Genomic DNA, 276,803 nt, shown 5'->3' with positions numbered 1-276,803 from the left:
TGAATGTAATAAATAACATTGATAAAAAAATAATAATATATTTTTAAAAAGACATCGCGGGTTCGATTTGTCTATTTGTATATACAAAAAAATAATATATATGTATAAAAATGTTAGTAAAATTTATAATTACGCAACATTAAAAGAAACTGTTAACACTATTTTAAAACACATTATAAAATAACACAGAGCTTTGTTAATTTCTTATTCATTTTATAGGAAATTTCAAAAATTTTTGAAAATTTAAATTATAAGTAGAGTTGGTTTATTTTATGCTGGACCTTATTTATTCTCTTTGTTTGTAAGGTCCAACATAAAATAAACCGACTCTATCCAGAAAATGTTTTCATCTTCCCGTGAATATTTATAAGTATAAAATATTTTTTAGTTTTATTCAACATATATTTAACAAAAAATGAAATTTGCGTTCAAAAGTTATTTTATAATGTATTTTACTTTCATCGATATTTCGTAAAAAATACACGAAATAAATAAGTTCACATCATAATTTTATTAAAATATAGCAAATAAAACAGTCAATACTCCATGATTGCGATAACTGATGTTGGTGGCTCATGTCACCATCCGAGTATATTTTAAGATGTCAACGCCGCGACTTAAAAAATGAACTTTTCGTTAGCTCACGTTTTGTCCGCCATTACCGAAAAACGTTCCTTCCACTCCCCTCTCCCCTTTAAGTAATGACAAATACATTGGAAAGACTACAGATCACGAGCAAAACTCGGCTTGATCTCTTAGTCCAGTAGAAGTATTGTAAACAACTAATCCTACACTGTATTGTAAATGTGGAGCAGTTGTGTGGTACAGTATTAGACAAAAATTAGAACTCATTTCACTACGAGCTCATATGGTTTTGCTATCACGCATATAATCCGATTTTTTGACAATATTGTAGCAAGACAACGTCCTTAATTAAACATAAATTGAAAAAAGATGTGATCTTATTTGTTTTAATATAAACTGGTACCTTTGTCAATCAATAATAAACCTTTACACCGCGACCGTTGTAATAAAAAATTGTATGTACACATTGTGAGTACCATTTTATTTCTTTACTGTATTGTTTATATCAAAATTCTCCAGTTTCTCCAAATAATTAATGTTTAAAAAAAGAATATAATGTTTGTTTGGCGTGAATGAATTATGTATGTACGCAATGATTCCGAAAGGAAAAAAAACGTTTAATGTAACATTGTAATTATTAAAAACGTGATATCAATCTTATTAAAAACGTTATTTTTTGTCAATAATAACTTGTTAAAATTTATTTCTAACCACTTAGTTGAGTTCAAATTCAATAATCAAATGTATATAATAATAATCAGCAGATCCAAAATTTGAGGTATATTAACGACCTATATTTTTACAACCTACAATTCAAAACTGTTGGCTAATATTTGTTATTAGGTACAATGCAAATGCTTTTACTCTCATTTTTTTAAAATGAAGAAAAGGCTGAAAAATAACATTCAGGAAGTAGGCTTACTCAGCAAAAGCACCTTTATAAGATTAAAACTTAAAGGGAATGAAAAAATTTAAGAGTAAAAATAAAATTTTTAAGTCGAGTTTACTATGCAAACTAAACTTGTAGTGTAAAATAAATAAGTTTTGAAAATAGTGTAGAGGTTGATAATTTTTAAGTAACGCTCGTTCTTGAACTTCAGATCATCACGTCGTTCGTCAAGGTTAGGTTAGAGTTGCTGTCCTGGGGTGGGACACACTTAGACCATAGGGTCCGTTGTGATACCGAAAAAGGGTTGGCCCATCGACGGCCACTACTCCATGAACCATTTGGAGCTGTTTAATAACAGCAGGATTGCTTTGACATCGACGGACTTTAGCTCGGAGAGGTCGTGAAAGAGAGACTGGCTTAAGTATGTCCATCTTCTCATGGCATGACATTGTCTCCTTCTCCTCACCACTACCACGAGCTATAGCAAGTATTAAACTTTTCAAAGCATTATCGAACCATGAATCACGGGAATAATATACTGATGAAGGAACAATTTTTATAAACGTGCAATCGGAAAAAAATTCATTTCACTTAAAAAAAAACCATGTTGAAGCAATACAAGAATTAGTTGTAAACTATTATTTAATATTATTGGATCTCTATAAATTAAATCAAAACAGCAGCACATTAAAATGTTGTTTCTCGTGTATAGCTTGGTGATTTTCAAGTAACTCTCATCATTCATGAACTTCACTTTATTACCGAGCCATGAATCATGGAAATACGATAATAACGAGAGAACAATTTTTATAAATGGTAACTACAAAAGAAAGAAACTAAAGAAATTTATATGGCATCGGAAATTGAATTTATTCATATTCGAAACAATTCATCTACATGAGCCTAAATCTTTATAATTTTTAATAATATTTCCAACTTTAATAAACGCTTCATTTAACGCTTCCTTTTCTAATCCATGTTTTACATACTGATGTACACATGCGTCATATTCGAACATAACCATTGCTTGAGTCAAAACCGTTTCTATATCACGATGCATGGAACTGTTATTTGTCGCCAATGTCATAAATATTGGTTCATTATTAAGTGATCTACTTTCGTGCCAATGCTTCAATCTAGATTCTGGAGGAACCCAAGTTGGATATAACTTACTGTCTTTTAAGGTATTCACATCAACATTGTCACAATTACCGCGTGTGATTAATAAATTAGCAACTGTTTTCACATAATCATAGTTTTGCTTCGCAGATAAGCTAGTGTACTTAAGTTCCCAATCCATTGACGAAGGAGCTCTTAACATTTGTTTTGCATGAGCCATTAATTCAGGAGACTTTAAAGAAACCTCATAGCCTAAATTCGTTTTATTCAAGTATGGAGAACTCTTTATTTGTGAGAATTTATAATCAGGATGGGATCCTAGTTGATCAACAATATTCCATACTTTATTATCGCCAACTGGTTGAAATAAGCTTGCCAATTTCTGTGCAATGATTTTATTTAAATCTTCAAAATCAACTTTAGATGTTTTTGACACTTTTTCAGCTAGCCTTTGCAATTGTTCATTTTGAAACAACAAACACACATCACAAATATCATAAATTTTTTTCACTGTTAAAACTGTATTATAATTTTGTGTTACTAATTCACCATGCTCGTAAGGTAACACCAACGTGTTTATCAGTGGACTATTTGGATATTCATCATGAACTTCTTCCATAATATATGATCCAACTCCCGAGCCGGTTCCTCCGCTTGAACTTTGTATTGTTAAAAATGCTGGTGATCCATTACAGCATTCAACTTCTTTTCGTACATTTTCTAATACGTCGGCTGAAATTGTAGACCCAATATCGCAATATCCATGAGCCCAATTATTTGCAGCTCCACCAATACTTTTTTTCACAAATCTTTGATATAAAAACCGTTTATTATTAACAAATGCATCGATAGCCTTACTTTCTGTATCGACCAGAATTGATCTAGTACATAATTGACCCTTCTTATTTCGTTTAAACCATCGTTGTAATGCTTGTGCATCGTAATCCTTCTTATGTTGTTGAAACTTCGAAGCGTCTCCTTGTATAGGATTTTTAATATCGTCGTGTAAGTATTGAAATAACGAATGTATCACTTGATTTCCACATTGTCCAAATGCTAACGAAATAATTGCCATTTAATAGAGTTGTAAAAATAGAAAATATATATCACAAAGAAAGAGTTAATTTTAAACTAAGTATAAACAAGTTAAAAATACGTTAAAGCCATGAAGTGCACAGTGATGGTACAGTTGTACAAAAAGTTCTAGTTTTATGTGATGCAAATGAAAACTGGTATTGTAATGCCATCTATTATAAAATAATGAAACTCTTATTTATAAAAGTAGGTTCTTACACACGCTAATTCGACCAGATTCTCTTTGATAAAACATTTATTTTAAATTCCTTTTCCTCTCTCGTTGAAAAACTTAAAATAATAAAAATAGAATCAATCAGAGCAAAACAATAAATTTATCAAAATTAACATACAAAAATCCCGGGAACAATTTTTAGAGTGGAATATGAGTTGAACTAGGCCTCACGTTTTTCTGATTTCTCATTGGGTTCATATGGTTCAAGGGGCTATTGCAAAATTTCTAGGGTATCTGTTATATTTATGAAAACTATCAGGAATGATAGTATTCATGTTTACGTGACCCCAAGAGAGGAGCCAGAAATTAACAATTAAAAAATTCCACTTTCTGTAAAATATCATGATAGGAAACTTCTAGACGAAGAGATTAAGCCCCCCAAAACCGCATCTACCATAATCCCTCGACCAAGAGGATAGTTTTTACGAAAGTTGTTACTCTCAATAATATTGACCGTGTGAGGCTAGTTTTAAGCTCAATGCATCCTTCCAGGAAGATATTAAAAATCGCCACTTGTTTGTGATAGTAATTATATCGGAAACCTACACAGTGCAGTTGAGTTAAGAACCTCCTTCTTTTTGACGTTGATGAAAAAGTAAAACGACAACAACAAAATTTAAAATTACTATCGCCCACGTATGAAAATATTAGTATCGTATAATAAATATTAGTATGCAGAGCATAAACATTTCCAACATTGTTTATATGTACATTACATATACAGTATGCGTAAATTAAAACAATTCATTTGACATAAATTTTTATCGGTCAAGATAACAATCAAATTACTATTTAATTATTTGTTCTTACAAAATTCCTAATCGGGTTTAAAAATTTAAGTTACGTCAAACATAGACACTAAATGTACCAACCACATATGGGTGTGTTAAAATTTTTCACATTTTTACCCGACTACAATGAGCCAAAAGGAGGGTGATGACTTTCGAATGTATGTATATATGTATGTATAATCCATCTAGACGGCTTGATGGATTTTAACTTGAGTATGTCTTAAAAAATCATTGAATAGGTATTAAATAGGCAAATCGATTGAAAGTAATCAATATCGATCTGCGCGTTTGGTCTCTAGGGCCATAAAGGTAGGCTGAAAATGAAAGTCGACGAACTATATTAAATGGGGTGACATAGAAAAGGTATATGAAAATCCCAACTAAAAAGTCTAAAATAAATAAAAAAGTTTAAAAAACCAACTTCGTTATATAAAAACTGAAAATAATTATTGGAAAGATTTGACTCGGTCTAGATTTTAATGGATCTCGCCTGTTAGAGTCGCTATGTACACTACTGGACTTTTTTTTTCTTTTTAGTTTTTATCTAACGCAGTCGGGTTTTTTGATTTTTTAAATTTATAGTTTTTTATTATTAATTTTGGATCTAATTATTTGTTTTTATAAATTCCTAATCTATTTTGATATGTTAATGACGTATGTACATTTTAATGACGTAAAATAAACATTCAAAGGTACACTACGGAAAATTTCCATACAATTCAATCGCTAATCGCCAGCCGCTCGTCGCCCATCGTATTACGTAGGAATTCACCATTAGATGGTATCGAATATTTCAATTAGTGCCTTGAAGAACATCCTTAAAACATACTCAAAAGAAAATAATTAAGGAGCAGTGGCGTAGCTAGCACTGAGGAGGTCTCATGTCAAGATTATTACCAGGATTCCATTACGCCACAGTTTTGAAGAAACGCCTTAAAGCACACTCAAAAGAAAATAATTAGAACAGTGGCGTATCCAGCACTGAGGGAGTCCCATATCAAGACTATTACCAGGATCCCCTTACGCCAGAATTTTGAGACAGTTTAGCGCCAGTACTATGAATATTCAATCTGTGCTGTGGCTTAAATTACGTCATTATAAATATTTAAGATACTGTTTTGATTGAAACACTCTGTGAGTATAAAAGTATTTATATAAAACGTCTCAAACATATATGTTCGCTCACACGTTTAGTTTAGTAATTGCATAATGTTTAACTCACTTAAACACTGAATGAGTAAGACAGTTATAAAAACTTAAATCAATTACAAGAAAATGTTATAATATTGTCAAGTTAATTTAATAAATTAATACCTTACAAGAAAAGAAGACAAGCAGATACTGTTACTCCAACTTAACTTAACACCGCATTCATTCATTCATTCATCCAAGATAATAATTATGTATTTAACAATATTATTTGTGCACAATGATGATAATCATAATTCTTGTGACATTATTATTACTACATTGAAAAATGTAATTTAATCTACATAGTTTTAAACACATCTTTAGTTGGATATCGTTTTTGTAATATGAAGTTAATACGAGTGAATTCCAAACATCGTGTTAAAGGTATGTTGAATCATTAATTTTTTAACACTCATTAATAAACTTTTAAGGTTTACATGGACGTAGAAAGAGAATCGAATCAAATTTATTTAGAGAAGAACCCCACAAAGAGAATTTTTGATAATTGAATACATACATTTTTTGTATTGACTTTGACTAAAACTGTAGTGAGCAGATTGGTAAATTGGGCTTTTTTTGGAAACAAAAATATTTTTCAATGCATTTTAAAATAAGTGATATAAAATATCACCATGACATCTATCGACAGACTGGCACTTATTTTTCCAAGCGTTTTGTTTACAACTTTTCTTTTTTTCTGAAATAAGTTTTTTTTTTTTGAAAATTACTCCTAGGCCATAAAGTTGACAAAGGCAGTTCGATTGTTATTCATTTTATCTACCCCCGTGATATAAGAAGTACTTTTCTCACGCAGTATGCGCGGGAAAAATAGTTCATTACCGCACTAAGATGCGGATTCATTATCAAACTCCAAATTACTGTCAAAATGTAAACTGTACTTAACTTTCTTAATTTTCTTTTTCTCTAAATAAGCCATGATAAATTTTATATAAAAATTATCGTTTATTTTCACATTTGAGAGACGTAGATAAAGTTTTGTATGATACACATACACGTGTGATAACGCATTATTAACGTACTTCTGCGATTGTCCAACTAGTACTACGCACTCGTTGTGCAAATTTCGCAAGCCTACGTTAATAATGCTGTTATCCCACTAGTATCGTAAATAACTATTATTACATTCAGCACTGGTTGTTGTAATAAAATAAAGCAATATTAAAGTGATAATATAATTAGCCCCAAATAGGCGAAATAATTCTATACGTAGTAAACATCACTGTTTACCGTGTGAGCGCAAATTGTATAGTATGTATTATATGGGAATATCATATATGTGTGACATGTATGTATGTTTAATATGAGTAATCAACACTGTTTATACATGGTATTTCAATAATTAACTCAGTCAATTGTTTTTTTTTCACTTGTTTTTTGTTTATTTTTCAGCAAGACAGCTCGAAGGAATGAAAACATGTGAATCAACAAATAATAGTGCAAGAAATTTTGAAGAAATAAATGATAATACAAAATTTAAGTCATGTACACCAATGTGGTTTATTTTTATTTGCATTAGTTTTGGTGTAATTGTTACGTTATTTTTAATTATATTAATATTTATGGATAATTATAGTTCTTAATTCTGTGATCAACATATTATTGATATATAATCAATAATAGTATTTTATTGTTATATAATCAATAATAGTATTTTATTGTTATATGATACAATTTTTGATTATTTAATTATTTGATTATTAATAATAAATTTGTTATAGGCTTACATGTTATGTATTTTTATACTCATTAACATTGTTGATTTTATACGAAAAAAAATTGTAAATAAAAAATTATCAAAATGTTTTTATGGCTCCCCTGCAATCACCAACATTATTTTGATCAATCCAAATTGTTTAATGTTTTTTGGCATCTTGCTTAATACAAATTGGATAGAAGTTTGTCCTACTTCCTAACAGGTTCGTAGCTAAGGCGTGACAAAGGAGGCACTCGCCACCAGTAGATAAGAAATAGAGACGCAAGACAAACGGAGGTTTTACACGTAAAACAAAAAGTTAGTGGAGAATCATGTAAAAGGCACTCATTAATGTACATAGTCATAAAGTTAAAAAATTCGATATTATGATAAAACAGGTAAATTTGATCTGATTTTATAAGAATTTTTTATGAAACCCACTAATTTTGGGCCATTCTTTTCAGCGGTGATGTCAATTTTTCGATAGCTATCACTAATGAGCTTAGTTCCTGGACCAGGACTCCACATTCTTGAAACCTAATAGAGCTAGGTTAACTTTGATAATAAATTTGAAAAGTATGACTCAAATTTAGTAGGATTACATACTTGGTTTATCAAAATTGGATAAAATTTGAATGTGATCGAGCAAAATTTAATTTTTTGAATTCTAATGACGTCATAAAGTTCAAAAATTCTATTTTTTTGGTAAGACAGGCAAATTTGATCCGATCTTATTGGAATTTTTTTTGAAATCCACTAATTTTGGGTTATTCTTTTCAGCTGTGATGTCAATTTTTCGCTAGCTATCACTTATGATTTTAAAATTTTATCCCCAAAATTTACAAACAAGAATTAACTGGGACATTATCGGTCTTTAAAGTTATTTTTATTAATATCTCACATAAACATATTAATATCAAATGTTTCTTGAACTGTGATAATCTCATTATTATTTCATTCTTGTACAAATACAATTAAACTGTTTAACTTATGCTTTATGCATAACTTTAATGTAATATACACTGCTTTCAATGAAGTTAGTTAATATTCTTAATATTACGTCAATTTTTTTTTCTTAGAATACCGTGATAAATTTTGAAAAAAAAATTAAAACGCATGGCATAACACATTGGTGACCTTATATTTAAATAAATTCATATGAATATTTAAGATAATTTTTTTTAAATTCAAACCAAATGCAAATATAATACCGGTTTGTTTCAATTGAATTTCCGACAATTAATTAACAATAACCTGATGATTCTAAGTGGATATGTCTTATCGATTCTAGTGTTTTGGTTACGAAGAATGTGGAGTTCTTATCCTGGAACTAAGCACATAATTGATACTCATCGAAAAACTAACAGAACAGCATTAACACTAACAGAAAGGAATGCCCCCAAATTAGCGGGTTTCAAAAAAAAATTCCAATAAAGTCGGATCAAATTTGCCTGTGTTATCAAAAGAATCGAATTTTCTAACTTGATGACGTGATCAGAATACAAAAAAATTAATTTTGCTTTTATCCAATTTTGATAAACCAAGTATGTAATCCTACTAAATTTGGATCATACTTTTCAAATTTGGGATCAAAATTAACCTAGCTCCAATAGGTTTCCAGATTGTGGAGTCCTTGCTCCAATATTAAGCAAAGAGTGATAGCTAGCGAAAAATTGACATCACAGCTGAAAAGAATGGCCTAAAATTAGTGGGTTTCAAAAAAAATTCCAATAGGATAGGATCAAATTTGCCTGTGTTATCAAAAAAATCGAATTTATTAACTTCATGACGTCATCAGAATTCAAAAAATTTAATTTTGCTCTATCAAATCAAAATTTAATCCAATTTTGATAAACCAATTATGTAAACCTACTAAAGTTGGGTCATACTTTTCAAATTTGAGATCAAAATTAACCTAGCTATAATAGGTTTCAAAATACCGGGTCCTGCTCCCGAAATTAAGCACATAATTAATAGCTGGCGAAAAAGTGAAATCACAGCTGAAAAGAATGACCCAAAATTTAGTGGGATTCAAAAAAGTCCAATAAGATCGGTCCAAATTTTATAGCAATACGTGCGAAAATTTGGAGCACAACTTTTTTTGCTTACAAAACGTAGTTTCACACTCCCCCAAATAACTTAATCATGTTTTTAAATTTTAATGTGTAATTTGACTAGCGTATATTAATTTTTAAAATATGTTTAAAATTGAATATACTTTAATAATGGTTTAATTATTATTATTAATTTACAAAAATTTTTTAAATAAATAAAAAGAGTTTCAAAACCAGAAATTAAAAAAAATATAAAAAATATTCAACAAAAATGAAAAAGAATAGATAGTGATGAGACGATAATGTGTGAATAAAAGATAAAGAATTGTATAAATTTAAATTGGAAAAACCCAAACCTCAATTTTTTTACTATTATTTTTTCCTATTCAAGTTTTTAGTATGGCTGTAATATGTATAATACATGTACATATTGTGTACGTACATAGATAATAATAATAACAAAGCCTTGGATACTTAGCCTTAAATCGAGAACCTTTATGTGCATCGAAGGGAAAAGTGCAGAATCTGAAGACCGTCCATATGATTAAGTTTATTAGGTAGGTATACTTTTATTCGATATACAGTGTGGCGCTTTTAAGACGTCTTCATCTTAAATGCGACCTTATTCATAGCCCAAAACCAACAAATTCATTTCTTTGCCTTACCAACCTTTCTCAGGGATCAATTTTAGGAGTGGTAATTCGGACAAATGATCAAAGCTGTACGGTTGCATGGAGTTCTAAATTTTTTCTCTTGGACAAAAGAATTTATGCAGCAACTATAAATTCTTAGACAGACCAGCACGCATTAAAGTGGTGTTATGCCCTATAATTATTTTAATGCTGTCTCCTAAGAATATTATAAGACAGCACTTGAGCAAACCCAATCGAAAGAAAAAAGAGAAAATACAAAGATGGAATCAACTGTATCATATGTACTGATTTTTGAATTGTGAATACAAAAAAATTAACTCGAATTTCAATCAATTCATTAGTTTTTGAGCACTTTTCTGATTTTTAAACTCTTAAGCAGATATGCATAATGACTTATCATGGTGCTATGGGCTAAATAGCCGAATCGCGCCTTGACCTTGCTTATTAAAATGTATAACAATTTGTGTAGTGAGGTAGGTAAGCAAAATATAAAATTACCATTAAGAAAATATTTAAATAATTTAAAAAACCCGACTCCGGAACATAATAAGCCGGAATCATTTGTGGTCGGAATCATTTTGCAGGTATAAAGGCCTCCGACTACGTGGCTTACTCTTAATCGGAGAAGAATTGGCCAAGTTATCTATTTATTTGAATTTTTTCATATATAAATGGTAATATTTTGTTTTACCAAACGCGAGACCTAAAACATATTATGATCTCGTAGCTACCATCTGGAGCTCTCATTTACGAAAATCTTCCCACTATCGTCGTTCCTACGATTGAACAATCCATACATAGAATACACATACATACATACATATACTGCTTAAAACTTATCCCTTGTGGGATCGGGTAAAAGTATAATTATTTACTTGTTGATACTTAATATCTATATTAATCAGCTTTAAGCGATATAATAAGTTAATAGTCGTTTTTAATTACACATTAATGGTAATTCAGATATTTTAATGATAGTTGTAAAAATTATTAGAAAACAAAAATGAAAATTTACACCTTTATATTAATTCCAATGCAATTTTTACTTAATAATAGTCGCAGAAACGAGGCACTAAAATTCGACAATTTTAACAGTAAGACGGATTTGAATGCGGTTTTTTGCGATTTGATGTCAATAAGGTTTTCAACAGAGATATGTTTTTGTAAACTTTACGGAGAAAAATGGACATGCAAACGATTTGGGGGTGTTGCAGATTTCTTGAAAAAATGCATATAGTTCATAGCTTCTCCCAACTCTACGTTTACTCCTGACACATCTTCAGCAAAGAAATTAATCTGTAATAAGCCCACTTTGCACAAAATTAAAAGGAAAATCTAGAAATGCGACAAACTAATGAATTAAAACAGAACTTATGACTTCTAAAGGCACTGAATTGACGTACTTTTTCTACACTAATATTATATAAAGAGAAAAGATTTGATTTTTTGTTTGTCTTTTTGTGTTTGTTTGTAATGGTTAAAATCAAAACTACTGGACCGATTTAAAAAAAATTTTCACCAGTATAAAAGCTACATTATCAGCGAGTAACATGAGCTGTATTATATTTTTTAAATATTAGAATTCCGTAGCAAAAAATTCAAACCAATGAACTTGAGAACAAAAGGGGCATAAGTGAAATGAGGAGTTATAAGGACAATGAAATGAAGCCTATATAACGCAGTAGTATTTGTTATTAAAGTTGAAATTGGCTAGCAGCCGGGTAACTGCTAGTATCAAGATAAACTAAAATAGATATTGATAAAAATCTTTAATTGATATTATCATCTTAAATAGACCAAGATTCTTTTGACAGCTTCTTATTAAGTACCATCACAATGAACGAATCCAATGATAAGAACCATCTATAATTAGTATATGTTTAAAATGATATTTTATCAAAATGTTGAGTTATGTTTTATGTATTAATTGCATAAAGATAAACTCACATATAAAAAAATTTTCAAACAAATAGCAAATAAACTCGCTTATTAATGCGGGGAGTGGAATAACAACCAATCTGTGGTTGAATGTAAAAATTTAAAACATAGTTTGTGGCATACGTATTCAATATGAATAATGTAGTCACAGTAGTTGGAGTTGCAATCACATCAACAGCAAAAAAAAACTTAAGTTTTCCTTTGTTGTGATGATCTGTGATGTGAAATTATTTGTATACATAAAATAACTACGTACATTTGCATATATTATTTAGTGAGGCCTTGGAATCAGTACAAAAACACGTAATAATTATGTGGTAATTACAAATTTTGTTTCTTAATTATTTTAAAAATATTTCCTTCCTTATTAAAATGGTCACTTTTATGGGTGATTCAAACGAAAATGAAAATAATTCAACTAGTTCAATTAAGTTACAAAATTTCCAAAATAACAATACAACAATAGCCAAAAGTTTGGATACTTTAAGTGTACAAAGTGATGATTCAATAAGTTCTACAGATAGTGAAAATCTGACTGCTGATGGTGTATTAATATCACCATCCCGGTTAGCTGTTCCAGAAAATGGTTTAAATATTGTCAATTCAAGTCATGTGCGTGTGGGCGATGAAGTGCATAATAATTATTTAGGACCAATTACAGTTAATAAACAGTTAACAATTAGAGATCTTGAAGTAAATAGTGATCAAAGACCACATAAATATGCAATTAATGGTAATATTGAAAGTGATAACTGTGATAATAGTTTAGGTAATATAAATCCATCATTTACTCCAGAAAATAATTGTGATACTCAAATTAAGACTGCAAAATTGGATGATGGACTTTTTATTATTACAAATAAGAATATTGAAAATTGTAACATAAATACTCGTAAGTAGTTTTCATACTTTTTCAAATCGTAAACGCTAATTTACTCAAAATATCTGACAATATGTTTGCATTTAAACTTTAATTAATTATTCTTAGTTCATTCTCCGATAAATTGTTGATAAATAGATAAAACCTATTTGTAATTCTTAATAATCTCAACATGTAGGGGTCTCACAGTCTTGGATTCACAGTTTATGTAAACGAGTATTGTGGAATGTCAGTGATTAACTTTTATCAGAAGGCTTGTTTAGATACCAGAAACAAATGCGGTTCAAGACAATGATATTCTTCAATAGAAATAGGCGTTTTGCGACGCATTTGCTTTTATGCGATTACAGGCATGCGCACAACAATAATTCTGTCAAGCAAAATAAAAAAGCATTGTTTATGAGCTATGACGGTCGCATAAAAGCAAACGTAGTGTAAACCACCCGTCCCATTTCTTATTGATTGAAGACTTCTTTTTACTGATAACTTATAGAAAACCAAACAAAACATGGAATATCGAAAGTGCATAATAAATAATTCACAAGTCGTTATCTAAAAAACAACTCAAAGGGTACCTAATGAAATTTGAATATTGAGTTGATTAAAAATGGGTGTTCCTCAAAAGATTGCTTAGAGAGAAACAAAATATATTTAATTCAATTATACGTCAAAAATTGAAACAAAATAATTTCTTTATATTATTTCTCTAAGATGTTATTTGTCGCCTAGGTGCTATAAAGGATATATATGCTTAAGGCTGGCGTGGGCTTAAGTCAAAGCCACCATTGTTATAAGTTTATTACGTGCCATAAAGTTTATTGTGTGTCTCTTTATGCAAATCCGTATTGCTCATAGAGGAGGAAGCGAGACAGGTATACGACTCTTCTACCTATCTCAATTTCTCTAACAGTAATGAGATAGGTAGAAAAAGAAATGTTGTCTCTCTGTCTTACTCGTATGTTTGATACAGAAGTCTGAGTGACTTCTCTAAGCCACGTTTGCCCATGGATGGGTTAAGGTGCGATCAAAATTTCGTATATACAATGCTTAATAGTGTATGGTCGCCTTTAAGTTTGAAGGTAGTAGTGTATTTTCGGAATTTTTATAAAAATAAATTATAAGATATATTTTGACCTTTGGTTGTAAAAACATTGATGACTATGTTCTAAGAATATAAATATATAATAAAATCGTGGGTTTTTAAGATTATCATTTGAAATATAATTTTTTTATATTAGTTTCGATAACATGAATTGAATTTTCCAATTTTCTCAATCGACTTGTTTTCTTAGAAATTAGAATAATTAACAGAAAATAATTAAGTTAAAAACATTATGAAGAATCTATGAAAATATTAAAGGTACTATCTATCCTTTGTTATGGCTCATTGTAGTATCGGATAAACCGGATTCTACTGTATCATTAACGTGACACATTTAACGTATTTTTTTATTTTAGTTTTAGGAGAAAAGAATCCCCGGTCGCAACGAAAATTATTAATTGCATTATTATTGGTGTTAATATGCAGTATCATTGGACTTATTATATTTTTCTATACCAAAACTAGTGGTACTAGTAGCAAATCGCCTGGACCAATACCAAGGCCATATAATAATGGTAATGAATACGTTATTTTAAGCTTTACTTTTAATTACTTCAAAGATACAGTAAAATCCGGATTATTCAACATTTTTTACCATTTTTATTATTTAAAAAAATACTATAGCTTTACCTATGTAGATATAAACCATTTCTAACTCAATAATTTGGATAATCGAGGTTCTACTGTACTGCATATTACAATATGTATATATTGGATGTCATAAAAGTACGGGATGGTCTAAGAACTTGATAAAGAAGTAAGACTTTTTTTAAAAAATGTTTCAATCAAGGGTCAACATGCTATGTTTGCGTGAAAGCTTCTCTGAAAAGTTCTTGGACCTTCCCGTTACTCTTGTGTCACAGTGTATAAAGTAGATTAAATATCTCTAATTGTAACTAAACCCTGCAAAAAAAAACTCACTGACATATGACTTCAGTATTTTATTCCAAATCGACAGGGCATAAACGAATCAAATCAATCATGTTTGAATTATTGGATCTAGTCGCATTTCCTGATAAGCCTCTGATAAAGTTTGTCATAATTTATTGACTAGATGATCCCGCGTTCGCGCGGTTATACCAATTCATTTGGAATTAAATACTCCAGTCATTGTGCACCTTCTGTCATAGTAAATTCTTTACTCTTTACGAATTACAAAAAAAATTTACCAATGTGCTTTCCTAACGGAATCAATTGTGCTGGATAGCCCGATATATTTTATATTTTAACGTGAACCAGATGTATCCCCAGTTTTATGGTATCGGTATTAAATACGACTAACCGTTGTCTCTAAATGACCAGATACTAAATGGCAAAGAAATGAAAGTATCTCAAACAACACTAATTTTAACATGGTCGTCAGCAGGCCTTCTTTGGTATATCTAGCATCTAGAAAGTCTAAGATGTCCTTCTTGAGATTATTCTTCACCATTTCCTGAATGTATTCTCTGACAAGAGGCGCAGATACGCCTGCTTGTACCTCCACTTCCGTCTGGTGTAAGCAACCTACAAAGAATTTACATGTAGACATTATAACTATGTAGTAATTCGTATTTTGAAGAAAAAACCGCAATAAATCTTTTTTTTCTCAGAGTCCGCTATCACTGTTTCAAATAACACTGGCACTAAAGATTACACTAATTGGAATTATTATAGAAAATTCGAACCAAATTTTCAAGGCGTATTTTCACAACCGGGGCAGAAGATAAACGGTGTGACATTTAATGGAATTCGCTATTATAATTCACTACCTAATATAACCAAATTTAAGGAAGAACACTCTCTGGACAGAAGGATTTCCAAAGGCAATTAAATATTTTTTTTACTCATATCATTAAAAATTGTATTCAATTTTTTTAAACATATAAATGAACCTTCTTTAACCAAGTTTGCCTATAAATTCAATTTAAACGGGCTTCATAGAGTGGACCATTTTTATCTATTATGGCTAGTAGCAGGTTTTGTAGTTTGGCATAGTTCTCCGGGTTGCTTTTATAGTCAATGTAGATCCTTAAATTTAATTTTGGTTCAAAATGCGACTTACAGATATGTCATTATTGCATTTAATCGAAAGAAAACACGCTAGCTACGGTCTAAAGCTGCCAAGGGCAATAAAGAACATTCGCCTGTGTCCATGACTTTGACTTACAATTATCGATAAACTTTAAGCGTATTTTCTTTCGATTAAATGCAATATAGTGATATATTTTTAAGTATCATTTCCTCCGAAAGCAACTATTTCGAAAAAATGTTTTATCTGTTACCTTTTAAAGTTATTTTTTGATTGGTTAATTACACGACGAACTATTTGCCATAATATATTAAAATGGTCCACCCTTCAGGGAACATTCAGAGTAATTGATTCTGTTGGGATTATCTTATTGATTATTTCGAAAGCTAATTATTTTTACTAATTATTTTCTTTTATATTTTTACTAACTGTTAAATTAACTACCTTTACAGAGTTAAATATTTTTAGGCCTTTTATTTTTAACTATTGGCTTAGTTTTTTAATCTGCAAAAAATTAACCTCGAGAACCTTTCTCAAACATTATGTTAAATACGACATGAATAAATCGTTTAGAAATACCAACAATTGGATAAGTTGATAATACTTTAATTTTGAGTCGTACCCTGACTCACTCAAGTCAGTTGATTTAATGTTGAGACTGTAGGCCTAGCATACCTAGAAAATTTTGTCTTATAGAGCAGGTGCTATAGAGTTGCGTGTTATTTTTAAAAGCTCAAATGCTCAAAAGTTTGATCTATTTGCATTAATTTTCAGCTTTGAAAATAACCTTTCTGAAGTTTTTTCAAACATTTAACTGTTAATAATTCAAAAACGGTGAACTTTAGGAAAGAATTACTCGGATAGCTTAATGTCAATTATTTGGTTCAAAAAATTGACATTAAACTGTTTCTGGAGAGAGATATACAAAAATTAAACCAAAAGAGTTTCTGGCAGGATCCGAAATATTAATCTGTAAGCTTTTCTGAATAAGAATCAATTGACAAAATGCGGTCCTCAGATTTTGCACACCCAACTCTTTCTAGCGCCTGCTCTTATATTCGGATAATGGTTTTTTAAGTAATAGACTCGGAATTGTAAAATCATCTATTACGTCTACATACTCAGCTGATTTCTTTTGATCATCAATAAATCTTGAAATTGGAAAATATTTAATAGGAAAATGCTTTACTTCGATAAAGATGCATGCATGCAATGCTGAAATGCTTGAATTCTTAATAGGTGTATTTTATTTCTCTGATTTTCTTGAAAAAAAAGATTAGATAAGTAATTAAACTTCATCGATATTCCAGATACTGATTTAGAGAAAAATGGCATCGTACCTCACATTAAGTGGTCAAGACAATCAATCAATGATGAAATTACTGATTTAAAATTACCCGTCAAATTAATTATAATTCAACATACAGTAACACCAAATTGTTCAACTTATTCATCATGTGTTGATATATGTAAATCAATACTAAACTATCACACAGTTACAAATCACTACTTAGATATTGGGTATAATTTCTTAATTGGTGGTGATGGTTTAATATATGAAGGTCTTGGATTCTATAAAGAAGGAGCTCATACAATAACGTACAACAAAAAAAGTTTAGGCATTGCTTTTATTGGAAATTTTGAGAAATATCCAGCAACACAAAATCAAATTGAAGCTGCTAAAAATCTCTTTAAATTAGCAGTAGAATTGAAGGTTTTAGCAGAAGATTATAGAATTTTAGCTGCTTCTGATTTGACTGCGACCCTAAGTCCTGGAAAATTTCTGATTGAACAATTAAAAGATATTCCATCCTGGTCTAAAATACCACCATAGTAAAAAATATAATCTGATAAAATATAATTAGACATGATAGCAAATTTTTTAATAATATTTAGGAAAAGCAATAACTAACGATAAACTTTAATTGTACGAATACTTACAATGCCTCGCAATCTCAATATAATCAATATGTGATAAAGTACGTTAAAATTTTAAATAATACAGAGAGCCAAAAAAATGTTCCATTTGCATTTAGGTCCTTCCAAAACCTGGGTAAAAATATCAATATACTTTTGGAGATGTGTAGGGAACAAATTTTATTTAATCTATACAAAGAAATTTTAACCACTTTGTACCTGTATCTTTGTCTTTTTTTTTAACTTAATCGGTTATAATGGCTGTGGTTAACAGTTGTTGTTACTACATAATTCATCCTTTGTATCAAACAAGAACAAAAAATTATTAGTTTTAATTTTATTATTAATATTTTGTAAATCGGGCCTACCTTTAACGACATTAAGTTCCGTTAATAATGATTTTTATTTTTGAAAATTTATCAATTAATATATTAATCAAATAGAAATTTATATAATAAGGAAAGTTGTCGAAAATAAAATTTACTACAGTTTGTATATTGATTTTTGTTTTTAAAAAATAAACGAAAAAGAAAATCTGAATGTCCAATTTTATTTATTAAGATTACATTATTTGTTAATTGTTAATAATTGTTGCACACAATTGTATATAATAATCCAAGCAATCGCCTTATACACCTCCACGCAAATCTGATAACAATTTTCTGTGTTTTTCACCTGGGAATAACGTGTCTATTTGAGATTCGAAAATTAAAAATATATAAAAGCTATGAGTATTCACGATCATGAAACATACGCAACATGTATACATCAATCGATTGGTGGGCCACATCAATCGATTGTGGCTAATAGCTCGTTTTGCCGTTAACCAATCCAAAATAACTGAAAAAAAAGTTTAAGATTGGGGACATCATGCTCAGTGATGGGGGGGGGGGGGGGCCCACCCCCAACCCTTTGTACGCCCGGAGCGTCTAAATAGCTTTAGCTCACGCTCTGATCATGTTCTGACATCAGGTCTAGTTGTCCGGGTTGTTTTAAAAGTCAATTAAGATCCTAAAATTCTTATAAAAAACCTAACATTTGCAATTTAAAATTGTCAAAAGCAAGAGCATAAAATAACCAGACAAAAGTTATCAAGAACAATAAAAATCATTCGTCTGTTTAATAACTTTTAAGCCTAGGTAAATATAAGTTCATTTTAGCTTGATCTTCAACTAAATTTTTCTACTCTGTATACATACCCATGCAACATCTCAACTTTACATACTCGCAAATCATGATCGAAAATACCGACTTATTAATGTAAAGGCTTTTTAATATAGATGGGTTGGAATTCGCCGACATTGGGCGCGTTTATGAGTGACGGCCTTTGTTACTAAAGGTTAATTTTTCTATATTTCAGCAAAATCTCTTTATCCATATTTCAGATACTTATTTAGAAAAGTATGGAATTGTATCACGGTTAAAATGGTCAAGACAAGTAGTAAATAACGAATGCCATAATCTTAAATTGCCTGTTAATTTAATTATCATTTCCCATACCGCATTATCAAACTGTTCAACTTATTCCGAATGCGTTCAACAATGTTTAATAGTTTTAAATATGCACACAATTAATAATGGATGGTTTGATATTGGGTATAATTTCTTAATTGGTGGTGATGGTTCAATATACGAAGGTCGTGGATTCTATAAAGAAGGGTCGCATACCAGACTTTGGAATAGAAAAAGTTTAGGCATTGCTTTCATTGGAAATTTTGAGGAGATTGAAGCACCTGAAACACAGATTACGGCTGCTCTGTACCTATTAAATATTTCAGTAGAAATGGAATTTTTGAAGATGGATTATAAGGTTTTAGGTGCTTTGCAACTGAGACCTACTCCGAGCCCTGGTAAAAAACTTTACGAACAAATTCAAAAATGGCCAAACTGGTCCAAAGCACCAATTTAAAAATTTGCCAAGACTGAAATTTAGTCACTATTTATTTTTGGTGGATTCTTTTATTTTATAAGAAGATTTTAAAAGTTAAATAAAAGCTATAATTATCGAATCGCTATGATATCAAGGTCTCGATAAATAATTGTTATTAATAGTCAGTATATACTAAAACGGATGTAAATAATTTAAATATATAAAACTTTAATTCTACAACGTAAAATAACAAAAATATTTCTATGCACTATAATCAAGACGATTATAGATTATTTGCCCCCGAAACATCTTATGTCACATAATAACAGGTATTTTGAGTAATTATTGCGTTTCATATGAGTCGTTTTATAAAAGGATGAAGCGAAAAAAATTCTCATTTTTTAATTCTTCAAAAGATGTTATAATTCTTTATAACATTATTTATAACAATGTATAAGACTGAAATATTTAATATCTCTGTCTTTTACATTGTTATTAATGGGCGAAAAAGAATTGAAAAATGTGCGTCTAAAATGCAGTAACGTGTAAATTACTCTTCAGAACTTTATCAAACATTATTTTAGGATATTGATAGGCTGAAAAATCTAATTTTAAGCCCCGTTTTTCAGCTTTTAAAATGACCTTTTTGGAGTTTTTCCAAACATTAAACTGTAAATATCTGGAAAATCGCCAATAGGGTTCTAGCAACAGCCGAAATACTAATCTATAAGTAAATCTTTTGTTCAATCAAAAAAGAAAATTAAAACTATTTTTATTAATTAACTATAAATAAGATTTATAAAAAATTTTTTCGCTTCATTCTATTTTATTATGATATTTATAAATTATATTCCTTTTAGTCATATATTAACAATATTTGTTTATGCTTTCAGAAACTGGAAAACTTCGATCAATTTTATTATTAGCATCACCATTTACCTTAATTTTATTAATATTTTTACTAATTGGAGGAGTATTTTTATATAAAAACATTACTAATCGAACATTTGTTAGATGGAGACCGGACACTAATGAACAAGATAAAAATATTCCAATTGATGGTAAATTGAACAAATTTTATTTAAGGGTATCGGTCATACGTGCGTCAATTGACATGTCAATAAAGCACCACTAGATGAATTCCTTGAAAGCTTTCCGATACTTTAATGTTTAACACAAAAGTACCTTCATGCATTAATTATTTCAGACAAAATCAATTTACAATCTTGATTTCAAAATATATTTCTAACCACTTTTAGCACTGCACTCTAATAGTGGTCGTGCACAATAACTGTCCATAGTGGACTAAATTGTTATTTCCACAGCACTTACTATTTCTTAGCATGAGGCTCGGGGCGATGACCCAAATTTGTCGCACCTAAAACCGCCACTAGTCTCCGTAAGAAGCACATTAAAAAAAATTAATTCTGGCATTTAAAAATAAATTAAATACTATCAATTAATATTTTATTATTTTTTTATTTATATTAGGATCAAATATAAGTATAGCGGGCCCAACAAAATTACGAATAATACCTCGTCAAGAATGGATAGCACAACCTCCCTCACAACCGGCAAACGTTTTAGATCTTCCTGTTCCTTTCGTAATAATAATGCATACAGCGACAGAAAGCTGTACAACACGAGCCCAATGTAAATATCAATGCCGTCAAATACAAACATTTCATTTAGAAAGTAATGGTTGGTGGGACATTGGTTATAATTTTTTAGTCGGAGGTGATGGATTAGCTTATGAGGGAAGAGGATGGTATGCAGAAGGAGCCCATACTTACAGTTATAATGCAAAAAGTATTGGTATAGCATTTATTGGTACATTTAATACACTTAAGCCACCTCAAATACAAATTGAAGCTGCTAAAAAATTGATCAAAAAAGCAGAAGAGATGCATATATTAACACCAAATTATCAAATTATAGGAGCAAGAGATGTTGATGCTACATTAAGTCCTGGCCAAGAAGTGTATGACATAATACAAACATGGCCACATTATTCAAATAACATAACGAAAGTCTGATATATTTGGCCATATTTTGTTTTTTTAACAAATTTATTAAACTTTAATTATAAAATATTTTTAGAATGGTAAGCAACGACTAGTCAGATTTACGTTAACATACAATCTCTACCATGGAAATTGTTGGTCAAAATTATATTGGGTGGTCCTTTTTAATCTATTATGGCTAATAGCTCGTTTTGTAGTTAACCAATAAAAAAAATTACGTCATTAAAAGTTTCAGAGTTTGATGGGGACACCGACAAACATTTTTCATCTAAAATTATTGTTAACATAAATTTGTCTACACCTTTGTGTATATTATATGTTTATTTTTTTTTTTAATAAATATTTTTGTTCTTATTTTTGTATTTCCATTATTGCCTAAAATTATATCAATTTCGCTGGTGCTAACAGAATATGTAGAGTATATATCAAATCCAACATTTAAAATTTAAAAAAAAAAATTATGGCAAGTATCTTATAAAGACTTAACTTATTTTTAAGCCAATCGATTTTCTTCAATTTCAAGTAAATAGTAAAAGTCTTCAAAATAGTAAATATTATAAAACATCAAAATGAGGAAGAATGATGCTATCGTAGGATTGGTTAGTGATAACAACAACCAAGATACAACTACTAATTGGTTGAAAAAATCGGTGGGAAAGTAAAAATCTAATTGTTAATAAAAATATAATACACATTCATATGATTATACTTCGGTAATATCTATTATTTATCAACTTAATTAAGCAATAAGTTAGTTGATAATACTCGCTTTTAATTACACTTTTATGGCAATGTAAATATCTTAAAAAATGAATGTAAAAATGATTAAAAAAAAATGGCATTAAATTATGAATTATCAACTTGTATGACGAGATATATCATCCGATTTGAATTTCGCAATAGTCTGTACATATAATTGATATACTTTTTTAATTTATTCAAATGATAGAGTATCAAAATAAAATATTGATTTCTCTCCACGATTCCGAGCAAAACAAAATTTTGCTTAAAATAAATAAAGTAAATAATACAGAGTAAAGAAGCAAAATTGGATTAAAATTGTAATTTTTATTTTATTCGCTGTTCATTAAAAGGTATCAAACAGTATCATATTGGCAATAATCCAAGTATGAAATCCTACTAAAGGGTCGTAATTTTCAAATTTGATATCAAAATTAACCTAGAGTCCTGGTCCCAGAATTAAGCACTTGAGTGCTAGATAGCGAAAAATTGACATCACAGCTGAAAAGAATGACCCAAAATTAGTGGGTTTCAAAAAAAATTCCAATAAGATCGGATCAAATTTGCCTGTGTTATCAAAAAATCAAATTTTTTAACTTCATAACGTCATCAAAATCCAAAAAATTTAATTTTGCGCTATCACATCGAAATTTTATCCAATTTTGATAAACCACGTATGTAATCCTACTAAATTTGGGTCATACTTTTCAAATTTGGGATCAAAATTAACCTAACTCCAATAGGTTTCCAGATTGTGGAGTCCTGGCCCCAATATTAAGCAAAGAGTAATAGCTAACGAAAACTTGACATCACAGCTGTAAAGAATGACCCAAAATTAGTGGGTTTCAAAAAAATTTCCAATAAGATCGGATCAAATTTGCCTGTGTTATCAAAAAATCAAATTTTTTAACTTCATGACGTCATCAAAATCCAAAAAATTTAATTTTGCTCTATCACATCGAAATTTTATCCAATTTTGATAAACCAAGTATGTAATCCTACTAAATTTGGGTCATACTTTTCAAATTTGGGATCAAAATTAACCTAGCTCCAATAGGTTTCCAGATTGTGGAGTCCTGGCCCCAATATTAAGCAAAGAGTGATAGCTAGCGAAAACTTGACATCACAGCTGTAAAAAATGACCCAAAATTAGTGGGTTTCAAAAAAAATTCCAATAAGATCGATCAAATTTGCCTGTGTTATCAAAAAATTAAATTTTTTAACTTCATGACGTCATCAAAATCCAAAAAATTTAATTTTGCTCTATCACATCGAAATATTTTCAAATTTTGATCAACCAGACATGTAATCCTACTAAATTTGGGTCATACTTCAAAAGTCAAAAGTTTTTTGTAAAGGTGTTTTGTTTTGCCTCGATTCTAAACTGTAATTTCCAATAAAAGCAAGCCCTACGATGGCTTAATCCGACCCTGAGTAGAAAATAGCTGCAGTAGAATGGAATGTAAAAATTTATTAATTTGTAGCTTAATTATTCAATATGAACAATGTTGTCAGTCAGTAATTATTTAAAGCCAACTCATTCTAACTAGGTACTCTAACTATGGTCAGTAATTAAAGTTGCCAATCGCTATAAACACTTAAGTTCACTCTTTAAATTTCCTTTGTTGTGATTATGATTTGTGACGTGAAATCATTTATTAACATAATACATCTACATAAATTTACATTATTACAGCAGGATTCAGGATTGTCCTAAAATCAGTTCAAAAACTACGCAATGTGACAATTAAACATTTTATTTCTTATAAAATATTACATTTTATAAAATGGTGATTTGCTCGGAGAATTCTAACGAAGATAATTCAATAAGTTCAGTAAAATTTCAAAATTTAGGATGTAACGGAACAATGACCAAAAGTTCAGATACAGTAAGTGTACAAAGTAATAGTTCAACAAATTCAACAAATAATCTTTCTACAGATGGTGATTTAATATCAGTATCCCAGCTAGCGATTCGAACAAGTGGTGTAAATATTGTCAATTCAAGTGATGTGCATTTGGGTGATATAGTAAATAATAATCATAATAGCCATAATTATTTAGGCCCAAATAATTATTTAGGATCAGTTATAATCCATAAACACTTAACAATCAAAGATCTTGAAGTGAATAGTGATCAAAGACGACATAAACATTCAACTAATGATAATACTGAAAGTGATAACTGTGATAATAGTTTAGGTAATATAAATCCATCATTTACTCCAGAAAATAATTGTGATACTCAAATTAAGACTGCAAAATTGGATGATGGACTTTTTATTATTACAAATAAGAATATTGAAAATTGCAACATAAGTACCCGTAAGTATTTTTAAGTCACGACGTTTGTGTCTGTCTGTAGCATCGTAGCTCCCAAATGGATAAACTGCTATAGTTTTTTTTTTTTAATTAAATGGAGATTTTTTTGTGCTAAATTTTCCGTTTTTCGCAAAAATATGGATCAAGGAGTCATTTTACGGGTAAACCACTTATTATAAAATCGAAAGATAATAAAAAATGCTACAATTTAAAAAAAAAAACTAACTATTAACGGATTTCGCTAAAATTTTAACCGAAAGTTGTAAGTAATAAAACCTACTATTGATATTAGTTTCATTAAAATCAATCGAATATTTTTCAAGTTATAGTCAAATGAACTGTTTTACCATATGTATGTATACATATATATATAACTGGGAGGGGAAGGGACGAAACCCCACCAAAAAATTATGAGGAGTAGTTCTTAACATGTACTACAAACCTACCAAATTTGGATATGCACCGATGCCTCCTTTTGCGAATATAAAATAAAATGATAAAATTTCTGAAAAAAATTTCATTTTTGACGCCATTTTGTTTTTTAAACACCACTCCGGGAAAGTAAAAAATTTCAAAAAATACTTATTTTGATGTGAAAAGAAAAACCCCAAAGTTTCGTTGCTCGACTTTTTAATCCATATAACAGCCTTTTTTTGCTTAGATTTACTCCAGTAATATACTATTTAATTCTTTTAGCACATTTAACGTAATCTTTATTTTAGTTTTAGAAATAAAGAAACCTCGATCCCGACGAAAACTCTTTACTGCTTTATTACTGGCGTTAATATGTAGTATCATTGGACTTATTATATTTATCTACATGAAATCAACTACTAATGGTGATAATTTACCTGGACCAATACAAAGACCAAATAATGGTAGTGGATATTTTATTTGTACTATATATTTAGCAATAACCATATTAAGAAAAGTTTGGAGCGGTATAAATAAAAACCTATGCATTATAAAAAAAATTTGAATAAAAGTTATAGAAAATTTTTTATTCTCTATGAAAATGATCCCTTCTATTTTTGTTGTACAATGTCCGGTTCACGAGATATTTGATAAAACATGTTTTCCAAGATGGCGGCTGAAGCTCACACTTCTCCGTGATACCAATTTGGATTTACACTCGGAGGATATCCCTAAACATATTCCAAAACGAAAAAAATTTCTGCAGTAAATTGTTATTAAGTTCATGCGTACTTTGTTATTAAGTTAAGCTATATTTGATCTAACGATTACCAAAAAACAATATGTTATATTTTAAGGAGGGTGACTCGCTAGTAATAGAAAAAAATAAATTAGTAGAAAATATTCGAAATTTTTAGTATGTTATAGTTAGCAAAACATATTATTATATTTTTAAAATATTGGGGCATCTTACCGATTTATTAAGAGAGTAATTACTTAAATAAAAATTTACTACGTATCATAACCTGTTATGAGAATGTTTATGTTATTTAGTGTATTTTTAATTAATTAAACTTCTTAATTGATCAGTAAGGTACCACAAATTTTTGTTTTATACAGTTTTTCGCATTTAAGATGAAGACACCCTCACACTTTCGTCATTTAGAGGAATATCAATTTGAAAAGTTTCACTGTCATACAGGGGGATAAGTCACATTTTTAAGTTAATTTTAAGCTAAAAATTTCAAAACTCGAGTCCATTTCACGAGAGTTTTGAAAGAGAAGTTCATTTAGGAGAGTAGGTAGTTTTCGAGGTATTCGCCTTATATTTGAGGCCATATTTTCAAAAATATTTATCCGATCGTCAAATGAACCTGATTTTCGCATTTTTTGGGTCATATCTTATATATTTAAACGAGCAATTCTTGTATATATATATATATATATATATATATATATATATATATATATATATATATATATATATATATATATATATATATATATATATATATATATATATATATATATATATATATATATATATATAAACGATCTTGGAAATGGCTCCAACGATTTTCATGAAAATGAGTATGTAGGGGTTTTTTGGGGCGATAAGTCGATCTAACAAGGTTTCATTTTAAAAAAACGTCGTTTTATTCGTTTTTTCATGAAAAACTGAAACCGGCAATGCAAATTATAACTCTTCCTGACATCTATTGGTGTATATCGTAGTTAATGATTCAAATTGGTATTTGTGTGGAGACATTTAAAACGGTCTTCTATTAGTGATAAAATTTGTGTCTTTTTAAGAATACCGAGCAAAGCTCGGTCATCCAGATATTTTATCCTATACACCAAGTTTTATCCAATTCTGAGAGTAAAAATTCTGTTCAGTTTTTTCGATTTTTTTCGAAGGGGAGAAATTAAGAAAATTTAGAAAATTGCAAAAAATTGAGAAAAAAATATTATTTCCGATTTTGACAAAACTCAGTTTATAAGCTAATTTTGACCCAAAAAATTCAAAAATCACGTTAAATTCGCAATTGGGAAGGTAGTTTTGAAGATATTGCAAATTCGCCCAAAATTTCTGGCCATATTTCCAAAATTACTTATCCGATTGTTAAATGAACCCGATTTTTGGATTTCTTGGGTCATATTTACCTTATAAACCAAGTTTTATCCAATTCTGAAAGTATCAAATTTTTTCGGTTTTTTCAATTTTTTCCAAGGGGTACCCCTTAATTGACGAAAGTGTGAAGGTTTCTTCATCTTAAATGCGATTTACTGTATAACATAATAATATGTTTCATTAATTATAATATACTAAAAATTCGGATAATTATCAACTAATTAATTTTTTTCTATTACTGACGAGTCACCCTCCTTAAAATACGAAAATAAACAATTTCTAATATCAGACATTTCACCTTTTTTTGTCAAATGGTCGTTACAGACTATTGTACGAATGGCCTAAGCATCAGCCAGACAATTCAGTCGCTAGATGAACGGCGCCATTTAGTAAAAAAGGCTAGGATGTTAACTGAATGGCTAATTAGCTAATTGGCTGAGATATATATATATATATATATTACATCTATACATAAATCTTCTCTTGCGGGTGTGATCTTAATTTTGGTTTTTAAATTAAAAATAATAGTGATTTGTCTCCAACACACTCTTAAAGTGATGGTTCATGATTCAGGAATCGTGAAGAACTTATGAACTCGGCGTCGAAACAAGATAAAGGGGAGGGGATGGGAAAATTATGTATGTGGAGGTAATATGCTTGCCAAGTGAAGGATTATTTAGGGTTGGAGCCACGAGACCAGAAAAGGAAAAACATCCAAAATAATAATTTACTTGGCAACTCTGTCAACCTTTTTCCCATAATAGATAAGAATTTAAACGTGAAGAGACACGCCCGAAGCCAGATTTGTATTGTGACAAAAATTTCAGCCTTGTGAAGGCCAAAGCTTGCGTGAATGTATATTTTAGCAAAGTACACTGTTTATCTTATTTTAGATACAGCTTTAGAAGATTATGGAATTGTACCAAGATTAAATTGGTCAGGCCAAAGGGTGAATGACAAATGTACTGATCTTCATATGCCTGTTAAATTAATTGTAATTTCTCATACCGAATCTACAAACTGTTCAACTTACTTCGAATGCGTTCAACAATGTTTAGAAGTCTTAAAGAAGCACACAATTAATCATGGATTAATAGATATTGGATATAATTTTTTAATTGGCGGAGATGGTTCAATATACGAAGGTCGTGGTTTCTACAAAGAGGGACATCATACTATGAATTTTAATAATATAAGTTTTGGCATTGCTTTCATTGGAAATTTTGAAAAAATTAAAGCATCTGAGAAACAAATTGAATCTGCTCAGTATCTAATAAATATTTCAGTAGAAATGGAACTTGTAACTAGGAATCATAAGGTTAATGGCGCTCTGCAACTGATGCCAACTACAAGTCCTGGTAAAAAACTTTTCGAGCAAATTCAAAAATGGCCAGACTGGTGCAAGATACCATTTTAAAAAACTTATTTCAAATCATCATCACCATTGATGGATTACTTCATTCCAAGATGACTTCAAAAGTTAAATAAAAGCTACAATATTATCGAGTCGCAACGGTATCAAGGTCTCGATAAAGAATTTAATTAATGGCAGTAAATACCATAACGGATGTAAATAGTTTAAATTGCTTTAATTCTAATATGATAAATAAAAATATTTTTATGAACATAAACAAGACGATTAGATGGTTTGTCCCCCACATATCTAATTTCACATAACAACAGATATTTTGAGTGGTTTTTGCTTTTAATATAGTACTCCAGTGCACTTACGGATTGACCCAAAAGTTTTGACACTAGATTTTTTTTATTTATTAATTCGATAGGTTGTTTAAAGACCTTATATCTGATTTTGAGTATGCGAAAGGGTTAATTTCCCGAATACGCAAAATCAGATTTAAGGTCTCCAAACAACCCTCTAACGAATGAATAAATAAAAAAAATCTAGTGTCAAAACTTTTGGGTCACACTTCTACGATTTATGTAAGTGAACTGGACTATAGTGTTGTTTAAAGCTTTTATTTAACTTCACTTGTACGTATGTCCTGGAATTTTGCAATATATTTCACCCGCTTCCACTAAAGCTATCGAGCTGAAATTTGACACACACGTTTAGTTCTCATAACAATCGCTTCTACCATATTTGATATACATACGTTTTTATACCATGTATATATGAAATATACATAGTATATTAAGTTTAGTCCCAAGTTTGTAACGCTTAAAAATAATGATGCTAGGAAAAAAATTTTGTCATAGGTGTTCATAAAATCACCTAATTAGTCCATTTCCGGTTGTCCGTCCGTCCGTCCGTCCGTCCGTCTGTGGACACGATAACTCAAAAACGAAATAAGATATCGAGCTGAAATTTTTACAGCGTACTCAGGACGTAAAAAGTGAGGTCAAGTTCGTAAATGAGCATCATAGGTCAATTGGGTCTTGGGTCCGTAGGACCCATCTTGTAAACCGTTAGAGATAAACAACTTTTGTTTGAAACATTTTTTCGTAAACATCACTGTTTACCCGCGAGGGCGCAAATTAGGCGGAAATTTAATAATATGTATTAATATAGGAATATCAGTTGTGTGTGTGTCTATTTAAAAGTGGATATCTTTTGTTAATTACGTGATGTCAAAAAAACAAACGATTGCGCATCAACACTGTCTATACATGGTATTTCAACAATTAACTCAGTCAATTGTTTGTTTTCACTTGTTTTAAATTAAAAATTTAATTAAAAATAAACTTTTTTAAGGACAAGATTTTAAATTGAGAGCGTTTAGCTTTAACAAATAGTCATGTTTGAGTGACCCATAAGAAAAATGATTTTCTTTCTTGGTTCATATATTTTTCCACCCTGTAAAAGGTGTGGTTACCACCCCCTGAGCAAAAATACCACTCGCCATTATATAATTTTTGATCTAGTCAAAGCTTAATACCAAATTCTCATTGAAATCGGTGCAATAGGTCAAAATTTAAGAGATTTCGTGTTTTTTCTCCTCGTTTACTGGAGTAATTGCAAATAGGTTAGGGTTACCGTAAATGGGTTGGCCCATTCCCGGCCACTACTCCACGAACCATTTGGAGATGTTTAAGAACAGCAAGAGGGGTTTGACGTCGACTGACTTTAGGTCGGAGAGGTCGTCAAAGAGAGACTGATTCAAGTAAGTCCATCTCCTCATGACAAGAGCTGGGCAGTGACAGAGAAGATGAGACATTGTCTCCTCCTCGTCACCACTGTGACAGCTCCTGCAGTAGTCGTGATACATTGCCAGGCCTAAGCGTTAATTGCAAATAACTAAAACAAGTCTCCAAATGTCCAAGATCTATCAAAAATAAATCATTTTATACTTGAAATTGAGTGAGTACTAATCTTTCAAAATTTTGAGAATCACCAATTATTAGAATTTGTGGCATGCGGGCAGTTCAAAGTGTGACGATACCAGAAACAGCGTACCTTTGACATTCAGCTAAGGAATCAACAAAAGAAAATTGAGAAGTCAATGTTCATACGTCCATGTAGGTGTTGAGAAATCAAATTATATAAATAATATAAATAGTAGGGGATTTATTTTATTTTTATGTAATACAATTATTTCTTTTAAATAGAGTTCGAAGTGGAGAAAAATTCAGTCTAAATAAAAAATACAATTTTAAAATCTGATTATTTTCTTATAACATTTAAATATTCTTTTTAATATACAAATCTATTCGAATTGTTTGAATTAAAATCACCACTTCCACCACAACTAGATGGTGGCTCATCATCATCGTCATGTTTTCGTAATATTGGTGATGGTGACTGTTGAATACGATTACGTGATTCTGCAGCATAAGCAGTTAAATCACGATTCACAACTGCTTGTAATGTATTGCCCAACGATTCAAATAGAATAGGTTGTGATTGTGCCACATCTTGTTTTTGATAAAATAGTACATACGGTGTGGATGGTTGTTGAAGAGATGATAGTTCATCCATGGAAGTTCGACTCACAAAACTATCGTTAAATTTATACCAAATACCTAAATTATCTCTTGCATATGTATAATAATGTCCAGAATCCACACTTGGTCCTGAATGTACAACAGCTGCATATAAATCATATCGAGAAGTATTTAAAGTTATCACAGGATCATAACAAACTCTTTGGAACAATTTCGCTCGTTGTTGAGATTTTGGATCATAACGAAAATGTTTTAATGTTAAAATTAAATGTTTCGGACATTGCGTAACCCGTAAAATTCGCTCCGCATTACTTAATGCTCCACAACGATCACACCAATATCGATTTTCCCCACATAATTGTTCCGGTTCTAAATAAAATTCAAGTAATGCTTGTACAGAATTATCACGACTTGCATTCACTGGAAATGATAGTTGTATATCACGAAATGGATCTGTCTGTACACTTTCACCGCCGCAGGTGTTACAACTGTAAGTAGTGATCGCTTGTCCACCGAATGTACGTTGAACGATTGTTAGTGAAGCAGATTGTGCCCCCTCATTTGAATTGAATCTTGCAGCATGTTGTGGCTTCTCTTGTTCATGTAATGTATCTAATAAATAGCCCATATACTCGGAGCTATCGTGTTGTAGGCCAGGTAGAAATCCAGGCGGTCGAATTGATAATAATGCATCAGGGGGTTGAACCGCTGATCGTTTTGAAAATTGTAACAATGCAAACAATGATTGTAACCCTTCAATAGGTCGTATTATATATGGACATACTAATATGTCATTGCGAAACGATTGTGTCATGAATAAAGCTTGTAAAACACTATTCATATAACAAGTATTACCTAAATTAATTAATCCTACTTTTCCAGGTACATTATGTACTGCCAATTCTAATTCCGTACCATTAGACCATGATGGTATGTTCAGTAAATTTCTATAATGTTCTGATGGTTTCTCATCTTGTAAAGCAATACGTAAGTTTTCGTAATGATTTTCATAATTCGGAAAATGATCCATAAGGGCTGTACACACATCTACAATGCTTTGTAAACATTGCATACTACATTCGGAATTTTCCTTTCGTAATGCTTCTATAATTGGTGGAAATTGTTCAGCAGCGATTAAAAATATTGATGGTGAGTGTTGCATTGAACATAACATGTGAAACAAGACAGTCGATACGCTAGATCGATAAACAGGTAGGCGCAGCATTGGAATCATGTTTTTAATTCGTTCTACAGCTACCTATAACAAAAATTATTCCAATAATTTGAGAATTGTGTTGTTTGAATGAGGATGATTTAATGTTAAGAGATCATTTTTATTTAGTATACGTCTAGTGTATTAATGATAGAAGTTTGAAATAAATAATGGAATAATGGTTTTGTTTTGATATTTATTGAGAATGCTTTCTAAAAACGATATAAGAATAAAAATTACCTGTTCCAAAACACGATATCTTCCTTGAGCACGTAAGCCGTTCATAAAGGCCACGACCCATTTTCCCAATTGAGGTTGTCTGGTCCATTGAAACAACCAACCAACCAAAACATTTAAGCCTCGAACAAGACTAAAATCATCATGTTTAGGACCTAAAATCCATCGTACGGCATCTGTTATAAAATTTGTGTCTATTAACTGCAAAACTACTGCTAAGCCAGGTCCAGCATCACCCTGAGACTCAGATATACTTTTATAAACTGCGCTTAACATGGTAACGCGCATTACAGTTGGTGCAGTCTCATATACTTGATTTAAAAAGTCTTTAATTTCTTCCACATGATTCATAAAAGCTGAAATTCCAGATATATCTTTAGGCATTTGAAATTTGCCTAAACGTAGTACCAAATTTTGACATAGTTTTTCTAATTCATCACTCTGAGGCATAATGTCTGGTTGTGAACGAATTAAATTTAAGTATTGGATGATATTTTGTAATTCATCCAATGTATAATGATTGTTGGGTCCTTTAGGACCCAAACTTTCCACAACTTTTTGTTTCACCGCCATTTTAATTTCTAAAAAATACGTAATTAATCATGATTAATAAACAATAATTAATTAAAATAAATAAATACAAGTGAAAACAAACAATTGACTGAGTTAATTGTTGAAATATCATGTATAGACACTTTCGATGACGCAATCGTTTGTTTTTTGACGTCACGTAAATAAAGAAAGATTTCCACTCTTAAATAGCCACACACACATAATTGATATTCCCATATTAATACATACTACAAAATGTTCACCTAATTAGCGCCCTCGTGGGTAAACAGTGATGTTTACAAGAAATTGTTTCAAACAAAAGTTGTTTATTTTTTTATAAGGAACATTTTTTACATTTAAACATTTGTTCTATCTCTAACGGTTTACAAGATGAGTCCTACGGACTCAAGACCCAATTGACCTATGTTGTTCATTTACGAACTCGACCTCACTTTTTACGTCTTAAGCACACAATAAAAATTTCAGCTTGATATCTTTTTTCGTTTTTGAGTAATCGTGATGACAGACGGACAGGCAACAGACAGACAGACATACGGAAATGGACTAATTAGGTGATTCTATGAACACCTACACCAAAATTTTTTTCGTAGCATCAATATTTTTAAGCGTTACAAACTTGAGACTAAGCTTAATATACTTTATTTATAAATGATTTATTGAAAATTGATTAAATACCTGTCGAATCGATGTTATTTAAAATCCAAGATATAATTTTATTTCGTACTTCAGGCGATTCTTGTATTATATCATCTCTCAACACATCGTGGATCAATTGAACTGATATCAAAGACTCTAAAGGTAGTTTTAATGATTGAATTAATTCCAAGAGTTTCCAACAAAATTGTACAGACGATTCACTACCACCGAAGAGTATAATTCTACAACAGATGAATTCGAAATAACCACTACGTAACACTACAGAAAGATTTATTTTATCACATAGCATTCGTTACATGCGTTTACAAACCTAAGGGCGAATATCAAAACAAAATGAACGTTATTAGGAGTGATTTTAGTTTTATCTAATGTGCTAATTAAAGAGATTATTTCCGATTGTGATTTTTTATCCAAAAAACGAAAACTATGAGGATTTTGATACATGTTTAGTATTTGACAAAATACTCGCATCAATTATATACTCAAATGATTTTAAATGATTTTTCTTTTTCATACACGTCAAGGTAAAATTTTCTTTATAATAAACACAATTACTTAAAAATGACACAAACGCGTACATTTTCTAGATAAATCAGTTTGTCATCTAAATATTAACTGTATCACTGAATTTTCACTTTTTAACATTATTTTATTGTATTTACTTATAATGAAATTATTATCATTTGTGAAATGAAAATGGAGGTAAAACTAATGTAATGCATGATGATTCAAGCAAGAATCACTAATCATTCAGCATAATCAGCAGTCTACTTTATTACAAATGGGTAATTAAGTTGGTATTAGTGGGTACGTTCATATAGTTGCAGTTGTGACTAGTTAGAAACTCCAAGAAATAGGCGGAACTTTGGCAACTATAATGACGGTTGAAGAGGGTATAAACATCTAATCTGCATGAAATCTAGGAAAAAAAATAGATCCGGCAAAAATAGACCAGGAAAAATAGATTTTTAATGAGTAAAATAGACCCGGAAAAAATATTTATATTTATAATGAATATTATTTATAATTATAATATCTCCGTTTTCTTTAATAGTGCCCCATTTTTTAACGCAAGGGCTAAAATCTTCAGAACCTAACCAATTCCTCTGTAGTCGATAAACTCAACCCAACCAACTTGTAATTAAAACATTACAGAGTAATCAAAAATAAAATAAGAAATATTCGAGGTCACAAAAACAAATAGATAAAAAAATCCTAAAATTATATTACCACAAGACTTTACATTATCGACATTATTCTTTATTAGTTAAATGTGTTGGAATTTATAAATTCCAGATTTATTTTTTACTTTTTCTACATAGTAAATAAATTTTAACTATTGATTAGGGGGTCTTTAATATTATTTTGGTTGTTTGATTTTGAATTATGAAAATTCTGAATTTATAAATAATTTTTTATCCAACTTTCAATTTGGATGGACTCATGAAGTCACCCATTAACAACTGTACTTTGAATAATATCTGTCACTTATGGTCTGTCAAGCTGTGTGCAATATTTAAAGCGTAGTTTCAAGAAAAACAAAATACAAAGTCAAATTTTTGTTGATTTAGATTTGGGAAGATATAAAACGTTTATTAAGTAATTTCTTCATCAAATAAAAACTTAATAAAACGTAATTTCATCAGTACTGGTACTGGACTACTAACTTCACCGCCAAAATATGAAACTATTAAAAATTCCTTGAATTATTGCCCTTGTTTTACCTTTATGTTTTACCTTGTTTAGCAGAAAACGTGGTGATTAAAAAAGCAAAACGCTTTTTTTATGCTCACGGCTATTCTTTTATAAATTTGAATACATAACCAGTCTCTTGCTTAACACAGAAAAAAGTTAACGGGTGCTAAATAACAACTAAATCAACAGAGAATGCGATCGCGACAGTATGTATTGGGTTGACACAAACTATGACATGTATTTTAGAATTGTGTATGTAATATTTTAAAAATTAAAGAAGATCGAATAGCTCAGTCGATAGAGGCGTGGCGTTATATGTGTTATTTTAGTGATTACTTAGTTCGAATCCAGCAGCAGTCTAATTTTTTTTTAAAAGTTGTTATTAGGTATATGTAACTCTTGTTGTAAATACGAGTTGATTGGGTTGACTTTGTCGACTGTAAATGAGTTGGTTGGGTTCTGAATTTTTAAGGCCTTGCGTTCAATAATGGACACTTACAGAAAACGGAGATATTATCGTAAACGATATTCACCGGATATTTCCTATGTGCAAAGATATTATATAAAAATGTTGACAATTAAGTAATGTGCAGTAAAATTAAAATCTTAACATTTGATTAAGAATTAATATTCTTGGTTGGTATTGGCAGCCTAACGCAAACTACCACGAGGCGGACGTCTTTTTTAAACCAAGCAAAGCAATTGAGGTGTTCGGTAGAAATAGGTGGTTTGTAGCGCATTTGCTTTTACATGACAGCAGTTATGCACACAACAATAACTGTCTAGAAATTCGTGGAATAAATTCTTAGTTGGTCCACAGGGATAATATCACAGAGGCTACTTATATAGCCTTGGCCAGAATGACAGAGGTAGAGAAGGACAGAAATGGTATACTTATAAGAGAGACGAAGACAGCTTTACACGCCTACTTTACCAATCTCTCTCTCTACTGCGATCAACCGTTTGGGCGCTGACTAAGACTTAGCAGCTTTATGATATTATCTCTATGAATTGGTCTTAACGTGAGTTTCACTTAAATCTTTCAATTTTTATTTATATAAACAAATATCAAAAATTTAACCGAAGTATTATTTGACAATGACCTTGAATACATTGGCAGCAATAATGATTATTATTTATAATATTTTTTTATTTAAAAAGCAATATACACATTAAAAACTGACTTAATACAAATATAAAAAATATATGGCTAAACAATTTTGTTTGATAACAAAAATATCTCATTTTACATTCTTTAAGACCGATATTTATAGATTTTCTTTTTATAATAATGAGCGAGCCTTAATTATCGGAAATTTTACGATTTCCGTGTCGGATTAGTAAAAACATTCAGTCGGTGAACTCTATTCACTATTACCCATCAAAAGAATCATTCAAATCAAGGTGCTAAAGAATCGTAGTATCCTTTAGACTATCTAGAGTCTAAATGGTCTAAGTAGTATCTTCATTTATAATTAGGGCTGCCTCATTTCCTAAAAAATATGTATAAATAACGATCTAAAAAAACTTGAAGCAAATTGAATGGCAAGTACAATTATTACATTATTTTATAAATACATTTTATAAGTAATATAAACGATTACTGTAAAAATTAACATTTAAAAACAGACATTTCTTTTGAATAATAAAATAGCTAAATTTTCTTAAAGAAAATTCGCTAGAACATGTAAAATGAGTTAATATACTTTTGAGATTACATATCTCCTAAACTTTGTGACTCGTAATGAAATTCTCCATAATCGATTTCATCTGCAAGATCATCAATTTCGTCAATAGCATTACATTCGGGACATCTAAAAAACATAAAGTTATACATTTAAAATTTAAAAAAAAACTAGGTTCTTGATAAAGCAATATGCACACAATCGGGGTGCGCCAAATAGTAGATTTAAAAGAATAAATTTAAAAAAATAATTACCTGCTCTCTTTTATGCCATAATTAATGCATGTTTTTCCAACACATTCACAACAACCATCATGGAACCATCGATAACTTGATGCTCCCATGCTTAAACAATTTTGTTTACATTTATTCCAGCTCATACATTGTGTCATAAATGCTACAGTACAATTTGGAAGTACTGTATTTTTATCAACGGACACTAAAATAAAAAAGACCAAAATACGATAATTTTAATAAGTTACTATAAAAAGAATACATAAAATAATGCTTAGTATATAAAAACAAGGGCAGGTGTAAACCTTAGTGGAAATCGTTGTCTTCGAAGGTAGTTAAGGCTTCTTATATTCTATTAGTCGAATTTTTAATACAAATATAAGTAATTGTAATCGAGAAAATAACAGATATAATTTATACTTACATAAAAATGGATCTTCATGTTTCGAGGAAAACACTGATTGAAAATTACTAAAATCATTTGGATAGTTAAAAACAATCCAACGACTTTCTGGATCAGGTTCTTCAGTTAATGCATTAAATAATCCTTCAACACTACTATTTTTCAAATCTTCAACATGACTGTTCACGCTTAACATATGATAATTAGTTTCATTCGGTTTCGGACACATTTCTAAAATAAAAATAATAATTTATTGTTCATCTCATCGATCTCTTACCAAAATTATAAAGAAACTGTATGAGATTACAAAGAATAAATATTAGGGCTAAGGTTAATTGGACGCTATTGTGTGTTTAGCGCGCGTCTCTTCTTGTTAGACAGAAAAATTGACTCTCTCAATATCCTATATAATTAATTGTTCCTGATCCTGAAATTTTTAATTGGCAGGGTGATATAAATATATATACTCACCGACACAAGAACAGCATTCACTGTAAAATTCACTTAAACATATTGAACATTCTTTGCAACAGGTACAATTTTTTAAATCACATTTGCAGGATTGTGTCAGCATACATTTACTCACAATACTTGCACAAACAGCTTCGTTGCAACCATTTGAAACGTCTGTGGATATTATGATTAGGAGGAATAATGTAATTATTATACCTCCGGTATATAAAGCTGATGACCAATGCATTTTTATTTGTGATATAACTCCTAAAAAAAATTTCAAAATGATTATTTTTTATGTGCATGGTGTCCGAAAACTATCGCATTAGAACAGCAGAATGATAACTTGAAAACAAATGACCACTAATGCATCGAGAGTTTAAATTTTAATCGACCGGACTATTAATTTATCGAAAATACTGGCCGCAGCCATCGTGTGAAATTAATTATTTGTAAAAATTATAATTACCTATAAGAAGAATTCAACTAATGACATCACAATTGCTTAAAACTGTAAAAAGTTAATATAAAATACTCTTGATTCCTCTTCGTTTAAATCTGTAAAAACCAAAATAAGTCGATTAATTCCGAGAAATATATTCTAATCATTTTACAAAAGACTCTAAATCTTATCATTTAGTCCACGGGACCTTTTCGTTAAATGATTAATATACACTTGAAACTTCGTGAGTGGCTTCCGTTTGATGACTCTACCAAACTTGCTACGTTTTCAAATGAGCATTATAATGTCATATCTAAGCTATCGGTTTGAAAAAACTTAGCAGGGAATTTGTTGGATTCTATGACCACTTGATAACATTAATAATTATTAAACAATAAATATTTTGTCCGATAAAAATACTGCACTGATGAGCTTGTCTACCACTTCGAACATGCCGCAATTAAGTATTTTTGATTTTCAATAAATACATAATTTTTGCTGAACTGTTTTATAATTATTAATGTTATCAAGAGGTCAAAGCATCCGAAAATTCCCTGCTGCGTTTCAGACCGATAACATACATGACAGTATCATACTCATTAGAAAACGCAGCACTTTTGAAAAAAATCGTTGAAAGATTAGTAGCCTCGCCAAAAGAAAGTAATTCACGAAGTATTAGTGTATGCATTGATCATTTAACAAAAAAGGGAGCTCAATTTCAACCATTTTACAAGGCCACTTTACAGAAAGTGTTTTTTCTTGATCAATACGCGTGCTTTTCAAGCAAAAATAGGTCGGATATATTTGCTTGGCGGCATTTCAATCCTTAGAAACTTCTAGATTTTGATCGTGATTGTCCTTAAATACTTCGACGAACTGGGTTGTCTGGTATTGGATAACAGAGCCAAGTTGATTTGAGTACCGGATGAAGAGCTTTACTCAAATGCTCTTTTCTACCGAATATATTACACCCCAAATAAACTATTCAAGAGTCATTATGACAAGCCCAAATTGATCAATGCAACTCGGTAGGGGGGGGGGGCATACGACAGGCCAAATCATACGACAGCAGGGAAAATGGTGCCTATTTGGGCGAGTCGGTCGTTGCGTACTTTGTACTGCGCATCAGGCTGTCTTTTGTTAATGTGAACAATTTCAATTGTTTTCAATCACTTAGACAACTTGATGCGCAGTACAAAGTACGCAACGGACGATAATTAGACCCCGCTCAGATAAGCGCCTTAAATTCACCTTCGGGCGCTTATAGCTCGTCATAGGTTTCATGTCCTTAATATATACGTTCTTGGGGCGCAGTAAAACAGTCTGCCAGTCATTCCTTATAAAAAAATTTCAAAAGAAAATGTTACATTGATAATTTCATTTATAGGCAACCTATGAAACGTAACCGCATAGAAATTATTCTCGTTATACTAACTTCTCAAAACACTACTTCCTTGAAATACTAAAATTTATCTAATAATGATATTGATGTAATTATGAAAGTGATATTAAAAATAGAATGGGAATTCCTCTTGTCCAGAGCAATATGAAAAATTTTTTTCAAATATTTTGTAGATCTCATGTAATGATAGACTGGAAACATTATATTACTTTTATCCAGCCATATAAACTGAGTACACAATTTAAGTTGCCTTATCCTACGTTCAATTTAAATTAAGGAAATAACAGAATGAAAGAGATCGTATTTCTTCGGAATTGACGAAATATCAATTCTATTTAATATTCATGTATTTATTTCAAATAAAAAATTCACTACTTAAATCTTCTAGACTGTGTGACGCGCGAATATGCATCACTAAACGTAATTAATAAATAATAATGCCTCAGGACATTTTCTGACTTAAAATATTCATACACAAAAAATTAATTACATTTAATAATTACTTACTTCCTTTTATACAAAAACTAATTAAAACATTTATACTATAACAATTAACACTGATATTCAATAAAATAACTTAAAATATCTAAACATTTTATGTAAATCGAAACTAAGTTCTGAACTTATAGGAAGTTTATTTTCAACAATATTCTCTACAGTCTGCACTTGTTATCTGTATCTTATTCAGTTGGTTAAAAGGAGATGTATTCATATGTGCTTAGCCTGTTTGTCAATTTATTACCTGCGTATAGCGCGCCATTTAAATTCGATGACTAAACTTAATTGTTTCTTAGAACAAACTAAAAAGTTTTAAACAAAATATGAAAACTAGAGAATGTCGTTTTAGAAGACCACCAACGTTGATATATAACTTATCAAAAATAATATCATGTTTTTATTTCAAATTCTCAAAAATTAATGCTGATAAATGCTTTAAAAAAATTATTATTCGGGTTTTCCTTGCAATGAATATAAAATGTCCTTTTTAAGCAAGTATTAATTAATTGTTTAGTTTAATTAATTTTTTGTTTTAATAAAAATGGTTTGCTTTTAATTTGCTGTAATTTATTATATAAATATAAAATCAAAAATTTTTTTTGTCCCTAATTTTCATTAATTCAACATTATTTTACAATGCAATCAATCAATGAAGTAGGTACCATGTTTGATAAACAAACGTTTGTGATAATGGCATTCCACCCGTCCCTGTCGTTGTCTGGCGAGATGAAGAATGTCAACATTTGACATATTTAATTTTAAGCTTTTAGATAACTATTTTCTTCCTCTTAATGCATACATAGACAATTAAATCAAAGGAAAGTTCAAGTGCAGGGGGAAGCAACTGCCCCGAGTTCTCACTCTCACGGCACGCCCATGTTGTTTTCTAGGCGGATCGATGTTATAAAAAGCGCGAGGGATGATTTCAGGAAAAATAAACTTTAGTTATACCTCTGTCTTTTTCTTGTTGGTTACCTCAAGAGTAAAGTTTATCAGGACAATCCAGCACGAACAGTTGAAGAACTATGGTTGCATTAGTAGTTGAATACTTTGGAATACCAGGACCGGATTATTCTTTTCGGATTTTTCACGCCCGTTCCCATCTTTTTTCGATTAAAAAATACAAACTAATATCTTTCATAAAAACCAGTGTACATTTTGAGATAATTCTTTTTTACTATTCAATATTCACTTCTTCACCTTTTAGGAACCTTGTCTAGTTCGTCGGTCGTCGCCTTTTGAATGCGGTCAATTGAGTTTTATTTATTTGAGTAAAATTTAATTTCAGTTCTGATTATATTTTCCTTTAACTCTCTAGAATTTTATGTTTGTAAGAAATTTTAGAAGTCTTTTTCATTTTTCGGGGGCCCCAGGCAACTGCCTATTCTGCCTACTTGTTAATCCGGCCCTGTGGAATAATGTTGTATTTGTATTCACTAGTCTATTTTTTCCTGTCTACGCTAGATCTTCCTTATCCCTTTATTAAATTGGCTAATGACGAAAAATAGACTCACTGTGAGAGATGTGCCTACGTCTGGGGTAATTGCTTGGGTCAGCTAGATACATCTATCAAAAAACATATACTGAATGTCAAATTTCCATATCACAAAATGTTTAACATAAAACATCGTGATTTCACTGAACTTTTTCGCTTTCTGGCTTCAAAAAATAGTTTTCACGTATTACTTTACATTTTTTCTTACGAATCTACAATGACAAATATGGCAACAACACTTTGTTTTTACATTTATACACCACCGTCATGATGGATTTGACCCAAGCAATTACCTCACATGTTGGCACGCTTAAAATCGTTTGACGCTCAGTCTATATAACTTAATGGTCTAAGATTTTGTATCACTTATCTCTAGCCTGTTTTTAGGGTCGAGCTAGTCTATGTTTAATAAATAATCGAGTAATAATAAAAAAATTTCAAATAACAAAACTATACTTTATTCAAAAAAATATTTACAAAACACGATTTAAAAATTTATTTATTGCTGGGGACAGCATTTACACTTTTTTCATTTGTATTTTGATCCTTTTCGCTAGTGTTGTTGGTCTCACTTTTTAATGGTAAATCAAATTCAGCAAAGTCAACTAAGCGTTTTTGTCCATGAGGTGGGGGTCCTAATAATTTCTCAACATCGGCATAATTAAGAGTTTCTTTTTTTAATAACTCTTCGGCCAACTGAAAAAGAAAATATTCCTTTAAAAATATAGTAAACCCTTTGGTAATTTTCAATTCCAAAAGGGAAAAAAAGATTACACGCAAATTGTAAAAATGAAATTATATAACATCAAACAAATTTAATCTGCGTGCTAAGACTCAGTAATTATTTTAGGTCCATAAGGAAGTATTTTATGGGTTACTAACCAGTGTGAGTTTATCTTTATTTTTCCTTAATACTTCTTCGGTTCTTAAATATGCTTTAGTAATTAGTTTATTGGCTTCATCATCCATTACTGCTGTCAATCTTTTACTATACGGCCGTCTTCCACTTTGTTTTTCATCTGGTGCACCTTCATCAAATGACAATAAACCAACTGTTTTATTCATACCATACTTTCGAATTTGTGCATACGCCATTTTTGTTACTTTTTGAAGATCATTTTGAGCTCCTGTTGTTATCCTATTAAATGTTAATGATTCAGCTACTCGGCCTCCTAATGTCATACACATACGATCAAATAGCTAAAATAATAGCAATTATATTAATAAATTTGAGGAGGAAAAGGGCAAACAGGGAGGATTAAGCCATGACAAAATTTATCTTAAGTATTAAAAAGTAAGATGGGTTGTGTCAAAACGAGCAAGTCTTCGAGTACTGACTGCATTTTCCCAGCACCCTTATAGCAGGACTTGAATATAATTGTTGGGAGGCTCCCACGTTTGTCTTAGGGAGGGCATAGAGTACTCCTTGGTTTAGTTGCTAGGGTCCCATTTGCAGAACTCCTCTTTTGCATTATTATTATTATTATTGAGGGGAAAAAAGCACGATAAAAAATCTTACTTGTTCAGTTGTATACAACTTTTGATCTGTAGGTGCATATTGAGCAAATCCAAGAGCCAAAGATGTACGAGGCACAATAGTGATTTTTAATAGAGCATCTGTGTGTTTCAGCATCCATCCCACTAGAGCGTGACCAGATTCATGATAAGCAACAACTTTCCTATCTTGAGGCGACATTGCGTGCGTTCTTTTCTCAGTGCCACCTAAATATCCAAAATTCAATGATTTAAAACATTTATCTAAAAAATAATAATAACTTTTAAACCTTACCAACTACTCTTTCAACGGCATATTCTAAATCGGCACTAGTAACTTTTTTTTGTTTATTTCTAGCTGCATGTAATGCGGCCTCATTACATATATTTGCAATATCGGCTCCACTAAAACCAGGTGTCAATGACGCCATTCTTTTACAATAACTCTCTGGTTTCATTTCCAAAGAAATACCTTTCAAATGTGTTTCGAATAATTCTTGTCTTTCTTCTAAAGTTGGCAAGTCAATTAAAATGTGTCGATCAAATCTGCCAGGCCGAAGTAATGCCTATGAAATAATCAAAAAAAATTACTTTAGAGTTTTCTTTATGTATTCCAGAAACAAGATAAAAGAAATGTTTAAAACAATATTTTTTTAAATCAACAATTTGCTTACTTTGTCTAGCACATCTGCTCGATTTGTTGAAGCCAATATTATGACACCGTCTTTAGTAACCATTCCATCCATTTCGACTAACAATTGATTTAATGTTTGTTCACTTTCGCCACTGGATCCATCCACAGGATTATTACCTGAACCACCACCACTTCTTTTACGACCTATTGCATCAATTTCGTCAATATATATAATACACGGAGATCGTTTTTTAGCTTCTTTGAATAAATCCCTAAAATTAAGTTTATTTAGATCATATACTTCAAAATAATATTTTTTATGAAATACCTTACTCGCGCAGCTCCTAATCCTCCGATCATTTCAATAAATTCAGATCCATTCATAGATAGGAATGGTACACTAGATTCGGTAGCTACAGCTTTCGCTAACAAAGTTTTACCACAGCCTGGAGGTCCAAGTAATAACGCCCCTCTGGGTACTTTCGCTCCTAATGATTTATAATGTTCAGGTCGTTTTAAATAATCAACGAATTCCATTACTTCAGTCTTAGCTTCTTGTAATCCGGCTACATCAGTAAATCGCACTCCTTTACCTTGTCCGCTAACTGGATCAACCAATGTAAATTTTGCCCGAGTAAAATTTGACTATAAAATTAAATTTAATTAGCGTCCGTTCAAAGAAAATATATCCGCTCGTTCAATGCCTGATCCACAACAGTCTTTTACAAACTATTTGGTAAATTTAAAAACTACAAAATTGTTCTAAAATCTTTGTAATGTTACAAATTAAATGTATAAATACAAGTTTGGTAACTTTACAAAATTTTCCAAACTTTTATTAGAAGTATGTAGTCGAGGTCAGACGCCACGCGGAAATCTCACAGCTTCTTCGTCGGGATCTCTACCAGGATTGATTGATCCAAGGTTTGGGACCCGAATATTCTGAATCTGATACTCTGCATATTTCTGCAGGTACAATTAACATGTATGGAGGTTTCAACGTCCTCCATACAGGCCCTATTACGATTATTTAAAAATGGTGTAAGATAAATAACGTTACGAAAAATGCCATTTGGTGGACGGCTGAATCCTGACCATTAATCACCATAGTTGTCGAAATGGCAAAAAATTTGCATTAGAAGGCAATTCAAGTTGAATTTTTTTCATTCAACTCAATAATTAAATAAATTATTATCACTTACAAATGTATCCATTGAAATGGGTGCTCTAAAGTTGCGCCCTCTTGCTAATATTGACATCAATAAGCCAGCTAAAAAGAGTGACATAAGTAGTTTCGATATCGACTCGCTTCCTCTTTCATATGAAACGGTAATGGTGTCTTTAATATTTAATTTCTTTTCAGCATCTCGAACACGTTCTTCAAATTTTTCCACATCCACTACATTCATATGAAATGTTTTTTGATCGACTCGTTTACCTTTGATAACAGCTCCATCGTATAAAATAATTGTAACAATGTCAATATCCGGTCGAACAATAATTTCTTCGACTTCACCCTTAGCCAACATATGGTGAACAAATTCATTCCAAGATACATACCGAATTGACTGTAAATCATTTAATATTTTTAATTACGGAATTTGGTCGCCCGTAATTTTAATGACCTACCTCAGATTGACTTGGACCAGGGAACATTAAAGAAATAACTGCTATGGCCATATAAGCTGTTAACATCCATAAAAATACTTTCGCTAAAAATGATGAGATTTTTGTATCGTCATCTTTATCCGGTTTTTTTGGTGGGCCCTGAGGTGGAGGTGCCGACGATTCTTTGTTACTAAATGCACATGATGTGTGTAAATGCCGTAAATTTAATGGGTGCTGTAAACCAGATCTTCTAAGAAGAGCACAAACCCCTTGAAACTCACGATGTAATTGTTTTCTTGCCTAATGAAAATGTTTTATAAAAAGTTATGAAAAAGAATACTTTCAAATATGAAACTTACCTTTTGATTTAAAACTTTTTCCCAATTTATACTTTTATTTTCGAGATTCGTGGAGTATTTTGTGCTGTTTAGTTTCAAACAAGAAGATGGTTTAATAAGATTATTCGGATGTAATTTAATATTTATCCAAGTATTTTGCAGAGCAGATTTCAATAAAGTTACTTTATACATTTTTGAAATTTATTTGAAATTCAACTACTAATAATCATATGGTTCATTTCTTATGTTACTGAACAATCACACATATTAAGAATTTTTTAAATTATACAAAATTATACATAACTTGCTTACGGTTTCATCATATGTTATTATTTCGTATTATTTTATTTTATTTTCATCAATTTGACATAAACCATAGACAACGATTATTTGTTACGTCATAAAATCATAGACTTAAGATGTAACCCCATGATAAACCAACCCCATGACGTTGGTTTTGAGCGTCAAATTAGGGTTTCCCTTAGCTGAAAAAACTTATGAGTTAGCCCAGCGTCAGATTGTATGGGAGACAAACAAGTTTAGTAACATCGAAAGTCGATATATCGACCCTAACTTCATAAACACATGGTAATGATTTAATTAAATTGTATGGAATATTTTTAATAGGGAATATTCATGAAATTTAAATTTGGCTCAAATATTTTTCTTCCGTAACTTTAATGACTGGACATTTCAAGTAAACCATTATTTTAGTAATTAATATCTTTTTAATTACTTAAAATTAATTAATAAAAGTACAAATTCAGTGAGAGCATTAAAAAATTTCTAAAACAGAAATTCAAATTTTTATACGGACGTGACATCAAAGTACGGGCTTGTTAAATTTGTTGACATACTGTATGATTTTATTTACTTACATTTTATATGGTATTTCATTAAATTATACTATTCTACGGCTTTTTATTAGAAAATTTAATAATAACGAGTGTGTAAATTCTGTGTTATAAATTCATTTTTTTTAAATGTAAATTATACATTGAACTGTCAAATTTGACAGATCACGTACTTAAACGTCATCAACAGAGAGCGCAAAAAAACTGCTTTTAAATATCTCATAACTATAATGTATTTTAAATATTTTTTTACACTTAAATACAGCATTTTTAAACAGTATTTATATTTTTTACTTTGTTATAACGGTGTAAACAATGAATTAAAAATATAAAAAAAATACATGAATATTCTCTATTGTTATGAAGTTTTTAATTCGGTAAAATTCGAGTTTAAATAAAACTGCGGAGTCTATCTTATTTTTAACAAATCTACCTTTTTTAACAAATGGTCTGAGAACACTGATGGCAGCACGGCCTTAACTGAGTACTTAAGCTAATTTGACGATCAAACACAGCGTTAAGCGTCAGCATGAAAATCAATCTTTGTATTTATGAAATAAAATACAGAAATACATATTACTATCAATAATTTTGTAGGATTTTATTACAACTTTATTTCCCTAGAATATGTTATGTAGAAGTGAAGGAGAGTCACCGTAGGTTGTGTAAAATTAAGAGCCCGCTGCAAAATTCGTGTCTATTGGTAATCACAATCTAATATATCCCAAATAATAGTACACACATTGAGTATTGACATATATACTACATCCTTTCCCGGTCACTCCTGAGTGAAGGATAGGCGTATCCATAGATAAAACCTAGTCGTGGGCGTATCCCCTTTTATAATAAATTTTTATGGACCATACCTTTATCTACGCGTTAGTAACTTTAAACTGTCCTCAAAATCTGCTCAAAATGTAGTGTTCATTATAACCTTACGCCTCATTTTAGCGTCAAGCAGTCTGTGATAATATTTTTATCCCTTGATTCCAATGTATATTTTACACCTTCCCTTGATGGGATTCAATGATTCCATTTTTTAAGAACTTTTTTTAAAATTATAAGTGGAATTTTTTTTAAATGAATTTAAAAAAGCACAAAAAAGTCATCAATAATTTTAAAATAAATACTTATTAATAATTTCCTTTCAAGTAATTACGCCTGGGTGTTACCTTAGCTGTAAATCGATTCATTGGTGTCGACTTTAAAACGTAATAGCACACTAGAAGCATTTTTGAAATAAATATTTATTTTAATATTATTTTTTTACTCCTTTGTGCATTTTTTTAAAGTTGTATCTATTTTTTGCAAAAAATTCTTTATTTCATTTCTAGTCAGGCACTATGCCAAACTATGCTAATTATAACTCCACCCATATTTTAAGTCAATAACCCTTTTTAAAAAAATCTAAAATCCTGTAAAAAAGTTAGTTGACAATGAAATAAAATTTTGTTTAGGCTAGGCTAAAAAAACTGAACAAACTTATAATAAAAATTAGTAATGTTTTATTTTTAAATAGTTTATTACATAAAAAATGGATTAATTAATATAAATGCAAATATTTTCAATAAATGTAACTTGTATCTGTTATCCCCTTGAATAACAATAACCCTATGCCAGGTAGGTAGGTAGGTAATACTTCTGATTCGATTTATTGTTCATCTTTTTCCTTAGCGCCGTGCTTCAAAATACGAGTAAATTCAATATAATCGAACATACCACTTTTGATTGGTGCTTCCCGATACATTTCATCAACTTCTTCATCGGTGAATCGATCTCCCATCGATGTTAATAACTCACGAAGACGTTCTTCATTTAAATTTCCACTGTTCTCTTCGTCGAAACAACCAAATGCATTTTTAATAACATCCTCAGGATCCGTACCTTGCAAACGTTCTCCAAATAGTGTTAAGAACATTGTAAAGTTTATTGGTCCCGGTGCTTCACCCATCATTGCTTCTAAATAATCATCTGTTGGATTTTTACCTAAATAATATTCAAATTAATCGTGGAAGACTAAAAAAAACAATAAATCATGTTTTTACCTAGAGAAGCTAACATATCATGTAAATCTTCTTTACAAACGAAACCATCGTGATTTTGATCAATCATGTTGAAGGCTTCTTTGAATTCAGCAATTTGAGCTTGATCAAACATAGCGAAAACATTGGAAGTTGCTCTCTGTGCTCGTTTTTTAGCAGTAGTACGACGGCCAGCTGTTTTTCTTGACGACATTGTGTCTAAAGTTCGGAAAAAAATAATAAATTTTATCAATACTTAACTACTAAGAAATAACTTAAATATTGAAACAATTTGATCATTGTAATAAAAGTTATGATTAATCACTTTTAACATCTTAAAATTTTGACAGATTTTATTGCATTTTTATGATTTTCTTGTAGCCGAGAGAATATAGAAACTGAATATTTTTGTAGAAAAACATATTTAAATTACCTTTTTTTTAAATAATTTAATGAAAAATTGAAAACTAAACAACACACACCTAATTAGCAGTTAAAAAATATTAAAAAATTGTATGACTCACGTAGAAATATCAAATATGTAAGTACTAATTACGTTAAGTTTATAATCATCAAATTGGTTTAAAGAAAGATAAAAATATCCCTTCTCCTTTTTTATACATTTATAAACATTTCTATTGTATTCGTTCTATTCCTATATCACATAAATGAATCGTACGAAAAAACACAAAGGAAAATGTAAATAAATGATAGTTATACTGGGTGTGCAGAAAAATAGTACACAAAATTTGAATTAATAATTAAAAAAAGCTTATATATACAAAGGACAATTCTCTTTTAATTCTATTACAAGCAAATTGGAGATCTCTCCGGACCCATGCCCTTTAACAACTTTTAAACCATATGATTTTGAAATCTGAAAAAATAGAGATTGTAGGACTCGATAATGATTTTCAACGAAAACTATTTCGAGCTAAAAGCGTTAATTAGGGGCAGAGTAACTTTAAATAGATATCATTTATATTTTTCACACTTTTTTGGAGAGTTCTCTATTACTTTGCAACTCATAGCTACTTTTTGCAAATGGAATGAAATATCTTTAACGCAGAGTTTCTCAAACAAATAATCTTTTATAAGATTTCAAGGATTGACAAAGTCATGTTACTTTTATAAAAAATATACTTTTATTCAATAATTTAAAAAAAATTTTAATATTTTTAGAAATTGAATTTATTTATAATTTTAAAATGACATATTCCTAATTTTAAAATAATACAAACTTAGTTTCATGTTTTGAAAATTTAATATAAATTTTGCTGATTCCTTACTTTTGCATGCATGCACAGTGCGAATACCTCAAATTAGAGCAATAATCATGGCCACTAATATATAAACTTTTATATTTACTATATTTCGTAAGATAACCATATTAGGAATGTAGGTCTTCTGTGCTTGTATTATTATTGTGTATTGATATTACCTTTAATGGTGTTCAATTTTTATAAGATGAAAAAGAAATTTTAGACCTAGTTATACCATGCATATATGTAATATGAAAGGTGTACTAAGTTTAGTCCCAAGTTTGTAACGCTTAGAAATATTGATGCTACGAAAAAAATTTTGGGGTAGGTGTTCATAGAATCATCTAATTAGTCCATTTTCGGTTGTCTATACGTCTGTCTGTCAACACGATAACTCAAAAACGAAAACATATATCAAAATAAAATTTTTATAGCGTAGTCAGGACGTAAAAAGTAAGGACGAGTTTGTAAATGAGCAATATCGGTAAATTGAGTCTTGGGTCCGTAGGACCCATCTTGTAAACCGTTAGAGATAGAACAAAAGTTTAAATGTAAAAATATTCTTTATAAAAAAATAACCAACTTTTGTTTGAAACTTTTTTTCGTAAACATGACTGTTTACCCGTAAGGGTCCAAATTAGGCGTAAATTGTATAGTATGTTATTATATGGGAATATCAGTTATATATGTGTAATCATTGTAATGTGATAGAGTAATCAACACTGTCTATGCATGGTATTTCAACAATTAACTCAGTCAATTGTTTATTTTCACTTGTTTTTACATTATTTTATTCAATTTTTTATTGCCTTATGGTATTAAATTCGAAATTTATTATATATACTTCGAATCTAACTCGAGTTAGTTTCCAATTCATATTATTGTTTCGTGAGTGGAAAATAGGAATACTTTTTTCATCTTTTACCAACACTTTATACTATCGCAGTAATAATCCGTCATACCTAATTTTCTTATTGGGCAAATTGTAGATGCAATAATAAAAAACCAAAATTGAATATATAAACTTTTTTTAATTTCTTAAAGATGTTACAATAATTACACTTAAAAATATACTAAATAGAAATCGTACTAAATATTATTTTTTTAATCTTAAACCAGGTAAAAAATAATAAATATATTTGCTTCATTTTAAAAATACAAATCACCATCTTCATCGTCAAGAGGTGGATTACTTTGATTTAACATTTCTTCATCACTATCACTCACAGCTAAATCGTTATGTATTTCCCTATCTGCAGGCGCGCTTATAGTCTCAACTTTTTCTTCCTTCTTTTGTGGTAAACCAGCCATTAAAAATTCAGAAGGATCATAATTTGGATCAACATCGACACTCTCATCTATCAAAATAAAAGTATAATTGAATATGAATTCAAAAAATAATTATAATAAGCGGTGTTCCAAAAAGAATATATACCACTATAAAACGTATTTCAATTAATATGTAGTCATCATCGGTATCAATTAGCTAATCGTAATTACTCTTATAGAGTATTACTCGTTTCTAATTTAGTGATGGTCTGCAGTACAATTTATTTATAAATATTATTTGCAACTTCTATAACTTCCCATTTTAATTCTTAAAGCTGCAGTTCTTTCTCAAGGTTACCATCAGTAAAGCACAAAGCCAAATATTGGGCGAAAAAATCGTGTTTTTATCCAAGGCATATTCTATGTTCGATCCTACTAGTATTTTGGTCTGTGTTCATAAACGAACGCAATCGAAGCCACGGATTAAAGTTAGTCTAATAATATAATGATATCTCGTTGAAACACCATAATTTTGATTAAAATTGTAACCTTGTATCAATTGATTCTCAGCTAAATCAGATTGTTGTGTTTGATAGAAACCAGCATTTCCTAATTGAACCATTGCTTCAGCAGCTTGTTGACTGTCATCATCAGCACCTAATATTTGTATACCCATATTATTATCAGACGGATCAACCGGTACACTAACACCAATTTGTTCTGGCCCGGGACTTAATGGAACTTCATCAAATTCTTCTTCGTCCTCACTTGAAAATTGTAAATCTTAAACAAAAATTAATCAATTTATTAGCTATGTTCTAACCACCAATTTTAAATTAGCGAAGAAATATTATCAAAATCGGAGCAAGTGTCATACTTGTACAAATTCCGTTCCTTATTCAAAATATTTCACAGCCACAAAATAATAGAGATTTAAAGGATTTTAAAATATATTCTAATTATACCTTCTTCTAACGATGGTGCAGTTTTCTTTCTTGGACGTCCACGAGGACGGCGAATTTTCAAGTCTACAATTTGATTAAATGCCGAACTGTCACCTTCAACATCCACATAGTCTAAATCATCCATATGTGTTTTGTTAAATGTATCCGGTGAACTTGTTTGACTCTGTAATAAAATCGTATTAAAAATTAGATGAGAAATCACAATTTAAGCTTTTTTCGAATTGACGACATTTTTTAATCTATTTTTTAGCTGTCTAGTTGTTAGAAACAAACCGAATTTTCGAATTTTATAGTATAAAACATATCATCTTTTTAAACTTACCATTCTGAAATCAGGTTCTGCAATTGTGTAATTATCTTCGTCTGTACCGAGCCAATTAGGATCCATATCAGCCTGTTCTTGCGCCACTCGCTCTTGAACAATTGAAATATTTTTTTCCAATTGTGTTAAATGCTCATCGTACTATAAATAAAAAATAAAAATTTGTATTTATAATTGTAAAATTAAATACACAGTGAATCAGGAGAAACGAATAAAACTCCAGAAGTGTATTCTACGCTTAAAAATAAAATAAATAACATACAATAGTAAATTGTTTTAAATATCCTGAAATCTAGTTTATGAAAAAAATTTTTAAATAAAAATAGTTCGATTTTTGTTTAGGAATAATAGTGAAAAATTTGTACAACTGTCGGGAATCAAATTCGATATTATTTAAAATTCTAATTTATTTAAAGAATATTTTTATGGAGTTTACTGCGCCTACATCACCTTATCGAATTAAAACTTATGTATACTTTACCTCCTCTAGAGTAGTTTTACAAGCTGTAACCATAACTTGTGCTTTCAATGTAAACGGTGATTCTTTACCATTATACATTTCACAATTCAAAAGAATTTGTTCAATATCTCTTAAAAATTCTTTACGGCTATGATATTTATGTGCTGATATCCGTTTCGATATTGTTTCTAAATCCATTGGTCGTTTAATTACATCATAATAATCCTTAACTAGTTTTTTATTTACAGGTTTTAAGAATGGCCATGATTCTGGCATTGTTTTCAATTTTGTATTGACAACATTCTCAAAGATAAATGAAAGTGCTACTTGATCATTATCATCTAATAACGGATTTATTGCTTTTTCTAAACGCATTAAACGATCTTCTTTTTCTCGTAACCGTTCCACGCAACGCGCTAACATACGTTGAGCAGCAACAGTTAAAGCACTTTTCAATCCATTGTACAATTTTGAATTTTCAACAATCTGATTGACATCAGCCAAAAATTCTTCTCTGCTTTGATATTTCTTCTGGCGTAAATTTTCACGTATACTTTGCAAATCCATTGGTCGTTGAATTATTTTATAATAATCTAACACTAACTGGAAAATTAACAACATTTTTATTTTGTTTTTCATAAAAGGATTCCTTACCGAACACAGAATTATAAAATCCAGATATTTTTGATGAATTATAAATTTCTAATTTTAAATCTATGACAAACCTTAGCATTCACAGGAAACAAAAATGGTTGTACATCTGGCAAATCTCGCATTTCATTTAATATTGCCTCTAATATTGTGGACAATACTACAACAGGATCTGTACGTCGTCTGTTTGCAGGACGCCTAGTAGCAGTTAAGTAATCACAGTGTAAATCGGCTCCAGCTCTTCTTCGTTTTCTACCACTCATAGCTTCTTTTGGAACTTTCAAAACAAGAGTGCGCCGTTTCATTTCTTCCGCATGCTAAGAAAAATTTGGTTTGTGAAAACATTTCATTGAACAAAGTTTTTAAAATAATTTACCTTCAATAATTTTCCAGAAAGTTTAACTTTTGTTCCATCAACATTTACAAGATCCTCATCATCAGCATTTAATTCTTTTTCGATCTCTTCTTCTTGTTCTTCAGTCATCGCTACATTTATTGGAGGAGCTGGACCAGAACCTTGATACAAAGGACATGCTTTATTTGTTCTCATGTGTCCAACTTGACCACAAGCTCCACATTTTAGTTTTAAATCAGGTTTTAGTTTGGTTTTACGACGTGATTTAGGAGGTGATGAGCTGATTGGTGATAATTTTGTAGCAGGTGTGGTCTGTGGCGTAGTGGTCTGGCTACTAACAGGACTTAAACTATTTTGGCTATTTTTATCGATATTGGTTGGCGTTTCAACATTTAAATTAGTTCCTGCATTCAAATTGCCTAACATTCGTTCTCGTTCTTGATTACGTTTTATTCTTCTTAATTGTTCCTGAAAAAATTTATATAGACATTTAACGTTTTCTGGTTGAAATCAAAAAGATTTCTGAGATTATTTACTTGTATTCGTCGTTTTTCTCGTTTCATTTCTTCCTTTTGAGCCTCGTCCAATGTTGCAAATTGTCGAATAAACGCTTCATCTTTCGTTTGACGAATTTTCAAATATGCATCTATTACAGATTGTTTTCGAACTAATTCAACGCGAGTATATTCTTTATTTTCAACTGAATCTCGAAATTTACGAATTATTCGTAAAACACGACCTACAAAAAAATATTTAAGTCACATAGTCGGGGAACAGAAAAGATTAAAATTATTATTAGTTTCAAAAATAATATACCTGTTTGTTGACCTAAACCACCTTGTTCCGCATTGTCTTCATCATCCTTTTTCTTGGCTTTCTTATCAGCATCACCGACATCTCCTTCAATCATCATTTTTCGTAATTCTTGTCGTTCTTGTTCTTCTCGCTCCAATGATAACTGTGTACTAGTTTTTTTGTTTGCTAACATATTTTCAATATTTTTACCCATTTCTTCTATATCAGAACTATCTTCATCGGAACTTTCAGCTTCATCCGTACTAAGAACTTCATTAGAAGCTAATACACGATTTTGAAGATCAAATATTCGTTGACATTCTTCTTTGTACCTAAAATTTTCAAAGTATATTCTCGTTTAGTAACTCACAACTGCAAAGATTATGATACAATTTTATCTATCACTTGGAACAGCATTAAAGTAGAATTTTTAACAACAAAATTTCTAAAGACATTCAGCGTCGTTGTCAAGGGGAAGGGAGCAGCTATCCTTCCTAGAGAGACATACCTTTCTTGATGTTCTGCAATCGAAAAACGATTTCCTCTTGAAAATTTAGTCATTCCCTCTTCACCAGCCTTTGCTTTTTCTGTAGATAAAGTTCTTACAACATCAATAACTTCCCATCTTGATAATTTTTTAATCTAAAATCAAAACGCCATTAAATTCAGTAAATAGAGATAAAGACATTTTATTTAATACCTCTTCTTCAGGTACACCAAATTTTCTTAAAAGTGCTTTTGCATTTTGTAATGATAATCTACGTAAATCAGCATCAGTTCCTGTGACGGTACGTTTTGGTTGTGATTCTTGTTCTTCTTTACTTTGAATAGGCTTATTTGGTACACGAACATAGCTGAAACCTTCTCCACAACCTGTTGGATCTGCAGGACCTGTTAATTGTAGTAAACATTTGCCTTTCATAGCTTGAATGTATGCACGTGTTGTATTCCACGGAGCTACCTTAATTTCATCATCCATTTTTAACTGCATTTCTTCATCATCGTCTTCAGCAGGTGCAAACAAGAATTTTTCACCATAACCTGCATCCTGTAATTTATCAATTATTAGTCAAACATAAAAAATGACTCTGAAAAATAAATTTTACTTTCAAACGTTGTTCAGCGGCAATCATGCTAAAATATGCACAACATTGTTCAGGTGAGACCATAGCTCTAATTTCTTCTTCAGTAGGTAATCGAAAATCTGGTTTAATTACCCACCAATTAGAATCCATACCTAGAAGAGACAAAACCAATTAAAAAATTAACACTTACTTTATAATTTCATAGATATTAACCTGTTCTTTTGAAATCAGCACATAATTTCAAACGTTTACGAATACTGCTTTCTGAGTGGGATGGAAATGCTTTTTTTATGTCATCCATTTTAATACGACGAGGTTGATCACGACTTTTCCAAAATAAACGATAAATAAACACCTAGAAATTCAATTCAATGAACACACAAGTAATTTATAATAGCATTCGTAGCGAAACACGCTATGTCATGGCAGTGCTAAACATGTTCTTTAAGAGTAACGCCAGAAAAAAAATTATTTACTTGTAAGAAATCTCGAACAAAATTATTAGCTCGTTTTGAATTTGGTCCAGGTACTTCATATAAAGGACATTCTTGACCAGCCACATATAAAGCATCCATTTCTCGAATAAAATATTGCTGTCTAAAATAATAAATCAAAAAATGTTATCTCGTAAAAATTTTTTAAATTAAATAATACTTTACCTTGTACGTATAACAAGAAAATCAGATTCCGGAATTTGATGTTCGTAAATTGGTGCTCGATACATATTATTTTCAACAGCTTGAATTGATTGACCCGGTGGCAAAATACCCAAAAATGGTGATGTATGTGCGTATGCAACTTCTCCGTAACGATAATTTTGTGGTCCTGTATCTTTACCAGCTTTACGTTTATAATAATTTTTGAGTTTTGAACACATTCCCACTTGATTCATTAACGGTGGATGTTCTTCACAAAATTCGATAAGAATGAGATCACCATCACGTCCTGTTAAATCTTCAGGTGTTCTCATAAAGAAAACATCTCCACCTCCAGATGCCATACGTTCTTGTTCTCTTTGCTAAAATTTTTCGTATATTATTTTTACTTGTTTTGTCTCAAATAAATTAAGTAACACAACGGATCTTAATAATGAATGAAATATTTAACAATAAGTATACCTTGGCTTTCTTGCGAATATGTTTCAATAAAGGTTGTACTGAATGTGGACCAGGTTGTGATAAAGCACCATGTGAATATTTTTTGATTGGAGGTCGATGGAAATTTCTTAAACGTATAGGCCCCATATGTGTTTGAATAAATGGTACACGTAATTCGACAACTGGTGTTGAATGTTGAATTAAATTTCCACCACCAACTTTTAATCGTAGAGACGTTTCTGATGATTTTGGCATGTAATATCTAATAAACAATAAACAATTTATTATTATAGTTTTATAGAAGTTTATGAAAAAAATTTATCTGTAGTTTTCCTTTGCACTGTTTTCTAGTAAAATTTGAAAAAATATTTCCTTTATATATGTAATTTTGTAAAATGTTAAGTTCCTAAAGACTAGAACAAACGTTTTGATGGCCACAAAGCTAAGTTTGTATTTATCAATTAAATATTACTTACATATCGTTTGAAATGTTAAATGGATCTCTATCAGGTGATTTTGGTGGTGGTGGTGGTGCATCTTCTTGTAAAACATTTATAACTCCGGCTTTACCAAGTAAGATTTTTGATTTTTTCACATGAGGATGAGGAATTTTAATTTTCGGTTGTGGTAGCGAATCTGAATAATAATAAAAAATTAAATTACAATTCGTTTAAGTTTTGATATTAAGAATACATTACCTGAATTAATTTTAGACGGATCAATATCATCTGGAATTCCAAGGACAATATTTTCATCATTTGGATCTAAAGTTAATATTTTTGGCTGAGGGATTTTCTCCATTTTTTCAGCATCCCAAATTACTTCATCTTCCCATTGTCCATACACAAGTTCTTCGTTTTCAACAGGGAAAATAGAGTACCAAGTATCATCTCCAGCTGGACCTCCTCCATCAGTTTCATTTCTTTGCATATTACTTTGTGCTTTGTTAATGACCCTAGTAATAAAAAAAAATTGTTAAAAAATCTTTGGTGTGCAAAAATAAAACGATACCATTAAAAAGTTTACAAACTTAAAAATCAGAAAAATTGAATTTGAAGATAGACTTACATTTGAGTTTTATTTTGTTTTGCAAGTGGTCCAGTTAATGGTGTTGATCCAATTCTATTTCCAGATCCAATTGGTGTATTTCCAATAGTTGTTCCTGCTTTACCCGGTTGACTGAAAGCTTGTGCTGTTCGATTGCCACTACTAGGAACCCAACCAGCTGCATTTGATTTACAGTTTAATTTTTGAAGAACTTTATGCTTAATATCATTTCCATCCCAAACAACATCATCTTCCCAATGAAGTTGTGAAACCATAAGAAATGCATCTTCTGGTAATACTTCATTCAAATTTACATTATTATCCTCTTCTTTATAATTCTATCAAAATTTCAATTAAAAAACAAAATAACTAATAGAATTATTAGAAACATCCTTAAGGGGATCCTCTTGTGTGATGGGTACAAAAAATTATTAAATTATTTTTTTAAATGCAAAAATCGGCCGTCACAAAAGGGGCCCCCTTAATAATTATAAAAATATGATCATACTTTATCTTTGAGTTTAAATCCATAATTAAAGCCGTCGCCAGTTTCTGGTACTTCTAACATATCATACCACACTTGCGCTGGACCAAATCGCCAATCTGCAACTCTAGGCCCTGACTGTTCGTTATCATTATTAAGATCGCCTTGATTGTTAAAACCCGGTTTCACTTCTTTTAAAAGTTTTTCCTAGACGAAAAACACAAAAAAATTAATTTTAAACTTTAATTTCATGTAGAGCCTCTTAATTATTAACAAATTTTGTCTTTTACATTGACTAATTAAAATCTAAAAGCTAAGATACGTACCTCATCATCTGATCTACATTGTTCTGGTGTTGGATTTGGAGCATAATTTAAAGAAAATCCTTTATGTTTAAGCCTCGATGTTTCACGATCCGATCCAGAGTCAGAATCACGATTTTTTCCCTCGCCACTACTCCGATGATGGTGTCGTTTTTTCCTACGTTTTCTTCGCACATGTCTCCAAATTTGTGGCAAACTGCTAGGTTTCCCTGGTCCGAATAATCTCGAAAATCTTAAAACCTTAAAATATCATTAATTTTCATTTCGTTTCTATTTTCTAAGATTTGATTAAATATTACCTTATCCACTCTAAAATCTGGAAAAAGTTCTGTGACATCAACATTGGCATATTTCGATGGTAACATAGCAGCAAGTGGTGTATCAAGTTTTTTCTGAGGGGTACTTTCAGAATTAGCATTTTTAATAGGTGAACCACTTGGTGGAGGCATTAACTGTGCATCAGATCTAGGTCCTATTCCTTCATCATCTGCATCATAATCAGTAACCCCATCCCCATTTTGTCCATCGTTTGTATAAGATTTGAAATCATTATCTTCAGCTAGTTCATTTATATCAGAATAATCTATGGCAGTGGATGACTTTTCATTGAAATCAACATTATTCTCAGAACTATTATCCTGATCACCGTTTTTATTTGATTCATTTACATTTTCATTGTTTTCAGTTTGTTCATCTTCATTTTTGCTGTCATCGTCTGTTCTCATCATATCCTCTAATAGATTACCCAAACCCAGTCTAAAATAATATTTATTAAATGATTCCATTCATTAGAATTAATTAAATTATTATACAAACCTTCCTAAGGAGGCAAGTTGTCGTCTCGATTCATTATCAAATACATCACTTTCTAGTTGCCCGGTTTCATTAATATTTCCAAATAAAAATGCTGTTAAGTCAATTCCCTCATTTCCTTCATCCAAATCGTCATTTCCATCACTATCAGCCATATATGCTTATTATTTTAACACAATAATAATAACAAAATACCTCAAAACAACTTTATTGACATCAAACCAAAATAAATTTAAGTCAGTTCATATTTATATATAATGGAGTGAATAAAGTGTTGCCAACTTGAGATATCTGAACATACGTTAACGCATACGGTTAGCGTAGGAAGTTATTATTATTTTTTTTGATGTATATATATATCGGCGTGAAACTTGAGTGGAGAGCGTAGCAGGAAAAAAAGCACCTGGCTAGGCGATGTCTAGTTCTCGGTCGATGCGTACTTTGTACTGCGCGTCAGTTTTTTGTTTTCAATCGATTGAAAGTGATTGAAAACAATTTGAACTAGACCTCGTATGAACCTAAAATTGCTTTTATGTTTCAACCACGGATATAGTAATTATAGTAGGGATGTAGTATAAAGTCCTACTTTAGACGAGGGAGTGTATCACTCAGGGGGGAAGCAATGTGCCTACTTTTGATTGGCTGCGGCTCTCATTTGTGGGAAATTCAAATAGAACGATAATATTTCGTGTTTTTTAGATTTTAATATTTCTATATCCATGGTTTTAGATTGCCTCAAGCAATATGCCTGCTTTTGATTGGCTACGGCTGTTCGCACTCTCAATTGCGGGAAAATTTAATTTAAATACAATTTTTAACTAATTACCCTTGGATGAAGGAATATACCTTTAATATTCCTATGACCGACTAATTACCTAAAGAATATATCGTAAATAATTCGTAAAATAATAAAAATAAAACTTCACTTATTTTAATTAAGGTTAGGTTCACGGGTACATAACTCAATACATAAATAAGTAGATAATAATTTCCCCAAATAAATTTTTACATTAATTTATTAATTAATCGACGTATTTTCGAGACCTTCTTAAGCCTTCTTTTGAATTTCATTAGTTAACTTATAATAGTTGTAACACTTAGGATTGAAGATTGAATATTCACTAAATTGAATATTGTTGCGTTTAGGTGACTTATATCGTTGAAAAAATTGTTTAAAAACAAGCATAAATACTTCACGTATTTATATTTCTTTACAAATTTTATTTTTCTTTTGAATATAAGATTATTTATTTATGTTGTCCGCACACGTCAACCATGTCCATATGTCAAACATGTTTCCATGCTTACAAACGAATCAAAAACACTTAAAGAAGGCTTTGAGCATACTTTAGTATGCGCCTAGTTAACAGCCAATAGAAAGTAGGCACAATTATACCCTGCCTCTTCCCCCTAAGTGAAACTCAACCCACTCGGTTAAACTCCACCCCTTTTAAAATATTCCTATATCCATGGTTTCAACAAAACATCAAAACATAAAGGTGTATTTTCATGCTGACGCTTGACGCTGAGCGTCAAATGGTTCACGTGGAGTTTAGGCGTGCTGTCATTTGGAAAAAACTATCTAAACTTCATGAATTATTTAAGTTAACTATATTTTTTTCAACTTGGTGTTCCAAGAACCCTAATTTGACGCTCAAAGCCAGCGTCTAGCATCATTATCAGGTTGCGATTATCTTTGGTACGATTTTTTTTCACGACATTGAAATGTCAGAATTTAATTAGTGTTGTATCCATAGAGATATGAATTCTATGATTGCCTCCCGTGCACTGAAATGATAGATGGATTGGTAGCCCTGTATTAACCATTAACCTATCATTTGAAAACATTCATGCCGTAATATAAATAACCTTAATAAAATCTGTATAATTAATCTTTTTTTATAATATTATAATGCCGAAAGAGCAATATCGAAACACCGATGTAGCTCGAAAAATGTAAGATTATATACTAAATAAAAATATTCAAATAATTACATTATTTGTAAATATCATGTATTTTAGATCTAGAATTACATTTGGAGTTGAGAGCCCCCAATCCATGCAACAGAATGCACATTTACAAGTAGTGGCAAAAAATCTTTACAATCAAGATGGGCAACGTACCCCAGTTCCGTATGGAGTACTTGATAGGCGAATGGTAATGAATTTTAGGATGATTTTACCCAACTTTGCAAGGGTATAATGAAACATTCAATTTTATAGGGAACCAGTCAAAAAGATGCAAAATGTCAAACATGTGATAAAGATTTGAAAGAATGTATCGGACACTTTGGGTATATCGATTTGGAATTACCAGTATTCCATGTCGGATACTTTGGAAGTATATTAACCATCCTTCAAACAATATGCAAAGTAAATAATTTGAATTTAACTTAGTACTAATGTAATTCGTATAAGAGTTAGGTCCCCAAGAGTTCTAAAATTATAAAAACTTGAGATCCCAAAAACATGTAGTGTCTGTAAATAAAATTGTAGTTCTGCCTGTAGTTGCGTTAATATGGTCGGAAATGGCTTGTTCGTTTTCGATGAGACTGCAAAAAAGATCAATTTTGGGCATATTTAGGACATTTATTTTTAATATTTTGAAATTAGAAGTTATAATATAAGAGGAGAGAAGAAAGACTTTGATTTGACTTATATAAAGTACACAAAAATTTGAAATAAATGTAAATATTTAGTTTCATAATAAAAATATGTAATTTTTATCACATATATAGCAGTGTTTGTGTGTTCTGTATACACAAACATAAAAATAGAATAAAGACATGAAGGGATTACATATAATCTTAGCCAGTTATAATAGGGAATATTCATGTATTTTTTTATATTTTTAATTCATTGTTTACACCGTTATGCCGCTCTCTGTTGATGACGTATAAGTACGTGATCTGTCAATTGGTGACAGCTCAATGTATAATTTACACTTTAAAAAAATGAATTTACAACATAGAATTTACACTCGTTATCATTAAGTTTTCTAATAAAAAGCCGTAGAATAGTATAATTTAATGAAATACCATATAAAATGTAAGTAATTAATATCATACAGTATGTCAACAAATTTGACAAGCCCGTACTTTGATGTCACGTCCGTATAAAAATTTGAATTTCCGTTTTAGAAATTTTTGAGTGCCCTCACTGAATTTGTAATTTTTAGTAATTAATTTTAATTAATTAAAAAGATATTAATTACTAAAATAATGGTTTAGTTGAAATGTCCAGCCAATAAAGTTACGGAAGAAAATTGTTTGAAACAAATTTAAATTTCATGAATATTCCCTATTAGATTGTGTTAATTTTTTTAGAAATGCTCACATGTACTTCTCAAACCAGAAGAAAAGGTAGCACTACGTTTGAAAATCGAAAATCCAGATTTATCATATATTTTAAAAAAAGTACTACGAAAGAAAATTTTAATGAAAGCGAAAAAAACAAATACATGCCCGAATTGTAAAGAAACAAATGGTGTTGTAAAAAAAGTTACTGCTTCAATGAAAGTGGGTGTTAGCGGTGGTTCAGTACTTAAAATTGTACATGAAAAATTTCGTAGTAAAAAAGACAACGTTATTAAACAACAACTAGGTTTGTTGATTATTATTAACTCAGAAAATGTCCTTTTTAATTTATTTTTTGATTTTTTTTACAGACGAGTTTAATTTAGCAGTTGATTTAAATTCGGAATTAAAGAATGCTTTATCAACAGGATTAATGCATATTCTAACTCCAGTTGAGGTGTTAAAATTATTTGAGTTAATACCAAGCTCCGACATTCCATTGTTACTTATGGATACAACTAGGTACGTATTACCTTCAAAAATTATTTTATTCCAAATATTTTAAGATACTTGAGGTATCCATTAATAAAACACATCAGAGGAGTACCGTAAATGTGTTTTTAGCACCTAGAACAAGGGGTCACAGCCCCTCACCCAAAGGTGAGACGTCTGCGGGTAAGAGATGCTCTTTTAAGTATATGAAGAAGCTATAAGATTTCGTTAGACCGAACGCCACGCAGACAGCTCACAGCTTCTCCATCGGAATTTCTCCCTGGATTAATGGATCCAAGGTTTCGGACACAAACATTTAGAATGACGCCTTGTAGGTTTCTCTGCCTTCCTTACAGGTTTTATAAGTGGGATCATAAACTGTGCTCTAGTAAATTTCAGGCGAGCACAGCCGAATGGCTTAGTTATACACTGTTTAACCTCAAATGGGCTTGTCGTAGTTATTCCTTGATTCAGTAAATTACGGAACATCTTGCTATAGAAATGACACGCTCAGGTGAAAGGGGCGTTTGAGACGCCGTCCTCTCATGTCAACAAGTCTGCTGCTTCATTCCTTTTAACGCCAGAGTGGCCCGGTACACAGATCAGTCGCATGCGTGGACGTGTTTTTCTGTTTTCTGTTACAATTATGAATCCAAACTTTAAACAATGATGAAAACCAATTATAATTTATCAAATTATTTTTATTTACAGAGCTCATCCAAAAGATTTAATATTAACACGTATGGTGGTTCCACCCGCTTGTATCCGACCATCGGTCGTTACACCTCTTAAAGCTGGAACGTAAGTACCAAAATAAACACTTAAATATTATGTATATTTGATGTAAAATTTCTTTTTAGAAATGAAGATGATTTAACAATGAAACAATCTGAAATAGTCTTTATAAATGATGTTATTCGAAAGCATAAACTATCTGGTGCTTCGATTACCATGTTCCAAGAAGGTTGGGATTTCTTACAATTGCAAACAGCCTTGTACATTAACAGTGAATTATCTGGTATTCCACAAGCAATGATGCCAAAAAAACCAGGTCGTGGTCTAGTACAACGTTTAAAAGGAAAACAAGGTCGTTTTCGTGGAAATTTATCTGGAAAGCGTGTTGATTTTTCAGCACGTACTGTTATATCACCAGACCCAAATTTAGAAATCGATCAAGTTGGTGTTCCGGTTCATGTTGCGAAAATTTTAACATTTCCTGAACGTATTAATAAATCAAATTTAGCTTTAATGAAAGAACTTGTTATCAATGGACCTAATGTTTGGCCTGGAGCTAACTATGTACAACAGAAAAATTCACCGTTTAAAAAATTTTTGAAATATGGTGACCGTAACCGTTTAGCACAAGAACTGAAGGTATTTTCTCACGCTATACACTTTATTCTAAAAGTTCGCTCTTATCATTTTATCATAACAGATCTATGAAGCATAATTTCAAAAATGTACCTTTTACTAAAATTGAATTAATAAATTTTTGTTTTGAATAGCTTGGCGATATGGTTGAACGGCATTTACGCGATAAAGACGTTGTTTTGTTTAATCGACAACCAAGCTTACATAAGTTATCTATAATGGCCCATCACGTTAAAGTTCATCAACATCGAACGTTCCGTTTTAATGAAAGTGTTTGCAATCCTTATAATGCAGATTTCGATGGTGACGAAATGAATTTACATTTACCCCAAACTGAAGAAGCCAAAGCTGAAGCTCTAATATTAATGGGGGTAGGTATTTTTTATTTTCCAATAAGTGCAGACATGTATTCCATATTTAGAGTTGTTGATAAAACCAGTAGGAGTAAGTTTGAAGGATGACTTCATCCAGTGCCGACTATATGCGATTTTAACGCTAAGACGTCAACGCCACGACTAAACAAAATGTAAACCACATATAATTTACCAAGCCTTAAGATTTTTCGGATTTTTTATCCATATTAAGTTTCATAGACAATAATTAAGTTTGTGTGCTTGATTTCCTAAAAGTTATTATTTTCTAAATGATTTATAATTTCAGAACAAATCTAATTTAGTGACACCGCGGAATGGAGAACTTTTAATCGCTCCAACTCAAGATTTTTTAACAGGATCTTATCTTCTAACTAAAAAAGACAATTTTTTAACACATATGCAAGCATGTCAACTGGCAGCAACGTTATTAGCTGGAGCTGATACACATCAACATATTGATCTTCCTCCACCTTGTATTCGAAAGGTAAATCTAAATAATTTAAATCTAGAATCACAAAGTAATTCATTGAAAAATTTTTTTAGCCTAGAGTAATGTGGACTGGTAAACAGATATTTAGCCTTATATTTCGACCAAATAATAAGTGTCCCGTTAAAGCAAATCTTTTTTCTAAGGGAAAATCTTATACAAAAAATCAAGAATTTTGTGTTAAAGATGGTTTTGTTTTAATTCGAAATTCGGAATTACTCGCTGGGACTGTAGATAAAAGCCATTTAGGTTCAGGTGGTAAAGGTGGAAATATTTTTTATATTATTTTACGTGATTTTGGACAAGAATATGCAATTAAATCTATGTGGCGATGCGGTGAGTATCGAAATATAATTTAACCAAGCTAATAAAAGCATGTAAAAAAAATGTTTAATTTTTTTAATAACTAAATATAGGTCGTCTTGCGTCAGCTTATCTTATGAACAATGGCTTTAGTATCGGTATCGTGGATGTTACTCCAAGTGTAATTCTAGAAAGAGATAAAAGCATGCTCGTAGAACAAGGGTATAACAATATACATGCATTAAATGTAAATTATCCAAAACTTTGTAATATAAAATGTATTATAGGTATGCAAAATGTGATGAAATGATTCGAGAATTACAAGAAAATAAATTACAATGTCAACCTGGATGTACTCCCGAGATGACTCTAGAAAATCAAATATTAAGTGAATTATCTGTAATTCGTGATCGTGCTGGTCAAGCTTGTATTAATCAACTCGATCCAACAAATGGACCATTGATTATGGCGTTAAGTGGATCAAAAGGTAATACGAATACGTAAAGCCGTTGGAGAACAGGTTAAAAAATGAAAACTGCCACACAATTAATTCTTGGAATCAAGATTGTTCATTAAATGTTAACACTCACATGAATTTGACTGTTTTTAGACTTTTATCTTGATTGTTTTTATAGTTATTTATCACTTTCTTTTCAGGATCTGTTATTAATATTTCACAAATGATTGCCTGTGTGGGACAACAAGCCTTGAATGGAAAACGTGTACCAAATGGTTTTGAAGATAGATCCTTACCACATTTTCATCGTCATTGTAAGTTTTAACTAAGCCCTATTCATTTCCCTTAATTAAATATTTATTCTCTTTTAGCAAAAACTCCAGCTGCTAAAGGATTCGTACGTAATAGTTTTTATTCTGGATTAACAATGACTGAATTTTTCTTCCATACAATGGGTGGTCGAGAAGGTTTAGTAGATACTGCTGTAAAAACTGCAGAAACGGGATACATGCAACGGCGATTAGTTAAAGTGAGTTTTATAAATTTAGTACGCTTAAAACAACTCCTCGAGTAACTTAAAATTGTAAAAATTTTTAGTCTCTAGAAGATTTGGTAGTTCATTATGATAAAACAGTACGAAATGCAGAAGGTGATATTGTACAATTTGCATATGGTTGTGATGGATTAGATCCAACTTACATGGAAGGTAAAATAATTTTACTAACAAATAGCTAATGTCTGCTTACTTCGCTGAATATAGGAGTATTTTTCCTCTGCACTATACTCTGTGGTCATATTGTTATTGAAATGACTAGCAGTTTCCCACCCGCTTCGCTGGGTAATTACAACTTTAGATTGAAAACAAAGACTTCCTTGTTATAGATTTCACTTCACTTGCTCTCACTTATTCCTACTTTTGTTCTCAACTACGACGAGCTTAATTTTTGTTGTAGAACCCTTTTTTTTTTTTAAATAAAATACGGCCCATGATTCTCGCTGATAGTAGAAATATCCAGTAGTTTTTGCTTTTATCCATTATAAAGAAATAAAAAATCAAATCTTTCCTCTTTATAATGTTAGTGTAATAATCGGTGAATGTCAATGATCACTAAATTATCAACGGCCAATAATTCGTGAGAGAAGTTTCGGCAAATGGCCTATGTAAAAGTTTATTCTAAAAAAGTTTCTCGAACATTTTTAAACGAAATTTTTTTGATTTTTTGAATGTGTTAAAATACACTTGTAATAATTAATCAATAATTTTTTAGGAAATGATTGCCCGGTAGATTTTTCCCGAGTATTAGATCATGTTAAAGCTTGTTATTCTTACCGTAATGAAAAACCTTTACTTGGTGTTCGTGTTAAAAAACTAGCTGATTATATGCTGGGCCCTTTTAATGAAGAAGATGATGCATCTTCAACAAAACAAAAACGCGAGTGGATCAGTAGAGTGGATGGCAAAAAATCAACAGTTGTTCAAAAACCTGAAGTAAAAGTAAAGAAAAGTGTGGAAGATATCCCAAAAGATTTATCAAAAACATTATCAAAAAGTGATAAAACAAAAATTAAAGAGGCGAAAGAAACTATTAGTGAATGTGTTCATGATTTTAGGAAACAGTTACGGTAAGATATGCTTCAAAGAAATTTTTTCTGAAAGTTCAATTTCGACTTACAAATATATCAAAACATACAAATTTAAACGTTTGAAGTTCCAGAGACGTTTATTATTCACTCTAAGACTTTTTTAAATAAAGATTCTGTTGGTATTCTTTTTGATATCTTTCGAATATTTTATAACGATTCTGCTGGTATCCTTTTTGATATCTTTCGAATATTTTCTATTATCCTTATATTTGTTTTAGTTACTTTATGTATCAAGTAGCAGATAAAATTGATAATGTTGAAGATAAATACCAAAGTACTAATGTAACTGCAAAAGAAATTGAAAGACTTACTTTAGGTCAATTAATTGAATTTTTAAAAATATGCAGTTTGAAGTATATTCATTCAATGGTTGAGCCAGGTAATTAAAAAATTTATTTAAATAAATATTTAGCTCATATTCAGCAATTTTGTTTTTGGTAAAATTATCAATATAGTTTTTGATTAAAACGCCGTTTAGTTTTGGATATATTAGTGAAAGATAATGGGTTATGTTTATTTTCTTAGGGACAGCTGTTGGAGCATTAGCTGCTCAAAGTATTGGAGAACCAGGAACTCAAATGACATTAAAAACTTTTCACTTTGCTGGTGTTGCTGCTATGAATATTACTCAAGGTGTACCACGGTAAGCTAAATATTTTATTAGTGCTTTCTTGCAGATATCAATAAAAAATATTTTTCAGTATTAAAGAAATTATGAATGCTAGTCAAAAAATAATGACTCCTATCATCATAGCGGAACTTCAAGATCCTTACGATCAGGAATTTGCTCGACGTGTTAAGGGTCGTTTAGAAAAAACTACTGTAGGGGAGGTATGAATAAATTTTTTGAATAAATTTTCCATCCCTTTAATGAAAAATAATTTCAAAATGATTTTAGGTTTCGTCATACATTGAAGAAGTTTACACACCCAGTGAGTGTTTCTTAATTATTAAATTGGATTTGGACAGAATACGTTTATTAAAATTAGAAGTCAATGCTGATTCGATCCGTTACAGGTAATGTTACATAAAGAAGTTCATCTATGAGTTTGTACTAAATAAAATATTGAAAAAAATTTTTAGTTTATGCACGTCCAAATTAAAATTAAAACCATCGCAAGTAGAAGTAAAAAGTGAATCAATTATTATAGTTTATCCAAACTGTGCAAAAGGAACCAGTAAATTGAATTTTGCTTTGTTATCATTAAAAATAGCCATTCCACAAGTAATTATCAAAGGTGTAAAAAGTATAAATCGTGCTGTAATCGAGCATACAAAAGTTGATGGGAAACCAGGATATCGTTTAGTGGTTGAAGGTGATAATTTACGAGAAGTGATGGCAACATATGGTGTAAAAGGAACGCATACTACATCAAATAACACGTTTGAAGTATATACAACTTTAGGAATTGAAGCTGCACGTATTACTATCATGAATGAAATCGATAGTGTTATGAAGGGTCATGGTATGAGTGTCGATTATCGTCATATCATGTTGTTGGCAGCACAAATGACTCATACGGGTGAAGTTTGTGGAATTACTCGACACGGACTTGCAAAAATGAAACAATCTGTTTTAAATTTAGCTTCGGTGAGTATTCTGAATAACAAGAATGATCAATGATGCTTTAAATTAATTCGGCTACAATTTTTGCTCTATGCAATGGTGCGTTTTCTTTCTAAAAACTTCACGAATCGTTGTAGTATATTTCTAATATTTTTTGGCAGGTTTTTCCACACAATCATTTGTATGAGACGTAGTTTTCTTTAACCTTGGTTTGTTTTTCTATATTTTGATGCGTGTCGACTCCTTTGCATGTCAAATTGTGGTTGTAAAAAAATTCCCAGCGACAAATGATGTGTGTTAATTTGATCAGCTACTGCAAACATAATAGATAGATACAGGCTGCCTGACAAAAACTTTTTTTTGTCTTGCCATTGTAATAGAAATTTCCAATCGTAGACGGTCTGTTTCTATTATTTGTAGCAATAGATTTTCCGAAGAAAAAAATGTTACCGTATTTACCGAGATCTTACATTATTTCATGTACAAAATTCTCAGAAATAATTTACCTCAATATTTTTCGATCTATTAAAATAAGTTTATCTGAAATTGTGCAGAAATCTCGTATGTACTTTAATCTAACCACATATAGTAAACATTTTCGAAATTTGAGAACGCAAAGGGGTTGTTTTATTTGAAGGTCTTGTTTAAATGTCTCATTTTTGTTTTAGTTCGAAAAAACAGCTGACCATTTATTCGATGCAGCATATTACGGACAAGCAGACAAAATTAATGGTGTATCGGAAAGTATTATTGCGGGTCAACCAGCACCTATTGGTACAGGAATTTTTGGTTTATTACATAAACCACAAAATGTAGAAACGCCATCAGATGTTCGACTTTTATTTGATGATGCTTTGAGCAGTGATCTTACAACCGAAGATCAAAGTCTCTAAAAGAATGAAATGTATATTTATTTTTTAAGTTAATGATTTTGTAAATAAAATGTTTTTTCTATAATAAAATTATTTTAATAAATTTTATTTGCTTTTCCTTAAGAAAAACCTTTTTTCTTTATTGACTAACTTAAAATACTCCCCGTCTCAAATAGTACAAAGTACTTAAACTCGATATTTTAGCTTTATTCGATTTCATGTAAAAAACACGTTATGACTAATTTTCAATAGAGCTTTTCATTTTAAAATCACGATTCACATTTGTTTCGTACTAAATGATTTATAACCAATGTGATAAAATGAATAACAAATATCTTCTATCTTAGTCCTACTTATTGCTGTCAGTACGAAAAAATAAACTCTGCACTTGCGCTTATGACATGATGAAAAGGCCTATTGTTTACATGGAAATGTATAGTAAATGTTGAAATAATTGAAAAATAACAATTAAACTCGTTGCATGAAACATTGTGAAAATAGAGACGAAATTGCATAAGTAATTATGTTAAATGAAAATTAACATAATTACTTATTTAAATTTGTTAAAAAATAGTATTAATTTTTCAATGTAAACCATATATATAATCCATAGACTTATATGTCCATTTATACAATTATATTAATAAAGTAATGAGTCGTTACTATGGTAACTCCCTGAAATAAAAATCATGCACGGAGCGAATAGGGTTTATGTAAATCCCAAAAGGCAGTAGATTTTAAAATTTTATATTTTTAGAAGGTCGAAAGTAAATATTTAAACTTAGAAACAATGATCAGATGATAAATTATAGTAAATTTTATTTTATACAATTTTGATTATAATAAAAATTTAAATTTAATAAAGAAATTTTCAAAGTTAAAAACCCTATATCCTGAATGATGATACATTGAATCGAAAACTTCAAGCTTCCGATTTTGGGCATTAACACAAACCACCGCTATTTTTGTCTTTATATAAATTTAACATATTTATATACCGGCATAATAATAATAATTACACTATCTTCTTTAATCTGGGATATCAAATAATAATTCGTTAAAATTATATTGTTTTCAAAATTTTGCAGAATTTATTGCTGTAGAATACAGTTTCAAATTTGAGACTGTCCCGCCAAAACCAGGATAAACAGTCATCCTGTATTCATTATATTCCTACATACATATAAAATTTAACTAATTCTACAGGTTTTACACGTTAAATTGTTTTTCAGATTATTCTATTAATCAAATAAAATGTAAAATTTGAATAAAAAGTAAACTTTAAGTTTTTAAAATAAATTTTGTGATTTGACAGTTTTATGACTGATGATTTCAATAACCAAAATGTTGTCTTGCCATCATCATTTTGGCAATATAAACTTTGGAATAACCTGTAGATAAATATTAAATTTATTATCAGAATTTTTGATTTTGAAAATATATACGTAATCAAAAAATTATCAAAATTGTATCAAACATGTGTTTAAAAATATTTTTAAATTAAAAATCAAATATTAAAAAAAAAAAATGATTTGCAATATGAAGAAAAGTGATTAAAAATTTTATTATTGTATGTTAAAATGTAATATGTGTATAATATTATTAAAAATATGTTTAAAAATCGTGAATATGTATCGTTACTAGTCGCAGATCAAGATAATAATTCGATTAAATCGAAAAGAAGTATTTGGAGGGTAAGTGTTTCTACCTTTTTTTATATTTACTTACCCAATAAAATGAAAATGAGTTTTTCTTTTCCAGTTATGGAATCAGTTATCTAGATTACAGCGAACATTACTTTACATTATATTAATATTAGGCATAATTATAAGTTTGTATATACTTTCAAATATTTTCGAAACGGAAAATAATAAGTTAATAGAAAAACATAGTCCAATTGTTGAGTTTAATAATGTATTACCACAAAGCTATTCAACGAAACCAAACAGTAAAGTGGATGTGGATAATAACGCTAGACAGGGAGTTGTCCAAGTTGTGCAAGGGGTTTTAGAACATCCAAACAATCAAAATGTGAATCTCAAAGATGATGCGCCTAAATATTTTACTGGTATGATTATTTATTATATTTATTGTAAAACTACTGGTTTTTAATGTAGTAATACCTTGAATTTCGCGAACTCAAAGTGACACGCGTTCTAATGTTTATCTTAATGGCTTAGATGGCTTAACGTAGTTCCAGCATGGTATTTGCAGTTTCTATGTTAAAGCAATGGTACAATTTTTTTTTCGACAGAATTTAACGAAAAATTAAATTTAAGAATTTAATAATGCTTACTATTAATTCCCAAAGTTTCAGAAATTTTGACCGTTTAAAATGGGAAATAATTATGCCAACGTCCCAATTTCGATCAATATACGTCAAAATTAATATCTCGAAAGTGAAAATTAATTTCTAAATTTTTTTTTTAGAATTCTATTGTATAAACATTTTTTTCTACTTTTTCTTCAATATATAATAATATCATAAAAAATAGTTGGAGAGACCGGACATTTTACATGCTTTAAATGGGACATGACCCTCAAAATCGCGAACTTTGTCTTTAAATATCTCGCGATCTAAACGGTCAAAAATTATGAAATTTTAGGAATTCATAAATAAAGCTATTATAAACCCGAGAAAAAAAATTCGGCCAAATCTGTCGAAAAGTGATTTCATGCAGGTACTACCTTAATAGCCTTTCCACAGGTCTGCGAAAAAAAAATTTTTGTCAGCTGCATGAGATATTTTTACTAAATTATAAGTTTTAGAATGGGCTGATATCAGAAGTGATGGCCATTTTTTTCTATCACGTAAGATTTTTTTGCAAATTCAAGAACAAAAATTGGTAAAAGCACTCGTTTATTAAAAATTATACAGTAGCCTGCAAGCATAGTGCCATCCCATCTGCCTTGGTACCGTCTCTCGATATCGCGAACATCCTGATGAAACCGCTCCCCTTGTTGTTCGCTGTAAACTTCCAGGTTTTCAGGAAAAAAGTCTATGTAGGAGTGCAAAAAATGGACCTTCAGGCTTATCTTGCAGCCTTGAGCTTCGTATGCTGCTAGTTGAACAATGGTTTTGTAGTCAGGATCCTTAGTATTTCCCAAAACTTTCACACCACATCCTTGAACGATACACAATATTATTTTTTCGTCTCATTCATACTTTCCACAAAGAGGGTGCCGGTTAAAAGCTTTCTGATGTCGGGGCCAGTGAAAACTCCCTCTTTCAACTTTGCTTTTGACAGCTTCGGAAATTTTGTACATAGATATTTAAAACAGTCTCCAGGTTTTTGAAAATACAATAAATCGACCATAGAATTTTCAAATAATTCAATAAATATATTACTATTACTTTTGGTATGAGTCCATGGGTGCTGGGAGTAGGGTTGCAAGGGGGTACATTAGTACTCATTTTTCAGGAAAGAACATACACAGAAAAAGATTGAACTGTGGTTACGAATATCTTTTAAACGCTAATAGTAATCTATTAATACATTTTCTAAAATCTTTTTTCTAGGTCCTACAAATACTCGTCAAATAGCTGTAGTGAATGCATTTAAACATGCATGGAAAGGTTATAAAACATTTGCTTGGGGGCATGATCATTTGAAACCTATTAGTGCTAGCTATAGTAACTGGTTTGGAGTTGGATTAACTATAATTGATTCTTTGGATACTATGTATATAATGAATTTACAAGAAGGTAGTATTAATAATTAAAAATTTTAATTTTTACCAAAAAAAAAATGTTGTTTAAATTTTCAGAATATGAAGAAGCTAGAGAATGGGTCGAACAGAAATTAACATTCGATATACCAAACGATGTTAATCTTTTTGAAATAACCATTCGAGTTTTAGGTGGATTATTAAGTATATATCATTTAACTTCGGACAAAATGTACTTAGACAAAGCAGTGAGTTTATTTTATAATTTTTAGCGAAGATTTTAATGAAAATTTATTAAGATACTTTAGGAAATTAATTAGAATTTTGCATTGGAATTTGAAGAGAATATAATGAGTACAATCGCCTGCGATTGTACTCAGACCATATCTGTCTTGTAGTTCCACCAGTACGTTCTTCCATCCAATCTCATCTCTTGTACTTTTTGAAAATTGTCAAGAGTAAAAAAAATAAATAATTTTTCATTAAAATCTTTTGTTTTATACATATTTCTTTGTATACAAATGTTGTATTTGTTTATAGCGAGATTTAGGTGAAAGATTATTACCTTGCTTCAATACCGATTCAGGTATACCATATTCAGATATTAATTTAAGAACTGGCCTTGCACATGCGCCCAAATGGTCACCAGACAGCAGTACATCTGAAGTGACAACAATACAATTAGAATTTCGAGATTTATCCAGAAGTACAGGTGATTCTCGATTTGAGGTATTCATAATTCTATTGCCATTTTAAAATCACTAAAAGAATATTACATATATATATATATTTTTTGGATCAAATTTAGGAAGTGGCTTCCAAAATATCTGATCATGTTCATGAATTACCAAAGAAGCATGGACTTGTTCCTATTTTTATTAATGCACTTAGTGGGAAATTTAGGCAATACTCTACAATTACAATGGGTGCACGAGGTGATAGTTATTATGAATATTTGTTAAAACAATGGTTGCAAACTGGAAAAACGATAGATTAGTAAGTCTTTTATTAAATATTATCAACGTCGTTCTGAGTGTCCATAAAAATAGCTTATTTTGAGATCCACAATTCTTCGATTGATTTGTATTCCCAATAATATCGCAGTGATTTTAAATTATTGAAAATTTATCTCTTAAAAATTTTGTTTTATTATTATTATTATTTAAATTTGAAATTTTAACCCATTCATGTCTGCAAAGAGGGTAGAGAAGATATAGGGTTTACACCCCAGAGCCACAAATTTCGTTGAGAGACATAAATCTTCACAAGGTAGCTACGTCCTCTGAAGAAGGTTCACTGACTTGTGGCCGTGTAGTCTATAGGTCCGTCAGTCCACGCGACGTCCGAAGGCCCGTCTGTATTCCGAGTTGGGATAAGGTGGCGAAGATGAGACCTGCAGACTGGAATTTGAGAAAGATTCACCTAGAGACTTTATTATTATTATTTTATATTGATTAATTTTTATTTATTATAGTTTTCGAGATGATTACTTACAAGCTATGAAAGGTGCTCAAGAAGTGTTAATGAAACGTACACCTGCATCAAATTTACTATTTATTGGTGAATTATTAGGCTCCGATGATAATTTCAAACCAAAAATGGATCATTTAACTTGTTATTTATCGGGCACATTAGCACTTGGTGTTCATAACGGTTTACCTCGCCATCATCTATCTATAGCTGAAGATTTATTAACAACATGCTATCAAATGTACGCTAGACAGCCGACATTTTTAGCACCTGAAATTGCGTACTTTAATTTACAGGTAAGCTATAAATAGATCGACAGTTCTTGTTCAAATCATACGTCAAGAAGACTGAAGCCTCAACGAGATACGTTTTGCTATTACATTTCTATACATAGAGAAATAGTTTTGTGCTATCCGAGTACATTTTTCGACCCACAGACGGACGGACAACCGGAAATGGACTAATTAGGTGATTTTATGAACACCTATACCAAAATTTTGTTCGTAGCATAAATATTTTTAAGCGTTACAAACTTGAGACTAAACTTAGTATACCTTGGTATATTACATATATGCATGGTATAAAAACTAGATAAGAAAATTTAATATATAATAATTTTTTTTAAGGATAAAACTGCTGCTGATTTATATGTAAAATCTGGCGATTCTCATAATTTACTAAGACCAGAATTTATTGAAAGTTTATGGTATATGGCAGAAATAGTACCTGAAAATCGTACTAGATACCAAGAATGGGGCTGGAAGATATTTCAAGCTTTTGAAAATTTTACAAAAGTAACAAATGGTTATACATCAATTGCAAATGTTCGAAATATAAAACAAACACGTCCATTAGATAAAATGGAATCTTTTTTTTTAGCAGAAACATTAAAATATTTATATTTATTATTTAGAGATGAAAATCAGGAAATAAGCTTAGATGAATATGTAGTCAATTCTGAAGCACATTTCATACCAATAAAGTTTTAATATAATTAATTAAAAGTATTAGTTTTTTAATATCATTTAGAGTTGTTTTGTTTTGAAGCAATGGTGAACAATAATAGCTGTCACAATAGTATGTCAATGGAAATAAATAAAGCTGTTAAGTGTGATCCATTTAACTTCGACTGAGTTGTAACTCGAAATTTCGAGAAAGTTCCTGCTCATTATTGGTAAGAGATAAAGTGATACTTTAAATTGGAAAGTTGTATTTCATAACAAAGTCTAAAGCTTTTGTTTGAAACATTTTTTTTGAAAAACGAATACATTCAGCAGATATCTAAAACAAAATTTGACTTTTTTATGTTTTATTGATATCAAATATTCGATTAAATTAATTAATACAAATTTTACTAACGTATTAAAATAAGAAAGTTTACCCAAATGATCTTTAATAATAAAAAATTAGTACCATCAATTACTTAACGTAAAAAATGTATCGAAGAAAAAATTGTTGGCTTTTTTTATGAAGAACAACTTTCCAATTTAAAGTATGCCTCTTAAGTCTAGATCAACCACATAGTGTTCTTCTTAGGGTTGATTAAGTCAGATTTTGCTGACGTATTTTTTGGACAGGGCCACATGAACTAATGATTGAAAATATAAGAAACTATCATCTCTTTTATGGTTTGTCTTTGCTTCAAAATAAACATACCCTTAGACTCCAATTTAGAAACTATTTTAGATTAAACTTATTATCGTAAAAACCCTTTTCATCGTTAAGGCAGGTAGATTGGCCAAGCTAGGAATAGAAAATCGTTCTTTGGAGATTACAGATATCGTTGCAATAATTTAAAAAAGGTATAGACAAATTGGTAAAATCGAGTATCAAAACTCGAAATTGTTACTAGAAGATTGATAACAGCAAGGAAAAATTATTAGGTAGTTAATAATTAATTATAACTAACTTAAATGATTAATAAACTTGCTTGACACACTTTCCCTGTAAACCCTGTAGTGTATATAAGCATTGAACATTGAGATTCAAATTCATTTGAAAGCGTTCCGTTATTGGTTTGTGATCACGATGGCAATGAACATTACCGGTTTTTCCAAAAGAGGAAAAAAGAGGATTTCTAGTAGGAATTCACGATGGCTACTAATCGGATTTCACGATTATAAATTAAAATAAAGTTGATATAATTAATGATTTGCTGTTTTACAAAGACGGTTTTTTTAAATTTTGTTTATATATTTTCCAACACCTACTCTAGAAGAATTTAAAAATCAATTTTTTAATTCTTCATTATTTAGATATTTTATATGTGGCTCTAAACATATAAAATTCTATACATGTTTAAATATTGATATTTATATAAATGCATTTATTTGTTTAATGCACAAAGCAGGTGATTTGTGGTGCATTTTATATATATGTATAATGTATATCTATCTATATTTGTTGTTAAGTGTCCTGGAATAAACTCTGACATGGTTTTAAGTCACGCCTATTATCAAATAGTGTCAAATAGTCATTATAGTTAGTTCTAGGTAAGATATTATGAATGAAATTTCATAGGATTGGGGGCATCGAGATGGAACAACAGATAATACCCACGAACAATTCTGCAAGCGACCATCATCGATTGATTTGAAATTAGGTAATAAGAAAAAACGACTTTTTTCTTTCAACTAAAATCATAACCACACGTAACATATTAAATATAATATGATAAGCCAAAGTGCGAGAGAGAAAATTTCTAAATATATTTTACAATATAGCTCCTCATTAAGTACGTGATACGGAACCAAATTTGATAAAAATAGCTGCAACATGTTGTTTTATGCTATTCCGTATTAATAGCAGGAACCTGTTTATTATATTCTGCGTCGATCAATAACATAAATAACGTAGCTATGTTACTAGACCAATAACAGCTTTCTTTTAATATGGCTTTCACCAATCGCTTGCTAGCAAACTGTAAACAGAATAATAGTAATCTAACAATTTCCACCCCCACTTCAGTGAAAAGCTCAATCGTCGAGTTTCATTCAGAAAATCTGTAGGTGTTTATAGAGAAATATATAATGACGTCAAAGGGTGGTAAGTATCGCATAGTTATATATAAGGGTGCGTCATAAAGAACACGTCATTCTGTCTGTTGCTCTCCATTTAAAACAAATTTAAATGATTCGAAGAAACTAAAAATATAAAATTTTCAAAAAAAGGAAGTGTTTGTGTTTTTAAATAAATACAAATAAACAAAAAATTTATAAGATTTATCCTAGTGCTACTAATTAAAAGGTTTGAATTTTTGAAATAAATTTGATTATAATTGTCCCTTTTCAATTTTTTTTTTTTTTAGTACAATATTGTAGAGCTTCTTTGCTTGTGTTTTTATTTTTATGCTATAAAATTATATTTATAAAAAATATTTTGGAACATAATTCCAAACAATATTGCTATACTAGGTCATAATGGATGTTTGTTGATTCCAAAAAATAATTGAATGTGTTATATATCTATATACTCGTATATATAGGGTAGATTATTTTTGTGAATGAATGCAAAAACGATGCGCACTGATTGGGGGTAGGTAGGCATAAGCACTACCTGTTGTTATAACACAAGTATCTAGGTCAACTATCGGTTTTTTAAATAAATGGTACCGTACTGGAATGCAAATTTTTTTTTTATGTTACTGTATATACATACATACCATGTTTGATCCTATTTTTAGAAATTTTCCCGGTCACTAATTTCTTTGTACCAGATGTTATTTAGTTTTGTTTATGTTCCCTTAAGGAATAAATATTTATGTTAATATTAAATCTATTTTGATTTTTTGCTCCTGTATAATGGATTATATAAAATTTTGCGTGGGATTTGTTCTATGTGGTGTGGGTCGAATTCAATAAAAAGAACCCTGGAATAAAGACAGCATACAATGATTTTAGGAAATGAAGTGTCCCAATTTAATGATTTTGTCATATTTTTGATCAATAAATCCTAAATGATGTATAATTAAGTCTCAGATAATGCTAACAATTTAGTGTTCACTTGTTTCATCTATGCAACTCGATATACATTGGTGTGTGTAATCAATGTATATATACAACATGCGTTACCGTATTTATAGAATTCCCTTTTGTTATATTTTGCATCAGATGTTGATTTATTTTGATTATGTTTACTTATGAAACTGAGATTTATGCCAACTTAAATTGAAATAATATTATTTATTTTGATAAACTTTAAGGATCATAACTATCCTAAATCGTTAATTGATCGTAAAAAGTATTGATTTGGAAAAGTATGATATTTCGATTCAAGTAATATCAAACAGTTTTTTTTGAACTATGCAACTTGTAATACATTAATGTTATTAACATTTGTAAACTAACATTATTGAATGAGGAGTCTTTGTTCAGATTTTTTAAATAAATTGATTTTGAAATTTAGATTGTTAGAAAATGTTAGAAAATAAACCCTGATTAGACATATATTTGAAATAAAAAAATTTCTCTAGTTCATTACATCACTATCGTCGTATTAATTGTGTTGGTTTTTAATCTCTTCTAATTTATTAAAAATAATGCAAGCACTGACATTCAAGATATAAATACAGGATATTTCAACAATTGACTCATATCATTTGTTTGTTTTCACTTGTTTTATATTAGATAAAAATAAAAAACGAACATATTTTTTTTCACCATGTATTTTCGAAGTTTCAATAAGAAGCTCATTTATAAAGTAGCAATTCAAATCAAAGCGAGTTTTGATTGATTTGTTTTAATTTTGTAAAACCTTTTTAATTGGAAACGAAGAAATGTAAAATTTAGCAATGAAAAGTGGCTATTGCCGTTTATGGCAGTAATATTGGATCAGCCTGTATATTTTAGTTTAGATGTGATATCTATAAATAAATGTTAATAGAAATCTTGCCTGGAAAAATACAAAAGAAAAGTAATCCATATACATTTGGTACTTTGTTTCATCTTGGCATAACTAAAAGTTTTTCACAGATAAATGAATAAAGAAGATTACTTGTTAAATTTTTTACTTCAGAATCAAAGTAAAGAATTTGTCAGATTTTTTTTATCATAAAAGAACTAAAAAATTGGCGATGATTTTCAATCGGATCAGTTTGAAAAAAGCTTTAGAGAAAAAGATAATTTAATGGGGAGTGCTCTTAGATATGTTTCAAGTACGAGTTTAGGATTACGTACCCAAAAAATTTGTTTTTTAAATTCTGTTTTCACTAGTTAATCATATCGTTCCCGAAAATTTAGCTTTATGCACTGTATCGAAGGTAGACTCAACAAGCAGAGGTGGGGAGAGTACATTTTGTAATTTTGGAGATGTCTGATTTACATAAATTTTAAGAACATTAAAATTTTTTTTTTTAAGAAAAAAACATAACATTAAAAAGGATCTAACAATTAAATAAGAAATATTTACTGAGGAGGATATATAACTTTAGTGGCGGAGTTCTGCTGCTCATGAGTTTTTTTAATATTAATAATAAATTTTAAAAAGTGAAAATAAACAATTGATTGAGTTAATTATTGAAATACTCTATATAGAAAGTGTTGAATGCCACTGCTTGCATTATTTTTTTATAAATTAGAAGAGTTTAAAAAGCAACACAATTACCTATATAGCAGGCGCTCGGCCGCCATTTATTTGGTTTTCGAATTTTTTTTTAAAAAGTATTTTCTAGCATTTTTTTGTGTGTTTTTATAACTATAAAAACTTGTTTAACAAAACAAACATTTTGCTACCAACTTAAACTAAAAAGGCTTTTTTATATTTGTAAACTATTATGTTAATAACATCACAGTCTTTCGATTAAAAAAATCATCGAATTCAAGAAATCTAATTTTTATTCAAAGCTTTTTCCTAAAATATAGGCTTTCAGAAATACAAGAGTATCATTAACAGCATCATCTGATGGGCGGTTTCTTATTTTAGTAAAATAAGAGTAAGTTCGTTGCACAGTAGACTCAAATTACATAAATTCGTGTTTTTTTAAGTTATTTACTAGCGCACGGGATTGATTTCTCGAGTTCTCGAAGTGTTGAATTTTTTTCCTATCTCGACTAAAGACAAATATCTCGAGAATTCTCGGGTAGAAATCCTTTGATGTATCTCCAATATTTCATGTTTTACGAGTATTTATTATTTTTAAACTGATAGTTTTCGTAAAAATTTAATGAAGCCTAAAATAACTTTAATATACCCACTATATTTACTTCAGAAAAAGTAAATTACTAAAATAAACTATCAAAATTTTAAACAATGAAATTATTGTTACTAAATTATTGATTTCATTGAATAATTAAAATTGAATTTACTTATATAAGTGATTGTTTTTGATATGTTTGATTGTAAGAATAAACAAATACTTGTCCTAGTTTATATTATCATAACAATAATATCTGTTATTGAGCTTACTCCATAATAGCCACTACACCGTAATGAAGAAATAATATGTTATATTTATTTTTTTTTTACTACGTAATCAAAATTAATTATTTTCTTCAATATCTTATATAATTTTCAACTACGTTATAAAAACGTTTTCATTAATGAATGGAAAATTTCGTCAACTTTAGCTTTTTTGTTATAATAATTATTAATCATTTTAAAATGAATACAATTTGATAAAATATAGAAAATTGAATTTCGTTGGATTCTGGAAAATTTTCTTCGAATTTACGCCGAAACTGATCAACGTCAAACTTTAACGTTAAACTTTATATAGTTGATTATTCGACTTTATCTGAATACTAGCAGATACCAGCACGCTTTGTTGGGCAATTTCTTAATTGTTTTTAAAACAAAGAATTTCACGTTATAGACCTCACTAGTTCTCCCTTTTCTTCACAATTTTATGGATTAATTTTTCGGTGGGAATTTCTTTAAAAAATTGCAAAAAATCGAAAAATTTTTTTTATCTCTAATTTCGATAAACCCCAGTATGGGTTTTTGACCCAAAAAGTACAAAAATCGGGTGGATTTGATAACTGGTCGAATATTTTTTAAAATACTTCGTAAAATCGATTGAAATATTACGATATCTCAGAAACTCTGCATTGTAACTTATTATAGGTGAAATAATTTTTAAAATCCCAAAAGATCCCAATAAACTAGCTTTTTTAAAAACTAATTAAAACAATAGTTTCATACTACCGCCTTATCATGCAGTTATCTTAAACATTAACGGTATAAAAAATCATGAGAATTATGAAAAATCATAAATTTTTTTTGAATATTAAGGTGAATACAAAGGTCAAATAAATGTTTATAATAAATACTTGAAGAACGACAAAAACCAAGAAATAGATTTAATTTTTAAATACTTGATTTTTAAAAATCAATACGAGTATGTATAAGAGGTGCTTATTTTATTTGAATCAGGCATTACATTAAATGCGTGGGCTACCTCAATGTTTGCCGGGGGCCTCATAATATTATTTATTTAACGATGAACGTTGATATTATTTCATCTCGAATATTATTTGCTAAAATTATGATTCCTTAACTAAACATTAATAAATATATTAATTATTAATTTTCATATGTTGAATTTTAAAGAGAATTTTAAATATTTTCCATATTTCAATATTTTCTCTTTAATACCTACTTTAATTGAAATTTAATTTAATTATTGGAAATATATTCGAAAAATAATTATTATTTTTCAAATATCACAAATGTTACATGGGCTGGCAAATTTTTTACGTAAATGCATGAGAGTTGCCTACTAAACAAAATTATAAGATTGTTTTGATAATGCATATTTGGTATTACTTAAGGTCCGACTTATTATGGCTATTTATGTTTAGAAATTTCATTTTAGTGGCTAAAAAATGGTTTGCAACTAGTTGCAAGCCAAACCCTCACGTGGAAAAATTTTAGAAAATACTTTCGAAAACCAAATAAATGGCAGCCGAAAGGTTTCCATAATTGTGTTAGCTTTTTAAACTTTTATAAGCACTGGTATTCAACTCTTTTTATACATGATATTTCAACAATTAACTCAGTCAATTGTTTGTTTTCACTTTTATTTAATTTCTCAAGTTGAACTAGCCGTCGAAATTTTTTTTTTTTTAATTTTCAATTTGGTTTTTTTCAATCCATTAGACAGTTTTGTGTTTGGCGGATTTTCGTTTCAATAAATTATGTCGATAATGACATTTCATTCGATTTCATAAATTTTACATTCGATCTACGATTAAAATCTCAATTTTGATAATCAAACTAACCTTTATCAATGCTACAAGATAGACGGAATAAGATTTGTCTTGGTATAAATATAAAACAAACTCTATGTAAAGAATATAACATATGGAATTTTCGAGAGGAAATAAGATTTTCTTTTTTCATCTCGATTTTCAGGAAATAGAAAATTATTTATCTAAACCCGTTTATTCTCTATTATACATAATTTCATGTACTTTTAAAAATCTAACAAGCATTTTCCCTCAGGAATGAAATATTTGTAGAGGATAAAAAGTAATATATACCTATTAGCAAAGAAAAGTGCTATTACTCTTCGAACCTCCATGTGTCTCTGTGAAAAAAAATTAGATCGTTTTGGCGTAAAAGAAGGACGATTATTTCTCTATCGTGCTGGCTAATGACGAAAAATAGACTCACGGTCTAAAAATGTACCGCTTAGGAAAAACAGGCTAGAGAAGTAATATTAAGATTTAATTTTGTTCATTATATAATTTGTACATCATATCTGTAATAAAATTGCCTATAAACTAAATGCATTAATAAGAAAGTAATTACTGTTGATATTTTGTATCACTTATATATTATTGACTCTATCCTGAACCTTCAGCTATCAAGCACAAATTTTTCAATATTTAAAAAATGAACCATGATTTTTTACCAATCTGCCGTCGCGTCGCATATAATAAAAATGATTTTATAAAAAAAGCATTAAATAATATTAATTTTTCGATATTTTTAAATAAAAGTGTTTGAAACATTTTTTTGTAAACATTACTCTTTACCTGTTAGGGCGCAAATTAGAACAAAAGTTTGGTGTCCATTTTCTGAAAAACTATGAAAGATAAGAAATTGAAAATTTGCAGGTAGCTTCAACTATTGATCTTGTGAAACATTCTCGAAAACACAAAAAAAAAAATCTAGAAAATATTTTCGAAAATTTTCTAAAATCAAATGGCGATCGAAAGGCCGCCATAATTGTGTCGTTTTTTTTAACTCTTCTAATTTATAAAAAATAATGCAAACACTGCAATTCAACACTTTCTATACAGGGTCTTTCAACAATTAACTCAGTCAATTGTTTGTTTTCACTTGTTTTAAGATACATTTACTCAAAATATAAAATTTTTATACTTTTCGTAAAAATGTTTCCTAAAAAGTTAGGTCCTTTTTCCAATTATTTAAAACGAATCAACAAATTAATAATTGTTCCCGCAACTGAACAAAATTTGGTTTATTACTTTAAAATACAAGAAACAAAATTAAAAAGCTTTCAAGTGTTTTTTTTTTTTTTTTTTTTGAAAGTGTACGAAGTGATTTAATGTTTTTTAACATCTGTCCTTTTTCGTTACAGATGTTATACCCTCAATATCAAAGGCTGATGAAGTTGTGTATGCTATGTAGTGTAATGATTATTCTCCCATGCGGCACAACTTCCTATTCTGCAGTATTTGGTACAACACGTTACGGCCGTTCATCGATACCTTCACACCGAACAGCAACTTCAACGCAATGGATACCTGCATCGTATGGACTTCCACTAGCAAATTATAAAGCACCCCGTGTTTCTAGCCAAATACCAGCAAATTATCCTGGTTTTTACTATGAACCTTTTTATAATCCATATCCACAAGATTACTTTGATGAATATTTTTACCCACAACAAGACCCTTTAGCATATCCCTTATACTATGCTCCAACTAGAAATTCCAAATACGAACCATATCAAACTTTTCCATATTTTTATGATGATCGAAGAATGAGACAACCAATTCCTTATGAATTATATAATTCAGATGAAGATTCGTACCCAATGGCTGATATACAAGATCGAATGCTACAAGATGATCCAAAAGATTTTGATAATGATGTTTTGGATCAAGATGATTGGTATGAGAATGATTTGAGAGAACAACAGCCCGATATTAATAATGATAATGCTAATTCAGCATTTTTACACAATTTAATATTATCACAAATGTACAATGACGCACTTAAAAAACAAAATAAGTGGAAAACTAATGGCCTAGATCAAGTAACCACCGATGCCGAAGAAAATAACGATTATTATGATAAATCGGAAGATGATACATGGCCTGATAATGAATACCAATCAACAAAAAATCAAAATTTTGATGAAAAAAATGAAGACGCACTAAAAACACTTGAAAATTATCAATCCAAATATAGTAATGACATCAAGAGATTGCGAAAATATGGTGATGAAAAACCAGATAAAAAACAAAAATCAACTTTAAGTATGGATCCAAACGATACTAATATGTGGATTAATTGGTATAATAAACGCAATTTAAATACAGAAAAAATTAACAAAAAACAAGAGACTCCAAATCACGGACTTTGGTCACCAATTCATAAGAAATTAACATTTTCTGATCGTAAAAATATTCATAGTATACAAACAGTAATGCCTAAAGAAGTTTCAACAACACTAAATCCTATTACATCAACGACAATTACCAGTACGAGTGTGCCAATTACGTCAAGTCATTTAAAATTGAATGCTCCAAATAATAAGAAGACTGGACAGAAAGAGTTTGTACTTTTAAGGCCTGCAACACCTGTTCGACATCCATTTACTGAGCCTATTTTAGAGTTATTAGCACAACAAAAAAATCAAAATGATGTTAAAAGATCACCGTCTGTTTATAATACAATTAAGCAACTTCTAAACATGGAAGATAATTTTAAAGAGGTATGTTGAAAATTTTAAAGAACTAATTTCTCAAAAACTAAGTACGTGTCATATTATTACTTCGGAAACGTAAATTATTTCAAAAGAGATCTATTCTTTTTTTTATGATAAGTAAAATTGCCATTACAGTTGGGGGATCGCTAAGATATTTTGGCGTTATAAAAGCGCCACATTCAATTCAATATGATGTCATATAGTGTATAACCAGCGGACGATCAATACGCTTTCAACGATACCTAATTTTTAAATTTATGATAAGTAGTTTAGTAATTATGAGGGAACAGATAAACATACATAGGCGCCACTCATAATTAAAAATAGATAGTTTTTACCTTCATTTCGGTCAAACTTTTTGAAATTTTGGCAAAAAGAAAAGTTCATATGGTCACAAGTCATGAAAATGACAGGATTTCATGTTATACCTAAATTAAAGTTGGAAAATCTACTTATTTGTATAATATATGCCTATGTGTGTATAGGCAAATTTATATACAGATATGTATAACTATATGCATACGTGTGTTTTTTAATGTAAGGGTGTTGCTTTTAATTCTTGTTTCTTTGAAGAATATGTTACGAAATTTGAAGGAGAAGCAGTATTAAATATTCAGTGGATCTATATGAATTGTTAAGACCAATATTTTCAGCTATTATTTTAGTTAAATTATAATAATTTTTTTTATATAAATGAGTACATTTTCCTGACTTGTGACCTTGGAAACTTTTATTCAGAATGACTTAAACTATCATTCCCCAAAATTTGAAAAAGTTTGACCGAAATGCAGATTATATATAATTTGTACGAGATCTTTCGACCCCTAATTAAACAAACATTTAACATTGCAATGTTTTATCAGATAAATACAAAATTTACGTCACAAAATGGGCGGCAATTTTAAATCGTATTTATAACATTTACTTTAATTCATTTTAATAACATCAAATTTCTTTTGTTTTAGGATGAGGCTGTTTTCAATCATAATTCCAACCACAAAAACTTAAAAAAAAGATATGTAACAAGTGAGAATACTTTAGTAAACGAATTAAAAGAACTGAAAAAGACATCATATTAAATATAAAAAAAAAATTATGTTAAAAAATAAATCAGAGAACTTTAAAATGAGTTAAAAAAACAACAAAAAAAAACTGTTTACTTATCTTACTTATTTCCTTCCCAATGTCAATTATTAATTTTTGTAAATTTTTTATTATTCTATTCTATAATTTACAAAGTAATCTTTTAGGATTTTCGTACTATAAAAATTTAACAATAACTAGTTTCTAACAAGAATCTTAATTGTGGATAGAGCTTTAAACAAAAAAAAAAAAAATTATATAATTGTATAAAAAAAATGCAAATGCTGTACATATTTTATTACATGCTGTGAATTCTCATAAAATAATGATATATTATTAAAAATATTAAAAAAAAAATTTGGGCGTTTGTTTTTTTTATTTGTAAAATTAGTTACAATAATTGTATAAATTATAGAAAAACAAAGGTAAGTAAACTGTTACGGGAAGTGGCGGGAACAATTTATACTAAGTATTTAAAGAAGTCGATTTACATTCTAGAACAGAAAGTGCGTTTATCAATCCATATATTTTTACTGTATATCGTCTGCACGGCTGGATTAATGTACAGACACGAGTGGGCCCAGGCCAGAACCCCCGAATATTCTGGGGGCCCCTAACAATAATATGAAAAATATGTTTAAAAAAATCAGTCAGCAAATGGCTGAAGGAATAAGCGAGTATTCATAACTTAGGGTACTTATAACAAATACAAAGTAAAATTCACTGTTAAAATCAGATAGCCAAAATAATTAAAGAAATTTTAACATACAATGAAACTTACATCTGCCCTTACATGAGGCCCCTATGATTTTCGGCCCAGTACCCCTCAAATTTTAATCCGACCCTGATCGTATGGTAAATAAACTTTTTAGTCGATTTTTTCCCAATCATTATATATACCTATGGCCTGGTGAGAGACATTTTTTATGATTTTTGACATTTTGATATCAAATTACTCATGAGTAATTTGATATCAAAATGTCAAAATTGTTTGCAAATAATTGGCAAAACAAAGTCTGTCGAAACAAGACAATTGTACCTTATTTATTTCCACATACAAAAAAACCGACATTGAATTTTATCGATACCGTCTCCGGTATGAAAAATAAATTTCAACGCATTATGACTCCAACATTTAGTATTCATTCATTTTTCAATTTACCTTCCGACCGTATATATGTGATTTTCGACCATATATATGTCATAAATATGGTGTATGACCGCAAAAAATGTATACAATTTGTTTTTTAAATCATTTCCCATACTACATTAATGAGTGTGAGAGAGTACATATAGATTAAGCAACGTGTATAAGAAAGATACTAGTATATGTTTGCTTCAATGCTTGCTATATGTATTTGTAGCTTTACTAGTGGCAGTTTACTTTGAATTGTTATTTTAATGATAGACAGTCTCCTGCAATTAAAAAAGAACAACTTGGATTTATGAGAAGACTGAAATTAAGATAGTCTCCTCGCAAATTCAAGTCGTTTTCTCCCTATCGTTCGCTCACGATCACAACACAATTGCATTGGAATATTTGAATCGATTTTCGTTTCTTGTTATGCGATATATTTTTCAGGCCTATGCCGTCTCCCCAATTCATGCTTTCTAAGTACGAGCTAGCATTGTTATCATAAACATGCCCTTGTGGAAACATTTCAAACGAAAGACTTAAAAAGTTTTAGTAATTCTGAAAAACTCTTCTTTTGTATTAGTAAAACTTTTAAGTCTCTTGCTTGAAATATTTTCACAAGGGTATTATATTGACAGACTTTATAATAAACGATTTCAAAATTTGTAAATAAACAACCTGTTTTATTTACAAAAAAAGATTAACAAATAAACAAATTGTCGATATTTCCACGAAAATCAAAATTAAATTAAATTTACTTTATATTCGAATATAATGAAATTTTATCTGTCCCATTAATTTATATCCTGTCCACTTTCTACGTAGTTTCAAATGTTCAGACACTATTTTAGTATTATCTTTATTATTTATGGGTAGTTGTTTCCGACGGTTCGCCCACGTTTATAAGTTCTCTCCCTCAACTTACTCATTCCATCAAATCCTTAACTTATCTTTGTTCGTAAACATGTTAACGTCAGTAAACGAATTCGAATGCTAAACGAAAAAAAATGGTCAAAACTAGTTATAGAGATGTGGTTCAAATCAAGTGGTAATTTAACAACGTTGTTCAAAAACTGTTTTAGAAATGGCAAAAGGATTGGAAATATAGACCCGATATTTTAAAAAACACGGAAATTTGCTATATTTTAGAAGTATTTGTTAGCATAACGTATACGAATATAACCAAGTAACTCAAATTTGTAATCAAAATTAACAAAGCTCTAATATATTTCAAGAATGTGGGGTCCTGGTCTCGGAATTAGGCACATAAGTGATAGCTAGGGAAAAATTGACATCACAGCTGAAAAGAATGGCCCAAAATTAGTGGGTTTCAAAAAAAATTCCAGTAAGATCGGATCAAATTTACCTGTGTTATCAAAAAAATCGTATTTTTTAACTTTATGACGTCATCAGAATCCAAAAAATTTAATTTTGCTCTATCATATCCAAATTTTATCCAATTTTGATTAACCAAGTATGTAATCCTACTAAATTTGGGTCATACTTCTCAAATTTGTAATAAAAATTAACCTAGCTCTAATAGAATTCAAGAATGTGGAGTCCTGGTCCCGGAATTAAGCACATTATTGACAGCTAGCGAAAAATTGTCATCACAGCTGAAAAGAATGACCCAAAACTAGTGGGTTTCAAAAAAAATTCCATTGATCGAATCAAATTTGCTTGTGTTATAAAAAAAATCGAATTTTATGATTCTTTACTATTTTTTTGTTTTGCGTTTCAAACATACGTTTTGTTTTGCGCCTCAATTTCTTATGCGCCGGTGGCGGGTACCTCCTTTGCCATGCCCTAGTTACGGACCTATACGGTGCATTGTATACACCCTGTATGTTGATGTTTCAGTTAACAATCTCTTCCATTTCTTTAAATATGCAAATATATAAAATAATGCCCCAGAAAATCAAATATGTAAAATAATGCCCGTGAAAGTTAAACAAAATCAGATTAGGCATTTTCTTTTGAAATTTCTAATCCGCAATCTGAAACTTAATCCGAAATAGAAAGCTACACAAAAGTATTCTATATTTTTATTCCTAATAAGTCCTGGTCAATTTTGTCTTTGAAAGGTATCCGAATTAAGGTATAGATTCACTGCATATTCATAAACTTCTCATGTGTATAATTATATTTAAATTATTTAACCTAATATAAAAAATTAAACATAACTTTTGAAATTCCAGCAATTTTTAGCTATGAATTTTAATAATTTAAAATAAAGTCGATACTTAACATTGGAGAAACAATTCTAAAATAAATTTAATTCTTTTTGATATTTGATTCTTATAATAAAAAATTTGCTATATATTAACTTCTTTTGCAAAAAATAATAAATAGAAGTTATTACAATCGAGTAAGGAAATTTTCCCAAACTTAATTTTCATAGGTTTTTTACGAAACTATGAAAGATAGAAGGTTGAAAATTTGTGGGAAGCTTCGAATAGTAGGTTTATTGATCCTAATATCATATCAACCAAATCTGATAGTTTTAAGAGTGCAAAGAGACTTATAGCATGTACAAAACAGAAAATGGTTATTTTTTGGTGGTTTTTCGCGCGCTCTTTTAACAATTAACAATCAGCCACTTAAAGTTCAACTAGGCCAAAAATTTTTGCAGGATGTTGTTGAGTAACCTTTACACTACAAATAAAAATTGTATACATTTTAAAAATTTGATTTTTTCATACACATTTTGAGGGATGACAATCGTAAAAATCGCGTTTTTTCAAATTTTACTAAGTTTTTACTCGAAAACTGGAGAGTTTAGACAAAAATGTCTAAGAACTATCTATTTTTTGTTAATTTTGACTCCATTATATGGTAAAATTTTTTCCGAAGGGATTTGGTCAATATTTGTTTAAAATAAAATAGTTTAAACAATATCCTACCGGGTTACCCATCAACAACCTACACGTTCAGGAGCATGTTTTAAACACGGGATCATGCTCAATGATGGATTTTTCCGGGTCTATTATAAATTTAGTCAAAGTAAAATGTCATGCCAATTATTTAAATTAGATTTGATTAGCAGGTTAATTAAACAGAGGTGGATAAAATTGAACCTTATTAATGTAAATTATAATTTATTTCGAATTAAAATTGTAAAAGCTTTACATTCTAGTGTTGAAAAACAACTAAAAGCCAGATGACATTTTTCCAAAGTACTTAACAGATTTAATAAATATAAATAAATAACAGTTTTATAAAGTCATTTATTTGGGTAATATTAAAAGCGTTAACATTATACTAGAATTAAACCATGTGTTCGTTCGTATACTAACGCAATAATTAGGAGAGTATTTATACAATGAATGCCTATAATACAGAGAGTAAAATATATTATTGCGTAGGATGTTTGTTACCACAACTCTATATATTTTAAGCGTGGGCGACTATAATAACGTATCCTAGATGGATGGTTGGTTCCTCGCTTTAAATATCGATTTTCATAATTTTAAATGTTTCCAGAACATGGATAAAATTTTATATGTGTTTATATAACATTATATAGATGATTTCATTTTAACATATGGTTTTATTTTCTTTATTCTTTCTTATTTCTTTTTAAAATTTAGATAATTAACCCAAAAAATAAATCAATCAATCAAGTAAAAATAATCACGAACAGAGTTAATTGTTAAAATACCGTGCGCATACTGAGATAGATATCAATTATTTGAAGTTTTTTAATTTATAATAGGATATTACACCAATAATTTAAACAATAATTTTTTTTGTCTACAATGAAAACGAAAATTTCAGAAAATTTTTTGAATAAACAATTGTCTAATTTGTTGAAAAATTAGCTTTAGCTGAGCACGCTATACAAATTTCAACTTGATATCTCTTTTCGTTTTTGAGTTATCGTGTTTACGGACGGGCGAACAGAAATGGACTAATTAGTTGATTTTATGAACACCTATACCAAAGTTTTGTTCGTATCATCAATACTTCTAAGCGTTACAAACTTGCGACTAAAATTAATATACCTTGATATATATTACATAGAACTAAAAATGCATCAAAATTTCAATGTATTTGTTGGAATACGTATAACCCCGTCAGCTTTTGCACGTATCTGGTAGGTAATAATGTGAACATATTTTATCGTTTATTAGACATCGTTATTAACCAACTGAAATCGCCTTTCCTTGAAATGAATGAATTTACCAATTGGCAAAATTCAAAATGATACCAATATATTGGAAATGGCTTTAGTATTTTTCGATTTATATAAAAAAGACATATGTATCTTGTTTTCCAAGTAAATTCTCAGTTTTTGATCCACTTTTAGACACGAAATAGAAACATATTCTATAGGATAACTTGCTGATTTATTAATCATATATAATTATTTTATTTCTTCAATCTGTCCTGAAGTGTACACTGTATTTCTGTTATTTTCCTGTGATTACAGGCTACTAAAATTTTTTTTAATGTTTTCGTTTTTTTGTTTATTACCGAACATTCTGTAATCTCATCAAAGCTGGTCACCAATATGGCAACATTACTTTTTCGAAAAGTAGAGATTTGTATGAATCCCTATACTCTATGTACGGGTCAAATCTTAAGATTGTGATACTTGGAATACGAATTGTTTATTACTAATTTCCGATACTCTCTTATTCTATGGCCAATTAACAGCTTTGAGTGAAAATCAGAGCAACAAATTCTAAATTTTGTAAAATTTCAAATGAAAGAAAAATAATACCATAGAGATAGAGATAAAATCATAGAGTTGAATAGACATAAGAAACGCAATAAGTGAATTCTTGACCGTAATGACATAGGTAGGAAGAGGCAGAAATTGTAGGCGTATAGGATAGACGAAGAAGGCTATACGCGCATACTTTATCTGTCTCTCTTCACATGCCATCAACCGTTAGGGCGATGACTTTGCAGCTCTATGGTATTATCTCTATGTTCTGAACCAATGGAAAATTTAACCTTTTTTCTTGAAAAAACTAATTAGTAGACTTTTTAAATTACAAGCTACTACTTTATGTTTTTGTTCACTAGTTTGCATACAATTTTAAACAACAGATTTTCGTATAATTGGTGTTTATTTATGATACAACTAGCTATTCGATTATTCATAACACTTTCTTGCTCCACTTTTCCACTACCCCCCCCAAGGTTAAAAATATATAACAGCAATCCTTAAAGCTGATTGTATATCTTGTCAATATTTGAGCTTAATCGATGCACAATTTTTTAATTTTTGAAAAACATTCCTTTCAATCCCTTACACTACTGTATTATGCATGTATCATACATAAAAATCTTCCTCTTGAATCACTTTATTTATTAGAAACCGCATCAAAATCCGTTGCGTAGTTTTAAAGATTTAAGCATACATAGAGATTAGGGACAGTCAGACGGAAGCGACTTTGTTTTATACAATGTATTGATGGCGTAAACTAATTAAGACAAATAACTTGTCGAGTAATCTTAATGAAAAGAGAATTGAAAAAAATACACTCGCACAGTTAGTAAGGCCGCTTGGCATGAAACATTGGTCGTTAGAAATACCTAAAAAATTTTGCCCCCCAAAATTTTAAATACTTTAGTTATTAAAAAAAACAAAATATCCATGTATATAGACTTATATTTATTTTGAACTGCTAATTAGCTAATCACCTACCGTTACTTAAATTGCCGTTGTTTGCAAATTAATTCTGGTTTTTCTTAAATCATTTTTGAGTATTTTGATGAAATTTTCCAAATAAAAATCATACGATTTATTTGTATTTTATTTACAAAAATTATAAATAATAAAAAAGAGTACGCACAAATTATTCTTTTAAAATTTTACCCCTAAGAATTTTAACATCATCTACAGGCCTATCATTTTTATCACATTCCACTAAACCAATCCGTTTAACAACTTGCATCCCCGAATAAATTCGCCCGAAAATAGCATGTTTATTATCCAACCATTGTGTGGGTGCTAAAGTTATAAAAAACTGTGATCCATTCGTATCAGGCCCAGCATTTGCCATTGAAAGTATTCCAGCACCGGTATGCTTTAAATCAGGATGAATTTCATCTTTGAAATGTTGTCCATAAATGGAATTTCCACCTTTACCAGTTCCCGTTGGATCACCTCCTTGAATCATAAAATCTCGAATGATTCGATGAAATTTTGTGTTATTATAATAACCTCTACGAATTAATTCGGCGAAATTACGACATGTGTTCGGTGCATGTTTCCAATATAATTCAATTGTGATTTCTCCCATACTGAAAAATTATTATACAATTTAACTCAAAAATAATGTTAAATCATAATTCATTAAACCTACGTCGTTTCCAAATGTACAAAAGGTGGTTGCCAGTTTTTATCGGGTATTCCTGTGGTAGTAGTATTATTACTTATGGCGAGCATGTTTTTCGTGATTTTAAATTTACTAAAAATCTAATAACCAGTATTTACTTTTATATCTTATAATAATAAAATCTATTTTGCCAATTTATTTGGTTTTTCTTTCCCCTTTCTTTCGTTTGACTCGTTTTCTTGAAGTTATGCTAAGTTTAGACACTTTTCAAATTAAAAACAAACGTGAAGTTTGTTACATTTTAAGTAATAATACCAACTTAATATTTAAACGAGTGAAATAATACAAGTGAAGTAAGCAAGCAAATATAACGCACGAAATTCAAATCTATGAAAAGACCATACTTATTATGATTTTACATCTTTTTATAAAAAACATTGTGGTTTCAAGTTGTCCATATCATTTGGACGCTTTAGTTTATACTCCGAATTTGTATCAATTTCATTAAATAGGATCCTTTTTGTTTATTATTTGAAAAACATATCGTATCATAGATGTACCATGATTTGGGGACAAGTCAGACCAGACCATTATTACCATTAATTTTACCGCTCTTTATACTAAAAATTTTTGTTTTGCCCGCTTTTCCTTGTGACAAAAGCTGAATACGCCCATGCGTATTATAGAAATAAAAAAACTCTTTAGTAATCGAAAATTCGATTTTTAACTAATGAAGAATAGACAACTCTTGACTAAAAAATCTTGTGTGAATCTACACAACCTGTATATGCTCATAACGTAAGAAGGCCTCACATTGTGAAATAAATTTCGATCGAAAATTTAAAAAAGTTATTTAACTCAAGCGTGATTCAAGCATAGAATAGTATACATATGCATAGAATTTGTATAATATTCTATGGATTAAAACGAAAGACATCTATGTATGGAATATTTCAATTATTAGTTTACCAAAGTTTGTAAACCAAACCCTTCAATGAAGTTTCCTGGAAGGGTGATATACACGGTGATACAAAAATACGAAGAGAGCACACAGTACCGTCAGAGAATATATCGGTAAAAGTACCGTATTCTCTACTCTTGAACATAAGTCAAATTTTGAAAAAATCCAATTTGTAAATTAAGCGCCATTTCCGGATGGATATCCATTCCGTAAGGTTATATATTCTATGATATCCATCCATACAAACTGTTGGCCATACTCTATTATACGCCAATGGCTATATGGTACATTTGGAATTTGCCAATCAAGGGGGGGGGGAAAGAGACTTTATACGATCCGTTGAAAACTTCGAATTTTCTAACGAAGAAAATCTCAATTTATGCTGCGTCTATATATACTTGTTAATTTATTAATCGAGATAATTTTTTTAAAGTTAAATATAGTATTTTTATTAAAATAAATTTTTAATATTGATGAAAGAAAAAATTATGAAAGTTTTTTTTTCTCCTAAATGAAATGAAATATGCATTACATGCTTATTTTTTTTTAAATATTGAATAATAAATAAACAATTTGCTTCATAGATTTTGATGAGATCATGATTTTTATTCTCTTCAATTAAAACTTCTAAAAGAGGGGGAATTGTATCATATTTGGGTACTGTTAATTCGATTCTGCTTAATTTATTACTGTACAAAAAAATTAATTTCAATAAATAAACAAATATTATATCAATTATAAACCAAATATGTTTAAAAAACATAAAAAATCATCACATCATAATAATCGATCACATAAACATGATAAAAAATCGAAGTCTTATAATACTGTACGTTATCAACGGTATGTAATATTTACCTACAATCCTTTAATTAATTATATTAAGAATCCTATATATATGGGGTGAATGCATAAAAAAAACCTTACTACGTCATAAAAGATTTTTTTAATCTCATTCGTACATTTTGTTGATTTTTATTGCCAAGGTGCTAAAATATTGAGAGGTGTTAAATTTTGACATACTTGCAAGGTTAAATTCAAGAATAATTTTTTCATTATTTTAAAATGATCTAAATTACAAAAAAAATTTTATCGAATAACTTTATTTCAAAACTGTACAAACTCAAAGCATAATATTAGTGAAAAATAATATACCGTGTGAGACAAAGCCAGGAATGCATTTAAGTAATAATAAACAAATGTGATTTATGAGTGATTTAAGGCAATTAAGGTGAGTGATATCGGAATAAAATGTAATATGATCTAAACAATTCGATCCTTTGTATTATTATTAAGTACACGAATGGAATAAAAATATTAGTTTATTAAATTATTAGTGTTGAAACAATTAGGTATGGCGAATGAAAACGTATTTATTGCATTAATGTTAATTGCGTTAATTCTTTTATATTTTGTGTACATAAATGAAAAAATGTAAACAAATGATTAAGTATTTATTAATTGGTAGTGTTTTAGTATGTTAATTAGTTTTATTTAAATTTTTCACTAATTTGTGTTAATTATCTTATCAAAATAAAATATTTGAAATTTTTTTAAATAAAGTTTTAGTACAGGAAAATTAAATTAACCTGAAAATAATTTGTAACAAATTAAATTATTTTTGTTAATTGTTAGATTCATAAATCGATAAAGTTTTGTCAATGTTCCAAAATGATGAAATTTTCGTTAAAATTATGTTTGCCATAATTCAATTTTACCATAATTTTTTCAAAGAATCGACATATATTTTAATGATCTTTGATTTTGAAGTATTTGGATCGATACTCGATAGATTAAAACTCGCATAGGTATAATAAAACTACTCAAGTGTCGGTTATACGTAATTTACGTTAGTAATTATTTGAAATTATTTCAGGATTAGGACAAAACTTACGCGACTTAACTCTCTCGTTTATGTAAAATTTGTGGATCTTTTTGTGTTCCGCAAGAAAATTACATTCTGTAGACGAGCTCAGGCAAATTTTACTTCGGGAAATTATTAAATATCTGGCCGAGTAGTCGAAATTGATATTTTTGTATTGGCAGGAAGCATAGTAGGTGGAGATAAATCATGACTTTTTGACTAATTTTCAATTGTTTACATGTAAATGATATAGAAAATGTCAAATTAAAGCCAACGCAGAAACTTTGAAAAACTCGTGATGAAAAAGTGGAAACGCCTGAGCTTAAAGTGCAGTTGAAACATGATTTTTACAATTTTTTTTCGTGATTTTCAGGAATATTACCAGTGTTTTCAAGGAGTATTATATAAATAAATAAACATATATAGCCGAAATACTGAAAAGTCATCCCTAGCAATTTTAATTACCCGATCGAAACTTTGAGTTTCTGCGGAATATTCTGCTTTATAGAGTTTTCGCGAAGTATAGGTGGAGTTTAGATGGCATTTCAGCATTAGAAACGCGAGTTTTTATGTACAGTTGCGGCACGAGATTCATACGGTTTTGTTGAACTTTCTTTGAAACATTACCGGTCTTTACACGGAGTGTATCAAAGGTGTGTTGCTGATGTTCTTCCGGCGTATTGCCGATGTTTCTACAGAGTATTCACGTAGTGAATTTCGATGAAATCATCACCGGCAAGACAACACAAAAATTCGCGATGAAAACGTTAAAACGCCGTCTAAACTCCACTTATACATTGCGAAAACTCTACAAAACAGAATACTGTGCAAATCAATGTGCAGCGTTTGATTCTCAACTGCCTATAATAATTATTACAATAACCCTGTTATAACTTTATACAAAAATCAATTTCGGCCATGCATAAATAATTTCCCGGAGTAAAATTTGTCTGTACCCGTCTACAGAATACAATTTTCTTGACAAATAAAGGCAATTTCTTTGTTAATTTCTTAACAAAGAAAAGATAATAAACAAAAACACTTGTAAGTGTGAATTTTCTGTGTCAAATGAAAAAATCAGCAAAGTGGCATACCTTGACAGACATTTTCTTTATATGCCTGCCTATATTAAACAGCACCATGTTTATTTATATAAAAATAATTTGAATTTATTTTTAGTGACATGATGTCTGGAGATTCATCAACATTACCACTTCCAGGTGGTGAGCTAAAAGTAGACGTCAACTCCTACACACCAAATTCATCATTATTTGCAAATAACAAACATGTATATAACGAAGACACAGCAGCTGTTTTAGTTGATATGAAATTAAATAAAGATTTGGCAATTCAAACGGATCCTACTACATTACCGAATAATCAATTAGACAACAATGTTGATGAACAAACAGACACAAACGAAGGTGTAGGTGACGAAATGAAAACTATACCATTAGTGGATGATTCCCCAACAGAAGAAGTGGATGCTATATATAAACGTAATAGCGTACAGAAAATCAACGAAGATGACGGTCAAGAGAAAGAAGAATGTGTTGTTAAATGTTTGTATTATGCAATACAATGTTGTGAGTGTACGATACAATAAGTGGAATTATTATATTATAACATAATTCAATGTTTAATAGTGCCTTCCAAAACTCTCACAAGTAGTTTGTATACATGTTTGGTATTGTAATATTTTTTCTGAGATAAATAGGAGAAAAATAGATGCATTCTTTAGTAATATATAAGTAATATACAGCTAAGTCCTTTTATAAGAAATGTTAAGGGACAATTAGATAGCAAAATTTGTTGGATAAAAAGTACGGCATCTCAAAAAGTCCTTGAATTTTACTTAGATTTTCAAAAGTCAAATAGAACACCACTTTCAGTTCGAAAGTTCCTTGTAAAATAACCAACATTTTTGCGAAATATGAATAGATTCGGTAGAATTTAAATCCAAAATTTCTGATTGAAAGTAGTCTTCTATCTGTTATCAGTTTCGAAATCAAGTTTACATTTTGATGACTCTGGATATCAAAGTTAAATTCAAGCTCTTTTTAAAATGCCTTCCTTTGTATTCAACAATTTTTGTTTGATCCCTTTTTCGAATAGTGTCCAAGGACATCAGGAACATACTACTCTATATATTTGAATATTGAATTGAAACTTCTATAACACATCTAACCATAAACTTAGAGTTCTGTTTTTGAAGCAAAAACCGATCTACTCTGACCTGATAGAGTCGTGAGTTTGTTGGTTTTCAACGCTTAGAAAATGAATAGGATAACTTATTTTTCCAGAGAAACACTTGAAATTTTTTAAAATTTGTTCATCGTACTATCCTGAGTACATCTATTGACAAAAAATTTCTGACGCAGGAGAATGAGGTACTTAGAAAAATTTATTTTCAATAATCAAAAACAATTTTATTTCAGGATTGTTTAAAAACAGTGTTTCTATTATCAGCACAACACTTTGGGGCTAGGCGAGCCAGGCTTATAGAGATTGGCAGAGTTTCATGCCAAAAATCAGACACCCTTAAAACAATAAGTTACATTTTATCTGACAAGATATTTGGCTTTTGGCATCTCTCAAGCCTTTTCCACCGACCAAAAAACGTGCCAACTCAATCTCTTTCATCTTCTTCAAGCCTAGTTCGTTTCCTCTAGTTCTAACGCCATTGTAACTTTCCATTCTATTCATAAATAGCAAACTTATCCATCCAGTTGTTGAAGTTAGGTTTATATAGGTTGTGTGGTGATGAAGTTGATGGAGTACCGGAATGTGATAAAAATTAATAAATGTACTTCTATTGGTTATAGAAATTTCAATTCAATCAATGTGTTTGTAAGAATGGAGCACCTAAACACTTTATCATCTCAATAGAAGACACAAATTGCGGTATACTAAGTCGTGTCGGTCGAACCTATTTACATTCTAAACATAGCTAATGTTTAAATACTCTGTAAACTGAGTATTTCTTTTTTTAATATTTCTTCAGAGAAATATTTCCACTAGGGCTCCTTTGAACCTAACCGCTTTACAATCGAAATTGGCAATTGTTCAGAAAATGGAATTTTTCTCGATAAAATTGATTTTTTCAAATATTTGTTTGTTTGTCTTTAAAAGTATGAATTTTCCGATCGACAAGTGAATTTTAAGATTTATTGAGGTAATAAACCCAAGAGGCAGCTAACAATATTTTATTAACAAGAAAACGTTTTGAATTATAAAGACTGAATAAAATAACTCTCACCATTCAGCAATTAAATTTATCTATTTTGATTGTATTGGCTTTTTAAGAATTTTTTTCAAAACAAAATATATAGTTAAATTGTATTATAATACTATAATCTATGAGAGGGGTTAACCCTTACGGCGAACTTTTGATATGATACGGTTCAGAATATGATGTGTTATTTTGTTTTGACACTTAAATCTGTTGATAATCTACATTTTTAAGAAAATTTTCGAATTTTTAAAGGTGCTATATTTAAAATAAGTTATAAGAATCTCTTTTAAAACATTCCTAATATACAAACATATTTTTTACGTTTTAAATACTTTTCTCGAAATGAAATTCTTTTGATTATATTATGACTAAGTACATTCCTAATAGAGTTATAGATCAGAAACCATAAATTTTTTATAATATCAGTTATTTCACTGGATTACTGATCGAAATGTTAACCGCTCAGCGACGGCCGTTCAAAACAAGGGCCATTTCTATAACTATTTGGTCATTTCAAATTGTCAAGGCTAAAAAAGTGACTGCATCCTGGTCGATAATTTACTGAGCGCTCGTATCAGCAAAATACCAATACAGCAATTGTTAATAACTATATTAGAGTATTATAAATTGTGCGAGTACATTAATTTATAAAAAAAAATACTCGATATATCACACCATGTGATAAACCATCAAACAAAATTAGGTGCTATAAATTCAAAATTAAAATCCGTATTCGCGGATCTAGTACCTTCCTTACAATATTTAAAAGAAAAATTGCTGTTTACGACCAACAAAACATCAATACATTATTATTGCTCAAATAAAATATCATCTGATTCTGGACAAATTAAATTTTCTTTGATAAAATGGTGCAATATCATTTTAATTTTACATTATTTTCTTTTATTGTAATTGATATTATTTTATTTACCAATTTCATTTTTTCCATAATTATTTCAATTTTAAAATAGATAGGCAACTCACCACTTCTCTGATGCGATGCCTTAATAATTTTAATATAAGGATTACATAAGCATACATATGAATTGTACAAGTATATTTTGATTAAAATTTATTCATTTGAATGTTATTGTTTTTGAACTTTCCATGGACGATCCTCAATTAACTCCAAAATATACAACCACACTCTTCCTCCAAATTCCTTGGGATTGATGGGGACTTCACAATTCATTTATAATAGTATTCTGAACATTCATACCAATTTTTAGCTCTATGGGAATTTTTGTAACCTTGAAAGTGTAATTTGACTGGATAATATACCAAAATTTTGTTGGTAGCATCAATATTTTTAAGCGTTACAAATTTGGAACTAAACTTGGTATACCTTGATATATTTCAAATATACATGGTATAAAAAATAACGAATAGAATATAAAATACTTTTTAACGAGGAAAATTAAATAAATACATATTACAAAAATTATTTTTTTATTAACAAAATTGTAATTTCTTTTTTTTTTTTTTTAATATTAAAATTAAGAATGAGTACAAGTAAGAATTATATAATCGGTGTTTTATAATAAATTAACTAATAATATTATTAATTAGTGAGCTGCTTTCATTTGTAGCATTATGTTCTAAAGTAATCAATTCAGTTACAGCTTTATCTAAAGATACCTTTACAAACAAAGGTTTTGAAGTTTTAACATAATAATTAGATTCATTAAAGCCATGTGTTAAACCCAATACAATACTTAAAGCCGATACATCATAATTATGACAACCAGAATAACGATAATGAGGTTTTTTATCAAATCGACATCCACCAGATTGGGCCCCAATTGGTAACATACAATCAGCAGTTAATGCACATTGTACCCATGGTAACATTATATTTTTATGTATACTTGCTTTATTAATTATAATTAAACGATCAATTTCTGCCATTTGTAAAAAATAAAAATTATCTGGTTCAGTGTGAAAATAATCAAACATTTTTGGATGTGTTAAGCTGCTAACTGCATTTGCCATTGGCCAAACTAATATACCCGAGCCATGTAATGCACGTTGATATAAATTTAAAATTTTTGTTAAAGATGTATGCTTAGCTAAGCGTTGATTATTCTCTAAAAATATAATTGCTCCCGTTTTACATAAAGCATCTTGAATGATTAATGGTCGATAAGCATGTCCTCTATCGTCATCAATATGCGATGGAAATTCATTCAAATCATAATTTATTATTTGACAATGACTATTATTGCAATAATTGATTAACTGAAAACAAATTTATAATTAATAATTTTTTTTTTTTTAATTTAAAATCATATTTTACAATGTGTTCAGTTTTCATCTAGGCATAGGCTTATCACGAGTATGACAGAATACATGTGTTAAGCAATGCATCTAAGAAAGAGGTATTATAGACATGTATTGAAGCTTCGATACGCGTTGAGTTAGTTGTAAGACGTTTGGAGAGTGAAGGTTTCTTAATTGAACAGTGAACTACTCAGTAAGTTCAGACTTTAGTATTTCATTTAACACCTATAATACCTCTTACTTAGATGCATTGCTTAACGCATGTACTCTGTCATACTCGTGGTAGACGTCTATGCCTAGGTGTAAACTGAACGCATTGTATACTGGATGGAACAGTAACTATTACCACCTTAAATATTTTCGACTTCGAAAGTCCCAGAGAAAAATTAATGTAATTATGGAATTTTTAATAAATTTATGAGAATTAGGGTAAAAATTAGAATTATTATTTACTGACTGTTTAATTACACAACTTGATGTTGACCTTTAATTGACTCTGAAGGATAATAATTTTTGGTCCAGCCTGTATGCAAAATGGACCATTTTAATCTGTTATGGCCAATAGCTCATTTTATAGTTAACCAATCAAAAAATAACTTAAACAAAACTTGCAGACTTTGATGGGGGACATCATGTTCTGACATCAGATTGAACCTAGGTCTCCGGATTGCTTTAACAGTCAATTTAGATCCTAAAAGGTAAGAGATCAAATGTTTTTCGAAAATCATTAGTTTTCGGTGGAAATACCTCTTAAAAAAATATTATTATGGAATTTAATCGATAGACAACACGCTGGCTACGGAAAATGCTTTGGCCAAACGTTCTCAAAGGCATTTGACCTTCATCTTCAAATGATCTTTAAATTTTACCTGGGCTTAAAATTTATTAACATAGACGAATTACCTTTATTGTACTTGATGACTTTTGCCTTAAACATTTTACTAAAGCAAGCGTATTTTCTTTCGATTAAATGCAATAATGACATATCTTTAAGTCGCATTTCCTCCGAAAGCTAACGATTTTCGAAAAAATGTTTTTAGTAAAAATTGTTAGTTTTTTATGAGGATTAACTTTCTAATTTAAATTATTATTCTATATATTATATATCTCTTATCTTTTAGGATCTAAATTGACTACTAAAGCATCCCGGAGGACTAAGTCCAATCTGATGTCAGAACATGGATGTCCCCATCAAACTCTGCAACTTTGTAAGTTATTTTTTAATTGGCTAACTACAAACCCAGCTATTAGCCATAATAGATTAAAATGATCCATCCTGTATATAAACTATATATTATATATAATAGCATTATACTAACTGTCTGTAATCCGCCATAGCTTAAACCAATATCATACACAAGTATCGTATGATTCAGTAAAACTTTCGTAATATTAAGTATTAAACCTACAGCTTGACTCTGTTGTCCTTCGCGTACATAAGTTACAAACACTGGTAACGATGTATTTTGCCATATTGCATTTGGATACAAACGTGGATTTTCAGTGAAACACAATTTTTTTAAATATTTTTCACTAGCAACAAAGTTTTTTTGTTCTGCATCACGTAAATTATCCTAAAAAGAATACAAAAAGAATGTAAAAACATTTATTTAAATTGTCTAATCAAAGAATCGATTATCGGTATGGCTCTTTGCTATTTTTGATGACAATCTGTTCAGGTAATAAAAAATACAGGTGTCTCTAGAAGGTCTGTACAATACTCTTACAGATATAGTACAGCTCAAAGTAAGTCGGCTTCGCTAAACTTGCCTTAGTACTGAGCCGCTTCGTTTAAGAGCTAGACTAGTCGCATCAATGAATGCTTTTATTTTGCAGTCCTCAAGAACACTCCAATTTTGATGATTTTTTAAATATTTCTTTTTTTATATTATTTAAAATCATAAACCTTTCAGAGGGCGAAAATGATGTGAAGAGAAAAAAGACAATGACCCGAATGATATATCAACGCCCAACCTAAATCGGTAATAATAGAAGTTTAAAATTTCGAGGGGATATTGATTTTATACTATAGATATCATTTAAGAAAAGATTTTTCGATATTAATGAATACATACCTGAAAATTACGAATTTGTTGATGTGTAGATGTTACAATATTTTGTAATGAATCAGATTGTTGAGATCCAAAAATAATTAAAAAAACGGTTGTTACAAACACGCATGAAATAAATATTAAGAAGCTTTTAGTACGCATTTGGAGAAAATTAAAAACGTTATCTGAAAATCAATAAAACAACTTTTTATTTTAAAATTTATTTAGTCAGGGAGCTAGTATGTACATGTATTGGTTTAAATTTTAGTCCAGAATGGCTACATAGACCGTGGGTTTCAATACATACTTGAAACTTTGTGAGTGGCTTCCTTTGGACAAGTCTACCAAACTTCTTCTCTAGGACTATTTTTGAAAGTGCTGCGTTTTCGAATGATAATGATAACGTCATATTTAAGCTATCGGCCTGAAAAAAACGCAGCAGGGAATTTATCGAGCACTATGACCACTTGATAACATTAATAATTATTACAAATTCCCTGCTGCGTTTTTTTCAGATCGATAGCTTAAATATGACATTACATGCTCATTTAAAAACTCAGCACTTTCGAAAAAAAGTCGTCGAAAGAAAGTTTGGTAGACTCGTCAAAAGAAAGTCACTCTTTCAAGTAGGTATGTATTAACCGTTTAACAAAAAGGGTGCTGTTCCGTGGACTAACATTACTTCAAAGTCGTAATACAAATACAAGGGAGGACTTGAAATTTTTTTAAATTCCTTGAATTCTAACTATTTTTTATAGTAATCTAACGAATTTAAAAAATCTCAACATAATTTCTTTAGTGATTTTGTAAAAAGCGTACACGATCAAGAAGCGAGTTATTATTTTAAATAGGTAAATATGCATTCTATTAAGATTGGGTGAGATAATGGAGAATATTATTCTGAATACAAAAGTTATGAAGAGTTGAAATTATCAAATCAGGAGATTATAAAATGCATATTTATACAATTTCTATCTAAAGAATTATGCCACCAGCTCTGTGGCTATAAAAATAATAAACTTAACTTTCAACATCCCGCTTTGAATCATAATAAAATATTTGAGTAAGCTATCTATTACCAAGTCTTTTGTATAGTGACGTCACGGAGGAAAAATTTAAGATTTTAAACGGTATTGAAAAGTAAGTTAATTAGTTACCTAATTAAATGATTAATTTTAATTAATTATTTTATACTGACTAACTACTTAACGTTTCATTGAACTTTCTTAATTTAAAAACTATTTGTTCAAAATTCAAATCACGATATTGAACAACTTTCAAAAATTTATCTATAAATAATCAAATGCCCTTCAAATACCATAAAAAGTTTTTTTCTAAAATTTACCGGATGCTTTCACAAAATTATAAAATGGTTCTAATTCATGCAATAAATTTTCCATAAGGAAAAATCCATTTCAAAAAAAAATTTAAATGTTTATTTACCTGCATATGACTGACTATTGTTATTTATAATTATGTGCTTGCATTTTTTTTAATAACAAATTTTCACTGTTATATCTTCTGAAGTAAATATTGATTTCTATTAACCAAAAAATAATGTATACTAATATATTTCATATTAATGAAAATTAATATTCAAATAATTATCGTCTTTTTAAGTCTCAATTTGTTAAATTTGTAATAAACATCTATATGATGTTGTTGCAAGTCCTATGAAAATATAAGTCATAATATACATGTTTTAACTCAACGATAAACAAATGTCACAAACATTGATCTAACTACTGAATGTAACAAATTAATTTGTCTTGAATCTATGTTAGACCAACTGAATTCGTTAAGGACATCAACAAAAACAGAATCAAATTACTTATACTTCTACCACAAGTAATAAAACTGAAGGTAAGGTAACTGATTTAGGTTTAGTATATGTTCACGCTTATTATATTTAGAGTAAACATGGGTTCATAGGTAGCTAGGTACTCCCTATACTTCATTTACAGACTATATCAAATCTGACCCTTATTACCGAAATTGGAATCTCTTTTGAAACTTAATTTCATCTGTTTCGTAAGAAGTAGATATTTTTTAATATTCAATAATGATTCGATATTAGAAAGATTAGGATAAGCTAAACGACACTGGCACCCCCTCAAGCTACATTAATGTCATTCATGAAACTTTTTTTTTACCAAACTATCTGAATTATCTAAACTATCCATAAAATATAATTAACCCAATCAAATTGTACACAATTTGATTTGGTTTGTTTATTTAGTTAAGTATAAAGGGGTAGTAAATGCTCATTTAATCAAATCGTTTGAAGGGCTGTTAGCAAAAACAAAATATAGACATATAGTAGTGGGCTGCTATTGTCATATAGTCTGACTACTTTTGATAAACCTTTTTAATTTGGACAGATAGCAAGAAGGGATGTAAAAATTGAAAATAATCGCTATTTATTTTGATACATTCGTTTTTTTTTTAAACATTCAGTCCGAAATCCAAAACGAAAAAGAACTATGAAATTTGTTGCGCTTATTGAGCTATGAAAAGATAGAGCTATGATGATTATCTGTACCATAGACCTATTTACTGGTAGACTGAACCACAGACAGCAAGTATTTTGTTAAATACAGCTAGTGACAACGAAATCGTACTATCACTGTTAGTAGTGATGGACAACCAATTACAGTTTTTTTTTATCAATCATAAAATAGCTATTTTCATCATCGATCAAATAAAATAATGATACTGAAAATTTAATTCTATAAAAATTAAGCCAGTCGAGAGTGGACACATTTTTACTCATTACTTACGAATATCTCATCGAAAGCAGTTGCCAAGTTTGTACTTGACATTAGTATTATTTGACTAAATACTTACGGTCTACGGTATAATCTCGTCATCTATAACAATTTTTTTAAATAAATTCGGGGAGTTATCTTACAGGTCTATATGTTTTTAAGTCTGTACCATTAGTATTTCATTTCCAAAATTATTATTATGTTGGTAATATTCTTTTTTTGTTTATTTTATTAATTTGTCGATTGAAAATACCCGCTAATAAAAGTTTTAAAATTATGATGAGTATCAAAAAAATCGGACCTCATGGATTATGGCATTTATCGAATCACTCAATTAAACATTGAACATATATTAATTGATTTTTAATTTATTTATATCTAATATCTATTTTGAAGTACAAATTTCATAGAAGGGAATTTTAAAATCGGAGAAGGAATTTCCGGTTTAGAAATAAAACTCACAAATTATAAAGTTATAAATTTCTTTTAAAGCACCTCCATATAAACAATTTTATGATAAAACTTTAAAATTGTTTTTGCAAAATAATTTACATTATTTTGCAAAAAATAAACAAATATTTTATATTAGTAAAATAGCGCTTTCGTTCTGTTATGTTTTACAGAACGAACACTTTAATTTTCTTCTAGAAACTATATTTTAATGTACATCAGAATAAAAGCGAGCATTAAATATTTTAAATCGCTTATTTTTGCTGAACAAGCCCATTGACTTGTCATAGTTAGCAAGTTAGCTTTCATACTCAATCGCATTAGAATACTCTGTATACATGTGATATTGTTTTTCTAATAAAACAGTTTTTGTAAAATTATTTTCTCTTTCTATTGATATAAAAAAAAAGGGGATGTTGTGCTTGAAAAAATTTTAATAAGAAATTTCAAAAATTTGAATACATTTCAATAACCAAGAAACGTGTAAAGTATGAATTTCAGGAAATCGGTATTCTGGCTGTAATGGGTCACCTAAATAAATAATATAATTTGCGCATTGTTCTAACTTTCCACGGGCATGAAAAGGAAAACACTTCTTTTGGTCCGATAGAGATTCTGGGCGTGGACATCGTTTTAAAATTGTACCATTTCCTGCTAATATTAAATTAATCAAATCTTGTTTTGTAAGTGTTAATTTATTAGCCTTATCTTCATATTTTAGACCGTGTATATAGAAATTACATCCATCAAATAATTTTGGACCCTGCAAAAATAAATATGTTGTATTTAATGACGGTTGATACGATTATGAAGGAAATCAGACTCTAAAACGAGATTTTAAATGCAAATCGCCATTATTAAATGTTTAGACGGTTAAGGTTTTTTCCATCGACATAATAGAGAACGAGATATCTTCCAAAGAGAAAAAACTTAGTTCTCTGAATAGTAGTATATTACTTCAATAAATCTGCCAACACTCAGTAAACCGTTCAAACATTTTTAATTGTCTGCTACAATTCAAAACTATTTAAAACCATTCGGCATCATTCTATATAGTTTTAAATTTTGAGTGAAGTTAATATATAATTCGTTTGATAAATTATTTCGCTTGCTACATCCATGAATATGAGAGAGTACATATACATATAGCAATGTCTATAAGAAAGATACAATTATATGTTTTCTTTCAGGCTTGCTTGTGTCAATTCCCGATAGTAGTATTTTTATTTTGGGTATTGACATCAGAAACGTTACAAATATTTAGTGTTTAAAATATGATTTGTTGTTTTAAAATGCATACCAATAACTGTTGACATAATCTTGATTTTCTGGCCGCATTACTTTTCGGAAAATTTCTGGTGCTGGTTATTTCATAACTTGTAGGATCTACAACATTTTTGATTCTACAACATTCATGATACCCTGTAAAAAAAAAAGGTTAAACTCTGATAACGGACTCCACAAATGATTAACGACTCCCTCAAATGATATTCATGTCTAACTTACAATCAAGTTTAACAATCCATAATCCGTGTAATATTGCGTTAAGGATTACAAATGAAACATCACATAACTGCGATGCCACTATCAAGACAGTATTTTTATTTGAGAACGTTACATTGGTTTTTAAAACTTTAAAACTGAAGTTTTCATTCGTTATTGCTTGAACTTTCGTTTTGATGTCTGGCATGAGGATAAGATCTATATTATATGGTAATAAAATGATTTTTGGTTGATTATTTCTGACCAGTTTTGTACTTTCTATTACTTCCTTTAGTTTCTCATTTGCAAGATCTCTGTAAAAAAAAAAAACGATTATCTGTTTGTCGAAAATGTTTGTAAACATCTAATAAACGTACAAAGGTGTGACACCTTCGTAAGTTCTAGCTTGAATTTCAGCTCCAGATTCTATTAATTCTTTAACTATTTCTGGATGCGCATGCTTAACTGCAATATGAAGAGGTGTATCATATGACTTGCTTGGTGCATTAATAATGGCTCCAGCTTGCAATAGTAATTTCACAATATTTAAATGTCCAGCTTTACAGGCCTCATGCTAAAAATAAAAAATAATAATAATTGAGTGTAAAAAACAAAAACGTGTTTGGTGTTTGATATTTAAAAAAAACTCGTGAACAGCAGAGTTTCATTAATCAAGTTGAACCCTCCCCCTCCCCCCATTTAATGTTTAGGATTGGCTAGATGCTTTGTTTTGAAATACACATCAAGAAAAAAATTACATATCAATTTTCAACCCTCTAGCTCTGTTAGAGGGGCTGAGGAGGTATGAAAAGCCGTAAATAACGTAAAAAGACATGATTTTGTGGTATAAAAAAGGGGATAGTGGGGTTGGGAAGTTGAGTACCGAAAAAGGTATATCCTTGAGGCCAACTCATGTTCCTACCAATCAGAGAACGCCAAAGAACTCTCCCTTATATCTATTATTTCCCTGCTATTCACTATTTTTGGAACATTCTGTATATTAGATACACATTATATAGAGTGCAAAAAAAAAACTTAATTTGATTGTTATTGGTAAATCTTACCAATGGTGTCCAATTATAATTGTCTGGAATATTCACAGTTATGTTATTGGTAATATAATTTTTGACTATTTCAATATCTCCCGATATACAAGCTTTATGAAGTACGGTTTCTCCAACTTTATTACGTTTTTTTATGTCCATAGGTTCCTTCTTTACACTATGACAACATACAACTGCAAAAAACAAATATTGAGATTAATCGGGGAAATAAAATCGAAAAAACTGTCTGACCCTGTAATGGAAGATCGATTCCTGGGTCAATATTTTATTTCCTCGATTAAATTGAATGTACATATTATTTAATTCTTACTTTTTGGATACAAAGTATTCCTGAATCCATTTGGTAAATCAATTGGACCATTTTCTGTGGGACTGGAATATTCACTTATCGATTCATTTTTTTTAGTCGAGTTTTTGGATGTATTTTGTTTTTCATTTTTATCGCCTGTGAAAATAACTATAACTTTATTATCTTAGAAAACAGGCTAAATTACTAATAATATTATTGTTTTTATACTTCTATTTTTAATTATATCTTCAATACGGAATAAACATTGAATTTGATGTTTAGCATAAACATTTTCCAATAAATTTTCGTTTGAAAATGGTTTTTTACAGATTGGGCAATCGATTTTGGTTTGAATACAAACATCACAGAAACTATGTGAACAAGTTATTATTCTTAAAGGATTAAATGGTAAATTTTTGCTAAAATTTTAATAAAACATTAATCGTGTAGTTAAATTTTAATAACATATTAATCGTGTTTTATGGTAATACTAACCACACAACACATGTTAAAGAATCTTTTATTTTCTTCAATTGTAATGACACTACATTTAATGCAGCTTCTTCATTACATTTGGCACTTATGTTCATTTTCTCAATTAAAAATTTGGTAAATAAATAATATTTAGAACTCCTTAATGTGCACACCTAAAAAACATTTTTGGCGGTTCTTTAAATTAATATTTTTATTAATTTCCCAGATGGCAGTTGTTCTTGATTTTAGTATCATAAGTGTCATAGACCTACAAAATAAATACTCATGGCTATGGCTAGCGGAAGTCAGTGCCAAAAAATAATTCGTGAAGCGCAAATAATTAAAAAAAGTTAGGTGTAAAAGAATTATATGTGCAATATTTTCAATTGTTATATCTTTTGAATAGTTGAATATAAATTGATTTAGCCAGTACTATCAAAATCAATCCTGAGATTAAACAACTAAAATATGTTTACCTTTTTACGTTGTGACGCATATTATTGGTTTTTTTCAGTTGGTAACTCGGCCTAAACTGGCGACGTGACTTAATTTGACGCTCAAACTCAACGTCAAGCGTCAGTATGAAAATACACCTTTATTTTATGAAATTTTGAAAATGTAATTTTTTTGGGCCAAGTTGTTTAGGTAATAGAAGCCACGAACTGGTAATTTTACAATATTTTTTATGATATTAACATTTGCATTAAATAATTTTTCAGATTGCGTAGCAGTCAAGTGCTAACTTTCCAGAGACGCATATCTAGTACACGGCTGAAACTTTCATTGTCTTTTTGTTTGAAAATGTTTTCATTAGCTTAACGCGTTTAATAATTATTCACTAAATACGAATTATAATTTGTATCATATTATTGGCAAACGGGTGCCCTTAAAATCTGCATGTGAAATACAATAATTAATAGTTGCGGATTAAAACTTAGGACTGTCAGGTCTGAACCTATATTTAAGTTGTTTTATCAAGGCCAAACATTTTTTTCTTTAGGGTAAAAGATTTTACTTTAAATAGAAAGATTTTTTACTCAGACCAATCTACAACACACGCAGAATTCGTTACCCATTTAAATTTTCTCGCAATTGAGAGTGCGAACAGCCGCAGCCAATCAAAAGCAGGCATATTGCTTGAGGCAAACTAAAACCATGGATATAGAAATATTAAAATCTAAAACACACGAAATATTATCGTTCTATTTGAATTTCCCGCAAATGAGAACCGCAGCCAATCAAAAGTAGGCGCATTGCTTCCCCCCTGAGTGATACACTCCCCTCGTCTAAAGTAGGACTTTATACTACATCCCTACTATAATTACTAGATCCTTGCTTATAACGATTCTGTCAGTCTGGCTTTAAGTAAGTCTGTGATCTTGTATTTTACTTTTTAGGTTTATGGTTTTAAAGTTCGGTTATAAACAAATTTCGTAGGGTTTATTATACGATGACACTACACAACAGCCGTGAGAAATGTCATCAATATTTTGATAAAATTTGACATATCAATCGGTGTTAAGGTGTATAAGATAATTTGCACTAAATAAATTAGATAAAACAGCGATTTTTAATTAATTTTTACAAACTTTCATGTTAGTCTTAATATTTTTTTTTTTTTGTAATGTATTCATTGACTTCTTACTTTTAAAAAATAATTAATATTTGTGTAATTGATTACAGGTTACATTATATTGCGAATTTAATAATTATAGATGGGAGTATTAATATTGTAAATAAATATGTGAATGATATATTTAAATACTAAAAATGATCAGTCAATCTTTTTTTATTTATACTGTTCTACAAATCTTCATTTTAGTTGACGTGGGTATGTAAAATATAAATTTTTTAAACCGAATCATCATTGAGAATTAATATACAAAATAAATAAAAAAGTTACACCTTTTGTTCCTTGATATCTTATTAAAAGATCTCTACCAGAACTATGGGCGAAGCCTATCTTTTATAAAATCAGACCCATCATTGGCAATTAGAAAAAATATATTTCGAATATCCTGCTATACAAATATTTTTCTTCCTTAATAATATTCATGAAATTAAAATTTGATTCAAATATTTTTCTTCCGTAACTTTAATGACTGGGCATTTCAACTAAACCATTATTTTAGTAATTAATATCTTTTTAATTACTTAAAATTAATTAATAAAAGTACAAATTCAATGAGGGCATTTAAAAATTTCTAAAATTTAAATTCAAATTTTTATACGGATGTGACATCAAAGTACGCGCTTGTCAAATTTGTTGACATACTGTATGATATTAATTTTTTACATTTTATATGATATTTCATTAAATTATACTATTCTACGACTTTTTATTAGAAAACTTAATAATAACGAGTGTAAATTCTGTGTTGTAAATTCATTTTTTTAAAGTGTAAATTATACATTGAACTGTCACCAATTGACAGATCACGTACTTATACGTCATCAACATAGAGCACCAAAAAACTACGCTTAAATATCTCAAAATTATAATGTATTTTTAATATTTGTTTACACTTAAATACAGTATTTTTAAGCAGTATTTATATTTTTTACTTTGTTCTAACGGTGTAAACAATGAATTTTTCATATAAAAAATATATAAAAAATACATAAATATTCCCTATTATTTAAATATTTTTTTTTTAGTTTATAGTAGTAGTTTAAAAGTTGAATTATCAAGTAATGGACCGATTATCTTGGGTGCCAACATTATGTTTAATGCTCATTTGCAAAATGCTGATGGCTCCATTCCAACTGGAAAATATAGGTATGTTTGGCAAGACAATTCCCTTTGGGAAAATAAAAAAGAGGTAGGATTTGTTTTACAGATGTAAAAGTATTATTTCAAATAGTTCTAATATTAGTTGAAATTTTTTTAGATAATATTAGATTCGCCATCATGTTTTTACAATTTATCATATAGCCCAAAAAAATATCCACCAGGTCCATATGTGATGCAAGTAGAGGTGTATGATTTAAGTGGTATATTTCCATGGCCATGGCCTGAAACTTCAGGACGTTTGCTATTTGAATTAACAACATTACTAAATGGAAAAATGCAATTACTTCAAGGTACTCAAATTCAATCTGGAATTTATGTCGCCAGCGGTGAAATCAAACAGGAAATTGTTCTATCACAACCTGATTTTGATTATTTAAATGAAACTGCGACAAGTATACGAACTTTGTGGTTTTTGGATTGCAATCTAATTGGAAATGTAACTGGTTATAATATTACTACAAATTTTTCACGTCCCGAAGAATCTCATTCGATTGAGGCTATTGTTGTCGCAAGATTTGATCCAAAACCAACACCACCTCCACCACCAACACCTGCTCCAAGTAATATTACAACCACAACACCAAAACCTACAACTCAAACACCTTCAAATGTTACCACAAAAACCATTACAAAACGTGATGTAACATCTCAGAATAAATTTTATCCATTAAATATTTCACGTCCGTTTACTTGTAATAACAAAAGTTTAATAATACCAAGTCCGAATGAAACTTATGGATACTTTGAGCGAAATATTACTGTAAAAGGTAAGCAATTGTATAATGTAGAACAAGACCACGGATCTAGTAATGATTTTTCTTTACAAATTTTACTTTTCTTTTGAATATAAGATTATTTATTTATGTTTTCCACACACGTCAACCATATGTCAAACATGCTTCCATGCTTATAAACGAATCAAAAACACTTAAAGAAGGCTTTGAGCATACTTTCAGCATGCGCCTAGTTAACAGCCAAAAGAAAGTAGGCACAATGATACCCTGCCTCTTCCCCCTGAGTGAGACTCATCCCACTCGGTTATACTCCATCCCTTTTAAAATATTCCTATATCCATGAACAAGACACATCTTCATATAGAAAATGATTTTTTTTTGGAGTTAACTGAATTTTAGATAGAATCTGAATTGGTTTCAAAGGGTTTAATTAAAAATTTTAATTCATGTTTTTTAAAAATTTTCAGCACCTATTGAAAATGTTACAATATCGGGTAATAATTGGCTCCAACATGGAGAATTATTACGATTAAATGTAAGTTGTAAAGGATCATCACCAATTCGATATTGTCTTATATATGAAAATGGTATTAAAAATGCAACTGGAAATGAAACATGTGAATTTGCTCCATCGATATTAGACACCTGTAAATTTAATATTTATCGTTATTTTCGTGATGAAGATCAACATACAATATTTATAATATTACAAAATGATGTGACTAAAATTGTTAAACCAGTTGCTGTCACCATTTATAAAGGTATCTATAATTTTAATAAAAAATATGTAAAATATAAATAACACTTGAATAAGTTGACTTCTCTACGATAGTCTCATCAAATTAGGTGAAATTTCCTAAGATTTACTAAAATTTTAAGTACAGCAATGCCACTTATACCAATTTTTAGCTTTTTACTGGTAGAACAAAAATTTTGATATACGCAGAACAAAATTGTACATTGAAAATACAGTGTGTCCCCGGATAGAGGTAACTATACTTGTAAATTTTCTTATTTTGTATTTTAAGAAAAAAAGTCATTCTTTTAAGAAGTTTTGCTTATTATGAAAAGTATGTAGGAATATTTAAAACTTCTAAATAATGTATAGGGTAGCCAAAAATTTGGTATCACTATTTTTTTTTCTTTGGGCAAACTTCCAAATTGTGATTCCAAATTTTTGGCTATCCTGTACATTATTAAGAAGTTTTAAATATACCTACAAACTTTTCAGAATAAGCAAAATTTCTTAGAAAGAATGACTTTTTTTCTTAAAATGTAAAATAAGGAAATTTACCAGTATAGTTACCTCTATCCGGGGACACACTATATATAAATCGATCGGAAACTTTAGTATTAGTCGTAGAATTGAAACGTGTCTTCATTCCATGATTTGTAAACTATATAAATATGGCCTTATGAATTTTCATGTTGATCGGATTTTAACAATTTGCTTGTGGAGTTTACTACTACATTTTTGGACCACGAATAAACGCGTTTTATAATTTTATATCAATTTATGTCCTGTATTTGTAATAAAAGTTTTGTTTTAAGTGAATTATTTTTTTTAATAAACATCTTTTGGTGGCCTTTGAGGATTAAATAATAAAATATATTATTTTGATTTTTTTTTCAGCCATTCATCATCCACAATTATCTGTTATTGTGGTGCCAGTGTCATTTAGTTTAGTTGCTGTTGTTTTAATAGTGTTTGGAGTTGCCTATTATGTTCAAAGTCGAAACAGGTATGTCTGATTTATAGCTATTTTCCAATTGAAATGATACTTTTTAAAATTTACTTGTGTAAAAGTTCAGTGGTTATTTTAAACTATTTACCAATAATATATACATACATATTTAATAACAATATGACTACAGGAAAACACTCATACCTACTTTTTCCCTCATTAAACTTTCATAATAGGGAATATTCATGAAATTTAAATTTGCTTCAAATATTTTTCTTCCGTAACTTTAATGACTGGACATTATAACTAAACCATTATTTTAGTAATTAATATCTTTTTAATTACTTAAAATTAATTAATAAAAGTACAAATTCAGTGAGGGCATTTAAAAATTTCTAAAACGGAAATTCAAATTTTTATACGGACGTGACATCATAGTAGGGGCTTGTCAAATTTGTTGACATGCTGTATGATATTAATTACTTACATTTTACTTACTTTTTCCCTCATAAAACATTCAGAATTGGTATTAGCTATTTAAGTGGACGGGTATCAGGTAGTTTTTTTAAAAAATTTTACGATTTTTCATTAACATTCATAGGTTTATTGTGGAGGTAGCTGATTTTGATTTTGGTCAACAATATGCTGAAATGGAATATAAAACATTCGGTCAGCGTTTAGGAGAGGCATTTTCAGAAACATACATTGGAAATTTATTGTATCAATATTTTAATAAAGATAAATATATGCCAAATGGAAATGCTGGCGGCGCTGGCACTTCTGGTTTTAAATATGGAAGTATGACGTGATTTTTATTTTTGTTTTTTTATATTTATACATACTTTTAAAGTTATTCTTATTAATATTATTATTATTATTGTATTATATCTGATTGTATTTAATTATTATTTTAATGTTATAAATTTTAAAAAAGTCATTTTATTCTCAAAGATTTTATTTTTGTAAAATTTCTCTGGTTGAATTAAATAAATTATTATTCTTCAGATTTTTTGTAAGAGTGTTGAAAATTTGGATTGAAATCTTTTTAAAGACTAAAGGAGGGGGAAGATTATGCTGATGAGGGATTACATAACGAGTTTTTCATCCGAAATGGAACTAGATTTCTAATATTAAGTTTCTATTACCAAATATTACGTAAGAATGAATTTTACTCCACCTCCCTTAGACAAGGACATTTTTACACCCCCCGCCTCCTTAGATAATTAATGAATGGCCCCTTATGGTATATTTTGTTGCTATACCAGACTTTTGTTTGTGTTCCACTTAAATGAAGCTTTTATTTTTTTCACATTAGTTTTGGATCTTGGAGAAGGATGACACATTTTCTTATTCTGAAGGGTCCATATTATCAGTGGCCGTTTTCCACTTATATTCCCACAACCATAAATACTCTCTGCACTTCATACAACATAGCTAATGGCCAGTTATATTTGTATCATCCGATTCCTTGAAATATGGGAGGCTACGGAATACGAATACGTTTTGATTTGTACTTCAGGATGTGGTTCTAGGATCGAAATAGAATAATATTACAAAAATTAACATTATAAAACGAAATTTTATGTTCTTAATAATTAATTAGTACATACAAAATAAATAACAGTGTGTAAATGAAATAATAATTTTAATTCTTGCGAAAACTTTTTAGGATTGGATAAATATTATCAAATGCCTCTTTTATGTCTTGTCTATTTTTTGCGCCTGTGAATACAATTTTTCCATTTACAAATATAAGTAACACCAATCGAGGTTTTACCATTCGATACACTAATCCAGGAAATAGTTCGGGTTCATAACTGAAATTAAAATTCTGTTTGATTAATTTCAAATAATATAAAATTTGTTTTTTTAAATCATTTTCCATAGTACATCAATGAGTACAAGAGACAAGAGAAATGTATATGCATTCTCTCTCACACTCATTGATGTACTATAGTAAATGATTTAAAAAGCACACAGTGTATAAATAATTAATTTATTTACCAACTGAACTGTCCATGTGCATGATATAAATTCTCCAATTTAATGGGAAAGCGTAAATCACAAGTTGCAACCAAATTTTGTACTTTAAAATCCGTAAATTTGATCTGCAAATTATTAAAAAAAATTACTCTACCTAATATTAATAAAATCGAATAATTTTGCTGACACTGCCTAGAAAAAATTTGGTACAATTTTTTTTCCATAGAATTCTAGTTAGTACTTCATAAAACTATAAAATCCGTGTAATTAGGGGATAATTTACTTAAAACAAGTGACTGAGTTAATTATTGAAATACCCTGTATAGAAAATGTTGAAAATCACTGCTTGCATTATTTTTAATAAATTAGAAAAGTTTTAAAAAGTAACACAAGTATGGCGGCCTTTCGGTGGCCATTTGTTTTGATTTTCGAAAATTTTTAACCGATTTTACTCACGAGTAAACAGTGATGTTTACGGGCTATTTAATTAAATACCTCCTAGAGCACAGTTTCAACGATTAATACTTAGTTGGCCGTTTTGTACCAAAACAGTAAAATGTTTGGCAAAATGAGAAATTTTTGATAAAATGTAGCACGATTTTCGGAATATGTGGCAGAATCCGTTTAATCCGACATCCGTTTGGTAATCAGCGACCAAAAATACTCCCTAGAGCACAGTTCTGACATCGGATTTGTATACAGCAATCAAGTGATCTCCACTTTGTATAAAGAACATTTGGCATCGTACTCTCGCATAAATTTAGTAAGAAAATTTCCGATCAGACTTATTTAAAGTTTTTTAATTTTTTATTTTTTCTTCAGATTTTGATTAAAATTATAAAATTTAATAAATGGAAAACTCTTACCGAAAAACCTAATTTTTGAATAATTCGAGCAAATTTTTTTGTAGCAAGTAGGGCATCATTTTCGTTTCTAGCACCAGTGACCACTAATTTTCCAGAACGAAATATTAAAGATGTTGATCTTGGTTCTCGTATCCGCATTATCACGCCATGAAACCTGGATGGATTGTATTCTGAGTTACGAGTACGGGAATTTATCGTAGCCAAATCTAGTTCACATCCTAGTGAAACTGTTGCAACACAATTTCTAAACAGTTAAATAAATATTCTTAAGTATTCAGGAACTTTATACATAATATTTTTAATTTTAAACTTACTGTAATTGTACACTACCAATTAAATCTCCAGCAACCGCAGATGGTGGAGCGGTAAATGGAATTTTAGTTGGTGAAGCCTAAAAATGAATTATTATTAATAACTTGTCCATTCTTGTCGACTAAATTGTGTAATAAGAAGTTTGAAAATTTACATTTATTGTTGGTGTTGGCGGATTCCAGTTTGGCTTATTCGATCCTGTTGTGTTTTGAGTTCGTAATGGACTATTTAATATTAATTTTGGTGAACCCAAATCTGGGGCAACCTGATCCATTATAATATTTTGAACAGTTTATTCATAGCTTGCACTAATTAACATGAATAACATATGTAATCTTAAGATGTTTTCAAAATAAATGAACCGTACGATTTAAATTAATTAAACTAATTAATATATTTGCATTTCGATTTATAGATTATTACGAAGGTATCAGTTATCCATTGCATATCAATGCATTTATCTATAAAGTATAATTATCTTTAATGGAAAATATGTAAAACAATTTTTATGTGATTAAAGTACACACTAAAATGGAAAAGAAAACAATCAATTTACCTCATGGCAAATATCAGTTTGTTATATTATAGGGTGTGTTCAGTAAAACTAAAGAATGTTAAATTGTGGAGATTGTGACTGGTGCTCATGAAATACAGAAAAAAACAAAACTTTTACGCATCGATGTTCCTTTTTAACATTTTAGAATTTTTATAAGCTCTAAAATATAATTTTAAGACCCGTTTTTCAGCTTTTCAAATGACTTTTTGGAGTTTTTCCAAACATTAAAAATGCTGTATTTAAGTGTAAAAAAATTTAAAATACATTATAATTTTGAGATATTTAAACGCAGTTTTTTGGCGCTCTCTGTTGATGACGTATAAGTACGTGATCTGTCAATTGTGACAGTTCAATGTATAATTTACACTTTAAAAAAATGAATTTACAACACAGAATTTACACTCGTTATTGTTAAGTTTTCTAATAAAAAGCCGTAGAATAGTATAATTTAATGAAATACCATATAAAATGTAAGTAATTAATATCATACAGTATGTCAACAAATTTGACAAGCACGTAATTTGACAAGCACGTCACGTCCGTATAAAAATTTGAATTTCCATTTTAGAAATTTTTAAATGTCCTCACTGAATTTGTACTTTTATTAATTAATTTTAAGTAATTAAAAAGATATAATTACTAAAATAATGGTTTAGTTGAAATGCCCAGTCATTAAAGTTACGGAAGAAAAATATTTGAATCAAATTTTAATTTCATGAATATTTGAACACTTTAATTAAACTTTAGAAAAGTTAATAAATTTTTTAATCTGTTTTGTAAATAAACACACCCAAACACGCGTGAATGCACACTTTAAACGTAATCCAAAATTAATTTTCGACTTTTTTGTTTATTGAAATTTTTGACATTTCGGAATAATTTACATTTAAACGAATTTTAATAATAGTATAAGATTTTTCTACTTTTTAATAATAATTATACTAAATTGACGAAACGAATAATCGAAAAATTGAATTTTTTATTCGAAATTAATTGTTATTGTTATATAGATATTAGTATAGGTTACACGATTAATATATTTTATCTGTGATTCTTGATAATGGCTTCCTTTCAATAATGAAACTCCGAATCTAGTCTTTAGTAATTAAAATATAAAAATGGAAAGGTAGTTTAGATGTAAGTAAAAATTTTAATAAAATTAGTAACAATATAAAAATGATTTTAGTTTTCGAGATTCAAACCCCACTGATCAGCCGGAAGAAGCTGGTACCCAAGTATTTCCTTCATTTGTATCGAAAAATACAGTTTTAGAATGTACGAATGTTTGGATATATTATTTACAAATGTTAAATGGCTTGTGTACTGCAGGAGTTCGTTTATCACAATGTCTAAATAATTTGGCTCAATTATCCGGTAAATCATTGTTCGTGGCATCCCAGTGTCAAACTAGCTGGGATGAGCTATTAAAAGCTACATTGGTTGCAACACAAACAGTAAAAACTCACATTGTTGCATCTTTACAAGATATTAGTATTGTCGATACATATTCTGAACAAGATTCTCAACAACAATTCGATAACAATCAACAAATCATATCAGAAAATGTGCTTACGTTTATCAACTTACAATATCAATTTTCATTAGCCAATTGTGAATTTTTCGGTATTATGGCAACATGTCCTTGTTGTCAAACATTATCCGGTGGCGTTCATGATCCAGATTGTGGAATGGCAAGCTTACAACAATGTTTTGCACGACTTTGTACACAAGAACCAAGATCTCAAACATCTAGTCCACATTCAGGACCATCACATAGTTACCATATTGAAAGTACAAAAACTGACGTCCCACGTACACAAAGCCCTGGTTCAGCTGGAGCAAATCCTGATATTCGCGTACCATCGCCATTTCAAGGACAAGAATCAATACGTGGCCCAAGTCCAGTCCATGGCTTTGTCGATACGATCCGTGGTCCAAGTAATTTTGAAACTATACGAGGCCCTTTTCCTAATCCTGGACAGTTGCATACTATGAAAACAATGTTTCCTGGTCGCAGAGGATCACGCAGTCCATTGAATTTTCCTTTGTTTCCCTTGAATGGACAACGACGATGGTCTGAAGCTGCAGCTGCTGAAGTTATGAGTGAATCATCTGAAGGGACAATGAGACGTTGGTCAATGCCATGGGATAGTGGTAAATCTGAACAACATAGTTGGCCCAAAATATTACCAATGTCAAAGCTAACGGTTCCAATATCAACAAGCTCCCAGGATCGAAGCCGTTCTGTCACCCCAGGTTATAATTTATAAAAATATCGGGTTTCATTTAAGTAACGGAACGACTCAATAACTTTCCAGAAAAGCTTTATTTTGAAAAATAATGGGGATTGTCTCTTGTAAAAAGATTATTGAGTGTTCCCTCTTTTGTGAATGCCATTGTATTCAATTAAATTTCCAAAGGTTTTTACCAATTTTTGTAATTTATATAATATTTAGAGTCATCATGTATTCCATCAATCCTAGGATCAGAAGGTTTAGCTGAAGCGATACAATTATTATCATCGAGACCGTTACGAACCACAATGATACCAACTCATTTAGGTCATCCCAATGAGGAACGTTTTTCTCGAAAAATGTACCACATGCAACATGGTCACAGGTTAATGTACTTTATTTTATGTATTTAGACTCATGAAATATCCATAAACAAAAACATTTTAGTTGCATGAACTTTCAGGAATAAGGATTTTGATCGAAAAACAGTTTAAAATTCGATTTTAGAGCTCCAGTTAGTTTACAAGATCCGCACGAAACGGGAACCACACCAGTGACACAACAGTATGAGATAAATCCACCGATATTTCCGCAAGGGTATTCTAGGAAAAGTAGTTCATCGACAGATTCGTCATCTTGCTTGTCAATTCATAGTCGGTCTACAACAAGTTCGGAACGTGGATCTGACGTAACTGCTGGTGTAAGTATACAAGTTTTATGATTAAACTTATACACTATGGAATATCAAGTTAGACCAAAAAGATCAGTGATTGTGCTGGTACGACTGTATTTCACTACAGCCCTTCCTTAGTCTTTTTGAATATAGAGTCCCCTGAGAAGATTTTTCTTTTCCTCAGCCCCCATGAGCTGATTAGCAAGCAAAATATCTTCTTTATCCTGAAAACATTCTTAATTAAATAAAAATTTAATGAAAATATGGCGTATAAATTGTATAATTTCAGGATGCAGCTATGGTTCGAACTCATCATATTTATTCAATTTGGAGTGGTAGTGATTATTTACCATTTATTCGAGTTCCAGAATCACAAGAACCGCAAGAAAGTAGCGACGAAGACGAATCTACTGACGGTAGTCGACAATCGCTATATCCAAAACCGACGTAAATTATTTATGGAAAATATTTTACGGATCAAATTTATATTTGGGTCGTCTTATATATAATTTCTCAAAGATTTTGAGATAATTGAACTAGAACACCATTTCTTTTTATAATGAATTTTAATCAAAATGTTTTTCTAACGAATATTTACTCGTTTTCGAGGCATTATACGTATATATTAAAAACATACAGAATGATCCAATTTTAATTTAAGATATAAATTATTTATCTTAGACACACTTCATCTATAAATTTTATCAAAGATAATAAATGAGAACTCTAGGATATTTCGAATTAAAATTCTAGGCGATATATATAAAAAAATATAAACATTTAAAATTTTGTCTCGGTTTTAATTTATCAAATTCATTAATCGATAAACATTTGTAGATCATTCTGTATATTTAATTTTTTGAATTTTTAGTTTATACAATTTATATGTGAAATGTTAGATAAAACGTATTTTGGATGTTAAAGTAAATCGAATTATTATTATAATCACGTAGATTGTTTTTGATGGGTGCTGTTAAATATATTTGTTATTATCAGGAATTTTAAATTTTCTTTAAAACTAATTGAATTTGGATTTTGCATATTTCGAAGTTGTAACACTTATGTAAATATTAACATTTTTGGGCAAATAATCCATGGGCATTACGAGGATTGAGGGAAAATGAGATAAATTGATGAGGGTAGTGGTTCAGGAAAATGTAAGAGAATTGTGAGAAATGTGTAACGACTAGTACTACAATTTTTAGTAGAAAATTCCCAAGAAATTTTAAAATCCAATTTACTATTAATGATGTAAGTTATTAATATTATAATATTGAATTTTGAGAATTTCTTTACTACTGAACGCCAAAAATTAAATTTGTATGAATTGGAAGTTGTAGAAAATAAAATGGATCACAATTTATCATGTGATCATTTTTTCTGCTAGTTTAATACGATAATGAGATTCTAACGCTAAGATGTCAGCACCACGAGTGAAACAAATTTTTCTATCGCTAGATAGATTTTTCTTAGAGCATTAAAATCCCATAGTATTCTAAAATACAAAATTTTTATAACTTGAAAACATATCGTAACAAAAGACAATCAGATAAGAAGAAAAGCGAGCTTTTTTTATTATTTAGATTTATCCTCTTCAAAAGTTACAGTTATTTCTACCAAATCACCTTGCGTAACGGTGAGGCAAGGTTCTAGGGATGGAGTCCAGATTTAACAGACAGAGTTGTTCAGTAATATGTTACCACTTATATGTATTTTATTAACTTTGTTTAACACACTAACATCAGTGTTAAAAAGTAAATATTTACATGTATTACTGAATTAATATACATGAATTTCGGAAGTTTATGTATATTAAACTCGGAGACACTGACACTAGTCGCCCGGGTGTCATCACAGGACGATTAACCGAACTTTCCGGATATATGTTATGCCGGATATATGATGTTTTGTATAACAAACCGTTTTAAAACGGTAATTTATCTGATAAATTCGATTAGTCATTTTGCGACTTCACCCCGGTGATCGACGCTGTGAGTTGACCACCATTCTTCTCAAAAATTACATAATTCGACCTATTAAAGCTTGTGTAAGGAGTTGCTCTCATATTTAACCTAAGATCAATTGTATTCCATGGTCACCATATTGCAATCAACGATATATGTAAGGGCAAACCCTTAGTCGCTGTACTTGTGATGCATTATTAAAATTCTATGTCAGTGTCTCCAAAGCTATATTTTGTCTTTGCTTTCGTTATTTGTTTTAAAATTAATTTAATATTGTTTTTATTTGAAAAAGTTTAATTTTCTTAAATGTGTAGAATATAGTTAAGTGTACTTTGAACGGAAAGTATTATGAAATAACCCCTTTAGAATTATGTGAATTATATCAACGATTCATACTTTTATATGAAAAACTAAAATATTATTTTTAAAAAGCTCATTCCTATATTGGATGCTATAGCTTTGTTTCCATTGTTTTATATCTCGAAATTTTTTTCTAAAATAAAAATTTATATGCATATGATTATATAGTTTATTATTATTCAAGATTTTCCTCCTTTCTTTATCCTTAGGTGTGTAACACAGGCAAATTTGCTCCGATGTTATTGAATTTTTTTTTGAAACCCACTAATTTTGGGTCATTCTTTTCAGCTGTGTTGTCAATTTTTCGCTAGCTATCACTAATGTGCTTAATTCCTGGATCAGGACTCCACATTCTTAAAACCCATAAGAGCTAGGTTAATTTTGATATTAAATTTGAAAAGTAGGACCCAAATTTTGTAGAATTACATACTTGGTTTATCAAAATTGGATAAAATTTGGATGTGATAGAGCAAAATTAAATTTTTTGGATTTTGATGACGTCATAAAGTTAAAAAAATTTAATTTTTTTGATAGCACAGGCAAATTTGATCCGATCTTATTAGAATTTTTTTTGAAACCCACTAATTTTGGGTCATTCTTTTCAGTTGTGATGTCAATTAGCTTCATTTTCAGTAGATTTGCCAATGTCATATTAGGACTTGCCAACTCTTTTAAAATTTTAATTGCTTCACAATTAATAGTTTTTTTTTATAGGCAACTTGTATCGCTTATGTGTAAAATATAACTTTATTGTCAACTAAATTTAATTTGCTTCTTTTACACATAATTATTTATTATTAATGTTCAAGATTTATGCAGAAAATTCTGCGGGTTAATTTAAGCATAAGGTTGGTACAACAATTTCCAAAAATTTTAACCGAAAAATGTTGCAGGAGCTCGTTTTGAGGTCTCCGTTTAGGGTCATATAATTAAAATAGGGTCATAATTATATATTAGGATTTAGGGCACAAAAAATTATAAAAATTAAATTTATTTGACTACTCAATAAGCAGTTTTATATGTGCTGGAAATTGCTTAATAGATCGTTAAAAATATATGGTTTTTGTCCCCTTTTTGTACAGCATAATCAGAGGTAATAACTTTTATTTCAATTTTCTTTTTGATTTAAATAAAAATTACTATAAGAATGAATTTGTGTTTATTTCGAATTAAGACAAATTAATCCTTATCTAAATTAGATTTAATACCCAAAGGAGTTTTTCTTCATCTTAATAAAAAATACCCTTCCTTAAAATTTTCCGTGTATAAACTTTTAGAAATACACTATGCAATCTACGTAGGTATTTTGAATACCTACCACTATTTGGGCATGCGTGAATTTTCATTGATTCATTAATTTTCAAAGATTCTACCATATAAAGTAAATTTCTTATGGAATAATTTTCATTTCATATCGTATTCAATATTAGTGACAAAATTATAAGTGAATTATTGTAACTGAAAAAACTATTTATTATAATTAATAGATATATATTGTTATTTATTACGGGGTTGAAATTAATATTCTAAAAATAACCAAAATTATTTGATAATATTGAAAATTAATCAATAGATATAAATATGAATGGCTCACATATGATAGGGGGACTAATTTTTAAATTGCTATGTGTGTTTATCGTTGAAGTTTCATCAAGTAATTACTTACCAACCGGCAAGGTAAATACGAAAATATATTACATCCATATGAATAGAGCGAGAATGAGAAAATAGAATAGCTAGAAAATTTCGTGAGCAAAATTTTTTGTTCTACCGCGATTAAAATTGTTTTTCAATTCACATTTTATGAATATTTTGTATTAACATATGTTATTATGACAGAGTTCGATTTATTAACACATGGTTTAAAGACGTTTCCCCTATTTATAAATCTAGGTAGTAATAAAAGCGCAACAAGTGGTGCACAATATGTTTTGAACCTTAACATGAGCTTATTTGTCAAGCGGCAGAAAGTTAGGGTTCATGGATTCCTATTACTATGTGCCCTATCCTAGAATAGTAGAGTATACCTATATATATTTAGTAACAGAGATAGAGTATAATTGTTAAACCAAGAATGAAAAAAGATTAGATAAGTTAAAAAACAAAAACAATAACGTAGAATAAATTGGCCATTTCTAATTTCCAAAAAGAAAGAAAAATAAATATTTTCTAGAAAAATATTTTTTTTTCAGTTCAAAAACTTTTCTCCATTTTGAGCTCATCTTACTCATGGACAGACGTACTGGCGGACTGACGGACGAACGGAACTTATTTCATCTATCAATTTATTGTTGTAAAATCAATATTTTTACACGTTAGAAAATTGGGACTAAACTTATAAAATATTCTGATATATAATGTTTCTGTTTTAGGAACATTTTTTAACTGATGCATTCTTGCGTGAAGTGGTGAATCGTATGGGCAAAGATCTAGCAGAAGTTGCAGCCGATTCATATTTAAATTTACCAGATTCGAATCGAATATCATTGGTTGGTGAACGCGCAACCAAAGATATAGAAAATGAGGAAAGATTATTTCCTTTAGATTATGATTCATTAGGTGAAACAAACATTAATCCTAGTATTCGTGATCAAGAATATTTACAGCACAGTTCACTATGGGGTAATCAATATATGTCTGGTGGTGCTGGAGAGGGAAAACAATTGCTAAAACCTGAAGGAACTATCAAAAATAATCTGGAAATCAAAACTGATTCGAATTTACCTGCATATTGTAATCCACCAAATCCATGCCCTATTGGATATACTGGTAAATATATTAAGATGTCCTATTCCCTCGCTTCTACTTCGAAGGGGACTCAAAAGTACAACAATTTTGGCTAGGATGAGGAAAATGTTTCGAAGTTAACATTTCTATTTTTCAAAACAGTCACGAGTTTATTGGCTCAATATCATATGTCAACACTGAAATGCACCCTTCGAGGCAGAAGCAAAAAAATAAAAGAGATTGTCGTCTGTTTAGGTCTAATTTTTAAAGATTAAAATAGCAATGAAAGTGGTTTCAAGGATGTTTATCTTTTGTTTAATTTTCTTTTTGTAGAAGCTCAAGGATGTATAAGTAGCTCAAAATTTGAAAATACAGCAGCTTTTAGTCGTTCATACCAGGGATCACAAGACTGCATGTGCGATAGTGAACATATGTTTGATTGTCCAAATCAATCCGACCATGACAGCAATTCAATGTCTGATGCCCTTGACGATATCAGTTTTGATCACTTTTTACAACAAAACTTTAAGGTATGTAATGATATTGAAAGAATGTTTTCACGAGTTAAGCAAGTTTGTTTTGATTGGTTTTCGTTGATACAAATTCAGCTTGAATAAATGTATTTATAGTTGGGCAAGCAGAGAGGTAATTATTAAGTGAATTAAAATCTACCTATTCAGCTTTTAATTCAAAATATCTTAACATATTGCCTTAGGAAGAGTAAATTTTTTGAAGAAAAGGATGCGCAATTGATCAAGCTGCCACAGACAAAAGATTTAACAACTTATTCTTGTTAAAGTCTTAACTCTAATTGAATCTGCTATTTACTCTGATAAACATTATCTTAGCCATGCGGACTGTTGTTTAATTAAATTGTTATTAACAGTTTTAACTTTGCATTATTCCAGAAGAACCATATTAACACACACAATCAACTAGTTGCCAAGAAATTTTATATAAGCCGGGAGGTTAGTATGTGGTACTTTTATACAGTAGGCTTTAAAGAATTAGGATATTTTATTTCTCAAAAAATCTTGTTTAGTATTTGCTATATAGTTATTCTATTTAACAAATTACTTATTTTTTATGTTTACGCAATGATATGAACTAGTAAAAACATATCGTTTTAACTATAATTTTGTCCTTTACAATTTTTATATTTTTCTTACTTTGTTTGGAATTCATGCCTTCGAAAAAAATACCGTCGCGTATCTATGAGCAATTAAATTAGCCAACTGAATGCAGTGTTGCCAACTCAGTAGTTTTACCACTAAAACTAGTGACTCTTCTTTTTAGTGGACTTTTTTTAGTGGACAAATAAATTAATATTTTAATATGATTTATGCTAATTATTGAAAGTTTTGCGATATAAAACAAAAATTTTCCTGGTAACACTGCTGTCTAGTAAAAAAATGTTACTTTTTTTTTATCAATAACAACTTTCTAATTTAAAGTGTTCATCTATCGATTAATCGATTACCTGTTATAGAGTACAGTGAGCTTGAAAACTTAGGTCAAGTTTAATGTCTGCGTAAGATGTGCGCCTACACCCAACATTTTTTGTTTGTAGCATTTTTATCGATTAAAGTTATTTTTCGAGTTTTCAAGCATATGTCAACTTAAAAAAGCACCCTGTATACAGGGTATATGTATTATATTTTCAGTTTCGCTTAAATACATAGATTCCAATGGTGTTTTTTTCGGAAAAAAACAGTTTTCGGAATATTCCTGGTCTTATTGAGTCCCGATTATCGAGATTACTGTATATAATGTTTTAAACATTTTCCGCTCCAAATTTTTGCCGCTCCGCCCGGCTTGGGCACTTTTTAGGAGAAGGTGGGTGAGATGTCCATTTCCCAGTGAATGCCAGGAAATGAATTCTCTCTTGCATGCCCAGAAAGATGCTTTACTGTGCTATACAAATCTAATATTTATTTTAATGTTTTTGTTTTTGCTTGGAATTTATTGCTATAATTTTAAATTGAGCATACAAACTAAAAATCTCCGTACTAAACTTAATATTTTTAAATATTTTTTAGCAACAAAATCCATTCCTTCAAGGTGAACGTTTACCCGTTGCTGCAAAGAAAGGAAACAATGTATTGTTTTAAATGATTCTTGCGCTATAGAGAATATTTCTCAACATATATGGTGACTAAACATGGCTAACGATAATGGGAACTATTCTAACGATTTCACAAACAAAATTACATAACAAATAATTATCAGCTGGTTAGAGGTATTATATCAAGTGATAAATTTATAGTATAACAAAAAATCATATTTATAATAACCTATAATAAAAATATTTTCATAAATGTTGTAATTTAACTTATATATATACCTGATTTTATTGTAATTATGTTTAAAACAATTAGTTTTTTGTTGTTTATATCAATTTTATTTATTATAAATTAAATTATCTATTTATTAATTATTAATGAGTGTTAATTGTCAATGATATATACCATTTAAAAAAAGCACAATTTTTAAAGTTAAATTTTCACTATATTCAAAATATTTTAAGTGCGAGACTTTATTTTAAAGATAACAAATTAGGAAAACAGAATGACGGATCTTAAACCTTCTCAGATAAACCAGTTCCTAAATGTAGACTTGGAAGTAGTGACAAAAAATTTACTCTCATTGGAGTAGGCAAGTCTTAATAGATCAAATTACGTAATTTTGAAATAAAAATGATTGCCTCAGTATTAGGCACTTATTTGGCAAAAAACAAAATACCTACTTTACAAAACCAAATTTTAACTTTTTGTTTAGAATAAGATTAAAAACTATAAAAAAAATTGTCTATAAGAGTTTTGGCACTGCTTTACAGTCAAGCTCTTTCGAATAATGACCTAAGCATATCAAAATATGCATTTGCTTATAATCAAAAGAATTTTTTTTTTAATCGGACAAATTTTAAAATTATTTAAGCCAATTTTAATTAAACAAGAAATGTTCAATGATTTTTTTTCATAAAGTTGATAATTTCATTGTTATTAAATTACAAAAATTAAAAAACATCAAATTGCCGGTATTTTGACGTTCTTATTAAAGTATCATAAATTTTTTTTACAAAAACTAAATTTTTATATTGTTTTTAGATATTTGCTATTTGTTACTTCCATTTAAATTATTAAAATTATTTGTTTCTATCCGCTTTTAAATTATTGTTATCACACGTGCGCACGGGTAAAAACAAATGATTGACACCTATAAAAAATTAAAATCCTAAAAATTTTTGTTTGGAAGTAAATTAAGCATATTTAAAAAAAAAAATTTAAAAAAAATGAGCAATTGTCGTTTTTCAATTTGTAAAAACTAATAATAAGAGAAAGTAACATTTTATGAAAAACATTTATTGAAAATTTTTAGTTCAAAATCGGTTAAAATATCTTAAGCTTTGTCTAATGGAAAATAATGAACTTTTCTTCTCACTAACACCGAGTTGATTTACTCGTAGGTACCAGGAGTCAAACTCGGACCTCTTGGATTAATCTCAAACGCCTTAGCAAGTTCGGCCATACGAACTTTAGATACAGCGAGTATAGTTTTTCCAACTTATCAAATTTTTATTAGTGAGCATTAACTTTTTTACTTTATTTTTTTTTTTATGTTTGTTTACTCTCTTGTATACAAGTTTATTTACCGTACAAGTCTCTCGAATATAATTGACGTTATTATTATATATAGACAATAACTTGTCGAATCCATCTTATTTAAAGGTAATTGGAAAAAAATACACTCGCACTAGTAGTCGAAGCCGGATTTCTTGGATTAATACCGATTCGCCTTAACCAGTTCGGCCACCCGAGCTCTAAGCACAGAATCAATTATAATTGAGGGAGTTTGACGGTAAATAAATTTGTATACAAGAGAGTAAACAAACATAAAATAATAAGTAAAAAACAAATTACATTACTAAAAGAGTTTTTAAGAAAAAAAAACTCGATTTTCTTGAAAAAAACCTAATGCTGTAAGGGAGTAGACAATACTAGTAATAGTAAAATATAGTAGTCAGTAACTACTACATGTGAGAGTTATGCATGTATTTCTAATGAGTTCTATTGATCAATTCGGTCAATTTGTAGCTATTAGTAATATTTAGGCTCGCTTTCATAAGTTGAATTTGAGAGTAGGGTTAAATTATGTGTTTTTGACAAAATTATTGAAAAAAGGGCCAACCAGCCCTAGTCCAGGCAGGCCTGTTAGTACGTTATATTTCATAAATTATGAATTATCAGAAAATCTAGTTTCAAATATTTGAAAATCATTTTGGGCAGTTTCTGTAATAAGACTAAGAGTAGATAAAACTACTTTTTTTAGAAAACATCATGAATTTTTATTGAAAGAATTCTTAAAAAGTTTTAACTAGTAAAATATTTTGAGTATAGTGAAGTTAAACGATTTTTATTTAAGAATTCATAAATTTGGTTTTAGTTATATTTTTGTCGGTGTTGTCAGATAAGACATAATTTTTTTTAAACATTTAGTTCAGGAAAAACTATAAAAATATAAAAAAAGCAATAATTCATAAAGTGATTTTTGCGGATGATTGTTTCTATTTGCTTAGAAAAAGCAAACTATTGATTGTTTAGGCTTAGGTTTTTGCCATTAATGGCAATAAATAGTATCAACTCGATTTATAACATTGATCTTCAGCCAAACTTCCAGATCTTTTGGAGATTAATGATTTATAATATTCGGCGTTCGTGCATGCTTTGTTTGATCCCTAATATAGATCCAGAAACTTTGAATGAATAGAAAATGACAATAATAACATTTCTGAATTAATTGTTTAAAAAAAAAGAACAGATTGCAACAATGATATTTTTCAATTTCGATCTAAGGCCCATTGGTTTTTATTTATTAAAAACCTTTTTGAAATTGAAAAATTTTCAAAAAAGTGTCACCAAATACTAGGATTTATATATATAATTTTGTTAATAAATTTTTAGTTCTCATTAAATTTTAGTTTTTCCATATCATTCATAAAATTTAACATAATATTTAAAAATATTTTATGATAAATTATAATTGTGAATTATTAAATAAAATTTTCTCTATCTTATTGTTAATAAATATAGTAAATATATATTCAAAATAATAATAAAAATTTATAATTTTGTCCAACAAGAAATATATATTTTTAGCTAAACCTAATAGACAAAGTTAGAGTTTAAAGGGTCGTTAATAGAGGGATTCATTTTTAATGAATTTTAGGAATTATTTTGTTTATTGTAATATAAGCATTCTTATAATGGCGGAAGCGCAGGTAAGTGAATTAAGCATACAGGTGTTGGTACAATCAGAAAAACTCATTACCAAATCACTTTATTTGTCTTTTTCGTATGCTCCTTTGTTCTTCTGAATGTCTACCAGTCTCTGTGAACACGATGAACTTAAAAATTGTTTCGAGACCTTAAGAGTGACTTCGTTAAGGAGCAAAATCGATCAATTGCGTATGAGTTCAAGCGATTCACTTTTTAAATCGTAAAAGAAGAAGTATTTAAAAGATATTCCTTTCGAAAAAAGAAGCAGTTCAATCATTTATAGTTAAGCATATGCAGTATGGGAATAATTATCTCAGTTAGTATCTTCACTAGTTTTGTCGAGGTAACAGTTCGTACAAGGTAAGTTCTTCTGACTAAAGTAAGTGCTAGAACAAAAATTTTAAAGTACGCACGTATACAGGTTTTCCCAAAAGTAATACTAAAGAATGACAAGTGTAAAACGGGCATAGCTTGTTCAATTTAAATAAAACATCCTGTATTTTATGTTATTACTTTAGCAGATGTAAAATGAAATTTTTTATCAAATACCATCAATTTTCCTATAGCTAACTGTTTTTGTTTACTTACTCTTTTTTTTTTAACATTAGGATTTTTTTATTTTTTTAAAATCTATAATAATGTGAAATCTGGTTTAAGACATCAAGGACCCGCAAATTTGTCTCACGCGTAGAAGAATTCCACTTACCCAGTGTCTCAGATATTCAGGTATAAATAAATATTTGTCTCATTTACAGAGGGTTTCATTAATAGAGGTCAGAATGCAGGTTATTTCAGTTATAGAGGTGCAATTATTAAATAAAACAAGTGAAAACAAACAATTGACTGAGTAAATTGTTGAAATACCATGTATAGATAGTGTTGATTACTCTGTCACATTACACATAGGTACATACATGACATGCACTCTCACGGGTGAACAGTGATGTTTACGAAAAAATGTTTCAAACAAAAGTTGTTTATTTTTTTATAAGGAACATTTCTTATACTTAAACTTTTGTTCTATCTCTAACGGTTTACAAGATGGGTCCTACGGACTCAAGACTCAATAGACCTATGTTGCTCATTTACGAACTTGACTTCACTTTTTACGTCCTCAGCACGCTATGACAGACGAACAGACAGACGACAGCCAGACAGACAACCGAAAATGGATTAATTAGGTGATTCTATGAACACCTATACCAAAATTTTGTGCATAGCATGAATATTTTTAAGCGTTACAAACTTGGGACTAAACTTAATATACTATGTTTATTTCATATACATGGTATAATAACGTATTATATCAAATTAATCATCGGTCTACTTACCGGAACGTTTTTGCTTCGAAGTTGCTTGATCCATTTAGCAAACACTGCTCGAGTTCTACAAAGAATTCTCTAATCTATACTGAATTATTCTACAAAGAGTAGATTTTGGCACATTAAATTTGACACAGACTTCATCGCGTGTCTTCCCACTTTTATAAACGGATATTAACTTCAGTTTTTCAGGTACTAATAACGATTTGGGCCTTCGTTTCGGCATTTTTCATCAACATCCGTATGAAAGTAAAGCAAAACTAAAACTGAAGGTCATTAAGGCTAAAAATTCTGACCTCAACATGAGTTTCAGTTATGGATGTTTCTCACTTATCCAGGCCCCACTTAACTAAGTTCCATTGTATTTATTTTTTCTAGTTTTTAGATATTAATAAATTTGATGTATCCGATTGCCCAGAGACCAATTTACTAATAATATTCGATACATATATATAATATAAATTAAATATTAAGTATATTATTATTATTAATTTAATATACGTAATTGATTTGATATGTTTGTCTTACATATAATTCTCACTAAAGCTTTTAAAATTATTATTAATACTGAATAAATTAAAATATAATATTATAGTGGACTAAATGGCATTTATAAACGTGATCATAATAATTATATGAATTGATATTGGTGTGGTAGGTAGCATGGTATAGTATGGTTTTACATGATGATGCGGGTGGATTTTCTCTTCCTCACAACTCAATTCAATTCGTAATTCAACTCAACTTATCATCTACAAATAATAATATTTTACCTTATAATTGTAATTATTGAAATTATTGGTAGGTATTGCAAATGTAGATATAGGTACATAATAATATATTAATTGCTAAGCAACCTACTTGAATAGTTAGTTAAATTCTACTTTAGTACATCAGTGTATTGTTGTCACCTGTATCTTATGTACTTTTTTTAATTTTAATAATTGTGTTTTAATTTTTATTTGAATTTGTTGTTGGGGGAATTAATTAAACAGTGGAATCATGGATTCAATTGTTTATGATTGTCCAGATGAAAAGTTAAATAATGTATGTAAAATTTTTCTTTTTTTAAGCTATTAATTTGGAAGTTTTAGAAAAATTTTGTAATTTTATTTAATTAAAAATATCCAAAACAATTATTAAGGAACAAAGTCTTTGAGACAATTTTTTTTAAATAATTTTTTTAATCGCGTCTTTGTAAAATAAACAAATTCAAAAATATTATGATGTAAAAATTTAAAAAATTAGAGTTATAGTCACTTAAGTAGGATTAGGTGGCTTGGAAAACGAAAACTTTAAATGCGTTTATTCTAAAATTACATTTTCAATACTGTGGCGTAGAATATACGAAAACTTTCCGATTAATAAGAGTGTCTGATATGTGCTAATGCAATGATTGAGAAATTTTGATTTTAAAAGAATCGATTACAAACTTTTCGCAGTTGATATATTTTGAATTAAAGCTGAAAACTTTTAAAGTAAAGTGGAAAAACATTTTATCAATAAAATATTATTTGAGAAAAAATATAAAATTTTCTTTCAATTTTCACCAATTTTTATCTCGAAAACTAATATAGAAATAAATATAAGCAAATATTTTTTTATTTGAAAAGGGATTGCTGGATATTTTTTGGGTAACTAGGGAGTCAAAATATATTTAGATATGTCCATTAAAATAATTACTGTTATTGGGGAGTTCTTTGTGGTAATATTACAATAAAAATCAATTATTGTTTATTTCAAATTTATAGCGATTTTTCGATTGCCAAGTAATTATAATAAATTTGGACCAAAAAAATATGTTTTTCGAATAACACATTGAAATGAATGCGTGTTTTTTCTGTTCAAATTGTTTATATTAATCTTATCATTATCTTAATCAATTTATAGTTAATAGTTCATTAATTTTATTAAAATAAAAATAAGTTTTTAAATGCAAGGAAGCTAAGTCTATCCAGCTAGATTACTCGAAACAAATTAAGAAATCCACAGTAACATTTTAAGATTTCAGTTAATTTATTTATTTAAACTTAAAAAAATAAATTGGAAAATCGATTTGAATGTTTTTAGAAAAGTTAATAATATGTCTTTTTCAATCAAAAATAGAAAAGTACAATGTTAACTTAATAGATCTATTTATTTTTTAAATACTAACCCGTATTATTTGAAATACATTTAAAAGTTAACTTAAAAATTAATGATAATTTTTCCATTTAATATGTAAATTAGCAGATACGTTGTATTACATTTTTTTATTTATTTATTTTTTTTTTTTGTTTGGTTAGCTAAAAATTTTATGCACTTTTTTTTTCTGTTTTTTGCAATTTTCCCAGTAATGAAAAAAAGAAAATTGTTGAAATAAGAAAAAAATATATTTTTCAAAAAAAAAAGTTAATAATACAGGATGGGACAGCGAAATATGTGATTTAAAAAATGTAAGTTATTTGTAATCTTAAAATGCATAAAAAAGCATTTTAGAAAATTATATCAATTGTATTTTGAAGTGAATTATTATTTGTATTTTTAACAGCCGGTATTGTTAAATTACATAAAAAAATCATTGAAGAGCTTTAACTAAATGCAATTAATAACTACAGTAATATGGCGTCCATTCAGGCGTAAACATTCTTCTAGGAGGCCAAGTTATTCATCATGATCTTCAGAATTTGAATAATTTTATGTCAGTTCCTTCAGGGCTTTAATAGTCGGTTGTCCTAATACGGTTTAAGCTCACTAGAAAAAGTCGCAAGTATCTAGTTAGAGTCGAGTAATTTATAATTTACTTAAATAACATTATTTGGTTAAAAGTACAAAAAATTTATGAGTTTTTGTTAATTAATAGCTTTACAGCTATTTTAAAATCACACAGTTGTGTGCCTCACTCTGTATATTTTTATTTATTATCTATTTTTTTCAAAAAATTAAATAAACTATTTTCTATTATAGATTTAACCTTGTGGTATATTCGAAATCTAGAACAGATAAATAAAATTTTATCTAAATAGTTTTGGAAACTATTTTTACTAGAATAATGTTAGTATAATTATTATTAAAGATATCTTCGTTAGTATAATGATTAATCTTGATCATATATTTTTTTAAATGTTTGTTTTTGTAACAAACAAGAGAACACAAGCAAACTTGATCCGATCTTATTGGAATTTTTTTTAAAACCCACTAATTTCGGATCATTCTTTTCAGCTGCGATGTCAGTTTTTCGCTAGCCATCACTGAGGTGCTTAGTTCCGGGACCAAGAGTACACATTCTTGTACCTAACACAGCTAGGTGAATTTTGATCACAAATTTGGAAAGTACAGTCCAAATTTAGTAGAATTACATACTTGGTTTATCAAAATTGAATAAAATTTGGGTGTGATAGAGCAAAATTAAATTTTTTGGATTTTGATGACGTCATAAAGTTCAAAAATTTTATTTTTTTGATAACACAGGCAAATTTAATCCGATCTTAATAGAATTTTTTTTTAAACCCACTAATTTTAGGTCATTCTTTTCAGCTGTGATGATAGATTTTCGCTAGCTATCACTGATGTGCTTAATTCCGGGACCAGGACTCCACATTCTTGAAACCTATTAGAGCTAGAGTAATTTTGATAACAAATTTGGAAAGTATGACCCAAATTTGGTAGAATTACATACTTGGTTTATCAAAATTGGATAAAATTTGGATGTGATAGAGCAAAATTAAATTTTTTGGATTTTGATGACGTCATAAAGTTAAAAAATTTTATTTTTTTGATAACACAGGCAAATTTGATCCAATCGTATTGGAATTTTTTTTGAAACCCACTAATTTTGGGCCATTCTTTTCAGCTGTCATTACAGATTATCGCTAGCTATCACTGATGTGCTTATTTCCGGGACCAGGAATCCACATTCTTGAAACCTATTAGAGCTAGAGTAATTTTGATCACAAATTTGGAAAGTATGACCCAAATTTAGTAGAATCACATACTTGGTTTATCAAAATTGGATAAAATTTGGATGTGATAGAGCAAAATTAAATTTTTTGGATTTTGATGACGTCATAAAGTTCAAAAATTTGATTTTTTTGATCATACAGGCAAATTTGATCCGATCATATTTGATCTGATCTTATTATTATGTTAAATACATATCAGTGTAGGAATTTTCATCAAAATCGTTGTCTATCCCGATATATATAAAGCACCATCTAAATACTTGCCACCGGCGCTATGTACCCTTGTTACGGCCCTCCAAAATACAACTATTTTGAATTATTTTTCTAATAATTATGATTCCAAAAAACTAAAATTTTTAATTTTACCATTTTCCAATAATGTTTTTTATTTAATTTGGCCCCAGATACAATTTAAATTCATAAATCTTGCATACAGAAAGATTTTTTATTTATTTATTTTATTTAAGGTCGCTTTTTAACAGGTCATTAGCGATCGCAGAGACATAGAGAAAGATATTCGATATATTTTCAAATTGATTTGATTTCTTTTTTTGTTGGTAGACATATAATCATGGCACAAGAGATTGGTATGAACATTTTCGAAGTAATAGCAATTTAAGATTTGAAACAAATATCGATGCAAATAAAAAATTAAAAAACCGTGGTAGCTGGATTTTAAAGAAATTAAACTTAACAAAGCGTCATAAACGAACGCCATCATCGATAGTACCATCAGCTACAAAAAAGAAAAAATCATTTCGGAATTTGCGGATGGTATTCGATCCTACACGATCATTTTACTATCGGGTAAGTAATTCTGCAATTTTAAAGTTTTATTTTTTGTTCTAAAAGTAAACTACTGAAATGTCTTAAGGTGGATTTATTATTTAGGTTCTTCCTCGCCAGGAGCAAACAATGCCATCCCATTCCTCCATTTTCATTTATCGGCATATTATCAAACTATTGAAATTTTTGTTTATCGTGGCTATTGCAACCATTTAAATTAATTGCATTTTAACACGCTTTTATTAGCTTGGTATGTGTGATTTTCTTTGAGTGTGATTTTTACCCACTTCAAAACATCGGATTGAATTGAATCTTGGCGCACTTACCAAGGACCGACGACAATACAATAATTTAATCTGATTATATTTAGCTTGATTATCCTGACCAGGATCGTCAGAATTAACGATTCAATAAAAAGTTTTTGATGGTGGTAGCGCAGATAACATTCCATAATATTTAAGTAAAAAAAAATAGAGTGCTTAAGAAAAAAATCATTTTATCGTAAAAAAGCGTGGGGTGCTATAAACACTGCAGCTCTGGGCTTTTGTGTAATAATTCGGACATGAACATCGAAGTATTTTGAACCTCTTAGAAAACTGGCACCGATAAATGCCATTTATACTTATGTGTTCTTGAAAACAAATACTTTTGGTAAATAATATTTATGAAATATCGATAAAATAATATTACTGTTATTGGGTTTATGTCTTAATAAATATTACTATTACATATTATTATATAAACAAAACACACCCAATTGTGAAAATACTGTAGCTTTAATTAATACTGAGTGTCCTTGAAAGAGTACACACGTTCTTAAAGAACTTGCAAATGCCTTAAAATTAAGACCCCAGACAATATACTTATGGACTGATAGGTTCATAGGTTTTCTTGTAGCCAAAATCAAACTCTTCACAATAAAACAACGCTTATGTCGAAAATTGATTTTCTGAAAAATTTTTTTGGTAAAGTAGGTGTAAATAACGGTAATTTCGTTAATTTATGGTTGTCAAAAATAGCCACTAAATGTTGGAATAGCCACTAGAAAAAGTAAATAAATCTTCAAACGTAGTTTTCTCAAAATCCTTAAGATTACACCCTTTTTAAATTTTCTCAAATCAAGAATTTCGGAAAAAACACATTCGTACAACCTCCAGTCTATGAAATTTGAAGGTATAATAATTCTAGGTTTTTTTTTAGCTTAAAGGGCCGTTTAAGCGTAATTCCACACGGGTCGAGGTAGTCCTATATAATGCAGTTAGCTTATATCTTTACATACTGTACTTACGTTTTTTCAAAAAGATTTCAACTAGTTTCTCCCAATTTTCGGGAAAACAGTAACTAATAATTTTCCTCATTCTGAATTAGTATTGAAATTGTCGATGTATACAACTTTTATTTGAAGAATGATTTCTTTTAACAATTTAGGGTGTGAGATATTTAGATTTTTAACTCTAAGGGGTGGTTTTTTATAGGGGTTCCGTTTTCCAGATAATTTTTTATGGTCAACGTCGTAATTAGCAAAGTCTCTTTTAATTCATTATATTTGGCTAATAGGTATCATAGACTCAATTTCTAGAAAAGAAAAAGCGTATTGCAAATTTTTTAGCATTATATTCTGTTTGCTGATTTATAATAATTAATTACTCCATAATTATTATCTAATTTACTTTCACTGATATTACAAGGGTAAACATTATTTTTAATTAGTATTCAAACAATATAAAATTATAATTAATTTTCATGCTATAATTGGTGTCTTTAAAACACTTTAAAATTTATCAATTGAATACTTACTTATTCGCTTCCCAATTTGTCATCTGTTTTTAATTTTAGCTTGTAATAAAATAATAATAATATTTAATTTTATTAATTTTTTTAGTTATTTTTACTTCCATGAAAGTGTAATTTGGAGGGTACGCTCAATTTTTTATCTCCCCTTAATTAAATTACTCTCTTAGTTGAGTAAATCTACTATATTTTCCACAAAAAATTATATTTTTAACCGACTTCAAATTCAAAAAAGGAGAAGTATTTCAACTCGATTGTATTTTTTTTAAATGTTTGTTACCTCATAACTTTCGACCATGTGAACCGATTTTGATGATTCTTTTTTCATTTGAAAGCTGGTGCTTCGGACCAGTTCTGAGACATACTATATGCAATTTGCGCCTAATTTGCAGCCTCACGGGTAAACAGTGATGCTTACGAAAAAATGTTTTAAACAAAAAGTGTTTTTATAGTTTTAGGAACATTTTTACACTAAACTTTTGTTCTATCTCTACCGGTTTACAAAATGGGTCCTACGGACACAAGACTCAAATGACCTATGTTGCTCATTTGCAAACTCGACCTCACTTTTTACGTCCTGAGTATGCTGTAAAAATTTTAGCTTGATATCTTTTTTCGTTTTTGAGTTATCGTGTTGACAGACGGACGGACGGACAGCCGAAAATGGACTAATTAGGTGATTTTATGAACACCTATACCAAAATTTTGTTGGTAGCATCAATATTTTAAAGCGTTATAAACTTGGGACTAAACTTAGTATACCTTGATATATTTCATTACATATATACATGGTATAAAAATTAACTTCTTTTCAAATGGAAGTAACTTGATGTTTATCTTATCATCAGTATAAGTTCGTTATTGTTATAGTTTTTTAATATTGAATGTCATAAACATTACCCACGTATAAGGTATAAACAATTAATGTAAATAATGTAAGTTGGTGGTCCGTGTTCGTCCATTCTAATTCTCCTTGGCTACTAGATAGACATCCATTGATTAACTTATTATCTACCATTGAAAATTGTTCGGTATAAAGCATACAAAATATATATTAATTTTAATTGTATTTAATGACATTCATATTGTTTATTAACTTTAAAAGTATACCTCAAACCAAAAATACAATGACTCATAACATAGGTCTGAAGAAAAAATTGGTTTTCCGATTTTCCCGATTTTTTCAAAGGGGCACCCCTTAAAAAATCGAATCGAATTGGTTGTAGAGTTTCAGAGATATCGCAATATTTGGATCGATTTTAAGCCGTATCTCAAAAACTATTCGACCAGTCAACAAATGCACCGGATTTTTGTACTTTTTGGGTCAAAATTACCTTATATACTGAGTTTTATCGAAATTGGAGACAGCAAAATTTTTTCGATTTTTTGCAATTTTTTTAAGGGGTACTCCTTTAAAAAATCGAAAAAAACGCAAAAAAAATTTTGTTTTGGAATTTGATGAAACTCGGTGGATGGGGTAATTTTGACCCAAAAAGTACAAAAATCGGGTGCATTTGTTGACTGGTCGAATAGTTTTTGAGATACGGCTTAAAATCGATCCAAATATTGCGATATCTCTGAAACTCTGCAACCAATCATTAAATTAACCTGATTTTTATACTTTTTGGATCAAAATTACCCCATCCACCGAGTTTCATCAAATTCCAAAACAAAATTTTTTTTGCGTTTTTTTCGATTTTTTTAAAGGAGTACCCCTTAAAAAAATTGCAAAAAATCGATAAAATTTTGCTGTCTCCAATTTCGATAAAACTCAGTATATAAGGTAATTTTGACCCAAAAAGTACAAAAATCCGGTGCATTTGTTGACTGGTCGAATAGTTTTTGAGATACGGCTTAAAATCGATCCAAATATTGCGATATCTCTGAAACTCTACAACCAATTCGATTCGTTTTTCCCTTAACGTATCCAACTTCGCCAACTATATTGCCAACTTAACTAGACAGCATGTATACATAATTTTAATGAAGAAATGGATAAAATTGTTTGTTTGAAACTAATAAGTAAATAATTTTTTTAATGTTAGTGGTTAATGGTTGTTTCACTGGCTGTATTATACAATATAATATTTGTATTTGGGCGAGCAGTATTTTGGGAATTGAATAATCTATGTCCAATATTATGGTGTACCTTAGATTATTTTTCTGATACAATTTATGTGGTCGATACAATATTTCATGCACATGAAGGTAAGATTTATTTTCTTAACAAAAGAATTCACAGATTACAAACGTTATTTAGGCATAGTGTGCTATGTTCGTGAAATGTTAAACTGTATTGTATGTAACTGTAAACCGTAAAACTGTATAAAACTTTCAAATTACAGTAGAACCTCGATAAATTAAACCTCGGTAACATAAAAACTTCTGTTACTTCAAAAAATACTATGTTCCCTTCCCATCAGAGCCCAAAACCTCTATAACTTAAAATACGCAACCTCTATAACTTAAATAAATAATCTCTGTATAGGCCATCAGTAACTACATAGAAACATGTACATACCTCTATATTAACCTTTACCTAACATAGACCCTTGATAACTTAAAACCTCTATAACTTAAAATATTTTGTGTTTCCCTTGGACTTTAACTTATCGAGGTTCTACTGTATTATGAAAAAATAAAAAACAGTTTAAAGCTGCGGTTACCATTCCCCAAAAAAATCCTAAGGTACCCTTCTAAATATAAAAAAGTTCAATGTTATCTCATGTAGGTACAACTTGTTTAATTGAAGTTTAAAGCTAGGACACTCCTAACGCCCGGAAATCACTTTATAAATTGTTAATTTACAAAATCTATTGAATATTTTCCAGGATATCTTGAAGATGGATTATTGGTAACGGATCCAAAAAAACTTCGTGCAAATTATTTTAAGTCATCAAAAAGTTGGCGATCTGATTTCTTATCAATAATCCCAACGGATATATTTTATATATGGAATCCACCATTTGAATATAAAATTAAAGTACCTGGTGCAGTAATATTTCGAACAAATCGTTTATTTCGTGTAGCACGATTATGGGAATGGTTTGAACGTACGGAAACAATAACCGGATATCCAAATATATTTCGAATATTTAAAGTTGTTTTAGCAATATTAGTACTTATACATTGGAATGCATGCTTATATTTTGGAATCAGTTATGCAATTGGTTTTGGAACGGATAATTGGGTATATAATTTAAATGGACCTAAAAATTCAACATTATTACGACAATATATTTATAGTTTTTATTGGTCCACCTTAACATTAACAACGATTGGTGAAACACCTCAACCAGAAAATGATATTGAGTACCTGTTTGTTGTTTGTGATTTTATGGCAGGTATTTTAATATTTGCAACAATTGTGGGTAATATTGGATCAATGATATCGAATATGAATGCTACCCGAGTTGATTTTCAAATTCATATGGATAGTGTTAAACAATATTTACAACTTCGAAAAGTTAGCAAAGAGTTAGAAGGTAAAGTAATTCGATGGTTTGCCTACACGTGGGAACAAGTAGGTGTATTAAATGAAGAAAGTGTCCTAGCTTCGTTACCAGATAAACTAAAAGCGGAAATTGCTATACAAGTACATTTGGATACTTTAAAAAAAGTAAGAATATTTCAAGATTGTGATCCTGGTTTATTAGAGCTGTTAGTTTTAAAATTACGTTTACAAGTGTTCTCACCAGGTGATTATATCTGTCGAAAAGGTGATGTTGGCAAAGAAATGTATATTGTGAAACAAGGTTGTTTGCAAGTGGTCTCGGATGATGGAAATACAATACTTGCAACGCTTGGTTCCGGTTCTGTATTTGGGGAAGTTAGTGTATTGGAAATTCCGGGAAATTGTACTAGAAATCGACGTACAGCTAACGTTCGTTCATTAGGATACTCAAATTTATTTTGTTTATCAAAAGATGATTTATGGTCTGCGTTAGCCGATTATCCAGAAGCACGCGATTCATTAACGGAACGTGGTTGTCAATTGTTACGAAAAGATGGATTGTTGGATGAAGCAGTTTTTCAGAAAGCACAAAAAGCACAGTTGTCTTTATCAGAAAATTTGGATAGATTACAATTAGCTGTTGATAATTTGCATACTAAATTAGTGAGGCTCTTCTCAACGTACGCCATGAATCAAATTACGATTAAACGAATTTTAAACAGAATTGAGAATAGGTATGTGCTAATATGGGTACAAATAATTTAGCAAAATATCCAATTTTAATGTAACGAATTTTTTCGAAACATCTATAATTCTTTTAAGGACGGAATTAGTTAGTTAATAACTCTATGGATTTGTTTAATATTTGAACTATATTTTTGTTACAGGACGGAAGAATTTAACATGCTAAGAAGATCAGATTCAGACTTATTTTCAAATTTTGAAAAATCAACAACTCCACGACGCTCACTTAAATTTCTTAGATCAAAAGTAAAAAATAATATTTTGAATTAGAATCTCATTGATCAGTGTTTAGATACAGTATAAGTGTTAATCAATTGCTCATTTCCATAACTTAGGCATTCATTTAAAAAAATTAGTGACATTTCAAAAAATTATTCTTTTAATTTTTTACTAAATGCAAAAGTTATTCATACAGAAATTTACAATGGAAGTGTTTTATTAAACCATTTATATTTCACGTTAATTGAAGAAGTTGGTTCTACAGGATGCCTGTTCGGGTGCTAAGCGGATCTACAATAGAAAATCCCATCAAATTCTGCAACTTTAGTTAAAGCTATTTTTTGATTAGTTAAGTACAAAAATAAGCTATTATAGCCATAATAGATTAAAATGGTCCACTCTGTATACATATGAAACAAATATACACGTTCGTCGGACAAAAATAAACCAAACTGTAAGCCAATTTCCATTTAAATTTTTAAATCAGACATTTTTTGTTTGGTACGAAACACAGGGACAAAACCAAAGACACTCATTCAAATTTATATATAGGTAGGAACATTAAGTGTATTATATTCATTTCATTTCAAAATAAATAATTTTTAAAAAAATATGATTTTGAATAATTTAATTTTTAAAGTTTAACCAGTAGCAGGATTAACTTTAGGTGGTCCCATATGCATGTATGAACACCCTTAGGTGCAGAGACATTACAATCTTCACCGACAGCCAAGCGGCTCTAAAATCCTTCAGCTCAGTCTATCTAACGTCAAAGGTAGCACAGGACTTCCGTACGTACTTAAATGAGCTAGAGGAACAAATGACTGTAAACCTGGTATGGGTACCGGGACACAGGGACATTCCAGGAAATTGTGAAGCCGGCGAGCTTGCCAGAAATGGCACAATGCTGCCGGACACAAGCATCAATAAATATCCGGGAGTTCCATTTACGAACTGCAAGTTGCTCCTGAAAGAGGATATCTTGAAAAAGGCCAATCTTAGATGGAAGGAAGAACGTATTTGTGGTACTACAAAACAGATATGATCTGAGTACAATTGCAGGCGTTCCGAAGTTCTTACATCACTTCCAAGGGCCTCTGTTCGCAAAGTTGTTGCGGCTATCACAGGACACTGGCTGGGCGGCAAGCATGCTGAACGCTTAGGTCTGGCAGTGTATCACGACTACTACAGGAACAGTCAGAGTAATTAAGAGCAGGAGACAATGTCTCATCTTCTCTGTCACTGCCCAGCTCTTGTCATGAGGAGATGGACTTACTTGAGGCAGCCTCTCTTTGACGACCTCTCTGACCTAAAGTCAGTCGACGTCAAAGCTCTCCTGCTGTTCTTAAACAGCTCCAAATGGTTTATGGAGTAGTGGCCGGAGATGGGCCAACCCTTTTACGGTATCACAACGGACCCTATACCTGCTAAAATTGGCTGCTGGGTGTGATGAACATATGTACGAAATACCATCGTTAATGCACATTAAAGTGCCAGGCCAAAGCCGTTAACAGCTCTCCACAATATAATTCCACATTGTTTCTTTGGAAACAACAAATTTATAAAAAATTTGACAGTCGAAATACTTTTAAATGGTTCGTACAAAAATTTTTGTCAAGTGGAAAGTTATTAAAGAAAAATTTCATTTTATCGGAGATTCAAAGTGTGTATTTGTTTCGTTTAGGAAGCTAATGCCATTCATGGTGTAAGTTATTTATATATGTAAGACTCCGTTAGAAACAATTAATTGAAATTTTTGTTAAATATGTATTTATTTAATGTTTTGCAATGGTTGACTTTCAGGAATTATGTCCATACAGAAGTCAAACGATAGATTAAATAGTTTCTTAACATTGGTGAATTCAATGATTAAAGGTAAGTACTCTAAGGAAGTAAGCGGACATTAGCTTTTTTAAAATACAATTAAACTTTCATTATCTATAAAGCCCTCTTTTCCCGAAGCTCTTGGAAGATATTTTCTACCTCGTGAAACTTAAAGGCTTGGAATTGCACCGAAATAATCAGGCATCAGCTTTTTAAAACACAAGTTTTCACTATTTATGAGACTTCTATGTTTCTTTATACCCTATAACACTATAGCGTCCTTTGTTGTAAGTAATTACTAATAGGTTGAAATTTTGTACTGACTTCTCTCTTCCGAGTATAAAAGCAGGGATCCAAAAATTTGCTGGACCCGAAACAAAAATTTGTATTTCCCAAAATAAAAAGTCTTTTAAGTTCACTATACGAAATTTTATTCTGTAGTACGTGAAATTTCATTATTTAGTTTTCTTGAAAATATATGAAGCGTATATTAACTCCAGACTTTTCAATTTCGACCTTAAATAATGCTTCCGTATAAGTTTTGAGTCTATAGAGTTCACGTCAAGAAATCCTTTTGAAGGCCAATATTGATAAGACTGATCTTTTTTTGAGATGATAAATTCTAAATTTTCGATGTGAATGGATTGTATTGGTAATTTTTTACTCAATAAATTATAAAGTATTTTATTTTATTTAGAAACAGGATTATCGATGACTCTAAACACTAACTGCAGTGATGACCTAGCAACGAATAGTTTATCACAATATCAAGTAAACATGTTTCAATTTAATCCATTAATAAAAGATTTGCAAAATAATTCTTCTGACGAATCCATAAATAATGAATCACCAGCAGATGACGTTTGGTACACGCCAAGACAAGATTTTGATTCTGATCACAGACATCCACAATTAATTAGTCATAATAGTTACTTAAATGCGAATAGAATTATAAAATTAGGAATTGAAGAGAATCAAAACTTAAATAAAAGGACTTTGAATAAATCATACAATACAATTACTTATAATACTGCGAATAAAATTCATAAGCAAAGATCAATGTATATATCGAAAGTATTGAGAAAATATTATAAGAAAATTAATAAAACATGTAAATTAGGTAATTATCAAGATAATTTGTTTCTGATAACTTTTCACGTGCGCAAGGACTGTCCATGAAAAAATAAAACTATAGATTATAACGAAATTATATCACAGCGAATATTTCGATGCTGAGCTTATTTATTACCTATGTCTTATTTATTACCTTTCGGGAAAATTTTTTCTGAGTGTATAATATATATTTATTGATTATACACTCAGAAAAAATTTTTCCGAAAGGTAATAAATAAGACATAGGTAATAAATAAGCTCAGCATCGAAATATTCGCTGTGATACAATTTCGTTATAATCTAGAGTTTTATTTTTTCATATGATGTCGACATTTCTCTTGTGCGAATGAGAATATATTTAATATAAAAATGAATTATTAAGTACATTGAGGTCCATAATTTCGAAAATATAAGCAAGCTAAACTTTTTCGCTAAACTTTGAGCATAATTTAGCTTGCGTACATTTTCGAAATTATGGTCCTTAATGTACTTAATAATTCATTTTTATATTCAATATATACTCATTCGCATAAGAGAAATTAGTATGGAACTGCTTAAAATTATATAAATAAGGTTTAACAATGAAATTTGAAGTCGATAGGAGAGAGTCTCTTTTCGAATCAAGACCCAACAATCAATTTCTTAAATATCTGTTAATTAGATCACATGCATAATGTTGCAAACAAAATAAAAACTTCAAAGAAAAAATTTAATAAAGCTCAATCAACATTATTAACCAAACAAAAATTATTTAATGAAAAAATTTTACCAATTACTGAAGAAAAATCAGAACACATACTCAATATTGAAAAACCTCGGCTAAATCAAGCAATAAAATCAAGATTACCACGTTATATTGGTAATATTCAATCAAAAAATGAAACTAGTAATAATAATAATATTATACCAGTAAATGATTATAACAATTTAAAAAAAGAATTGTTAAATGAACGCAAGAAACGAGAGGAATTTGAAAAAATAGTAAATGAATCAAAGAAAAAAATTGATGAAAACACAATGCAATTGTCAATAATAGAAAGATTTCGAAATTCAGCGATTGAATCGTCAAAAATGTATAGAAAAGAATTAGAAAAACTTAAAAAAGAACATGAATCAACAGTAATACAATTAGAAATAATTAAACATGAAAATAGTGTATTATCAAAACGATTGGAATCAGAATTGCAACAACATGAAGGTATTGGCGATTGTTACGATTTATTATACATAATGTAATCAAAATTCTGTGGTATCTTTAACCTGCCTTTTTAGGGGGTGTAAAGCAGGCATGGGCAAACGTGGCTTAGAGAAGTCCCTCATACTTCTGTATCTAAAATAAGAGTAAGACAGTGACAACCTAACCAGTTACATCAGAATATAAAGGTGAGACAGAGAGACATTTTTTTTCTACCTGTCTCATTCCTATAAGAGAAACTTAGATAGGTAGAAGAGTCGTATACCCGTCTCGCTTCCAATGCGGACTTGGATAAAGAGGCACACAATAAAGTTTATGGCACACAATAAAGTTATAACAATGGTGACTTCGACTTAAAATAGTTCGCCCATGCCTGGTGTAAAGGATGTTACCTACCCGGCGAGGGGCTGATCGTCAATGAATTGCCCACTTATATCTAATATTTAATAGAAATTTTTATTTTAATTGTACCCATTCGAAGAAAAATACCTGTCTCAATTAAAATGTATTATTATCTTGTATAAAATCCTTTACAAATTAGATAATCCGAAATTTCCCAATTTTGGAAATGGTGCTTTCACCATTTTTTGATTTCACCATTGGTAAGGAATGAACAATTGCTCTTTTATATCAAACTTTTTGCCAAATTTCAGAGGGCCTATCAAACGATCACACCAACCGACAAAATATTATCACTCGTGCAGATCAACAAATATTATCCCAAAATATTAATATTCCATTCAATCTCAACCAGATTAAATTAAATTTATTTGACCTACGTAAGCAATTAAATGCTGAAAAAAAATTAAATACGGTTATGAAAGTAGAACGTAAAAAAATAGTGGCAGAATTTAATAAAGTTCAAAATGAACTTAAAACGCTTCGTGAAAAATATGAAAAATTGAATATAGATTTACAGGTAAGTTCTGGAAATTGACCAGTTTTATTTTTTACATTCGTAAAAAATTTTATTTTATTTAGCTAATAAAAAGTAGAAAAGATGATAGTCCAGACGAGAGAAGAGAAATTCGTCAAAATATTGCAGAATTAGAACAAAAAGTAACAAATATTTTAAAATACAGAGAAACGTATTTTAAAAAAACTATTGAATTTCTTGAAACTGAAACAGTGGAGAAATTTAAATTAATTATTGAATTATATAATCGATGCTGTGATTTAGAAGATAAATTAAAATGTTATGAACAAGAAGATAAAATTAAGTAAAAATAATTTTAATTCTTTTTTAAGGCTTAGTACGTTTGCCTAAGCAATCGCAAATGATCTATAAAAATAAGTTATGACATCACCACATGCTATTTTCCTCTCTTTCTATTTGTATATTTAAATCCTTCATATTTTTCATCCACTAAGACGGACTAACATCTTTTAAATACCACTCTCCTTCCTTATCCAAATAGGATCTGCCAATTGCTTCTAACAGGAACAGCTCAATCTTCCCTTGCTTGTATTTGAAAATTTCAGTTTTGTAATTTTTTTTCTTTGATTTTAAAGACTCCAGAGTATTGAAATAGAAATTGCAAAAGTCTCGAAAATAATGAGTGATGAAATCAAAATTTCTACCGAAGAAAAAACACAAATGCTAAATATAATACGTAATTTGAAACAAGTGATTCAAGTACATAAAGATAAGTAAGATTTTAATAGTTAAATCTATATTATTACTGTCGATGACGCAACGTAAAAGAACAGTTAGTTCGGTAAAAAACGCAATCGGATCATTTTACCCCATCTATTTTTACAAAGTCAGTCAAACGATCTTTTTTGAAAAATATTGGATAGTTGAATAAAGAATCGAAAACTATTTCGACATTATACACATATCTCAAATAGTTTGGCTATAAATTACGAGACGCCCTCCTTTAGGTATTGATATTTAGTTTATGTCTAAATAATGTTTATTTTATTTTCTAGAATTGTAGAACTTTTGGAATTGAATAAACAGCAAAACGAAGTCATTAATGAACAGAAATCAAAACTTAACGATAGGGTATTGTTTTATTTAATACTAGATGACCCGATGCTATTCGTTTCACACACAGTTTATTTAATTGTAACTATTGATCAGCGATTATTAATCTTAATTGACCTAAAGTTCCAATTCATTAATAGCTATATACTATGCTTAACCCGCCCGCTAAGTCCGTTAAGCCCATTCGCAAGTCCACACCCTGCTTAGCGTGGAAGGGGGGGGGCGCCTCCCCCGTATATCTGGGTATTTCAACAATTAACTCGTCCAATTATTTATTTCACTTGTTGTACGAAAATTTTTTTGGTATTATCTTCTTTCAAGTTAATTATCAAACTAATTATAAATAAATATAACATTTCAAAAATGTACCAACCTGATATCAATATTTATTATTAGGATGAGAAAATCAAATGTAAAATACAAATGGTTGAGTTACAACGTAAAGAAAAAATAATTAATGAACAGAAATGCCAATTAGATGAAATCAATGAAAACGTTAAGACTTTAAATTTTTCCTTAGTAGAAAAAGATGCACTCTTGAAGCTCAACGAGGAATTAATACTAAAATTACAAATGAATTTAGAAGATATGAGGTACGCAGTAAGAAAAAGTTATGTACTTGCAGACGTCATAAATTTTAGTTTGCTCTACCACAAAATTTTATTAATTTTTAATTTGGAGAGTGTTCTTAGCTATGTTTCAAATGCGAGTTAAGGGTTTCGTCATCCGGAACCACCAAAAAAAGGTGATGATCCTCAAAATCGATTCAGTTTGGAGAAGGCTCTAAGGAAAATGATAATTTAATGGAGAGTTTTCTTAGATATGTTTCAAGTGCGAGTTTAGAGTTCCGTACCCGAAAAATTTGTCGGGGGTTTTTTAAATTTTGTAAATTTCACTTGTTAAATTCACAGACTGAAATGGCAAAAAGAACGAGAGGATTCTCTGGTAAAAAATAAAATAATTGACGATCAAATAAGTACAATACAAAAATTAAAAAGCGACTATAATGGAATTCACACAAACGAAATGCGAAAATTAAATTCAGAATTAGAACTTTCTCAGCGAATATTACTAGAAGAAAAAAAGAGATATGATACAGTTGCAGCAAAATTGTTGGTACGTTTGTTGAATAAAATTCTACGAATCTAAAAACATAGAAGTGGTAGGGAATGAATTAGTTTCTTTGATTATAGGAAATAACGAGAGACAATGAAAAATTAGCATATCAACTTCAAAAAGTGAAAAATCTGCTTGCAAAATATGAAAGCAACAAATACAATGTAATCAATGTCGAAATTTTAACAGAATTAGAAAATAAAGTCATACAAAAATGTAAAGAATGGCAGACACAAAAGAATATTTTAATTAATGAAAAAAATGAAGCTATATTAGCAGCTAGGTAAGGAATTAATTCTACAAGATTCACGGCCAAATTAACAGAATAATTCGAAAAATTTCACGATGAGGTCTTGCGAATCTTGAGAAATATTAACTGTTCATGTTCATTGCTTTCAACTAGCTAGGTCTATATACTAGAATATCTTCTTTGTAATCGTAACCATAACTTAATTTTAGGTATGCAACTCAAAAGTTTATCGAAACTGTATTGGATTTTCAAAAGCAAATTGAATCACAAAAAATTGCTCAAAAGACATTAACAATTTTAGTGACAGAAAGAGAAAAGCAATTTGAAATAGCAACAGCAGGTATATGTTATTGAAAATGAGAGATTTGTTTTCATATTTCATCGGAATTGATCTAATCAATAGAGACAAATAGTTCTAAAAGTAATTATCTAATTTAATAGTCCATGTGAAAGAGCAGTCTCAAGTAAATTTCTACTAGAGCTATTACTAATCAAATTAATCCAATTAATCTACGAAACGGATGACAAAATTGCTATCAGAAAACAAAAAATACGCTGTTATAGAAGAAAAAAGCCAAGAAACATACGTTTGTTTACGGATAATCATTAGCTAAGCCGAAAAAATTCGCCAAAGTCAAAACACGGTTTTCATACGATTAAAAAAAAAGTTGACGTCCAATGCAAATAAATTAAGTGGGAAAGTTCTAGATTTCAAAAAAAACCTATCGATTGACGTCTACCGATTAAGCCTCTGTAGATTAATTGGATTAAATAGAAAACAAATCTGTTTAACTGAGACTATCACTCGTAAAATAAGTTTTATAATTTTGCAGGTGCCTTTTTTTAATATTTCTTAGTAATTTGGAAAAAATAGAAATCTCTTCATCGTTAAACGAATGTAATCGACGAACGAAAATGTAAATTTTAGTGTTATTGATTATATAATAATTATATTAAATAAACATAATTTTTAATTAATACTTTATATTTATTATTACAAATGAGTGGCGTATTTGTTTTTTTCGCTTTCTGCTTGTATAAGATTAATATTTGTATAAACCATACATTCTGCGTATCGAGATTCGGCATCTAGATTAGGTTTCATGTATTGATTGTATGGATGCCGAGCGACCAATGGACCACAAAATTACCAATAGACAAAGAAACAAAGCACTAAAAACGTATCAACTGTCGATGTTGTGAACAGTAAGATGGATCGAGATGGAAGGGGTCTACAAACTTTGTGAACAAAAGTGATTAGGTAGAAATAAAAAACTGGGAAAACTAGAAACTTAATATCGATGGAAATGAGACTAATTTTGTTACTCGGGGGTTTGTGGGGCCGCTGAGTTCGAATATCACAAAAAAATGACCCCCGAGGTACCTTGTGCCCAGGGCGGGCAGTATACACCTTGTCTCTGGGAGTTTTACGAAAATGTATAACAAATTTCGTCGAAACTCATTAAACGGGGGTTTTCTACTGAAATCATTTACGCACGAAATAATCGATTATTGAAAAGACTAAGCGAAAGAATAGTTGGTTCAAGGTCATAATAAGGTAAAAATAATTATAATAGCAAGTTACCATAGTAACTTTTAATGTTCTAGTTTTCTCAATTCTCATCACAAATTTTAAATTTTTTTCACATTTTAGAGGCTTAGATAAAGTTTTGTACGATATACGTGTGGTAACGCATTATTTACATATACTTCTACGATTGACCAACTCGTTCTACACACTCGTTGAGCATATACTGTAAGAATTACTGTATTCCACTAATTGTATCGCAAATAACTATTGAGAATACTGACAATTGGTTTAGATAGAAGCCCCGATCCAATTCTCGGGCAAAATACCCGATGAATTACCTTATAAATGAAAAAAAAAATTGTAATTAAAAATTTTTGTTTTATTTATTTTCTATAAATATTTGACACTTTGCAGTGTAGTAATTTATATATTTTCAGAATGCTTTTTAGACACTTTTACAATCGTCTACCATTGCAGTTACTTTCGATAAGAAAACATTTTTTAACGAACAAACAAAATTATACGGTAATAAAAAATACACAAACGTATCACAATTACAATATAATACCCGATGTATTTGATGAAGCTCCAAATGAACCATTAATAATACAGTTTAAGAATGGCATCGAAGTGGATTATGGTAATATATTACAACCAAAAGATGTTCTAGGTAATTATTTACAAATAATAATTTTAGTACAATAATAAGCGACAAATATAAATCCCAAAATTGTATGGTACCATAAAAAAAATTTAAAAATACTAACGGCAAGTAGGCGGTTGTCATACGTAGACAACCACTATCTTCATTTGCTTGCACTATAGTAAGTAAATTTTGTCTTGGTCTTGTGAATAGACAAATATTTCAAGAACTGAAGAGTGATCTAAGGCACACTTTAGTTAAAGTACAACATTCTCCCTTACATGTAACCAATTTTCATGTTCTAGAACCACCCATAATTCAATGGGAGCATGATGCAAAAAAATACTATACTCTATGTATGCTTGATGTTGATTTGCCAACTCGTCTTGAGCCCATCTTACGTTCATTTCAATTATGGTTCGTTGGTAATATATTAGGACAAAATTATATGGAAACTGGTGAAACATACGCAAATTACATTGGTATTGGTCCACCAAAAAATACTGGTTATCATCGTTATGTGATCTTTGTGTGTGAACAAAAGAATAAAATTGATTATTCACCATTAATTAAAGGGGATTTAATGTTGCCACGTTATCGGAATCATTTTAACTATAAAGAATTTTCCAAGCAATATAATTTGGGTATACCAATAGCGGGTAATTTCTTTTTGGCACAATATGATGAAACTGTTCCAAAAGTTTACAAGAAATTAAACAATTTATCACTTTTTGTAACACCACTGAAATGATGTAATATATTTTTTTGTATGTTTTATATATTAAAAATTTTGTTTTATAATTTGATGAAACTTGGTGGGTGGGGTAATTTTGATCCAGAAAGTATAAAAATCAGATTAATTTAATGATTGGCTGCAGAGTTTCTGAGATATCGCAATATTTGAATCGATTTTAGTCCGTATCTCAAAAACTATTCGACCAGTCATTAAATGCACCCGATTTTTGTACTTTTTGGGTCAAAATTACCTTATATACTGAGTTTTATCGAAATTGGAGACAGCAAAATTTTTTCGATTTTTTTCAATTTTTTTAAGGGGTGTACCCCTTTGAAAAAATCGAGAAAATCGGAAATAAAATTTTGTTTTGGAATTTGATGAAACTCAGTGGGTGGGGTAATTTTGATCCACAAAGTATAAAAATCAGGTTAATTTAATGATTGGATGCAGAGTTTCTGAGATATCGCAATATTTGGATCGATTTTAGTCCGTATCTCAAAAAGTATTCGACCAGTCAACAAATGCTCCCGATTTTTGTACTTTTTGGGTCAAAATTACCTCATATACTGAGTTTTATCGAAATTGGAGATAAAAATTTTTTTCGATTTTTTGCAATTTTTTTAAGGGACAGCAAAATTTACCCCTTACCCCTTTGAAAAATCGAGAAAATCGGAAAAATAAATTTGTTTTGGAATTTGATGAAACTCAGTGGGTGGGGTAATTTTGATCCAAAAAGTATAAAAATCAGGTTAATTTAATGATTAGACCTATGGAAAGTTACATTGTCAGCGAGTATCTGACATTTTCTTTTTTTTATATTATCCCTATGTTGACTAAATGCAAGTAACTTAAAAAAACGTATATATGTACCCTTGTTAAAAAAGTTAAAGAATCATGCCATGTACTCTTCTTTTATGGTATTTAAGACTAGTCCAACATAATAGAACATCACAATAAGGACATTTCCGAATTTTTTCCCCCGTATGTGACATCTTATGATTTTTCAGCTCGTATTTCGAAAAAAATTTTCTCTTACAAATATCACATGAGAAACGTTTTAATTTTAAATGCATTTTCTTAATATGTGTTGTTCTCAAACCAGTTGTAACAAACATTTTATTACAATAACCACATTGATAATTTTTTATCATCAAATGAACTGCCTTAATATGTATTTTTAATGCTGTATTACTACTAAATAATTTACCACAATGAGTACAAAGTCCATTCTTTTGGTTTGTTGCGGTTGAAATCTCTTTAGTTTTACCTGTAAAAAATTACTTTATTGTTATTATTTATTATCCAGTCAAATTAGTCCATAAAATATAATTAAGGTTTCAAAATTTCCCATAGAGCTAAAAATTGGTATGAATGTTCAGAATACTATTATAAATGAATTGTGAAATGTCCCCATCAATCCCCCTTTTGCAAAAAATTTTATTGAGAGGGGAAGTTTGCAAAAATAGGCTTTTCGCGTTTTTCAGCAAAACGATGAGTTTCACAGCAAAAATAGTTCAGACAAAAAGAATATTTAAGTTAAAAGAATATCTAACGATAATACCCTATCGTAAATAATAATTAGAAATAAGTTGTGTCAATGTACATACCTTTTCGATGCCTTTTTAAATGTTCTTTCATATTATAAACAGATCGTTTACAAATCGTACAAGAAGAAATTTTATCTGTATTCCGATTATGGTACGTTTTGAGATGTTCTTTTAATGCTTGATATGATACATATATCTTATTACATAGAGCACATGCAACTTTTCCAACTGGCCGTCTATCAGGAACTCTTCTGCCATGATGAAATTGTTGAGTATTAACATTACATATATGAAGCAATCTATGTTTGGCTAGATGAAATATTGTTTGAAATTTTAGATCACATACACTGCATATGTTTTCATGATGCTTTTCATTATGAAGTTTTAACTTGAATTCGTATTTAACACGTAAAAAATATAGTTCATTACATTCAGAACATTCTTGTATAGAGTTTTTTAATCCATGAAGAAAAATTTGATGTCTTTTTAATAAAATTTTATCAGTAAATTTTTCGTTACAAGTTATACATACTTCTTTTAATGTCTCTGAATTGATGTCATCTTCAATTTCAGTTTGTTTCGAATCGTCTAGTTCTTCTTTAACAGATGTTAATGGTTCTTGGTTTGGAGTTGAAGTAGGCGAATAACTTATTTCTTGTTTAATTTCATTAGATACTAATTCGTGTATTTCTTCTCCAAAATTTGTTGATGATTGGACTGCTTCAAATGGTGATGGAACAAATGATTTACATTCTAATTTTATTGAATTAAATTCCTGTTTAATTGAAATTTCTGCTTCATTATTTGGTTCTTCAACAACTAATGATGTATGTATTGTTTCATATATTGGAGTATATAATCCTAATTTTTCTCTTGATTCCTCACACTGCCTTTTAAAGTTTAACAAGTTATACATTTGTAGCACACAATTTGTACATACAGAATAAACGGAAGCTTCATTTTCATATTCCTGGAAATAATATTTTAGAGATTAATTTGATACTGTTGTTTCTGGAGATTCTGTTGAATGTGCTGTGAGGACGCGGAGGGGGAGGAACCAATGGTTCCTCCCCCTATATTATTGGGCTTTGGTCAAAAGTATGTAAGAAAGCGCTTTCGACTTAAAATTGTCCAAATTGTCTTAAGCTATGTCTATCGAGTCACGGGCACCCTATGTAAAAATAAACTTCATTTTTTACCTCATATTAATGTTAAAAAAGTAACTTACTTGAATTCCTAGATAATCAAACAATTCTTTAAATCCCGATAACACGCTAAGTGAGCTGATTGTTTCCATTTGTGCATCATCTTTTAAACAAGCTATACATTTATCATTCCATTTTTCAACGATTGAACATTCATCCTAGAAAATAAAATAAACACCGAATCTTTTACAAAAGAAAGAGCATATCTTGGAAGAGAAGATTATTCATAATTAATCTTAAATAAATATTAGAGCAAAAAAATTGTACAGTAGTCTGTGTAGCATGTAAAAATGTTTAAACAAATATTCCAAATGAAAACTTAAAAAAAAATTAATTTTACGACTTACCTGCCGTATTCCTGGATCTATAACATTTTCATTGGTGTTATCTATTATTGAATGATTACCCTAAAAAATTATCGTGTTGTTTATAATTATTTCGAGTGTTTGGCAAATTTGGAAAGTAAAATTTAAGGACATTTACAACTCTTCATACCGTACCTCTGAATTACAGTTATCTAATGAATCTTCAATACCCCTTCCGTTTAAAATTTTGTCTTCATAGTGTCCTAAAACAAAGTTTCTTTAATTTTTCATTCACATTTGAAAATTTATACTTTATTAAAGCTCGACTGAATTCGGCAACTCAGCTGTATATTTAAACAATTTTAAAGGAAGCGACCCACCCAACTATAGGGTGATTCTTTTTAGATCGATCCTTAATGACCTTAATAATATTTTTGGTTGGCTGTTAAGTTAGATTTGATTAGAGTGGCTGTTCTAGGATAGGACACACTTAGATCATAGAGCCCGTTGTGATATCGAAAAAAGGATTGGTCCATCCCCGGCCACTACTCCATGAAACATTTGGAGCTGTTTAGTAAAAGCAGGGAGTACTTGGACGGGGATTGCTCACTTGAGATGGCTCAAGTAAGTCCATCTTCTCATTACAAGAACTGGACAGTGACAGAGAAAATGAGACATCGTTTCCTCCTCTTCTCCACTGTGGCAGCTCCAGCAATAGACGCCGCGTAGCCACTGCCATGTAATAGCCACAACGATTTTACTTATAAAGGCTTTTTGAATTGAAGCGATATAAGATCTTCGGAAAGCCTACGATTATACTCAGACTACATTTGTCTTGTAGTACCACAAATTTTTGACGTGAGTATAATAAAAATAAATTGAATGAGTACTTGATAACTTACCATTTAAAAAAAGATTTGGAATAGCATTAGGCTTCAAATTAGTTCGACATTTACCCCTGGACTCGTGAGTTTTCATTTCCTTTGAAAAATGAAGTTCGCAGACACGGTAGTTTACTCGTTTCGAAATATCTATATCTGTCCGTCCAATAGCCTCTGTCCACATTTTAAAGCGCTGAAAAACAGTAGCTTATAGATTATTCTCTTTCACAATTACAGATATTAAAAAGATAAAATAGATGTGCAATGCTGTTGTTAAAAACGACCATGCCTTTCCACCATTGGTTTTAGTATTATGTAGCCCTTATCGATGGTATAGTCAATCCTTACCTCCATTCATAGTAATTTATCATCATAAGCATTTCACAAATCAATTAGAAAATAAATATAAAATTAAGATAGCAAAATTGCTTGATTTGTGCATCACAAGTAATAGACTTTAAATAATGAAAGATTTATTTGCTATCCTTCTTCTCGCTTTTGGCTAGAAAGGGACTGAAAAAAACGTTCAATCCCTGGTAAAAGTTCAGTGTTTTTGTTTGGAGTTTTTCCCTTATTCGAGAAAATTGTGGTATAATTTTCAGCCCCTCCTTTGAAGCAGAAGGGAGGTAATGAGAACACGTTATCATCTTACGGTCATAATTATATTAAGCTTGCGTTCTAAATTAAAAATATTTTTGGGCTTACCAGAGGATTAGTTGGAATAGAATATAAAATAAGTCCTCCTTGCTTTTTAAACGCCGAGTTGCAATTATTAACACAACACGTAAAACCCATTTTATTCCTAATTTAGTTTTTATTTTTTATATAATTCATAAAAATCAGTTCATATATTATAACCTCAAATGTGTATAATAAACTGACAGATTCTCAACGTAAAAGTAAACACGTCGAAATTACCTACCATTATTTACCTCTATCGACACGAGTTATTACTAATAACAATTGTTAACAATACCAAAGGAGTTACAAACGCACTAGTGCTTGGACCAGTGTTGCCAACTTTCAACACTAAGGCCCACTAAACAGGCGATAGAAAACCACTAAAAAACAACTAGAGAGTAATAATATTGCCAGAAATGATATTAAAATATTAAATTATTTTCCCACTAAAAGTAGAAAAATAGTAGAAAAAAACCACTAGTTTTAGTGGTAAAACTACTAAGTTGACAACACTGGCTTGGACACGGTGGTAAAATAATATTATATTGGTATCGTTTTGGATGTATATTTATCATTTCTAATAGGGTTCTGATCCTTTTCACTGTGGACACGATAACTCAAAACAAAATGAAATATCAAGCTAAAATTTTTATAGCGTGCTCAGGACGTAAAAAATGAGGCTAAGTTCGTAAATGAGCAACATAGGTTAATTAGGTCTTGGGTCCGTTGGACCATGGATTTAAAATAATTTTTTCAACGATATAAGTAACCTAAATGCACCAATATTCTATTCAATTTAGTGAATATTCAATCTTCAATCCTAGTGTTACAACTATTATAAGTTAACTAATGAAATTCAAAAGAAGGCTTAAGAATGTCTCGAAAATATGTCGATTAATTTTCAATACTAGATTTCACCGCATTATAAAATTTTTAAAATATGAAATTAATGTAAAAATTTATTTGGGGAAATTATTACTTATTTATGTATTGAATTATGTACCCGTGAACCTAATCTAAATTTAAATAAAAAAGTTTTATTTTTATTATTTTACGAATTATTTACGAAATGTTCTTTAGGTAATTAGTCGGTCATAGGAATATTAAAGGTATATTCCTTCATCCAAGGTTAATTAGTTAAAAATATTATATTTGTAATTAATTTCTAAATTGTATTAAAAAAAAAAAAATACATTTTTTTCTTTAGGGTAAAATATTTTACTTTAAATAGAAAGATTTTTTGCTCGGACCAATCTACAACACACGCAGAATTCGTTACCCATTTAAATTTTCCCGCAATTGAGAGTGGGAACAGCCGCTGCCAATCAAAAGCAGGCATATTGCTTGAGGCAAACTAAAACCATGGATATAGAAATATTAAAATCTAAAACACACGAAATATTATCGTTCTATTTGAATTTCCCGCAAATGAGAACCGCAGCCAATCAAAAGTAGGCACATTGCTTCCCTCCTGAGTGATACACCCCCCTCGTCTAAAGTAGGACTTTATACTACATCCCTACTATATTTACTAGATCCGTGATACGCGCCCAATTTACCTGTCTCTCTCTATTCCGATCAACCTTTTGGTCGGCGAATTTGTAGCTCTATGATATTAGCTCTATGACATTTGTAAACTTGAAGAACATGGGATAAAAATTGTTTACTGTTTACATGTTACCAACACTTAACACCAGAGTCATTAAACTTGTCAAATGTAACCTATTTTTTCTGTAAATGTTTATTTACAAATATTCACAAAACGATCACAACGAAAGTATATGAAAAAAATTAAATAAAACAATTACGATGGATGAAGAATATGATGAACGTGGATGGCCAAGTGGTGGCGGTGATATGATGGATGATGAAGTAAATTTTAAATATGCATTTTTATTTTCTAGAGTACATAATATTGTTGAATTTGATTTTTTAGTATGACGGTCAAGATGAATCTATGGAAAATCCAGCAGAAGTACTCGAAGAATGTATGAAAAAATTCACTACTCCAGATTATATAATGGAACCTGGAATATTTACACAATTAAAAAGGTTGTTTTCACAAAGACTATTTTCAATCAAGAAATACTAATTTTATTTTTCATTAATAATAACAATGTATTCAGGTTTTTCCAAGCCGGTGGAAATCCAGTCCAAGTTATAGATCAACTATCTCAAAATTATAGTGCCGTAGCTCAATTGGCCAATATGCTAGCTGAATGGCTTATACTTGGAGGTAATCCTTTCTAATAATAACAAAATTATCACATCCACTCATTGTTTAATAAATTATTAAATTGAAGGAATAAAAGTGACAGAAGTTCAAGCAATGGTTGAAAATCATTTAAAAGATATGATATTGAAAACGTTTGATCCAAAAAAGGCCGACACTATTTTTACTGAAGAAGGAGAAACTCCAGCTTGGTTAACTGAAATGATAGAACATCCAACTTGGAGATCTTTAATATACAGACTTGCTGAAGAATATCCCGATTGTCTTATGTTAAATTTTACAATCAAGGTAATAAACCACGGATCTAGTAATTATAGTAGGGTTGTAGAATAAAGTCCTACTTTAGACGAGGGGTGTATCACTCAGGGGGAAAGCAATGTGCCTACTTTTGATTGGCTGCGGCTCTTATTTGCGGGAAATTCAAATAGAACGATAATATTTCGTGTGTTTTAGATTTTAATATTTCTATATCCATGATTTAGATTGCCTCAAGCAATGTGGCTGCTTTTGATTGGCTGCGACTGTTCGCACTCTCAATTGCGGGAAAATTTAAATGGGTAGCGAATTCTGCGTGTGTTGTAGATTGGTCCGAGCAAAAAATTTTTCTATTTAAAGTAAAATCTTTTACCCTAAAGAAAAAAATGTATTTTTTTTTAAATACAATTTAGAAATTAATTACAAATATAATATTTTTAGCTAATTACCCTTGGATTAAGGAATATACCTTTAATATTCCTATGACCGACTAATTACCTAAAGAATATATCGTAAATAAATCAATTATTGTAAGATTATTTATTTATGTTGTCCATATGTCACGTCAACCATATGTCAAACATATTTCCATGCTTACAAACGAATCAAAAACACTTAAAGAAGGTTTTGAGCATACTTTCAGCATGCGGCTAATTAACAGCCAATAGTAAGTAGGCACAATGATACCCTGCCTCTTCCAACTGAGTGAGACTCTCCTACTCAGTTATACTCCACCCCTTTTAAAATATTCCTATATCCATGTAATAAACACTGCAGTGTATTGAATTTATACAAACATAATAGGCTATTTTATGACACCTTTTAACGTGTTAGTTTTCTTTAAAAATATATTTTCGAAATTACTATAAAATATTTAATAATTGATAATGTTTTTAATAATATTTTTCCCATACACTTAAAATACATCTGTTAAGTCATGATTTTACATAATATTTTGTTTAATTAATTTAATTTTTGAATATTGTCAAATATTCCACGTGAAAAATAAAATACATCTTAATTTCCAGTTGATATCGGATGCAGGATTTCAAGGTGAAATAACAAGTATATCAACTGCAGCACAACAAATTGAAGTATTTTCACGAGTATTAAAAACTGCAATTACAGGATTTCTAGAAAATAAAGAAGATTGGCAAAATAGTATACAAGAATGTGCGGTAATAAATTTTTATATGATTATCTAATGAATAGGCATACTTAGAGAAGCGAAGTGAAAAATATATTTTACACTCTCTTAGGTTTCTTAAATCATTCTACTGGGTGGACAAGTAAATTGAAATAAATAAATGTTTTTTTATCGTATAGAAAATGGTTTGTCATGGGCAGCATACTTACGTCTACAGTCAAGTATTAATTCAAGTTTTAGCACGTGAAGCGAAAGGTGGTTGCAGCATGAAAAGATTATCACAGGAAATAACTCGTTGTGCTCTATCAAAGTACGAATTACTTATATAAAATATTTTTGAAAAAATATGCGTTTTTTTATTTTCTTCAATTTTATTTTGATTTTTAACATGAACATTATGTGGCTTGCTCACGCGTCAGGAAATGGTCTGATGGTCTTGTTCGTGTACACAAAAGAAGGAAAAACTATTAAAAATAGTATTTGGAGTAATTACCAAATTATCAGTTGAATTACGCATTTTACACTCCTACATGCAAAAGTAGTATAATTATGTTCACTGTCCTATTATTGCAAAATTTTCGTTTCTTTTTTGTTTAGCATCAATTTCAAATGAGTTAAATCAATCAATTTTTAACTCTTTTTTTGATCGCAGAAACAAATTTTTAAGTATAAAAATTGTAATCATCTAATCGATTTGCATTTACTGGCATGAAATACACATTTTCAATTAAAAAACGTATATTTTTACAGTTACGAACATTAAACACTTTTGCGAAAATTCACTAATCGAAAATATAATTGTATTTTAGTCATCACGATGTTACACCAATTACCATGGCTTTGAACGGAGCAGCAGCTTTTCCACAAGCTTGTGGTGCTTTAACGTCAATGTTATCACGAAATACTTTAAACCCAGCAGACATTTCAGTCTTGTTTAGAAATTATTCTGGCATGGATCCTCCACCAATTGATTTAATTCGAACACCACAATTTTTAGGTATTTTGTTAAAGAATTAATTTTAATTAATTTTCTAACTTGTAATCTAATGTTTTTTAATAGAATTATTGGTGGATGCATTATTTAAACCGGGAATAAAATTAAATCCAGAACATAAACCAAAATATATTTATTTGCTAGCATATGCTGCAAGTGTGTGTGAAACACCACCTAAAAAGAATCAAAAACGAACAGTTAATAAGGATGAATTAAAGTCAACAATCCAAGCAGTTGAAATTGTTCACACATTATGTAATGTGAATAAAGGTTCATCGGAACTGATGGCAGATTTAGGAAAAATATACCAATGTATAAGGTGAGTCATATGTGCTCTCGCGGCTTAAGATTCTTGAGTTAATGCGATTTTCCGTTTAAACCATCTTAAACGAATAGATTCTAATGCCTGGAGTATTTCAAGAAAATTAAATTTTAAAAACCATGAATGAGCTCTTTATAATTTAAATTCTTTATTATTTAAAAGTTAAAATTAATAATTTTGTGTTTCAAGGTTTCCAGTAGTATCGGTTGGTATTGTTAAATGGGTGGAATGTACTGTAACTGAACCAAGTTATTTTAAATTGTCAACTGAACATTGTCCAATTCATTTAGCACTCTTGGATGAAGTAGTTACATGCCATACATTATTACATAATAAAGTTCTAGAACTGTTGGTACGATTATTTGAGTCAAAACAAGATGAATTAGAAATTTTAGTGCAGGTAAATACATTTTTACTATTTTGAAATACTATATACATGATGCGAAATATTTTTGCTTGTTAGAAAAAAGTTTTTCCGATAAAACCTGGCACATAAACAAGAAGCTTTGAGTATGATAAATTTAATGAAAAAAATTACCTTTTTTAACAGCAAATATGAACCGCAAATATTTAATTATATTAATAGAAACATTAGCATTAAATACTAATAAATAAAGCACAAACCTTCGTCTTCAATATAAAAAAATCCTTACTTAATTACACTAGCAAACACAGTAAACGTAAATTGAATGACACGGTAATTCGAGAGCGACAACAATAATAACAAACATCCGTAAAAGCAGGTAGATTGCGGCTTGGAAAACAAGTAGGGAGCGAGGTTGAGGTAACTCAAAAGGCCTGCTTGAGATGGCTTGCTTATCTAACTACACAAAAAAACAACTTGCAATAATACACGCTCTACTAATACACGCTTATATGAAATTACTTCTTAAATTTTATCCGTTTAAATTTATAATTTTTTTATATTTTTAGTTGGAAATGCGGAAAATGGTTCTAGATCGGATGGTCAATTTGTTGTGTTCAGGATGTGTGGTTCCAGTTGTAAAATATATAAAACAATGTTGGCAAAAGGGTGATACAGATATATCATTAATTAGATACTTTGTAACAGAAGTTTTAGAAGCTGTTGGACCACCTTATAGCTCTGAATTTGTTAATTTATTTATGCCATTAGTTGAGAATGAAGAAATTACTGGTACTATGCGTGGAGACGGTGAAAATGATCCTGTATCTGAATTTATAGGTAATTTCATTAATTAAAAAAACAATTTTCCTACAAAAAAGTGTACTTTTAGTTCATATTATCCTAGATCGATTTATGTAAATATAAATAAATATTATAATATACTTTAACCCATCAAACACTTGTGTCAACCATTCGGTATTACTGTTAGAGCACCACTTTTTTGGAATTAAGCGTTAATTTCTTTAATTAATCTCTTTGTTTATTTTTTAGTATACTGCAAAGGAAATTACATGATTGTTTAAATTTTTTATGGTTCTTATTCAAAAATTAGTATAAAGTTTACTGAAGACATACTTCTACAGCAAAGATAGGCGATAATGAAAAATTAAACAATGGAATTCAAGAGAAAGATTTTCAAAGAAGAAATGTTTAAAAGAAATTTAACAAAAACTTTGAATAATATTGGAGAAATATTAATAGACAATATGATGCAAAACTAGTAATAACCGTTCATTCAACCATACTGGTAACTTTTTGCAAATTAAGTGACGAACCTTTATGTATCAACGTGCCATTTTTCTAAAGAAATGTTTAATGAGGCCATAAACATGCCACTAAATAATTTTGACTTCGTGATTATTGGGAAAATAATAACAATAATAAATACAACTCAAAAACTTTATTTACTACCAAAAAAATTTCATTTTACAATGTCTCAGTTATATGCGCGTAATTCAAATTAAAGTAACATTACTTCTGTTGTTGCAGATTATATGACAAATAACTTATATTAGGGTTGTTAAGATGTTACTTTTAGCAGAAAGCATGCTGAACTTTAAATAAGTTGGGAATATTAAGAAATATAAAATAAAATAAAAAGTATATAAATAAAGCTCTTTTATTTACATTACGTATACAACAGCTATTAAAGTAAAGGATATCGGTACCGACCGCGTAGAATTCTATGTATTTTGCATGAGACAAAGTTAGAGATACAATGAGACACCTTTCCACTTTCATGACAATCTTAAAAATGTAACCTGAGTTCACAAGCAATTATGGGTCTCTTAGTATAGTGATTGAAAGAGAGATAGATTTAGGCCGCAATCGCGCTTTGTCTTTTCACGGTTAAATTTACAATTTGATAATACAGGTAGCACAGTCTAGTAATTTACGTCTATGGTCTACATAATGTATATTCTATCATTCTTTCTAATACTTAATTAAGAGATCCTCCTAATATGAGTCCTTTTTAAATCTACATATTACATACGGTGCATAGCTAGCATAACAAAACATTCAAAATTCTGGAAAATATTAGGCAGTTTAATAGTTGAAGAAGGTAACTATTTCTAAATATATGCAACATATTTTAAGAATTGAAATCGCACTGACCCTTACGTTGAGTACAAAGAGTTTGCGCAATTCTGGAAATTGACAATTATAGTTTTAATTTTTAATATCGTGTTATGAATATTATCATATTGTGATTGTCCACGTGTTGGCATACATAAACATAATATGATATTAAATCGTTTTCGTCAGCGTAAAAAAAGGAGCTAATGCGACTCGGAGCTTGTGTAATTTTATGATTATTGGCCACTGTGTAGTAGCACATTCGAAGTTAACACGTTGTATTTTTATTTTATTCTTGGCGTCAATACCATAAACTAATAACTTAATTATTGTTACAAATTTCTTAATTTAAAAAAAATTGATCCTCAAATATAATAATATAATACAGTTGGGGAAGGAGATGTGAGAAAGCCGCAGCACCGTCACACAATTTCCTTCAATTCATTTTTCCCATGTCATTTTTACAGTCATTTCAGCACATTTTGTCGATTTTCAGCGGTAAATCAACATCAAACTCGACATCAAAGACCAACTTCTACAGAAATTTTGATCTAATGCTCATAACTTTTTATTTACAATGAATGTGACATTTTTTTTATTAAAGTGTTCCTTTTCCTAGCATATTTTAAAATATGCGTTGGTCGTCAATCGTGTTGACATTTCTATATCACTTAAAAACATATTAAAAGGTATAATAATCATAAAATTACCTAAGGAATCATTTCCTAAAATTGGTGCATAAATTTAATCGTTGAAAAATAAATTGAACCTAGTCTGTTAAATGTCCACATAGTCGGTTAAATATCCCAACCTAGAGATCTTTCAATAGCCATTTTCCATTTGGAGTATCGCATATCTCTCTCATTATCACTAATTTTTGGTGTAAATACATCAGTCGGAATATTTAATGGTTTATTTCCCGTTAAATCCCATACACCTACAGCAGCACCCGCTAGCATTGCTACACCCAGTGATGTAGTTTCGGCCATTTTTGGACACAATACATCAATACCAATAACATCTGCTTGTAGTTGCATCAATAATTTGTTAGAAGTCATTCCACCGTCTACTTTTAATTGTGAAATGGGAATACCAGAATCATTATTCATTGCATCAAGAATGTCTCGTGTTTGAAAACAAACAGCTTCCAAAGTTGCACGTACAATTTGAGCGGATGTTGTGTCTTCTGTTATACCACATATCACCCTGGAAAAAATTTAATTCAAATTTAGGAACAAATTGTATCAAGTCCTTCAAAGTTACCTCTACACACAGAAATATTAATGAGATAAGGCAAGCTTTACTAAGAAATAGATTTAGATTTACGTTAAATATTATATATCTATGCGAGCTAACATCCATAGTTTGTTTTCTATCGCTAGATAGTCTTTCTTAACATTAATCTCAATAATATTTCACAGGTAGAATAGTGTATTTTAACATACCCACGAGCATCTTGTTGCCAGTAAGGTGCATACAATCCACTAAAAGCTGGTACAAAATAGATATCGTTTCCATTATCTTCAAGATTCGCTTCTTCTGCCATTGTTTGTGCTTTTTTAACATCATCAATAAGTTGCATATTATCCTTTAACCACGATAAAGCCGCTCCTGCAACTGCTACTGAACCTTCAACTGCATAAATTGGTGGTGAATTTGGACCTAGCTGATAAGCAACAGTCGTAATTAACCCATGAGAACTTTCAACACGTAAAGTTCCTGTATTATACAGCAAAAAGCATCCGGTACCATATGTAGCTTTAACTTGCCCTCTATGTAAACATTGTTGACCCACAAGTGCGGATTGTTGATCTCCTAAACAACCAGATATCGGTACACCTTTTAATGGACCATTTGCTACTTTACCATAAATTTCGCTACTTGAACATATTTTTGGTAGTACTGATGTTGGAATTGAAAAGAAATTTAGTAGTACAGGATCCCATTTTAGAGTTTCAATATTCATTAGCATTGTTCTAGATGCGTTACTCGCATCTGTAATGTGAACGCCACCATTTTTACCACCAGTTAAATTCCATATAATCCAAGAGTCAACGGTTCCAAATAAACATTTATCTTGTTGTATAGCTCGTTTAACTACTGCAATATTATCTTGTAACCATTTTAATTTTACAGCGCTAAAATAAGGAGATAATGGCAAACCACATAACGGTTTTAAATAATTTTTATTGCGCGTATTGTTCGGTACTTTTTCTAATAGTTCATTTACGGTGGATGTTGTACGCATATCTAACCATACAATTGAATTATGTAAAGGTAGCCCTGCAATTTTAAAAACATATAAATTAATTGTAAAATCTAAGAAGTAATTCATTTTTTAACAGATAATATTCAAATAAAGTGGAGGCAAAATTTATTCAAATTTTTTATTATTATTCATTTTAATTTCTATTCAACAATGCGATCGTTTAGAAAAGCGGCATATTTAATGTTTATAATTGAAATCCACATATGTGCCTTTTGAGACTTCGGTTTTGATTCATTTTCATTTGTCTTAAAAATGGTTTATCGGACATTTTACGTAAAATTTTCGATGTTCTAAAAATTTACCAGAACATAAAGTAAAGGTGTATTTACATACTGACGCTTAATTTCGCTGTTAATAAAACTTAACAGCGAAAAAAAAAATAAGTAAATAATTTGTTTTAAAGTGAGACTCCTTTCACAGAAATAAGAAAAAAATCGTATGGTCACACGTCCTAGAGTTTTCATTTTCGAGGGAAGTGATGACAATTGGTTTTGAAAAAATTTTTATCGTCTGTATAATATCTTAAAAATAAAAAGTATCTAAAAACAGTTGAAAACAAACAATTGACTGAGTTAATTGTTGAAATACCATGTATAGGCAGTGTTGATAACTCTGTCACATTTCACATACATACATATCTGACATATTTAACTGATATTCTCATATAATGCGCAAGTGTTGATGCGCAATCGTTTGTTTTTTTTGACGTCATGTAAATAACAAAAGATATTCACTTTGATATTCCTTTATTAATACATACTATAAAATTTGTACCTAATTAACGCCCTCGTGGGTAAACAGTGATGTTTACAAAAAAATGTTTCAAACAAAAGTAGTTTATTTTTTTGTAAGGAACATTTTTTACATTTAAACTTTTATTCTATCTCTAACGGTTTACAAGATGGGTACTACGGACCCATGACCCAATTGACCCATGTTGCTCATTTACGAACTTGACCTCACTTTTTACGTCCTAAGCACGCTGTAAAAATTTCAGCTTGATATCTCTTTTCGTTTTTGAGTAATCGTGACCACAGACGGACGGACGGACGGCCGGACAGCCGGACGGACGGACAACCGGAAATGGATTAATTAGGTGATTTTATGAACACCTATACCAATTTTTTTTTTATAGCATCAATATTTTTAGGCGTTACAAACTTGGGACTAAACTTATAATACTATGTATATTTCATATATACATGGTATAATAATCTATATATATATCTTTCTCTCATTTCTATGAAGGGTAATCGAAACATCATTTATTATCTTTAATGTTTTTGTCATTTGGCAACGGAACCCTAAACAAATTTTTATCAAGGTAACTACAAAAATTATACAAAGATAATAATACATTACGACAGGGCTTAATATTTAAAAACAGGTAGTCTTGTAATGACTGAAAAATTATTAACTGTTTTTTAAGGAAAAACAATATTTTTTTTAAAGGGAAAACATTATTTTTTTAAGGAAAAAGATATTTTAAAATATCTAATATTTAAATTATGATATTATTTAAGTGCAAAGGTACGTTGGATTAAAAATTAATAAATTTTTCAAGATTTGATTATATTAAATAATTATATACGTCACCTGTTTCTTTGTCCCACACAATTGTTGATTCCCTTTGATTGGCTACACCAATTGCAACAATATCATCAACACTTCCTCCCATTTCAGTTAATTTATCCATCGTATGCTTTATGCATACTGTAACCGCTTCCATAATTTCAAAAGGATCCTGTTCAACCCATCCTTCCTGTGGATATTTTTGTGATAATTGTTGTTGATGTTTTGCAACAACTTCATAGGTCCCTGCACGGAATAGTATAAAACGCGCACTAGATGTTCCTTCATCAATAGCTCCTACAAGTGGTCCAAAGTTAGACATTGTTGATACCAACAAGTGTGTTTAAAAAAAATTTAATAAATACTCGACAACTAAATAAAATATGTTGATAGAAACTGATAATTATCACAATAATTATGACCTTCGAACTGGATGTATTACCCCTAAAGCTTATTTAATACGTAGATAAAAATTATTGCGATAATTTGTCAATAATTATATGTATACTAATTAGATGTCATTTAATGATGGTTTAAGCATATTATTATGTTGCAACACGTGCATTTATATTTTATTATATAAAAAAGTTTAAAAATAAATATATACAAACATATAATTACCTATTTAAAATTTGAATAGGCATGACATCTATTAAGTAATATTTTGAACTGTTGTCTTAATTGATGACATCTATTGTTACTTTTTAACATATTGACTAATCAAGTTTTGTCATTATTTCAATGGTTATTGACATCAACTTAAAATATTAATAATTTGTGAAATGACTTATTTAAAAGATTGGGATGAATTTGAGAAAGCAGCTGAAAGATTATATTTACAAAATCCAAAAAAAGCAAGATACACAATGTCTTACATACATTCAAAAGGTGTATTAAAATTAAAAGTGACAGATGATGCTGTGGCAAGTTGATTTCAATCACATATTTTTATATCGTTTAATGTTATTCTGAATAAAATGTTTGATTTTTATTTTAGTGTTTACAATTTAGGACTGAAATACAACAAGATCTTAGGAAAGTAAATAAATTTATCAGTAATTTAATGAGACACATGGCGTCAAAGGAGCATTAATATTTTAAGTTTTATGGTTAACGCGTCGGAATATGGTTTTTTCTTTTTATAATTTATATAACTTAAATACGTGTAAAATATGTTAAATAAAAATTATATATTTCTATAAAACTTTTTAAATAGTGTATGCTTTTTATCCTTAATTCGGAAAATAAACTATTTTGTCCATTACTACTAAGTACATAAATCTTTTGAATTTATAACTAAAATAAGTAAAAAGTTTTTGTTATAAAAAAGTAGTTTCGAAACATATATATATATAAGACTCTGGTTTCGAAAGTTTTCACTTCGATATTTAATCAAATTTTATATAATAAGAAGGGTTTATTTTTAAGCGTTAAAATTTTTACAATTTAAAAAAAAAAAAAAATCAATTTTAATGAGAATAGTATTTAACAAAAAAGTATAAACAATAATGGCACATATAGATGTTATTTAATTTTTATTTTAGGTGTGAAATTTTTTTGGAAAATTTGTTTAAAATACCCGCTAATGACATGAATGGGTTCTATTTTAAAATCTAATGTAAAGGCTTGTATACATTTTGACATTTGGCGCAAACTGAAAATTTAAACGTTTTACATCGTAGTGACTATTCGCACGTCCCCGTTTATCGTTTTGGCCTTTGATAGAAAGATTGATTGTGCATTCGTGGGTTCACCCTGTGATCCATGAGTTAAAAATATCGTTTCCGTGCTCGTGTACACGACTGATTTTTAAATTAGGACTGAAATGTTAAATTTACATAATATTGTGAACTTCACAACGCTACAAACAAATTAGCCACTGAACTGTATGAAATTATGATTAATGATTGAAAAGTCGATGGTTCAATTATAATTTAGTTCAAAGGATCCTGTCAATATTCACCTACGGTCCGTCGCGTACGGTGAATTCACCCCACATGCACGTAACGAGCGAACATTTTGGCATATTTGTCACTGAACTCTGTTAAATTGTGATTGAACCATAGATTTTTCAATATATTTCAGTTGCTAATCACGTTGCCCACCGTTTTCTACGTGAATTCACCATTATGTTTATGCCGAATTTCGATGTACTATAAAGACTGGTTCTTATGATCCAATTTTAATTGCGTTTGCGTAGATGCTAGATAATAGACAATATTTTTACTGGCCAATTGTTCTTTATCAACAAAAGAAGATTGATATCTTCTTGAATTACAAATCTTTGAAATCTTCTTGAATTACATTAACATTATAATTAAAAGATGGAGAAATAGATGATTACGTAACACCATACGTGTAATATTTTTTTCGAATTTAGTATTTATGTTAATCGTAATAATTCATTAAAACCATTCACAACAAGAGTGAAGCTTGTCACCATATACGAAACAATTACACAGCTGGGCATATTCGTAAATTTTGACAGATTGAAGACGTAAAAAGCACTGCTGGGGTGGGTGAACGAATTAATAAAAAAAAAGTGATTTTTTGTGCAATTTATCAAGTTTTTTTAATAATATGATATTGTAAATAAAAACTAGACATGAATTGTATAGTGCAATAAACCAAAAAATAATGTAGTATAGAATTTATAAATAGCAAATTATTTTAATCTAACAATGAATAGTATATGTTTTATTTATTAATGTGCAAGAGTTGTTTTGTATAAATAACTAAAATCATCATGGAATTAGACGACTCTGGTGGAGGTTTAGGTGCTGAAACCATATATGGTACACATGAAGATTCTCATGTTGTTATGTCTGAAAAAGTACAATCCTTGGCTGGAAGTATTTATCAAGAATTTGAACGGATGATTGCACGATACGATGAAGATGTTGTTAAAACATTAATGCCACTTCTGGTTAATGTACTCGAATGCTTAGATGCGGCCTATCAAGTTAATCAAGTAAGATTTTATTTCATTATATTTACTCCCATATTTTAGCTAAGAATTAGATTTTTAAATTATGTTTGGGATATAAAAGCGTTAAATATTTGTAAATAATATTACTTCTGCATACTTGACGAATTCTAACTTATTTCAATACCTTTTTATATAAAAACTTAATTTATAATTTTAATCTTATCTTGCAGAAAATAGTAGTTTAATTTTATTAGGAAACCTAGTGTTATTGTTAATGAAATTTTATAAATTTTTGATTGACTGATAAAAGGAAAAAATTTGCATAGATAACCCTATTATACATTTAAACTAACAAAGGCGGGGATAATTAAATAAATATTTATAAAAAATATTTGAAAAAAATTAAAATTCGAATAAGAAATTTACACGTTGTTCATTTTGAGAATAGATGGATCTTGTTGTATCGTAAAATTCATTTGCTTCTTTATCCGTAATAATCCTCGTTTTCGAACTGAGAAAATTCTTGTTAATATTCAAAAAATGATTCAATATGGACTGATGGGTGAATTCCGGTAAATATACATGTTACATAACATTTACTACATATGTAAAGCTTGGAAATCATTTCCGTCTAATAATTTGGCTTAAAAGGCAAATTAAGTATGATATTATTCTCCCCTGAGAGACTTTTTTTTCATTCGTGGGGATACATAAAAATGCATTTATATTTTATGGTCAAATAATTATTACAATCTGATTTTTTATTCTTATTCAGGAACACGATGTGGAATTAGAATTATTAAGGGAAGATAATGAACAGCTAGTCACGCAGTATGAACGAGAAAAAGGTGCTAGGAAGGCAGCAGAGCAAAAATTATTGGAAATTGAAGATGTTGCCGAAGGAGAAAGAAAAGAACAAGCAGCACGTCAAGAGTCTTTAGAAAGCATAATGCGAATGTTAGAGTTGAAACATAAAAATTCACTTGAACATGCATGTCGTTTGGAAGAAAGGGAAGCTGAATTGAAAAAAGAATATGCAAAATTACACGATAGATATACAGAATTATTTAAGGTTTGTATTTTTTAAAGCGTGTGTCCTGTAATTCGATCCAGCATGCTGGCCAGTACGTAAGAAAACGTTCTTTGTTCAATATTTTTGGCCAATTAATGCTGCCGAGAAACTTTGTTGTCTGTGAAAATAAAACTTTAAAATTTAGAAATTGCAATTAGAATACTAAAATTGAATATTACAATTTAATTACAGACACACATGGATTACATGGAAAGAACGAAATTATTACTGTCCGGTGGACAATTATCATCAGAACGTGCAGAGGTTGGTTCCATGAGAGGATCTACATCAAGATTACAAATGGGTCGATCTTCAGGTCCGGTATCCTTTGGTTTTGCATCACTTGAAGCGGCAGGAGATGGTATGGAAAGTGTGCCAACTTCACCTATTAGTAGTTGTCGATCATCACCAAGGTATAGAATTGAAATTCAAGATAATTACTTCTATAACATAAACCATATACAGTTTTAAAACAGATAAAATTGATCATATGAACCAATCACAAATCGTACCGTGCATGAGTTTCTTTTCAGGCATTGTCATGGGAGTGATAAACTATACTCGGCTGGTCTCCATAAACAGTAAAAAGTAGGGTAATACTTAAATATTATTGGGTCCCTGGGTACTTGCACAAGTGTATAGTGAACAGAGAGGCTTTGTTACAACTAAGTACTGATAAAAAATAAAGAAATTTTGCTGTTCCGGTTCTTGACTAACACCCTGTATAATACACAACGCGGAGAAATAATTTTATTGTGTATCTTAATTACAATTGGAGATATGATCGATTTTAAAATATTTAATATTTTAAGCATAAAATATTTTGGGCTAATTAAAAATTATTATGCAGCTTACATAGCGAAATGGATCAAATGACAGATTTGGCAGGCGGTGCAGGAATGTTAGGAACAGCACGTTCAACAATGGAACGGTCACAAGAAACAGATGCGGTAAGTCTTGAACATAGAGGCACTGCTACAACGCCACGTACTCCACCTACACCAGCGACACCTAATGCACCACAACCGCCACCACCAGCTGGACGTTCTCAAACAAAACGAGAACAACGTAGTGCCAACACTTTATACCAAGAGCTTAGTTTTCAGGTTAGTTCTAGTTATAATTTAGAACTAGCCCGATTTGAATAATTTTGATATGATATCGCTTTCTTTTTTTTCAGGATGCAGATGCACTTGCCGACATGGATGAAGGAGCTGATATTACAGGTAAACCAATTCTTCTAAACTCTTATTTTGTTCCATCTATGCACCAGGGTTGCCAGAAAATATTCAGCAAGTAGCCCCACCTAGGTTGAAAAGAGCCTAATGTACTACTTCTTTAACCTTTTAAGTTTCTTTTAGTCTTCAGGCTATATGGAGACTTTTTTTTCTTGGCTTCGTGGCATATGGGAGTTTTTGCATGTCGAAAGTAGCCTAATTCTGTGATAAGTAGCACAATCTGGCAACCCTGCTCAGCCCATTAATGGATGTATAATGAAGTATGTATCTTTTGTCTTTTCATTCAAGTCTAACAGGTTTGGTTTACATTTTTTACTCGTGGTGCTGACAACTTAGCGTTAAAATATCATAATTTACACAAAACAAATAATATGCCGAGTCTTATTTGCCCTTGTTTTTATAATCTGCTTCGTAATTAAAATCAATTTAATTAGTGTAATTAATAAATTTCAGGTGGCTATGTTCATCCAGGCGAATACGCGTCATCCGGTGAGTACTTTGTTAAGCATTTTCCAATCTATACAAACAAATTAATAAAATCATTTTTTAATCCAATAATTCCATAACATTTTTTTTCAAAATTTTCTAATCATAACGTGTGATTAATATCGAATAACCATATTATACAATAAAAAAGTTGTAAGTGGGTAAATAATTAAAATAAAATAAATAAAAGAAATCCATAAATGTTTATAACTTTTATAAATATGTGTACCATTTAGGATGGTTAATAAAAGCGCATATTGTTGTTAAATAATTTCATTAAAATGAATGAAAATTTTCGGCATGCTCTTCATTGTTTCACATTACTGCTTTCCACCTGTGATTGGTTAACTAATTCCTCTAACCTGTGTGTTCCCGATTTTGCCTGCATTGCTGCCGTTCTATCATTCATCATTTTTCAACATAGTCAACGATAACTTTTTTGGTAAGAATATATTAAAGCTTTTTTTTAAATAGTAATTTAGCGTAAATGCATGCATAAAAATTACATAGGAACAAAAATGAAATTATCTACATATAAAAGAATTTGTAACCTAAGATGCTAATCTGATAAAAGAAGATGAATATATCTGGTCGGAAAATTATCTCCTATAAACTGTCCAATTCAAATGACGGAAAAAGGTGATTTTTTTGTTGTTCAATTATTATTTTATTTTAAAAATGCTAAGTACATGGTAATCGGTGTTACAACCTCGCCAACTGGCGATAATAATTCGTAATAAATAACACAGTAAGCTACCCCGTTTTAAGTAGTTCCAATTTATACTACCAGTTGGCAATATTTGTTAAAACAAGGGGCAGTTTAAACTTTTTTGGGATTTTATAAATGAGTTTAGTACGTAAAAAGTTAGCTTTTTTACGTATGTAATTGATTTTATTTAAAATATGTACCACTTTCTTGGAAAGTCTGGGGGGAGGGGTATAAAAAAATTAAACAGACCAAACCCATCAACACAGCGAGTTGCCGAATAGAAAAAATTTTTTCGAATAATTTGGTTGAGATGTTCAAAACGTTTTCGTATTAAAAGTATCGAAAAATATTGAGAAATGATGATTTACACCAACCAAACAGTTATGAGGGTGTTTTTTTTTTGTTTGTATTTTTGTCTGTAAAGGTGTCATATCGTTGGATTTGTTTAAATCATTAGATTACTATAAAAGAAACTCATTTTCATTTTTGTTCTTGGAAATTAAATATCCACGCAAACATATGTTTATTTTGCAATCATTATCGATCATTTTTGCTATCCGATTAAGTTTTTAATCACCATCCAATAATTTAATTACTAACTATTAATAAGATAGAATAAAATGAGGTGTGATTGTTCTGATTATTTTATGAATATGGTTTTCTCTATTTCTGTCAACGTTTACTTTTAGATAATTTATTGATTAAACGGTTACAAGTCAACTAAGTAACATAGAGATTAAAATAGTGATTCATCAATTCCGTTTATGCAGCGTAATTGAAATATGGAAATAACCAAGGAAACATATTAATATTCATAAAATGAACTTAGAAATCACTTCTTATATCTTTTGAGAAATTATCATATAAAACTGTTTATTCCCCCCATTTTTGCATAATAACTTTTTAGTTTGCACTTTTTATCATGGCCATTATCCAATAATGAATCCAAGAATACTGTGATGTTTTGCCTGATTAGATTCAAAATTGCTAAAATCATTTAAATAAAAAAGATGTGTAAATGTATTGTTAAAAAATTATTTTTCTTTTTATTGTATTATAATTATATAAATATTCTAGGTATGGGAAAGGAAGTCGAAAATCTTATTATGGAGAACAACGAACTTCTTGCTACCAAGTATGTATCATTTATAAGTTTTTCAATTTTGTCCTTTTACAAATTTCAAACAAAATTCGTTATCGAAAATTGATGAAGTAATAATTGTCTTTGCAAATAAAAATTACTTAATTACGAGTTACAATGAAAATGTAATATAATATTTATTTATAGAAACGCATTAAATATTGTCAAAGACGATTTAATTGTCAAAGTGGACGAATTAACAAGTGAACAAGAAATGTTACGTGAAGAAATTAGATCATTAAATGTTGCACGAGATCGTCTGAAAGCAAGAGTTAGTGAACTGGAAGAAGACTTGAAGAAAGTCAAAGAAGCAAATGAAGCAAGAGCAGCAACTGCTAATAATGAGGCGCCAGATGAAGAAGCCGATATTCCAATGGCACAACGAAAACGATTTACACGAGTTGAAATGGCTAGAGTTCTCATGGAACGAAATCAATATAAAGTGAGTACAAATATTAGTTCTATTTGAATTGAAAAGTATTCTACTATAAACGGTTTTTATAAAAAGGTAATAATAAATATTGATACTTTGAATACTGGACTGACTAAAGGGATATCTATGCTGCTGTGCCCTAAAATCACTTCTTAATATAACCTTTTTATTACCCCATTGGAGAACAACTTGTCACCCGTAGATGAATCGTCTTTGGTTGGAAAGTTCTATTTTAAGCAGATAGTGAAATACGTTTAAGATAACGCCACTTGTACCAAAAAGTCCGCAATTTGGTCACGGTAGTCGGTAAAAAAATCTTGGAGAAATTGATGTACACGCTATTATTTTGAACTTTCTTTTTTGAAGCTGGTTAAAAATGATTTCTCTTTAAACAAATAGGTTTCATTTTGGCGAACGTAAGGTTACCTAGCTACATTAAGAAAATTTTGTATCGCCTGACTTTATTTAGTACTGCAAAGGATAAAAGAAAGGAAGTATGAAAATAAGTTCAAAAATAGTTTGTTATTAAAAAAATATAGACTTTGGGAAAATTTTGCTTTTCATAAATATAATATTATAAGTAAAATTTTTAATTAAATTAAACTACTTATAGGAACGTTTTATGGAATTACAAGAAGCCGTGCGTTGGACAGAAATGATTCGAGCATCGCGTAATGATCCCTTAGATAAGAAAAGTAAACAGAGTATATGGAAATTTTTTAGTAATTTATTTAGTAGTAATGACAGACCAGAACGGCCGTTAATGGAGGGCCATCTAAGGTATCATGCACCAACGAATAGTGTTGCACCAGGAGTTCGAGCATTAACACGACCAGGACAAGATTTTCTGGATACTGATATTGGTTCGTCTCGTAAAATCTCACCTTAATTTAATTGTTATTAATAAATGTTGCTTGTATTAGTCATTATTTTTTATTTGTATTGTTTTTTTTTTTTGGCCAGCTGCTTGCGTGATAATAATTGTGTATGTTTTGAACCGTAAGTTATATCGAAAATAAATCGTATATGTGATGATCTCATATCTAAAGAATGATTTAAGAGTACTCACAAATCTTTTTTATATACATTGTCAACCCTCTTATACTCATGGATCAAGGAACCCAAATGTATAATCAAACGCACTGTATATTGGTCAAATGGCTATTTTTAATAAAAAAAAGGACCGCCATAGGATTTTTGGGTGTTTAAGAAATATATCTTTTTTATTACATCCTTTTTGTAAATAAGGTACAAGGGTGTAATAAAAATATATATATTTCTTAACACCAAAAAAAAAAAAAGAAGCTGTAGTAGGTAATATTTGTCTTTCTTTTTAATATTTTAATTACAGGGACGTTATTCTTAAAAAAAGAGTAAAAATTACTTTCCCGCAAGCATCTGGTTAAGTACTGTGTTATTTTGTCTGTAAATTTTATTTGCACTGTTGATATTATTTATTTATTATTATCAAAGTATAAAGCTTACATACTGATACTCGAAAATTTTACGATTGTTTATTATTAAATGTTAGAAAAATTCAAAGCCAACGATTTTTTAAACAATTTTTATACATTTATTTCTTAATTATTTCAAATATTAGAAGATATACAAAAAGTTTTGGGAAATCTTCGTAGAAATTGAATGGAATATTCATTCCTGTTAAAAGACCTCGCACATTTAATTTTTACTTTTGATTGAAATTTGACAGCCTAATTAAAAGTTGCAAAGGTCGAAACTTGGTCGAAATTTTCTAAAAACATTTATTTCGACAAAAATGAACTGTCAGTAAGAGTGGAGATATTTTTAATTAAAAATGTGTTTTTATGTATGGGTGATGGGTAGTTAAGGAAGTGCATTCGTGAATAGCTTTTTTACATAATATTTATACATAATCCATGTCCAAAAAAATGAATAATATTTTAGCAATGTGTATGTATGACAAGCATGCATCCAAACCTCTCACTTCAATGATTTACATAATTTTACCAAATATACGTAATTTTTAATTATTTTAATTATGATCCATTGTATACGGAGATATAACGTGAAACTGTTTTTGTCAAAATGGCGGCACTTCTGCTCTCCAAATTTGTAAAACCTTTGTGCATTTACATTCAGTATGTAATCGTGAATCTATTTAAAATAAAAAATAACTCCTGTAAATTAGTGCATTGTAGGCAAGAATAACGAGGATTGTTTTACTTTTCAAAGTTATGTAGTCCTAACTTATTCGGGATTTATCGATAACTTGATTATATTTTCTTGTCATTTGCAGTAAGTAGATAAGATAAAATTCGGAAAAAACTAAAAATTAACAAAATTAAAAACTAGCGCAACTAATTATTCAAGACTTGCTTTATAAACCAAGATCTGATTTCATAATTTTGAGCTTTGAGCAAACGGATGCAACGTTTTGTGTCCCTTACATTAGTTCAAAATTGAACCTTTTGCAATTTCGTCTGTGGTAGGTTATTTGGTCCTAAAATGACGTAATAATAAATGTACAGAATGATACTATTATAAAGCCCATTCCATTTACATAAGCTTTTCTCAGACGACTTTTTGTCTACTACACGAATATTGCATTTGCATCCTATTTGCAAAAGGTACAATTTTGGGCAAACGTTAAAGCAGGATTTTGATGCCTGAAAGTTGCATCCGGTTTGGATACATATCTATGAATGCACGCTTGATCTATTACATAACTATGAATGTCCCACTAAATATTTATCAGGTTTTTACTTACAATTTTTCACGTTAAATGACATTTCGTCGCAATCTATTGAATAATTGAATTAATTGTGCCAAAAATAATCAATGATCTTATCATGTTATGGGAGGTGTTTTTACATATTAATTTTATGCTTTTTTCTGTTTGGTATTCATTTTAATAGAATGAAGCGTCTTACTCAATTTTTAAAAACTAATAATCATCTGTTGCAGTGCTGCGAAAACTTTTTACTCTCGTGATCCATTTATTTTGAATAAAATTTTCTTGTGATCCAGTAAATTCAGTGAATCATTAATATTCTCAGAACCTATGGTTTGCGCTGCACTGTTCTACTTGGTAGTTGAAATATGTATTATGTAACATTGGTCAAGGAATTGGGATAGACTAACAAGAAATAGTTTAATAAACAATGGGATCGTTCACGAACGATTTTCTTAACATTTTTTAATATTAGTTAGGTCTATATGAAATGTTCGGCAAATTTAAGCAAAACTAGCAAATAGTATAGAAAATAAAATTCTAACTTGAAAAAAAAATGTGCCATGAGATAAGTCTTTGTTAAATATGATATTTAATTTTGATAATTTATTACTTAAAATTAGTAAAGTTTAAATTTTTATAATAAAGTTTACTATAGTTTATTAGTTGCTACTTTCGCTTTAAGTTTAATATTTACAAATAACCTAAGAGGGGCTGGTATGTAAATTTTCTCTTGTGGGAAATAAAATTCAAGGTTACTCAAACAAATGCCAGAACATCAGGCAGAGTTTTTTCTTTCGGGACCGGTGCGCTAGGCTATTGTCCGTGGATTATTATTGACTGATATTTAAATTTTACGTTCAAAATACTGCCCTGAATTAAATGTAAAAACATCAGCCACGTACCAGACCTTTGTTTTTATCTGATCAATCCTTCCACTTGAGTGTGGCTTGGATCTCAGGTGTCACCGAATTTCTGGCTGATGTTTTGGCAAATTTTTAAAAAAAAAATAATAGTTTTATCTGTACCAGGCTTTAAGGAAAAACCTTATCTGTACTAGTTTCTCTGGATTGCTAGCTGATTTTCGAATTTTACGTTCAAAATGCTGCCCTAAACGTAATGTAAAAACATCAGCCACGTATCAGACCGTTGTTTCTATCCGATCTATCCTTCCAATTTGGGGTGGTAAATTCACGTACCTGTTCGAGAGTAAAACTTGCATATCCGTCCTCTTGCTCTAAAAGATATTTAAGTTCTTCGTAAATAAAACAAATTTGTTAATTTATACTTTAGAATATTGAACGTAAATATCTATGTAAGTATTAAACTTACTGGCTATTCTTTCTGATGATAATAAAAAGCCTATAAACCAGTTTCTGAAAACTCGATTTGCTTTCGTTTTTACCATAAAATGATTATGCACAAAATTAAAGCTTAGTAGTATATTTGCTATATCACCAAATTTCTGTGATTTTTCCATTAGGTTTATATTTATTAATAATAATTTGGCTGTAGTTGATTGACTGCTTAAAATAAATACAGTGGACGAGCCCATTGTATTGCACAAATTTATTAATCCTGATTGAAGTTAATTACTTTGTTGAACATTATTTATATATCATTATAAATTATGTGTAATTGTTAAACTTTGAATAAATTTTATCAATCTTTTTTCTTTAACTTTTATTTAACAATTTTCTTATTAACAAGAAAGGAAGTATTTAAAAATCGTTATTAACATTTACCTAAATTTATGATGATTATATTTGTGTTATTTCCAGGTTATTTTATATTTATGTTGAATTAGTTCATATGGAGTAGTTTTGTTTCAAAATTTAATATATTTGGTTATGGCTTATTTTTTAATTAGTATATTTTTCAGTGTGTAGAACCAATTAAAAACAAAGAAATCTTACTAATGTTATAAGGTTTAGGTATGCCATTAAAAATTGGGAATGTTTGTATAAAAGATAAAAGTGGGGCTAAAGTGACCTTCCCCATATTTTTTGATTAAAAAAAATAGCACTTACATTTGTTAGTTTAACTTCGCTTATGCGAATAACAGTTAAATTTCTACACTTTTCCTACACTATACTACCTTTAAATGACGAAAAAAGTGGTGAGTCAGAACAGGCTATGTTAACGTTTCAAATAAGTTTAACTCTTGTAATGATATTACGACAAGCCCTGTTGCTTTTTCTTAATTTCACGAAACAATTATTTTTGATTTTCTTCATTTTACGAAGTATTAAAAACGCTATTCAAACGCTACGCAAAGCTATTTAGCTTCCCAAAATAACAGTTGTAAAGATTGTATTGATTGGACTTAAGAATTTTTGTTTCGACAATAAAAATAAACAGTTGTTAAAAACTTAACGTCCTAGTGAAATTTTAGAAATTTGACGTCACTTTTCTCAGTTACTTAAAAGGCATTAAATACGTCTTTAAAAATAGACTAAAAGTTTTTCAATTACTTTTTTCCTCAGACAAATAATTTAAGCTCTCGCAGGCATGTATGTAACCTACTTTGAATTTTGACCCCTGATTTGTGATTGAAAAATGAGTCTACGGAAATGGTTAGCTATTGCGAGACATTTGAATGTTCTCTTACAATATTTTGATTTACGAGGGCAATATTTGGTTGTATGAGGATGTCAAGGTTTACAAAAACTGAACTCGAAAATTGAGCAAATTTGACCGGGACCCAATTTTCATAAGATTAGTGCGAGTTGTAAAATGACCCATTTAAAAAAACCATTGCATGTACTGGAAAGTCAAGTTAACAAAATTACAAAATATATTTTTAGGGTCCGGTTCAGAACGCCTTGTAGCACGGCGTGCAGTCGAACGACGAGAACAATATAAACAAGTACGTGCGCATGTACGTAAAGAAGACGGTAGACTACAAGCTTATGGTTGGAGTTTACCTGGAAAAGTATCTGGACCAGTGGCAGCCGTGTCATCATCTGGAAATCAATCTAAAAATTCAGGTAGTGGTGGTACCGTACCTGTCCCAGTACCCGTTTACTGTCGACCATTAGCTGAAACAACACCTGGTATGAAAATATGGTGTGCAGCTGGTGTCAACTTAATGGGTGGTCATACCAAAGACGGTGGTTTAATGGTTGGAGGCAGTGTATTTTATTCAGACAATTCATCGGATCCTATTATTACAGAAATAAGTAATGACGATTCCGATGTTGCAAATTTAGATCGTGAATTAAGTGCTGGACGTCAAGCTGCATTACTGGAAACACAATTATCATCGTTTGTATGGATTTGTACATCGACGAAAAATGCATCAATGGTCACTGTCATTGATGCAAACAATCCCGCTGTGGTCTTAGATACATTCAATGTGTGTGATAATCATTTGTTATGTATTGCTAGTGTAGCTGGAGCAAGTCCATCCGATTATTTAGACACTTCAGAAATTATAAAACCAACACCAATAAAAAAAGAAGAGGGAGAAGAACAATTTGTTGAGGGTGAAATTACTTTTGTTGAAAATGCAGAGGCTGCACCATCACCATTTGCATCTCAAGCAACTGAAAGCAATGAAGATGAAGAACAGTCTACGAAGGTTGAAGAGAAAGAAAATGAAATTGAAACAAGTACTGACACTGCCAATACTGAAGAAGATAGTAAAAATGATACGAATTCAGTGAAAGATGATGAAAAGAAGTCATCGAATTCTAATGATAATGTAGAAATGTCTAGTGTTCTTGCCACAATGTGGTTGGGTACTCAAAATGGTGCATTGTACGTCCATTCAGCCGTTGCAAATTGGAGATATTGTTTACATTCCGTAAAATTGCAAGATGCAGTTTTAGCAATAGTGTAAGTATTTTTAATTATCAATCTATTTATGAAGAAAATTTGAATTAAATATATCTACCGCAACGACATTAAGGAATTTAGGTTAAAGATTGTCGATAATTTAACCTATAGATCTGCGTTAGTTTCAGTTAAGAAGTTTACTTACTTAGACATCAACACTTACTATGTTTTTTTTTTCGTATTCTAGACAAATGAGTAATAGAGTTGTAACAGCATTGGCTGATGGTACGGTTGCTGTATTTCGTCGTGATTCAAATACTGGACAATGGAATTTACAAAATTATCATTTAGTAAGATTAGGTGGTCCAACCAACTCGGTTCGATGTTTAACAGCTGTAACAACAAAAGTTTGGTGCGGTTATAGAAATCGAATACATGTACTAGATCCGCAAACTTTAACGTTGGTTAAATCATTAGAAGCACATCCACGAAAAGAAAGTCAAGTAAATTTAACTAATTCTTATTTGTTATTTGCTGATTATTAATTTTGTTAAATTTCATTTAAGGTACGACAATTGGCTTGGTTTGGTGAAGGTGTTTGGGTGTCGATAAGGCTTGACTCTACTTTACGATTATATCATGCTCACACGTACCAGCATTTACAAGATGTTGATATTGAACCTTATGTTAGTAAAATGTTAGGTAGGTAAAACTGAATAAACATCAAAATCAAAAAGTTTCAAAACATTAACCTGATTAAAGTGCTTCGAGGAACTGAATCCCCTGGCACTGAATAACATAGCCAGACTGATCTATATACAGGGCCACTCTTGCGTTAAAGGGGATGAAGCAGGGTATTCGATGGCACGATAGGGGGACGTCTCATACGCTCCTTTCTTCTGAACCTGTCATTCCTATAATAAGAACTTCCGTAATTTACCGAATCAAGGAATTACTACTACAAGCCCATCTTGAGACTTTGCGAATAATAGAAATTTTCGCAATTTCGCTTTATTGGCATGACTGTACTACCCTAAAACTTACTAGAACAAAATTGAGAAAGGTAGTAGACTCTTGACAGGATACTATCGATTGAACTACCACTTGTAGGTACTTTATGGAGGGCAATGAAATCTCCATACATGTTATTTGCACCTGCGAAGGTTATGAGTTTGACCGGCATGTATGTTCATATTTTTCCTCATGACTACTTATCATAAATGGACAAGAGTGAGGTATCATTGGAATTTTTAGAACGTGATTTTGTAGTTGTCAGGGATTTAGTTTTTGAACTTTATTTTATTCTTTACCAACAGTGCAGTCGATTGGTGTAATCTTAATTGGTATTATTTTGTAGGAACTGGTAAATTAGGATTTTCATTTGTACGAATAACAGCATTATTAATATCATCGAATAGATTATGGATTGGTACAGGAAATGGTGTAATAATTTCTGTACCTTTAAGTGAAAATAGTTCCAGTATAGGTACAATAGCTGTACGTGGTTCAGCTACAAATTCGATATTACCAGGTGGGGTACGAATATCACCAGCACCTGGTAATTTTATACCATATTGTACGATGGCACATGCTCAACTTAGTTTTCATGGACATCGTGATTCTGTGAAATTTTTCGTTGCGGTACCGGGATGTGGTGGTATGAGTGCAGCATCATCGCCAGCCAACATTACAACCACGACCACAAATGATAATCATTCATCTACAATTACTAGTCCTACAAGTAAGATGCCAGCAGCAATGTTAGTGATGTCTGGTGGAGAAGGCTATATCGATTTTCGTATAGGTATGCACCTTATTTATATTTTTTTAGTATTTGATGCTAACTATTTTAACTGCGTTACTAGAAAAATCGTGAAAATTTTCGTCATATACAAATGTTTTTTTATAATGAGGTGAAAATTTAAGGATTGATTATTGAATTATTAAATGGAGATTTTCATTGTGGTGTTTTCAAATTTCTTATTATATGGATATCTAAAAATAAACCTAGATTCAATTTGTGTCGCGTTTTCCAAAATGAGCTACCTATTTGTAACTTCTGTATCCTTTTATTATATTGTTAATTTGAGGTTTCACACAATGATATCATCATTTCTGTAATAATAATGCCTATATCTATAAATAAATAATATCATTATTTAAAAATACTGGCAGTATTATAAAATTAATGAAACAATAATCGTAAGGAATTCAATAGTATTCTTGATTTTAATATAAGAATGACCCTGAAATCTCTTTCAAAATTAGTTGGTTCTTAGATTTTTGAGTCTTGAGTAATTGTTAAAAATAACTTAAATTTGAAAGAGTCTCTCTCCCTTTTAAAAACAAGGTCATCTTTGGATTTACCATTTTGAATCAAACAAATGTTATATGTTTAACATTTTACCTATCAATGTATATCCCGAGTTTCGAGTCAATGACTACATTTATGCGTTCATAACTAAAAATCTTTAGGGAGTCTGAGGTCGAATTTCCACGAGATTCGTACGAAGTCCTTTATATCTTACTCTAGAATCACTGTTCAAGAAGCATTATTCGAGCGACGTAAATTGTTGGTTCAAGTAAGATTTCAGAATTCATCAAGTCGGACGATTGTTACTCTTCAACCTTTTCCAAGTTACCACGAACCATTATCAGGTTTTTCATAACAAACATCAGAATACGAGTATACAATATTTCATTTTAAAACGATTGAAGGATTATTTAATTTAATAGTAATTGCTCCTTAAATTTTCATCAAATTTTTGAGAAACATTGTATAAATTTTTAATATTTAAGTAATAGTTTAATTTTAGTTAATAGCAAAACAAAAGTGTTAAATGAGTAGAATTGAATTTTAAAGGAATACTGTTGTCATGTTCTCTTGACAATGTGTATTTACCTTAAGTAGCATATTGTTTTTATTTTTTGATATTCTTTTGCTTTTGTTTGTATTTTGATTTGCTTATATGTCACATCAATCCATTAATTACTACTTGTGTATAACTTTTTTTAAACAAGTTTTGATAGGCCTAATTAAGACTTTAGTCAGATTGATAGGCAAGATTGTAATATAGTAGGATTTGTAGCTTATTTTGATTGTACAAATCCTATATCTGTTAGTCGTTGACATCCGGAGATATTTAAGAAAACGAAGCTGAAGTATTATTACCAATTACTTGTTCATAAGCCTGCTATTTGGCAATATACCAATCTCTTGCAATTTGTTAAGGATTTGTATGCAAAGTAAATTTTTTGACTAGATCGTCTTCTGATCACGAGGGCTCGAATATGACACCTCGAGCATATGCAAATACAAGCAATTTTTGTATTATTTCTTGTAATTAAAGAACGACTTTTTGATGAACGGCGGCAATTTGCAAGCAGCACGCCCCAGTTGAACAGCCTTTGATCGATTAATCTTCAAAGATATAAATTTCTCAGTTCTTCTTTATTTTAAGAATTTGCTTTTGCTCGGCTACCATTTTTACCAATGTATGTCCGATGTTTTGCCGTGATTATTAGCCTATGATCAGCCAAAACGACCGTTAGTTATAATACAAACCATTTAAAAGTCGATAAATAACCAATGATTTCCCATCAGGCATACGCAAAGCATAACCAAGCATACTACGTCAGACATTGATTAGTTATATGAAAATTTTTCTAGTTAGGGATTCTAATGATTGGTAAAACGCACAAATTATATTGAAAAATCAACTGGATGTTTAATAGCGATTAAGCCACGAACAACGCTTGACTTCAGGGAGAAAATTAAAAAATTATTTTTCTTTAATATTTCGTGAGCTCTGTGTTTTTTTCGCAGTCTTTGACTCTAATTTTGTATTGTGTGTAGGTAAAGACAAATATAAAATACGTTTTTTGTAATTATTAATAGGCCGGGGATTAAGATTTTTAAGTAGTTTAAAAAAAGTTATTCACAATTCCCTAATTCAAAACACATAAATAAATGCATGTGAACATTACGACCAACACATCTCGGCTAGGCTCTATTAGGATAATAGGATTAACAGGAAGATCGATGCCGGTTACAGTGGACGATGGAAGTGAACCTCGTGATGGGGCATCTCACCTTATAATATGGCAACTACTTAAAGACGAAGGATAATTCAACGTCCTTCAACGATTTTCATACAAAACACATCAAGTCATCACCTGTACCTTCAAATCATTATCACTAAGGAGATCGATCTCATACTAAAAAACGAAGAAATTTTTTTATTTTTTCATAAATATTCATATTTTGCGCCAGTTTATTTTTAATATATAAATTCATTAATAATACAAATTATGTGATCATTTAAACAAATTATAAAGCTTAGAAAACGGAATATGGTTCAAAAAATAGTATCTGTGGGAAACGTTCCGTTAAATGGTTGTTTATCAAATTATCTTGTCACAACGAATAAAATGAAACGAAAAATTTAGAAAATAGCTTTAATTATAATATTTTAAAAGTTAGGGTAAAAAAAAGCAAGTACTCTAAATTCATGAGATTTCAACTCTATTGTATTAATAAATAAAGAGTTGGAGATTAATCCTCATAAAATAACAAACATTTTTTAACAACTCAACTTCTTAGTAGCTATCATCATACTTTAAAACGGGATGAATTAGAAACAGCGAAATAAAAAGTAACAAAACCTCCTTTTTCCTACAATCTTCTTAATTCACATTTATTTTATCGTTTCCAAAAAGCTTTAATTATATTATTTTCTTAGTAATTATTAGTGAACTATGGAAAAAACTTCTATATCGTTAAAATAATATGTCATTCAAATATCGATGAAATAAACTACCTCTATTTGAATGTAGACTAGATTTTTGAAGAGAATTGAGTATAACAAATATGAAAATCGAGATCTGTTGACTGATTTGTATATTCGTACCTGATCTAGGAATCTGTACCCTAGGACTACAGCGTAATATTCGGCAGCCTGAAAACTTCAGAGACTGTTGTTAAGATCGTGTCTGAAAACTTTTTCTTTTACGAAAGTACCTTAAAACCAAAGTGAAGTCAAGTCTCCGGTTATGCAAATCTTCGTAGAGGAAAAGTTTTTAGGTATGATCTTAATACCAAGTTTCTCAGATTTCCAGCCGATGTGAAAGTATTGTTAACGGGTGCTATTTATTGATGTGTGCTAAATAAACGAGTTACGTGAAATTTTATATATATTACCAAAATCATGAATTTAGACTACTTATGACACGCACTCCCGGTAAATTTTTTCCAATGTTGTTGATATAAGACACAATCAGCCGTCTTTTAATTTTAAATACCATTGTTGCTTTTTCATTTAATGTTAATTAGAATAAAATTGACTGATTTTTAAGGAATCCATTTTATTTAATAATTTACCAAATTTTAAATAGTGACATTTTTGTAGTGTTTATTTTTTTTAAATTCTGATAATTTTAAAAACTAGAAGAAGTCGTGTGAGATGTTTTACACCGTATAAAAGCTTTTTGCAACATAATTATAATGATGCATGAAATTTAAGTTTTAGATAAAATTTTGTTTTATTTTTGTTTTGTGTATTTTAAGCATGTGTTACAACAATGCACTTTTATTCATTAAATAAATTGCACTGTTAGAACTTATTTATTATATTTTGTAGATTTCAATTGTTGTAATTTGATAGTTGATAAAATTTAGATAATAATATAAAATTATAAACAACGAAATTTATATTCGCATTGTTTTCAAATATTGATCGTTTTATATGAAGTTCATCTTTCTAATGTTTCTATTCGAGGAAATAAGGCATTTAACCAGGAATCAACTGTTTGAAAATAGGTTTTTGTGGGAGCCGGCTCCCATAAGAATCTATTGGAAAGGAGTCGATTCCAGGGCTAAATGCCTTATTTCCTCAAGTAGAAGCATTACAAAGATCAACTTCATTTAAAACATTTCGTTTTTATTTCTTCGATTATTCGCCTTTTCATTTAAAATAATTCCCATCGAATGGATCCCTTGAACGTCAAAATTTTTGATCAAAATCAAATAAGATTGTGTTTTGAATACTGTGTTAAAAATGTGTATGCATGTATGAAATGCGTTTGTTAGAAACGTTTAATATGATTTTGAATGGTAGTTTTAGATAATAATTAATAAAAGACTTATCACATTTAAAAAAAACCTTATTTTACCGTTAATAACAAAAATAGTTAGACACACAATCTGTGGGAATGCCCTAGGTCTTTGTCTATAAAAATTAAATTTGTGTAAATTACAGCTGGGCCAAAAGCCCTCATTTAAAAAGTTAGTAACTTTTTTAGTTGATAATTTTGTTTTGTTTTAGACGTTAAACTTGGTAGATCAAAATTCCATAAGGAAAATTTTACCACGTTCAAAATGGAAAAATACGCTCAAAGAATGCAAGAATGCAGAAAATGTTCAAATTATTTTTGGAAAACACCCTATCAGTATTATTTATAACATTTTCCCAGCATACTGAATATTTTCAATCGATCGTTTAGCTTTACAATGCTTTATACATTCCCGATGCTTCAACAGCACTCATTTTCCCGAGGCTCATTTTCGTGCTTTGTAGCCAAATTTGGGCAATATAGGAAGGATGTAGATGTGAGACGCGTGGGTAAACCGTTCTAAACGATCGACCGAAAACAATCAGCTTGTTGGGCAAAAATAACGCTGATCATTTTCCAAAAAAAAAATTTGGTACTAATTTCGTACGATCCTCAATGGGGTGTTTTTCCAAATTGGAGAAACCTAATATGGAAATGTTAATATTCCAAGTTTAACGTCTATAGCAAAATAAAATTTAAACATATTCATTTAAATAAGAACTAAATAAAAAGACTTTTCGCGCACCCTATAATTGATCATACAGAATCATATCGAACTATTCATTAATACTTTTAATTTTATTGTATGCTATGTTTGTTATTTAAACTGATTCCATTAATTTTATTACTAATCAAATAAATATTAACAACAAACAGACAAAAAAAAATTTGTTTTTTATAAAATAATGCAACTAGTTACCATGTTAGCATTTATTATTGTTCAGGTGATGGAGATATGGAAGACAGCGTTGTGTTGGAGGAGGTGAATGAATCAAACAATGCAGAATCCGCCTCCTCACAACAACAAACCATCGAACAGAAGGGTGAGAAGAGTCACCTCATTGTATGGCAAGTGTCGCTCACGTAGTTGATGTTTTTATTACCAATATAAACCTCATAATTATATAATATATTTAATATATTAAGCTAAAATATGATTACTATGCGCCAATATGTTTTATTATTTGCATTTTACAAACAAAATCTAAATTTTACTCTAATAAAAAAAAGGAAATATTTGTCTATTTGTAAAATAGATACAAATTTATTAAAACAATTTCAATATATTTATTAAAATAATATTTATAGATGAAAAAAAACACTCAATAATTATTATTAATATTATAAGGAACTAAAAATAATTTAATTATATATTTTACAGCATACATAATGTACACCTATTTAACAATGTCCCTAAAATCTTCAACTATAATGTAAAAAGACAACAAATAGAAACCTAGCAAATTTTATAAGACCCTAAAAACGCTTAAAATCATCATCTCACTTACACGTTGTAACCGTAACTTACACGTTCACAGTTTTTGGCATTTCACAGATGTGCAAAAAAAAAATCTTTATTATCTGCGTTAACACGAAACTTCTTACATCATGTCAGTTAGTTTACCAGAATCGGTTATATTTAACGTAAAGTTTCTACTATAAAATATCATTAGCTATAAATTCGGTTTAATAACTCAGGCTCTTAAGTGATATCGTGTGAACGGGACTATGGTAAATGCAAGTTGCATATGTGTAAGTGGAATCTTGTTTTTTTTTGTGGCCTCAAATTGACGAAATCATGAACTTGCCATGAAAGTTTGCGCAATGGATATTAAAATATTGAAAAATATACATTGCACAAACTCTGGCGGTAAGTTGATGATTTCGTAATTCGCCATTCAAAGAACATGATTCGGAACCATGACGGTAATAATATAAAGAAGACGCTGTTACATTCAGCGATTTCCACATAAAACGGTATCTCTTTTAACTACTACTTGACAAATGTGTAGTAGCAATGTAGCAATATCGTTTTCGTCATGTTATCGCATCTCATCTTCTTATATTATCTCTATGGGTTGTTTTATAAAGATGATATACAGAAGGAGACGCTGTAACATTCAACGATTTCCACCATATTTTCATATAAGATGGTATCTTCTGCTTAACAAATGTGTACTATCAATGTGGCGGATCCAATATCGTTTTGATCAACATTAGTGCATCTCCTCTTCTAATAATACCTCCATGCTCGGAACACTTCAACTTCGTTTAGACGGTTTGACACTCAACAATTTTAAGTTCAATTTGTACCCGACTATGAATACTTTTACACTGGGTGTAAAATGTGTACACTTACACACAGTGTTGGTTCTTTTTGCAAGGTGTACTATGTTGTGTAAATGTTAAAACATTATCTGTGGTACATTAATTTTCACTTTTCAATGTATTTATTTTACACCCAGTGAACTTATCGAAACGAAACGAAAAATATGTCTTTACATTATAGGCTTAAGATTTTTTATTATTATTTTGCATCGCAAAATGTTACTAAAACAAATTTAAATATACAATTTTAAATGTTATTGCAAATTTAATTTTCAATATAAAAAATAAATATTACAATAATGATAGAATATGGAAAGTCCATATAAATATTACTTTTATTAATCGTTTTATTAAACTTAAAAAATATACATTTATATAGGACAAAAAATACATGTAAAACAATTACAGTAGAATCTCGATAAGTTAAAGTCCAAGGGAAACAAAAAATATTTTAAGTTATAGAGGTTTTTAGTTATCAAGGGTCTATGTTATTGAATGCATCAGAAGGATGGGTTCAATAAAATACTGAAAATTAAATACATATGTAATCATATTTATTCACATTACTTACATTACATAAAAATAAAACAACAACTAAAGGTTTAGTCTACTTATAAAAATCTGTGATTTTCTTTTGTTTTAAAAAATTCACTGTTTCTAAATCGATTTGATTTTCAATGACAAATAGAGAGGAGAATACATTATCTTCTATGTTGCTACACTGCTCTATAAATGATCGTACAGTTGTTTTGACACTCTTTCAAAATGACTCATTCACACAATAATTTTATGTTATAGAGGTTGTGGAAACATTTCTTTTAGTTACTGAGGGCCTAACAGAAATTATTTATTTAAGTTATAGAGGTTGCGTATTTTAAGCTATAGAGGTTTTGGGCTCTGATGGGAAGGGAACGTAGTATTTTTTGAAGTAACTAAGGTTTTTATGTTACCGAGGTTTAACTTATCGAGATTCTACTGTATTTTATTTTTATATTGATTGACATTTTCTTTTAATCTTTTTATCTAATTATTTCTGCATGTAAAATAGTATGACAACTCATTCATCATGAGAGGAAAGAGAAAACAGTTTTTATATTTATATATATATAATTTTTAAACAATTTTGCTTAGGTTTTTTTCATGAAAAATGCGCATTTTTAGAATCATCTTGTAAGTTTATTCTTATAAACTTACTGTTTTAGAAACTACCTTCAAATCTATGTTTTTTAGTTAAAAATACTAAGTTCTACTTTCGATAAGTGGCTGTTAAAGATTTTAGGTATACCGAATTTTATAAATAATAAAAATTTTAAAAGTGTATTAAAATAAAGATTAGAATTGTTTCTCCAATTCGCTTCTGAAAGTGTTCATTGATTTTTTAACATAGTCATGTGTTAGAACAATTCTCAACAAATCCGCCAGTTGAATTTTTTCTCAACCCAAAAGAGACTATGCAAGATCAGCTATTTTTTTTTTTTTAGTCCTCCCTCACCTTTCGGTAGATCCGAACTCAGTATTATGTCAAAACTTCCTTTCTTGTCAAGTCATTTGCTGCCTCATTTCTCTCTACTTTTGTGTACCCTGACCCTCAGATGGGCAATAGTTTATTATTCTTGCCTTAGTTTTTAATTTATTAAGGAATTTCTATATTGGCTATTATTGGTTAATTAAATCGGTGTCTAAATCGAATTCTGTGAAGTATTTCGTTAATTTTATGTGCTAACTTTTAAAAGCAATATATTATTTGTACAATATATTAATTTTACGTTGCAACGTACTAATTTTATATGTATATCGCCACAGTTTTAATCTTAATTGCTCAATATTACAAATAGCAATACGATAGGAAAACTATCGAAAATTAAACTGAATTAATTGAATGTGTGATATATTTCTATTTAGCAACGTATCTCCTTGCTAAAAGATTTCTTCAGCGAAAAAAAAAACCAATTATTTTGTAAATTCAATTTTAAATAAATACTGTTTTCTCTTTCGTTAATTTTATTACCATTGATTCAAGTGCCACGAAATTTCTTTACAGACGATTCTAGTCCGATAATTTTTACTCGCGTTTACTTACAAAGAAATAACAATTCCATTAATTTTAGACCATCTAGAACCTTCGGTATATTGCGATTAGTACAGGTCCAATTGTCAACCCGAAAAATAATTATTTTATTGAGTAAACTCGGTTAAAAATTAACAGAGAGGACTAAAATTTTTTTTTTTTTTTAATTTCATTAATTTGAAATGCGTGGTTAATGATAAATTTATTTTAAATTCTTGATAAGAGTGACATCAGTGACATTAGATTGCCAAGTTTTTTAATCAGTGTATATTGTCAATCTATTTTATAGCATACTTCTAAATACTATATGTTTAAAAAGCCAACAATATGCGTACTCAGAACAATAAAATGATGAGTAAACTAAGATAAGACACTCATAATATTTCCTCGATTTCGATGGTCGACAAGCTGGTCGGAGTTTTATAAATTACGTGTATACTTTCATTACGTGTTTTATAAATCAATGCTTATCATTTGGTTCTAGTTTATACCCTTGCCACCTTTAAAAACCATGACCCAAAAAAGAACTACGGCTAATATGATATCAATTTCGTTATTATTTCAACTTAACATTTGTTTGGAGAGGATAGGTTCACTTCCTTCATACATGTGTCTCAGGAAGACTATTATACTACAACATCCTATCGCAACTATTTAAAATAATTTCTTTTGCGACAACGTGAATTGATTACATTTTTTTTTTAAATTAGGAGTTTTGATTCCAAATCAATCATGTTTTAATAATTACACGACAAACGATTGTTATAATAGACTGAAAAATATCTTTAATTTTTTGCCAATATAAACCAACTTTACAACCATCGAAATCGAGAAAATATATTATTTAAGTTTTGAGCTATTACTTAACCGTTTATATTGATAGCTCTTCTATCACTAAAAATAGAACTTTTAAAACTAAACCAAAAACTCAATATAAATCATATTTATATTTCAAATGATTGATACATTTTATAGTATTCCGCAAATTCATTTGCATATTTTGCACAATACGTGATAGACGCAATACCTGGAAATAGTAATAACTAGCTAACATTTACAAATTTATTAACTATATATATTTCATCTACAAGCCTATAATTTTTTTGAATGATCAACAAATTATAATGAATGATCAACAAATTATAATAAAAGTTTGTAAAAAATATGAATTCAACGAACTAAATAATTTCTCTGTCATTTATTTTGGCAATTTCATTGGATTAGTAAATTTTTTTTTTAATTATTCGAAAAATTAATGTAAATGATTTAGTTTAATTATTATTTTATTAGAATCAAGTAAATTGAGTTCCATAGACCAGAAAAATTTACATGTAATTGTTCTGTATTTGTTTTTAATTTTGATGTAATTGTAAATACTAAATAATATATACCCTATTTAAAATTATTATTGTTTATAAAATTATTGTATATTTAGTATGTTTGAGTAAAGAATTTAATACATATATTTTTTTATTCAATTCGAATAACCTCATACGTTTGTTCTTTTTAGCTCTGTGCAGTACATTATATCACTATTTTATTCAATTATTTCATAAACGATACTTTTAGTAAATCATTGATTCTTTTAGAGAATACCTCACTTATCCGCTCTATATACTACTCACAATATAGTGGTTCTCGCTTAGCCCATCAATTAACCATCATCTTTGCTCCCACCTCCTTGTCATGTAGCTCGCTTTTATCTTAAAAAATGAAATAAAAAAGTGATACAGTAAACCTTTGTTTCGAACCATGAGCACATATATCAATTTTTACATTTTTAACTTCAAAATTGACCAAGTTTCATATAAACTCACCTATATTTTATCCCCTTGAAAAATGAATTTTTTGAAAAAAGTCATACAGTAATCTTTTGTTTTGAACCATAAGATCATATATCAATTTTTACATTTTTAACTTGACCAAGTTTCATACCAACATTCAACTCTCATTTTAACCACTTGGGGGATGAATTTCCAAAAACATGCTTCAAACCCAGCGGTTTCGGTGTGTGTGGATCAATTAGTCAGTTCCTTCGTTTATATACATAGAAGTTGCCTAAATTCGTTGCTAATTAGAAAAACCGTAAAGATATGTTTTAGAACCATTAAGGACTCCGCATCACTGCAGCATATGAAAAATGATCAATGCAGCATATGGAAAATGGCTTTCGGTCAATTGTCACCAGAATTTGGGAAAATATTATTCTTGTCATTCTAAACAAATGCCTTGTGACTCATTGGACACAAATCTCGCCAAGGTTTTCGAGATATTCCATGCCAAAGTTTCCGATTTTCATTGAATTTTAAGACGTGCATTCGCATATTTTACGCCAACGGGGACAGGAACGAATTGGTATTGGTAATTCGGGTTTCTTTAATAGCTAATTTTGATCCTCCTAAACGGTAAGAGATAGAACACTTAAAATTAGAAAGTTGATCCTCATAAACAAACAACAATATATCAGAATATGAAGTACTCCCCATCAAACTCTGCAACTTTTGTTTATTTTTTTGGTTGATTTATTTAATGCTTTTTTGTTGTTACTTTTTGAGTCAAACAGCCATAAGATATTGTGCTCCTTTAGATATTGTGCTCCTTTACCTTTACACTCCATACTAAAGACGTTATGGATGAAAACATTTCTGGACTTAAATTTATTTAAAAAAAAGATTTTTTATCAACAATAAAGTTATTTTAAAAAAAAAATTCTTTAATATGTACATATATTCTTACATACAGTTATAAAATAATCAATTAATAAAAATATTTTTTTATTTAAAACAAAAACAAATTCGTAATTACCTTTTTTAAATTTAATCTTATTTTTTTAATGCTAGGAAAAGAAATTGTTAAAAAAATTTTTAAATCAATACACTTAATAACTATAGTTTTGTAGGAAAATCATTCGATAAATGATCAGATACGTGGAAGCTTCAGTAACTTCCTTTTTGCTATTATTTTCAATGATCTTTTTCTTAATATACAATTATTGATTATGCTTTTAGACCAACCGCACATTATTTGAAATTTTTATATGAAATATACAACGTATTTATCCAGTCAAATTACACTTTGAAGGTTGCAAAAATTCCCATAGAGCTAAAAATTGGTATGAATGTTCACTTTTGGAAGAGAATCGGATTATCTACAATTTTTGTCTAAACTATTTTTGCTGTGAAACGAATTGTTTTGCTGAAAAAAGCTAAAAACCTATTTTTGCAAACTTCCCCCCTCAATAGAATTTTTTGCACAAGGGGGATTTATGGGGACTTTTCACAATTCATTCATAATAGTATTCTGAACTTTCATACCAATTTTTAGCTCTATGGAAATTTTTATAACCTTACTTATATTTTATGGACTAATTTGACTGGATAAGTATTTTACATACATTTGTCAGTAAAGGTTCAGAGTTCTAAAGACAAATCTATAGAATAAATAACCCTAAGTATAGCTCGGTGATTGACTCTCTCTCACTGACAGATACAAATTTTAAGGCACTTCTAGATGTGCTAGAAAGAAGTATTTTAACGAAAGGGAGTCAAGAATTATATTTATTATAAAAATTTCTGATAATGTGTGGCCGGATTAATCATCGATTATGCATACGTTATATTCCTAATAGAAACAATATCCTATTTCTTATAATTATTCATCTTCAGATTTACTTTTTTTCTTCTTTTTTTTCTTTTTCTCAGAAGTTGGTTCTTCAGATGCTGGTTCGATTTCAGCTTCTGGCTGTGATTCACTTTCTGACCTTTGTTTCTTTTTCTTTTTCTCACTTTTAACTTCAATTGTTGATTCTTCTTTAACTTCGCTCATTGATTGTTCAGATTGTTCCTCACTTTCGGAATGTTTCTTCTTCTTCTTTTTCTTTTTTGGACTTTCTTCCTCTGGTTCAATTTTAATATTTTCTAATTGTGTTTCAACTTCTTCCATTTTTTCACCTTTAATTTTCTTCTTTTTCTTCTTTGGTGTATCGCTTGTACTCGCTTGTGAAATATCCTCTATTTTTGGTTTCTCTTCGAATGTTTCAGAGAATGATCGTTTCGAACCTGATGGTAAAGTTGAATCTGCAGCAGCTGGATATTGCATTATTTCACTGAAAAAATGTATTGAATTTAAAAAAGTTTATATTAACAATAAGAAAAAGAAAAAAACGATAATAATTTTCAATTTTTTGATAGGAGCATAGACTCTCAAAAAGTTGGTGATTAGTAGATCAATTGTTGAGATTTTTTCAAACAACATTTTTAGCCTACTATAATTTGTGTTTGATAAATGATGTATTAGTAGGTCACGAATTTTAAAAGGGTCGGAATTCTAATTTAAGTGGATCTATTTCACCCAAAAATATATAATAATTTCAATGGCATTAATTAAATTTTTTTTCAGTTTTGTATTTTTTATCATTAACATAAACGGCGATTTTAATAATCTATGTTTATTTAACATTATTTTCTTTCTTTTGTCATCTCGAAGAGGAAATAAGGATTTTCGAGACACCAATTTTTAGAATGTGAAACATTGCAAAAAGCTATCAAAATGATCTTAAATTTGATAGCAGTGAAGATGTTTTATAATTAATCTATGACAGAATAAAATTGAAAAATGCATTACTTGAGCATATTCAAGGAACATCTGTCAATATTAAGTACAAAATAAAACTTTATATACCTCTTTCCATGATATTTTTCGAATTTGGATTTGGCTTTACCAGTACCACTAAGCCTTCTTAAATTTCCTTCTTCAAGAATTTTAAGACGTGCTTCAAGTTTAGCTTTGTGTTCTGCTCCCAAATCAAAACTTACATCTTCACCCAAAGCATCCACTCTAGTTGCCAAAGATGCTTTTGCTGCCAGCATTCGAGACATTTTTCCTAAAAAATTAAAACAAATGTGGAGTTATTTTAAAAGTTTCAAATTAAAGAAAAACAAAAACTAAGGATTTATTACCTTTATTTTTGGTACTGGCTTGCCCAACTAAAGTTGAATGATAAATTAAACCATATTTTGGTGTATCTTTTTTAGTTTTCAAAGCTCTAAACAATGCTTTTTCTGCACCCAATATTTGCAACGTTGATGCAGGATGTTTTGCTAAATTAATTAATGAACCAGCTTGTGAAATAAGTCTTGCGCCAACTAGATCACCAACAAGAACAGTTAAATTTGGTGCCATAGCCATCATTCTTGATCGTAAATATTCATATAATTGCGCACGATATTCAGATATTTCAATAACTTGATCACATAATTGTACAATATTTGTGATATCATCTTCAGATATTTCTGTTCCCATTGAAATTTCAGCAGCTTCTTTAACTTTTTCATCAATATCTTCTGGTAAAATATCGGATAAATCTGCAGTTGATGTATTTTCTCTCGTTCGAATACACTTAACTAATTTTACAAATGCAATATTATCAGTAACAATCTTTCCTAATTCAGGAAAATGCCAGCCGTACCATTCACGACAACGCATTATATAATTATTTAACTCTTTATCAAGATCATCGAGAAGGCATACTGCTTGAACAATCATTGTATCAATTTTATCTGGTGAAAATTTCAATTTATACCTGGATAACGAATGCGCTAAACCAAGTGCCATTGCAGTCATCTCTTTTTTGGGTAATCCAGCTAATAGATTATCCATTTGGCAACGAATGCATCGCATTAATTCTTGTACGGATGTGTTTGACACACATTGTAAGCTAAACTTTTCTTTGATTGCTGAACCAAGTTTAGCGTCGGCTACTAAAAGCTGTTCTTGTATTTCAGGGCATACATGTTTTTTTAATACTTTTTTCAATGGTTTTGATATTTTTCCTTCTACTGCGGCTGTTGTTGCAGCTAGAGCTTCGGTAGTATCAGCAAACTTTTCAAAATGTTTCAATTTTAAACTATAAAATAAAAAATTGTTCAAACATGGTATACTCTAGCGAATTCTCCGCGAACAGAGGCCGATTATCCATAAGTAGACGCGTGCCTACAGGCGTAAAAGTCCGTTTGTATTGATATTTGTTCAGTTATTTCAATGTATTGAAATCTAATTCAAATAATTCCTGTAGGGGGGAAATTTTAATAAAAAAAAATGAATAGCAAGCAAGCCCCGGAACTCTCAATAGTCAAAGAATATGAAAAAGACACATAGAGGATACGGAAGAGAAAGCTTACAGCAGATAAATCTGCCGAAGATATTACTTCTTCATTATCTGGTCGGGAAACATTTAGAGTGATAATAAATTTAGTATTTATAGACTTATAGTAATGTAGTAATTTACATTCTTATAAAACAATGATAGATCGAGGCGGAAAACTGCTCCAAACCACCAACACGATTTTACAGGTTCTAAGAAATAAGAAAACTTAAAAAAAAAATCTCTTTATCGATAGTTTTATTTTATGGGAGGCGCTAATTTCGGAAACTGCCTACGAGCGCAACAAATTACATAAGTGGGAGTCAAAACAACGACGCCACATTATGTTCCTCGCAAGCAGAGATGGATTATAGAATTTTTGCGGCCGTAGGTAGTTTCAAAAATGCCGAGGAAAATAATATGGCGTCATCGTTTTGACTCCCGCTCTAGGTTCCATCTAAATACCACGGTTTAAAGGATCATCAATGTAGAAATGTACAATTTTATCATTTCTCCGAGGTAAATTCTGAGACTAAAATTTTCTGATATTTTCAAAATCTCAAAATTCCCCTGAATTTACATGTTTCCAAGATTTTTCACATAGATCGCCACCCCAATTATAGAAATTACAAAATGATTTGCCGTCAAATTAAATATGAAATTTTTGAATCTCTTGTTTTCATAGTGCATTTTCAGGCTAGGATTTCTTTCATAGATATAAAGCTAACTCAAGTTGTAACAGAGATTGATATCTTTAGTAACTTTGGCCAAAAATTCTAAGATTTACAGTGAAGGCAATCGCATGGACGAAATAATAAATTACTAGCCATCACATTTAAAACGTGACAATATATCATATGATATATAATTGACTGAAATTTTTTAATTAAAATTCTCTTTTACTTACATTCGACTAGCAGCTTCAGGACTCTCAAAATCTTGGTATAAATTTGCCTCTGTAAGTTTCTTCTCATCCAGTAGCTACATAAATTTAAAAGCACGTGTGTACATTTTGGTTATGTTTGAACATTACTTAAAATTAATAGATAAATTAAACTTACCTTAAATATAGCAAAACCTGCTGGAGTTTCGAATAATACCAACATTTTTTACGTTTTTTTATTCAATTGATTACAAATTATTCACCATTTATTAAATTAACTCACATTTATCAAGTATCGTATACTTATTTCAAATACGAATTTTTTTCAGCAAGATGCCACTTGAATAATTTCGAATATAAGAATAAGCTCGTGTGATCTATAAACACCACAACTTCCATAGACATTATTGTACATGGACTATAATCGAGATAATTCCGTGGTCAAACATACGAGGTTGAACTAACGTCAAAACCATGAAGCATATAGGCAGGAGAACGATCGCTATAGCAAATACTGTCCCCGAAATATGGATAAAATAAGTGAGGCGCTGCGATCAATACGTAGTATCAATAAAAGCGGGCTGTTGTGCCCTAATTTCAAATGATATATCAATTTGTACATTATGCTAACAACAACAGCTAACTTCACAGATACTACTTCTTGATGAAAGCGCGGCTGGTGGCTTAAAAATGAACTATAAATTCTACAAATTTTTAGGGACAGGTACGCTAATGCTTTAGGACATAGCATGAAGCATATAGGCAGGAGAACGATCGCTATAGAAAATATTGTCCCCGAAATATGGATAAAATAAGTGAGGCGCTGCGATCAATACGTAGTATCAATAAAAGCGGGCTGTTGTGCCCTAATTTCAAATGATATATCAATTTGTACATTATGCTAACAACAACAGCTAACTTCACAGATACTACTTCTTGATGACAGCGCGGCTGGTGGCTTAAAAATGAACTATAAATTCTACAAATTTTTAGGGACAGGTACGCTAATGCTTTAGTACATAGCGACCTTTCTCCTGTTCTATAACCTTCATGGTCAAAACGAACCAATCCAACTTCGCCGCTGTGCTATAATAGGGAATATTCATGAAATTTAAATTTGGTTCAAATATTTTTCTTCCGTAAGTTTAATGACTGAACATTTCAACTAAACCATTATTTTAGTAATTAATATCTTTTTAATTTCTTAAAATTAATTAATAAAAGTATAAAATTCAGTGAGGGGTTTTAAAAATTTCTAAAACGGAAATTCAAATTTTTATACGGTCGTGACATCAAAGTACGGGCTTGTCAAATTTGTTGACATACTGTATGATATTAATTGCTTACATTTTATATGGTATTTGATTAAATTATACTATTCTACGGCTTTTTATTAGAAAACTTAATAATCATGTGTGTAAATTCATTTTTTTAAAGTGTAAATTATACATTGAACTGTCACCAGTTGACAGATCACGTACTTCTACGTCATCAACATAGAGCGCCAAAAAACTGCGTATAAATATCTCAAAATTATTATGTATTTTAATTAATTTTTTACACTTATATACAGCATTTTTAAACATTATTTATATTTTTTACTTGTAAACGTGTAAACTATATGAATTAAAAATATAAAAAAAATACATGAATATTCCCTATTTTATCTATGTTGGCAATTTAGAAAGACTGTTGATGTTTTTCAGTGTATTTATTTCACGATTTTAATGCTTGAAAAAAGTTTTATTTCGAAAAAATCAAATATGTAATGTACTAGTTATTCGTGTTCATCAGACTCCGCCCAGGTAGGCACCTTAAATTCGGCACGGGCCTTTATAGCTCGGCATAGGAGTTTTATGTCCTTATTATATATATTCTTGGAAAAGTGTCTAAGGCTGAATTTACAGAGTATCTAGTACTTTTAACTTTTGTTGGACCGATAGCAATGTTGGTCGAAAAATTATGGCATGCTGATTTTCGTAAATAATTGTTCGAAAATGACTACAGTTTAAAAAAATAAACCTTTTCTTTTTAATGAAACTTGAAATTGTGCACTAGGTATGAGTTATTCATTGGGGGGACTGCAACAGCTGTACCTAATTACCTATATAAATTGTTAAGAAAAACATATACAAAATTATATCACTTGAGTAATGTGTATTGCATAATGCATACCTACCTATGACTGAGCAGTTTTGTTCTGCACCCAATAAATAAATAAAAAATTTAATTTTTGCAGTAAAATTTACATAATAATTCTCAAATACAATTCTAATTCCCAGTTAATTTTAATTTTTTGTTTTACCTCGTATTTTAAAAATTTATTGTCTGTGTATAAGACACGTATGTCATATATTATATGGTACAAGTACAATATGACAAAACTCGTTTGATAAAAACATCAATTAAAGAAATGTTACAAAGAGTTTTGTTTTGATATTCGTATTATTATTTAACCATTTTCTTTTTAATTTTTAATAATCGTTAAAATTCATTCTTGATATAAGTTTCAATAACTATTCATTCTTGATGTTTAACTAGTTTTAAACTACCTGAATGTCATACCGATTATTATACATATTCAAAGTATTAATTAGTATAACGTAATCAAGTAATATATAAAATTAATCAGCATTTAATGTGTGACAAAATAATATAAAATTCATAAAAGATGAAAGTAATGAATTGGATCGCGACATAATTAGGCTACCTACGTGCATATAGCATAACCTGAAATTCTATGTTGTGAATCTATTAAAAAATGATAAGAACAAATTTGTATTAGATCAAAAGAAAATTCAATTAAATCAATAATGGCTGGATCTGCATTAAGACGTCTTATGGCAGAATATAAACGTATGTTATAAGCAAAATAATTTTAACTTTTATTTCTAATTTTTGATTATATATGTTATTATGATTTGCAGAATTGACATTGAATCCACCTGAAGGTATCATAGCTGGACCCATAAATGAGGAAAATTTTTTTGAATGGGAAGCTTTAATAACGTATGTAATTTTTTATATACTTTGAAAATTTTAAAAATTATATTGATCAGAATATTACTTATGTTATTTATTTATAAATTATTTATTTGTTCAGAATCAGATCTCTAGAATATGTTAGAATTATATTTAGAATTGAGATAAAAATAAAATACAAACCGAGATTCATTTGAGACACGCTAACTCAATCTGAGACACGCTGGGCACACAACCCTGTAGCAAACAATCGAATATGATAGGCATTGACCTTCGATTAAGAAATAATAGATTTTACCTAGTTAATCTACCAAATTGTATAATAGATAGACATATCGGGATAGAAGTACATTGTGTACTTCTATCTCACAAATTTTGTACTCTTTAGAGGATGATGAAACCTCTTTACTTGTTATTTGCACCTGAAGAAATCTGCAGGGTGACAGATTCAGAATGTTTGGGTCCGAAATCTTGAGGGAATCAAGCATCCCTTACCTGAAGACGCCTCAATTCGAAAACTCGCCTTCGGATGATAGATTGTTCTCAAGGAGGGCACATAGGAAGAAATCTTGAATTAGGTGCTAGGGAACCATCGCAATACCTCTCTTATGTTTTATTATTATTGTGGTTTTTTTTTATTTCTTTCTAGGTTTATAATTTATAAAAATTGAAATTTTTCTGTGTTTTAGTGGCCCAGAAGGTACTTGCTTTGAAGGAGGTGTATTTCCAGCAAAACTAGTATTTCCTCCAGATTATCCGTTAAGTCCACCAAAAATGCAATTTACTTGTGAAATGTTTCACCCTAATAGTAAGTGTAATGCTAGATAAACGTTTATTGTAAAAAAAAAATCAATGTATTTTTTTAAATCTAATAGTTTATTCTGATGGCCGAGTTTGTATATCAATTCTTCATGCTCCTGGCGATGATCCTATGGGATATGAATCAAGTGCAGAGAGATGGTCACCTGTGCAAAGTGTAGAAAAAATTTTGCTATCCGTAGTTAGCATGTTGGCAGGTAATTTACCATTTATCTGTTTTTAACTGTTAAGATAACTTGCCAATATAAAACCCTCCTGTATTTATGAAATATATATCAAGATATACTTATTTAAGTCCCAAGTTTGTAACTAGAAATGTGGATGATACGAATAAAACTTTGGTATAGGTCCTCATAAAACCACCTAGTTAGTCCATTTCCGTTTGTCCGTCCGCCTAACTCTAAAACGAAAAGAAATATCGAGTTGAAATTATTATAGTGAACTCAGAACGTAAAAAGTGGAATGCGAGCAACAAAGGTCAATTGGATCTTGTTAAGCCGTAAGACATACAATTTTTGTAAACCGTTAGAGGTAGAAGAAAACTTTAAATGTTCGTTGATTGTAAAAAATGTTCCTTGTGTAAAAACTAGGGTACTACTTCAGTTTCTATTTTCTCCAAAACTATACAAGGTGGAAGGTTGATTTTGAAGGTAGTTTCAAATATTTTATAATTTTATACGAAACTTTTTGCCTTTTACTTTTTTTGCCTTCGATATCGATAAAATTCATTATATAAGATAATTTTGACCCAAAAAATTCAAAAATAGGGTTTATTTAGTGATTGGATGCGTGGCTTTTGAGATATAATCCAAAATTGGCCCAAAAGAGCGATTTTCTTAGAAACTATGCATCCAATCGGTACATACACCCGATTTTTGTATTTTTTGGGTCAAAATTACCTTATATACAGAGTTTTATCGAAATCGGAAATAAAAACTTTTTCCCGATTTTTTCGATTTTTTCTAAGGGGTACCCCTTAAGAAAATTGCAAAAAATCGAAAATTTTTTTTTACCTTCGATATCGATAAAATTTATTATATAAGATAATTTTTATCCAAAAAATTCAAAAATAGGGTTTATTTAATGATTGGATGCGTGGCTTTTGAGCTATAGTCCAAAATTGGCCACAAAAAAGGATTTTCTCAGAAACTATGCATCCAATCGGTACATACAACCGATTTTGTATTTTTTGGGTCAAAATTACCTTATATTGAGAGTTTTATGGAAATCGGAAACAAAAACTTTTTCCCGATTTTTTCTAAAGGGTACACAAAGAGCGATTTTTAAGTTATAAACATTTAAAGATTGTTGCCCATCTCTTGCTTGCTAAACAGAGTTTTATATGTAACCTCTGTGGCGATACTCAACAATAACGTGACTTTTAATAACGTATTTCTAAATCTTTTGGAAAACCACAAATCGGACCCCAGAATTCACAATAGATCACAAGATCTTTTACTAGTAATAAATAATGCTAAACCGACTTGAATCATAAGTACACCATTGAAAGTTTTACAATGAGTTTATGTTTTTAGAACCAAATGATGAAAGTGGAGCCAATGTAGATGCTGCAAAAATGTGGCGTGAAAATAGAGAAGAATTTAATAGAATAGCAGAAAAAATTGTTCGAAGAACACTTGGAATTCCGACTTAGTTTCATCGTTTAATATTGTTATGTACTTTTAAAATATAATTTAAAAAAACGAAGACAAATATTGTATAATTAATTTTTGTTTCTATTGTAATAATAAATATTAATATATTTGGTAAATATCTAGAATATTGATGTAGTTTAACAATTTCGCCCACCAACTGTTTCTTCTGCGAACATTATCAAAAAAGGAACGTTCGTTTTCAAGACATTCGAGAAATTTTGATTTGCAGGCAAAATAATGATGTGTTTTGTAATCAATCTAGCATGCTGAACAGTCTAGATATTAGTCTAGAAATGCTGACAGTAGGGCTTTTCATTTTAAAATCACGATTCACATTTGTTTCGTACTAAATGATTTATAACCAATGTGATAAAATGAATAACAAATATCTTCTATCTTAGTCCTACTTATTGCTGTCAGTACGAAAAAATAAACTCTGCACTTGCGCTTATGACATGATGAAAAGGCCTGTTGATTGGTGGTATTCTAAAATAGCTTAAGAAGTTTGTAGGATGACGGGCGCATGTGCAATATAAAGGTATGTCCAATGTAGCACCGCGTTTTGCCGCCTGACAGAATAAAAAATTGGTATCGTAAGCATAATTGGATACAAACTAGTTGATTGATTACTGATACTGAATTTGCCACATGATACATCAAATAAGAAGTAGTTATAAACTTTCAAAAAATTTAGTCATCATCCCTATTAACCCACTAAACAATTTTTAGAAGCGTATTTATCAAATTTACTGTTTAAATCCTTGGATCTTCTTGAACAAGACTTAGAAATTCGTGCTTTTGGAAGCAAACCAACTGTGATCATGCAAGGATCCTGAAAATACTAAAGAACGTAGAATCTAAAATAGCTCACTGTGCTAACACAGCCGACAGACTAATTGTAAAGAAGTAAATGTTCCACCTTATAGAGAAAACTAGGAGAGAAACTCAGTAGTACAGAAAAATGAAATTTCATTTTCAAGAAAATGAAAAATATAAATAAAACTAAGAGGGGTAGCGCAAATGTGTTCGTAGCACCTAGACCAAGGGATCCTCTGTGCTCTCCTTGAGAACAACCTGTCACTCGAAGGCGAGACGTTTTCGGATAAGAGATACTATTTTAATTAAATGAAGCTATAGGATTCTGTCAAGGTTACACGCCACGCAGGAAGCCAAAAGTTTCTCCGCCGAGATCTGGATCCAAGATTTCGGACTCTAATATTCTGAATCTGACACCTTCAGATTTATGCAGGTGCAAATAACATGTATAGAAGTTTCATCGTCTTCCATACAGGCTCACAAGTGGGATCATCAGAGATCCCCATGTTATGAAGTAGTTCAATCAAAACTGTCCTGTCAAGAATCTCACCGCCCTTCTCAACTGTGCTCTAGTATGAAAAGTCATTTAATGAGTTACTTTATCGATACCAAAGCTGAATACAATTTTTCTTTTTCAACTAGGGGGTAGTGCATTCTCCTAGGTTTGAAGCATTCTCTATAATTTACAAAATAAGGATGGCCATTTAACGGTTGAATAAATATTCGGCGACATTTTTGCCAGTCTAACATAAGACATTCCATAACTTTCAAGGTTTTTCCAGAAAGTGGCCACCTTGAAAATACTGACAATTATTGGACTAAAAATTTCGTAGGTATAATTAAAATACTAAAGAATACAATTACATTTCATTTTTATTTCAAATCGCTTAAGTCTCGTTTAAATCACATATAACTTTGGTCTGTTTAACATTTTTTCAAAGATTGCATACACAGTGCATCATAATTTTTTTAAATTAAATTATAATAAAAGTAAATAAATTATAAAATATTTTGATTAATACGTAATTAAAATAAATAAAATTATACAAAATAAAAATATTTCACAAATATAAAATGTTAAATCAAGATATTATCAATTGGATACAATAATAAAAATCTTAAAAAATTTATTTATAAAATAATATTGAATTTGAAATTAATATTATACTTTCTAGAAATCTGAACATTTTCTTTAATTTCCATTTTTTCAAGTTTTTTTTAGTGCAAGTTTTTGGGTTCTATGAGCTTTGAAACACTTTGTTCTATGATTCGATTCTTGATGGCTTCAGCCTCAACCACTAGGTCGGCCTTTTCTATGTCGAAAATAGATTTCTATGGATAAAAAAACTTTCTATTTATTTGAAAAAATGTTCAGATTAATTTTAAAAAAATTGAAATCGTTATAAAAAATTAGGCCTAATTTCAATATTCAACCAAAATCATAAAATACTTTTAACAAAAAAAAAAGATTATATGTATATTGCACTGATATTTATTTTCTTTAAAACATTAACCAAAATCCGGCGCAGGAAAATTATTTGTGCTTGATAATAAAAAAATTTCACCAAAGTGTGTAGTAGTTGAGTTTAAAAAGCTGATGAAATATATAAAAGTAAGAATTTTTTTACATTCATGAAATCATTCAATTTTTTTTTACGTCTGCTATAGCTAATAGACATAAGTGTACTAGACCAGCAGCTACTGACAGAATGCCGGTGTCGATTGAAACGCCGTCGACTGAAAAGTATGTAATCATTAAGGACTGGTTTATAAGAAATCGTACTGAATTTTTTGAATGACTAATTTTTGAACCACGCATGCAAAATGAATATTATGAAAATATAAGAAACTCGAAATATTGGCGTAACACTGTAAGTAACAATCGTTGGGGCTTAGGTTAAATAAACCAATAATTACAACAGTGTCGTCAACGTATACAACAGCTACTTACGATTAAATTGGTGCTGCAGATTTTCTATACGCCAGTTATCTGTATCCATCGATTAAAAAAAACAAAGTTCAAGATTTGAAATGAATAAATTTAAGATCAAGGATTTTCACAGGTAGGTATTTTTCAAGATCCGTGGTTTTCAATCAATCTTCAATCGAATAAAGGACCCCGCACGATTAGGTAAGAAAAAGACTTTCTTTGAAACCGCCCTCAAAATGTTCTTCAGATCATTCTGATCAAAAGATCTCACGGTCACGGTTTTTTTATCGGGTAATTTTCGAGGTAGTTACATACCACACATACTTATCATGTGTGGTATGTATGTTTGTGTATAATTGTTGTATTTTGTGATCCGTGAGAGCTTTAGGTCAGAATGATCCGAAGAATATTTAAGTTTTACAGAAAATCACTTTGCTATCTAATGACGACGATTTATGTATACTAGCCATAACAAACGAATTGGTAAAATTGTCAACAATATTATTCATTCATTTAATAAAATCATTATCAGTTATTATTTTTGATGCTAATTGTTTACATACAAAATTTATAATTACATCTTTCACTGTAAATATCAATTCATTTTTATTGAAAGTATTACATAGATAATAAGCTTGTCGTATTCAATTAGTGTTAAAGATTACAAAATTGGCTTCAATAACTTCTTGTTTCTTCTGTTTTTCGACAATTCATCACTTATTTATATGTAAACAAATAATATCACTATTGATATACCATGCTGCAACGATAATTAATATTCACTTTTATGCTTCTGCTATTTTTTATATTGCAATACAAATTACAAAAATTACCAGATTTTCCCGTTACAGAACATAATTATTTGTATTAAAAATTGAACAGTTTTTAGTTTTAATAGTCTGTCGATAGATATTAATTATTTCTAAATAACATTAGAAATTATATGCATAGACGCTCGTCTGCCTTAGTGCGTCTAGTAAAAATTATAAAATAAAAAAACGCATTTATCAAAGTTAGTTTCTTCAAGATTTATTTTACTCTTATTGGAAGATCTTTAATTGATCGTTGCTAATCATGTTATAGAATGAAAAAATATTAAATTTTTTAATAAATTAACAAAATTACATATTAATAAGTATAAAATTATGAATGAGAGTAACAATTAATTAATATATTATCAGCCCAATATTATAATATAATTTTTTAAAATTTGTTCATTTTAAAAATGTAGTAGTTACCTATTTTATTTTATTTTTTTTGTGCGATTTCTTTGTATATTTATTATTGAAATAGTTATGTCTAGTTTGTGTTTCCATTGTTTCTTTAATATTTCAAAAATTTTTTATACATAATTTTATTCAAATCGAATTTATCATTTAAGGGCATTATTTATAAATTTAAAATGTTATATGGACTGTCTCAGCGAGGTATGTTTTATAAATTTATTGCTTTTTGTTAGTTTTCAACGCTTTTTTTTCGATGTGTGATATTCGAATTAAACTTATTCCACTTTATAAAATGATGAAATTGATTAAGTTTCAATTAAATTTGAATAATATATTTCGAACAGGATCATTAAAGTCAATCAGAAATAGTATGTATCAAAATTGTTTTTTAGAAAGTCTTATATGTTGTGGACGTTTATTTTGTGAATATAAAATTTTTTTAATATCATGAACTTGTGGTTAAAAAAGATCTCATTAAAAGATGGCAAAGGTTTTTAGGACATACATTATAATTCAAACATGGAATGATTGTATATAAGTTTTACAACAAAACTGTTTTTATTTTTTGTTCAACAATCCAATGAAAATTTTTCTAGTCAAAACTTCTCAAGACTAAAACAACCACTTTGATGTACTTGTTTTAAGTAGGCCGAAATCACTTACGTGTAAATATGTTTCATCAAATGGGTTCTAATTACAAGGAAAGAAAATGGAGGTTGATGAGTGAACAAAAATTGTGTATTTTAATAATTTCCGATACCTTTGTGACAGTGTATTGCCTTTGATTTTGTGGATTTTTAACATATTACAATAAATAGAGACAAATTAATCCCAAATGTAATAGCAAGATTTATTAATAAAACTTACATTTATCCCATTTTTTCCCCGTTTAAAAATTATCTCAAACACCTACATGAGATATGATCCTGCGTCTTAGATATTTAAAATTTGTTCTTTTCGCAGTCCTTGCGACTTAAAATACCCTCGAAGACATTTTTAATGAATATATTACAAAATTGTATATAAAAAATTTTTTTTCATCTACGGGAAAAAAGGTTTTATATTGAAATCGTATATAAATCACCAAAATAATAATAAAAATGTTTCACGATGTGCAACAAAATTGCTTAAAGCAACGTTCAGGTATTTTTTTTGTTAGGTTAATATAAAATGTTACTTATTTTTTGAGTTTAGCACACATATTAGTGAATGCTGAGTGTGTTGTGAATCACAATAATCTCATTTACATTATGACCAAATTCTCACTCATGAATAACCTTGTTGAGGTGTTGATGTTGCTGTAGTCGTTCTTTTATAATCGGCTCCAGTACCACTCCCTTCTGACTCTTCAGATTCGGATAATAATTCTGAATAATAATGTTTCATTCTTAAATAATCGATAATTCTTCTTGGTAATGGTAATTCTCCTACTAAATCTCGCCTTACTAATTTTAATATCACAAATCTGAAATTAATTGGATAATTTAATAAAAAATTAGAATAGATGTTATTACAAAAAAAGGGTGGTAATATGAAAGAAGTGTGGTGCTGGCAACGAAGAAACATAATTTCAATGTTTATGGTTTTGAAGAACCGTTTCAAGTTATGTTTCTTTAAAGCTAAAAAAATATACACCAGTACTAGATTCTTGCTACCATCAAAAACGCATCATAACGAATTTTACACCTGCAGTATGTTCCCGAGCAGCCTCTAAAAGTTAGCCTAATTTTCTTTATTGAATCTTAGTAATAACGACAAAAATTTATGTTTAAAACTATTGTATTTTGGTTTGTAAGAAAAAGTCTAAATTTGTCAATAAATTTTTTTTTATCTTGTAAGTGTAGAGGGTAAAGCTAAGTAGAACCATCTCCATGTGTGAAAAATTGTCTGCTCGAATACGTAAAATTGGTGGCGCCACCTTAGTAAGTAGTATAATTTTAAACAGCAAAAGTGTAAGTTTTAAAATAAGTGCTCAAAGTATAATCTTTGAATTTACATCAATTTGGTAATAAAAATAAGATAAAATACCTGCACATATGTTGCAAACTTTGGACTTGTTTAAACCGTGATACGGGATGTAAAAGTTGTACCCGCATTGGACCAAGTACTGGCCTTCTATGTAAAAAGAATAAATATCGGCCACTCCTTGAATGCTCAACCGCATTTTCAATAAATTCAACTATTGTGTGTGATTTAAACTTCGTACAACTTCCAAAACTAAAATTACCTAAAATCAATCAAAACACAAAATAATTATTTTTCATGTACATATTTAGTTAAAAAATCACTTAAGTTCGTAATTTATAGTCTTTTATACAAACCTTGATAATTTTCTATACGAACATGTCGAACACAGCCGTTTAATTTAAATGATAATGAGAATATGTAATGATCATCACTGCTATCACGTACTATAAAAGAACCTTCCGGTTCATTTGATAATATTTTTTCAGCAGCTTCTGCTGATATGGGACCCCAATACCATCCGTACTGTAACAAAATTTAAAGTTGAATTTTAATATTTTTGACCTCAATGCACATATATGGGATGAAGGGGGGTAAACATACTGTCATAATTACAAAGGATCTTAAAATCTGTAAAATTCTCAATTTTTTCGATCAATAATTAATATATTGACAGCGATTTGCGTTTGATAAGCCGAAACCAACGAGAATATGATCTGAAAGTGACCAAAGGGTTAAATGATGCAAATTTGTTTAAACCATTTAGTCACTTGTAGGCCTTATTAGTGTCAGAGCAAGTCAAGAGTTTTGCAGTCAATTACAGAACACCTTGTATAATAAAATAATTGAAATATAAATAATTCTGTGATCAATTCACATTAAAAAAAGAAATCCTAAAAAACATGAGAAAAATGTCTAACATTTTTAGAAAATAGTAGCGATGTGGTAGCAATCGTCTAAAGTAGGACTTTTTACTACATCCCTACTATAATTACTAGATCCGTGCTTCTTACTTACATTTTTTACTTTTTCTATATTTGTAGCAAAATCCATACTTAATTCAGCAGCATCATCATTAATATCTTGCTCATTATTTGATGATGGTAACGGTGGTAAAGCTCTCTTTTGTACAGGTATTACTTTTTTACTATCACAATTATTTTCATCATCCTCATCCACAACAACAATTTCACGTTTAATATGTTCTGGTGATGATGATGATGATGATATCTTACGAAATCTAAAGAAATTACATATTGTATGCTTTAAATTTGATGAGAATGTTCTAGCTGGTGATTTTTTTCTTTTATCTTGTTTATTATGACTACTAATACTATTCTCATTATTATTGTTATTATTACTACTTATATTATTATTGTTATTATTATTTTGTTTGATGTCTGTTACTGTAGTAGTTGGTGTAGCAGTTGTTGTCGTTGGTGTTGTGATTGTTGTTGATGCTATTGTTATTGTTGATGTTGATGTTGTTTTTGTTGGTGTTGTATCTTTTATTTTAGTTTTATTTTTCATATTTATAACAAATGTATTTTTCTTATTATTTTTTCTACGATTATTATTATTATTTGATAAGTTATTATGTCCATATTTTGTTGTTGATGTATTATTATTTGTTGATTCACCATTTAATATGATGGATACATTATTTTCAAATTTATTTGTATTATCTATTGTTGATTTATGATTTTTATTATCTGATGAATCACTTGAACTGAAACAATTTAAATTCATTTTATTTAACATATGTATTTTACATTTATTCTGAAAAAAAGTTTATTTCCTTTTTCTGATTATAGAAAACAATATTCGTTTGCAGCTATAAATCAAAGATTTGTATCCGTATTCGTGGATCATGACTCTGATGGTACGGATACGCATCATTAGAGCCAAGATCTGCGAATACGGACATTTAATTTATAGCTGAAAATAAAACGTATATATAGAAATACGTATTTATATAATACAAAAATTGACTTAGAAAATTGAGGCAAAATTCGAAATTTAATTCAAAATAACTTTAGTCTTAGAATTTTATACTCTATATCATTATACTCCTTTAATGTGATCGTTTTGACACATCTAGATTACGAACAATGTTAAATTTGAACCATGATCTTTTTTAACGCCTATTCTATGAAAGCCCTCTACCTTCTATGAAAAGATAGGATATAGGAAAAGGTTTTCTAAACCAAAGGTTAAAATTATAATATGAAAATTAAATTAAAAAACATTTACCTTGAATATAATGTTTGTAAATATTGTCGCACTTCTTGTAGCGTCATATGTATTGGTTCAGTCTCTGGTTGTGGTACTGCTGTGCCTGGTACACTGTGTCTTTTACCATTACTACATACATCGGACAATAATGCTTGCGATTTAATAACATGTGATATAGCACGTGGTTTCCCAGTAAATTGTGTAACTTGTGCTACATGCCATGCAAGTTCAAATTGTGAACCGGCAGATACATTCCGACGTCTTCTACGTTGATATTTAAATTGTTTATCACGTCTTCGTGGCGGTGTCCTCGGTCGTACCATATCAATAGGCATTGCATATATATCACTATCGAATGGAACATTATATATATCGCTGATTTGACCTCCACCACTTAACAACGCATCATGTGATACAGCTTGAGTGATAAAATTTGAGTCATCCACACGATTACTCGATGTTAAATTTAATGAATTATGTGAACTAGATAAACGGGACGGGGTTAACGAATTACGTGAATTCGGTCGATTTGCATGACATGGACTATATGGGAATAATTCTGGTGTCCAACATAAACGTGGTACCATCATATTATGATAGCGTGGTCGATGCTCTGTAACTATTGCATGACAATCTTGTGAACATTGTATTGACCACGTTATTTTACAACATATTGCTAAAGCATCTTCTAATACTGATTTCATTAAATGATTTGCAAGTTTATCCAGCCATATGGGTAATGAACAATGTAATTTTCCAACTGGTATCGGATCATCTTGAAACTCAGGTGGTGGATCAATGGATGCCATTATTTTTGGTGATAGTAACATTTCACACCAATTTGTAGTCGGGCCTTTTTTTAATGTATTAAAATTTTCTCCACACATACCATCAGACATTCCATCTAATGAATCGGCTTGAGATAACGATTTATCTTCACCGTCGCTCTCCAATAACTATAAAAATTAAAACAAAAGTATTTTTTATTTGAGTTTGATTTCTACTTTTTTCTTTAGACTTTTCCTTTCCCTCGGGGCCCCAAGCTACTTCGTCGTCCCTAGGCAATTGCTACTCCGCCTAATGCTTAATCCGCCACTGCAGGATTGGATTGATATGAAATTATAATTGAATCAACATCTCGAACCTAACAATGCATTTAGAGTATTCTATCTTTCATAGTTTAAGAAAAAAAAAGGCTTTGATTCGTTGTAGTAGATGCCTTTGTGAGACACATTTAGGCCATGAGGCCCATTATGAGTTACCTACTTCGCTGATTATTTCAACCCCTCATCTATTTTGAGAGAGTTTGCCACTCAATACACCAAGAAAATATAAACTTATGCACGGTATCAAAAATCAACGGAAAAAAGTGGTGGAAGGGGTGTGTGTTGTAATTTGTATTTTTCTAAGACTCATCACCGATACTATACGAAAATTGAGTGTACAAGACTAATATATCTAATAAAAATATATCTAATTTGCTCTGAAATGGACAATTTAGTCTAAAATATAAATCCACATTGCAACAAAAAGTACGATAATAAGATTAAATAACAAAAATATCAAAAGTAATTTAAATATCTAGAAAAAATGTAGACAAAATTTCACCTCCATATTCAATTTGTATCGGCCACTACGGCTTTCGCCGCTAACACTTCCGCTGGAGACAGAACCACTTGTAAGAAGTAAACCACTATCATCACTTAACATAAATGCTGCCTCCGACCAGGTAGAACTTGAAGGAGGTGAATCCATTTTTTATGATGTTTATAATACTTTATTCATATCCTGGAAATTACATGTACATATTCGGAAATGTCATTATATAAAATGAAGTCGATTCAATCACTGTTTAAATTATTAATGTAAAAAACATGTAAATTAAATTACGATAATTGTTTATCATATAAAATTCTTATTTTAGATAAATAATATTTATTTAAACCATTGAATCGTTTTAATATTTGTAAATCACATTGGAAGCTGTCAATTTGTAAATTTGACATTTCGTTTTTCGTTACCGTTTAATAGCTTTAGAACGGTTTTCCGTTATCACAATACACACTCATATTAATAATTCATTTACAATTAATATATTCAATTAAATATTTTAGATTAATAATTAAAAAATTATCATTTTTGCTATTTTTTTACAATTTTTATTCCTAGGTCTGGGATACCATCTTTCACTTGTCTGTTGGTACTACACAGTACATATATTTATTTTTAGTGAGCATTCAGAAATACAATAATATTTCTCAAGTAAGTCAACAATCGTCTTGCGTTTGTAAGGATAAAATAAAGTTGCAATAATTTGTGTTGCGGGAGTTTGTTTCCAAAAAAACACATCTAAATCGATTTTCAAAGGTTTGGAAAAATCAATTCCAGTACGACGTCAAACGTTGGAATTACAAGCCAGCATTTACTTAGGCCGTGGCGTAAGCAAATGCTGGCTTCTGGTTGTTTAAATTCATAAGGCTCACATGACACAAGAAGATTGGATATTAATTCTAGAACTTAAAGAAAACACAAATGCATCGAGACACGCATTACTATAATTCATTTGGCCATAAGTTTTGTTTTTCTAAGTGGGGAAAGATTTGCTTCCTTCGACTTCTAAGATAAATTGTTCCATCATATAAAATGTACGATAAAAAGATTATATTTTATTTAATAAGGGGAAATTTTTTGGTGGTGGATTAAAATGACGGTCTTATGTTATATTATAAAGGTACGTTTCCTATACAGCGTCAAGTGTGGATGTGACTGACGCAATGCGTCACACGGTCACACGCATGTTAAGTACGTTAGATGAACTGCGTTGCTCGTTATTTGGATAGGGTGCTTGGATAATTTCTAACCGGTGATCAACAATGGATTTACAAAATTTTCAAATAGTGGCGTTTATGTAATTTTCCTATTTTCTATTATTACGCTGTACGTTAACACTACCCTGGTGGAAAAAAATGTTTAAAGAAAGAATAAGTCATAATAAGTCTTAGAAAACTCTGCAAAAATTTTAGAAACTCGGAAAAAGTCTTAGGAACTTTAAATAGACCTTTTTCATGAAAAACAGAAATGCTTTTTGATAATTTTTTATGAAAATATAGGTCGAATAGAGCCTGTAACTCGAAAATTACGCATTTTTAACAATAAAAACACTATGAAAAAAATTGTAAAAAAGTCACAATATTTGAAATAATTTCAAACGATTTTTTTTGGCCTCACCGCACATGTGATCTATGATGTCAATCCGACAAGCAATGACAATAAAACAGTGTCAAAAGTCCTATTAATATATCATTATAATCAAATTTAAATGACGTCAAACCTACCTTCGTGTAACATCGTGTGTTTCCGGATCGTTTTCGCCAAGTTTGAATTTTAATGATTTTCATTGTCTGTTTTCTCGGTCATATGGCTCCAAAAAAATCGGGGAAAAAAATTAGCCCATTTATCAAGACATTTACTTTCTTTTAAAAAAAAGCAAAAAAAAAAAATGTGAAAAGGTCTATTTCTCAACGTTTCTGGGGTAGTCTAATTCAGAGTTATTCAGACTAGTCCAAAAACGTTGAGACTTTTTCAGAGTTTCTAAGACTTTTTAGAGTTTTCTAAGACTTATTAAGACTTCTTTCTTCAAATATTTTTTCCACCACGGTATTAGTATTATAAAATCTTCAAAATGAATACAAATATCTTTTTTTATGGGAAAAAATGGAAAATATAACAAACATATTTTGAATCAAGTGGACTCATGCTCTTGTAGCTGATTACTACAAGTAATTTTTTCATGCTTATTATTTTACTTAAAAATTGTTTTGTGTATTTGTTATGAGAATTATTTACATTAAAAAATTAATATTATAATTATTCTGAATGAATAAAAACTTATGCTTATACAATACTTATCTTTTTTAACGCAACTTTATCCTACATACTCTTTTGGTCACCATTATTAAAGTTAATTGAGCCAATGCAATCACCTACCTTATCTACAAGTTTGCAACCAGCTTTACAAGAAGTTCTGTCATTTCATTTCGTAGATGAGGTACTAACGCTTATTACTCACAGTATTCTATTTTCAATTTGGGAGGTGTGGTTCAAAAATTGATATGTATTGTTTTATAATTTTGTACTGACATCAATCAAACTTAAATATAATTTTTATTTAAAATAAAATTAATTTATTTTATTTTGAAAATGGATGGACTATTACCTGCTTGTGTTATTGATGTGGGAACCGGGTGAGTAAAATGTTTATATTATTCTATAAAATTATTTATAAATTCATGTGTTATTTTGCGCTTTAGTTATACAAAACTGGGTTTTGCGGCAAATAAAGAACCTCAATTTATCATACCCTCAGCAATTGCTATTAAAGAAACTGCTAAAGTAGGTGACCAATCTAGTCGTCGTTTGACAAAAGGCGTGGAAGATCTAGATTTTTATATTGGAGATGAAGCGTTTGATGCAACTGGATATGCAGTTAAGGTAATTGTTTTTTTTTTTTTTTTTTTTTTGTAATGAGATAACGATTTTTTAAAATTTGCCTATCTACAAATTTTCGGAATGTTTACCACCTAAATTATTTTTGCTGAAGATATATGGGTGATTATGATTCTTTGGAAGCTCAAATCGTGGATTCGATCATAACGCAATTTCGTAGGTTTTTATTTTGCCAAATTTGTGAATAGGGAATTTTCATGTATTTTTTTTATATTTTTAATTCATTGCTTACACCGTTATAACAAGTAAAAATTATAAATACTGCTTAAAAATGCTGTATTTAAGTGTAAAAAAATATTTAAAATACATTAGAATTTTGAGATATTTAAACGCAATTTTTTGGCGCTTTCTGTTGATGACGTATAAGTACGTGATCTGTCAATTTTTGACAGTTGAATGTATAATTTTCACTTTAAAAAAATGAATTTACAACACAGAATTTACACTCGTTATCATTAAGTTTTCTAATAAAAAGCCGTAGAATAGTATAATTTAATGAAATACCATATAAAATGTAAGTATGTAATTAATATCATACAGTATGTCAACAAATTGGACAAGCCCGTTCTTTGATGTCACGTCCGTATAAAAATTTGAATTTAAATTTAAATTACATTAAATAATTTTTTGTTTTTAGTATCCAGTAAGACATGGACTTGTTGAAGATTGGGATTTAATGGAAAGATTCTTAGAACAATGTATTTTTAAATATTTACGAGCAGAACCAGAAGATCATTACTTTTTGTTAACAGAACCACCATTAAATACACCAGAAAATAGAGAATATACGGCTGAAATAATGTTTGAATCATTTAATGTTCCTGGATTATATATAGCTGTACAAGCTGTTCTTGCTTTAGCAGCAAGTTGGGCTTCTAGGACAGTTACAGATAGAACTTTAACTGGAATTGTAATTGATAGTGGCGATGGTGTTACTCATGTTATTCCTGTGGTACGTTTTTTATATAATACAACTAACTGATCGATTCTTATTCAAATCAAGATGAGCATTTCTGTGGGCTGTTTTATGCATTTTGTTAAAATATATCCCCTTCAAGACCCACAATAAAAATATTTAGCTAGATTATAAAATTATTATTAATTATCAAATCAATGAAATTATTCTTAATTAAATGTTAAAATTTTTCTTTTAAAGGCTGAAGGATATGTAATTGGAAGTTGTATAAAACATATCCCAATTGCTGGCCGAAACATAACATATTTTATACAATCATTGTTGCGGGAACGTGAAATTGGAATACCACCAGAACAATCATTGGAAACTGCAAAAGCAATAAAAGAACGTTATTGTTATATATGTCCTGATATTGCAAAAGAATTTGCCAAATATGATAGTGATCCATCAAAATGGATGAAGAAATATGAAGGAATTAATTCCATAACAAAAAATCCATTCAGTGTTGACGTAGGATATGAACGTTTTCTTGGTCCAGAGATATTCTTTCATCCAGAATTTTCAAATCCTGATTTTACAACACCATTATCGGAAATTGTTGATACAGTGATACAAACATGCCCAATTGATGTTCGACGGCCATTGTATAATAATATTGTATTATCTGGTGGCTCGACAATGTTCCGTGACTTTGGTAGACGTTTACAACGTGATATAAAACGTACTGTCGATGCTCGTTTAAAACTTAGTGAGAAATTAAGTGGCGGTCGTATAACACCAAAACCAATCGATGTACAAGTTATTTCACATCATATGCAACGTTATGCAGTTTGGTTTGGCGGTAGTATGCTTGCATCAACACCTGAATTTTATGAGGTGTGTCATACCAAACAAGATTATGAAGAAATTGGTCCAAGTATATGCAGGCATAACGAAGTATTTGGAACAATGACATAAATTGAAATTTTTAAATGTTGGCAATTCCCTTTTCCTTTCTTCCTCTTGTTCAACATCTGCATTTATTAAAAATAATTTTGAAAAAAGATATTAATATAAATTTGTGTAATTTTTCTTTTATTATTTTTTCTTAAATTCAAATAAACGTACATATACAAAATTATTAAATAAAATAAAGTTTATTAATCAATAGTTAATAATTTTTTTTATATTATATGTAATGAGCCTGGCCATAACTTTTATACCATGTATTTAAGAAATATACATAGTATATTAAGTTTAGTCCCAAGTTTGTAATGCTTAAAAATATTGATGTTACGAAAAAAATTTTGGTTTAGGTGTTCATAGAATCACCTAATTAGTCCATTTCCGTATGTCTGTCTGTCTGTCGTCTGTCCATCTGTCATCACGATTACTCAAAAACGAAAAGAGATATCAAGCTGAATATTTTATAGTGTGCTTAAGACGTAAAAAGTGAGGACGAGTTCGTAAATGAGCAACATAGGTCAATTGGGTCTTGTGTCCGTAGGATTCATCTTGTAAACCGTTAGAGATAGAACAAAAGTTTAAATAATAAAATATTCCTTATAAAAAAATAAACAACTTTTGTTTAAAACATTTTCTTGTAAACATCACTGTTTACCCACGAGGGCGCTAATTAGGTGAAAATTTTGTAGTATGTATGAATTAATATGGGAATATCAGTTATGTGTGTGGTTATTTAAGAGTGGAAATCTTTCTTTATTTACGTGACGTCAAAAAACAAACCATTGCAAAAAACATCAAAACTGTCTATACATGGTATTTCAACAATTAACTCAGTCAATTGTTTGTTTTCACTTGTTTGATTTATGTTGTGAAAATGAATTGAAGTTTAGGTATATGTTGTTTAATTTATTAAGAAAAACTTGTGAGTTTTCTTTATCTGTGTCAAAAATGTCATCGACATACCTAATACAAGACAGCAAAACTTCCAAGAATGTACAATTATTTGTCTTTTATAAAATGATTCTTTATTTTTGTTAAAAAATGTATTCAAGTGAGAAAATAATTTTCAAACAGCGATCGAGGTAAAATACTAGGCACAATCGCTTCTACAGTGGATGTGTGCTTACGCACGATTTTTATGCTAACGCACGTTGTAAATTGTTATATTTGTAATTTGTATATTGTTATAGAGTAACGTTGCCTTTAAAACAACTAGTTTATTTTTTTGTCCTGAGAAGCATCAGCCTAGTTTGTCTATGTGTACTATACACAAATAACATTCTGTTATATATACTACTGTAACGTCAACATGTCACTAGCGAGACGAAGTGATTTAAAATGATTTAATCTCATGAAACGACATTATACATCAAAAATTATGTAAAGACATTTTCAACTTAGTTTTTTGTAATACACAAATTAGCTTTATTCTTTTACTATCAATTATTAGGTATATTTTAAGAATTTACATAATTTTAAAAGTTCAATGAGCTGTAAAGTTATGTGACATATTTCTGTAGATAATTTCAGGTTATATTATCCTATGATAACGTCTGGTTCTTTAGTGGAAGAGTTGAAGTACCGAATAACGCCAAATATTCATTCCCTAGCACAGATTATGATTTATTTTTTAAATTAAATCTGTGTTCCCTAGATGATCTTCACTCATTCTTGAGTATAAATAAATAAGTTAGGTTGTGGTAGACGCAACACTTCAAAAACTCCATACCCCAAAGTTTTGGCCATATATGGATAATATGTCAAATATTACCTATTGTTATAATATCTTAATGCCGACCTCATATATTGGGGCATAAAACATTTTTCTGTCAAAGATTCACTTCACTTTTTAGGTTATCATCTGTAAATAAGAAAAGCTGTAGCCTCCAAAATTTAATTTTAGGAGTTTTAGGAGCCTCCTCAACTTTAGTTTTACTATGATTGATTTAACTTATCAAAACGAATCTTTCATGGTGTTCGATGAAGATGGTACATATTTATTATTTAGGAAAAGTTTGACAGTCTTTATTAAGTCTATTTGTTTTCAGTTTGGGCAGTTTTGAGGACAGAACATAGAATCATTGGATTTTTGATTGGATGCTTACCAACTTTACCACGGCAAAATATATTTCATGGTAAATATTTAGTTAATAACGTACATTACATAAAAGGGGGAAAGCAGAAAAAGATTTGCAATTAAATGATGATGATAGGAACAAAGTTTTGGTATAGGTGTCCAAAAAAATCACCCATTTTCGGTTATCCGTCCGCCTGTCTGCCCGTCTATCAACCCGATAACTCGAAAACGAAAAGAGATATCAAGCAATTTTTATAACGTGCTCAGGGCGTAAAAATAGAGTTTGAAAATGTTCTTTAATAATAAAAAATAAACAACTTTTGTTTGAAACATTTTTTCGTAAACATCATGGTTTACCCGTGAAGGCGCAAATTAGGACAAAACTTTGGTGTTCATTTTCTCCAAAACTATAAAAGATAGGTAGTTGAAATTTGCAGATAGCTTTAACTAAAGATATTGTGAAAGTTTTTGAAAACCAAAATAAATTGTGGCCGAATCATTCAACACTTTCTAAACAGCCAAAATTGTTTATTTTCCCAGTTTAATATGGAATTTAATTAATGTTCTCTTACTAACTTTTTGGTATAGACAATTATGTGGTGTCCAAATCAGATTTTTTGACCGAGTGTTTGTCCAATTAAATATTTCAGGATTACCAATGAAATTGATGCCAGAACAAGCTCTATTATTAGTTGATAAAAATATAGCTCGTGTTGTCAAATGGAATCGTTTGAATCAATCACCAGATATGAATGCAAAAGTAATATTTGAAAAGAACCTAGCAGATTCACAAAAACAACAAAATGAATCGTTTAAAATTAAACGAAAAATTGAAATTACAAACAATTTAGATAAAATAATTGAAATGAAGCAGAAAAAAGGGCGTAAAAATATTGATAATCTGAGTAAAGAACAAATTTTGGATGAAGAATGTAAAAAAATTCCTGATATTACTTTTACCAATATGCTAACTCCATTATGTTCAAATGCACCTGATTATTTAAAAGGTTTTTACAGGACAAAAATTTAAATTGTTACATATATGTAATACAAGTTGCCTATTTTTTAGGGGAATTCATTAATATTCCATTAACGTTCTTGAAAGAAAAAGTTAATCCAATTCGCTACAAAGTATTCACAGATTTATGGGACCGCGGATATTATGTTACAGATGGTCTAACTTTTGGTGGAGATTTTTTAGTATACGAAGGTAAAATTTGTATAAGTTCAACATCTATTCACACGCTAACGTAATATAATTCCCAAACGAAAGATTGATATTCTATAGAATATTCTTTTGCGAAATAAAGCACGACAGATCTAGCTCTTCTTTTTTCCATTTCTATTCTATTAGTAAATAGAATAGAAATGGAAAGCCACAAGCGCTGTGTGCTCTCGTTTAGGCCTTGCAGTTAGGAAAACGTTACTGTGCCCTGTGATTTTCTAGCGCGATTTATCTCACAAAATTGTCTCAGTATAAAACGTATTACCACTATTTATTTCCCCCCTGTTTCAAGATATTTGCGAAAATTTTATTAAACTGGTCTCTTTTATTCAAAATTTAGAAATGCAAATATTTAATTTCCTGCTAGCGTGTGATTAGCAGATTGAAAGACAAATTATTAAATTATTAAAATTAGGTAATTTTTTTTCGCAGGAGATCCAAGTATTTTTCACGCAAGTTCAATTATCAAATGTGTTGATGATTTTAATTATAATTTTAACGTACCAGAAATTGTTAGTTTAGGTCGATTAGGTAATTCAGTTAAAAAGAAAATGGTGTTAGCTGCAATACAAGAAACTAAAATTTGTTATTTAACTTTAACTTGGGAAAATGATGATTAAAAATAAACGTAATATATTTTTTTAATAATTATATTTGATCAATTAATTTAAAGTTTTGATGTTGTGCTTCTGGTATAACATTAAAGTATTTTTTATAGATTGGTTGATTTTCACGTCCAGCATAACAACGTTGTACCCATGTATGATCCCAATTCAGGTCAGTTTTTTCGCATGTAACCATTACGCGACCAGGTACCATTGCGAAAAGAGTACCATTTTTTCCAAATCCCACCTAGAAATTTAGATTATTAGGAATTAGTAGTTATTATATGAAAACGTTTTGGTACAGGTGATTCATGTACGATGATAACTCGAACCGATTTTCATGATCAGACTGAACCGATTTTCATGAAACGTAGCTAAGAACACTCTCGATTAAATTTCTATTCAAACAAAAAAGAGAATCAAAATCGGTTCATCTGATTAGGAGCTACGATGCCACAGACATACTCTTTTTGTGCCAGGGGTTAAAAAACGAGGCAAATCGGACAATGATTCGTGGACTCATAATACTATTTAAACCGCAAGAGAAAGAAGAAAAGTTTAAAAAGAGAGAAAGTTCGCTTTTGAGTTTGAATGAACTCAAACTTTTAATGATTGAATAAACTCTTTACTGTCGCTTCTCAGATCAATAATTTTGAAAGTGATTTTATACTTTCTATCCAATCATAAAGTGCAATACGAGGTATTAGGTATCATATTCACATACATTTAAACCAGGATGAAATCGAAGATTTAATTGTGTGGCTAATATGGTTCCAGCTTCAACCCAATGACCATCTTGTCGTTTCCATCCCCTATGTTTTGGTCGTCCATGGCCTTTCTGATTCTTTGTGCTACCACTAGTTTTTTTACTAGCATATCTTTGATTACCTAATCAAAAATAGCATACATATGTAAAAAAATAAATTTTATAAATATTATTAAATGTTAATTTACATAATGTAACGCCAAGAGCTTTTAAAAGAGGTTGTTCATGAAGTAAAACCGTTGGAACTGTTTTTATTAAAGAAATATTCATGTTTAAATGAAATTAGTGTTAAGTAATTATCTTGATTATTTACTAATTTACAAAAAAAAATAATGTTCTCAATCTCGTAGAATAAGGTTATGTTAAATTAAAGAGAAAAGAATACAGAGTGTTCTCATAGATATACAGGGTACTGTATTCTTTGGTTATATAATGATTAAAAAAGAAACATAAAGCCATGTCTACAACATGACTCTTCTGCAGTTTCTACAGAGAATCGCATTGTGGCCGATCGACGCGGTGTAGAAATTATAGTCTAACGAAAAGTGGCAGTAATAGATATTTAGTGTAATGGAAATATGAAATACTATGTTCTTTCTTTATTAACTTGAAAATACCACCACAGTATAACGTTATGAATTTACATTTTATAAATCATATTGTAATCATATTGTAATGGTGTCGTGATATTATCAATATCGTTTTTGTCTACAATACATAAATAAAAACGTAGCCAATTTATCACCTGTCGCCCCGTAGCCCGTCGCCGGATTTTATAGTGTGAATTCAGCATTAGACTTTAAATTCAAGTTTGTTAAAAATTAAATTATTGTTGTTACGAATTTTTTTTAATTCATTTTTACAAATAAATTACTCTATGTTAATTTTAAAAATTAAAATTTATGGTTTTAATTAAATTGATTAATAATTTATATTTCAAATAAATTAAAAAAACAGAAGAATATTTAAATTTAAAGGAAACAGATCTGCGCAATTCCTAAAACAAACTGTCTCTTATCCGAACGCATGCGGTATACATTGAAAAAAGTAAGCAGTTACAACTTGGTTATTCATATTTATTCCAAAGTCGTATTTCCTAATGAATTTGAAGAAAATATAGATTTTCACGCAAAAAAATTATGTGAATAGATTGAAATAATTAAACAAGTTGAAATTGTGCATAATAATATAATAAACAATGTTTACGACTAAAACAAATGTGGAAAAGATTATTCAGAAGAACATACAAAAGTTCAAATCTGAAAAAGAGGTAAGCTATTTTATTAGTACTTATAAACACCGGCCTAATTATAAATTAAAAATTACAAATATTTATATATTTTTTAATTTTTATATAATTTAGTAATATATTTTAAAAATTATTTAATTTTATGATCGTATATTTAATTCTAAAAATTTAGTCACACACATCGATAAATATCTAATAATATTTTGCCGCCAATGTCATTCTATTTTAGAAGTGGCATTTCTATTTTTAACGTAACACATTTTTATTTTGAAATAAATTTATACATCTAAAAATGCCCTAAAATTTCCTTATCAAAAATGCATAAAAGTTTAATCGATTTTTGACGTTAGCATTATTTGACAAACATTCAATTTTTTATATCATGAATATCATGAATTAACTTTTCTATATTGCGAAATCCAAGCCCGTCACAATCTCATTGATGTATGTATTTATCAACTTCTCAAATTAAGTAAAAATAGTTATCTGAATATTTTTACTAGGTAAAATTTTTAATAGATATCGAAAAGAACTCAATTAAATTAATCGAAAAGGAAGCAATTTCAGTCAAACCGGCGAGTATATTATAAATCATTTTAAATGATTGTAACTGAAAAAAATTCTTTTTTTTTGCAACTACTTATCGTTTATCAAACGCAATTTTTTTTTTTTTTTTTGTTCTATGGAGCCCTTGACCTCCTGTAGATTCTTATGCTAAGCCCACATCAAATAAACAAAAACGGAGTATTTTGCTTTGTTTACTGAAATCTTTTATACAAAAACTTTCAGAAACGAGCAAATAAATATAACTGGCATCATAGCTGAAAACTGACCAAAAATTAGTGGATTTAAAAAAAAATTTGAATAAGATCGGGACAAATTTGCCTGTATTATCAAAAAAATCGAATTTTTTATCTTTATGACGTCATCAGAATCCAAAAAAATTAACTATACTCTATCACATCCAAATTTTATCCAATCTTGATAAACCAAGTATGTAATCCTACTAAATTTGGTTCATACTTTTCAAATTTGGGATCAAAATTAACCTAGCTCTAATTGTTTTCAAGAATGGGGAGTCCTGGTTCCGGAATTAAGCACATTAATGATAGCTAGCCAAGAATCAATATCGTAGCTGAAAAAATGGTCCAAAATTATTGGAATTCAAAAAAAATTCCTTAAGATCGGATCAAATTTGCCTGTGTTATCAAAAAAATCGAATTTTTTAACTTTATGACTTTATGTAAATTAATGTGCGCCTTTTACATGATTCTTTACTATCTTTTTGTTTTACGTATAAAACATACGATTTGTTTTGCGTCTCTATTTCTTATGCGAAGGTGGCGGGTGCCTCTTTGCCACGCCCTAGTTACGGACCCGAGAACAGGATTTTCATTTTATTAGCATATTAATATAAAACTCTGGCAGTCCATTTTGATATCCTGTATACATTAATTATATGTCAAGGTATACTAATTTTAATCCCAAGTTTGTAACACTTAGAAATATTGATGATACGAACAAAAATTTAGTATAGCCCGCCCGTGTACACGATAACTCAAAAAAAAGAAATATTGAGATGAAATTTGTATAGCGTGCTCAGGAAAAGTGAGGTCCGAGAACTGCGAAAGTCGACTTTGTAACGTCTCAATATAATTGTAGAGGCTCTTATGGATTACTTCTGTTATAGTGATTTTGTCTTCTTCTGTGAACGAAATACGTTATTTTTGACCAGTTTTTTAAGAGAATGGATTTAAAGAATGCTAATTTTTAGTAATAATCTATTGTTTACGAATCATTTAATTACGCGTATTATCTGCTTACGCGTAATGTAATTTAGTGTATCTTTTTTTCTTTTGATTTGAGTGGGGTGAAGTGATTACGCAAAGCTCTGTAACTATAGAGTATAAAAATTTCCTATATATCGTGTTTAAAGATGTCCTTTGAGTTTTCTATGACAACATTAAAGTTTTTAATTTCTTGTTAATATTATAGCGAAATTTACATGGATTTCGTATCGGAAAATTGTATTACAACTGCAATGAATATGAACTAGCAAGGCGATATGTTTCTGGATATTTGACTGTTGCTCCAGATGCAGCACAAGGACACCGTTTGCTAGCTGAGTGTTTAGAAAAATTAAATCGACCAGATGCAGCATTGAAATCGTACCGTACCTCATTAGAATTAAATCCATCACAAAAAGATTTACTTCTGAAGAGTAAGTATATTTTGTTATCCAATCCATATTCCGAGTGATTCGCCATAAACTTATTTAGACGAAGTAAACAAACTGTAAAAGACCCCTTTAAAAAAGGTTTAAACTTTATAATTTAATTTTAAAGTTTTGTCTTTAGATTCTTGAAGAGTAAGCCTAGTATTCTCATATTTAAGAATGTCAAGCCAAGACAGGCCAAGTGTTATAGGATATGTGAAGTTTTGTTACTTTACATTTTAATATAATACAGCCCACAGTTTATTTTTGAAAGAGCACATTCTAGGACGGTTAACCTGTTAGAAAAAATGTAACTGTAAATGTAAATGTTTGGTTCTTAAACACTTGACAATTGTATTATGTGAAACAGTTTGCGATGTACATTAGAGTTAAAAATAACACATTTTATTTGACTACAAACATGTATATTATTACCGTGCATAGTGTCCAAAACATTTTAACAATATTGTACGGAGACAAATACCTTAATTAATTTTATTTTTTTAATTGACAGTTTGTGAATTAATGGCATCAACTGAAGTAACGTTAGATCAATCCAAGGCATTATACTGGTGTGAACAAGCCCAACGTTATTTTCCAAATCACCCAATATTATTCTCATTACGTGAACGCGTTGTAACATCAGGTAAAGATGGTAATAACGATGAAGTTGAAAAATTAATATTAAGCGAATTAGAACATTGCCCAACCGATGTTGGTTTACGAATTCGCCTTTTACAACATTTATTACATAGCAATAAAATATCAGATGCATACAAACATGCATATGAAATTGAGCAATTGAAACATAATATATTTGCTGAAAATTTAACATGGTATGAAACAGTGGGTGAAATTTTAACTCAATACCAGCGTGACAATAACAGTATCAATGATTTATCACATGAATTTTGGATTTTTTATACATCGGTCTTAGATAAAATTGCATCGTTACAATTAGATGAACAATCTGTTACGAGTATCGTTAATTGTAAAAATGCAATTTTTAATTTTGATCAAATATTTAAAATAGCCGTTGAAAATGTAAAAAAATCATCCGAACGAAATTTAGCACAAGAATATACAATTCACTATCATGGACAACTATGTTTACATTTAGCCACGTTACATTTTAAAAAGGCAAAAATTGATAAGGTTTCATTCAAGGAAGCGTCACGTTTAAATATACCATTGTTGTTGGGTGCATGGTCATCTCCACCAGCTGAAATGAATGCCGGATGGTTGAATCAAACATCAGATAGTACCCGAAAGTGGATACAAAGATGGAATTTAGAGGCAAACTATCGTGCTTCACAAGCTGGTCACATTTTACTATCCATATTAGGCGAACATCCAACAAATTTTTCGGATAAACTAGTTCAAATATGTTCGGGTAATTGGCGAGAAAGATTATTTAAATTGTTATTCGTAACACGAGAACAATTATCAAAAATAAAAACCAGTTATTTCATCACATGTCCACAATTATCTGAGTTACGTGCTGTTGTACCATCTCAAATTGAATTAAGTGTATATGATGATACAGCACAACTGTATCGATCATCATCATTGCATCACGTAGTTTGGTTGGTATTGAATAACAAATTTTACGAGTTCAAATGTAACATATTTAACGGCTTACAATATTCGGTAAATAATTTAAATAATTGTGCTGCAGAAACGTTAAATGTACTCGATATTCAAGCGTTTATTTACTGTGCAGCTGCGTGTGCTCGCATTGTTTATCAAGAAACCCGTGCGTCTAGTTATTCCTTATCCGATAAGCCCCCAATACTGCCAGTATCTATAACTGAAAATGTTTGTACACCAACTCAAGAAAATTGGTATCGAGCTGCTTATAAAGTATATAACAATGCATGTGGTTCTGAACTAGGAAGTTTACGTTTAACCTTAACGAATGGTATTGAAATAATTCGTTGTGTTGGTAATCATGGTTTAAATGTAAATTTGTTAGTTTTACTTGCCAATACATTTAGTCAACACGAGAAAGTTGTTAAGGATGTAACCAAAAAAGAATTTGTATCTACACGCGCCACCCTTTATTGGAAAAATGCAATTCCTTTATTAGAACGTTTAAAGAATAATCAAACAATTAAATATCCATCAACAAAGAAATCCTTGTTCGATTATCGTGATAAAGATTTTACGTTAACTACAATTAATCAACATTTAGAAGACGGTAAATTGTATTTGGCGTGTAAACTCAAAGAGCAACACGATTATGAGAAAGCTCTAGAAATGTTTCAAGGCTTAAAGAGTCCATATGCAACATTTCATCAAGCACAAATTTATAAGACATTAGCAGCTGAACAAATTGGACTAAATAAAGAAAATGTCACATCCGAAATGCGTAGTCAACATATAATATTCTTATCTAAAGCAAGAGATTGTTTTTATTTAACATTGGATCGTTTAAAAGAACCTTCCATCGACCGTAAACATCCCTTAAATTGTGAATTGGGTACAGAAATTGAAAATATTGAGTCAATGTTATCTCGTATTGATCCTGATATTTGTACAAATCAAAACGATTGTGAGAATATATCAGATGAAAATATTTCTTCAGTTGGTAGTATGGGTGATCATATTCAAATTGCATCAACTTTTGGTTTAAATTATTCAAATGGAAATGGAGTGAATCGAAATAATCGCTCACGAAACATCACTATGCAATCTACACCATTCCGAAATGTTGATTTAGATACATCGATAAGACGTACGGAAGCAAGACCAAGTCCAGAACGATTGGAGGCCCAAATTCGACAAATGTCTGTAACAAAAGATACATTTGTTACACATATACTTGAACAAAATCGCCAAATTCTTGAACAAAACCGTTCAATGTTAGAGGCTTATCGTACATTATCGGAAGAAATTCGTAATTTAAAAGATGAAGTTCGTAATGAACTTACAACTATTAAAGAAAGTCTAACTGATCAACTACCAATGATTAAAAAAGAGATAAGTGAATTGAAGAAAGATACATCAAAATTAAAAAATAACACACAATTAAACGATGAAGATCTTTATGACGTGTTTGAAGGGATTAGTAACGATAATGACTATAATATTCAAGCAGCAATACAAGCTGCTTCAAGTGCATTTAATCAAAGTCCATTATATTCTGGATTTAACACGAGACCGCCATTAAACTATCCAGCAGCTGCAATGTATCCAGGCATGTATCCACCAAAAATGTATGGTTATCATCCAGGATTATCTGCAGCTCATACTTCACAAGCAACAGGTGCGCCATTAGTTCAACCTGTTGTATCGATAGCTGCGTCACATATTCCAGGTCTTTCTTTACAAACTACAATACCATCTGCATTGGGCATAACACCGAAAGATGTATCGTCTCCAATTATTAGTCAACCAAATATCTATAAAGCGACACCAAACCAAAAAAGTTCACAAGATGAAGATGCAGAAGAAGAGATAGAAGATGTATACGAAGATGAAGATTATGATTATAACATACATGCAGCAGCCGCCGCTTCAAATGCATTTAATCAATATTCAGGTATGATTGTTTATGTTACTGTAGTAAATTCTATATCCTTCAACTTTGCTTATTATAAAAACGAAAAATTCGCATAAAACTATAATTAACAAAGCCCTACCTCGTTAAGAGTAGAAAAATAAGTAAAGCCCATAATATGGCTTAAATCAATACTTTCTATTTTGATTATATACTTTGGCCTCTCTTTACAATTTGAATAGTATTTAAAATGAGTATATTTTGTAACTTAAAACAAGTAAAATTAATTATTAATAATATTCATTAATATTTAGGTATTACACCAAGACCTCCATTAAATTATCCAGCTGCTGCTGCTGCTGCTGCCGCCGCAGCTGTTATGTATCCCGGCATGTACCCACCTACAATGTATGGTTATCATCCAGCACTATCAGCAACCTTGCCTTATGGTGATTCATCACAATTACCAACGATCAATTTAAATCCAGCGCATACATCACAATCTGTAGGCGCACCATTAGTTCAATCTGTTGTGTCACAATCACATATTTCAAGTCTTCCACAACTATCATCTCCACAAATATCAAATTTGGGAACTCCAGCAAAAGATTCATCGAATAATGCTCTTGTTAATAAGGCTCCACCGGTAAATGTTGTGATTACAGCATCTGATCCAGTTCCAACAACAGTTACAACAAGTCAACCTTTACTTTCTGTAACTATACCACCACAACATTTAAAAGGCAACATTCAGAAAACAACAACTACACAATCACAACCTCATAGTTATCAAATATCATTACCTAGTAGTATTCCAAGTTTTCCAACATTCAGTACAACAATGAGTCCGGCGACTACGTCAGCGGCAATGCCTGTAACCACAAACAACTTACTATCAAATGTTTCAGCTCCAATCTTTACATCTCTAACTGATCAAAAAACTGATAATAAAAACAAATTATTTGGTTTACAATCAGATACCTTACAGAAATCCTTACTTGGAACATCACCTTTTAAAAATGAAACCGCTGGTGAAGATGCAAATAAAAGTAATATTTCCACAACGTCATTTGATGAACAAGATCCTTGCCCAGATTTTAAGCCAATTATTCCATTGCCTGATGAAATTGTTGTTAAAACTGGCGAGGAAGATGAAGAAGTTTTATTTAAAGATCGTGCTAAGTTGTTTAGATACGTTGATCGTGAATGGAAAGAACGTGGGGTTGGCGATGTTAAAATATTACATGATTCCAAATCGGGTAAAGTAAGATTATTAATGCGACGTGATCAAATTCATAAGATATGTGCAAATCATTATATTACAACCACTATGGAGTTAACTACATTATCAACTAGTGATCGAGCATATGTGTGGGCGGCAAATGATTTTGCTGATGAAGAGGTTCGTTTAGAAAAATTATGTATTCGGTTTAAAACACCTGAACAATCAAAAAAATTCTATGATGCCTTTGAAAATGCTAAAAAATTAATCAGAGATACACCTGCTTCAGATCAAGTTACATCTCCATCGAATCAAGTTCCTTCTAGTTCACAAAATAATAAAATATTAACTACGTCAACATCAACAGCTCCCACGACGACAACAACAGCACCAGCTCCAACTTCATTAGGTGGTTTCACATTCTCATCAACACCAATATTTGAACCTAAAAAAATAGAAGTGACAACAAAAGAGGAAAAACCACCGTTGGAAACTACGCCAGTTAAACAAAGTCCATTTGCCGGTTTTTCATTTAAACCTGCAAGTACAACAGTTGATTTTGCACCATTGCGTAAACCAAATTTAGATCCATCAGGTACACCTAAAACTCAACAACCAGAAATTAAAGGATATTTTTCACCAAAAGATCCAAACTTACAACCTTTTTCTGTTGTATCAACGGCTTTAACGTCCTCTCCGTTAATCACGACAAATACCATGTCAGGTACACCAAAAACTTCAGCACCAAAAGTCGATACTAAAGAAGACGATTCAGAAGAATTTGTTCCAACTGCTGAATTTAATCCCGTAATCCCATTACCTGATCTTGTTGAGGTGAAAACTGGTGAAGAAGATGAAGAGGTTCTATTTTGTGAACGAGCTAAATTATTTAGATATGATTCAGAAAATAAAGAGTGGAAGGAACGTGGTTTAGGCGAAATTAAAATTCTTCTTTCTGGAATTGTACGCTTATTAATGCGACGTGAACAAATTTTAAAAATTTGTTGTAACCATCAAGTAACAAAAACAATGAAATTTATGAAAGTGCAAACAAATGATAAATTAGTTAGTTGGGCTGCACAAGATTTTTCTGAAAATGAACTCAAAAATGAGTTATTCCAAATACGATTTAAAACAGCAGAAATTGCTTCCAAATTTATTACAACATTAGAAAATTGTCAAAAAGATATGGACTCCGGTAATTTTATTGAAGTGAAATCAAGTGATGACAATAAAGTCGCTGAAAGTGTCAAACCTGTCGTATCGTCATCCAATTCATGGGGTGATCAATTTAAACCAAAAGCAGGACAATGGGAATGTAAGGCCTGTTATATTACAAATAATGCTGATGTTTTATACTGCATCGCATGTGACTCTCCAAAAGATGATACTGTTCCTAAAAAAGAGAAAACCGGTATTACATTTGCAACAGATCCTTCAGCTCCAAAGTTCACATTTGGCATACCTCCTAGTACAAAACCCGCAGAAACTGCACAAAAAGGTTGGGGCGATCAATTCAAACCTAAATCAGGTAGTTGGGAATGTAAAAATTGTTACGTTACAAATGATCAAGATAAAGTAAGTTGTGTTGCGTGTAATATGTCAAAAGATGGTACCACTGTTACTTCTACTATTTCTACTAAAACTGAAGATAAATCAACACCAAAATTCACGTTTGGCATTCCTGCACAAACTTCTACAGCTAACACTACTAAAACATTAGAATCAAGTCCAAAAACAATTCAATCGTCATGGGGTGATGAATTTAAACCAAAACCAGGAAATTGGAGTTGTAAATCTTGTTATATTAGTAACGATGCTTCAAGTCAACAATGTATTGCATGTAACACACAAAAAGATGGCACAGTTGCCCCGCAACAATCAAATATTTTAGGAGGAGATACTCCAACTAAGTTTACATTTGGAATCCCACAGTCAACAACACCAATATTTGGTGCTTCAACAACACCTAAACCAACAACAACGGGATTTACATTTGGTACGGCGCCTGTTAGTACAACCCCAAAGTTTTCATTCCAAAAAGATGATGGTACTGAGAAAAAAGATGATACGTTTGGTTTCCAATTTAATAAGAGCACGCCATTATTTGGTACGCCTAAGACCACAGCAAGTACAGATCAATCATCCAAAGAAACTCCAAAATATACTTTTGGATCACCCGATAAATTTGAATTTGTTTTTACACCACGATCACCAAGAAAATCATGTGGCGAAGAATCTGATGGTAATGCGACTGAGGATGAAGGTGAACACATTCATTTTACACCAATAATACCACTTCCTGAAAAAATTGATGTGAAAACTGGTGAAGAAGATGAAGATGTATTGTATTGTCATCGTGCTAAATTGTTTATATTTGTGTCTGGCGAATGGAAAGAAAGAGGATTAGGAGACATTAAGCTACTACGACATAAAGAAACAGGAAAATTGCGGTAAGTTTCTTAATGATATTAACAAACTAACAAACATAAAAAAAACATAGTCGAATCGAGAATCTCCACCTTTTTAGTCGATTAAAAATATTAGTTTATTGATTTATTATTAATTCATATTTTTTCAGAATGGTAATGAGGAGAGATCAAGTATTGAAAATTTGTTTGAACCATGCATTAACCAAAGACGTAGAATATTTAGTCAAGGACGACAAATCTTGGTTATTTAGCGTGCCTGATTTTTCTGAAGGTCAAATTGAACATCATCAATTTTGTATACGATTTAAAACATCTGATATTGCTAAAGATTTTAGGGCAGCTATTAGTAATGCTTTAGAATCTACACAACAAACTAAAGGTAATTATAAAACAAAAAATTTTTTTAGTTTATTTTTATTTTTTAATTAGTTACCAAATTGAAATCATATTCAAAGAAACCTAATCACATCCTTTATATACATCCTTTTTTGAATTAATCTAATAATTTTTCTATTTAATCATAGATTAAGGTCTTTTTGCGGAATCCTCTCCTTCGTGCGTCAAAAAGAATTTCACTGCATAATGTATATACACTTTTTTTAATGTGGCTTAAACTAAAATAGCCAAAATTTTATTACCCCTATCAGAAAGCCCAGAGTATTAGACTTATTCTAGACTATCTATCTATAGCAGGGGTGCCGAACTAATCACAAAGTTAACTATGGAGTATTTTATTATGAATGAACGCAAGTGTTCTTACGAATGCATGTTCGTTCGTTAGTGTAATAAGACAGAAATAAACTGTTGATGTCTGCGATTAAATATTTTAGAAAAAATTACAAACGAGCGCGGCAAATTACTCGGCTGCAAATGTCATTGCTCGGCATAGTAAACCTTTTCAAAAGGGAAAGTTTTTGAAGACAGCCTGGTTAGCATGCATTATTTTCCCAGTAATCATGAAGTCGAAATTATTTGATGTCGTTGGCCTCATTAAGCATTTCTTTAGAAAAAAATCCGTTGATACCTGAAGGTTCGCCAGCCCTGATCTAGAGGATCTCCAAATATAACTATCGTGACTAGCTAGAACAATAGCCCTCGAGACGATTAAGGTTTTCAAGAGCTTACATGTGATAGATCTGTTACTTTCAAAAGTTATTATAATAACAAATAGTGTTGTCTAAATTTTTTATCTTTAATTTTTTGATAGTTTATTAATTTTTCGTTCAATTTTGGTTTTTATTTATCAATTTTATTTTCAAATCATGCTTATAAAAGTATAAACAAAACAAAATATTTTTCTCTGAATTAGGGCAATCATTTGGACATAATTCATATAAACCAAAATTAAACGAAGACCACCTTGATGCAGAACCATCGAATTCAACGTATTTGTTAGCAGCACAAAATAAATATAAATTAAAAATACATCGTTTTATACCGCACATAAGCACCATCGGATTAATAATATTATTTCCATTTTGCAATTGTATTTTATTGGAAACGTTTTTCCACAACATGTGGTTAACAAATTCATTGCTTTTAAGTAGTAAATTTCGTGTAACATATCATCGACAACATATCAGTTTGTTTCAATTTGTAAATGATTTTCGATCTATTTACTTTAAGTATCCAAATTTATTAAGGGTATTGCGTTATAATTGCAATATTCAAAATTACAATAAATAAATAAAATTATATTTTTAGCCGTAGGGTGGTTGTCCAAGCTTTTGATTAGTATATTTCCAAAATTTAACAATTCCTAAACAATTTTCCTTATTCCACCAATCTATTTTGAGGACTATTATGAGATAAGAACAAAATATACTTACTGTATTTCACTGGCAATTTCAAACTAACTGGGAATCAAAGTTAAATGGGTAGCGGCGGGAGTAAAATAGAGTTCTCACTATTTAATTGGAAGTGAAATTATGTTTAATACTATTTATAAAAGACAGTTAAACACTTTATTCTGTTTTTATTTTTATTATTTGGTACTTATTTTTTTTTTTTTAATTATTTAAAGAAAAAGAAACATCTAAGAAAAATGAAAATCGTGATAAGAATGATAATGATGATGTAGTATTGGTTTTACCTCAAGTTTCACCTGAATTGGTAAAAAAAGCAAAAGATTTGATGCTACCAGACTTGTTTTACACATATTTGGATAAACCACCTTGTAAAGGATGCATCGGCTGTGATCCCGATTCTTATGAATTTAAACAAACAGAAACAGTCGAAAAACCCACGGAATCATTTAGTTTTTCAAAAGCATACAGTTCTTTGTCACCTGATGCCAGTAAACTAAAATCAATCTTTGGTGGTTCACCATCAAAAGAAGAAGAAAAAGAACCAGATACCACGTCGCAAGTGAAATCCATATTTGGTAATGCAAAGACTGCATTTGGGTCAGCTAATTTTTCATTTGGAAAATCATCATTATCTGGTGGAAATACTGGAAACATTTTTAGTGGTACACCATCTCCGCAACAAAATATATTTTCTGGAAAAAATACGACACCAGATACTTCACAAACTACACCTACACCTGATACGACAAGTGGTGGATTGAAACCATCCTTATTTGGACAAGTAACCCCTAATAATACAAGTATATTTGGTTCAACAGCATCGAAAAATTTATTTGGTTTACCAAAACCGGAAGGTTTTTCTGTTAGTAGCGAAAACAAACTTAACACATCAGGTTCTATATTCGGTACAAATTCGACGTCAATATTTTCAACTCCATCGTTTGGTTCAACAACTACAAATGTTTTTGGTGGGAATACAACAAGTACAACTGAATTAAATAAATCTGGAAACATATTCGGGAAAAGTGAATTATCGAAAACTGCAACGGAAAATAAACCAACTGATGAAAATAAACCTAAAGAAGAATCTGGTTTTGGTAGTCTTAAGTCTGAGACATTTGTTGATTTTAGCTCTTTAGCCCAAACTTCTACCAATCAAACAATATTTTCGGAAAAAAATAAATCATTTCAATTTGAAGGTGCTGGTGCGCCTGTATTTGCTAGTCTAAAAAAATTGCCAATGAAAACAAAAGTAAATGAAAGCGGAACCGAAAATGATGAAAATGATGAAGCGCACGTACAAGACGATGAATATGATCCACATTATGAACCAATTGTTCCAATGCCAGAAATGATACAGGTATCGACTGGTGAAGAAGATGAGGAAAAATTGTTTTGCCATCGTGCGAAATTATTCCGTTACGATACAAAATTAAAAGAATGGAAAGAACGTGGTGTTGGTGAAATGAAAATTTTACATCATCCACAACGACAAACATATAGGTTTATATTACGCCGAGAACAAGTACATAAATTAGTATTAAATCAATTAATACGTGCTGACATGGAATTAAAAAAATTAAATAAAGCTGATAATGCATTCTGTTGGGGTGGTTATAACTACTGTGGTGATGGCGAAGATAGCGGGGTCATTGAAGAATTTGCTATACGTTTTAAAAACCAACAATTAGCTGAACAATTTTATAATACAGTGATTAAATGTCAAGAAGAATTGAAAAAAATTATACCCGCACAAATACCTGTATCAGTTGAAGAAAAAGATTTGAATAATGCAGAAGGTGAAACTGAGGATTATGATGATGAAGAATGGGACGACGAGGATGATGAAGAAGAAGAGGAAGAAGATTACAATGAGGAGGAATATGATAAATCTGTTGTATGGGAAAAACACTGTAAGCTGCAGATGTATGTCGATGGAAAATTTACTCCAATTGGTGAAGGTGATATTCAAATTATTTGTGACACAACAACATATGAAAATAGGATATTTTTTGCTAATGAAGATGGCGAAGTTCTCACTAATACAGCAATAGTGCCTAGTGTCACTATGGAAGTAAGTAATATTAAAAAAAAAAATTATTAAGCCTTTAAACATACTTATAGAATATATTCATCGGTCGGTATTTAGCGTGCCTGAGAAAGCGCCCTTAATCAGAGTGGCACCGAGCTTGAAAATAGTTAATATATTTTCTTGATTCTCTGAAATTTAGTAGGTCTGAATCTATAATTTTATTATGCAACTAAATTTTTATATTTATTTCAAATTTTTGTGTACTTTATATAAGTCAAAGTCTCTCATATATGATACTTTTAATAGCTTTTTCTATCTCAACACATTATACCACTTACAAAATATGAAGTTGAGACTGTGCACTTTCATGAAAACCGCACATTACGTATTATCATTTGAACAAATAGAAAGAAACGAAAAAATTACACAGAAGCCGGGACTTGTACCCGGATTCCAATAGCTATGCCACGTTCGGAATCAAAAATCAAACTTCCGAAGTGATTGTATTGCAAAAAATATTTTTCTTATCCTGAAAAAAAATTGGTGAAAATTCAAATTACAATTTTAAAATATTTTTCTAGCAAAATGATAATGTTTGTACGTGGACAGCTGTAGAAGATGTAATAAAAGACAACGTTACTGTAACACTACGAGGTGAATTTGATACAGCCGAAGATGCAGAAGAATTTTATGAGAGTTTCAAAGAATCGACTTAATGCTTTAATAAAAAAATTTTAAGAACTTTGTGATTATTATTAATATAATTATTTTGTTATGTAAATTGTAAGTTATTTTCATCGTATTTAAATTTTTAAGATTATTTTTAAGTAAGTAAAATATAATTTTATTATTAAAAATTATTTTCCAATTTATGAATTTTAATTTCACATTACATTGTTTTCTTTACTTTTAATTTAAATAAAAAATGTGTAAAAAATATGTTGGAAAAAAATTCAATAAAAACTATTAATTTTTCTGTAACTCATCTAAGCGTTTAGATTATTGATATTTAGATTTTTAATTTTAAAAAAAATCAAAATTAATCTCTACAGTCAGGTCCGGATTTAAAACATTTTTGACTCTAGGTAGTTGCAAAAATTGCGGTTCTCCCAAAACTGTTAATTTTGACTTAAATTTAAATCGTACTAAGATGGGCATGGGGGTAAATATGCATTTCAGCAAATTTTTTAAAATTCGAAAATAGACACTTGAAGAAAATACGGCAAAATGTCGCGGGTGAGTTTAGAAATTTAAAAAAAGTAATGCACTATGTAAAATTTGAATGTTTATCGTACAAATCAATCAATATCGAGACTTCAATTCCCGCGAATAAAAAAAATTTGTTGCCCTAGGCTAACTATTCACGTGTCTACTCTACCTGGATGGTAAATCCGGGCCTACCTGCAGTTACTATTTGATCAGATCTGTATGATTTGAGATCATTTATTGTCAAAATTATTTTTGAAAAACATAAAAAGGTTTATATTTCATGCATAACATGTGCGTGTTTTCATGGTTACAATTGCCTTTGGATTTTTGCATAAAACTCAACTAATTTTAACAAAATCCCAAAAAGCCGCATCGAACCTTATGCCGCTACAAAAGTTATCCAGGGTCGTATCATTTCATTTATTTTCTTAAAACCGTTAGTTTCACGAAAAAAAGTAATTGTACGTTATTTGTAGGAAATTTTCTAATATACAAATTTGATAACCACTATTTTTTCGATAACAGTGGCTGTTAACGAAATATTTTCGAAAAATCGTATTTTGTAACGTAAATGTCTGATTTGTTTAGTCTACGACTGTGAGTATAGATAAACCGAGGCATAATTGAGGTAAGTTACACCAATTTCCAAATTAGTTGGAATGTAAATTCGATTAATTGTTCGGCATTCTTAACAGAATGTTATCGTGCCCATCTTTAGAAGTGGTTTGTAGTTTCGAACCAACGTCTGCAATTAATTTTTCAATCAAAATTCAGGGAAGATATGCTTGGTTAAAATTAGATCAAGAAAAGAGTATCATTGATTTTTCAAAAGTTAAATATCTTCTTATACATTCAGCAAATCTAAACAATTTCAAATTGTTTTTGTAATTACCGCCATATGCAACACATTAGTGCATCATCTATGGTTGTTAATTCGAAGAAATAAATTTGACATACATTAAAAATAATTTCGTCCTTGTGTGTGTGAGTGTTGTGTAAGTGCTAAGTGCATCTGATGGAAAAAATTAATTTTAAACATAAAATGAACTTTTTAAATAAATAAAATATTTTCATTTTATATTCTTTTAGTTTTAATAATATTAAGTAAGTACTTATTTCATTTATCATATCAGTAAAAACATATAAAACATACATTTTTATAAGTGCTTATTTCTTATCATTAATTTTCTAATTTTTGTTTATAAATGGGGAGTAGCTTTAAAATATAAATAATCCGAATAATCTATCAATTAAAGAACATGTTAAACTTATTATTTTTATCCTGTAAAATATTGTTTTAAAAAAAATTCATAAGTATTGAAAAAATTGTGTAGGTTGAAATTAAAACCTACATAATTTTATGTATATGATTTATTTTTTCGATATTTATTGAAGAATTATTCGAATTTTGAATTAAATTCGATAATTTTTCAATAAAAAGTAATAATTGAAATATATTTAAGAATAATTCGAAAACCAAAATGAATCATTTTTCTATTAAAATAGTGTAATGTTTATAAATAGGTGGGTAGAGAAAAGTTGATTCAGAAAGTTAAGAATACAGTAGTAACATCTATATTAGGACTCATTGATGTATTAATGAGATATGATGTAAGCCAATAATCTTAAGTCATTTGCTTAATAAATTCAGATTTTTTATATATATTTTTTATTTGTTTGTTAATTTATCAAAAATAATTATAATAATAAAATTTTATAGTAATGCAATTAAGTTAAGCCGCAAAAAATCAAAATATTTTTTAATAAATTTAATAAATTTGTTGAATACAAACTTTAATAATAATAATTGTCCATTAAAAACAAAAATTAATATCACAATGACTTTTTAAATAAACACCATATATTGGAATAAAATAAAAAAATTGTAATACCAAATTTTTTTGTCAAAATTTTTTAACATATAGGGTGTCCGTAAAATTTAAGAGCGTATTCCTTGAACAATTTTAAGCAAAAAATTCCTTCTACACTTTTGTTCGTTATTGTTATGGTCAAAATAAAATTTAGTAGAAAATATATCTAGTATTAAGCGGTACACAGATACGACCCAGAACTCTCCAGAGGGATAGATACTTTTTAAATTATTAGAACAGCAAAATTTGAATCAACCGAATTTTTGAAAACTTAAAAAAAATAATATTTTAAGATTTTTGGGTCAATGATAAACAAATTTGCTTTTCATGACCTTTGTTTTTATCAAACAACATAAACTTAATAATAAAACTTTCGGCACAATATGCAGGATGTTTGAGTATTTAGCCACCTTTAATGAGGAATTTTTGGTAGGAAAAGTCGGATATAGAAAAATGTTTCATAGAAAAGTTGAACTTTGTAATTTCGGCTATAATTTTTATTTTTAAATAAGTTTTATAGTTCAGTAAAATAATACATTGTGGTATGCAAAAGGTCGGGTAGTTTTGATTTTTTCCTATGTTGTTAGTGTTAGGCCCATGACTTAAAATCCAAGTTTTCCACCTCGGGGTGCCAAGGCGCACCGCGGGGCGCGCCACTTTTTAATGAAATATCGAAAATTTGACCATTCCTAAGTGAAATCTCGCGAACGGTTTATTTTACAGAAAATATTATTTTACAGAAAATATTATTTTAATAAATTAAAGGGTAATAAATTTGTGACAGTTTAAGCCCAACACCAGGTTTGTAGAGTAAATAATGGCTGAAATACAAACCTTCAAAATAAACCAATTTTTCAAAGATTTGTGAAAATCGTGATTTTTTTTAAATATTTCCACAATATAATTGTTTAAATCAAACGCCGTATAAATTAATTGTGTATGTTAGTTTATTTGCTATAAAAGAATAAAAGAAAGTATTAATAAAATTATGAAAGAAAGAATGAAAAGTGTGTTTGTAGGAGTTATATATTAACATTTTTTTATCAATGAATGTCCTATTTAGTTAAAACAATACAGTACACTTTGGAAGTATTTGTTACAAATAACGATAACAGTATCTATTTAAAGTTTTCGCATTTTTGATGGGCCAGGATGGAAATGCTCAAGCTCTGCCTGATGCTCCTTGTTCTCTTCATCCAGTGGAAAATTTAACTCTCCTATATCTTCATGTTTAGAGTTATTTATTGACGCCAGCATGTCGTCTTTGTCTTCAAAGCTCCCCTCAAACGGATTTCTTTCCGAAACGTTTTCGCAAGATTCTCTTAGAGAACAGGTGCATAGAGAAGAACATATAAGACCAGCTTTACGGCAACCACATGAGTTCTTGCACGCTTTCTTACAATTGCAAGATATCATTTTAAGAAGGGATTCAGGAGCTGCATCTCTGTCCATTTTGAGGGGAGAGAGCCCAAATCTGGTAGATACCCAGCCCCATTCAAGAGGGTTTTTCTCTTGACCTAGCCACTTCTGTATCTTAAAAATGATACTTTTAAGCAATAACCATGCACGAACATTCAGATCATTTTAAACAACAAATCTGACAATAACATGACAATAGAATTAATTTGTTTTTACTAAACTACTAACACTCAGCTGATCAATTAATAATGCAGGTTTACCAACCTATATCATTGATCCCAATTATCTTAGTTAATTTATTTTGAAGATCTATAATTCAGCCATTATTTACGCTACAAACCTGGTGTTGGGCTTAAACTGTCACAAATTTATTACCCTTTAATTTATTAAAATAATATTTTCTGTAAAATAAACCGTTCGCGAGATTTCACTTAGGAATGGTCAAATTTTCGATATTTCATTAAAAAGTGGCGCGCCCCGCGGCGCGCCTTGGCACCCCGAGGTGGAAAACTTGGATTTTAAGTCATGGGCTCAACACTAACAACATATCCAAAAATCAAAACTACCCGACCTTTTGCACAGCAACCCCATATTTTCATACATATTTACTGGATTATTATAAAAGACGCACTTTAACATAAAGCACCTCAAAAACTCTGTCTCTTGACCAAACAGTGTTTCAAAACACCAAGACATTTTCATATATTAGATTTTTACATTCAATTTCTGCCGAAACTATTCATTATTCAAAAAAATGTTTCAAACAAAAAATTACTATTATTATTTGTAATTTAAATTCGTTGATTGACCTTTAAACGACCTTGGAGATCATAAACAAAATCAAGATGCTTCCCTTTGATTCGAATAACTTTTGTTTGAAACATTTTTTTGCATCTAGATTAAAAAAGGAAATTCACATTAATTGCATGTTCAGAACGAGATGTATATTCTCACTTCTGATACTAAGACGAACCCAATGAGATCATATTTACTGGAATCGGTCCACAATGTATATAATTGGTTAAATTCGAAAAAAATGATTTTTAATAAAATTCGTCGAAAAAATTGTTAATTAATTAAACAGGAATTACACTAATGAAGTAATTACGTCACCTTATTCAGAATACTTGATTTTAATTTAATAGTTTTTCGATTTAAAAACATCAGGGAATAAACCCTTGAAAGTTTTTGTTTTTATTTGTCAGACACATAGTAATGAAATTTTAACTCAATTCTTGAATCCACAATTCTCGTTTTACACACTAGTTTCGCAATTTTTATCTATTTTACTTGTAGTAAAACATGTTATTATTTTCAGATTATATACAATTTGTCCAAAATGAAGCCTTTTATATTTATAATTGTTGCCTTCCTAAGTGTAACATATGGCCAAAAAGCTGAAAAATTAGTTTCACAAAACCCATGTGCCTCAAAAACAACTTGTAGAGACTGTATTCAGACACCAACATGTGCCTGGTGTTTTCAACCTGTAAGTTTTAAATAAATCATGTATGAATTTAAAATAACATTTATTTACTAAAATGTTTTTTAAAAATAGGACTTTGGTGATCGTAAAAGATGTTATCAACCATCTATGATTAGTTCATTAACTGGTGGCTGTTCTGAAGAATATATTTGGAATCCAGATAATGAGTTACGCATATTAATGCAAAAAGAATTAACAAAAGCGAGTGGTGGAGTAGCAGGCGGCGGTGCATCTGGATCTTGGTCATCGTCAGGATCATCTTGGTCATCTAGTTCATCATCATCATCAAGTAGTAGTTCATGGGGTTCATCTTCATCAAGTTCATCTTCGTCTCATGGAGAAATTGTACAAATTAGTCCACAACATTTAAATCTAAAACTTCGTATAAGTAAGTGAACATTTAATGATAACTTTTTTCTGTTTGTTAGTGTTTTTACCGTTTTAACAAGGACTCAAATCGGCCAATTTTCTCAGAACAGAGAAAATAAATCAAACAATGGCTTCTATAAAAGTAGTTTGGTTTTACCCTGAGGATTAGAGATTCTGAGAGCTCTCCTTGGAGGAGTTTTCAAATAGGAATTCAATTTTTTACCCCGGATTTTTGAAGAGCGCAAACTTTAATCTACTGTTTGACATATTTTAAATAAAATAATTTTTTACAGAGGAAGAGTATCGACTAAAAATGCATTATTCACAAGCTGAAGATTATCCTGTTGATTTATATTATCTTATGGATTTGAGTAAAAGTATGGAAGACGACAAAGATAAATTATCAATATTAGGTGATCTATTAGCAGAAACAATGCGAAATATTACATCAAACTTCCGTCTAGGATTTGGTAGTTTCGTGGATAAAGTTGTTATGCCTTACGTTAGTACTGTTCCTAGAAAGTAAGTAATTTTGTTCTAGCCATTAAAAATTAAGAATTTAAAACTAATATATCATTTTTCTGGGAATTTTTTTGGGAATTAATTGTTTTTTATGCAATTTACAGTTTAATAGAACCATGTACAGGATGTGCTGCACCATACGGATTTAAAAACGTGATGAGATTATCCCAAGACACAAGTAAATTTGCTGTAAGTGTTTGTTCCTAACAATTACTAATGTTATATTTATTAAAATTATTATTTTTTTCATTCAATTTTGTTTTATTTATAGGGTGAAGTTCGCAATGCTTCAGTATCAGGAAATTTAGATGCACCTGAAGGTGGTTTTGATGCAATTATGCAAGCAGTTGTATGTCGTAAAGAGATTGGTTGGCGTGAAAAAGCTAGACGATTACTCGTATTCTCAACAGATGCAGGTTTTCATTATGCTGGTGATGGTAAATTGGGTGGTATTGTTAAACCAAATGATGGACTATGTCATTTAGATCCACGTACTGGATTATATACACACTCAAATTATCAAGATTATCCTAGTGTACCACAAATTAATTTAAAAGTTAAAGAAAATGCAATTAATGTTATTTTTGCTGTTACACGTGAACAAATTGATGTGTATAATAATCTTAAAGAATATATTGAGGGTGCGTCTAGTGGTATTCTGTCCAATGATTCTTCCAATGTTGTTGATTTAGTTCGAGAAGAATATAGTGTAAGTATTTGATCTGTATAATAACTAATAGTGGTCTTTAAATAACAGAAATTATGGGGTTAGGGGCAGAATATTCAATAAAACTGATTTGCAAAGTATATAATATCTTGAAACTATTCTCTGAAAATTTCAAGACAATTCGACGTATACTTTTCTAGTTATGCAAAACCGCTCAGCGGATTTGAATGAAATACAACTTTTTTAAAACATATTAAACTAGTCCTCATCGTAGGATTTTTTACCTTAACATTCGACACTTCAGAACTATCTCACAAGTAGTTTTTCCTAGCCTCAGATACAAAGTACACCCGAACGAATACTCTCCAAAAGTTCACTGTTTTCAAGACCTTTAAGAAAAACCATTGTTCATCTCCTTCGAATTTTTACAGAACACTTACAACACTAATGCTAAGCGCTGTTCTGTTAGTGTTAACATTGGTCAATTGTCTTTTCCTTACAACTTTATTATAAAACAGAGATTCTCAAACTTATTTAGTCTACCAACCACTTCGAGAATCAATTACTTTTCTGCGCCACCAAAGCATATTATGTCAGTCTTATCCTTTTACATTTTTCCTATACAAAGTAGGCCTCTATCGTCCACAAGGGGCGTTATCGTCCGCTTTGAGAAAGACTTTTATAAAGAAATTCTATTTTCACTCAAGTTTCATTATGGATTGTTTTTTGTTTTAGAAAATATCATCAGCCGTTGAAATGAAAGATAATGCAACTGGTGCAATAAAAATAACATACCATTCAGAATGTCTTGGCAACAATGTAGAAGAAACAAACAAATGTAACAAATTAAAAGTGGGAGATGTTGTTACATTCACTGTTAAAATAGAAATACTTGAATGCCCAAAAGATCCACGCGATTGGAAACAAGTAATCCAAATATATCCAGTTGGTATCAATGAAAGTCTTGTTATAGATCTAGAAATGTTGTGTGATTGTCCATGTGAACATCCTGGCCATATTGCATATAAAGAAGCTGCTGAAGAATGTAACTATGCTGGTACATTAAAATGTGGTGTTTGTGAATGTGATACGTTACATTTTGGTCGTCATTGTGAATGTAATGCAAATAATCTTAGCTCAGATCGTGATAGTAGTCAAGGATGTCGTCCCGATAACACAACTGAAATTGATTGTTCTGGGCGTGGTAATTGTGTTTGTGGACAATGTGAATGCGAAAGTCGTACCAATTTAGATGAAATCATATCTGGTACTTTCTGTGAATGTGATAATTTTTCATGCGATCGATATAGAGGTGAGCACATTAAATCGACATTCCCACCCTGTAATAAGAAACGAAAATTGATTCCCATCCTGTAATAAGAAACGAAAAAAATACACACACATATTTTAATTTTCTATAATTTTTTAGGACTTTTGTGTTCTGGTTCGACACATGGTACTTGCGTTTGTGGTAAATGTGTATGTGAACCAGATTGGGGTGGTGGAGCATGCGATTGTCGATTATCAAATGACACGTGTATACCACCAGGTGGTGGAGAAATTTGTTCGGGTCATGGAATATGTGAATGTGGATCATGTAAATGTCAAGATGGTGAAGATGGACATTATTCTGGAAAATATTGCGAAAAGTGCCCAGTAAGTCATTATTTATTTTTAAATATTTTCGTTGTATCCATAAAAAGTTCCAAAAAGTAAAACTATTTAACTGTTTATATTTTAAAATTTTTAGACTTGCCCAGATCGATGTCTCGAATACAAAGAATGTGTTCAATGTCAGATGTACAAAACGGGACCATTGACTGAAGAAGAATGTGCTAATTGTACATTCGTACCAGTGCCTTCTAAACAAATCGAAGGTATTTATATTTTAATCTTTATCCTATTTTACATTGATATGTGCTGTCGTCTTCAGGGCCGGATTTACGTCTTATTCAGGCAGGGATTCAATTCCCGATTATTCTGAATTTTTTTCGCTTTCTATTTACTTTAATATAAAAACAATTTAGTAAATTTATTTTATTTTGTAATATAGATGATGAAAAGAAAGGTGAAATTTTATGTGCATATTACGATGAAGAAAATTGTAGGTATGCGTATGTGTATACCTATGATGAAAATAAAGACGTTGTTGTTCGAGCGCAAGAAGAACGTGAATGTCCTCCAAAGGTATGTTTTTAATCTTTATTTAACTATTTTGAAAAGTTTATTTTACATTGTAACCTACTTCAAATTCATTATTGCATAGTATTGTTCTATGGCCATCACTTCTGAAATCAGCGCATTCTAAAACATATAATTTAGTAAAAATATCTCATGCAGCTGACAAAAAATTTTTTTTTTGCAGACCTGTGTTATTATTCTTCGACTTTTGATCTGTATGTGATTTCAAATTGTAGGTCACAATTCTTGGCCTATTTTGATGATTCTTGTTTATATGTTTGTATCGATTCTTAATCCAGAAGCCTATTTATTTTCTTGATTATTTAATATTTATTTGTAAACAATTTTCTATTTTTTGGATTAACATTACGTTCTGAATGAGTTTTGGTTTTATTAATCAAATATTCTATGATTTAATATTTTTGTTTAAAATATAGGTATTTGTGTTGGGTATTGTACTTGGTGTAATTGCTGCTATAGTTTTGATGGGCTTAGCAATGTTATTAATGTGGAAAGCTGTCACCACAATTCATGATCGTCGTGAATTTGCCAAATTTGAAAAGGAACGTATGATGGCTAAATGGGATACGGTATGTATAATCAATGATTATTTTATATATTTACTATAACAGAGATTCTTCAGATAACAATTTACTTATATAAATTATAAGCGTAATATTGGAATTTTTAATTTAATCCTAAAGGATTCCGATCGATCAAAATCGAGGAGAAAGTTATATGTAACAAAACTTACATAAAAAAGATCGTACTGTTAATAAAAATCTTGTTTTTACAATGTTTTTATTAACTCGCTTTTATGTATGCTTTTTCGAGGCAAATTTTGTAATTAATTCAAAACCAACTTTTGAACATAGTTAAGAACTGTATGGTATATATCGCAATAAGAATGCCAAAAGAACATCCCTCGTTTTATATCATTACCTTGCAATTATAATAATTTAATTATCTTATATATAACTTTTTTAAATTTTTAAAAGATTTGTTAATTTTAATTTATAATTTTTAGGGAGAAAATCCTATTTATAAACAGGCAACAACTACATTCAAAAATCCAACATATGCTGGAAAATGAGCAGCTAATAGAATTAATATTAAAAAAAAAATGTAAATAGAATGTCGCACATTCAGTATATTTCACGAAAGTGTTCACAAGTATTTTAAATTCTGATTCATCATCAGTTTTTGATAATGTTTTTTAGAAATTATTGCCTTATTAAAATACGTTAATTAGGAATAATTTTTTAAGGAAATCATTTTATATACATCTGACTTTCATCGCCATGAAAGCAAATAAATATGGAAGGTAATCTCAATCATCTAAAATATTGATTCCCTTGAATGTGTTATTCTTAAAAACAAAAATTTTTAGAGTAAATATTAAATTTACTTTTAGAAAAATTAATAGATTTTTAACTACTCTTTAACTCTAGTAGTTATGTAGATTGTAATGTTTTCGTAATTTCGTAACATTTTTGATATGATTCTCATTTTTATTACTGACTTTTAATTTTTACTCATTTATTAATTAACTGTATTTATTTTATTTGCGAATCTGTGAACGGGACGAAAATCAATGAAATCGCTATTGCCAAAGTTTTTTACGCAATATTAGTTTTTTTTTTATATATATTATACATATTTTATATATATTATATATAAACATATATTTATAATAGAATATACTCGAATTTTTGTAAAATGTATACAAAATTTTTGTGTTCTCAAACATTTTAATTTTGCAAATGTTTTGCTGAATGAAATTTTAACTCAAGAATTGGAAAACTAAATATTATTTTTTTAAACATACAGTGGAAATTTTCCTAATTTTTATTGAAATAAATTTTTTACGTGTTTTCAAAGCGATAATATAAAACGGTAGAGACTCCGAAGTTTTATTGGAACATAATAAAAAAGTTAAAAAAATATACTACAAAATTAAGTGTTCAATATTGTTCCAAAGCCAATGTTTATTATTATTGGATAAAAATGAGTTGGAAAAACTGATTTCTAGTCCTTTTAATTATTACTTTCTCTGTATTTTTGATATCATAAGATTCGCTTTTTCTCTTTAATTATCTATTAAAAAAAAGCTTTATGTCACCGTCGTTTTTGTACATATTTTCAAGACTTTTTAACTTTTCTTCCAATGTCGAATTTTTGCCTTAAATAAAATATGAAAATTCCTACATTTCTTAAAATCGCACAATAAGTTACTTGTAATAAAAATTCCACTGTACGGTTTTCGAATATAAATTAATATCATTTTTAAACTTTGATCTGTAATGTATTCAAATGGAATCTCATCTTGTTTTTATATATAAATTTTTTGTCTCGATTGAGGTGCTACAAAGGTGCTGCTAGTACTTAAAACTAGTACGTAAAATTTTATAAAAATTTGAAAATATACTTTTACTGCCAAACACAATTTTGTTTTGAACAAAAATAAAACAGCAGATTAAAATTAATAACATCAATTATCTTTTGTGTAGTCAAATTGTTTTAGATCAAAATAATATCTACTTTGAAAAATTGGAATATTTTCAGAAAATTAAAAAAAAGAAGGTATTTGACAGGTGCGTGTTCAATGGAAGATTACAGCATAGATAAAATCAGAAGGGTATAATCCATTGGTGAATTAGGCAACTACTTAAGGGCCCCGGGGAAAATTCAAAAATGAAAAGACAAATTAGTAAGCGAAGGGCGACATACAAGGAGACGTGAAGTTTTCAAATGTCCCCAAAGAAAATAGCCAAAAGCAACTAAAACGAATGAGCGTTTAGTCCAATATAAATCACTTTTGCCCTGATAGTGTGTTCGTCAAAGATAATTCTTTCAAAATCATTAAATACAATGAAATATTTGCAGAAGTTTTCGAAAATTTCTATCTAAATGATATATTGCTGGTGTCAAGAATCTAATATGCTCGTTAAATCAGCAAGTGCACATCAAAATAGTTCCTTCATTTTCAATTTTGTTGCGTTGTTCGGTTTTATTTTAAAAGGAAATCGGACGAAGTAACAAAAGTAAGATCTTGTATTATTTATAGTATTAATTTTTTTTATATTTTTTTACTCGTATTATGACCAGCATCTTATCTAAACTTTTATCTTCCATTTAAAATGCACCTTAAATATTTGTATTTGTTTGTTAATTATTTGTTGTTTTTCAAATCTGCTGCTTGTTTTAAAAAAAAAAAAAGTGATGTTTGTATTTTTGAATTTTGTAAATTTTTCTTTTGAATATGTGTTAAATATACGTGCCATAGGTTATAAGTGACTCTTAAAAATTTTATTTATTGTATAGCGCGCATTTTTTCGCATAATTCATACAATGTTTTATTAATAAATTAACTTACGCAACATGGAATTTTTCATATATTTTATTATTCAAGTTTTATACAAATATTTAAGAAACATTGTAATATTTACTAATAAATGATTTTACAACAATTTAAAAAACAAATTTATTATTATAATTTTCTTTTTACTCCCTATAAAGTTGGTATCAGTTAAGGATGGCAAACATTTTTAAGTTGTTGTTTTGTTCTAAAATCTTGAAATAATTTCCTTGTGACAGGAGTTCCCTCAAGATTAGATAAAATAAAGGGGCCGGGAGAGAGGAATAACAATAAATGGAACAAAAATAACAGTTATAAAAAGAAAAGAGGTAGCGAAATTTAAATAGCGTATGTTACATCTAAAATGTCATAGGTTCGTGAACGAGCAAAATCGGACAGTGATTCACCACTATCGATCTTTTAAATAAAAGAAAAGCTCATTTGTATTTGAACTGTTAAATGTTTGTTTTTTTTTTTAAACATGTTTGTTGTTACTTTGAATTTTCATTAGATACAAAAAATATAAAGTTGAAATTGCCCAGCGAAGCGAGTGGGGGGTAACTGCTAATTGGAAATATTTTTGAAAAGGTTACAGAATTCAATATAGTAGTGCTATAAATCAAAAGAAATTATAAAGCTTCATATCGTACTAGATGAATCTTAAGTGGGTTTTATGTACAGGAAATGTTTCGTGAACGAAGTATTCGGTCCAGCGATTCATTTTTTAATAACTTTCATACAAAAAAGTAATTTTTAAATGTTTCATCTGTTTTAATAAATCTTTATTTCGACAATACTATCCAAAACTTTTCAAAATCACTCAAAATGTTACTACTTTCCAAAAGTATCATAGTACAGTAAAAGATGTTACAAAAATCGGCTAATTAAGGAAAACGAAATAAAGCGCTCACTTTTTACTAAAATCTGGTGAAATGAGAAAAAGTAAGCAATTTATTTCATTTTTTGAATCTGTCACATCTTTGACTGAACTATTAGTATATTAATTTCCATCCTCAAGCCTTGGTGGGCGGATATAAAACATTTCAACCATATTCACCAATTACAAACATATTATTGCAATGAATACTTTTTCCGAATAAATTGATCTTGTTGATATTCGTAATCGGAAGGAGATGTTTTCCATGAAGAATACATGTAAATGCTGAGCAAACTTGAAAGTAATACTCGATCGAGCCTAAAAATAAATTCAGATTAATTTTTTTTTTTTTAAAACGTTAATTCGTCTGGCGAATAGCATGTTCTTATAAAAAGTTGATAATTTTTAATAAGATATTTTCTGGTAACATTTAAAACCTCACTATCATAAGCTTTGCTAATATTTCACAAAAAATATAAAAGTGTACTTACGTCATTAATGGACAGATCCAAAAAATTAATAAGAATCCAATAAAACTTGGATGCCGCATATTTCTATAAAGCTTTTGTAACGATTTGGATTTATACGAAAGTGGATCCATCCAATCCATCACATTATAATATACCTTAAAACAATTTTATTATAAATACTTTTATTTGATGCATTTAATAAAAATTGTATCGCCAATTATAGCGCAAGTGAAATCAAACGAACCACTATTCGCGATGTTCACAATATTCAGGGCCGGGTTAACAAGTAGGCAGAATAGGCAGTTACCCCCGAAAAATGAAAAAGACTTCTAAAATTTTCTTACAAACATAAAATTCTAGAGAGTGAAAGAAAAATATAATTAGAACTGAAAATAAATTTTACTCAAATAAATAAAACTCAATTGACCGCAATCAAAAGGTGACGACCGACGAACTAGACAAGGTTCATAAAAAGGACATTTCCGACTCATTTGACAAATTGTATGAGCGTGCAAAGAAGTGAATCGAAGTGAAAGGAGAGTATATTGAATAATAAAAAAGAATTATATCAAAATGTACACTGGTTGTTTTTATTTTGAAAAATTTCGGTTATTTTTGGAACAGAGGGTGTAGAAGTCTTCAAGCGGAAATTTCAACTAGAATGATGAATTTTTCATTGAAATGAAACAATTCCAAAGTTACGTGAACTCCAGATACACTGATGTACAAAAAACTCATAGTCATTTGTATAAGATTCTAATGGAAGATTTAAATTAGCAGATGTATTTCCTAACACAGAAATAGCTCTTCGGATTTTTTAACATTAATGATCATAAATTTTTCTGCCGAACGATCTTTCTCGCAATTAAAAAGAATCAAAGCTGCTGAAAGAGCTACATTTTGCTACTCAATTTGCATTGAGTCAGATTTATTGAAAAAAATCGATATTGATGATATAATTGATGAATTTGCCGAAAACAAATCTAGAAAACGACATGTTTAAAATGTAGATAGTAATAAGTTTGTATTTTTTAATCGAAATAAGAAAGGAACGGACGTGAAAAAAGGGCCTCGTTGAGGGTTAATCCGGCCCTGACAATATTCCTTTAATTTTGATATTTTATAAGAAATTATAAACTGTGCTATATGAGAAATTCACCTGTTTTATGCCAATTAGTTCTGGTATATCCATTAAAATAGCTCCACCATAAATAAAAGACCAAGCTATGAGATGTGTAAAACTAAAAACCCACCAAAGTACACCATCAGTAGCATTTATGCTCCATAGAGGATATAAATAAATAAATTTCCAATTATCGATTAATAACTAAAAAATTGTAAATATTAATAATCTATCTCAATCTTTTAGAATATTATTTAATATAATAACTTACTAGTAGAGCTACCGATGTAGCAATTGTATAAATAGTTCTTTCAATTACAGTACAATTCCATTTTATAAACAAATCTTTAACGAATTGCTTTTTCATCAAACTATGTTGTCCCATAAAAAGTACAATTAAGAAAAAATTATATGATAAAGGACGAATTATTTGATCATTTATAGAATCTGAAATATAAATTTTATACTAAATCATAACTTTTAATTAAAAAAATATTCATACATACTTAATTCTGATTGCTTTATCCAAAATATAATTTTTTCAGAAGTTCCATTTGATAAGAAAAATATTAACTTTCCCACGGTATAAACGGTTAAAATAAAATTTACTAACGATAATGTTACAAAAATTGATTGTTTTAGCTGCATTTTGTAAATTTTTATTTTTGTATATCGTTAACTATTTTTAGACGCTTATTCATATAATATGGGAATTAGATTTAAAAATTATACATTTTTTTGGTGAGTTATGAGTTCAGCAATACATGCATAGGTTTACAATACTACCTGCATGTGGAAAAACACCTTTATATATATGATAGATATATTTTATTTAACGGTGTTTGTTTATTTATTATGATAAAATAATAAGTAATCTTTCATGTTGTATAATACATAAACATAGAAAAATATAACCTCCTAACGGATACATAAAAGGAAATAAAAACATAGCAAAATACAGGGGCGTAATAACAAAATAATTAACTAGTAATATTATTATCTAGAAAGTAGAAATATAATAAATATAGCAGTTTTCAAGTTGTTTAAATTATTTTTTTAAGGTTAACTTAAGTGAAGGGAGATAACTGATAACAACTAATTCAGTTAATTGTTTAAACACCCTGCATATGAGTATCAATTATTGACATAAATGAGCTACGTTTTTTTTTCTTTGTGCGGCAATTTAATTAAGTTGACAATGTCAATATTCGACAACTTGACGCTATACAAAAGAGCACACCTATTATGACATCTAAAGTCGATTCGCTTTTTGTTGACCTTTCGCTTAAAAAGTGTGCTCACGGATTTTCATGAGTACCATGAACGAAAACGAAAAGAAAGAACACAGCTTTTCACGTTTGTTTACTTACTCTCAAAACAAAATTTCTGTAAATATTCAAAAAATGCCATGTTAAAATTGTTGAAAATTTAGAAAAAATGAAAACGTTATCCCGAAAATGATTTTATATTATACCTACCTTTATCTTTTATCCTTTATATCGATTTTAGGAATATCAAATAGAACCTACATGTGAGTAAAAGGTTTGTATGTATTTATATTATATTATTGAACTGTATAATATGTCTATGGTGGAGTAGTGGCTAGCACAGTCGCTTCCTGTAACAAAGTACCTCAATTCGTACCTAGCATGGTCTCAATTAATTTTTAATTAAATTTAAATAATTGTTATACATATGTCATATATCACTATTCTGTCAGGGGGTGGATAAATAAGTAAGAGGGCAAGGTATATTTTATGTTATTTTAAATCCCACCCCCTGATAGAAGAGTGATTTATGACATCAGTAGGAAAGTGGGACTAACATTATTAATTTTTTTTTTGTGAAATAACATGTTCTCCTATTACAATATCTTATAAAATTTCATTTAACAAGCAAAATAAGTATTTTTTTAACATTTTGTACTAGGAGAATATGAGTGAGATAAACTATATAACATGTTCTCCTATTAAAAAGTTTCAAATTTTAGCATAACTAGCCATTTTTGTACATATTTTTTAATATTTTGTAACAGAAGAACATAATTTTAAATGATATATTTATGACTATTTAAATTCCCACCCCCTGACAGAATAGTGATTTATGACATATGTATAATTGACGTTATTTATAACAAGTGGGTGGGTTATATATAATTTACGACTCTAAAAAAAGGAGAAAAATTTTAAAATAAGGAAAAATTCAATTAATTTAAAAATGGTAACCCTACCAGGATACGAACCAGCGTACTTTTGTTTCAGAGGCTATACCCACACAGCCAACCGGCTTATTACTAACTATATAATTAACTTAATACTTACCTTTATTAAATAATTAATTAATTGATAAATTTGTTCTGAAAGAAAAAATAGGGAAGAAAATTTAAAAAATAAAACAAAATTTAAAATATATAACGATTTTTATTTATTTATGGGTTTGGAACTAATTGATAATTGACTGTTCTCTGCTACTGTTTTATCGTGTATAGAGCTGCAAAGTTGCCGCCAAACGGTTGTTCGCAGTAAAGAGAGGCAGATAAAATAGGTGCGCATTCTATCTCTCTCACTACAGTCTAGAATTCATTTATTGCGGTTCCAATTTTTATTGGATTTTAATGCTAAGAAAGACTCTATCTAGTGATAGAAAAAAGAACTATTGTCAGAACGCCAAATATAGCACAGCCCTCTCTTTAAAATCATTGAAATAATCAGCTGATTGTAACGATAATGGTTTACATTTGATACTCATGGCGCTGACATCTTAGCGTTAAAATTCATTCTCTATGGAATTTGCGCAGTGCCACATATTTTTCTTCTATTAAAAATTATAGTTCTATCAAAACAAAGTGGCACTGAGCAAAAGAGACTGTATATATGAGTGCATATACATATATCTCTTTCGCAGTGCCACTTTGGTTTGACAGAACTCTAATCATGGTTTAAGTAAATTTTCAAAAAGGGTTTAAACTACCAAAATAATAACTATTAGTAGGTACCTATAGACATAGCCTCGTAAAAATCTCATTTTTTCTATAGAGAACAAAACGTTTCAAAGATGTAATTTTGAACGATATCAAGTCATGAGGCTTTGAGTCTAATTAGAATGTAATTGACCGTCTATCTAGTTTACGAAAAATTAACAAATATTACTTTTAGTCTAATACAAAAGTTAATTGTCCAAGAGGCAAGGCTGTTCAATTTACTCTGTGCTGTGATTATGACTGCTTGTAACCGATATACACAGATAGAAATATATGAGCGTTGAAAGTTTTACTGAAATATTATTTATTGCCATTTAGATAGCTATATTTTTTCTCTTTGAAAGATGACATCACGTTTTCTCTTATATCGGTAGATATACCTTCAATAATTATTAGATAATTGTATTGAAATTCTTTAGAAATACTGTATTTAATAAAAAAAAAAACAATTGATTACAAATAAAAATGTGTACAAATTAATTATTATTATAAAAAAACAAATAAAACACAAAGGTAAATAGTTTTTAGAAAATTTTTTTTAATTAAACTTCCACTTTTACAAATACAAACAATAATTTGATTTTGATCCAAGCAGAAGTATATAAATAATAATATATTTATCGGTTGGATTTGGCTACACGTTCAAGTTCATCTTTCTTTTTGATAGCATATGAATTTGATGATCCCTGCAAACAAATAAAAAAAAAAAAAAAAAACATTATTAATAAATATCCCACAATAAGATCGAGCGCCATGTATATTATGAAATTTCAAAATTACCTTTTATTTCAATTTTATATTGCTAAATAAAATTGAAATCTAACTTTTGTAATTTCAAAAATGTAAAAATATTTTATAATAGTAATATTATTAAAAAATTTATTACTTTTTCGAGTAAAATATTTTCAAAATTAATTTTGTCCTACGCGAAACCAAAAACATTTGAGACAATAATTGGTATTAGATAGGACATGCATGAATTATAGTAGAATTTAATTAAAATGAATAATTATTATTTGAAATCATTAACATTATAGTATCCTCCTTGAAAACGAACAAAATCTATACCGTAAAACGGAGTGTATCGAGAAACCAAGGTAAATAGTTTGAAGACTGAGTAATAAATTATAATCTGTGGATAGAACCATTTATATGAATGTGTGGGTAAAAATAAGTATGTGTGTGTGTAAATACTTTTTGAAATGTTTTTTCCTCTTTCAAATATTTTTCTAAGTAGGATAACAAATTGAGTAATAAAACACAAGCTGTACTAGAGAAATCTCCGTATCGGAAAATTGTAAATTCATATTCATAACAAAATAACACCATTAAAAAAAATTAACATACCTTTGCAGCGTTAATAAGTTCGTCGGCTACACATTCAGCAATTGTTTTGATATTTCGGAATGCAGCTTCACGTGCACCTGTACATAATAACCAAATAGCTTGATTTACTCGCCGAAGAGGTGATACGTCGACAGCCTGTCTTCTTACTGTACCAGCACGACCAATACGTGTTGAATCTTCACGTGGTCCTGAATTGATAATGGCTGTTACTAAAATCTGTAAACAAAATTTAAAATAATATTAAAAGCAGATCAACAAAATTATAGTAAATTGTATTGAGAAAAAATTAAGGTACTTCAGATTATATGCATTCAACAAAATTTGTTCTGTCAAGAGGTGTCAGAATAAATCATAATTGATCATCATGTGAAATTTAACACGTTGAGCGTCGAAATTATATCGAAAATCTCATCTACCTATTTAAATATTCAGGGCGTTCTGTTATTGACTGCAGATCGTTATAATAAGCTCATAAAGAAAAAAGGAAAAAGTTATTTTCCACTTTTGAAACTGAGGACTACTTTGCGAGATAATTAACAAAATAAATTAATATATCTTTAGCGAATGACAGTTCAATAACATTTTGAATGAAACCAATAAAACACTACTTAAAGAGAGGATGTGTTTTATCATAGTGGAAGTCGTCTCTAAATGCAAAATTATTACAAAAAAAACTCTATTTGGCTACTTATGTTATTATAAAAACTAACTCATTAAAACCTACACTACGTTTCTTGGTAAGTGTACGCGATTTTAGTGCAAATATCACATGACCAGTCCGTTTTGCTAAATATATGCTGAGATACATATACACCGAGACCAATCAAAGTATGTATGTTGTGTGTTGTAGTTGTAAAGTGAGGCAATATTTAAGATTTTGTGTTCTGTATTACACAATTTATTCCCCCCTTCACCGAAACTATTTAATATATAATTTGATACCTTCCACATCTAACTGTCTATTGGTGAATCATATTTTTATTTTCTTTATAAATAAAGACAACCAAATATTTTTTTTAGTATTCACTACCCAATTAAATAAATTTACAATCAATTATTGTTCTAGGATAGTCCCTTCTATATTCTAAATTGACACCTACTAATTTAATGAATTTGATAGGTCTGTGAATTATCTTTCTATTTTCCCATAGGCATATCTTACGCATCAGGCCTCAAATGAAAATTTGGTAAAGAGCTTTTCCATTTGTCTTGACAAGTTTAATTTAGTGGTACAATTTTCTGCTATCAATAACAGAACACCCTGTATATTATATATGCGAAAGTAAGTATGTTTGTTTGTTTGTTTTTAAACATGTTTGCCCATTCAAAATAACAACAATTTTGTTTTTATAATCGTGGATTTGAGATTTTAGATCTTAAATTAAAGAGAGTGAGCATTCTTTCTATTTTCAAGCCTCAGATCGAAATTTGGTCAAGAGCTTTTTTGTTCGTCTTTATGAGCTAATCTGTAGGCCAACGATCTGCAGTAAATAACAGAACACCCTGTATAATTATTATGAATGAAAAATTCCAAAAGCTCCGATTGTGAGCACTAGGCTCTAAATCAATCAAAAGAAAAGTGCGCATCCTTGGTAATAGATGAAAATTTCGGTTCAAACTAAAGATGGTGCTCAAAATAAAATTAAAAAAAATAAATAAATACTAACTTGTAATGGATTTTCACCAGTAAGTAAATGAATGATTTCAAATGCATGTTTTACAATTCGTACAGCCATCAATTTTTTACCATTGTTACGTCCATGCATCATAAGTGAATTTGTTAATCGTTCAACAATTGGACATTGTGCTTTTCTAAAACGTTTTGCAGCATATCGACCGGCTGAATGTGGTAAATATTTTGCATTCTTTTCTTTTACAGCAATATAATCTTGTAATGACATATCATTCACTTGTACATCATCACAACTCCATTTACCGAACAATTTAATTTCGGGTAATTCAGCTGGTTGTGCGATTGGAACATTATCAACATTTGCGCTGGGTATGACCACATCGTCAAAACTCTCAAAATCCATATCAGCCATAATTACTGAAAAAGTTAAAATATTTTTCAGATACACGTGTGAAGATTAACCTAAATCTGTTCACAATATTAATTAATAAAAATAACTTATCGACATCATTAAATTAATTTATTAAAAGACATTGAATTTCATTAATGTTTTTTTATTAATATTTTTAAAGTTTTATTAAACTTTGAATACAACTTACCTATTTTTAAATTGATACACTAACTCGAAAGTTAACAACTTCCACCATGCATCATCCGGAAAAGGATGTTTTATTGAAGTGAACATATTACAAAAAATCGTAGACATTTCGTAGAGATACTGTATGCAGGTTATCCAACCTTGATTCAACCCATACTATAATATTAAGATTCGTCGAATTCGTAGACGTATGTTACCAACTGAAAATTTATTTATGAAAATAGACTTGCAAAGTGAACTGCGCGCTAGTTGATGTCTTTCTAGAAAAAGCAAAAAAAGAGGTAGAAATTAAAAAATCAAATTAATGCTTTTAAAGATGATATTCACTATTGATTTCTGTTTAGCTTCAGGTGTTGCCAACCCTAGTTGGTTAAAGTATAACCAAGTCCGTATACGGTGTACCTTAAACCAATACTACAACATCGCTGTTGTTATACTGTCTTAACACGTGGCTTTAGGTTGTTAATTTCTATGGAACATTATTATAGCATAAAAAATGGAAACGAGTTAATTGTTGTCTTTTCAATACTTTACCTTCATTATTTATACACGTATGTCGTATATGAGCTTTACCATAAATATAACTTTATACTAGTAGTTATCCGTCCACTTCGTTGAACCACCGTTGGTTTTACTTATCCGCTCATTTGTGACACTCGAAATATAAGTTACTTTTTATTATGAAACCAATTTATTTTGCTTTTAAAATCAAAATCGTCCAGTGAAATAGATGTGAACCTGCTAGTATCTTTAGAGATTTTACGATTATATATAGAAGATAGAGATATATTTTCTATGAATTATCAATCGAAATTTTTTAAACTACTGTCACGTTACATCCTCCTCACCATTTCATATTTAAATCAGTAGAGGTCAGCTTATACCTCTATCGATAAAAAAGGATAATAAAATTATTGTCTACTCAGTCCATTCTTTAAGTCCATGGATTAAATATTTGAAAGTTTATTTTTATAAAAATTTATTTACAACATTCATTGCTTATCAAGATTTTGACGAGAAGAACGAGAATTAAAAACAGTAATTTGATAATTTTAAGATATATATTTTGTGTTTGATTTATAAAATTGTGATGTGTTTAGTATTTACTATTTGACTTTGAAAATATATGAAAGTGGAAAATTATGTTTTAGAATATTGTATTGATTGTACGATCATTTGAAAATATTTTTGCAATAATTGACATTCCTAATAAATCTAAAATATTTATTCTATTAATTTAATAATTTAAAATTGTTTAAAAATTAATTTTCAAATTAGTGCTACGAATAAATATGATTGCGTATGCGCATTTAATCACTTTACAATGCAGATGTGTAGATGCCAAATACGACAAAAATGTCTACCTATTTCCGGTACATTAAATTGTGAGAATTCTGTTAAAATGCGAGAATTTAAAATGATTTGATAAACATTTATTTAAAAAAAATGTTCATATTTATTTTATTTAAAATTTGGTAGATAAAACGTAATATTTTATATTCATTTTATTGATAATTTTCTTAATAATAATTTTCGTATCAAAATGACACAATTTCTACCACCCAATCTTTTGGCATTATTTGCACCTAGAGAGCCAATACCATATTTACCTCCACCAAGTAAACTTCCACATGAAAAGAAACAGAGAGGATATGTTGGAGTTGGAGCTTTCTTGGAAAATTTCGAGGTAAGTTGTTAGATTTAGACTACGAAATGTTAAAATTGTGAAGCGGCTAACATATACAAACACTCCCTTATCAAGTATCTAAACACTTTGAAAAGCCTTAATTTGTTTTAAAGTATATTTAAAATTTTGTTTATTTTTCGATTAGGATCCGAAAGATACACCACCACCAACTAGAGTGGAAACAAGAGAAGAGAGATTAGAAAGAAGACGAAGAGAACGAGCTGAACAAGTTGCGTATAAATTAGAACAAGAAATTGCTGTTTGGGATCCGAACTCTTGTCCAAATGCAACAGGAGATCCATTCAAAACATTATTCGTTGCTAGAATTGTATGTATTACATTTCAACATTTTCATATAAAAATTTCAAGTTTTAATTAAAATTTTTATTCCAGAATTATGATACATCAGAATCAAAGTTACGAAGAGAATTTGAAGTTTATGGACCTATCAAAAAGGTAAGTTTAAACAATATAAGAATTCACGAAAAAAAAAAAGTTTTAAGATTTAGTTACAAAAAATTACCTATTTGATTATTTTCATTAAAAAACTTGAGTAGTGATAGATAAAACTTAAAACAAATAATTGTTTTTGAATTAGAGGGGTACTATGCGCTCGAATACGACTGTCGTAAAATACATTTTATTATTCTGAAAACGTTGACTTATTGATCCGTTGATTACTTTGAAAATGTTACATATGCATATTAAACCTTAGTTATCAATTTAAAGGTCTTTACATTCAATCTAATTTTATCAAAACCAATTGTCGGTTGTCGTCAACTCGTCGACTTAAAAACGAAATTGCTCACATGGAAATTATGGATAGGATTATTTATTTTGAAATTATTTTTACTCTTTTGTGTATTTTCTGAAAACAATTTTTATTTTGTACTTTTTAGAGATTTTAAGACGTCTACTTAAGTTTATAAGAGACCATCCATAAACCTACCCAAGAATTAAAATAATAATTGGAATCGGTACATAATTAGCGGATATGTCGCGTAACACATATACTATCGATTTGATAACAACCTATAGTCCGCGAGACAATACCTTTTTTGTTAAATTATCAATACATAATTGATTAATTATTAATATTATTATTAATTAATTATTTCTTCATATTTTTTATCAATTCATGCTTTCACTTTTTTTCTAAAACTTTGTTCGAAAGTGTTGCGTTTTAAAATGAGCATGATAACGTCATATTTAAGCTATCAGCCTGAAAAAACGCATCATAATAAACATAATGACAAATTTAAATCAAAAATGTTTTTGTATTTCAGATAGTCCTTATCCACAATACGATCAATGGGAAGCCAAGAGGTTACGCTTTTATTGAGTATGAACATGAACGAGATATGCATTGTACGTATTTCTAATAATATACAATCTTTTTTTTTCCAAATTTTTGTATATAAGAAAGCCTTTCTTATATACATAATGTAGGGACAAAATTTAGGTATTTTATTAACACTCCTTAAATTTAAGCTTTTATTTTTTTCCGTTTATAAATCACATAAAAATAATTTATAACTTAATATTTTTTCATTAATGGTTAGTTTAATAATTCGCCTATAATAAACAAACAAGTTGAGACAAAAAATACTTTCTTACAGAAATCGTACTTAATTAATTTTTAAGGTAAATTGATTCTTATTGTAGATAATGTGGGGAACGATCTGGCAAACCTGGGAATTTAGAGATTTTAGAAAGTTCAAGGGTTTAAGGAGTCAGGGAGACTGATAAAAATACCATACCATACAGATAATGTTACGTAGTAGTTTTTATTTCTTAAAATTAATTGAATTTATATAATCGAGACTTTTATTACTAGAAATTCTTTTCTTATTAATATGCTACCTTATTGAATTTGGAAGTTTAGTATTTGCAAAACAATATCAATTCAATTCAAAATATTAATCTTAATTTTTGTTATCTATTACAAAGCTCAAATTTAAGAGTGTTAATGAAAAAAAAAAAAAAAGAAACTCGGTAAGTGCTCCCAGAAAAGAAAACAAATATCTTCCTAGTAAATACATTCTTTAGATGTGAACTTTGTTGATATAACAATTAATACAAGGTTCTTTGTTTAACAGTACAGATGTAACACACACAGTAATGCTCCCGAGCCCATTCAGTGAGGCTTCACTTTACCCATGCCCATTTTCTGCATTTGCGTGAATAAATAGGTTTGTATGTTTGGTAAGAACCCTACATACAACAAAAAAAGGAAAAAAAACAAAATTCTCAAAAAAAGACATTATTTGGTAATTGCGTAGAAGGTACTATAACCACAGTTTCATACATTTCAGATTTTGATAACTACCAACGTTTTTCATCTGTAGATTGGTTATTTTTTTGCTTAACTTAACGGGAAGGATGTGTTTCCAAATGAAAATTTCATAAATAATTTTGTTTTTTTTAATGTAAATCAAAATTCAATCGGGTTTTTAGATTTCGTTGAATTTTTCAATAAAGAAACACGCCCTAACAATTACAAATTATTAGTTGGGTCTCGGGGAATAAGTGAATTTTTTAGATGTAGGGAATTTCATAAGTAAGCCACTAATAAAATAGTTTCTACTCGTATCATTAATGCTTTTTCGGTCATTTAAATATACTTACTGTAAAGCATAAAAATACCAACGGGCTTGCCAAAAAAACAAAAACTTTAATGAAAACAAAGCTTAAACTTTTGTAAATTATTTGAACAATGGCAACTTGTGAGACCGAAATCATTTCAATATATTTTTTGGAGTGTAATTAGAGACCCGTTTGCAATACTCTTCTTGTTACTATTATTATTTTTATCAACGGGGTTATAAAGTTTAATAAATAAAGCTAAATTATTAAGCAGACAATTATGAAATGATTCGAGGGAAACGGGAAAGACATTAAATGATTTCGAAAAGTAAAATATGCTTGCAAGTTTCGACAAATACAAGCCGGTACGCGCTAGGTATATAATATCTAAACATATCGCACATTATTTGTACGCTGTGCATCGGTACGAGTTGGAACTAATTTCATTTATTTTATCAATTTTTATAATTTCTAAAAGTTAAACAAAATTCTGAAAGATGAGACAAATTATGTATCTTCTCAAAATTATCAATTAAAACACAAAAATAATCCATAAATATTACAAAAAAAAATTGTTTAATTTGTTTATTTTGAATGTGAAAAAAATGTAAACGTTATTTATACATTCGTGAACACAAAATGTGTACCCATGTGTGTATAAATATAAATGTATATATTTTTTTAACAATTTTGTTTTTACTTAAGTTTTTTTAATTAATTGTTGTAAAAAAATAAAATAATGCGCTTAAAGTAAGTAGTTGCGCACCAGGTAAATGACTGGATTTCTGAGTTTTTATATCAACAAAGCATTCTCGCTCGCTCGGTTTTTTTAACTAGCGTCTCTGCGTAAGTAAATATTTCGGTAGGTATTTTTATTCTAAAAATCTTAATTAAAATCTTAAGATCATATCGGAACTTTTTTTTTATTTCGTGTAGTATTCAAATCTCATTTTTCGGAAATCGTTTTCGGAGTCGTAACAACAATTTTTATTTCATTTAAACCAAAATTTATTTACGGAAAATAGTTAGGGCATTTTTTTTTATTTAAACGAATTTTCTAAGATTTTTTTTACGTAAATTTTAATGGCGCGGGAATAATTTTTATTTAAAATTTTTATGACACACAAACGTATTGTTGACAATTCATGGGCGGGCACTGTGGAAATATATAAATTGTTTTATGTGAAAAACAGTAATTTTAGGTTTTGGGAGGGTACATTTTGGTAACTGATTTTCAATTAGGACAAAAATTTGAGATACCGTTATCAAAGTCGTGCTTAACGAGTTTTCTCTCTTGGAAAATATTCATGCCTGGATACTAAAAATTTTATATTTGCACAACAAGCTTAAAATTGATGAATGTTGATTGAGCACGGTATTTTAATAAGAAGATGTAACGCAATTGCAAAGTGGTTACAAAGATAATGATTGAAAAATGCAAAAATTTGCTATTCGAAAATTTTCTTATTGGAATAACGTTTTCAACGGATGTACATCAATTTCAAGCTTGCCAGGCTCAAATTTTTACAAAGGGAAAAGTTTTTAGACACAATCTTTTCAACAGCCTCTTAAATTTTTTTCCTTATAAAAATGAGTTTCTATAATATATCCTGGCCCTAGATCTATTAGTTATAGCTTAGTAAATAGAATCTAAAAGAGATCCAAATAAAGCAGTACGAATTTTGATTTTTGTTAAAACTGATCCTACAATAAATTTCTTTTTAAACAAGATGTATTGAAGGTTACGCCACTGGATATTCGAATATAAAATATTCGCGTCAAAGCAGAGTTTAAGGTTATTACCCCTCACCCCTCACTAGGATTTAGTACAACCAAAATTTTATTTATACTATTAATTAGATAATTAATTGTAATAGAATGGAAGATTTTTCATGTGTTATATCTTTATTTCCTTTTAAGAGCGCTCTCCTTTCTTTTATTAGTTTTTGTAGGACCAAGAGATTATTAAGATTCGTAAAATTTTATATGGAAAAATTATTCTGTACAAAATGATAAACGATACAAACTAAAATAAAGCAAACATTAATTTTCTGATTAAACAAATTTACTAAAATTTGATTAAAATGAAAAAATGATTTTTCTTGTATTTTAGTTTTTATTATATTTGACTGAACAGAATTGATTCAAAATTACTAAACTATAACTAAATAGTTAAGAATTTAATAATATTTAAATATTAATAAAAAATTACGATTTTCAGCTGCTTATAAACATGCTGATGGTAAGAAAATTGATGGACGTAGGGTGTTGGTTGATGTTGAGAGAGCCCGTACTGTCAAAGGATGGTTACCAAGAAAATTAGGTATGTGACATCATTGTTATTTTACAAATATTTAGCGTTGGAAATATTTCATTTGGAGTATTTTATCCAATTCTATGAAAACTCAATTTTAACACAACAATTTTAGTTATGAAAATAAAATAACGTTCTTTTTATTTGGTCCCTCGATTTTTGTAGAAAATATATGTCCTATCTAATACCAATTATAGTCTCAAATATTTTTGGTTTCGCGTAGGACAAAATTAATTTTGAAAATATTTTATTCAATAATGTTATATTTAAAAAAAAATAAATATTACAATTATAAAATATTTTTACATTTATTAAACTTTTCAACTATTTAAATTTCATATTTGTAACATTAAGTTAATCTGTATTCAGATGATAATAATAAGGATAGACATTATAAGGTTTTTGTGATTTCATTGCGATTACAGATCCCTAACCCTGGAAATCTTTTCACTTTTATATGCAATTAGTCGGATCACAAAGTATTTTTTTTTAAAGTTTCGGACTACAGGGGGTTTGGGGCAGTACTCTATAGCCCGACAAATTCGATAATACCTTGCAAAACGTTTGTCGGATTATCTTGGGTTCACTGTATATCTACGTGAGCTAACACCTATAGTTCTTTTTTTTATCGCTAGATAGTCTTGCTTTTAAATTAAAATCTTATATATAAATTTTTGAATTGTTTTAGGGGGTGGATTAGGAGGAACTCGTCGTGGAGGACCTGAAGTAAATATTAAACATTCTGGTCGTGAAGATAATGAAAGAGAACGAGAACGATATCGTTTAGAACGGGAACGAGAAGAGCGTGGTTTAGGTGGTGGAATTCATCGTGATCGTGAACGAGATAGAGGCGTTGGACTTGGCAGTATTGACAGACGACGATCACGCAGTCGTGACAGACGTGAACGCCGAAGATCACGATCTAGATCCCGTGAACGTAAACGCAGAAGAAGTCGCGAACGTATACGTGATCCTGATATTGAAGAAATTGAACGTCCTAGAGATCGTGACAGGTAATATTATTTTTTTAATTTCTTAAGTTAATTATTATAGAATTTATAATAAAATACTATTGTTTAACTTTTACAGGGATCGTGATCGAGACAGAGATCGTAAACGTAGACGATCTCGTTCGCGTGATAAGGAAAGAAAACGTGAGAAGAGAGATCGTGACAGAGATCGTAAAGATCGTGATAGATTAGAATACATTAAGACAGACGAAGATGGTGAAATGATACGAATTAAAGAAGAACCAGTTGATGGTAAGTTTTTATTTATGAGAACATTCGTTGAAAATTTTGAAATTATGTTGAGCTGTTATAATATTTATAAGTTCTTTTTTAACATGAAATTGTGAAAATTGATTTTTTACTCTCAAATAAGATGCAATTTAAGATATTTTATAACTGAGATTTAATATTAGTACATAATAATCTCATATTCTAAATTGCTAGATAAAAATTTACAAAAAAACAACAGGGCCGCTGATATTCAAGTCTATATCAGTATGGTAGTATACGTTTTTTACATCGACATTCCGTGTAAAAATTAAATTCAGTATCCATAGTATGTTTATGAAAAGAGATTTATCGAATGATTAATTAATTTTTTATTTTGAACAGATTATCCAGAATATGCGCAATATCAACAACCAAACTATGATACATCTAATGTTAAATATGAAACGGAAGATGAGAAGAAATTTATTCCTGATGAATCAAACGGTGATGCGAATTATGAGAGTTATGAAGAAGGGGAAGCTTACTAATTTAAATATAATTTTAATTAATAAATTAATACACTTGTATTGTAATTAAAACAGGACAAGGCGTATTTGTGAATACAAGTTTAATAATTAAGTTTGAATAATTTACTATATTGTAATTTACAATTATTTTTAAAATTGCATATAAATATCAATGTATTTATATGGACAGGATCTTTCTTTTAAACGTGAATTGAACGGATTCGTAGTATAATGCGACTTAGTAAAATGAAAACATAAAATTTGTCAAAAGGAGGATGTAGAGAAGCCGTTTACTAGACAAATGAATGTTAAAATTACAAGTTGCAAATAAATTCTTATAATTCACGTTTAAAACAAGACTTTCTTTATATAATGGGTGTTTTAAATGACTGAGTGGTTTAATCAGTAAGTTAAATAACGTGTAAGATAACATCTTAAATATTATTTCTAAATATACTATATTGTCATTTTAAGCATTCTTGAATTATGTACAACTTGTTTGTATTTGATTTTGAAATTAAAAATTACTTAGACAATTTAAATCTAGTTTTATTAAATCTTTATCCAGCGGGATCTCATGTAATAGCAATCGAAATAAGTTAAATTTGGGAGAAGATGGGTCAATTTTTTCAGGAACAAATTAACATTTTTTTAAATTTTTTATTCTATTTTTTCTTTCAGGCACAGTTATTAATTAATTAATTATTAAGAAAAGGTAAGTATTAAGTTAATTACATGATTATCAATAATCCAGGTGGCTGTGTGGGTATAGTACTTGCCTACGAAACGAACATACGCTAGTTCGTATCCTGGAGTGGCTAACATTTTTACTTTTAAATTAAATTAATTTTTTATGATAGTACTGTCTATATAACCCGCCCTCTAGCTATTAAAAAACGCCTGTTATACATATGTCATAAATCACTATTCTGTAAGGGGGTGGGAATTAAAATATTCATAAATACATCTCACTCTTTAAAATCATGTTCCTCTTGCTACAAAATATTAAAAATATGTACAAAAATGGCTAGCTCCGCGATCTTAGCACCTCATGTGCGGAATTTCGATTGACCAATTTTACCATCTGAAAGGTCAGAAATTGGTCATAAAAGGTCAGTTGGTCTCATTAATTGGTCAGCATCAGAAAATTTTTTATTAAAGATTGAAAAAACTCCACCTATGCGCGATCGGGAAGCATTCGCTGATAATTGGTCAGCTAATTAATATAAAAAATAATTGGTCAGTTTAATTTTATATTCAAAAAATAATATAATTTCGAAAAAATTTTCAATTTTTTCAACATTTGTACTAGGAGAACATAAGTGGGAATTAGTAGTTCCTGATAAGGAGAAAGGTGAGTAAGTGTTTTCACCCCGAAAGTCTAAAATTTTATTTTGGCAGAAAGTTATTGGTCTGCCCACTAGAGGTCACACTCACCAAACACGGGTGTACAGACCACTAACTTTCTGACTTACGAGGTGACAACAATTACCTTGCTATCAGGTACTACTTATTCCGTCCGTCCTTGATGTTCTCCTAGTAGAAATGTGAAAAAAATTGAAGTTTTTGAACGAAAAAAAACTAATTTTTTCATCATTTACTAGGCAAACATGCTGTGGTGGAAATTTGAAAAAAAATGAAAATAAAAATCAGATTTTGCTTAAAAGTTAATGAACTTTTTTTTAATATATGTCCTCACCTAGTTTCGAACCAAGG

At 29.6% G+C, this 276,803-nt stretch overlaps 37 protein-coding genes across 52 annotated transcripts; 21 read left to right on the top strand and 16 right to left on the bottom strand.

Moving 5' to 3' along the window:
* Positions 1-2,363: 2,363 nt before the first annotated feature.
* Positions 2,364-3,668, bottom strand: LOC123295952 (tubulin delta chain-like). The gene has a single exon (XM_044877414.1). It carries the CDS (start codon positions 3,666-3,668, stop codon positions 2,364-2,366), a length of 1,305 nt encoding a protein of 434 aa, XP_044733349.1.
* Positions 3,669-12,275: 8,607 nt separating this feature from the next.
* LOC123295374 (peptidoglycan-recognition protein LC-like) lies at positions 12,276-22,296 on the top strand. Of its 3 annotated transcripts, XM_044876705.1 has the most exons (4): positions 12,276-13,135; positions 14,582-14,740; positions 15,818-16,030; positions 17,547-18,511. In XM_044876705.1, the coding sequence occupies exons 1-4, from the start codon at positions 12,616-12,618 to the stop codon at positions 18,068-18,070; spliced, it is 1,416 nt and encodes a 471-aa protein (XP_044732640.1). In that variant the 5' UTR covers positions 12,276-12,615; the 3' UTR covers positions 18,071-18,511. The 3 variants fall into 3 exon arrangements, with proteins under 3 accessions (XP_044732640.1, XP_044732642.1, XP_044732641.1); XM_044876707.1 differs by lacking the exon at positions 15,818-16,030 and having other exon boundaries at positions 12,278-13,135; XM_044876706.1 differs by lacking the exons at positions 14,582-14,740; positions 15,818-16,030; positions 17,547-18,511 and adding exons at positions 20,917-21,084; positions 21,515-22,296 and having other exon boundaries at positions 12,291-13,135.
* A 2,279-nt stretch (positions 22,297-24,575) lies between these two features.
* LOC123295951 lies at positions 24,576-29,072 on the top strand. Its single transcript, XM_044877413.1, has 3 exons — positions 24,576-25,113; positions 25,833-26,006; positions 28,549-29,072. The coding sequence occupies exons 1-3, from the start codon at positions 24,576-24,578 to the stop codon at positions 29,070-29,072; spliced, it is 1,236 nt and encodes a 411-aa protein (XP_044733348.1).
* Positions 29,073-31,179: 2,107 nt separating this feature from the next.
* Positions 31,180-34,939, bottom strand: LOC123295358 (ubiquitin carboxyl-terminal hydrolase 35). 2 transcript variants are annotated; one of them, XM_044876685.1, is made up of 4 exons: positions 34,817-34,939; positions 34,257-34,459; positions 33,012-33,589; positions 31,180-32,816 (listed from the first exon to the last, which is right to left on the bottom strand). In XM_044876685.1, the coding sequence occupies exons 3-4, from the start codon at positions 33,579-33,581 to the stop codon at positions 31,308-31,310; spliced, it is 2,079 nt and encodes a 692-aa protein (XP_044732620.1). In that variant the 5' UTR covers positions 33,582-33,589; positions 34,257-34,459; positions 34,817-34,939; the 3' UTR covers positions 31,180-31,307. The 2 variants fall into 2 exon arrangements, with proteins under 2 accessions (XP_044732620.1, XP_044732619.1); XM_044876684.1 differs by lacking the exon at positions 34,817-34,939 and adding an exon at positions 34,549-34,743.
* Positions 34,940-37,066: 2,127 nt separating this feature from the next.
* Positions 37,067-39,265, bottom strand: LOC123295383 (protein twisted gastrulation-like). Its single transcript, XM_044876720.1, has 5 exons — positions 39,177-39,265; positions 38,726-38,974; positions 38,276-38,485; positions 37,873-38,056; positions 37,067-37,747 (listed from the first exon to the last, which is right to left on the bottom strand). Exons 2-5 carry the CDS (start codon positions 38,952-38,954, stop codon positions 37,648-37,650), a joined length of 723 nt encoding a protein of 240 aa, XP_044732655.1. The 5' UTR covers positions 38,955-38,974; positions 39,177-39,265; the 3' UTR covers positions 37,067-37,647.
* Positions 39,266-43,031: 3,766 nt separating this feature from the next.
* On the bottom strand, positions 43,032-46,956 carry LOC123295359 (paraplegin). The gene is made up of 9 exons (XM_044876686.1): positions 46,640-46,956; positions 46,302-46,580; positions 45,875-46,240; positions 45,001-45,317; positions 44,713-44,944; positions 44,334-44,604; positions 44,064-44,266; positions 43,427-43,744; positions 43,032-43,240 (listed from the first exon to the last, which is right to left on the bottom strand). The coding sequence occupies exons 1-9, from the start codon at positions 46,808-46,810 to the stop codon at positions 43,040-43,042; spliced, it is 2,358 nt and encodes a 785-aa protein (XP_044732621.1). The 5' UTR covers positions 46,811-46,956; the 3' UTR covers positions 43,032-43,039.
* A 2,040-nt stretch (positions 46,957-48,996) lies between these two features.
* LOC123295388 (myosin regulatory light chain sqh) lies at positions 48,997-50,049 on the bottom strand. Of its 2 annotated transcripts, none has more exons than XM_044876725.1 (3): positions 49,927-50,049; positions 49,518-49,712; positions 48,997-49,458 (listed from the first exon to the last, which is right to left on the bottom strand). In XM_044876725.1, exons 2-3 carry the CDS (start codon positions 49,705-49,707, stop codon positions 49,124-49,126), a joined length of 525 nt encoding a protein of 174 aa, XP_044732660.1. In that variant the 5' UTR covers positions 49,708-49,712; positions 49,927-50,049; the 3' UTR covers positions 48,997-49,123. The 2 variants fall into 2 exon arrangements, with proteins under 2 accessions (XP_044732660.1, XP_044732661.1); XM_044876726.1 differs by having other exon boundaries at positions 49,518-49,714; positions 49,930-49,953.
* A 1,826-nt stretch (positions 50,050-51,875) lies between these two features.
* On the bottom strand, positions 51,876-60,646 carry LOC123295351 (transcription initiation factor TFIID subunit 1). The gene is made up of 23 exons (XM_044876663.1): positions 60,425-60,646; positions 59,908-60,364; positions 59,612-59,848; positions 59,310-59,492; positions 58,823-59,139; positions 58,453-58,709; positions 58,231-58,390; positions 57,776-58,016; positions 57,317-57,675; positions 57,134-57,254; positions 56,871-57,012; positions 56,679-56,809; positions 56,273-56,620; positions 56,081-56,214; positions 55,594-55,904; positions 55,314-55,516; positions 54,799-55,245; positions 54,497-54,739; positions 53,793-54,374; positions 53,312-53,452; positions 52,990-53,152; positions 52,574-52,807; positions 51,876-52,113 (listed from the first exon to the last, which is right to left on the bottom strand). The coding sequence occupies exons 1-23, from the start codon at positions 60,574-60,576 to the stop codon at positions 51,905-51,907; spliced, it is 5,772 nt and encodes a 1,923-aa protein (XP_044732598.1). The 5' UTR covers positions 60,577-60,646; the 3' UTR covers positions 51,876-51,904.
* A 1,587-nt stretch (positions 60,647-62,233) lies between these two features.
* LOC123295352 (DNA-directed RNA polymerase III subunit RPC1) lies at positions 62,234-71,307 on the top strand. Of its 3 annotated transcripts, none has more exons than XM_044876667.1 (23): positions 62,234-62,377; positions 62,444-62,579; positions 62,645-62,794; positions 63,748-64,024; positions 64,104-64,239; positions 64,921-65,010; positions 65,070-65,583; positions 65,715-65,951; positions 66,241-66,438; positions 66,498-66,777; positions 66,858-66,966; positions 67,032-67,231; positions 67,402-67,515; positions 67,573-67,730; positions 67,799-67,907; positions 68,470-68,589; positions 68,773-68,824; positions 69,064-69,224; positions 69,371-69,488; positions 69,547-69,676; positions 69,744-69,862; positions 69,929-70,436; positions 71,081-71,307. In XM_044876667.1, the coding sequence occupies exons 1-23, from the start codon at positions 62,334-62,336 to the stop codon at positions 71,303-71,305; spliced, it is 4,185 nt and encodes a 1,394-aa protein (XP_044732602.1). In that variant the 5' UTR covers positions 62,234-62,333; the 3' UTR covers positions 71,306-71,307. The 3 variants fall into 3 exon arrangements, with proteins under 3 accessions (XP_044732602.1, XP_044732601.1, XP_044732599.1); XM_044876666.1 differs by having other exon boundaries at positions 64,089-64,239; XM_044876664.1 differs by having other exon boundaries at positions 64,089-64,239; positions 68,470-68,824.
* A 1,563-nt stretch (positions 71,308-72,870) lies between these two features.
* LOC123295362 (endoplasmic reticulum mannosyl-oligosaccharide 1,2-alpha-mannosidase) lies at positions 72,871-77,427 on the top strand. Its single transcript, XM_044876689.1, has 8 exons — positions 72,871-72,978; positions 73,046-73,352; positions 74,805-74,990; positions 75,053-75,201; positions 75,494-75,682; positions 75,762-75,949; positions 76,428-76,719; positions 77,050-77,427. Exons 1-8 carry the CDS (start codon positions 72,895-72,897, stop codon positions 77,410-77,412), a joined length of 1,758 nt encoding a protein of 585 aa, XP_044732624.1. The 5' UTR covers positions 72,871-72,894; the 3' UTR covers positions 77,413-77,427.
* Positions 77,428-79,530: 2,103 nt separating this feature from the next.
* LOC123295373 lies at positions 79,531-88,434 on the top strand. Its single transcript, XM_044876704.1, has 3 exons — positions 79,531-79,669; positions 85,968-87,329; positions 88,289-88,434. The coding sequence occupies exons 2-3, from the start codon at positions 85,968-85,970 to the stop codon at positions 88,400-88,402; spliced, it is 1,476 nt and encodes a 491-aa protein (XP_044732639.1). The 5' UTR covers positions 79,531-79,669; the 3' UTR covers positions 88,403-88,434.
* A 6,912-nt stretch (positions 88,435-95,346) lies between these two features.
* Positions 95,347-96,075, bottom strand: LOC123295387 (peptidyl-prolyl cis-trans isomerase-like 1). The gene is made up of 2 exons (XM_044876724.1): positions 95,862-96,075; positions 95,347-95,799 (listed from the first exon to the last, which is right to left on the bottom strand). Exons 1-2 carry the CDS (start codon positions 95,942-95,944, stop codon positions 95,352-95,354), a joined length of 531 nt encoding a protein of 176 aa, XP_044732659.1. The 5' UTR covers positions 95,945-96,075; the 3' UTR covers positions 95,347-95,351.
* Positions 96,076-97,445: 1,370 nt separating this feature from the next.
* LOC123295389 lies at positions 97,446-100,386 on the top strand. 2 transcript variants are annotated; one of them, XM_044876727.1, is made up of 2 exons: positions 97,446-97,638; positions 99,839-100,386. In XM_044876727.1, exons 1-2 carry the CDS (start codon positions 97,544-97,546, stop codon positions 100,263-100,265), a joined length of 522 nt encoding a protein of 173 aa, XP_044732662.1. In that variant the 5' UTR covers positions 97,446-97,543; the 3' UTR covers positions 100,266-100,386. The 2 variants fall into 2 exon arrangements, with proteins under 2 accessions (XP_044732662.1, XP_044732663.1); XM_044876728.1 differs by lacking the exon at positions 97,446-97,638 and adding an exon at positions 97,816-98,026.
* Positions 100,387-103,383: 2,997 nt separating this feature from the next.
* On the bottom strand, positions 103,384-106,387 carry LOC123295379. Its single transcript, XM_044876713.1, has 3 exons — positions 106,250-106,387; positions 105,494-105,748; positions 103,384-104,132 (listed from the first exon to the last, which is right to left on the bottom strand). The coding sequence occupies exons 1-3, from the start codon at positions 106,385-106,387 to the stop codon at positions 103,440-103,442; spliced, it is 1,086 nt and encodes a 361-aa protein (XP_044732648.1). The 3' UTR covers positions 103,384-103,439.
* A 3,471-nt stretch (positions 106,388-109,858) lies between these two features.
* LOC123295369 (BRCA1-associated RING domain protein 1-like) lies at positions 109,859-112,903 on the bottom strand. Its single transcript, XM_044876699.1, has 8 exons — positions 112,774-112,903; positions 112,507-112,697; positions 112,300-112,434; positions 111,990-112,162; positions 111,303-111,499; positions 110,950-111,239; positions 110,744-110,865; positions 109,859-110,206 (listed from the first exon to the last, which is right to left on the bottom strand). The coding sequence occupies exons 1-8, from the start codon at positions 112,866-112,868 to the stop codon at positions 109,877-109,879; spliced, it is 1,533 nt and encodes a 510-aa protein (XP_044732634.1). The 5' UTR covers positions 112,869-112,903; the 3' UTR covers positions 109,859-109,876.
* Positions 112,904-114,468: 1,565 nt separating this feature from the next.
* Positions 114,469-118,813, top strand: LOC123295372. The gene is made up of 6 exons (XM_044876702.1): positions 114,469-114,583; positions 115,411-115,574; positions 115,644-116,313; positions 116,748-117,041; positions 117,914-118,022; positions 118,567-118,813. Exons 1-6 carry the CDS (start codon positions 114,523-114,525, stop codon positions 118,772-118,774), a joined length of 1,506 nt encoding a protein of 501 aa, XP_044732637.1. The 5' UTR covers positions 114,469-114,522; the 3' UTR covers positions 118,775-118,813.
* Positions 118,814-118,990: 177 nt separating this feature from the next.
* On the bottom strand, positions 118,991-121,630 carry LOC123295384 (TATA-box-binding protein 2). The gene is made up of 6 exons (XM_044876721.1): positions 121,281-121,630; positions 121,129-121,205; positions 120,815-121,058; positions 119,970-120,073; positions 119,576-119,782; positions 118,991-119,493 (listed from the first exon to the last, which is right to left on the bottom strand). The coding sequence occupies exons 1-5, from the start codon at positions 121,398-121,400 to the stop codon at positions 119,611-119,613; spliced, it is 717 nt and encodes a 238-aa protein (XP_044732656.1). The 5' UTR covers positions 121,401-121,630; the 3' UTR covers positions 118,991-119,493; positions 119,576-119,610.
* Positions 121,631-122,644: 1,014 nt separating this feature from the next.
* LOC123295366 lies at positions 122,645-125,230 on the top strand. 3 transcript variants are annotated; one of them, XM_044876694.1, is made up of 5 exons: positions 122,647-122,808; positions 122,869-123,938; positions 124,139-124,301; positions 124,424-124,614; positions 124,886-125,230. In XM_044876694.1, the coding sequence occupies exons 1-5, from the start codon at positions 122,801-122,803 to the stop codon at positions 125,038-125,040; spliced, it is 1,587 nt and encodes a 528-aa protein (XP_044732629.1). In that variant the 5' UTR covers positions 122,647-122,800; the 3' UTR covers positions 125,041-125,230. The 3 variants fall into 3 exon arrangements, with proteins under 3 accessions (XP_044732630.1, XP_044732629.1, XP_044732628.1); XM_044876693.1 differs by having other exon boundaries at positions 122,657-122,808; positions 124,424-124,616; positions 124,879-125,230; XM_044876695.1 differs by lacking the exon at positions 124,886-125,230 and having other exon boundaries at positions 122,645-122,808; positions 124,380-124,507.
* A 3,065-nt stretch (positions 125,231-128,295) lies between these two features.
* LOC123295382 (neuroendocrine protein 7B2) lies at positions 128,296-131,924 on the top strand. Of its 2 annotated transcripts, XM_044876718.1 has the most exons (5): positions 128,299-128,590; positions 129,286-129,682; positions 129,974-130,170; positions 130,549-130,608; positions 131,680-131,919. In XM_044876718.1, the coding sequence occupies exons 1-5, from the start codon at positions 128,495-128,497 to the stop codon at positions 131,749-131,751; spliced, it is 822 nt and encodes a 273-aa protein (XP_044732653.1). In that variant the 5' UTR covers positions 128,299-128,494; the 3' UTR covers positions 131,752-131,919. The 2 variants fall into 2 exon arrangements, with proteins under 2 accessions (XP_044732654.1, XP_044732653.1); XM_044876719.1 differs by lacking the exon at positions 130,549-130,608 and having other exon boundaries at positions 128,296-128,590; positions 131,680-131,924.
* A 5,296-nt stretch (positions 131,925-137,220) lies between these two features.
* LOC123295361 (cyclic nucleotide-gated cation channel subunit A-like) lies at positions 137,221-147,487 on the top strand. Its single transcript, XM_044876688.1, has 5 exons — positions 137,221-137,285; positions 140,741-140,986; positions 144,802-144,964; positions 145,588-146,944; positions 147,098-147,487. The coding sequence occupies exons 1-5, from the start codon at positions 137,241-137,243 to the stop codon at positions 147,222-147,224; spliced, it is 1,938 nt and encodes a 645-aa protein (XP_044732623.1). The 5' UTR covers positions 137,221-137,240; the 3' UTR covers positions 147,225-147,487.
* Positions 147,488-148,840: 1,353 nt separating this feature from the next.
* LOC123295950 (rootletin-like) lies at positions 148,841-155,015 on the top strand. Its single transcript, XM_044877412.1, has 13 exons — positions 148,841-148,878; positions 148,977-149,048; positions 149,695-150,117; positions 150,772-150,969; positions 151,048-151,308; positions 151,959-152,224; positions 152,287-152,364; positions 152,825-152,955; positions 153,238-153,313; positions 153,692-153,888; positions 154,207-154,411; positions 154,489-154,694; positions 154,871-155,015. Exons 2-13 carry the CDS (start codon positions 148,982-148,984, stop codon positions 155,013-155,015), a joined length of 2,253 nt encoding a protein of 750 aa, XP_044733347.1. The 5' UTR covers positions 148,841-148,878; positions 148,977-148,981.
* Positions 155,016-156,451: 1,436 nt separating this feature from the next.
* On the top strand, positions 156,452-157,586 carry LOC123295949 (protein D2-like). The gene is made up of 3 exons (XM_044877411.1): positions 156,452-156,552; positions 156,630-156,862; positions 157,141-157,586. The coding sequence occupies exons 2-3, from the start codon at positions 156,631-156,633 to the stop codon at positions 157,584-157,586; spliced, it is 678 nt and encodes a 225-aa protein (XP_044733346.1). The 5' UTR covers positions 156,452-156,552; position 156,630.
* A 6,311-nt stretch (positions 157,587-163,897) lies between these two features.
* LOC123295363 (negative elongation factor D) lies at positions 163,898-168,903 on the top strand. The gene is made up of 11 exons (XM_044876690.1): positions 163,898-164,062; positions 164,127-164,242; positions 164,317-164,426; positions 164,494-164,711; positions 165,707-165,856; positions 166,005-166,135; positions 166,635-166,822; positions 166,886-167,138; positions 167,331-167,541; positions 168,075-168,345; positions 168,559-168,903. The coding sequence occupies exons 1-11, from the start codon at positions 164,000-164,002 to the stop codon at positions 168,588-168,590; spliced, it is 1,743 nt and encodes a 580-aa protein (XP_044732625.1). The 5' UTR covers positions 163,898-163,999; the 3' UTR covers positions 168,591-168,903.
* Positions 168,904-169,163: 260 nt separating this feature from the next.
* On the bottom strand, positions 169,164-173,965 carry LOC123295368 (glycerol kinase). The gene is made up of 3 exons (XM_044876698.1): positions 173,510-173,965; positions 171,090-171,927; positions 169,164-170,850 (listed from the first exon to the last, which is right to left on the bottom strand). The coding sequence occupies exons 1-3, from the start codon at positions 173,805-173,807 to the stop codon at positions 170,442-170,444; spliced, it is 1,545 nt and encodes a 514-aa protein (XP_044732633.1). The 5' UTR covers positions 173,808-173,965; the 3' UTR covers positions 169,164-170,441.
* A 239-nt stretch (positions 173,966-174,204) lies between these two features.
* Positions 174,205-174,608, top strand: LOC123295393 (signal recognition particle 9 kDa protein). Its single transcript, XM_044876732.1, has 2 exons — positions 174,205-174,408; positions 174,483-174,608. The coding sequence occupies exons 1-2, from the start codon at positions 174,268-174,270 to the stop codon at positions 174,576-174,578; spliced, it is 237 nt and encodes a 78-aa protein (XP_044732667.1). The 5' UTR covers positions 174,205-174,267; the 3' UTR covers positions 174,579-174,608.
* A 1,566-nt stretch (positions 174,609-176,174) lies between these two features.
* LOC123295353 (JNK-interacting protein 3) lies at positions 176,175-195,303 on the top strand. Of its 3 annotated transcripts, none has more exons than XM_044876668.1 (15): positions 176,175-176,456; positions 177,190-177,486; positions 177,679-177,899; positions 178,337-178,592; positions 178,667-178,712; positions 179,178-179,213; positions 179,635-179,652; positions 180,997-181,054; positions 181,208-181,502; positions 182,107-182,356; positions 187,011-188,043; positions 188,231-188,486; positions 188,550-188,685; positions 189,341-189,787; positions 195,039-195,303. In XM_044876668.1, the coding sequence occupies exons 1-15, from the start codon at positions 176,232-176,234 to the stop codon at positions 195,179-195,181; spliced, it is 3,717 nt and encodes a 1,238-aa protein (XP_044732603.1). In that variant the 5' UTR covers positions 176,175-176,231; the 3' UTR covers positions 195,182-195,303. The 3 variants fall into 3 exon arrangements, with proteins under 3 accessions (XP_044732603.1, XP_044732605.1, XP_044732604.1); XM_044876670.1 differs by lacking the exon at positions 195,039-195,303 and adding an exon at positions 192,039-192,248; XM_044876669.1 differs by lacking the exon at positions 179,635-179,652.
* A 6,282-nt stretch (positions 195,304-201,585) lies between these two features.
* Positions 201,586-205,864, bottom strand: LOC123295365 (nucleolar protein 58). The gene is made up of 5 exons (XM_044876692.1): positions 205,694-205,864; positions 205,540-205,613; positions 203,449-204,395; positions 203,171-203,372; positions 201,586-202,595 (listed from the first exon to the last, which is right to left on the bottom strand). Exons 1-5 carry the CDS (start codon positions 205,736-205,738, stop codon positions 202,142-202,144), a joined length of 1,722 nt encoding a protein of 573 aa, XP_044732627.1. The 5' UTR covers positions 205,739-205,864; the 3' UTR covers positions 201,586-202,141.
* Positions 205,865-208,019: 2,155 nt separating this feature from the next.
* LOC123295390 (ubiquitin-conjugating enzyme E2 G2) lies at positions 208,020-211,024 on the top strand. Its single transcript, XM_044876729.1, has 5 exons — positions 208,020-208,371; positions 208,443-208,524; positions 209,187-209,305; positions 209,373-209,513; positions 210,852-211,024. The coding sequence occupies exons 1-5, from the start codon at positions 208,329-208,331 to the stop codon at positions 210,968-210,970; spliced, it is 504 nt and encodes a 167-aa protein (XP_044732664.1). The 5' UTR covers positions 208,020-208,328; the 3' UTR covers positions 210,971-211,024.
* Positions 211,025-215,573: 4,549 nt separating this feature from the next.
* On the bottom strand, positions 215,574-221,198 carry LOC123295360. The gene is made up of 8 exons (XM_044876687.1): positions 221,165-221,198; positions 220,752-220,931; positions 219,162-220,099; positions 218,413-218,637; positions 217,926-218,271; positions 217,265-217,433; positions 216,972-217,170; positions 215,574-216,408 (listed from the first exon to the last, which is right to left on the bottom strand). The coding sequence occupies exons 2-8, from the start codon at positions 220,896-220,898 to the stop codon at positions 216,210-216,212; spliced, it is 2,223 nt and encodes a 740-aa protein (XP_044732622.1). The 5' UTR covers positions 220,899-220,931; positions 221,165-221,198; the 3' UTR covers positions 215,574-216,209.
* Positions 221,199-223,178: 1,980 nt separating this feature from the next.
* On the top strand, positions 223,179-225,631 carry LOC123295376 (actin-related protein 3). The gene is made up of 4 exons (XM_044876710.1): positions 223,179-223,387; positions 223,454-223,634; positions 224,287-224,601; positions 224,806-225,631. Exons 1-4 carry the CDS (start codon positions 223,344-223,346, stop codon positions 225,520-225,522), a joined length of 1,257 nt encoding a protein of 418 aa, XP_044732645.1. The 5' UTR covers positions 223,179-223,343; the 3' UTR covers positions 225,523-225,631.
* A 1,095-nt stretch (positions 225,632-226,726) lies between these two features.
* On the top strand, positions 226,727-229,524 carry LOC123295381 (probable tRNA-splicing endonuclease subunit sen34). 3 transcript variants are annotated; one of them, XM_044876716.1, is made up of 6 exons: positions 226,727-226,890; positions 227,364-227,499; positions 227,559-227,645; positions 228,238-228,594; positions 228,657-228,797; positions 229,245-229,524. In XM_044876716.1, exons 2-6 carry the CDS (start codon positions 227,448-227,450, stop codon positions 229,430-229,432), a joined length of 825 nt encoding a protein of 274 aa, XP_044732651.1. In that variant the 5' UTR covers positions 226,727-226,890; positions 227,364-227,447; the 3' UTR covers positions 229,433-229,524. The 3 variants fall into 3 exon arrangements, with proteins under 3 accessions (XP_044732651.1, XP_044732650.1, XP_044732652.1); XM_044876715.1 differs by having other exon boundaries at positions 226,727-226,960; XM_044876717.1 differs by lacking the exon at positions 226,727-226,890 and having other exon boundaries at positions 227,042-227,499.
* LOC123295391 (50S ribosomal protein L27) lies at positions 229,447-230,583 on the bottom strand. Its single transcript, XM_044876730.1, has 3 exons — positions 230,372-230,583; positions 230,142-230,305; positions 229,447-229,664 (listed from the first exon to the last, which is right to left on the bottom strand). Exons 1-3 carry the CDS (start codon positions 230,451-230,453, stop codon positions 229,461-229,463), a joined length of 450 nt encoding a protein of 149 aa, XP_044732665.1. The 5' UTR covers positions 230,454-230,583; the 3' UTR covers positions 229,447-229,460.
* Positions 230,584-231,325: 742 nt separating this feature from the next.
* Positions 231,326-245,402, top strand: LOC123295350 (E3 SUMO-protein ligase RanBP2). Its single transcript, XM_044876662.1, has 7 exons — positions 231,326-231,453; positions 233,428-233,653; positions 234,162-237,191; positions 237,464-240,824; positions 240,953-241,182; positions 242,827-244,685; positions 245,225-245,402. Exons 1-7 carry the CDS (start codon positions 231,382-231,384, stop codon positions 245,357-245,359), a joined length of 8,913 nt encoding a protein of 2,970 aa, XP_044732597.1. The 5' UTR covers positions 231,326-231,381; the 3' UTR covers positions 245,360-245,402.
* Positions 245,403-246,937: 1,535 nt separating this feature from the next.
* LOC123295357 (integrin beta-PS) lies at positions 246,938-256,001 on the top strand. Of its 2 annotated transcripts, none has more exons than XM_044876683.1 (12): positions 246,938-246,956; positions 250,464-250,631; positions 250,701-251,016; positions 251,291-251,519; positions 251,624-251,708; positions 251,791-252,228; positions 252,922-253,498; positions 253,616-253,842; positions 253,937-254,063; positions 254,240-254,373; positions 254,805-254,957; positions 255,395-256,001. In XM_044876683.1, exons 2-12 carry the CDS (start codon positions 250,482-250,484, stop codon positions 255,458-255,460), a joined length of 2,502 nt encoding a protein of 833 aa, XP_044732618.1. In that variant the 5' UTR covers positions 246,938-246,956; positions 250,464-250,481; the 3' UTR covers positions 255,461-256,001. The 2 variants fall into 2 exon arrangements, with proteins under 2 accessions (XP_044732618.1, XP_044732617.1); XM_044876682.1 differs by lacking the exon at positions 246,938-246,956 and adding an exon at positions 247,439-247,463 and having other exon boundaries at positions 250,461-250,631.
* A 2,261-nt stretch (positions 256,002-258,262) lies between these two features.
* LOC123295386 (nurim homolog) lies at positions 258,263-260,769 on the bottom strand. Its single transcript, XM_044876723.1, has 5 exons — positions 260,702-260,769; positions 260,467-260,642; positions 260,232-260,399; positions 259,094-259,227; positions 258,263-258,920 (listed from the first exon to the last, which is right to left on the bottom strand). Exons 2-5 carry the CDS (start codon positions 260,578-260,580, stop codon positions 258,797-258,799), a joined length of 540 nt encoding a protein of 179 aa, XP_044732658.1. The 5' UTR covers positions 260,581-260,642; positions 260,702-260,769; the 3' UTR covers positions 258,263-258,796.
* Positions 260,770-263,706: 2,937 nt separating this feature from the next.
* On the bottom strand, positions 263,707-266,832 carry LOC123295385 (40S ribosomal protein S5). Its single transcript, XM_044876722.1, has 4 exons — positions 266,755-266,832; positions 266,190-266,572; positions 264,523-264,738; positions 263,707-263,861 (listed from the first exon to the last, which is right to left on the bottom strand). Exons 2-4 carry the CDS (start codon positions 266,565-266,567, stop codon positions 263,793-263,795), a joined length of 663 nt encoding a protein of 220 aa, XP_044732657.1. The 5' UTR covers positions 266,568-266,572; positions 266,755-266,832; the 3' UTR covers positions 263,707-263,792.
* Positions 266,833-268,071: 1,239 nt separating this feature from the next.
* LOC123295377 (U1 small nuclear ribonucleoprotein 70 kDa) lies at positions 268,072-275,629 on the top strand. The gene is made up of 8 exons (XM_044876711.1): positions 268,072-268,440; positions 268,586-268,768; positions 268,834-268,896; positions 269,727-269,808; positions 273,248-273,349; positions 274,029-274,353; positions 274,430-274,602; positions 274,963-275,629. Exons 1-8 carry the CDS (start codon positions 268,297-268,299, stop codon positions 275,106-275,108), a joined length of 1,218 nt encoding a protein of 405 aa, XP_044732646.1. The 5' UTR covers positions 268,072-268,296; the 3' UTR covers positions 275,109-275,629.
* Positions 275,630-276,803: the final 1,174 nt, after the last annotated feature.

The sequence above is a fragment of the Chrysoperla carnea genome, chromosome 3 (assembly GCF_905475395.1).
Source record: "Chrysoperla carnea chromosome 3, inChrCarn1.1, whole genome shotgun sequence".
Classification (NCBI taxonomy): domain Eukaryota; kingdom Metazoa; phylum Arthropoda; class Insecta; order Neuroptera; family Chrysopidae; genus Chrysoperla; species Chrysoperla carnea.
This window is presented reverse-complemented; position numbering and strand designations above follow the sequence as displayed.

Coding starts and splice junctions, on each gene's coding strand:
- LOC123295952 (XM_044877414.1), bottom strand. CDS start 3,668: ATGGCAATTATTTCGTTAGCATTTGGACAATGTGGAAATCAAGTGATA.
- LOC123295374 (XM_044876705.1), top strand. CDS start 12,616: ATGGTCACTTTTATGGGTGATTCAAACGAAAATGAAAATAATTCAACT. Junction 14,741..15,817: donor ACCAAGGCCATATAATAATG/GTAATGAATACG, acceptor TTTTTTTCTCAG/AGTCCGCTATCACTGTTTCA. Junction 16,031..17,546: donor GGACAGAAGGATTTCCAAAG/GCAATTAAATAT, acceptor TCGATATTCCAG/ATACTGATTTAGAGAAAAAT.
- LOC123295951 (XM_044877413.1), top strand. CDS start 24,576: ATGGTGATTTGCTCGGAGAATTCTAACGAAGATAATTCAATAAGTTCA. Junction 25,114..25,832: donor AAATTGCAACATAAGTACCC/GTAAGTATTTTT, acceptor TCTTTATTTTAG/TTTTAGAAATAAAGAAACCT. Junction 26,007..28,548: donor TGGTAGTGGATATTTTATTT/GTACTATATATT, acceptor ATCTTATTTTAG/ATACAGCTTTAGAAGATTAT.
- LOC123295358 (XM_044876684.1), bottom strand. CDS start 34,709: ATGCGAGTATTTTGTCAAATACTAAACATGTATCAAAATCCTCATAGT. Junction 34,460..34,548: donor GTTTTGATATTCGCCCTTAG/GTTTGTAAACGC, acceptor CATCTGTTGTAG/AATTATACTCTTCGGTGGTA. Junction 33,590..34,256: donor AAATAACATCGATTCGACAG/GTATTTAATCAA, acceptor CGTATTTTTTAG/AAATTAAAATGGCGGTGAAA.
- LOC123295383 (XM_044876720.1), bottom strand. CDS start 38,954: ATGCATTGGTCATCAGCTTTATATACCGGAGGTATAATAATTACATTA. Junction 38,057..38,275: donor ACATGAAGATCCATTTTTAT/GTAAGTATAAAT, acceptor TTTTTATTTTAG/TGTCCGTTGATAAAAATACA. Junction 37,748..37,872: donor TATGGCATAAAAGAGAGCAG/GTAATTATTTTT, acceptor TATGTTTTTTAG/ATGTCCCGAATGTAATGCTA.
- LOC123295359 (XM_044876686.1), bottom strand. CDS start 46,810: ATGTATAAAGTAACTTTATTGAAATCTGCTCTGCAAAATACTTGGATA. Junction 44,945..45,000: donor TTAGGAGCTGCGCGAGTAAG/GTATTTCATAAA, acceptor ACTTAATTTTAG/GGATTTATTCAAAGAAGCTA. Junction 43,241..43,426: donor ATAAAGATAAACTCACACTG/GTTAGTAACCCA, acceptor TTTCTTTTTCAG/TTGGCCGAAGAGTTATTAAA.
- LOC123295388 (XM_044876725.1), bottom strand. CDS start 49,707: ATGTCGTCAAGAAAAACAGCTGGCCGTCGTACTACTGCTAAAAAACGA. Junction 49,459..49,517: donor TGATATGTTAGCTTCTCTAG/GTAAAAACATGA, acceptor AATATTATTTAG/GTAAAAATCCAACAGATGAT.
- LOC123295351 (XM_044876663.1), bottom strand. CDS start 60,576: ATGGCTGATAGTGATGGAAATGACGATTTGGATGAAGGAAATGAGGGA. Junction 58,710..58,822: donor AAACAAAATAAAACTCAAAT/GTAAGTCTATCT, acceptor TTTTATTACTAG/GGTCATTAACAAAGCACAAA. Junction 57,676..57,775: donor ATATTCGCAAGAAAGCCAAG/GTATACTTATTG, acceptor GAAAAATTTTAG/CAAAGAGAACAAGAACGTAT.
- LOC123295352 (XM_044876664.1), top strand. CDS start 62,334: ATGCCGAAAGAGCAATATCGAAACACCGATGTAGCTCGAAAAAT. Junction 64,240..64,920: donor TTACTTATGGATACAACTAG/GTACGTATTACC, acceptor TTTTATTTACAG/AGCTCATCCAAAAGATTTAA. Junction 67,516..67,572: donor ACCACATTTTCATCGTCATT/GTAAGTTTTAAC, acceptor ATTCTCTTTTAG/CAAAAACTCCAGCTGCTAAA.
- LOC123295362 (XM_044876689.1), top strand. CDS start 72,895: ATGTTTAAAAATCGTGAATATGTATCGTTACTAGTCGCAGATCAAGAT. Junction 73,353..74,804: donor TGCGCCTAAATATTTTACTG/GTATGATTATTT, acceptor TCTTTTTTCTAG/GTCCTACAAATACTCGTCAA. Junction 74,991..75,052: donor TATAATGAATTTACAAGAAG/GTAGTATTAATA, acceptor TTAAATTTTCAG/AATATGAAGAAGCTAGAGAA.
- LOC123295373 (XM_044876704.1), top strand. CDS start 85,968: ATGTTATACCCTCAATATCAAAGGCTGATGAAGTTGTGTATGCTATGT. Junction 87,330..88,288: donor TGGAAGATAATTTTAAAGAG/GTATGTTGAAAA, acceptor CTTTTGTTTTAG/GATGAGGCTGTTTTCAATCA.
- LOC123295387 (XM_044876724.1), bottom strand. CDS start 95,944: ATGCTCGCCATAAGTAATAATACTACTACCACAGGAATACCCGATAAA. Junction 95,800..95,861: donor TTTGTACATTTGGAAACGAC/GTAGGTTTAATG, acceptor ATAATTTTTCAG/TATGGGAGAAATCACAATTG.
- LOC123295389 (XM_044876727.1), top strand. CDS start 97,544: ATGTTTAAAAAACATAAAAAATCATCACATCATAATAATCGATCACAT. Junction 97,639..99,838: donor AATACTGTACGTTATCAACG/GTATGTAATATT, acceptor ATTTATTTTTAG/TGACATGATGTCTGGAGATT.
- LOC123295379 (XM_044876713.1), bottom strand. CDS start 106,387: ATGCGTACTAAAAGCTTCTTAATATTTATTTCATGCGTGTTTGTAACA. Junction 105,749..106,249: donor AACAAATTCGTAATTTTCAG/GTATGTATTCAT, acceptor TATTCTTTTTAG/GATAATTTACGTGATGCAGA. Junction 104,133..105,493: donor GCTATGGCGGATTACAGACA/GTTAGTATAATG, acceptor ATTTGTTTTCAG/TTAATCAATTATTGCAATAA.
- LOC123295369 (XM_044876699.1), bottom strand. CDS start 112,868: ATGAACATAAGTGCCAAATGTAATGAAGAAGCTGCATTAAATGTAGTG. Junction 112,698..112,773: donor TCTTTAACATGTGTTGTGTG/GTTAGTATTACC, acceptor TTAAAATTTTAG/CAAAAATTTACCATTTAATC. Junction 111,500..111,989: donor ATTATAATTGGACACCATTG/GTAAGATTTACC, acceptor TTTTATTTTTAG/CATGAGGCCTGTAAAGCTGG.
- LOC123295372 (XM_044876702.1), top strand. CDS start 114,523: ATGATCAGTCAATCTTTTTTTATTTATACTGTTCTACAAATCTTCATT. Junction 115,575..115,643: donor TTTGGGAAAATAAAAAAGAG/GTAGGATTTGTT, acceptor AAATTTTTTTAG/ATAATATTAGATTCGCCATC. Junction 117,042..117,913: donor TGCTGTCACCATTTATAAAG/GTATCTATAATT, acceptor TTTTTTTTTCAG/CCATTCATCATCCACAATTA.
- LOC123295384 (XM_044876721.1), bottom strand. CDS start 121,400: ATGGATCAGGTTGCCCCAGATTTGGGTTCACCAAAATTAATATTAAAT. Junction 121,059..121,128: donor ATTGGTAGTGTACAATTACA/GTAAGTTTAAAA, acceptor TTAACTGTTTAG/AAATTGTGTTGCAACAGTTT. Junction 120,074..120,814: donor TTCAAAAATTAGGTTTTTCG/GTAAGAGTTTTC, acceptor AATAATTTGCAG/ATCAAATTTACGGATTTTAA.
- LOC123295366 (XM_044876693.1), top strand. Junction 123,939..124,138: donor AAGCCGTTCTGTCACCCCAG/GTTATAATTTAT, acceptor TATAATATTTAG/AGTCATCATGTATTCCATCA. Junction 124,617..124,878: donor GATCTGACGTAACTGCTGGT/GTAAGTATACAA, acceptor GTATAATTTCAG/GATGCAGCTATGGTTCGAAC.
- LOC123295382 (XM_044876718.1), top strand. CDS start 128,495: ATGAATGGCTCACATATGATAGGGGGACTAATTTTTAAATTGCTATGT. Junction 130,171..130,548: donor TTTTACAACAAAACTTTAAG/GTATGTAATGAT, acceptor GCATTATTCCAG/AAGAACCATATTAACACACA. Junction 130,609..131,679: donor AATTTTATATAAGCCGGGAG/GTTAGTATGTGG, acceptor AATATTTTTTAG/CAACAAAATCCATTCCTTCA.
- LOC123295361 (XM_044876688.1), top strand. CDS start 137,241: ATGGATTCAATTGTTTATGATTGTCCAGATGAAAAGTTAAATAAT. Junction 140,987..144,801: donor CACGATCATTTTACTATCGG/GTAAGTAATTCT, acceptor TTTTAATGTTAG/TGGTTAATGGTTGTTTCACT. Junction 146,945..147,097: donor TTAAACAGAATTGAGAATAG/GTATGTGCTAAT, acceptor TTTTTGTTACAG/GACGGAAGAATTTAACATGC.
- LOC123295950 (XM_044877412.1), top strand. CDS start 148,982: ATGTCCATACAGAAGTCAAACGATAGATTAAATAGTTTCTTAACATTG. Junction 152,956..153,237: donor ATTCAAGTACATAAAGATAA/GTAAGATTTTAA, acceptor TTTATTTTCTAG/AATTGTAGAACTTTTGGAAT. Junction 153,314..153,691: donor AATCAAAACTTAACGATAGG/GTATTGTTTTAT, acceptor ATTTATTATTAG/GATGAGAAAATCAAATGTAA.
- LOC123295949 (XM_044877411.1), top strand. CDS start 156,631: ATGCTTTTTAGACACTTTTACAATCGTCTACCATTGCAGTTACTTTCG. Junction 156,863..157,140: donor ACAACCAAAAGATGTTCTAG/GTAATTATTTAC, acceptor TTCATGTTCTAG/AACCACCCATAATTCAATGG.
- LOC123295363 (XM_044876690.1), top strand. CDS start 164,000: ATGGATGAAGAATATGATGAACGTGGATGGCCAAGTGGTGGCGGTGAT. Junction 164,427..164,493: donor TGAATGGCTTATACTTGGAG/GTAATCCTTTCT, acceptor ATTAAATTGAAG/GAATAAAAGTGACAGAAGTT. Junction 166,136..166,634: donor ACTCGTTGTGCTCTATCAAA/GTACGAATTACT, acceptor ATTGTATTTTAG/TCATCACGATGTTACACCAA.
- LOC123295368 (XM_044876698.1), bottom strand. CDS start 173,807: ATGTCTAACTTTGGACCACTTGTAGGAGCTATTGATGAAGGAACATCT. Junction 171,928..173,509: donor TGTGTGGGACAAAGAAACAG/GTGACGTATATA, acceptor TTAAAATTGCAG/GGCTACCTTTACATAATTCA. Junction 170,851..171,089: donor TGGCAACAAGATGCTCGTGG/GTATGTTAAAAT, acceptor AATTTTTTCCAG/GGTGATATGTGGTATAACAG.
- LOC123295393 (XM_044876732.1), top strand. CDS start 174,268: ATGACTTATTTAAAAGATTGGGATGAATTTGAGAAAGCAGCTGAAAGA. Junction 174,409..174,482: donor AAGTGACAGATGATGCTGTG/GCAAGTTGATTT, acceptor TTTTTATTTTAG/TGTTTACAATTTAGGACTGA.
- LOC123295353 (XM_044876668.1), top strand. CDS start 176,232: ATGGAATTAGACGACTCTGGTGGAGGTTTAGGTGCTGAAACCATATAT. Junction 177,487..177,678: donor GATATACAGAATTATTTAAG/GTTTGTATTTTT, acceptor ATTTAATTACAG/ACACACATGGATTACATGGA. Junction 188,686..189,340: donor TTATGTTAGTAAAATGTTAG/GTAGGTAAAACT, acceptor ATTATTTTGTAG/GAACTGGTAAATTAGGATTT.
- LOC123295365 (XM_044876692.1), bottom strand. CDS start 205,738: ATGTTGGTATTATTCGAAACTCCAGCAGGTTTTGCTATATTTAAG. Junction 203,373..203,448: donor AGCCAGTACCAAAAATAAAG/GTAATAAATCCT, acceptor TTAATTTTTTAG/GAAAAATGTCTCGAATGCTG. Junction 202,596..203,170: donor GAAAAATATCATGGAAAGAG/GTATATAAAGTT, acceptor ACATTTTTTCAG/TGAAATAATGCAATATCCAG.
- LOC123295390 (XM_044876729.1), top strand. CDS start 208,329: ATGGCTGGATCTGCATTAAGACGTCTTATGGCAGAATATAAAC. Junction 209,306..209,372: donor TGAAATGTTTCACCCTAATA/GTAAGTGTAATG, acceptor TAAATCTAATAG/TTTATTCTGATGGCCGAGTT. Junction 209,514..210,851: donor CGTAGTTAGCATGTTGGCAG/GTAATTTACCAT, acceptor TTATGTTTTTAG/AACCAAATGATGAAAGTGGA.
- LOC123295360 (XM_044876687.1), bottom strand. CDS start 220,898: ATGGATTCACCTCCTTCAAGTTCTACCTGGTCGGAGGCAGCATTTATG. Junction 218,638..219,161: donor TTACAAACATTATATTCAAG/GTAAATGTTTTT, acceptor AAATTGTTTCAG/TTCAAGTGATTCATCAGATA. Junction 217,171..217,264: donor TCGTATAGAAAATTATCAAG/GTTTGTATAAAA, acceptor GATTGATTTTAG/GTAATTTTAGTTTTGGAAGT.
- LOC123295376 (XM_044876710.1), top strand. CDS start 223,344: ATGGATGGACTATTACCTGCTTGTGTTATTGATGTGGGAACCGG. Junction 223,388..223,453: donor GTTATTGATGTGGGAACCGG/GTGAGTAAAATG, acceptor TTTGCGCTTTAG/TTATACAAAACTGGGTTTTG. Junction 224,602..224,805: donor TTACTCATGTTATTCCTGTG/GTACGTTTTTTA, acceptor TTTCTTTTAAAG/GCTGAAGGATATGTAATTGG.
- LOC123295381 (XM_044876716.1), top strand. CDS start 227,448: ATGATTGATTTAACTTATCAAAACGAATCTTTCATGGTGTTCGATGAA. Junction 227,646..228,237: donor ACGGCAAAATATATTTCATG/GTAAATATTTAG, acceptor TAAATATTTCAG/GATTACCAATGAAATTGATG. Junction 228,798..229,244: donor AGATTTTTTAGTATACGAAG/GTAAAATTTGTA, acceptor TTTTTTTCGCAG/GAGATCCAAGTATTTTTCAC.
- LOC123295391 (XM_044876730.1), bottom strand. CDS start 230,453: ATGAATATTTCTTTAATAAAAACAGTTCCAACGGTTTTACTTCATGAA. Junction 230,306..230,371: donor AGCTCTTGGCGTTACATTAT/GTAAATTAACAT, acceptor ATTTTTGATTAG/GTAATCAAAGATATGCTAGT. Junction 229,665..230,141: donor GATTTCATCCTGGTTTAAAT/GTATGTGAATAT, acceptor CTAAATTTCTAG/GTGGGATTTGGAAAAAATGG.
- LOC123295350 (XM_044876662.1), top strand. CDS start 231,382: ATGTTTACGACTAAAACAAATGTGGAAAAGATTATTCAGAAGAACATA. Junction 241,183..242,826: donor ATCTACACAACAAACTAAAG/GTAATTATAAAA, acceptor AATTATTTAAAG/AAAAAGAAACATCTAAGAAA. Junction 244,686..245,224: donor TGCCTAGTGTCACTATGGAA/GTAAGTAATATT, acceptor ATATTTTTCTAG/CAAAATGATAATGTTTGTAC.
- LOC123295357 (XM_044876682.1), top strand. Junction 253,843..253,936: donor AATATTGCGAAAAGTGCCCA/GTAAGTCATTAT, acceptor TAAAATTTTTAG/ACTTGCCCAGATCGATGTCT. Junction 254,958..255,394: donor TGATGGCTAAATGGGATACG/GTATGTATAATC, acceptor TATAATTTTTAG/GGAGAAAATCCTATTTATAA.
- LOC123295386 (XM_044876723.1), bottom strand. CDS start 260,580: ATGGGACAACATAGTTTGATGAAAAAGCAATTCGTTAAAGATTTGTTT. Junction 260,400..260,466: donor CTACATCGGTAGCTCTACTA/GTAAGTTATTAT, acceptor ACAATTTTTTAG/TTATTAATCGATAATTGGAA. Junction 258,921..259,093: donor TGGATCTGTCCATTAATGAC/GTAAGTACACTT, acceptor ATTTATTTTTAG/GCTCGATCGAGTATTACTTT.
- LOC123295385 (XM_044876722.1), bottom strand. CDS start 266,567: ATGGCTGATATGGATTTTGAGAGTTTTGACGATGTGGTCATACCCAGC. Junction 264,739..266,189: donor CTGGTGAAAATCCATTACAA/GTTAGTATTTAT, acceptor TTTTGTTTACAG/ATTTTAGTAACAGCCATTAT. Junction 263,862..264,522: donor AACTTATTAACGCTGCAAAG/GTATGTTAATTT, acceptor ATTTGTTTGCAG/GGATCATCAAATTCATATGC.
- LOC123295377 (XM_044876711.1), top strand. CDS start 268,297: ATGACACAATTTCTACCACCCAATCTTTTGGCATTATTTGCACCTAGA. Junction 268,769..268,833: donor CATTATTCGTTGCTAGAATT/GTATGTATTACA, acceptor TTTTTATTCCAG/AATTATGATACATCAGAATC. Junction 274,354..274,429: donor CGTCCTAGAGATCGTGACAG/GTAATATTATTT, acceptor TAACTTTTACAG/GGATCGTGATCGAGACAGAG.